General features: G+C 41.1%; 2 protein-coding genes and 9 non-coding genes across 11 annotated transcripts; 3 read left to right on the forward strand and 8 right to left on the reverse strand.

Moving 5' to 3' along the window:
- Positions 1-90,563: 90,563 nt before the first annotated feature.
- Positions 90,564-180,174, reverse strand: LOC136885880 (maltase 2). Its single transcript, XM_067158563.2, has 10 exons — positions 179,993-180,174; positions 117,145-117,324; positions 115,031-115,194; positions 112,822-112,947; positions 109,746-109,987; positions 106,540-106,735; positions 100,345-100,588; positions 99,069-99,264; positions 95,975-96,112; positions 90,564-92,919 (listed from the first exon to the last, which is right to left on the reverse strand). Exons 1-10 carry the CDS (start codon positions 180,153-180,155, stop codon positions 92,745-92,747), a joined length of 1,824 nt encoding a protein of 607 aa, XP_067014664.2. The 5' UTR covers positions 180,156-180,174; the 3' UTR covers positions 90,564-92,744.
- Positions 180,175-183,629: 3,455 nt separating this feature from the next.
- On the reverse strand, positions 183,630-183,701 carry TRNAW-CCA (transfer RNA tryptophan (anticodon CCA)). The gene has a single exon. It is a non-coding gene; the product is annotated as a tRNA-Trp (tRNA).
- Positions 183,702-190,128: 6,427 nt separating this feature from the next.
- TRNAN-GUU (transfer RNA asparagine (anticodon GUU)) lies at positions 190,129-190,202 on the reverse strand. The gene has a single exon. It is a non-coding gene; the product is annotated as a tRNA-Asn (tRNA).
- A 24,928-nt stretch (positions 190,203-215,130) lies between these two features.
- TRNAN-GUU (transfer RNA asparagine (anticodon GUU)) lies at positions 215,131-215,204 on the reverse strand. Its single transcript has one exon. It is a non-coding gene; the product is annotated as a tRNA-Asn (tRNA).
- A 7,281-nt stretch (positions 215,205-222,485) lies between these two features.
- TRNAN-GUU (transfer RNA asparagine (anticodon GUU)) lies at positions 222,486-222,559 on the reverse strand. The gene has a single exon. It is a non-coding gene; the product is annotated as a tRNA-Asn (tRNA).
- Positions 222,560-224,838: 2,279 nt separating this feature from the next.
- Positions 224,839-224,920, forward strand: TRNAS-GCU (transfer RNA serine (anticodon GCU)). The gene has a single exon. It is a non-coding gene; the product is annotated as a tRNA-Ser (tRNA).
- An 11,137-nt stretch (positions 224,921-236,057) lies between these two features.
- TRNAG-UCC (transfer RNA glycine (anticodon UCC)) lies at positions 236,058-236,129 on the reverse strand. The gene has a single exon. It is a non-coding gene; the product is annotated as a tRNA-Gly (tRNA).
- A 938-nt stretch (positions 236,130-237,067) lies between these two features.
- Positions 237,068-237,139, reverse strand: TRNAE-CUC (transfer RNA glutamic acid (anticodon CUC)). Its single transcript has one exon. It is a non-coding gene; the product is annotated as a tRNA-Glu (tRNA).
- Positions 237,140-237,937: 798 nt separating this feature from the next.
- Positions 237,938-238,009, reverse strand: TRNAE-UUC (transfer RNA glutamic acid (anticodon UUC)). The gene has a single exon. It is a non-coding gene; the product is annotated as a tRNA-Glu (tRNA).
- An 11,817-nt stretch (positions 238,010-249,826) lies between these two features.
- Positions 249,827-280,510, forward strand: LOC136886782 (phospholipase A2-like). The gene is made up of 4 exons (XM_068230960.1): positions 249,827-249,976; positions 264,412-264,578; positions 276,659-276,811; positions 280,407-280,510. The coding sequence occupies exons 1-4, from the start codon at positions 249,827-249,829 to the stop codon at positions 280,489-280,491; spliced, it is 555 nt and encodes a 184-aa protein (XP_068087061.1). The 3' UTR covers positions 280,492-280,510.
- Positions 272,149-272,255, forward strand: LOC136886909 (U6 spliceosomal RNA). The gene has a single exon (XR_010861873.1). It is a non-coding gene; the product is annotated as a U6 spliceosomal RNA (small nuclear RNA).
- Positions 280,511-288,358: the final 7,848 nt, after the last annotated feature.

Genomic DNA, 288,358 nt, shown 5'->3' on the forward strand with positions numbered 1-288,358 from the left:
AAGCTAATGGGAATGGGAAGCATTTACTGGACTTCTGTGCTAGTATGTGTTTAGCTGTTACAAATACATTCTTCAAGCATAAGGCTATTCACCGCTACACATGGGAGGCTAGGGGTACCAGATCCATAATAGATTATATCTTAACAGACTTCAAATTGAGGAAATCTGTTAGGAATGTACAAGTTTTCCAGGGATTTTTCGATGATACAGACCACTATCTGATCTGTAGTGAACTAAGTATCTCTAGGCCTAGGGTAGAGAAAGTGAAATCTGTCTGCAAACGAATAAGGGTAGAAAATCTCCAGGACGAGGAAATTAGACAGAAGTATATGGATACGATTAGTGAGAAGTTTCGAACAGCAGACAGTAAGCAGGTTCAGGATAAAGAAAGGATAAAGAAAGTGAATGGGTGGCATACAGGGATGCTGTAGTAGAAACAGCAAGGGAATGCCTAGGAACAACTGTGTGTAAAGATGGGAAAAGGCGAACATCTTGGTGGAATGATGAAGTGAGAGCAGCTTGTAAACGTAAAAAGAAGGCTTATCAGGAATGGCTCCAAACAAGGGCCGAGGCAGACAGGGATTTGTGTGTAGACGAAAGAAACAGAGCGAAACAAATAGTTGTTGAATCCAAAAAGAAGTCATGGGAATATTTTGGTAACAACCTGGAAAGGCAGGTCAAGCAGCAGGGAAACCTTTCTGGACAGTAATAAAGAATCTTAGGAAGGGAGGGAAAAAGGGAATGAACAGTGTTTTGAGTAATTCAGGTGAACTCATAATAGATCTCAGGGAATCACTGGAGAGGTGGAGGGAATATTTTGAACATCTTCTCAATGTAAAAGGAAATCATCCTGGTGATGTTGTGAACAGCCAAGCTCATGGGGAGGAGGAAATGATGTTGGTGAAATTATGCTTGAGGAAGTGGAAAGGATAGTAAATAAACTCCATTGTCATAAGGCAGCAGGAATAGATGAAATTAGACCTGAAATGGTGAAGTATAATGGGAAGGCAGGGATGAAATGGCTTCATAGAGTAGTAAAATTAGCATGGAGGTTGGTAAGGTACCTTCAGATTGGGCAAAAGCAGTAATTGCACCTATCTATCTATAAGCAAGGGAACAGGAAGGATTGTAACAACTATCGAGGTATCTCATTGATTAGTATACCAGGCAAAGTATTCGCTGGCATCTTGGTATGTATGTATGTATGTATGTACTCAAATTTATTCATCTAGTGATGTCATTCCACACCATCTCTTCACAGACAGCTCGGAACATACCACTTAGGCAAAAAATCTTAAAGATAATAAAACCACCTATTCAATACATACCGTGTTTAATGTGGATTAAATCTACATGAGTTTATATAGACATATCAGGTACATGTTTCACCCCTTTTTTGGGCATCTTCAGCCTGTAGTCAACATTAAGGTCAAGGTCCGGGACCTTGTTTAACATATATAGTATGAAATATGTTACACAGTAATAACCTCTTAAAACACCAGGAGTAGAAAAGTTAGTAAGGCAGGTGCTGCTGAAACAGACAGATCCACCTAGTATGAACTGAGTGAAGAATCTTAAGATCCCACCCAAGGCTAAGTAACACATCAATGGGAATGTTTATTTTCACAAAACTGTTTTTAAGTGTCTAGTACATTCCTTCACAATTAAGCAGAAGCCCCAAACTAAGAAACAGTCTAACAGTTTATATTTTCAATCACAACACAATTTAATGTGGTTTTAAACAATCTTATCCAGCCTACAAAAACAATCGGTTTTAAGTCTCCATTCATGATTGACAACACATTACAAATTGGTTTAGTGAAGATTAAGTAAATGATATATGTGGGTCAAATGAGCCCCCGGATGAATATACTCTTTACCTAAGACCATTGTTATCCTAATGGTCCTCATGTTAGATGAAGAAGATCCATTTTACTTTTGGACATTTTTTAAAATTAGATAGAATAGGACTGACAAGTTTTAATTTGTGTTAAAATACCATTAATTTATGCCACTTACATTTGTGTATTATTAACATTTTAAAAAATATTATTGTGGCATGTTAATTTTAAGAGGTTATTACTGTGTAACATTAACGTCCATATTTCATATTATATATGAAAAAGGGTGAAATTCAAGTAGATTTAATCCACATTAAATGTGCTTTTCTTTGGAATTTTTTCCAGTTCTTGAATCAATTAATCTTGGTGAGGGTTCCATATGCTGGAACCATACTCTAAATGGGGTCTTACCAGAGACTTATATGCCCTCCCCTTTACATCCTTACTACAACCCCTAAACACCCTCATAACCATGTGTAGAGATCTGTACCCTTTATTTACAATCATATTTATGTGATAACCCCAATGAAGATCTTCCCTTATATCAACACCTAGGTGCTTACTGTGATCTACTGCAGAGAGAAGACTGTATACAGCCCACAGTGTCTGAATGACTTTTGATGTCAACATTGTGAGTATTGCATAGTTATAATCAGATGTTTATCTCACTCTTAATATTGCAAGTCCAGCAATGTATAGGTTAACCCAATTGCATCATTTGACAACCCAAGCTCATAAAAGTTATTCATGGCATATGAATCCAATGACGAGCTCAGCTCACGGTGATGCACTGCTGTATAACAATACATGTAGTTCACTTACTAACTCACAGATGCCACTTGTATGCATTCTGAGCTGAAGTTTAGACTTGTGGCTTCTGTTATTTCCCATGTTTCAGGTTATCACACACTTTTGGAATAAGAGATAAAAGAATCTTTGTTCATATTATTTCACTCACGTCAGTTGAAATCACAGCGTCAAGCAGATGTGTTGGTGTTGATGAAGATGGAATACGAAAGCTAATAGATAGCGTTTTAGAAAGGGATTATGAAGACAGTGATGTTTATGACGACAAAACAGACCCTGAAGGCGTTAGTTCGAGTTCGAGTGATGCGTGTAGTAGTGCTGATGACACAGAGTGATACAAATGATGATGGTGGGCAATTCTGCGTTGAGACCTCGTGGCCTCCCGAGAGGCAGTAGTTTTGTGTAGGCTGTGGATATGTCATTAAAGATCTACGTGCTTTTAACTCCTAAAGGGGTAAGAGTGTGTTTTTGTGGTACCGACTTCACCGTGGCCCACATCCTCAAAGTGTGTGCCATAATGTGGGATTTAAATGGGTTTCCTCAGTGAAGTGCTATGGTATTTAAAGAGGATGCAAATGGGTTAATGACAAAATTAGACAATAAATTTCACCACAAACAGGTGCCTCTACCTATTGGCTATTCCATCACCCAATGATGTCTTGGGGGTGTTATTATTTATTACAAATTAAATTTATTCCTATATAAGGAATGATGTATTTATCCACCTTTCCAATACTTCACAATTTTAACCTATGGAAAGTTACAAATTGTAGGGCAAGTTTCAGTCATTCTTTTAACCTTCCTCCATTACAGATGAACAAAGCTTACACAAAATATAACATCCACATTAAAGCACATTAAATAACATTAAAATTAAGAGATATATGCTGTTACAGGTCAATAAATGATGTGTCGTTATTTTGAAAACACTTGCGTGGGTTCCAGGAAACCATTTGTTACAATAATAAATTGTATCCCTACGAATGGTAAAAATAAATTACATGCATCAAAATCTTGGATTCCGAGCAACTTTCAAGTGTTTTGCAAGATAAGGAAAAATTTTAAGTGAATTTTTATTTGATAAACAAGCAAGGTTTTGCAATGCGAGTTGTAGTGATCAAAGAGTATCTAATGTACCAATCTGTCGGCTGAGTGCCACATAATCAGAACCGAGTCATTCGCTTCACCCTCCCCTTTCTCTCATGCTGTGGAATTGTGGGATAACTTCTCCCATGTTCGAGTTCAGCAGCATGTCTTGCTCATAGAGTCCATTGTACATACAACGTACTGTACATACTATAAAATTGTAAGCATGAGTGTGCATAAAGCATTTCCTATGTCCAAATGTAGTGACTGTTACTCAGTTTTATTTTTATTATTTAGTCAAACTCTACTATAGCAATGGGCCCTGGGAAGGAAAAAGTTGAGGTGGAAAGCATTTAAAAAAGGAGATGATTATGGTGAAAGTTAAGAAGGAAAGAAGTACCTTATGAATAAGGTACACACATAAGATTTTACACACACCCTACATCAGCTATTTACAGTATATTAATTAAGAAAGAAGAACTAAAAGGTCTGGATGCAACAGAAGGAGTCATGAGAGTATCAAAGCAGCAGCCACATGTTCTAGAGAATGTAAGAAAGTTACTTTCCGTGTAGATAATTTTATATCAATACATAGTGTCAGGTCAGAATATATTCTGCTACCGTATGCGACAGTAGATGGTATTACCTGCGACTGTCTGGCCGAGGGTCTGGCGGTCGATACCAAACCAGTAAACTAAGGGAAAACCAATAGCTACGAGCGCAGGAGTTTTCTCTTAGAAGTGTAATATGTGATGAGACAGAGAATTATCTGGACTCTGCTGGAATATTTTTAAAATTGTAATATTTTTTTTAGGGAAACATCAAGATAATATGGAACTGTAAATGAACATTGCAAGATACGAGAATTGTGGTGAAGTGATTTTTTTTTGTATGTAAATTTTATGTAATTGATAATTTAAATTAATGTCAGCAAGCTTGTAAAGAGACACTTGGGACATGTTAACTTGAAGAATTTCTTGAAGAATTATTTGAAAATTATTTTTTTGTAATTCTATATGTCAAAGTGTAATCTGATGAAAATGTAAAGGTGCTTTAGTTGTGGAACATATTATACCGCACGTGCGGTTATGGCTGTTGAAATAGGTGTCGCAATAGGAAATCTCAAGAAGTTGCTAACTATCTTAATATGACCATATATGGTCACGCAATTTCATTTGCTAGAATAACGAAATTTCCTATTGGTGAAAAGATGGGGAATCTACTGGAATTTGTTGCCCATTGGTGGATTGTGATTTGTCAATTTCCGGCCTTAGGCTGCTTCGCATGCGGGATGCAATTAGGCGGCGTCTATTCCATCTGACCATCCTCGAGTGCGGTTGCGTGCCCTCGAGGGCTCCCCTCGGGAACCCCAGTTTAATTTGGTAAGTGTTATTTCAATGTTTTCTGGTTTCGTTTAATTTAATTTAATTACTTTGGTATTTCGGTATTTCCTTGCTTAATGTCATTTTTAAAGTTTTAAATTTAACGTGTCCGAGTTTGCCCTAGATTCTCACTGATTGTAATTTCAAGTCATTCACCTGTTTTTTAATCAACAATCCATTCATTTGTGTTTTTGGATTCGTAATTGTATCAGTTTGTCAAAAGCGTTAAGTATCAGCTGCTTTGTGATTTAGCCTTGTTTTTGTAATTTTTCGTTTGTTATTTTTAATATAGTTGAGCTACAGGGTGTTTCTTGTAAGTCTTTTCTCCCCCATAACATCATACTTTCCCACGGACCTCATAGGGTTCCAAGCACCTTCAACTCTCCTCTCTTAGGTGTCATTTTTAGGCCTGTAAGTGTTCCCTTGTATATGATTTAATTTTGCGTATCGAAAGATACTCATCACGTTTCCATGTTCTGATGTGAATTCACCGCCACTGCGTTATTTTACTATTTCCTTATTCATATTGTTAAGTGTCTATATTATTTTACTATTCCTTGATTCACATTTTATGTCAATATTATTATTATTACTATTCCATTGCTATTATTATTTGTGTAGGCTCAAACAACCACTACAAGAAGGTTGGATAAGATGAGACCTTTGTGTGAGAAATAACACATGAATTCATCAGCTGCTGCCTTGCAGTGAGGCAGGGGACTACCAAAGGCTAAGGGAGACCACCCTGAAAGAAAATCCTCTAGTACGTTAGGCCTAGCAAGTCAGTACAGGAGTACAATGCAGTTGCTTTCGAAATGAAAACGAGCCTTGGAAAGAAAAATATTCTAAATGTCGACAATACTTCATGTACTCTTGGAACTAACGATGACGTCAAGTCCGATGTTCATTCAAGATGCACGAGAAGAACCGATCATAGAAACAAGCTTTGGACTGGAACCTTAAACATTGTGACTCTAACAGGAAAATGCAACGAAATCACGGATTTAATGAACCGCAGACATATTCACATCCTAGGGCTAAGTGAAACCGAATGGAAAGGTTTCAACACAAGAATGTTAGAGGACGGATATAAATTATACTGGAGTGGTAATCCTGCAGTGGTGAGGAATGGAGTTGGTTTTATACTCCATAAAGACATTGATAGTGTAACAGATGTCTCATTCATCAATGAGAGATTAATCAAAGCTAAAATACGCCTAAATGGAGAAACCCAAACTGTGATCCAACTTTACGCTCCCCAACAGGGTTGTAGTAACGACCAAAAAGCAAGCTTCTTAGAAAAACTAGAGGAAATCATTGATGAAGAGAACATAATGATAATTGGGGATTTTAATGCCCAAGTAAGAACTGATAGGTCATGTTGTGAAGGAATTATTGGTCCATATGGATTCGGTAATAAAAATGAGGAGAGTGAACTTGTGCTTGATCTATGTACAAGAAACCAACTTCTGGTGAAGAACTCGTGGTTTCAGAAACGGGATAGCCACAGGATAACGAGGTACAGCTGGGATGGTCAGTATAGATCAGTGACAGACCTTATCATCACAGACAGGCCAAGTGGAGAAAAAGTGCATGATGTAAAAGTGATACCTAGTGAGAGCCTTGATAGTGACCATAGACTCCTCATTGCAGACCTAAGAGTCACCAAACCTATTATTAAAATAAACAAGAAGAAAAAACCAGCAATTAAAGACTGGAAATTGAAAGATCTGGAAGTCAAACAGCAGTTTCAAGAGGAAATCAGAGCTAAAATACAAATAACAGACACAAAGAAAGGTAATGAAGAATGGAATGATTTTAAGGCAAGTCTGGTTGGTAGCGCAGATAAAATATGTGGAAGAAAAAGCAGAAGAGTTAGAGGAAAAAGAACATCTTGGTGGAATGATAAAGTGAAAGAAGCCATAATGAAAAGGGATAAAGCCAAAAAAGCTCTTGATGTGGCTAAGTCTGACAGAAGAATCAATAGCGACTGAATAGACAACAATAAATTGGAAGAGATGGCAAAAGAATATAGATACAGGAAGTTGGACATCAAGAGAATTGTACGGGAAGAAAAATAGAAAAGCTGGAAAGAATTTACAACTAAACTGGAAGAAGACAGCAGAGGGAATATGAAAATGATATATGGAATAGTAAAAAGTAAAAGATCAGATAAAGGAGCAATTACAGCTCTGGAGACGGCAGATGGGATTATAGTTCGCAATATGAAAGATATCAGGGATACAATGGGACAGTATTTTGACAAACTCCTAAATGGCCCTAAGGAGATCTCTGTTGTGGATGTAGGACAGAAAACAATAGAGGAAGATATCCCAATTACATGGACAGAAATAGAGCAAGCTCTCCATAAGATGAGAAGTGGTAAGTCAGCAGGAGCTGATGAAGTTACAGCTGACATGATTAAATGTGCTGGCCCACCAGGAATACATTGGCTGTATAGAGTTCTCAGAACAGTATGGAAGGATAACGAAATACCTGAAGATTGGAAAAAAGGGATCATAGTTCCTATTTTTAAGAAAGGGAGTAGAAGGAAAAGTGAACTTTACAGAGGCATTAAAATTATGGGAAAGATCACTGAAACCAGAGTAAGGGATATACTAGAGAGGAAGAACATTAGCTTTAGGGCTAGAAGAAGCACAAGAGATCTGATATTTGCTTTGAAGATGTTTATGGACCTTGAAAAGGCGTATGATAATGTTCCTAGATAAACTATTTGGAAAAGTCTTAGAAAACTTGATGTACTGGAGTACCTTATTAGGAAGACCCAAATGCTATATACTAATTGCAAAAGCTGTGTCAGTATTGGAGATGGTCACTCTGAATGGTTCAATACAACCAACGGAGTACCTCTTCTGTTCATAGCAGTTATGGATACCATTTTAAAGGAACTAAAAGGAAAAGGTAATAAAGATCTTCAGGCTCTGCTGTTTGCAGACGATGTGACAATATGGGATGAAACAGAGGAGGGAGTGCAAAATAATCTGAATGCATGGTGTAAGAAATTTGATGATTATGGAATGAAACTGAACCCATCAAAAGGCGACGACAGGATAGGAAAGGCCTAGGAGTCGGAAGGAAGTGGCCGTGGCCTGAATTAAGGTACAGCCCCAGCATTTGCCTGGTGTGAAAATGGGAAACCACGGAAAACCATCTTCAGGGCTGCCGACAGTGGGATTCGAACCCACTATCTCCCAGATGCAAGCTCACAGCCGGGCGCCTCTAACTGCATGGCCAACTCGCCCAGTAGGCAGCTACTATGGGATGAGAAGGTCCCAGAAAGAAGAAAAACGATCCTGTACAAGTCATATTTGATTCCCATCCTTACATATTCTCTGGAAGACTGCACACTAACATCAAAGAATTGTAGTAGGATTCTAGCCTGCGCAATGAAATTTCTTAGAACTGCCCTCCAAAAGACATGACTTGATCATGTGAAAAATGATGAGATCCGATCTAACCTAGGTCTAAATGAACCGATGGAGGAAAGACTTAGGTCCTCTAGACTTAAATGGTTTGGGCATGTTAAACGAATGAATAGCACAAGGTTACCATGTGCTTGTTTGGAAAAGAGAATAACAGGTAGAAGACCAGCTGGAAGACCAAGAAGAAGATGGATGGACCAACTGAGGGAAGACGTGGAGAGAAGAGGATGGAATTGGGAATCTGTCATGGACGAAAAAATCTTTTTGAATAAGCAACTTTGGAAGACGCTCATTTTCAAACACCCTACCCGGCTCGCTGGAAGGGCAAACCGATGACGATGATGATGATGTAGCGTCAGTAGCGGTGATTGCGAATTAGAAGTTGGGGGAAAACATTTTTTACAGACAACAAAAATTACCGGGTTTGTGGGATATAGCGGCTGGGGGGGGGGGGGCTTTAAAGATCAAAACTGAAATAAAAGGAAGCTACAAAATGGTAAGTTTTTATGCTCTCTGAGCGAATTTTGACAGAGAGGTAAACTCAAGTGCAGAAATAATAGTTTTTTTGAGATTTTGATTCAATACTACACAATAAAACTTTCACCAAAGGAACAATGTTACACATGTATTTCACTTAAACAGAAGTACGGCGTGAATATACAATTAAAAATCATTTAGTATTTGACTACACATGAAGAAACTAAGACACTAAAGAGACTGCCAAACTGAGGAATGCGCGTGGATAATGGGTGTCCAAGACCTTGGCAAAAAAAATATATACCCCTGCTACTCTTCCTCACAGGACATGCAAAGTCACCACTGCTTCCTCTGGCACTATACAAATCAGTCAGCTGCGACAAACGATTTTTTGTGCGTTTTTCCGCTAATAATTTTGTTAATCATTAAAGGACATGTTTACAGAACAAATTATGCTGGCAAAACTTTACTACATCTGAATTAATACACATAACTTGTTTTACAGGTTGCGGACATAGACTTAAAATACTGAAAGACCGATAGGGATAGGGACACGCAGCTAAGAGCCTACATTCAGGAGATAGTGCGTTTAAACCCCACTGTCGGCAGTCCTGAAGATGGCTTTCCATGAGTTCTCATTTTCACACCAGGCAAATGCGGGGCTGTACCTTAATTAATTAAGGCCACTGTCACTTCCTTCCCACTCCTAGCCCTTTTCTATCCCATTGCCACAATAAAACCTATCTGCATCGGTGTGACGTAAAGCCAATTATAAAAAAATTAAAAACCCAAATACAAGCAAACAAAAAACAAACCTCTAAAATTGAAACTTATACAATCCATAAAAAAAATTGCAATTGTGGAAACTGGTTGTTTTTTGCAGTACTTTGCAAGGCACTAGATGGGGTTCACAAGCCCAGTCACAGTTAATTTTCCTATAGGCAGATTAGCAATATAGCACTCCATAGGATCAGCTATTTCATCTACTTATGTCCATATGTTTCAATTTCCCAAGTCGTCAAGAATGTTTTTCAATACTGTACTTGCTTATCAAAACGATAAGTATTTTTACAGATTTTTACAGAAATTTTAGTGTACCATTTTTCACCACACAATCGTCACACTTTTTATACCAAAAGTTTCAAAAAAATCGTAGGATGTAACCATTACGCAAAGAAGTTTTTAATACCAGTATTTGTATTACTCAAAAAAATAATTTAGGCTATAACTAAATTGTATTTTATACAAGTTTAAGGTGCACATAATAGTTGTGTATATCATCAAAATAAAATAGTTAAAATCAAAATTGCCGGGCTGAGTGGCTCAGACGGTTGAGGCGCTGGCCTTCTGACCCCAACTTGGCAGGTTCGATCCTGGCTCAGTCCGGTGGTATTTGAAGGTGCTCAGATATAACAGCCTCGTGTCAGTAGATTTACTGGCACGTAAAAGAACTCCTGTGGGACAAAATTCCGGCACCTCAGCGTCTCCAAAAACTGTAAAAGTAGTTAGTGGGACGTAAAGCAATTAGCATTATTATTATTATTAAAATCAAAATTCTTAATTTATTTGCAACAGTTTGGTTTTTCCAATCTGAAAATAAAATAAGTCAATTGTCATTGATCTGAGCATTAGTTGGTCTCCATCTTACCCCCCATAACAGAATCCATTATTCTCACGGGTAAGCTACCGTCCTCCATTCGCCTCACGTGACCCTACTCCTGTAGCCGGTTTATGCGTACACCTTCATCCATAAAATTCATTCCTGACTTTTTCTTTATAGTCTCATTCCGAGTAACCTCCTGCCACTGTTCCCACCTGTTTGTACCAGCAGTCATTCCTGCTAATTTCATGTCTGTTACTTCTAACTTATGAATAAGATATTCTGAGTCCACCCAGCTTTCACTACCGTAAAGCTAAGTTGCTCTGAAAACAGACCGATGTAAAGATAGTTTTGTCCGGGAGCTGACTTGCTTCTTACAGAATACTGTTGATCGCAGCTGCGAGCTCACTGCGTTAGCTTTACTGCACCTTGATTCAATCTCACTACCATCGTAGGAGAACACACACCCTAAATACTTAAAATGATCTACCTGTTCTAGCTTTGTATCACCAATCTGACATTCAGTTCTCTTGGATTTCTTACCTACTGACATCAATTTTGTCTTGGAGAGGCTAATTTTCATACCATACTCATTGCACCTATTTTCAAGTTCCAAGATATTAGACTGCAGGCTTTCGGCACAGTCTGCCATTAAGACCAAGTCATCAGCATGGGCCACAATGCTTCCTACATTTTCACCAAATTAAATCCCTCCCTGCCATTTTATACCTTTCAGCAGAGGATCCATGTAAACTATGAATAACAGAGGTGAAAGATTACAGCCTTGTCTAACCCCTGTAAGTACCTTGAACTCATTCTACCATCAAATCTCACTACAGCCCAACTGTCACCATAAATGAGTTTGATTGATTTCATAATTATCCTCAATCCCATAGTCCTCCAGTATGTCATACATCCAAGACTAGGGTCGCCAAAATTCTGGACCCAAAAATATGGACATTTTAATTTTTCCCAAATTCAGACAAATTATTTTTAGGAAACACAAAAATGGATTATTACAATTTAATTAATGGTTAAAACTTACTTCATAACAACAATAATATATTTGAAGTTGGTAAGCTAATCTGATAAACTTATTTTGCCACACATGGTTTCAATTCAGATTCAAGTTCTACTTTTAAATCATCAACATATTTCTCTGATGAATGCACCTGCTTTAAAAGAGAAGTGTTTTCTTTGATGAAATCATAGAAATCTGCACATGAGTATTCTGAATTCACCTTATTTTCTAAAAAGATCTTATAGCAAGACCTTATTCACCTCGAACCTATTTTTTATCAGATGTCCAAATACTTTGCAAAAAAGAAAATACTCTTTCTACAAGAGAAGATAGTACATAAACTCCAAAATTCTCTCAAAAAGAATTATGCTCGTACCACTTGCTTTGAGTTTAGAATTACGCCCTTCTGTTTAGTGTCCTCAGCATTTTTTAAAGCACAAGATTCACAATTCTCTTGGATATCTTACCTACTGACATAAATTTCATCTTGAAAAAGCTCATTTTCATACCATACTCATTGCACCTGACTTACTCTTTACCGCCTTATTCCGAGTAACCTCCTGCCATTGTTCCCACCTGTTTGTACCAGCAATCATTCTCACTAATTTCATGTCTTTATCTCACCTGGTAAGGAAAATTTAGAGAACTATCAACCTGTGAGTTTGTTATCACACCTTTACAAGCTCCTGACTAAAATTGTAACCAACCGCCTCACAAGGCAACTGGATTTTTATGAATCTGCCGACCAAGCAGGATTTTGTAAAGGTTTCTCAACTGTTGAACACATCCAGACTATTTGTCGTCTTCTTGAAAAAACCACTGAGTACAACATCAAGATTCATCTGGCCTTCATTGATTATAAAAAAGCTTTTGACTCAGTGGGGATTTGGGCAATCATGAAGGCAATTCAAAATGCCGTGATAAACTCAAGGTATATAAAGCTCCTGGAAAACATTTAGATCAAGCAATAATGGTAGTCAGAGTGGACAAAAACCTCATCACCAATAAAATCCCAGTTGGCAAAGGAGTTCGAGAAGGTGACACAATCTCTCCAAAGCTGTTTACCCTTGCCTTGGAAGATGTATTCAAAACCCTTCATTGGGATAATAAAGGAATAAAAATTAACAGGTTATATTTGAACCACCTGAGTTTTGCCAATGACATCGTGCCCATAAGTAAAAATCTAGATAAGCTAGAAAGCATGATCCAAGAATTAAAAACTGCCTCTGCTAAGATTGGTTTGGAAATTAACATTAATAAAACAAAATACTAAGCCCAGACAGTCAACCACTTGAAATGGGAAACCAATATACAGAAGCTGTCGATGAGTACATCTATCTTGGACACAAGATAAAACTTGGAAAAGATAACCAATATGCAGAAATTCCATGCAGAATATGTATGAGTTGGATAGCATTCCGAAAACTCAGATTCACCCTGACTAATAAGGATGTTCCAATTAACCTGAAGACCAAGGTTTATAATACGTGCGTGCTGCCTGTTACTACTTATGGTCTGGAAACGATGACTCTGACGAAGGAAAGTGCTCGCAAGCTTCAGCGAACACAATGAGCCATGGAGCGATAGATGCTAGGGATCAGCCTTAGGGATAGGATCCATTCAGAGGACATCAGGATAAGAACGAATGTAACAGACATCCTAGAGAGAGCAGCAAGACTAAAATGGCAATGGATAGGACACGTAGCTCAACAAGACTACAATAGGTGGACCTCTAGGATTGTTCACTGGAGACCATGGGAGCACAAGAGAGGCATTGGAAGACCCCAGAAGAGATGGCTCGATGACATAAAGCTGTTGGCTGGAACACGCTGGTTCCAAGTGGCTCAAGACCGAAGATGATGGAAGCATATGGAAGAGGCCTATATCCAGAAGTGGATTGAAATAGGCTAGAAAAGAATAATAATAATAATAAGATGATCTCACCTGCTGGAACTTGCAGTGTCTTGAGCATATTGCTCCACGAAATATTGCCACCGATGCACCATATCCAACGTTTCATTGAGGTTTGTTGTGAACAGGTGAGCGAGGGAGTCGTAGTTCGAGGGACTGTAGTCCTGACGAGAGGCTACAGGTTCGTCTACGAAGTCATCACTTTCATACAAGTTTGCCACTCCAATCATTCGGAAACCACTCACACCTTTTATAAGCCAATATCGCATGGCATCCTGTGAAGAAGGGAGAAAAATAAAAATAATGAGTAGCATTAACTTACCGGTATATAATTTTTATATATACACACACACCATACATATTGACAATTGCGCTGCAGGAAGAAAGTAAGATGTACAAAAGTTGTGATACGTGATTGGAGGATAAATAAAACTCATCTTCAGTAGCCAAGCGGTAACCACCAAGCATTTCACAGACAAAAAAAATCAATGTCCAATAAAGGACCAATTATACTGGTATCATAAATTTACTCATTTGGGACAAATAGTTCAGGTTCTCTATGAGAATAGATTTCTGTAACATCTGATGGCCTAGCAGGCATCACTTTTTGAAAGAGATACAAAGTCTCCCATAGTGCATTGGCACTGGCTCTACGTAGCCTACGCAGCCAACTGATGAGCGGGTGGTAGATGCAGAGTAGGTCTTGGTCGATAAGTGACCATGGCTGGTCCCTGGTCCGACAGCTCTTCTCTTTGACCAGCCAACCGAGCAGAGGAGGGGTGGCCACGGCTGGTCCGTGGTCCAGCAGCTCTGCACTCTGACCAGCCAACCGAACAGAGGAGGGGTGGCCACAGCTCTACCATGGCTCTACACCTCTGCATTCGGGAGACGGGACAAGGCTGGACTTCATGGCTGGCCCCAACCGTCAGCTGTCCTGAGAATGGTTTTCCATTCTCTTGCACTAAGGTGAATGCCAAGACAGTTCCTAGTATAGGCCACAGCCGCCCACCCCCTCTCCTTCTCCGTGCATCTCCTTCACCGTAACAAATCTCCCAGCCTGGGAGATGGCGTCACCGTCTAAGAGGCCTGCCTTCCCCTCCAGGGGAGGAACGAAAACATTTCAGTAGTAGTAATTGATGAGCTCAAAGTCACACACTGGGGTGAAATGCTGGAAGCAAGAATGACTTAGCTGGAAAATTTATAATGTTCAATAGCAGACCAATTATATTGGTAATCATGCAGATGCGTGAGGCAATATATTAATCTATGCATTTGCTAAGCAATGGCATCTAAGTGCATGACTGATTCACACGTGTGGAGCATGAGTTCATACTATTTTCGGAAGGTTTATCAGAGGCCTATCATTCCACTCACGTACTTCCTGTGAGGGAATGGAGATGTGTAATTTTTAGCCTTCTAGCCTCATATAGCAACAGTTGGATTTTGAGACAGTAAGTGTTACTAATAAGTTAAAAGAAAGTATAAAATGGTTCAACCTTTCTATACGATTAAAATAAGAAATGTAAGTCTTCATCCCTATTTAATTAAAATTGGTACCGGTTTCGACCAGTATTGTTGGTCATCATCAGCCAATCACAAATAAGTGGAAAACAATGCACAGATGCATTTGAAATGTGGTGCTGGCATCGAACGTTATGAATACCCTGGATTGACAGGCTAACAAATTAAGTTCTCAAGAGAGCTGAAGAAACCATCAGTCTAGAGAAAATAATCATGAAAAGAAGATGTAGTTGGATAGGTCATTTACTCCAGCATGCATCATGGTGCACCAGACTGCTTGAAGGGAAACTGGAAGGACGACCAAGAGCAGGGTTCCTCGATGGCATTAAAGGGCGACATCCATTACAACTAATCAAGCAGCCGACTCAGGATAGAAGGTCATTGGATGAGGACAGTCATGCTACCCACCAACCATCAGGTTGAGGAGAACGAGAGAGAGAGAGAGAGAGAGAGAGAGAGAGAGAGAGAGAGAGAAAATGCACAGATAAATAAATGGCGAAGTATAAAGAATTTTGTAGGTTGCTGTTAGTAAAGCACTAAAATCTTTAGGGAGTACTGTGCATTGAAAAATAGTCAATCACAAATAACACGCATCTTATGCATTGTTTTACACTTATTTGTGATCGGCTGATGATGACAAAAAATACTGGTCGAAACTGGTACCAGTTTTAATTAAATAGGAATGTAAACTTATATTTCTTATTTTAATAGTATTGCAAGGTTCAACCATTTTATACTTTCTTTTAACTTATTAGTGAACTCACTTCAATACAGAACAATATGAAATTCTTATCTCTTACCAGTAAGTGTTATGCTATAACATTATAATATACTGTATATAGTATTCCTGTATTGCTTGTAGTTGTAGTGACAGAGCTCTTAATTGTTATTAGAAGTATTATTTAATTTAATGTGTAATTATGGGGAAGTCATCACATGTACAAAGCTAAGGAATCGGACCGAGCGTGTTGGTCATGCGGTTAGGGGGACGCAGCTGTCAGCTTGCATTTGGAAGATAGTGGGCTCGAACCCCACTGGCGACAGCCCTGAAGATGGTTTTCCATTGTTTAGCATTTTCACATCAGGAAAATGCTGGGACTGTAATTTAATTAAGGCCACAGCTACTTGTTTCGCCCTCATAGCCCTTTCCTATCCCATCGTCACCCTAAGACCTATCTGAGTCAGTGCGATGTTGAGCAGGCTTTTTTTTTAATCTAAGAAATTGGCATGTGTTCCACTGTTTCAGTGATTCTACATTGAAGGAATGCACTAAGAGTTTTAGGAAAACTTTCAGAAGAGTTACCTATGTGTAAAATTGGTATATACGCAAAAATAACCGGAATAAAATTTCCATGGGCGAAGCTTGTGTATAGTACGCATTTCTGCCACTAGGTGTGTATAACGCAACTCATTGCCAGTTCAGTGCCGCCTGTGTTGTCAATCTGGCTTGTTCTGTTCATCTGTAGTGATTGTTTATGCTAGCGCCATTTTGTTCTTGTTTAGTTTTTTATGATGGCAAGTTTAAGTGAACAACAGGCAAACCTTTCATTGGGAAGTTTTAAGAAGATTGCGCAACAGTTTTCGTCAAAAAAAAAAGACCCGATTTGTGGTAGACAGGAGACTGGTTCATCCACCACGACAATGCACCTGCACACACAGCCATCTCTGTTAGACAGTTTTTGGCTAAAAATGGCATGGTTCCGCTGCCCCACGCCTGACCTGGTTCCGTGCAACTTTTTCTTTATTTCCACGCATGAAAAGGGGTATGAAAGAACACCGATTTGACAACACTGAAGAGGTCAAGAAAAAAACGAGGGAGGAGCTGTCAGCCATTTCTAAAGATGGCTACAAGAAATGTTTCGAACAGTGGAAGCCCCGGTGGGAAAAATGTATTACATAGTTGTAATGAAGAGTATTTTGAAAAGGATAAGGTTGTTTTGTAAAAATTCTGAAAATATATAGCTTTTAAAAAAATATTTCCTTTTTTTTTTTTTTTTTAGTACCCCCTCGTATCACTGTATACACGAAACATTCGTTGTCTGCTGTGGAGGAGCTGGAAAAACAAGAATTATTTTTCTTCTGACTAGGTACATGAATTTACTTTTTTAAATGGTTAAATATCATACAAATAAAGTACAACTGGATTATGTTGGTTAATTCGATTTAGCAACTTTTAATTTAGAATTTAGCGACTTTTGGCTAACATAAGTTGTCAACACTGGTTCAGATGCTTCTACTGTTGAGTGTTCTATTATATATTTGTGTTCAGTGGTGTTCTGTCCTGTTCGGTTTCAGTGTTTCAGTGAAGTTCAAGTATATCCAGTATTTATTGAAGTTTTTATAGCGGGCTGAATGTTATTTGGTTTCCTGAATCCCTGGAGGGGTTTGTTTTCATGTTAAGCAGCTCTTTATAGATTATAATGCAAGTTTTCATCATATTGTAGTGTTTTTGCTTGGTGTTTGATTGTTCACTATGACCAAAAACTACAATTCTGTTTTGTTGAAACAGTTTTTGGAACAGTTTCCTGCATTATTGAATCTGGGAGAGGTGCACTGTATGTGAATGTGATATTTCTGTACCACATGGAGGAAAAAGTGATGTTTCAAAACACATTGAAACAAAGAAGCACTTCAAGTGTATAAACCAAACCAAACCCCATGGAACTACAGCCCTTGAAGGGCCTTGGCCTACCAAGCGACCGCTGCTCAGCCCGAAGGCCTTCAGATTACGAGGTGTCGTGTGTTCAGCACGACGAATCCTCTCGGCCGTTATTCTTGGCTTTCTAGACCGGGGCCGCCATCTCACCGTCAGGTAGCTCCTCAATTCTAATCACGTAGGCTGAGTGGACTTCGAACCAGCTCTCAGCTCCAGGTAAAAATCCCTGACCTGGCCGGGAATCGAACCCGGGGCCTCTGGGTAAGAGGCAGGCACGCTACCCTTACACCACGGGGCTCAAGTGTATAAACAATAATAAACAACTAAATTTTGCAGTTAAAAGCGAAGGTGATGGGCTGATAAATGTTTACATCATTCATTTTGGAGCATAATTTGTCACTTAATTGTGCAGATCATGCAAGTTACCTTTCCAGAAAAAATGTTCCCAGACAGTGATACTGCCAAGAAATACATCTGTGCAAGAACAAAAACAGCTGCAATTATTGGAGAAATAGCAAAGAAAGATGAAAAAGAAATAGTAGAAACTTTGAAATGGTCCTTTTCTGTTTCAACTGATGGAAGTAACATAGGAGATTGTAACCTATACCCCATAGTTGTAACCTCCTTCTTCTTTGTCGTATGGGACTACTGAGGGCCAACGGGTTCGTATCTTCTCGTCACCTGGGCCTGCTGTTTTCTCCAATTCCAGTATTCCTTCATTTTGCGGCTGTGAGCCAGCTTTCTTTCCTCCATCCACATAGGTCTGTTGCAACCATATACTGAATAATCAGAAGACATAAGAAATTGAAAGCTGCTAATTGTCTGTCCCTGAAAGAGTGAAATATTCCACTCAATAATGGTTCAGCCTTATAATAATGAAAATGAAAATCCACAGCCTGTTTCCAGTCATTTGACTGGGTCAGGAATGGAATGCATGAAGCCCCATCTAGCGGTGAGGATAGGTATTGTGCCGCCTGACGATGCCTGTCGCACACCCTTATGACAATGCACCAGTAATTGTTCAAATTAAGAATGGAGTTGCTGGTGTGCTGAAGCATAATATTATGCCTAATCTCTTTGTTGTTGGATGTCTCTGCCATTTGTTACATTTGGCAGCAGAAAAGGGAGCATCATGCTTGCCATTCGAGATTGATGGTTATTTGGTGGACATCTATATATTAAAAATATTTATGAAAACTAAAGTCAGTCAGTCCGGCCATTCTATCTGGTCGATTTCCTTCATGATTTTTTAACTGAAAGGTATTCATGCACAGATTTGTCATCGGGTACCATAAATCACTTAACTTCTGCCTTCCTCAAATTATTTGTTTTTTCAATTTTTTTTTCTCTTTGAAGCAATTGTGTCTTTCATTCTAATTGAGGTACACAGTTTGTTTTGGTCTAAAAACACTCAGTGGATCAAGCGCTTTCTTTTGAGGTAATAACTACTTAAATTGGTAGATTCTGAGAAAAGTTATGAGTACATTTGTCTCCATGACGAAGATCTTTGAAGGACTTTTTAACAGTTCGGCACATAGTGTTGTTCCAAGGAACGTTTAATTCAATTTCTTTGTGTGATGTATTTTCAAAATGTTTTGTTGACATATTACATTCTATTACCACAGCAGATTATGTGCTTTATTTCATTAACTTGAAACTTTGCAAATACATCTGTGAGGATAGTAACCAACAACATCATACTTTGTACATTGCGAGCGGAGCCAGCGGGAAACTGCTAGTATAATATTTTTTGGAAAGAAGTACTAAGAGGAAAGAGAAAATGAAACAATTTCAGGAACTGTACAATGTAACTTAAAAGCTCTTCAGTCTGTCGAAAACACAGCTTAAATATAAATATTATACTACAACATGCCTGTAAGAGAACCAACACATTACTAAACTAGGGATAAAAATGCACACTATTAAACAAAGAATGACATGTTACGTTCTTAAAAGGTCATCATCAGATTCTGTCAAGTCACACTCAAAGTTATTTATTTACCCTGTTTATGCCCAAATTGGAGCAACAAAATCAACCTGATACGATAAAATCTTCAAAAACTAAGTTCATTTTTTAACAGTTGATAATTTCTTCTTTTCCCAAAACTTCTTAATTCCAGACAATCTTGCAGCCTGTTCTGCTGATATAACATACTGCTTACGTTTTGATGATTTTAAATGATAGTTTTGTATATCTGTTGTTTAGAATCTTCTTCTCTATTTTCAATTTGCTCTGTATTAATTTTCAATTCATCCATATCCATATGTATTTCTTTAAACCAAGTGGTTTTTTTTTACTATTCCAAAAGAAATAAAAAAAGCTGTTTTACGAGTCTAAAATTTGGCAAATGGTATGTGTGTCCAAAAAATGCAATCATGCCAATAATTGATTCACTTTCCTTGTAAATTACTGAATTGGATAAAAGTCTCCACTGGCCATCAACCTGGTGTTTTTCATTAATAATTGTCCGTAGAATTTTTATATCCACCTTCTGCAGTTTGTCTGTTGTTGCTTGGGTATTTAGTTTGAATAATGTTTCACTTCATACGTTGCTTCTAGTTTGATGAAGGAGTTACAATAGCAAAATTTAGCATTAATTGAAAGAGACTGTTTTTTGTAACTTGGCCATGTAATTTGTTGTGTTGGTCTCAATTTTAGAGTTCTATTATCTATGGATGCTTTCTCATTAGCATTCCAAGTGACAATTTCACCAAGATATTTAAATTTATTTACAACTTTAATTTTCTGAGTATTATTTAATATAATATGTGGAGTGTCAACTTTAAAGGATGGCATCATTTTTGTTTTCTCAAAATATATTTTCAACCCAACCTTTGCTCCTAATCTTCCTAGTTTCTCTACTTGAAAGTTTGCTTCTTCAGTACTAAACTACAGAGAAACAGCATGGAAATAGGAAGGGGAGTCAGACAGGGATGTTGTCTATTGCGGAGTCTCTTAAACCTGTATGGAGAATGGCTGGCGAAAGAAGCTTTGAAAGGACGCGGAAACTTCAGGATAGAAGGACACCTAATCAATACCATCAAATATGCAGATGACCTGCTACTACTCACCAAAAATCGAAGACAAATGGAACACATGATGAACTGGTTGGTGGAAACTAGAAGGAAATATGGCATGGAAATCAACATTGAGAAACCAAAACTGATGAGGATATCAAAATGGGAGAAACCTTTGAGGATAACTAGAGAACTAGAAAATGCGGAGCAGTTCAAGTACTTGGGAAGCTTGCTGACAAAGGATGCCCACTGCACAAATGAAATTCAAGCAAGAATCACCATGGCAAAAGTTGCATTCAATAAGAAGAGAAGTCTGTTGACCAGCAAGTTGAGCTTGGAACTGGTGAAGTGCTGCATCTGGAGCATTACACTGTATGCAGTAGAGATGTAGACCATGAGAAATCATCATCATCATCATCATCATCATCATCATCATCATCATCATCATCGTTTCTTCACTCCAGCAAGCCGGGTGCGGTTGTGTACGAGCTTCTGCCAGTTTGTTCTATCCATCTACAGATGCTGCTCATATATGCGACACCAGTTCACATCTCTAATTTCAAGGTCCTTCATTATCTGTTTTTTCCCAAACATCACGAGGTCTTCCTCTTGGTCTCTGCCCAGGAACATTGTGGTCAAAGTATGTTCGAGGAGTCCTGTGAGGGTTCATTCTTTTCATGTGACCATACCATTGCAATCTCTTCACTTCTAGAGTCTCCAGCGAGCTTTTTTCCAATCCAAGCTGTTGTCAGATATCCACATTCCTTATTTTATCCATTTTTGTTTTTTGTAGACAAGAACGGAGGAACTTCCTTTCTGTTGCCTGAAGACGACTCTTTGTTGGTCCAGTAAGTGTTGCTGCTTCCAGGTCAAACATCAATATAGGTACTAGATATATTTTGTACAAGCTGATCTTGGAAATTAATGGAAATGTTTCATCCCAAAGTATTTGACGTACAGCGTGATAGAATTGGGAAGTTTTTTGTATTCGGCTACTAATCTCTTGATGTATGGTATTGTCTGATGACAGAACACTACCTAAATACTGGAAGTTATCTGTGTTGTATACAAGGAACTTGGTATACAAGGCACAACATAAAAGTTTATTGCTTCAACACATTTATACAATATGTACATGAAATAGAACAAAACTTTTCTTGAAGCTTGTTGAGTTGCACACGTTTAATGTTAATATAAGGTAGTAGGCTGAGGGCTGGACTAATATTTACATTAGTATAATTTGAGATTCCTATATACATTCAATCTTGTCTTGATGAGACAGTCTGTTCAAACGAGAAAATGTTCTTGATAGTCGAAAATCTATCGGTCATGTATAATAACAAGTGGAACTTGTAGAGAGAGTTCGTACTAGCAGAATGCTAACAGGAGGCGTATAACTTCCAAGGAACTTGCGTCTAATGTTCATATATAGCAGAATGCTTTGATTGGAGTCGGAGCACTGTAGGGACTTGTATAAGTAGCAGAATGCTTGGATGGGTGCTCGACGTGGCTACGGGATGCAGGATGAATGAGGCAATGTCCAGAGGTGAAACCTCACGGCCAGGAATCAGTCCACCTATTCAGAACATATTTTTAAGAGGGTACCTCCGTGTCTGACTTGCGGTGTAGTCTGGTCGTTGGACACTGTAGGAGTCCTGGAGAGGCGAGAAACGTTGCTCCTTTTATAGCGCTGGCTGACGTCACCGACGATCACGTTAGCGCACTGCAGTCTGCCTCGTGGTCTCTGGAAACAACCATATGTCGGGCAGGCTGCGGAGATTGTAGGCGCGGAGGACACACACAACAATCTACAATATCCATCTCCTCATTTCCAATTCTTAGATGAACAGTTGGAGAGTTTCTACTCATCACCAAGCCAACTGTCTTCGTTTTGTTGATTTTGAGACCTAAGGTTGTAAAAGCTTCATGCCAGAGATCTAGTCTAGTTTGTACTTCCACTTCTGTCTCAGCCCATACCATTACATCATCAGCAAAAACCAGGGCATTAGTTGTTGGATCCTTTCTCTTAACTGCTTTTAAAACTTCATCCATTATTATTATTATGAAGAGAAATGGTTAAAGACAACTTCCTTGCTGGACTCCACTCTTCGTTTCAAACAAACCTGACCTTCCAACCTGGACCTGGACACAACACTTGGTTTCATCATATAATCGTCGTACTCGTGCTATGATGTCATCGGGCACTTTCTTATGTCTCAAACATTCCCATATATGCCTGCGTGGTACATGGTCATATGCTTTCTCGATGTCCAGAAAAACAGTTATAAGTGTTTTACCTTTCTCCCAATACTTCTCATAGAGCATTCTGGTGGCAAAAATGAGGTCTACACTTGATCTATGAGGTCTAAATCCATGTTGTTCCTCTTCAAATGTGGGTTCAACATATTTTCTAATCCTGCTTTCGAGGATTGATTTGTAGATTTTGAAGCCATGTGACAGCAGAGTTATACCTCTGTAGTTGGTACATTTCTTTTTATCATCTTTTTTTAACAATGGGATGATGACTCCTTGCTTCCAGTCATTGGGTATTACATTCTCTTTCCAGATTCTATTTAGTACCCTGTACATCCACTGTTGTCCTACCTCTCTTAGTGTTTTGATCATCTCAACACTTAATTCATCTGATCCAGTTGATGTGTTGTTTTTCAGCTTAGATATTGCTGTCTCAACTTCCAACCATGTCAGACTAGTGGTATTTGTGCTGCCAAAATCATAAGGTTCGTCATCTAATGGAGTGACATTTTCATAACAGTTCAGCAAAGTTTCAAAGTGCCTTTGGAACTCCTGTAATATTTTGGTCTTGTCCCTAGTCACCTCACCATTAGGAAGTTCTACAGATTGGACAGATTCATTTTGAGTCCTATTCTTAACAATACTGTATAACAGTTTTTTATTTCCATCCTGCATTATTTTGGCAGCCAGATCTTCCTTGCATTTCTGCTTTTCAGGTACAACTAACTGTTTGACCTGTAATTTTTTCTTTCTGTAAAGTGACAGCTTTTCCTCTATTTCAAGTTGATCTCTCTGCGTTCTTGCTTGATATAAGGATCTCCTTGCATGGTTTCTGTCAGTGATAGCTTTTTAAATATCATCATTCCACCAGCCAGTTTCTTTAGGTTTTCTTATTTAACTCTGTCATCTACATGCTTTTTCTGTTGTACCAACCACAACCTTCTTTAGAGTATCCCATTCTTCATCTACCAATTTCAGTTCTTCTCTCAGCAACAACCTGCGGACACCTTCCCTGAATTCTTCCTTTACACTTGGTTCGGTTAGTCGCCAAGTTTTTATTTTTGGGACTCTTTTGTTACAGACTTTGGGAGGTCTTTCCTCTGAAATAACTGCAACCAACAGTCTACGGTCTCCACCAAGTTCTTCACTTGGAATGACCTTAACATCATTGACATTTTTCCATACATTTTGATCTATCAGAATATAATCTCTTACTGTACCTATTTTATCATCCCAGCTATATCTTGTGATTTTATGGGAGTTCCTTTTCTTGAACCAAGTGTTACTCACTATCAGGTTGTTTCTCATGCATAGATCTAGCATATATTCTCCCTTTTCATTTCCGTTTCCCATTCCATGAGGGCCCAGTATGGATTCATATCCTGTTCGTAGTGAGCCAACTTGTGAATTAAAATCACCCATTACAATTAGGTTGTCATACTCAGTGTGTTCTTCCAAGTTATTGAGGAAGTTGGCCTTCTCTTAAGAGCACCCTACCTGTGGAGCATAGACTTGGATCACATTGTACTTTTTCCCTCCTAAGTTCACAGATAACTTAATTATCCTTTCACTAACAAACTCAACTTCATTACAAGCATATGTCTTTATGTATTAAAAATCCTACTCCATTCTTAGACTCTACTTCATTTCCAGACCAGTAGAGACTATAGTCCAATCTGATATTCATTTTCCCAGTTTTCTTTCACTTTGTTTCACTCAGGCCCATAATCAGAAGTTTCCTCCTTTCCATAAGGTCGACGAGCTCTTCAGTTTTGTTTGTCAATGTCAGAATATTTAATGTTCCCACTCTGATACTTTGCCTTCGTTTGGTTTGGGTAGCTGGTGTAACATCGGACTGTAAACCGTCATTTGCACCAAAATGATTTTGTCGTCATGAATTCCTACATCCGAGGCTCGTATTATTATTGAAAGCAAAATCTTCAGTAATCCCTCTGTTGACCTGTTCAGCCTAACATAGACAGAGATTTTCTTTCAGGGTTTTCTCCCTTAGCCTTTGGTGTCCAGTTTCCTCAACCTACAAGGCAGCAGGTTGTACTCATATTAATCCCTGAATACAGGGCTGCCTCTTCCGCCATCTTCACCGTACCAAAGTCCACCTTCTCAGCTGTAGAAGTAACCCTCAGCTCGTAACCCTGAGCTGGGACCCTTACCAGATGTTACACACCGGGACAGTGTGCTCTGGGACTCACATAGGCAGGGGCGCCACTCCCTGGGTAGGACTGCCTCCGAAAAGGATCCCTACCTGCTACCACAAAAGAGAAAGAGGGAGAAAAATACCTAGAAAGTTTTGAAATGTGGTGTTGGAGGAGAATAGAGAAGATGAAGTGGTCAGATAGGGTGACAAACGACGATGTACTGAGAAGAGTAGGAGAGAAGAAAACTTTTTTTTTTGCTAGGGGGCTTTACGTCGCACCGACACAGATAGGTCTTATGGTGATGATGGGATAGGAAAGGCCTAGGAGTTGGAAGGAATCGGCCGTGGCCTTAATTAAGGTACAGCCCCAGCATTTGCCTGGTGTGAAAATGGGAAACCACGGAAAACCATATTCAGGGCTGCCGATAGTGGGATTCGAATCTACTATCTCCCGGATGCAAGCTCACATGATATAGATGTTGATTCGGGAATCAACATCTATATCATCTGATGGCCAAGCAGGCATCAATTTTTGATAATGAGACAAAGTCTCTTAGTGCATTGGCACAGCCGGTGGCTCTAGTTAGCCTACGCAGTGGCCTCCACGGTATGCACTAGCCAGCATATTGGTAGGTGTGCTAGGTACCAACTGATGAACCCACCCTAGCACACGAGGGCGAAACGCTGGCAACCAAGAATGAGTTAGCTGGAAAATTTATAATGTCCAATAACGGACCATTTATATTGGTATTGCAAGCTCACAGCCGCACGCCTCTACGCGCACGGCCAACTCACCCGGTGAGAAGAAAACTATTCTGTAAACAATTCTTCAGAGGAAGGCCAACTGGATCAGACACATACTTAGACACGAGGGGCTCATACACAGCATCACGGAAGGGAAGATCAAAGTACCTGCAGGACGAGGAAGAGGAAGAATTCAACATATGGATAACATGAAAGATGGGAAAAGATAGAGCAGACTGAAAGGAAAAGCTGAAAACAGGGAATATTGGCATCAGAAATTCTCCATGTGAAGACACGGAACTTCCACTAGGCAGAATACCATATAATAATACCATCAATCTATATGTTTTATTTACCGTATTTACGCGAATAATCCCCGCACCCTAACTTTGGGTAGGCTTATTTTGAAAAAAAAGAAATGCCAACTTTGACGCAAAGAAAAACGCATCCCAATTTCGTGCCTCAAATTTTTTAAAAAATGTGCGAGTATTATTCGCGTAAATACAGGTATTTACGCGAATAATACCTCCCACCGAACAATCCTGCACCCTAAATTTAGGAAGGCTGATTTTGAAAAAAAATGCCAACATTGACGCAAATAAAACCCGCGCCCCAATTTCGTGCCCCAAATTTTTAAAAAAGTGTGTGGGTACTATTCGCGTAAATACGGTATTTATTTTGGGATAGTCTAACGAGCTTTTTTTAATGGGCGGGTTAGTTTTTCTTTAATTTTCATTTTATAATTTAGGCTAAGTTTACAATAAATGGCTTTCATAGAACTATATATGTACCGTGGTTTTGGAAAGAAACCAACTCTTGTGAAATTCGGCAGGTTATTGCATTAGTTTTGCTGATGGGAATGATACAAAAGCTGGAGATAAAAATCTATTGGTCACAAGACAGTATTCTCAAAACACCAATAAAACAAAAAGGTTTAGAATGGCCCATTATAAAAGAAAATGTGTAATAAATTGTAAAGTAAGTTTTTATTAACCACTGAAGATTATATGAATGTTTTGGCATTATTTCTCCTTAATAACAGCAACTAATTCCTTGCAAATTCCTACAAATATACAATTTCCTCTGAAAAACCTTGCCTCTCCAGCATAGGAACTCTGTGAGAACCTGCCACTGAACGGGTTAAATCAGGTGATCGCAGTGGCCAGAGCAGCACAGCCAAATCATGATTCCTGGCATGGCCGATCTAGTCTCCAGGTAAGGTGTCACGCCCGGTAAGAAAACATCCAGTGCATTGGAACTGTTGCACATCCAGCATGACACAAAGTTCCTATGCAATAAGCCCTTGTTAAACTGTTTGTTTTTTTTTTGCTTCACGTCGCACCGACACAGATATGTCTTACGGCGACGATGGGATAGGAAAGGCCTAGGAATTGGAAGGAAGCGGCCGTGGCCTTAATTAAAGTACAGCCCCGGCATTTGCCTGGTGTGAAAATGGGAAACCACGGAAAACCATCTTCTGGACTGCCGACAGTGGGGTTCGAACCCACTATCTCCCGATTACTGGATACTGGCCGCACTTAAGCGACTGCAGCTATCGAGCTCGGTAAAATGTGTTCAAAAGAGGCCCTTTTAATGCAAATTTCATCACACAACATGCTTTCTCTTGATGCAAAGTCGCAATTTTGTGCCAAACTGCAAGCAGTGAGAACATAAACTACACAGACAGACAACTTAAGAACAACAAACTTATGAAGGTCAACTATCATTGCGGAACATGTATGTCTATTCAACATAAAATAAATAAGCTTTACTTTTGCACCATCATTTCTGAACGAACCTGTACACTTCAGTTACAAATCTCAGCAAGGAAATCAGTAACTGGTAATATTATTTAGGAATGAGAGTCACCTTTATCGCTAGCTGCACTTGACGAATTCTGAAGTTGAGGTCTGGCTGATAAGCAGAGTATGTGTGGAGGTAGAATTGTTTTCTTTTAGGACTCCACTCCCAAGCTGACCCTCCATATCTGCTCAACTGAAACATCAGTCACAAAGAGTCAAAAGAAGGAATAAGCAGACAACAGAGCCCTTGCATTGGGCCAACTTTACCTTGAATTACTGTACATTGCATGTAATGAACTTTATTATTAAACATCTATACTGATGAATATCAAATCAAATTGAGAAGAGTCCGCCTTTCAATACTATTGTTATTTATTTATTACTTTATTTTACATTTTATGGCCAACACAAGACCACTCCGGTCAATTATACAAAGAAAATTTAGCTTTTCTATGCTTCTAATATTTCTTCATCCTCTCAGATGCTGACATCCTTTCTTCAGTTGAGAACACTCTTACCTTTTGCCCTTTTATTAATTTTGGTTTGTAGTCTCACATGTGAATGTTAATTCTGTCTGTTTTGTTCTTCAGATCGTTTAGTGCTTTTTGGAGATCACTGATATCATCTTTAATTTGGGTGATCTATTTAATCCTGGTATTGCTATTCCACAATGAAAAATGAAAACCTACAACCTGTTTTCCAGTCAATGACCGGGTCAAGGATGGGATGAATGAAGCTCCCAACTTACGGCGAGGATATGAATTGTGCCGGCTGCCGCGGCCTGTCGCACTCCTATGGGGCAATGATTTATAACTGACAGATGAAATGAAATGATAGTGGAGAGTGTTGCTGGAATGAAATATGACAGGAAAAACCCAAATACCCAGAGAAAAATCTGTTCCGCCTCTGCTTTGCCCAGCACAAATCTCATGGAGTGACCGGGATTTGAACCACGGTAATCAGGGGTGAGAGGCCAGCGCACTGCCACCTGAGCCATGGACGCTCTGCTATTCCATAATGTTTCTATTATTTTTCTACTAATTCTAGTTTTCGGTGTTCTAATAAGATGTCCAAACAATGAGATGTGCTTCTTTCTAACTGTGCTCAATACTGGTTTGATTTCCTTATAAACTATTTTATATGAAGTTATTCTCCAATGGCCATTAATTTGATATTGTTTATTTATACACGTTCTAATTATTCTTCTCTCTATGTTAAGTATTTTATCTATTTCAGCTACTTCAACAGAATAAATTTTTTCCTATGCTAAATAAAAGAACATGTTTCATCACTCATAGGGAACATCTCCACCATAAAGAAGATACAAGGATATACCAAAATACATGGCAAAGTTGACAAGTAGAAATCTAAAAATATTAATATTTTTTAAAGTTTTTTGGAATGCTATGTATAAGTAACACTCTAATCTTCTGCTTTGAATGCACAGTTCCTGTATACTGTATCCATTTAGTGCTTATGTTCCAGTCATAGAAAATGAGGTTATGTTAACATTCTAAAATTGGTTAAAATTAAATTAAAATCTATTCTTATAAGCTATTAATGTTTTACTTTGTGTTAGGGTAGGGAGACCAGACAGTCGCGTATTTTGCCTATCATCCCGTTGTACCCATGAAACTCAAACAGGACGGTAAATTGTCCCTTTTTATTAATTCCAGTCCCATTTTGTCCTTTTTTTTTTGCTTTACGTCGCACCGACACAGATATGTCTTATGGCGACGATGGGATAGGAAAAGCCTAGGAGTTGGAAGGAAGCAGCCGCAGCATTAATTGAGGTACAGCCCCAGCATTTGCCTGGTGTGAAACTGGGAAACCACCGAAAACCATCTTCAGGGCTGCCGGCAGTGGGGCTCGAACCCACTATCTCCCGATTACTGGGTACTGGCCACACTTAAGTGACTGCAGCTGTCGAGCTCGGTTGTCCCGTTTTAATAATGGACCGAAGTACAGGGTCTCTCATATAAATTGTCCGGCTCCTTGGCTAAATGGTTAGCGTGCTGGCCTTTGGCCACAGGGGTCCTGGGTTCGATTCCCGACAGGGTCGGGAATTTTAACCATCATTGGTTAATTTCACTGGCACAGGGACTGGGTGTATGTGTCGTCTTCATCATTCATTTCATCCTCATCACGACACGCGGGTCGCCTATAGGCGTCAAATAGAAAGACCTGCACCTGGCGAGCCGTACTCGTCCTTGGGCACTCCCGGCAATAAAAGCCATACGCCATTTCATTTCATTTTTTTTATATAACTAAGACCGTCCAAGCAGCGTTTTTACTCTCCAATAAATAAGCAGCAATAGTGGAGGTGCGCGCATCGTTCTTGAACTCGCAAGCATCAGTCGCCAATTATCATTGCAACACTGTATTTTCATACGTAAAAGTAATTTAAGTACAAGTCAGCCTCACGGGTTTGCAATGCGTATGTTCCGCAATTTCCTGGTGACGTGCCACCTTCACAAGCAAAGATTCACGTAACTTAATTGTAAATAAATCTGAATGTACTAGCTCAGTGCTCAATAAAAAACATGCGCGCACATGAACAGTTTTAACAGAGGAAACGCTACATGACATTGGTTGATATTGGTATTACATGACATTGGCGCAAATTTTAAAAGTTCGCCAAATAAATCACTCGCAAAATTAGCACAACAAGTGGGGGTTTCTACTTGAGGACCCGTGTTGCTCCGCAGCATTCATTATAAATAGATCAAAACACGTGTCTTGATATGGAATTGCTCCATGAAATTTTTTGAAAAGTTTCTTTTAGGATTGATACTGTTAATGCGTCAAGTGAATTTTTTATTGTGACTTTGATTGATATTTTATTAACTGTTTGTACTTTTAGAATTATTGTTGTGTATTTGATTTAAAGTTTGATTTATTTTTTTGTAGTTCTTAAAGTTTTAGATTTTTTCGGGTGGAAGTTAGTCTTTGTTGCAAATTAGATGTTCCTTCCAGACGAATAATAAAAATAACTTCAAGGATGTTTGTATGCGCTTATGCGTCACGCAATAGATTTAACCATCACTAGAAACTCAGATTCTTTCAGTTATAAAATATTCAGAAAACCCACTCAAACAGCCTCCACCATTCGCCAAGATTCAATGCACCCCCAGTCCCACAAACGAGCCACATACAACAGCCTAGATCACCGAGCCTTCAGCATACCTATGTCCAAGAAAGATCTAAAGAACGAACTCAACACAATCCGCGGAATCGCAAAATTCAATGGCTTCAACAACCATTTTATAGAAAGGATAATCAATAAACACAAATATCGCCCAAAAACTACCCTCAAAAAAGAAACAACTAAACCTCTAACATTTTCCACCTTCACGTTCAACAATGACATCTACAAGTTAACCAATATCTTTAAGAAACAAGGCGTTAAAATAGCCTTCAAAACCAACTATAAGAACATGAACGTTTTACACAATACTTCACACATCAACAGGACCAGCAGTTTTTTTTTTAATTCAGGAGTTTATAGGATCAAATGTAACACCTGTGGAAAAACATATATCGGGCAAACCGGCAGAAACTTCAATATCAGATACCACGAGCACACTAACGCAATAAAATACAACAGGTTTTCAGCTATCAGCCAACACATGCAAGATTATAACCATAATTTCACCAATATCGAACAAGACATGGACATCCTCGTATTAGCAAACAAGGGCCCTTTACTCGACATAATGGAAAATTACTACATACACCTAGACCAATACTTTAACGCCAGTCACAATCTCAATGAAATCTCAGAGAAACCCAACATACTCTTCGATCTATTTATCACTTTCCTCAGAAACAATAATGCAGCCAACCAAAACTCAATCCTAAATTTAATCAAAGGTACTTTTCCGAGACAATTACCCTTTCTCCCGCACCCTTCAGCCCCACCTTAAGCCCTCTTCCCCTCCCAAACCACCTCCACTCTTCCTAAGCCATATATAATTTTATATGTGTCATTTCCCATTGCATTCTCCATTATAAGGACTTACTGTTTTCCATGATTATATAATTTTTACAACACTAAGCCCCCTTTTATACTTTGTTTCCAAACCTCTTATGTATATTCCTTGTATATTTATTAACTATTACTCACCTGTCCCATACTAACATCTCATTTCATTTACCACATTCACTTGTTATTCCTTAATAATCTTACTGTTAAAATTAACATATTCTTAGGATTTCGTCAAGAGTGATCTTTGCTTTGATATGGCTGATGATGACCCCTAAATGGGTCGAAACTAGTTCCATGTAATTTTAAAATATTGTGAATATATTTTGTATTGAATAGGTGGAAACCTTTACTGTGTTGTTACTCATATATTATTCTCAGTTCAATACGGACCAACAACATGAAATTTATTACCCTTAAAGATACGATGTACACGATTCCAACTGTCACTGAGACTGTCGCCAATTAGCCTAGTGAATCCGAGAACAAATCCTCACACATTGGAAGAACTGAAAGAAAATATTACAAATTAAATCAGAAATATTACAGTGGCAGACCTCACTCGCGTCAGCCAGATACAATGCCCGTAGAACCCAGGAAGGACGACACTTCCAGCATCTTTTATAAGGTATGATTTCACAAAAGATTGTATACATGCATAAAGCAAGATGACCGCACGTGACGTAAGTTCAGCTGAGGCAACTGCCATAGCGCAAATTACAAACACCATGCGCTCGGTCTTAGTTTATATGAAAGATCCTGAAATTGTAGAAGATTTCAATGTTAAACACGCGGATAGCTCTACTAATGGTGTGTTAAGTAACTGCCATATTCCGAGAGCAAATATCTGTACACTGGATTATCCAAATTAATTGGAAATAGGGGGCATCTGGATAATCCGAATAATGTAACTACATGAATAATCTAAGTCCGCCTCTGTGGTGTAGTGGTTAGTGTGATTAGCCGCCACCCCCAGAGGTCCAGGTTCGATTCCCGGCTCTGCCATGAAATTTGAAAAGTGGTACGAGGGCTGGAACAGGGTCCGCTCAGCCTCGGGAGGTCAACTGAGTAGAGGTGGGTCCAATTCCCACCTCAGCCATCCTGGAAGTGGTTTTCCATGGTTTTCCCACTTCTCCTCCAGGCAAATGCCGGGATGGTACCTAAGTTAACGCCACGGCCGCTTCCTTTCCTCTTTTATGTCTATCCCTTCCAATCTTCCCATCCCCCACCAAGGCCCCTGTTCAGCATAGTAGGTAAGGCCGCCTGGGCAATGTACTGGTCATCCTCCCAGTTGTATCCGCAGACCCAATGTCTCACGCTCCAGGACACTGCCCTTGAGGCGGTACAGGTGGGATCTCTTGCTGAGTCCGAGAGAAACACCAACCCAGGAGGGTAAGCAGATTAAGAAAGAAAGAAAGAATCTAATTCAAAATTTGAATGTAGTAAAATAAACACACAATAGGTATGTTACAGAACAGTATATGAAACATTTGAGAACATTTGTGAATTACAAATATTAAAAATTTAACATAGACATAGAGTACAATATATAAATATTTATGAAGCCTCAGAGCGTACGTAGCATATCGACATACGAAGATAACTGAACTCCGAATAATAAAGTTTCTACAGTATGGTATTCTAAACGCTCTCTTTCTTCGATAAGTCGAAACTTGATGCAGCAACGAGTGGCAGCAGAGCTGTATCAGTTGTCCTAACAACAAACGGTAAAAATGTTGTGTTGAAAGATCAAAAAAGATATGGAGGAATTAGTTCTTTGAGAAAATTATGCGAATGATATCAGTCATAAATGGTAGTGCAATTCTCAGTTCTATGATTATATCAATGTTTTGTAGTTCATAATACACCTGAGTGATGTATTTTGGAAGACATAATCTTTAAAATCTTTAAAATACATCAAAAGCATAATAGATTTCAGTTCTGTGTTTCAGGTGGGAAATAACTTATTCAGATGGGCTATATTCTAGTAGGGTAGTGCTGAATTTTAATCGCACGTGTTCCGTTTTGTCTCTTCTTTTAGCAAAGAAAATCTTGAAATGTTCCTTTTTTTTGGTCTTGAAAATCTGGTCACCCTATATTAGGGTGGTAATTGTAGATTTAGCCCAGCAAGGGAAATTCCTCTCAATATTATTGTTTTGCAATACAAATCTTAAAGATTCGCCGGTAAAGCCTGAAGATTTTCCAAGATATTTGTTGAGGGGATTCCCTGTTTTACACTCAGTCACCAGCAACATGAATAAGGAAAAGAACAACGAACTAAAGGGACTTCTTTAATCAATTCCTCATTACTTTCTTATTTTATGCATGACATTGAAAGTAACACATTAACCAAAAAGCAAGCATGAATAAAGTATAGATACAACAAATTAAGTGTACTGAATAAGTGGACCTTTTCTATTTTAGATTGTATACTTTAATCTGTTAATATTCGCAAATGATTTTCACCAATGTAATAATATGCAAGGAATATTTAGTTCTTATCTGTTGAAATGTGGATCTGGAGAAGAATGCAGAGGATAAGTTGGACGGAAATGAAGAGCAATACCGAAGTCCTCAGAGAGATAAGAGAAGAACAGAGTCCGATAACCGAAATTGAAAAACGGAAAATAAAATTTATTGGTCACATTCTGCGGCATGAGGAGTTCCTTTGTAATATCATTGAAGGAAAAATTGCTGGAAAAAGAGGAAGAGGACGACCCAGAGTGCCTTACTTCAAGAACCTGCTTCTGAGGATGAAGTGCAAGACCTACACTGAGTTGAAAAGACTGGCTCATGATAGACAACTGTGGCTGCAGCGACAAGGCTTAGCCTTTAGAATATGATGATGATGATCTGTAATGTAATGAAGCTTATTATACTTTTCTGTTGATCACTTTTTACTGAAATGGAATTTCTTTTAAAACATACTGAAAACCATTCTAGAATTATTACCAACAATAAAATGAATGAGGGAGCAATGTGCAGACACTGCCTTCTGTTTGGCTGTAGCACTGAATAACGTATGACCTATACTGTTCTCTTAAAGCGCAGTCTCTGCTTACTGCTTTCTGACATTGTCAAAAACATTACAAAAGTGGAAACTGATTTTTCCTTATTTTAAATTTTTAAAAAGCATGTTCATCCTCCTTTCCCCTGCCGGGTCGGGGCATTTATGGCACTTCTCCACCTCCCTCTTGACTTCTACCGTTCCTTTTCCATCATTTTGTCCAGATCCAGGTTTCTTCTTCTTGCATTCCTCTTTATTGAATCGATTCATCTTGTTCTTGGTCTTCCTCCTGCTCTCCTTCCCTCAAATTTCATTTCTATTATCTGTCTTGGTATTCTTTCCTCCTCCATCCTCTTTACATATCCAAACCACCTTAGTTTACTCCTATCAATTCTCTCATTTAATCTTTCTCTTTCTCACATCTTTGTTTCTCAATCTGCCTCCCCCCCCCCCCCCACTCTTTTTTAAACTTGCTTTACACCGCACCAACACAGATAGGTCTTATGGCAATGATGGGATAGGAAAGGCCTAACAGTGCAAAGGAATCAGCCATTGCCTTTATTAAGGAACAGCTCCAACATTTGCCTGGTGTGAATGTGGGAAACCATGGAAAACTATCTTCAGGACTATCGACAGTGGGGCTCGAACCCACTATCTCCCGGATGCAAGCTCACAGCTTGACGCAAGTGTAATAGACTGATATAAGTTGAAAATAATATTTCCTAACCCATGGGTAATTATTATTATTATTATTATTATTATTATTATTATTATTATTATTATTATTATTATTATTATTATTATTATTATTATTATTATTATGACTTGTGAGATGTGGCTGTGAAGTTCTTAACATCTATTAGTATTCACTGGGTAACATCATTTTCGGGCTTTACATGAAAATGGGTGTATTTAGATCACTTTTTAGAGCTGTTTACAAATATGGTATCAGATATCCTGTAACACCCACAGTTTTTATGCAATTACGTAATTTTAGTTTTTTTAATTTGCGCATAACAATGTGCACTGATTGATAAAATATGTACATTAGAGTAATCAAAAATGATCAATTATGGTAAAATTGGTAGTCTGATGTCTATGTTTACAGAGGAACACTGCAACTGGTTTCGTTTTGTTTGGAAACGTGCTCTAAATAGCTATTTAATACATATTACAAGTGCAAATCAGTCTACAAATAGAGAGTTCCTCAAGACGACAGTGTTGTAACAATCCCAACTCCTTTCGTTTCATTTGCGGTTCACTGACTTTGAAATCGAGAAGAGAGAACATAACCTCATTCGTAATGAAAGTTTACCTGGCATATTTCTGTGTCAAAAGGTTTGCGCCGCACAGCGTGTGTCATACGTGTGTTACGGGATTAAGAAAATGGACTCAGGGGTAGCACAAGTCATTACCTTTTGGAATTCCGATGGTGTGGAAAGAGCAAACAAATCACACCGACGATTGTTATTTTTTGTATGGTAAAAGTTGAAGGCCATAACAAGAAAAGTATTAAAAGCATTGCACATCCAAACCTGAAATCAGCAATCACACCTGTACCACATTGACCTGACATTCCTGTGTGTAACCCACCAGCAACCCTGCAATCATCATCGTCTGGTTCTAGTGACAGCGATGAAATCTTGATAACCACAGAAGAGCTACAACCAGAGTTGTTTACTCAATGTGAACTAAACAACTTGGTAAGAGATCTGAGTCTCTCAAAGGAGTTGTCACAAAGGAGAAAAGACTGCTAACTCCAGGTACAACATTTTCCTGGTACCGAACAAGAGAAGAAGAATTTTGTGAGTACTTCACTGAAGAGGGTCCTCTTCTTTACTGTAAGAACATTGAGGGAGTAGTATCAAAATACAGAATTACATACAACAAGAATGAATGGAGGTTATTTATCGATGGAACCGTAAACAATATCAAAGCTGTACTCTTACACATCACGAGTAAGTATGGTTCGATACCTGTAGCGTATTCTTACGTCTTGAAGGAAAACTATGAAACCCTTGCAATGTTATTAACGGCAATTAGGCACAGGCCAGAGTAAATTGTAGCTTCCAACGAAGTCCCAGTCAACATCCATGGCTGTGACAATATGGAAGCTGCTGGGGTATGGGTAGTGCTGAGTAATGACATTCAGAGCACGACTAGTGCATCTGAGTGTTACGAAAGGTGCTGCTCATAGGGTCAGTCGTGCTGCAATAGTACTTTCTGACACAGTGAGGAAAGCAATGGCAAACTACCTCACTCCTCATCTTGCCTAGTACGCCTCATTTTGGTGCTATCATTGCTTTTTGGGGTTACCTTATAACCGCATAACCTTTGGTGGTGCTATTTGAGGATCCAACCAGCCTCTGGGCTGATGACCTAACAGACAGACAAGTATTCAGAGCATGAATGGATTGTATGTGGTAATCTAAAAATTATAGGAATGCTTCTTGGACAACAGTCAGGTTACACAAAGTATCCATGTTTCCTCTGCCTGTGGGATAGCCGTAAATGTGATGCACACTGGGTTAGAAAGGAATGGCCATCTAGAACAACAATGGATTCAGGAGACAAGAATAGAATAAGATCATGTTTGGTGAAACGAGAAAAAATGATTCTGCCACATATTAAACTAGGGATCATGAAACAATTCCTAAAGGGATTGAATAAAGATGGTGACTGTTTTAAGTACATCTGGCAGAAGTTCTCCTTTCTGTCTGATGCGAAACTAAAAGAAGGAATCTTTGTAGGACCACAGATACGGAGTCTTACGACAGATGAACAATTTGAGGCGTTGATGACCTTTGAGGAAAGATTGGCTTGGATAGGTTTCAAGAATGTGATAAACGGTTGTTTGGGGAACAGGAAGCACCCGGATTACAAGAAAATCATAGAAGATATGTTGACGGCTATGAAAAATTTAGGTTGTAATATGAGTATCAAGCTTCATTTCCTTCATAGTCACCTCGACTTTTTCCCTGAAAACTTAGGAGATTTTAGTGAAGAACATGGGGAGTGGTTCCACCAGGACATGAAAGAGATAGAAACACGTTATCAAGGCAGGTGGAATGCTGTGATGTTAGCTGACTATTGCTGGTCCATGAAGAGGGACAATCCGGAGTTGCAACACGTCAGATGATCACGAAGATCACACTTCCGCAGCAAAAGGAAGAGAGTTTAAGTCATGAAAATTGTATGCTTGATTTGCCATTTGTAGAATTTAAATTTATATGTTCACAAACAAGTTAAATAATAAATTGTTTTCTGGATTCTTTTTAAGTTAGCTATAGTTACTTTACTGGTGTTTAATTACCAAACTTTCCTGTAAGTGATATTATAGATTAAGTAAATACTTAATTTGAAATTCGGTAAAATCCTTAATGATTCATAAAATTTGATTTCAGATTCATAAACAGGAGGTAAAACTACATTACAATCACCCATGAAAACTAGAAGCCTTGAAAAAAAATTTAATTTTGTAACTCAGTGAATTATTATTATTTACGTAGTTATGTCCACACTTTATTTGGTACAAATCACTATTGTATTATTTGTGAGGTTATGTCATGAAACATCTGCTGTATATATTAATATGAGTTTAGTTACAGTAAGAACCTGTAATTAATAGTATATAATTTATTATTACCTGTATATATGATCGCCGAGAACCATGTAGAACCTTCCCTACATTGTAACTATGCTATTGGGCACCCTAGAATTGACAAGAAGATGTGTTGTGTCATATCCTTCTAGAAGCCTGGCAGGCAACATATATGAGAGACAGTCTTGTGAGTGAAAGTTGAGTTGCTTTTGTGAACTCTTGTGATTCTGTCGACATGCTCTGGTAACAGTCAACTGTTTCAAGATGGCAATCTTATTCTTCTGATTTTTTTGTAGTAGTGTTTTGTTTTTATGATGACAGCTTATTTGTTTATGCGTGTGAATTTGTGTATATAAGTTTTAGAAGAAAAGAGTGTACGCAACTAATAGCATTTAGTGTGCATCTTTGTGGATACTTCAAGCTGCACGCCCCTACCCGCACAGCCAACTCACCCGGTCTGTCACTTCTTAGGTATTTTATTTCGCTGGCTTGAATTCTACTCTCCTCCCTACTTTGTCAGTGTCAAGGTCTCAGCCTCATAAGTTACTATGGGTGCATAATATTAGGTACATTATCTCTTTACACTTGATGGCCCCGTGGTGTAGCCCCCTGTGGGTGGGGGCGGTAGAATAACACCTATGGTATCCGCTGCCTGTCATAAGAGCCGACTAAAAGGGGCCACAGGTGCTCTGAACTTTGGAGCATGGGTTGGCGACCACAGGACCCTTAGCTGAGTCCTGGCATTTCTTCCACTTACTTGTGCCAGGCTCCTCACTTTCATCTATCCTATCCGAACTCCCTTGGTTAACTCTTGTTCTTTTCTGACCCCAACAGTATTACGTATGGAAGCCTAGGGAGTCTTTCATTTTCACACCCATCGTGGCCCTTGTCTTCCTTTGGCCGATACCTTCATTTTTCAAAGTGTCAGACCCCTTCCATTTTTTCTCTCTGATTAGTGTTATATAGAGGATGGTTGTCCAGTTGTACTTCCTCTTAAAACAATAATCACCACCACCCCCAACCCTGTGGTGTAGGGGTAGCATGCCTGCCTCTTACCAGGAGGCCCTGGGTTCGATTCCCAGCAAGGTCAGGGATTTTTACCTGAATCTGAGGGCTGGTTCGAGGTGTACTCAGCCTACGTGATTACAATTGAAAAACCATCTGACGGTGAGATAGTGGCCCCGGTCTAGAAAGCCAAGAATAACAGCCGAGAGGATTTGTCGTGCTGAACACATGACACCTTGTAATCTGCAGGCCTTTGGGCTGAGCCGTTGTCGCTTGGTAGGCCAAAGCCCTTCAAGGGCTGTAGCGCCATGGGGTTAGTTTTTAGTTACCTTTTTACACTTCCTTGCGGCCCTAGCAGGTATTCGAGAGATAGTAGGTTCGAACCCCATTGTCAGCAGCCCTGAAGATGGTTTTCCATAGTTTCCCATTTTCAAACCAGACAAATGTTGAGTCTGTACCTTAATTAAGGCCACAGCCACTTCCTTCCCACTCCTGGGCCTTTCCTGTCGCCACAAGATCTAACTGTGTCGCTGCGACGTAAAGCAAATTGTGTAAGTACACTTCCTTATTGCAGACAAGGTTTCTTACACTCTGGTAGAATGCATTCCCCTGTTGCACCGTCTTGCTAGTCTCCACGTCCAGCCTTGTATTTTGCATTAATTTAGTCCATAGGTATTTGAAACTGTCAACAATTTCTAGGCTTTGTCCACCAATTTTTACAATGCATTTTCCTTGTTTTTCTCCTCTTGATACAACCAAGGTCTTGCCTTTCTCTGTGTTGATTTTCACATCATACTTTTCAATGTTCTTGTTCAATGCAACAAGTTGTTCTTGTACTTCTTTCCTGTTTGTTTTGCAGACCACAATATCATCTCCAAATAGTAATAACTTCATCTTCTTACTCCCACATGCTTCCTTTGTTTCCTTTACAATTTTGTTTATAAATATTAGAAACAAGAAAGGCGACATCACATTCCTGTCTTAGTCCAGTTTCATTTCTAAACCGTTCTGTCTTTCCAAGCTGCTTTTTAAGATTGTATAATGATACAGAACATTGAGGCAATTCTGATACCAAAACTCTATGTTTTATTTCTGCAGTTACTGCCTTTTTTTTTGTTAGAATGACAGTACAGGTCTGTTGTTATGATGTCACACCAACATTTTGTCGTAACTACAAAGATGCACACAGGAGATGCTATCAGTATTGTATATCATTTTATTTACAAATTATATACATGTTATACACACACACACACAAACACTAATGAACTGCTATCTTGTACAAAACACTGCTATTATGAAGAAGAAGAAGAAGAAGAAGAAGAAGAAGAAGAAGAAGAAGAAGAAGAAGAAGAAGAAGAAGAAGAAGAAGAAGAAGAAGAAGAAGAAGAAGACTGCCACATTCGCATGCCAACCAACTACCAACACAACAAAATCACAATACGAGTTCACACACTCGACTAACGACTTCCACTAACAAGTCTCACAAACAACTCAACTCCACTACCCATGACTGTCTCTTTATATAGCGTGCTTGGCCAGGCTTCTAGAAAAGTATGAGCAAACATGTTTTTCTTGAATCTTCCCGAGTCTCCAATAACCTATATACAAATGAACAGAATGTTCAGTAAAACTTTCATGACAAAGGTGTGTTGTTCTAGGCTATTACCCTGTGTTACACAACATTACATTGAATTTATACATCATATTTACAGATAATAATAAATTATATGCTATTAATTACATGTTCTTACATTAAATATACTCTTATTAATATACATACAGCAGATGTATCATGACATAACCTCACATGTTTTGTTACACAAGACAGATCCTACAACACACAAATAATATGACCACAATTTATACCAAATTAAGTCCATACATAACTACGTAAATAATAACACCACCACCTTCTAATCGAGCTCAATATTTCCAATATTTACCCATGGGTTTAGAGAATTGTTTCCAAGTTGTACTAATCCATTACATTGCATCAATTTCCTATTAGCTGAAAAGTACATAAATGATGGGATACACCTCATTTCAAAGTACCATGCATATTTTCAGTTCCCCACCCACACAGGGCAGACTGAAGAAGAAAGAGGTTATAAAAATCTATTGACATAAATCAGCTATGAGAGCACTTGCTTACCCAGTTATTGGGAGGGTCAGGTTCACTGCCGTTGGGTTTGGATCTTCCATTCCTCCATACATAGAAATGAATGAATGGTGTCACTTTATTCTCGGACGCACGGAACCATTCATGCTGATTACTTGAATGGTTAGGAACAAAATCTAGCAACACCTTGAGGCCTGGAAAAGTAATAAAAATTTACTAATGCAAATGGCTACTAGATTTGCAACAAACTAACGCTTAGTTTTCATCCTCAAAATTTTGAGTTGTTTATTACAGGCAAACAATGGCTTTCTGGAAGACACTGAGAAGTTAGTCAAAAGTGATGTGAGAGAAATAATTGGAATATCAAATGACAGCTCAGATTCTATGCTTTATTCATCTAGTCCAATCCATCGTTTGGGACGCAACAACCGGAAGCACAGTCCAAACATGCTTTTACAAAGTTCCAGAAATTTCAAAGAAGAAATTCACAACAGTATAAGATATTTTAGCAATGAAACTGATGAAGAGCTCAAAGTAAATAAAATAAGAAAGAAACTGCACGATCAGGAATGTGAAATGTGGAAAAGCTTACTCCATCATGGCAGAGGTATCCCTCTTTCCTCGGAGCGGTAGAAATCTAACAGTTGGATTTCCACAAAGAGCAGCCTATCTTCTTCTCAATGGATGAACACCATCAAAATGAACTGCAATGTTGTTGCAGTTCGTAGTGTTCCCGGCAGGAGCCACGAGTGCAAGGAGATCGAAAATCTTCCTCATATTCTTGGTTTCTGCCAAGAAGGAGAGCTCTTAAGAAACAACAGGCACCATAGACTAAGAAGAAGGATAGCTGACTGCTTTAGAAATACAAAACAATTTGAAGTATATGAAGTAGTAAGCTGTTTGTCAATTGAAAGTTCCATTAAACGAGCAAACACTGTAGTCATTGATATGAAATCCAACAAAGGCGTCATTATCGAACCGACAGTCAGATCTGACTAAGATGAGAAGCAGTCCAAAGACGTTGATACCGAAAAGAAATGGCACCATGAGCCTTGCTTTCAGGACTTGGCACACATGTGTAAAATTAATAATTGAGAATTTATTGGTTGGTTGTGCACAGAACAATCACAAATTTCCCCGTGAATATTTCTAAAAGGTTTTGACTCCCTATAACTGTTCTACAAGAATAGTAAACTGCGATTTTGAGAGATCCACTCCAAATTGTGCAAAATCACCTGTATAATTTAAAAGTAATATGAACATATATAATCCATCGCAGAAGTGGGAGGGTAACTGCCCAATAATAATGAATATTACAACATTTAAAAGTTCCAATGAAAATTAATTAAATTTATTTTAAATTCTTATTGTCCACAAATTAATCAGTAGGCTGTACCTTAGTGGTTTTCCTAGTATTAGCTCAGCTATCCTTAGAGGACTTTCTCTCTGTTGCAAACCCATGAGCTACTGGGATAACAACAACAACAACTGTATGACTCAGCCTGGTCTAGAAAGCCAAGAATAACGGCCGAGAAGATTTGTCGTGCTTACCACACGACATTTCGTAATCTGCAGGCATTCAGGCTGAGCACCGGTCGCTTGGTAGGCCAAGGCCCTTCAAGGACTGTAGTGCTATTGGGGGGGGGGGGGGGGGGTTATGACTCAGCTGTCGGGATGCAGAACTACTGAAGTGCCTTGCATACAGACATACCAGAACACTCCATTTCAGCGGTAGAGTGCAGTGAACTTCTAGCATTATCATGTACCCCACAGCAACTATTACAACCACCACACTGACTACCACCCCTTCAGGCACCCTCCTATCAGCTTCAGATCTAGCGGCCATTACATACCATACGGACATTATGTCTTCATACGCTGATCCAAACTACCAGACCCGGTTCCTATGTGTGAATCCGGCTCCCTGGTGGGATGACGCTCGAACACCATCTAGGTGCACAGCTTCACTACTCCCTGCTGAAGAGGAACCAGTCCTCTGCCGTCGTGCTGTGGCTCCACCATCATTGCCTATTGACCCCATCACCACAGTGCCACCAACTTCTATGAAGAGCGAAAATCTACTGCCTCTCCAAGGCCCACCTGCCCCATCTGACCTCTCCACCTCCAGAACTCGCTGACCCATCACCAATCTCCGCTCAATTCAGCTGCCCCATATTGGCACCTATGTATTCTCCTGCTCATACCCATCCCAGACTTCCATTTCCCAGCCTACACATTCAAAGCCTTACTCCGTTTCAAAATGAGACGGGAAGAAATTGCTGACATCGGCCCTTCTTCTAAATGGGATGCTCGTATACCTTGATGGAGAAGGCGCCGTTCAGAAACTCACTCAAATAATAGATGCACCTCACCTATGATCATCAGTATCTTTTAAACCCATCTCCACCCCAACCCTTAAACCACCATTCCCACATCACAGTTTAGTCAGGTGCATTGCGTGATCCAAGGGGTGGGCCTGCTCATCTCCATGACCTTCATGCAGAAGGAATTCCGATTTGGAAGGTCTTCCGCACCTTTAATTCCTCCACGCCCACCTTCATGGTGTGCATAGTACAACCCACAGTCGAGGATATAGACTGCATCCTCACCAATGAAGTTTCTATTTTTCAGTGTCATCACAGGGTGTAATCTTCTAAAGTCCCCACTGCCCTCCCTCAGCCCATCCATTGTGACAGGCATCTAATTTACAATCATCACCACACAGCGCAATGGACCATGGAACAATCGGCCCGTGTTCACTTTTGCCAATCTCATCACATCTCCAAATGCCCTCACCCCAGATATTCTTGCAAATGTAAGGCCCGCTCGTCCCCTCCCATCAAAGACCGGCTCTCGTTGCCCCCATCTGCCTGACTGACTCCCCCACTGGCTCCAACCGCTCTCTCTTTCCACCACCAACCTTAGAGGATCTAATCTGCTTCATTACCATATCCGTACTAAATATCCACCCCTTTCACCAATCCTTTGTCCTCAAACAACTCCAAACAGCTGCCATTCAAACATTAAACTTGCACAAATAAACCTCCCACTCAGGTCTGAACACACACTTCACCTTCACTCCACTCGAGACATTGGTTCAGCTCCTCACTCAACCCCGCCCTCCACTATAGGATGGCAAAGCAAAAGCAAAGTCACCCCCGTGCAGGCCATGAAGGCCCTTGGAGAAGTGGAAGGTAAAGGCCTTCACCATTGTTAACCTCAGCACGTGATGGGGTAGAGTGATTAGCTCTACGCCCGGCCGCCTTTGCCCCCAGGAATTAACCTGGTACTCATTTTTGGTGTAAGCTGAGTGAACCTCAGGGCCGTATGCACCTCCGGAATTGGAAATCTCATTTCTTAAATTTTACGACTTCCTGAAGGGGATTTGAACCCACGTCCTTCCGGGTGAACCGAGCACGCCTTTATCGCTTTGGCCAGGCAGCCCCTCCCACTATAGGATGACGACCTCTATAACTTGATGGGACAACCTCCCATATCCACCCAGCGTAGCAGTCACCCAAGATAACTCAAATACTGTACTGTGGCAAAATCTGACCTTGGGTACATAACTTCTACCCACAAGGAACAATTTAATATTAGGTTTCATGACTACATTGTGGTGTTCTTATCTTGTATATAGTAATGTATATTCAGTCCACCTTCACACTCCTCTCTTAGGTACTTAATTATGTTATGGATCTCCTGTATGATTCCAAGAAATCCACAACACTGCAACTATGTGACTACACCGATATAGGGGGCCGATGACCTTAGATGTTAAGCTCCCTTAAACAACAAGCATCATCATCATCATCATCATCATCATCATCATCATCATCATCATCACACTGATATAGATGCTAGCAACTTCAGAAAATTCAAATGAAGACTAAATGATGTATACATTGTAAGCTTAGTTGTTAATGTATCATTGTATGTATCATATAGTGTCACACTGGAAATAGGTATGAAACATAAAAACAACAATAGCATTTTTTTAATTAGAAGGTACAGTATAAAAATGAAAACAATAAAAAAGAAAATAGCATAAAGTATAACTGGTCAAGAAGTTCCACTGTTGTAAATTCATTTTTCTGGTTCGAAGTGATACTGACCAAGCAAACAATTTCCTTTATTTTGTATAATGTAAATTTTAGGTTCAAAGAAAATACTGACCAAGCAATAACAATTTTTTTAACACTTACTATTGTAAGCCAATTGATGTAATAAATAAATTTGCCCATAGGCTGAAAAACCAAATTCCATCTCCTTTTTAGTTCACATCCTTTACCCTTCTCCTCAATACTTCACTTCCTCTTCAACCTGCCCGCCATCTCTTGACTAGAAAGAGTGCGTAACCCTCTATGTGCCCTGCCTCAAACCTTCAAAATGGGGAATGAAAACATTTATGATGATGATTATTCAAAACAAGAGGAGCAAGCTGGCCGTGATAGCGGAAGGACGTATGTGCTTTCCGCTTAGTCACTCTCCTTATTACGCTTTCCCGTACTTCTCCATAGAGCTAGGCCAGTATTTTTCCAAGAGAGCATTGTCTGTAGTGGTGTACTTTGAAGTACACACTAAGACTATGGACAGTGTCATTAAAAGCACTTATCAGTCCTACTTCTCTTACAGGCTTTCATTTCAGGACAGATAGCAGACAACAGCAGACAAAGAAGACCACGACTACTACCTGGGAGTCTTGACCCAGAGTGTCATAGCTAAGATAGAGCATGCGCACCCAAACCTACGGCCCTGTTGGTGAACCAATGAGATGGTACAGAGGGGATCGAGGAGACGTGTGTTATCCTCAACCACCTCCTCTGATACAACATGGAGCTTGGCAGCCTTCACCCGGAGGAACTCGCAGAAGCAATTCTCCCCTCGGGACCACATCCTCCGCCAAAAGGACCGTTACTTCGGGAGGTAACGCCACAAGAACTTCCAGGTCATCCGACTGTGTGGTATGGCAAAAGAGCCAGAGGATGGCGACAGACAGGAGGCAGCTAACCAGAAGATGCATGAGGAGAGAGCGACATCCACCACAGCCACGCAGACAACCAAGATGCGAAGGCATAAGTAGGTGGGCATGGATCCCTATCTCTTGGCCGCCATGGAGCCCAGGACTATGGGGCCCGGTACAGACGGCAACATTCCCAAGCGTCGCGGCTCAGGTCGTCCTGCCCTGCCTCTCGAAGTGGACACAGACGGCCAAGATAGACAGCCAAGAACGTCAGCCTTCTGTAAGAGCTAACCAGGACTGGCCCACCACCAAGACAGCACTCAGAATGGAGAGGGATGCCTCCTGGTGGCCCAAGGCTGCTACACAGGCCTCAAAGTCTACTAGCACCTCCTTCACGACACAAACATCAATGTGTGCCCCACAGGACAGGGCCAACACAAAGGCGCCAGCAACAACTGACGCTGATGCCGCCACCAACCAGGAAGAAGATGCCAGCACAGCAGTGGGACAACCTATACCCGCATGGTCCCCAGACCGACAGGTGTTCCACAGCCCGGACGAGGCCTCCTCCCCACCCGAGAAGAAACAGTCACCAGTACAACAATGCAGGTCCGACAGGAGGTGGCCACCCAGCAGCAACACACGACTGCACACAGGGAGGCAGTCAAAGTAGGAGCCAGCCAGAAAAGGACTCAATAAGAAGATTTGGCCATCAGGTGAGATCAAAACGTCCTGTTCCACAGGTCTAGCAGAGTTTCCGGTGTATGAGGTTGGCCCACCGACGGGGTAGCTGTGGGCTCGAGGTACGATATAGTCACTGTTCTAATGATCACTACAACACAGCCTGCACAGCACCTAGGTAGGTGTCGGAGTGCACCAACTGCGGGGGAGTCATCCGGCCTCTCATCGCAGTTGCCCTGTTTACAGAAACCATGGCTCAGGCAGAGAGGAAGGAGGCTCATCACCATGTGCCCAACCCCTCCAGTGAGCGTGGCCGCATTCTCCATGACCAGAGACTGAGTACCAGGTCCCCAAGGACATCAAGCTGTGTAGCAGGTCCTAGTTTTTCTTGTGGCATGGTTTGGTAATTGGCATGGCCCGCGCTAGTCACAGCAATGCTCAGAAGGACTGATCCCCCAAATAACTGGACCGGCTTGGAATGTAATATTGACTTGTCCATGATAGCTGTTCATAAATAACAACATTACCTGGACTCTTTTAGACCACATCCTTGCATGTGCTATCTGCAGTTTGTCAGGTTTTACATTTAGGTACTTTTTTATTTCTGCCTATGGAGTTTCGTCCTGACCCTTATTACGTAATTATACCGCTATGATACCTTATCACCACATCTGGCCTGGTATCATGCAGAGCATGGGGCCAGGCAGACACTTCCTTTAGTATCATTTACTCCCAGTCATTCTGAATGTCTCTCTTCTTCGAATTAACAGCATGTCGGAGGCGATGTAGATTGTGCTGATCGCCATGCGGTGAGTGGAGCAGTCTTCGGGGGGCACCCCCGGGAAAAAACCACCTCAAAACAAGTGTTGCTGCTCTATATCTTTCTTCCTCCACAATGACTTCATCAGCGTATCCTAGTATCTAAAACAGTATATGCGTGATTTAGTTCTCTTGAATGCTTTTATGGTTCAGCATAATTGTGTCTAAGATTACTGTGGAAGCTCGACTGTTTCAAAATGCATTTAAAAACAGATGAAGTCAAGACCAGCTTGACAACAACCTGCTGCATATAGCTTAAGCAAGCACCTTTAATAGCATTCAAGTGTGTTAAAAAAAACAAAAAAAAACAAGCGTTCTGTTACAATTCTATGGGTTTTGGCTTAGTAGATAATGCAGCTATGTTCAATGTGATAGATGATAGGAGCCTCTAATTCTAGTGTCTCTGACTGGCTGAAAATACTGAACCAACTTCCTTTGTGGCATTTTGTAGTCTACTTTAGCTAGCTGGGGAAGCAATTACTTTGAATCGAGTAGGGGTACACCAGTTGCCTCAATAAAGAATACTGCAATGTATTCGAGGCGTTGGCAACCTGTACATGAGATACATAAAGAACTTAATCCAAACCAGAAAAGAATTTAAACGTCTAACAGATCATGGATGTTTCAATCTACTCTGCCACAGATTTAGCACTTGTCTGAGATTTTTAACCCATTCAATCAAACCCATATATAAGCGTTATTGAATGCCATGCCTCGTCTACCAAACCCACACATACTGTATATGTTTTGGTGTAGTGTCTACTTCAACAACCTTATATATAAATGGGATATAGTGTCATGCTTTGAATTTATGTTGAAATGCTCAAAGAATTTCTGTAAAACAGATATGATCTGATGTTATTTTGGCTTTGTTGGAGTGAAACATATTTCCCGCTAGCATATAGCCAGCATGGCATCTTGAAGTATATGTTCATCTCCTTTTGATGAAGAAACTGAATGTTTCCTCATAAATGGTGATTCCAGAGTGCTACATTTTGATATGGAACATAGAGAATATTTAGGGGAAAATATCGAACCACAAGAAAGTGCCAGACAAAGTACTAATGATGAATCTGATGTGGAATTGTCACTCCCTCCTCAGATAAGAGGGTGGATCAAATATAAATGGGAATTATTTATTTAAATTTATTGAATCAACCAAAAAAATTACACATATAGAGATCCTGCTTTCGATGCACATTTTCTCCATCAGATTGATTTTTATGCCATTCTGATAAAAAGAAGAGGGACGTGTGCTGAGCCAGTTGCGCACAAACTCTTCTACACTTGCATCGTCATCGAACCGCTGTCCTCCTAGGTCTTGCTTGAGTGATTTAAACAAATGGTAGTTGCAGGGTGAAAAATCTGGACTGTACAGAGGGTGTTCCAGAGTTGTCCAGTGAATTTCCTCCAGTTTTTCCCACGTTAAAGCGGCAGGATGCAGCCTTGCATTGTCATGGAGAAGAAAGACATTTCGGATCAGTTGCCGGCATTGTTTGTTGCGATATGCAGCTTTTGCTTCATCCAAAAGGTGAGAGTAATGAGCTGCATTAAATGTCCTTTGTTCATGAAGAAAATCCACCATCACAAAACCCATGGAGTTCAGAAAACGGTTGCAAGCACCTTTCCAACTGATGAGCATATTTTCGCCCTGACCGGACCTGTTTTGTCTCTTTCCCGCCACTCCATACTTGCTTGCTTTGACTCTGGGATGTAATGAGGCATCCAAGGTTTATAACAAGTCATGATAAGAAGCAAGACATCCTCTCCTTCCTCCTCATAGCGACGCAAGTGTCTCTGACAAACTTCCTGGCGTCAAGTTTTTTGTTCCTGGTTGAGGAGACGTGAACCCACTTGGCAGACAATTTTCTAAAATAGAGTTCATCTCGGATGATGGTTTGAACACTTCTGTAACTTATCCTAGGGCTAAAACAATTTGAAATTTTTATTTGCCGATCTTCACCAATAATGTCACGAATGGCAACAATGTTGTCTGCAGTGATGCTTGTCCGCGGTCTCCTTCCATGAGGTTCATTTTTCACAGCTTCTCTTCCTGCCACAAATTTTTTAGCCCACTCATACACTCAAAACTGCGAAAATGTCTCTTCCCCAAGCTGTGCGCTTAGCCGTTTCAAAATTTTGAAAGGTTTGGTGTCCTCTTTTGTGAGAAATTTAATAATGATGCATTGTGCAACAGATGTGTGCACCTCTTGCCGACTCATGGTGTACTGAAGCAGCCCAACTCTCCACCGTCGTTCACGCACGTAAACCCCTTCTCCAGACACCCCCATCAAAGTCCTGGCAAAGCCCCGCCTCACAATTATTTCTAACAACAGCGGTACATTCAAATTCCCGTTTATATTTGATGCACCTTCATATATTTTTTTTGGAAATGTTAATGATTTTGATGATATTATATTTCAGTAATAGTATCGCTGAGCAGACATCAATGTCTAGCCCCACCAGTGCATCTAAAAACAGATGCAGTCAAGACCAGCTTGGCAACAACGTGTTACATAAAGCTTAGGCAAGTTTCTTTAATAGCTTTCAAGTGTGTAAAAAGGAAAAAAAGCAAGCGTTGTACTACAACTTTAAAGATGCCGGCTTAGCGGATGATGTAGCTATGTTCAATGTGGTAGACTATAGGAGCGTCTAATTCTATAGTGTCTTTGACTGGTTGAAAATACTGAACCAACTTCTTTTGTGGCATTTTGTAGTCTATTTTAGCTGTCTGGGGAAACTGATTACCTCGGATCAAGAAGGGATATACCATTTGCCTCAATAAAGAATTCATCGTCGCCATAAGACCTATCTGTGTCGGCGCGACGTAAAGCCCCTAGCAAAAAAAAAATAAATAAATAAAAAAAATAAAAAAATAAAGAATTCTGCAATGTATTTGAGACATCGGCAACAAGTACATAAAGAACACAATCCAGAGAACTTAAAGAGATCTTGCTAGTTGTTTTACGTCGCACCAACACAGATAGTTCTTATGGCGACGATGGGAGAAGAAAGGCCTAGGAATGGGAAGGAAGCGGCCGTGGCCTTAATTAAGGTACAGCCCTAGCATTTGCTTGGTGTGAAAATGGGAAACCACAGAAAACCATTTTCAGGGCTGCCAACTACGGGGTTCGAACCTGCTATCTCCCGGATTAAAGAGATCATAGAAGCTGCAATCTACTTTGCCACAGATTCAGCATTTGTCTGAGATTTTTTTAATCCTGTATGTATGTTCAGTCCATCAGCGCTAACGCTGGTGGGATCCTCAACAGCTCTGCCATCAGCTGTCATAGATGGCTTAGGCATCACTGAAGAGGCATACTAGGGAAATGAGGAGTGAGGTAGTTTCCCATTGCTTTCCTCACCGAGCCAGAGTTGCTATTATATATCAGTCTGCCAAGCCCACTAAAATGCATACACCAAGCGACCCTATGAGCAACATTTTCACACCATTCATAGCAGGGACTGGCTGCATACGGATTGGCATTACTAGCATCGCTCATACCTCAGCCACTTTCATATTGTCAAAGTCAAGGACAAGATAGAGACAGATCTATGAAAGTAACAAAATTGCTCTAGCCTATACCAGAAGACATAGTGCACTATAAACACTAGGTCCTGCCCGTAAAGGCATTTTTTTAAATGTAGGCTTTCACAAAAAGGTCAAAATGTATAGTTTGGAAATTGTACTCACCGTGTTCCTTGGCCATCTTGATCAGCCTGTCAAATGCTTCATTACCCCCATACAAGTCATCCACAGCTCGGAAATCTGAAACGTCGTACCCCTGATCCATCATGGGCGAGCGGTATATCGGTGAGAGACATATTGCCCCTACACCCAACATATGAAGGTAGGGCAACTTCTCTATGATACCTGCACAGAGAAAATAATTTTACTAGTACAGTGAAACCCTGCAGGAAGAACTACCCCTGGCCAGGAAGTTCAAATATCTCAGTTCATACGAACAAAATGAAGGAGGACTGGAGGCTGAAATACAGCACAGAGTATATAATGGATGGATGAACTGGAAAAAATTGAATGGAGTACTCTGTGATGAGGGGCTGCCTGGCCAAAGCGGTAAAGGTGTGCTTGTGTCACCCGGAAGGATGTGGGATCGATTCCCCAACAAGAAGTTGAAAAATTTAAGAAACAAGATTTTGACTTCTGGAGGTGTGCATGGCCCTGAGGTTCACTCAGCCTACACCAAAACTGAGTACCAGGTTAATTCCTGGGGTCAAAGATGGCCAGACGTAGAGCTAACCAACCTATCTTACCAAGACCCGAGGTTATGCATAGTAGAAACCTTTACCTTCCACCCTTCCAAGGGCCTTGATGGCCTGTACAGAGATGACTTTACCTTACTGTGTGATAAGAAGGTCTGCAGGATGAAAGGAAAGTTATAGAGGATGGTTGCCTAGTTGTACTTCCTCTTAAAACAATAATCACCACCACCACCTGAAAGGAAAGTTCTACAAATTTGTGGTGAGACCAGCGATGCCCTATAGTGCAAAAACTTGGCCAATCACAAAACCCCAGAGAGACAGATGAAAGTGACAGAAATGAGAATGTTAAGGTAGATGAATGGAATTACAAGAAAGGATAGAGTAAGGAATGAAAGTGGGATCCATAGGAGACAAGATTCAAGAAAGTAGGCTAAGACAGTATGGGCTTGTGCAGAGAAAAGAGGAAAAGAGTTGGAAATCTGGTAACTGAAGGATCAAAGAGGAGAGAAAGACCAAAAATGAGAGAAAAAGTTTGGAAGAGGGAAGAACCATTGGATAGACATGTATGGAAGAGAAGAATCGAACAAAGTAACTCTGACGTATGTAACATTGGAAAAGGCTAAGATAAAGAAGAAGATGATTATGAGATGGAGTAAAACCCTAGCTATCTGATTTATTTTACATAGAACTTAATTTTTCCTGTTAGAATAAGAAAATTAACTGAAACTGAGTCTTTTAATGACATCTGTCATTTCCACTAACACACAAATGCATTTTCACTCATCTGTATGAGGAATGTTGTCATAAAATGCATGGCAACTAGATGGCAACCACTGCTTTAGTATCATCAGATCTCTGTACTTCTGTGTAGAAATGCTTCTCATACAAGATCACAACTGAGGAATATCAGGAGGGAAGACACATTTGTATCTCATGTTCCTTTTGAAATCCACAGCCTTCAAATTTTGTCTTGTAAAACAAATTACCAGGATTGGTTTTCTTTATTTGGAGCCTTTGACTTTTTCTTCTGTTCAAAAGGGGACTTTGTTTTACTTCTGCACGAACTGCAAACTCTTTGAAGTCACTTATCTCCATATCATAAACCTGGAATGGATTCTTGCTCTTGCAAGTGTGAATAAACTGAATCCAGTCATGTGGAGTAGTGATTTTGAACTGAAGCACTTCTTCTTCTTTTATTTTTTTCTATAATGGAATGTGCTACATCCACTTCCATATGTGTATGTCCTCTTAGCAGAAACTTGTAGTGATTTTAATACTAGTAGTGGGAATCAGCCACATATAGACAAGACTATGGTGAAGTTTCTGTTTTGGCCAGGATAGTTGTCTGGCCAAACAGTCAATTCCTCTGTAGTTTATGTGTTTTCACAAGCCCACTTATAAATAGAACCCTGCATGGATGCGGATATCTGTGATGTTAGAGGCGGATGCAAACTGTATGGCAATGCGGATAATTTTGCTGATAATTTCTAAATATTGAAGTTTCTTGATTTTCACTTAGGTAACTCTTATTTTGGCTAGTGGTTAGGTGTTCCTTGACAGTGGTATGGGTGGATGTTGATGTATAAATAGCCTTGAGACCATGAAGCCATACATCTGACCTAAGCCTAACTGGCTTCTGTCCGCAATTAATGGAAAGAACAAAGGTCAATACATCGGTTGTTGTCGCTAGGAGAAATTCCTCATAAACCTGTGGCTGTAGAGGTTCTGGTGCCAGGTGTCAGGCCTAATGTATTTTGTTAACAGATCTATCCATTTCAATACCTTAGGTGCAATATACTGTAGTTGAATACGTACAATAACTGCAGATAAACATTCGGATAAAGGAAGTGCGGATGCGGATATATTTTATATCTGCGCAGGGCTCTACTTATAGAGACATGGCGCCAGCTCATTTCCAGCTCTACCTCCGTTCATTTCATCCCATAAACAACACAAAGTTTTCTTTCTGTGCCATTATAAATGGTAGAGTTGTATGTCCATAGTTTATGTAAGCAGAAAGCGTACTTCTGTTTGTTATTATATTTTTAATTTTATTATCTCTTGTAATGTTAAGCTAGTAGTAAGCTCAACCTATATTACTGTAAGCCATAATGTTAAGCACTAAAAATACTTAAGTTGTGTGTGAAATTGTATATGACGACACTGGATGTAGACTAGCAGCATTTCTTTCCAGTGAATTGCTTGTTATACTTTTGTTGTTGTTGTTGCATAATTATGTTTTAACTTTAATTTACTATCACACTACTGTAAGTGACCATTGTCACTGGGATATTTCCCAATTATGATGTATTTGTTAATAGTAATATCTTCATATCTTCTTTTTTAAATCATACCTCAGTTTTGCATCAGCTTGGTGAGAATTAACTCCGGTATCACTGCATCTTTTGATCACCCACTGCTACTAACAGAGCAACTGTTACTGATCAAAAGTGTAACAAATATCGTTGCATGGCTCCTTGAAAGAATAACTGAATTGTTCATTGAAAACTTTACAGTAGATGAAATATGATGCTATTTCCTCCCGGCGGACTGATTTGCTTTCACAGTCCTGTTTATACAAATTGTATAACATTGTTAAATTTAGATGGCTTCCCAAGTATTTTCTGCTGGTATTTTCACGACTAATGGATTTCTTCGACTGGGAACTTTAAAACATGTTCTTTTATTTGATTGATAACTACTTCTTTCATTTCGTTAGGCCTGCCACAGGCTTGTTTCTACTTGTTCATGGCTATTTGTACAAATTTCTCTCCAATTATATTTTGGTCTGTGTCTTTCAGCGTCACTAGACTTTACCAGGAATGCTACAAACTGTGATTTCTGTGACCAGGACTTTTATCCATTCCAAAAAGAGTCATGAATTTTTCATCTATTTTCCTCTCAAACTTTCAAAGCATTTTAGACGACACCGACACGGTTTCAGTTTTCTAGCCTGAACTACTTTTCCACTCTTAGAGATGTAATTTCTGCCACTTTCTCTTTTCTTCTTTCTCATTACAGACTTCCACAATTCCTTAAAAATTACACACCTCCTACCTTTCTGTAGTGCTCTGGAATTTTCATTTTTTTCATTTTCATCATAATTTTCATTTACATCCAGTGGTAAAATTTTTTCCACTTACACTTCTAGACTTCACTCATTGTTAGATCCAAATACATTTCGTCCATTTGCAGAACCTGTAATACATTATAAAATGAAAATTTTATTGTACTTGTTCAAGATACATCCAGTGGTAAAATTTTTTCCACTTACACTTCTAGACTTCACTCATTGTTAGATCCAAATACATTTTGTCCATTTGCAGAACCTGTAATGCATTATAAAATGAAAATTTTATTGTACTTGTTCAAGATACTAATTCAAAAACAATTATTAATGTTATAATGTGCTTTCCATCCGAAGAACAAACAAGCTTCAAGGAAGCTGCAAGTGAAGTGGAAGGACAAAGTTCTAGAACATAATTACACACAGAAATACTTGGGTGTTACTTTGGATTGTTAACTTACAGGAAGCACTGTTCAAACATGAAGCCAAAGTTCTCCTCTCGGAACTCCCTGCTCCGTAAAGTGACAGGTTCAAAGTGGGCTGCCCGGCTGCCCATCCTCATATGATAAGGACAACAGCCTTAGCACTTTGTTACTCAGCAGGAGAGTATGCTAGTCCTGTTTGGTATAAATATACACATGCCAAAAAGGTCGATGTCGCTCTGAATGAAACATAATACAGGATGTCTGAAACCAACACCAACAGACAAACTGTACTCACTTGCAGGAATAACCCCTCCTGATATCAGACGCTTAGTAGCTGCAAATGTGGAGAGGTTAAGGGCTTGTACCAACTCAGCCCACCCCCTACACATATACAAACTACCACCAACTCGATTGAAGTCCAGGAACAGTTTTATGCACTTCTCATCCCCCACTAGTACAGATGCAAAGAAGACCAGACTTCTACACTGAAATCAGAAAATCCCTTTTCATTCAGAATACTTAAAATTGGAGGAAAAGCTTCCCCCTGGTCATGAAGAAACCTGGACTACATGGAAGGCAGTGAACAGACTAAGAGCAGGCATTGGAAGATCCAAGGACAATATGAAGAAATGGGGCCTCCTGAAGAGGGATCAGACCCTATGTGAATGTGGCGTGGAACAAACGACAAGGCACCAAGGAATAAAGTGTGTATCATAGGACAGAGAACATGTATGAAGGACTAAGATCAATAATGATGTCACAACTGAATTCACAAACACACCATACAGAGCTACCAGTACTTCATTTAGGCTGAAGACATAGTGGAGTGGCGAGCAAAGCAGAAAGGAGAGTAGCAAGTAAAGTGCCGATGAAAGAGGTTGGTGTTCATAGTGGAGCAGGGAGCAAAGCAGTGAGTAGGCCTAGTGTTCGCCGAAAATCTTCGCAGACCAGTTAATGATGGACGAGTTGATTAAGCTGGAAAATTCTGCAATCAGTTTTGCTGAATTTACAGTGTTGAGCTGTTAGGGCAAGTAAGAGTGTGAAATGCATTTGTTTCCTCGTGCATATATCAGTCAGTGATGAAAGGGCCAGGTGAGAAAGATTACATTAGCTGTCCTAGCTATCCAAGTTGATTTTATAGTTTTGAGCTGTTTAGGGCAGTCAAGAGTATGAAATTACAAAATACATTCCTATGTTTCCTTGTGCATACATCTGTTATTAATGAAACATTCTGGTGAGAAAGATTATCTGAGAAGCCTGAATGTGACTCCACAAATGCAGCATTTCATTACCAAAAAAGTCAAACATACCGTAGGCTAAGTACCATTTAAATGTAGGCTAATGCTACAGTCCACGTCTGTAGTTGCCGCCTTTGAGGGCCTGTTTTTGATTCCAGAAGCCAGAAATCTACAACTGGCAAGAGGGCTGGTATGTGCTTAAAATAGTACATGAAGCTCACCTCCTTTGACAGTGTAAGTGATAAAAGCTGCACCACCTTGGAATGAGGATATGACCTTTTTTTAACTATGATAATAACACCATTACATGTATTGCTCAAACACATTTAAAACAACGTTAGCATTATCCCTGTTTAGAAAAAGACAATGAAAATACAAACTAATAAACACCTCCACTGGAGTTTGTCTACCAAGTGCCTATACGCGATTTCAGTGCCCATCAATAAAGGATTGTTAATAGTTATGATAATATAATGAATTTGTATCCTACATGAAATATGGCATGGAATTACAAGAGATGGATGTGGTGACTTTACTTCCTCTTTTATAAATATATAAAACTAAAAGTTATTACTGCACGATTTCCAATATTATGAACTTCAACTCACGTAGTAGAACAAGTTATTAAAGCTTATTATATCCTTCTGAGACCCAACGTAGTTCAGGTTGAGAGATTTTGATGAAACTTGTTTATACATATTGAAATAGATTAATAAAAGGTGTTATGGAGTAATTTTTTGATATTGATGCCAAGGGCTTAAATGAGGACTGTCCATTTAAATGGAAATTGGGTCTTCTTTCAATAAAAATGTAAGTGAACTTATTTATTTCTCAATCTGTAGTACCATATTCAACTGTTTATTGAATTTTAATACATTTCAATCAATTTACAGAAAAATAAAGGGAAATTGGGTCCGGTACATAATCCCGCTATCTCCAATTTGGGTCTCAGAAATTTTTTAATCTAAAGGGCGAATTCTGCCATGTCCAAAAAGGGAACTTAGATGCAAAAATTAAGATTTTTTTGCAATTTCTAAGTAATTATTAAATGCAAATATTTGCCATGTGCCATGACTCTCTTGCCATGGTAGTCACGTTTATGTGTTCTATATGGCAGGTAATAGTACAAAAACCGAGTATTTTTGCACCTCTGCTCCTTCCTTATACCCTAATGAACATATCTAATAGCATAGGACTGCACCTACAAGTGAACTGGAGATAGCGGGCTTGTGTACCGTAACCGGGAAATCAAGAAAATACACAGGCACATAAAAAACAAACAACAAAATGTGATACAAGAAATTTTCCAATAATTAAATTAAAAAATTAAAAAATTGGAAAGAAGACATTGGAGTCACTTACATAGTTGCTACAAATACTTGCTATTGTAATGGATATTTCAAATTATCTATTAGACTGTAAATACAGGCCAAGAAAAAAGAACAAATATTACATAGAGCACATGATAATATGAGGTTTCATGACTTGATTTTTCCCTCAGTCAGTCATCACTTTTCATGGAACTCTGAGAAACAGTTATTTTATGTAGTCATGCAGAAGTTTTTTTCACATCTCTGGCAGATTACTTTTGTTTTCTTAGTACAACCAGTGTTTCTCCTGCTCTTTGGGGGAATCTCATTTTCACTGCTCTCAGAATCACCTCTTTCGTGTCCCAGCATAAACGGATACTCCGAAACTTCAAACTTGAAGTCTAAGAATTGCATTATGTCTTTCCTTTGCACTCCTACACTCACTTTATCCTTCCTGTACTGGACCCAACTGTTTGCAATTGATAGATCAATGAAATGAAAAATGGCCCCCACTGTCCACTTCTTCGTTCTGCTATTGATTCTGTAATAACTTATCATTCGATCTATGAGATCTATGCCCCCCCCCCCCCAATACATAAGTTACACACACAATTGTAGGGCGAGAAACAATTACAGTATATATATATATTTTACCATCTTCTACATGAATCCTCCAGCTGTACACGTAATTATGGCATTAAAATTGCTTTCTGATCAAATTATTTAACAATACAGGTGACTCTGTCCTCCCAAGTCCGGCTCCATGGCTAAATGGTTAGCGTGCTGGCCTTTGGTCACAGGGGTCCCGGGTTCGATTCCCGGCAGGATCGGGAATTTTAACATTAACTGGTTAATTTCTCTGGCATGGGGACTGGGTGTGTGTATCAGTCTTCATCATCATTTCATCCTCATCACAAGGAGCAGGTCTATGTAGCAATTAGGCCGAACCTCTTAATAATGATTTATCATTTATTTATTGGGTTAAAATCTTACAATGCCTACTAAAGTATCAATGCACAGTGTAAAACTTGAGGTTATTGGCAGACAACAAATAACCGCACCATGTCCTTATGTCCAATAAAGTGGACATACATTTTAATGCGTATTCTCATCAACTTACTGCATTAAAATCTCATAGTGATTAAGTAATAACATATATATTTACGGTACCGTATTACTTTCATTTTATGCCAATCACCGCCGTCTCGATTCTCTACTGCCTGCTCTTATATGATCCTTGGCCTGCTCTATGCCACTAGTTTAACACAGGAAGGCGCGACTACCAATATTTCTCCAAGTCGCCGTAAGAGTGCAGCAGTAGACCCACAATCTTCGCTATCAGTGTGAGTGTAGCACTGTGTTATAGGTGCATGAATGTGTGTGAAAACCTGAGTTATTTCGTCCAATGAGTAAACATGTCTGGTCACTTCCGTTCGTACAAGATATATTTTGTATAGAACTGTGAAATGAATTAATCATGTTATGCTTATATATATTTCAAAAGTGATTTATTTTGAGGGTACTTGTTTCTTTCCGTTCGTGCAAGGTATATTTTTCGTAGAATTGAAACTTCAGATTCTTTCCCCGAAATATTCAACTGTTATGTACCATTTTGCCAATCTCGGCAACGTTGTTCGCACCCAGAAAAAGATACGACTCCATGAAATACCGTCTAGAAGGGAATTAAGCGAAAAGCGGCTGTCGGCTTTATCTAGGCAAGGACCTAATAAAGGAAGTAATTGGATATCCTCAGATTACTCTCGCATCTGTGCCTTTACACCTTATTTCAGAAGGGGATGGAGCCTCCGCGGCTTAGGCGGCAGCACGCCGGCCTCTCACCGCTGGGTTCTGTGGTTCAAATCCCGGTCACTCCATTGAGATTTGTGCTGGACAAAGCGGAGGCGGGACAAGTTTTTCTCCGGATACTCCGGTTTTCCCTGTCATATTTCATTCCAGCAACACTCTCGAATATCATTTCATTTAATCTGTCATTCATTAATCATTGCCCCGGAGCGACAGACTTCGGCAGCCGGCACAGTTCCTATCCTCGCTGCTAGATAGGGGCTTCATTAATTCCATTCCTGACCCGGTTGAATGACTGGAAACAGGTTGCGGATTTTTTCTCCAGAAGGTGATTGAAGCCGAGGAGTATAGTGGATTCCTTGTGATAAGAATTGTGACGGACAATCACAAAACGTCTTCATGTTTAGACATTTTGGACAATCTCAGATATCCAGACGATAATATTCCAATCAAACTAGAAAGAGGAAATCAAATCCTAATTTGCGGGTACTAGGTTCGTGTTGTTGAAGAGAGGATGGAGTGTGACATTTGTGTCAGCAACATCTCACTGCCTAGAGCTTCGACGCCGCTAAATGGAACTGATTATGCATCAGGACAGAAGAGGAGTTCGATACCCAAAACCTAGTTTTGTTGCTCTGGTGAAGCATCTGCAGGAGTTCGTTTAAGCTGCTGTGCCCTATTGTCGAAGTCCTTCAAACGTACGAGCGTAATACGAGGACTTGCGACGTCTTCCCTTTCAGAATACCGGTTGAGTTGGCCGTGTGTTTAAGAGCGCGCAGCTATGAGCTTGCATCCGGGAGATAGTGGTTCCAACCCCACTGTCGGTAGCCCTGAAGATGGTTTGCCGTTTTTCCCCATTTCCACATCAGGCAAATTCTGGGGATGTACCTTAATTAAGGCCACGACCGCTTCCTTCCCATTCCTACGCCTTTCCTATCCCATCATCGCCATAAGACCTATCTGTGTCGGTGCGACGTAAACCAAATAGCAAAAAAAAAACCTTTCAGAATGTGTTTTATTACAGTGTGAGGTCAAAGAACATCAGCAAACCGTTAGTGATATTATCCTAACCAATTTCGTAAGACCTCTATTATTTGATATTGCGTTGGCAAGAACACAAAAAGTACTGTACCACTCCGAGCCTTCGTCCAGGAAAATCTTTAAATTGTGCATGAAGAGGCCAACTGCGACTTCATAAAGATAATATTGCAGATATTTAAAATTACTGATGTAATTTACGATTTAGAATAAGTTTAGAACATTGTGCGTCCACGTCTGCCATCTAGCGGAGAGATTTTTTTGCAGCGTAGTCGCAAAAAGGCTCGCATAGGGCAGGCAGTATAGGAGGATCGAGACGGCGGTGATGCCAATACACATATTTTAGAACCTTTCATTTACCATTGCCCTCTACTATGACTGCGCTAATACGCCTTCTCATTCGCCCGATCACACATGTAAATGAGCGAACACGTCATAGTTACTAGTTCAGGCGCTTGGAGCGCTGAGAAGCTGGCATTAGTCTGCTTGAAGAGATACGCTGAGTGATCATTGCTGAGAGTGCTGGTGTAATTTGAGCCTCTGTTTGCTTTATTGGGCTTGTTTCTTTGGTCGTGAACCGTTTTAATGTTTATGTACATAATATTGTTTACTGCTGTGTGCCTTGATGTAAGATGAAAAGCAGCTCGGGAAGTGGGACTTCGTTTCATGATTTTCTTTTCAACGAGTAACAACGTCATAAATGGCTAAATGTTATTTCAAGAAAGAATTTCTCTCTTAATTTCAATTCGACGTCATCGAAACTATATGTTTGCCACAACGAATAAATCCCCATTTTCACGCTACGTAGGAGATATAAACTGCGAGAGTGGAATAACACTTAGTAAAGGAGCGCCTCTTATCAGAAAGTCAGCGCCTAAATGAAGCAGAGAGATTGTGTTTGTTGGTAGTCCATCGAACAGCACATGTTATATGACAAGAAACTCGACACCTTCTTTGAACAGAAAGACTCTTCGTTCCATGTTGAGCGAATAAAAACTACTCAAGATGACTGTTATGCAAGCGAAAGTAGAAATCGTATTACCCTGGTCAATAATCTTCTCTGCTTTGTAATTTCTACTGTGAATACAAAATGAAGGTTACCAGCAGCATTTTTATTCTTTACGAGGCGTTTAGGTACAGAGCTACATACTTTAACACTCACAACAATAAAGGAATTCGAAGCTTGCGGTTTTTTCGTATTGCGCATTGTGAATGGCAATCATAAAACTAATGTTAGCATGATGAGAAGAATGTATTCTTCAAAACACATTAAACCAAAGATCTGTCATCCTCTTGTTAGTGAAATGCCTCTTCTTGCTTTCGACCAAATCCCACATTCTGAAGAAGTAAGAAATTCTTTCCTCAAAAAATCTATGTTTAATAGTTCCCAGGATATAAATGGTGATTTTATCAAGAAACTGCATCAGATGCAATCAAATGAAACTGTGAAAGTGGTTCATTTTTCTTACACGCAAAAGCATAGAACTGTCTAAATTTAAAATGAACGTGCAGCGCGCGAAATATATTTTCGCGACTGAAGTAATAACAGCCCTAGAATATTTAAAAGACCATTCGTATACAGAGATACACGACTTTTTAATGCATGTACCACTGTCAAATGCATGTTATCAATAAAAAAAAAGATTGGACATACAAGGCAGTAGCACAAATGTAGCAACATTGCAGCCGGACAAGATGCTTGATTCTTTTGACAAGACCAAGGTGTTCAACAGAGCTAATGGACTTGCTTTGTAAAAGATTAAAACAGCAGGTTGCAGCTTCCCTCTGATTTGCCACTGTGGATTTTGAAAGTTATTCATGATTTTGTATTGAAAGTACAACAATTTGTGCATAAAAATCCTGTTGCATCTATGAGTGACTAATGTCCATGCTGCGTGATTTTCCTCACTTCAGTTGTCCTAAAATCGGATATTCACAGCTATTGAGTGAGATTATTTGCGAGTGTGCTATTCCTGTATTCTTAAATAACATAGCCACATAAATAACAAAGATCTTTGAAAGACCGAAATATGAGAAGACGAAACACTTAAACAGGAAAGTGTGTGGAATTGTTTATTTTCTACAGTATTTACTAACTACCGCTAACATTTTGTACGGTTTTTCCGCTGCGAATGGATACGTTCTTCACTGCATTTCTTTATTAAGGTGTAAGATGTGAATCAAATATGTTTATCGAGTGATTGGTTATAAATGTGAACAGAAATTTACAAAACACTTAACGTGTGCTGTAATGAACAATCGTGTTTCAATGCCAGCGAAGCAGTGCTCGGCGGTAAAAATGGGAACTAGGCCAATATCGCACATATCGCTGTATTAGGAAGGCGTATTAGCGCAGCCATAGTAGAGGGCGATGCATTTACTCTTCTGCTTATTCCTCTTCTTATCATGCGTTATTGGGCGCTGCACACTGCAATGAACCCAATCCCCATAAGAGGAATAATTTGTGGTCACTGCCTGCTCGATCTGCATCCGATGGCTGCCGTCGGATGCAGATCGAGCAGGCAGTGTTTGTGGTAGACATCAGCTTTACACAAGTGTGGGATATGCTGTTTCCAGTTTAATGTATAGTCTAATATTACTCGAAGTATTTATGGTGGGCGCAAATGGGTATTTCGAACCCATCGAAAGTAATAGCGGAGCGATCATAACTGCGCTTATTAGTAAAAATCATAGCCGAACATTTTGCAATGGAGAGTTGGAAGCCATGCGAATCTAACCATGTTAATGCTTCGCTCGTAATTTGTGAAAAGTGGTTTCTACACGTATCTATGCTATAGTGGGAGAGGTAAATGACGTAATCGTCACCATAAGCAAGTAAGCGACCGAGCGCATAATTAACCGTTCAAAGTCGCTCATATATAGTGCAAATAATATTTCACTGAGGATATCTCCTTGAGGCAGACCATGAGAAGTTTGGCGACTAGGGAAAAGGTATTGTGCCGATTTGACAATGACGTAAGCAATTGCCGTAAGATATGCAAAAAACTAACTGGGATTCCTCTTAAAACGAGGTTTCGCAGAGGAGGTGAAGTGGAACAGAATCATATGCTCCTTGGATAACTAAAAAAGATAGCTATGGTACTTTGTTTACGATGTTTTGCTAATAGAACATCAATGATAAGGGTATTAATGGCATCATGAGCAAAGGTGCCCATGCCTGGGGGTAAAGGAAAAAATATAATGTTGCCAAGTGTTTTTCTTTCAAGAAAATTATTTAGAAGTCGGTATTACGTAGAATTGGGAGTACCGCCCCCCCCCCAAAAAAACACGCAGGGGATACCGTGGGAGTTAGGCTACCGCGGAATACAAGTCGCCATTCATCTTCCAAAATATTAAAAATACTGCATCCCCCAGGAATAGCCCCCCATACAAACTGTCATATGTGCGCCCATGATCATGAGAGTTCCTCCCTTTAAGAATAGCATATTGATTTTTGGAACAAGATTATAATACTCTAATGCCCACATGAATCTCCACAAAAGTATTTTTAGAAATGTTTTTCGAAGGCATGTTCCCAACACAATCCACAAGATAGCAACTACGTTTAAATGGTACCTGGCGTGGCTTTAGGATGGGAAGTAGGAAAAAATCATTCTATTGTACAGGTGAGACACGATGATGCTCCATGGAAATACGTTATTCCTATACTCCGCACGGGTTTTCTTCTTCCTCTGGTCTGTTATTGGGCTTAGATTTTCCTCTTTACCCAGTAATCACACTGTTTATTTGTTATTGTTGTTGTTGTTGTTGTTGTTGTTGTTGTTTTGTATTACTATGTTGGCAGTCTTGTATATCTATGAACTTAGGATTAGTCGAGGATTAGTTGTTGAGGATGGGGCTTGGTTGTATGATTGTTGCGCTCTTGAGAGATGATTAAAATATATATGCTGGACTGATTTTACATTTTAATTTCGTGTAATTTCGTCGGTTTTTCAATCGAAGTTAACATTATATTCCTTCTATATTCAGCTAGTTGAGTATTCAGTATTGTTTATTTTCATATGCAGGTTAGGTGAAATAAGTTTGAGTATGTTTTGGGCGTGTGTTAGTGAAGTTTTATTTAATTATATTGGGAGGTTTATGTTCATTTAGGAATGTTTGATGTAATGCCACATTCATTGAGAAATTCGTTTAGTATTTTTACCGAAGTCTCCGTAGGAGTGTAGGTGAGACAAGCGACACTTGTCGCTAGTTGAATGTTATGGTCAATTGAAAAAAATCCTTTGGTTGGAGGATTTACGGTATTGGAATAATATATGATTGATGGTACCAATAGTTTGTTGGCATGAACATATGTCTGTGTCGGATATGTGAAATCTGTACTTGTATTCTGGTTTTAAGATGTGATTGAATCTTCATCTGATTATAGGCATATTCAATCTGATTATAGGCTATTAGTAATGTGTCTTCTTGAGTATTTGCCTGCGGGGAACCAAGGGGCTCTCTGAAGTTCTGGTTGTATATGGTAGTAGGTTTTACCCTTCGTTTTCGCTGATTCTTTCCAAAAGGAGTACCATTTTTGGATTATGTGCTGTTTGGTATTGAGTAAATAGCCTGTGTGTGGTATGGCTATTTGGTATTTTAGTCCTGTAACTATTGCTGCTTCTTTTGCTAAAGTAACTACCTGAATATTACCGATTAGATTACAGTTTCCTGGTAATTATTTAATGAAAGCTTATGTAATAAATTACGTATGTTTGAAATATACCAAGAGGTAGATTCCGCCGAAGATTGAATGTTTTGTAATACACTTAAGGAATCGGTGCATATGATTGCATTTGAGATTTTATATTGTTTTATTTATTATGTATAAGAGAGTTTGGCGGAAAGAGAATGTTTCTGCAGTGTAAAATAATGCATCCGCTGATAGGGTGAATTTCTGCTTTATGTTATTTTGCGGTATGTAGAAGGCAGCTCCTGTTCCCTCAGATGTTTTTGATCCACCTGTGAAGCAATTTGTATATTGTTTGTGTTGATTGAAATATGCTAGGAGAATTTTATTAACCATGGTGGGATTATTTTTCAAATTTCCAGGTTTCCAGGTTCGAAGGTTGTATTAATAATTGAAGGTTGGTGGGTTATGCTGTATCGATAGTAATATGCCGGTAAGGACTTTGTTTGCATGACATTGTTCCTGAATTGGATGAGGGCAGGTTATTGTAAATAAAAATATTGTGAATAAATTTATTTCATCCCCTGGTCTATGGAGATTGGACAGCCGAAGTAGAGGGCTGCCTGTAGGGGCGAAGTACAGTGGGAACTTCGAGGGCCCTGGGACCGCTACGGTAGCTGTGAAGGCCCTTCAGGAACCCTGAAAAGTGGTGGCAAAAGGGGCTCTGGATAAGACCAAGCACGTCGTTATGTTACTTAGGATCTAAAATGAGTAAATAAAAATAAATAAGTAAATGTAATGTAAATTTTAATCTTGTAGCAGTTGTATAGTATTATTTGAAGTAATTCCACATACTGTACATGAGTTGACTATGTTTATAAGTACAGGAGATATTATAAGTAGAATTTTGTAAATGATATAAATTTATTAAGGATGAGTTGTGTGTTTAATAGAACAAATTGTTAGTGTAAATTTTATAATATCGTATTCCAGAATAATGTCTACTTTTCTTGTAAATTTATAATTTAGTGCTTGACAATAATGTATTTTAGTGTACCATTTGCCACCGAGGTCGACACCTCATTTGCAAATGAAGTGATTTTGGTTTGATTTGAAAGTATCCCTCAAGACAGATTGATTTTTCCCGCCAGTGTTGTAAAATAGATGTTTTTACGACACCTCATATATTTTCAGGGACAGATGAGTAAAAGTGCATGCTTTTCATCCTGGGGCTCTCATCTACTCACCCATAAAAATAACCTACTGGTAAATTGTTTAAACGCACGTACCAGAAGGTGTTGCAATTATTAAAATAGCGTAGGTGAGGAAAAACAAATTACATTACCGTCTATGTCTCCAATTCCATCGCCATCGCTATCCTTGAATGATCTCACATATACTTGATATACGACAGTATTTTTCCAAAATTCCTCTGTTTGTGTTGTAGCCACGAACGTGATAACTATCGTCGAAGTTAACGCTAAGGCAGTTGCACTATTCAGGGCCATGGCTTTCAGTAGACAGAGCGTGGAGGGGACCAGTGCAGTAAGATAAATACAATGCACAACTGGATGTCATTATCTGAAAAAAAATAAAGCATAATTTCGCAGGGTATTTACTTGTAAATCAGATTCCCGCTAAAAGCTGATAATTACAGATAACATATTCATTCGGATATCAACAGGAAATTTTCATTCCCCGTTTCTCTTCATACCTATTCGTAATGTGGTCTACAGTAAACTAAAGGAAATCAAATAAACGCTACAGGTTTAGCGCGTTCATTCCACAGAACACTAATCAATCAATCAATCAATCAATCAATCAATCAATCAATCAATCAATCAATCAATCAATCAATCACTACTGATCGGCATTTAGGGCAGTCGCCCAGGTAGCAGATTCCCTATCTGTTGTTTTCCTAGCCTTTTCTTAAATGATTGCAAAGAAATTGGAAATTTATTGAACATCTCCCTTGGTAAGTTATTCCAATCCCTAACTCCCCTTCCTATGAATGAATATTTGCCCCAGTTTGTCCTCTTGAATTCCAACTTTATCTTCATATTGTGATCTTTCCTACTTTTATAGACGCCATTCAAACCTATTCGTCTACTAATGTCATTCCACGCCATCTCTCCGCTGACAGCTCGGAACATACCACTTAGTCGAGCAGCTCTTCTTCTTTCTCTCAGTTCTTCCCAACCCAAACATTGCAACATTTTTGTAACGCTACTCTTTTGTCGGAAATCACCCAGAACAAATCGAGCTGCTTTTCTTTGGATTTTTTTCCAGTTCTTGAATCAGGTAATTCTGGTGAGGGTCCCATACACTGGAACCATACTCTAGTTGGGGTCTTACCAGAGACTTATATGCACTCTCCTTTACATCCTTACTACAACCCCTTAACACCCTCATAACCATGTGCAGAGATCGGTACCCTTTATTTACAATCCCATTTATGTGATTACCCCAGTGAAGATCTTTCCTTATATTAATACCTGGGTATTTACAATTATCCCCAAAGGGAACTTTCACCCCATCAACACAGTAATTACAGTAAAACTGAGAGGACTTTTCCTCTTTGTGAAACTCACAACCTGACTTTTATCCCCGTTTATCATCATACCATTGCCTACTGTCCATCTCACAACATTATCGAGGTCATTTTGCAGTTGCTCACAATCTTGTAACTTATTTATTACTCTGTACAGAATAACATCATCTGCAAAAAGCCACTTCTTTACACATATCATTAATAATAATAATAATCGTATGGCCTCAGCTACCGTGTGCAGACATTTCAATTTGACGCCATCTGGCTGTCTGCTCGTCAATTTCGACGTTCCGTTTTACTCTAGGCCCCCACTAGATGGCAGACCGAGTAAACCGAAACTCTCTTGGGCGTCTATGGCTGAGATGTTAATGAATTTTGTCGGGTAAACACCAAATGTGTCACCAGAGATCTTTTACATGCCGACATCGTACGACATGGAGTGTCGAATGGACTTTTTTCCACCCTACAAAAATCCGACTACCTCTGCCGGGTTTGAACCCACTATCTCGGGATCCGCAGGCCGACACTATACCGCTGATCCACAGAGGCAGCTACACATATCATTGATATACACTGACTGACAGAGCGAATGCAACACCAAGAAGGAGTGGTTCGAAAGGGATGAAAGTTGGGAAAAAAACAGAGATGGCACTGACGAATAATTGATGTTTATTTCAAACCGATATGCAGGTTACACAATGCGCACGGCATCGACTCAGTAGGATGTAGGACCACCGCGAGCGGCGATGCACGCAGAAACACGTCGAGGTACAGAGTCAATAAGTGTGCGGATGGTGTCCTGAGGGATGGTTCTCCATTCTCTGTCAACCATTTGCCACAGTTGGTCGTCCGTACGAGGCTGGGGCAGAGTTTGCAAACGGCGTCCAATGAGATCCCACACGTGTTCGATTGGTGAAAGATCCGGAGAGTACGCTGGCCACGGAAGCATCTGTACACCTCGTAGAGCCTGTTGGGAGATGCGAGCAGTGTGTGGGCGGGCATTATCCTGCTGAAACAGAGCATTGGGCAGCCCCTGAAGGTACGGGAGTGCCACCGGCCGCAGCACATGCTGCACGTAGCGGTGGGCATTTGACGTGCCTTGAATACGCACTAGAGGTGACGTGGAATCATACGCAATAGCGCCCCAAACCATGATGCCGCGTTGTCTAGCGGTAGGGCGCTCCACAGTTACTGCCGGATTTGATCTTTCTCCACGCCGACGCCACACTCGTCTGCGGTGACTATCACTGACAGAACAGAAGCGTGACTCATCGGAGAACACGACGTTCCGCCATTCCCTCATCCAAGTCGCTCTAGCCCGGCACCATGCCAGGCGTGCACGTCTATGCTGTGGAGTCAATGGTAGTCTTCTGAGCAGACGCCGGGAGTGCAGGCCTCCTTCAACCAATCGACGGGAAATTGTTCTGGTCGATATTGGAACAGCCAGGGTGTCTTGCACATGCTAAAGAATGGCGGTTGACGTGGCGTGCGGGGCTGCCACAGCTTGGCGGCGGATGCGCCGATCCTCGCGTGCTGACGTCACTCGGGCTGCGCCTGGACCCCTCGCACGTGCCACATGTCCCTGCGCCAACCATCTTCGCCACAGACGCTGCACCGTGGACACATCCCTATGGGTATCGGCTGCGATTTGACGAAGCGACCAACCTGCCCTTCTCAGCCCGATCACCATACCCCTCGTAAAGTCGTCTGTCTGCTGGAAATGCCTCCGTTGACGGCGGCCTGGCATTCTTAGCTATACACGTGTCCTGTGGCACACGACAACACGTTCTACAATGACTGTCGGCCGAGAAATCACGGTACGAAGTGGGCCATTCGCCAACGCCGTGTCCCATTTATCGTTCGCTACGTGCGCAGCACAGCGGCGCATTTCACATCATGAGCATACCTCAGTGACGTCAGTCTACCCTGCAATTGGCATAAAGTTCTGACCACTCCTTCTTGGTGTTGCATTTGCTCTGTCAGTCAGTGTATATAAGAAAACTTAAAGTCCAATAATGATGCCTTGAGGAATTCCCCTCTTAATTTTTACAGGGACAGATAAAGCTTCACCTACTCTAATTCTCTGAGTTCTATTTTCTAGAAACATAGCCACCCATTCAGTCACTCTTATGTCAAGTCCAATTGCACTCATTTTTGCCACTAGTCTCCCATGATCTACCATATCAAATGCCTTAGATAAGTCAATGGCAATACAGTTCAATCGACCTCCTGAATCCAGGAGATCTGCTATATCTTGCTGGAATCCTACAAGTTGGGCTTCAGTGGAATAACCTTTCCTAAACCCAAACTGCCTTCTAATAGTTAGTTCACATTCACTGCCCACAAAGCCGTTCGTAAATCTTCAGCTTATCCTGTACCTGTTCAGGTGTTTAAGCCATACTACGCCATCAGGTGCCCCTGACCTCGATGTTAACTCCTGACGGCGTACTATGACTTTAACATCCGTACATGTACGGAATAAGTTGAGAAGTTCCGAACAGCTCAAGTTGCGAATAGAAAAGAACGAACTGATCTGACCTGAACTAATATGAAGAGCATGTCAGTGGGTATATCTTTACCAACAGCAACTGCACAATATCAACAGTGTGCTGGACTCTTTGAACACGTAATTTATTAATAAGTATAACTCGTATTCGCGCTTCATTTTATAACATGATTCCGTAATAGCGAACTTAGAAAGGAAGCATTAATTACTCTACTTCCTCATTGGAGAATACCAAGCGGGTTTCAGGAAAGGGAGGTCGTGTAAAGAACAGATATTCAACTTCAAGGGTATTCCAAGGACTAGAACATAAAGGGGCCAGAACACAGTGGTAATCATCATCGATTTCCAAAAAGCATAAGACTCAGTTGACAGACATTATGTCCTAGAAGAGTTAGGAATCGACTGGAAAACGAGAGAAATAATAAAACAAACCCTGACAGACACCAACTCAAAAATTAAATTCGTTGGAGAAATCTCTGATCCATTTCAAATAAAGACAGGAGTCAGACAAGGAGATGGATTATCACCCTTCCTGTTTAACATTGTATTGGAGAAAGTCATAAGAACCTGGGAAAACTCTCTGAAAGTAGAAGTCATACAGGGAATTCATCTTGAGCGCAAGGAACAAAACTTGGAAATTAAATGTCTGGCTTTTGCTGATAAACTTGCTCTGTTAGCTAAAAAACTGAGAGGATACCCAAAGGATGCTGGAGCTTCTTCAAGACAATGCGAAGAAAACAGGTCTCAAAGTCTCCTACGAAAAGACGAAGTATATGGAGTACCGACATCAGGGAGAGAAAATCATGGAAGTGAAGTGCGGAAAGATTAGTTGAGTAGAAAAGTTTAAGTATTTGGGAGAACTGATCCAATCCAATGGACTAGATAATGAGGCAAACAAGGAAAGAGCTAGAAAATTGCAACAGGCATACAGACTGACACAGAAAAAGTACAATAAACGAGCAATATCCTACAAAGCCAAAATTAAACACTATAACGTTGTTGTAAAACCAGAGAGGTTGCACGGTTCATAATACCTTATCATAAATAAAGAAGGGGAACTGAAAGAAATCGAGAAGGAAAGGAAAATTCTGAGGAAAATTCTTGGGCCTCAGAATACGACGGATAGGACATGGAGGAAAAAGAGAAATGAGGATCTCTACAAGTATTCCGAAAAGATCACGGACACAATGCGAAACGAAGGCTGAAATTTTACGGACATCTCGTCAGAATGAATGACAACCGCCTGACTATAAAAGAAATTTAGATATATAATTGGATTGAAGAGGACAACGAAATGGGTGGAGGAGGTTAAGAAGGACGCAGAAGAAATTAAAATAACACCAGAATTGATCCTCAACAGAAAGAAGTTCAGAACTCGATTAGATGACCACAAATTCCATGAAGAGCAGCGGAAGGACAGGCCCAAATTTGTAATATCTGAGGAGCAGAGAAAAATAAGTAGTGAACAAATGAAGTTCCAGGAAGAGAAAAGAAGAAGTTTCACGCGGTCCACAGTTGGACAAATTCGGAAGTAATAATAATAATAATAATAATAATAATAATAATAATAATAATAATAATAATAATAATAATAATAATAAAGGCACATATTATCACAGACTGTTGTAACTTTCGGCTGACATAGCAGCTGTTATTTTACCTTAAGTATTTGGGAGAACTGATCCAATCAAATGGACTAGATAATGAGGCAAACAAGGAAAGAGCTAGAAAATTGCAACAGGCATACAGACTGACACAGAAAAAAGTACAATAAACGAGCAATATCCTACAAAGCCAAAATTAAACACTATAACGTTGTTGTGAAACCAGAGTAGTTGCACGGTTCATAATACCTCAGGTGCTACAATATGTATTCCCTAGTCCACTGCCCGTTTAGGGCAGTTCAATTTGTCGCTCATATGTGGCTGCTGGGTTCTTCTTTTACATCTGATGTCCATAAAATATACAACCTTCTTCAGAATAAAACAATGTGTTTAAGCTTCATGTACATGTTTAAATAATTAATTTAGTGTATATTTTTAATATCATATTTGACGATTGCATTGCATTTCTCAGTTCAATATTGCACTGAGCATTATAACATCAAATTATGTACCGTATTGGGAGGTATGCCCTACTTTTGCCTAAGATATACAGTTTAGTGCAATTCTTATTGATTACCGTATTTCTTTAGTATACCGTTATAAGTCTCAACTAATACAGAATTTGGAATTGTTGACCGAAGAAAAACGGTAATTTATTATAGTCTGTAGTGGAACTAAATCTATAATTGTCTTGCATTTCGGTACTATTAATCTTGAAGATTAAATCTTGAAGCGATTAGAGAATTGACTTGAATCAGCAAATCAGAATTGGGTCTCTAGATTATTGTGGGCGATGTTTGCTTTGATATGCTTGTTCTTTTATTAAAGACGATTTGAATACATTAAAGTCATACATAATATGCCAATTACAGTCTTGCATTAGTAATGTCGCGGTGTATTTCTGCCTTTCATCAAGATAGGCTACTTACTGATGCAGTGTACATTTGTACATTCCTTTCATGTAGACAGTAAATATTCTTCAATAAATAGCAGGCATAAAATCCCGAGTTTCCTCTAAATCTGACTACATGTAAACATTTATAAGATATTCGCAGTAGACATTATCAACAAGAATAAATTTATGGTTACAACCGTAGCGGTTGATTTCGAATATCAGGCGTATGTGAATAGGCTATAGAGCGAAAGCAAGTAACTAGTATAGTGACCTTAGGTGATTATAGCTCAAAAGGAAACATAGAATAGTAAGAAACGAATTATTGCATGGAATTATTATAACTTGTAAATGTAAGTGTAATGATAAACAAAAGTGACTGTGTGTTTTTAGGGTACGAAAGGTTATGAAGTCCCTTTTTTACAACATGGCAGCAAAATCTTAACACAGAGATTATAAGTGTGATTTAGTAAGTCATAACTTGAAAACGAAGTAATTTAGGAAAGCTTACTCAGAATGTACCAGCATAATAGATAAATTCAAGAAGCTCTCATTGTGCAGTGAGTACTAACTAGAAGTATGTAGTAGTGTTTTGATTTTATCAATGAACGTAAAAACCCGTGCAGAGAAACCACCTTACTTACAGTACAAGACATCAGAGAGCTTCGAGCATAGAAATAGATAGAGATGGCGTTCGGTCTACGAACCATGTGACCTTGCCGCGGTGGGAAGGCTTGTGTGTCCCAGATAGCCGAGCCGCAGGTGCAACCATATCGGATGGGTATCTGTTGAGAGACCAGACTAACGAATGGTTCATGGGATAGCAGCCTTTCGGTAGTTGCAAGGGCGGCAGTCTAGATGATTGACTGATACGGCCTTGTAATAATACTCAACGTGGCTTAGCTGTGTTGATACTGCTACACGGCTGAAAGCAACGGGAAACTACAGCCGTGACTACCTCCCGAGGACATGCAGCTCTCTCTGTATGAATGATGTACTGATGATGGCTTCCTCCCGGGTAAAATATTCCGGAGGTAAACTAGTCCCCTATTCGGAACTCCGGGTGGGGACTACACGAGAGAGGGTGATCATCAGGAAGATGGATACTGACATTCTGCGAGTCGGAATGGAATGTTAGAAGTTTGAATCGTTGTGGTAGTTTAGAGAATCTGAAAAGGGAGATGGATAGGTTAAAGTTAGATGTAGTTGGTATAAGTGAAGTACGTTGGCAGGAAGAACAAGGTTTTTGGTCAGGCGACTACCGAATTATCAACACAAAATCAAACAGAGGAAATGCTGGAATTTGTTTAATAATGAATAAGAAAATAGGGCAGCGAGTAAGCTACTACGACCAGCATAGTGTAAGAATTATTGTCGTCAAGATAGACACCAAACCAATGCCCACCACAATAGTGCAGGTCTATATGCCTACTAGTTCAGCGGATGATGAAGAAATCGAAAGAATATATGAAGAGACAGAAGATTTAATACAATATGTAAAAGGTGACGAGAATCTAATTGTGATTGGAGACTGGAATGCAGTGGTAGGCCAAGGAAGAGAAGGTAGTACAGTAGGAGAATTTGGATTGGGACAAAGGAACGAAAGAGGAAGTCGGCTGGTTGAATTCTGCACTGATTATAATTTAGTCCTTACCAATACTTGGTTCAAACACCACAAACGACGGCTGTATATGTGGACGAGACCTGGAGACACGGGAAGGTATCAAATAGACTTCATTATGATTAGGCAGAGATACAGAAACTAGGTGTTGGATTGCAAAACTTTCCCAGGAGCAGACGTGAACTCTGACCACAACTTGTTGGTCATGAAATGCCATCTGAAGTTGAAGAAATTTAAGAAAGGAAAGAATGCAAAAAGATGGGATCTAGACAAGTTGAAAGAAAAGAGTGTGAGGGATTGTTTCAAGGAACATGTTGCACAAGGACTAAATGAAAAGGCTGAAGTAAACACTATAGTAGAAGAGTGGAGAGTCATGAAAAATGAAGTCAGTAGGGCTGTTGAAGAAATGTTAGGAAGGAAGAAAAGATCAACTAAGAATCAGTGGATAACTCAGGAAATACTAGACCTGATTGATGAACGACGAAAATACAAGAATGCTAGAAATGAAGAGGGCAGGAAAGAATACAGGCGATTAAAGAATCAAGTGGATAGAAAGTACAAGATAGCTAAGGAAGAATGGCTGAAGGAGAAGTGCAAGGATGTCGAAGGTTGTATGGTCCTGGGAAATGTAGATGCTGCAAACAGGAAAATCAAGGAAACCTTTGGAGAAAGGAAATCTAGGTGTATGAATATTAAGAGCTCAGATGGAAAGCCACTTCTAGGGAAAGAAGACAAAGCAGAAAGATGGCAGGAACATATCCAACAGTTGTATCAAGGTAAAGATGTAGATAATTTGGTTCTGGAACATGAAGAGGCTGTTGATGCTGATGAAATGGGAGACCCAATTTTGAGGTCAGAGTTTGACAGAGCTGTGAGTGACCTAAATAGGAACAAGGCACCTGGAATTGATGATATTCCCTCTGAATTACTGACTGCCTTAGGGGAAACCAGCATGGCTAGGTTATTTCATTTAGTGTGCAAGATGTATGAGACAGGAAAGTCCCATCGGATTTTCGGCAGAATGTTGTTATACATATTCCCAAGAAAACCGGTGCTGACAGGTGTGAAAACTACCGCACCATTAGTTTAGTATCTCATGCCTGCAAAATTTTAACACGTATTATTTACAGAAGAATGGAAAAACAAGTTGAAGTTGAGTTGGGAGAAGATCAATTTGGCTTCAGAAGAAATGTAGGAACGCAATCCTGACTTTACGTCTGATCTTAGAGGATCGAATCAAGAAGGACAAGCTTACGTACATGGCATTCGTAGATCTAGAAAAGGCATTCGATAATGCTGATTGGACCAAGCTATATATGATTTTGAAGGATAGGGATCAGATACCGGGAACGAAGAATCATCTGCAATCTGTATAAAAATCAGTCTGCAGTGATAAGAAACGAGGGCTTTGAAAAAGCAGCAATAAGAAAGAAGTGAAGCAAGGCTGCAGTTCGTCCCCTCTCCTTTTCAATGTTTACAAAAAACAGGCAGTAAAGGAAATCAAAGAGAAATTTGGAAAGGGAATCACAGTCCAAGGAGAGGAAATCAAAACCTTGAGATTTGCCGATGATATTGTTATTTTATCTAAGACTGCAGAAGATCTCGAGAAGTTGCTGAATGGTATGGATGAAGTCTTGTGTAAGGAGTACAAGATGAAAATAAATAAGTCCAAAAGAAAAGTAATGGAGTGCAGTCGAACGAAGGCAGGTGATGTAGGAAATATTAGATTAGGAAATGAAGTCTTAAAGGAAGTAGATGAATATTTTTACTTGGGTAGTAAAATAACTAACGATGGAAGAAGTAAGGAGGACATAAAAAGCAGACTATCACAAGCAAGGAAGAGCTTTCTTAAGAAAAGAAATTTGCTCACTTCAAACATTGATATCGGAATTAGAAAGATGTTCTTGAAGACTTTCGTGTGGAGTGCGGCATTGTATGGAAGTGAAACATGGACGATAACTAGCTCAGAAAGAAACAGAATAGAAGCTTTTGAAATGTGGTGTTACAGAAGAATGCTGAAGGTGAGATGGATAGATCGAATCACGAATGAAGAGATAATCGAATTGGTGAGAAGAGATCGATTTGGCTAAATTTGACGAGAAGAAGAGATAGAATGATAGGACACATCTTGAGACACCCAGAACTTGTTCAGTTGGTTTTTGAAGGAAGTGTAGGTGGTAAGAACGGTAGGGGTAGACCAATGTATGACAAGCAAATTAGAGCAGATGTAGGATGCAATAGTTACGTAGAAATGAAAAGGTTATCACAGGATAGGGGGCGTGGACAGCTGCATAAAACCAGTCTATGGACCGATGACTCAAACACACATGTTTCTACCAGCCAAGCGTGGCACCAATATCAAGCCGTTGCCTACGAGATATAAGCTCAGCGATCAGCTGATGTAGGGCAAAACTAGGAGGTCTTCCATAAGAAGAGCATTGCGGAGTGTTCTTAAAGCGTGCTGCTTATGATTAATTGATTTAAACTATTGAAGATGGTGGTAATTGCAATTCTCTATGAATACTTCCTTTCCTTTTTGTATGAAAAGTATTAAGTATAATTTTATATGTGTGATATTTTGATATGTTTATGTATCAGTTAAGCGATACGGTGACGTGGATAGGTCTCACGTTGTTAACCTATTTTAGTTACTTGTCTCTTAATATCACAAGTTTAATTTTTCTCCGTAATATTCGTTGAAATAGTTATTTTTAAACAAAGAAACTTTTGAAATTACCAATACTTAATGCAGATAAAAAACCTCGAGTTTCTGTCGTTAAAAAAACAGCTATCACCATCATCATACTTATTCTCAGACCACATTTAGTTTACAGATGTATATTTAGGCATGATGATGATTATTGTTTTACAGGCCTAACATCTAGGTTATCATTCACTATCATGCATGGACGCACATAGAACCTAACATCTAGGTTATCAGCCACTATCAGATATTAATAAACGCACACACACACACACACACACACAAACCCATTGTTATTCCCCCTCCCCAACATTTATATCCTATGTTACATTAAATAAATGGTGTTGTTTTTACTTCATTTGAGTGGCTTGGGACATATTGGCCATCATCCCCTTATATATAAGAAGAAGGTGCGTCATTTGAGCATCTTAGTCCTTACTGTAGTCTGTAATCGACTTCTATCTTTTCGTGCACTTTAGTATGTGGTATGTGTCACAATTTTTGCCGCACAGCACTCACACGCAGTCTATGTCTGGTTTGTGAAATCGCTTGTTAATACACAGCTTGTAGTGAAAGCCGTGTACTGAAGTCTGGCTATCATATCGTCGCTGGAAAGGTAAAAGGTTGTATTCCACAAAGCTCTTCCTATCAATTATTCTCCTTAAGACTGGTCACGCCTCCCAGCCACATATGGATACGCAATCCATCAGAACAATGTCCGTTGTGTTCGTTTTCCTATGTCGACGATTAAACGAAAATGAACCTTACATGCATTGTACACTAGGAGTGCGCAAATACGTAATGCAAACGTACATTCGTACAGTACGGTACTGTAAGGTTCATTTTCCTTTACAATGGACATAGGAAAATGAACACAACAAAATTTGTTCTGATGGACTGCATATCCATACGTGGCTGGGAGGCGTGACCAGTCTTAAGGAGAATAATTGATAGGAGGAGCTTTGTGCAAAACAACCTTTTACCTTTCCAGCGACGATATGTCTTTGCTTCTGGTTTTCTCTGGTCCAAGACTTTTCCACCATAGCAGGCGGGCTGTAGAATTCCAGCTGTATTTCTTCCCTCTTCTTATTTCGGTTCCTTAGTAGCTCTTGATATGGTCCTGTTGATGGTAGGTGGTGTTGGGTCCTGATGTCCTCTATGAAGTAGGTTTCTCCCATCATCTCGTATAGAAGTCGTGAGGGGGCTGTCTTCCTTACTCCCATTGCTCTTTTCATGTATATCGCATTCACCTTTTCAATTTTGATTAATTCACCTATTTTTAACTTTTCCCAGATGATCTGTATGTCGTAGGTAATGATCGGGGCTATTGCACTTCTAAATAGTGCCATCGCCGTGCTGATAGACAGGTTCCTGATATTCTTTATGTAGTATATTGCCCTGATTGCTGCCGCTGTCCTTTCTTCTACGTGAAGATTGTATTGTGTGATGATGCTGTTGTTTGCAGTGTAACCCCTAGGTATTTGAATTTGTTAACTCTCTAGTGGATTGCCTGAAAACAAAATTTTGTCATTCGCTGCTGCTTTTCCACCCTTCCTAAAAGTCAACTGTACAGTTTCCTCTTGGTTTATAGTGACATCGTTTTCCCTGGCCCAATTCTCCAGCTTGTTAATTGCTTCTTGTACTTCTGCCCGTATAGGAGACCCGATCACCATGTCATCTGCATATAGAATTATAGTTGCATTCGAGTTCTCCTTAATGATTTTCATTATGTCTGCTGTATAGATGTTAAATAGTGTAGGACTGGTAGGGTCCCCCTGTAATACCCCATTTTTTAATAATCCGTTTCGATGTTTCCACGTTGTTGTTTATACATATGTAGTTATACTTTAAGAGATCTTCTGTTATCCTTGCAATTGGGTGGTCCTTTCCAGTCACTCCTTTAAGTTTCTCGATACGCTTCTTTCTGTTTACCAGGTCGAACGTTTTCCTGTAGTCTACAAATACAGCATAATACTTCCCCGCGGGGTGTCTAAGGCAGTCTTCTATTTGCTCTAATAGGTAGGAAATTGCTTGTAGTGTACTCCTGCCTTTCCTGAATCCAAATTGACATTCAGGTATTTGATTGTCGATAATTTCCAGTAGTCTTTCATTTAGAACTTTCGTGAACATCTTGAACGTAGGTAGCACTTTCCAATACCACTCCCCTGTATGAGTCCAGGCTTGTAGTGCTTACTTTCCCTTTATAGAGAATCTTCATTGTTGCTGTTCTCCAGCTTTCGGGTATCTGTCCTAATTCCATGCATTTGTTCATTAGATCTACCCAGAGATCTTGCATAATATCCATAGATTCCTTCAGGTGCTCGATGTAGATATTGTCTGGTCCCGCTGCCTTTTTATTTTTTCCCCTCCTTTATCGCCCGCCTTACTTCCTCCTTCGTTATTGGATCATATGCGTGAACCTGTTGTATTATTGGATCATATGCCTGACCTTTCTGTTGCTGATTTAGAATTTTGCTGAAGTGGTTTTCCCATGCTTCTATTCCCTTGTACTTAGGCGTTTGAATTTGTCTGATAACCTAGTCTGTGTAACTAGTTTTTAAGTTCTAGGATTCAGGCAGTTGGGGGGGTCTTTAAACGGCGTACCATCCCGGAATTTTCCTGGAAGAAGTATTGGAAAACACGGGGAAAATCACTACTCTAAGGATGGCCAGTCAGCACCGGGATTCGAACTTTCTATCTCTGGACATCCGGCTCAGCCGCGTAGTCATGGTGCGCGACTTATTGCTGTACTGTGAGGTCCAGAAATAAATTTAGGCTACCAGGAAAAACGAGTATGCCTAAAAGGTCAAAGTAAGATAAGTCCTCAATGTAGTTATAAGTCAGAAATAAACTATGTGTACGTAGGCCTAATATATCATTTGGTCCCAACGGTACAAGTAAACATGGGTTACGTGAACGATGTTGATCCACGAAATATCACTGTTATATTTGTCACAAACGAAAGGTAATCATTGATTTACTCAAATAAAGTCTCAAATCCCAGGTTAATTAAGAAATACCGTCGTTACTAGCAAGAAATATGTATACGTAATTACTCGCTGTAAATAGGAGTCCATGGTGTTTCCTTCCGCTGCTTGCGCCGTCTTTTGTTTCTTTGAAATCAAGACTGTCTTTTCAGTTACACATTTTAATCCTTACCTGCGAAAAGATATCTTACTCCCCTTTTCAATTCTCTGACCGCAATTGTAAGCAGAGCAAGATATGACCATTTTTGCAATATTCTTTCATACTGGTGTACTTCATTTATCAAATCATCGAAGATACGTGTTTTTTATGTTTGTAACACATTAAAATTGCATAGAAAAAGCCTGGTTTGTCGACAATGAATCCTTGAAATAACCCCGCTTACGCCGATGGCCCGCGCAATTTACGATAGGTGCCCAACATCAGCTAATTTGTATCTCGGCGCCGTGTTATGCCGGCAGCGCCCTCTTTATCGATTTGTATGCTCGAAGTCAGAGAGCATCAATGAAAGACTTCAGCCAGAAAGATTTAGAATACCCTGTTCTTCAGAAACGCCAGCGGTACACAACAGTATGCGACATTTTCGAGTATTTTTCGCCCTCTCAGACATCATGCCAGGCCAACGAGCTAGAATAACATAGAGAGGCGGAAGCGCTGCCTGGGTGATCCTAATAGAACGAACGCCCGCCATGTTTCCTGTTGTCACACAAGCAAGGGGGCATGGCCTTTAAATGACGAAAAGTGTAGAAAATGCGCATTTTAGAATCGCTGGGTGAGAATTAAAGTCCGTTGCCGAAAGCTTGAAGCATGAAAGCGAATACCGCCACTTCATCATATTGCGGCACGAGGCCAACATCACGATCAGTTGATTGTAGGGTAGTTCGAAATCATCGCACAGTGACATACGGATAGGCCTCGAAATCGGAACAAGAGCGTTACCCTGCTTGGCTGTTGTGGTTAAGCGTAAATTAGAATAAAAACGATGGACATAAATATTTATGACAGGAAACCTTAAAATCATAGGGACCTATAATAGGTTACAACCTCATTCTGTTAATATTTTTAAAATTATTGCATCCTCATGAGTACTGTGTTCCTTTCTTAATCTGTTTACCCTCCCGGGTTGGTTTTTCCCACGGACTCAGCGACGGATCCCACCTCTACCACCTCAAGGACAGTATTCTGGAGCGTGAGACATTGGGTCGGAGGATACAACTGTGAGGGAGGGCTGCACCTGCTATGCTGAACAGGGGCCTTCTGGGGGGAGAAGGAAGCGCCCGTGGTCTTAAGTTAGGTACCATCCCGGCATTTGCCTGGAGGAGAAGTGGGAAACCACGGAAAATCACTTCGGGGATGGCTGAGGTGGGAGTCGAACCCACTTCTACTCAGTTGATCTCCCCAGGCTGATAGCATCCCGTTGCAGACCTCGTTCCCCTTTTCAAATTTGGTGGCGGAGCTGGGAATCGAACCCGGGCTTCCACGGGTGGCAGCTGCTCACGCTAACCAGTGCACCACAGAGGCGGCCCATGAATACTTTACCACAATAATCGTTTAGTGTATTTATTATTACTAGCTTGAAAGTTGTCCATTATGAAGTGTGGCGTAGTTTTAAAAACCAAGGCAACAGACATCTACAATAAAGGCTGTATACATTTCAAAAATAGCAGTAAAATGCTGTATTTATCATACTTGGTGTACGTTTGAACGAAATAAGTGATTTTTTGTGGTTACGTTTTCTTGGTGGTGGGCGTTCCATTTCCTTTATTTGTAAATGTGAATGAAAATTAAATAGGGCTGGAAATGTACAGAGCATAAGCAACTGAATTGAGTGATCTCTTTTCGCCCTCACAACGCATTGTTCAGTTAATTCCTTGTTCTTTAAACGAAATCTGAAACAAAATTCGACAAATAATTACCGTGGCTATCCGTACTTTCGCTAAGTAAACGATAAAATGGATATAATTACAAACAGAAATTACAAAAAGGAATCTCGGCTATAATTCAGTAATACTTACTTAAAGTACGATATATCCTTGGTTTTATTACTCCGATTAGTACAACCATACACTGAGCTTGCGGCTGGCATTCTTGAAAGCGAGAATCTATCTTTTCACTTCTTAAAACTTAGGGAATTAAATTGGCATGCACGATCTCCCTGTCACCTCAACATATGCTCTCGCGCCAATTCGCTTTGTTTTGACAACCGTTAACATGGCTGCCCCTTATCAACTTGCTTCAAGCAGGGAGCGCTGATGTCAGGTATACAGCCCCTCTATGTTATTCTAGCTCGTTGTGCCAGGCGCATGCACCCAACATAATTCGAGTCAAGGACGACCAAAGCATGTCCCGTTTGTAAAAGAAAAGTCAATGTTTAAAATACCGTCACATGTGACGGCCTATTCCAATGATGGCAAAACATTATATGCGGTGAATTGCAGCAATTACAACAAAACGCTCTGAAGGCAACAAACAAACAAATTCGAAATTAACGTGACTATGCTACAGCTGTGAACACGACTTTCTTTGTAAAAAGCAAGGGAAACAATGTAGAAAGAACTGGTACTCACAAGAGCAAATACGAACAAAGCGCCAGATAGTCTGTCTGAAGACCTACAAAACTCCACGTACATCACACGTAACGACTCCCAAATCAAACCGTTATAAAAGGGCCACCGCACCAAATGAGGAGTAAAGCAGCCCCCTAGAAAAGTGAAACACCTCAATCACATCCGCAGGATCGTTAGTATTAAAACAAAGGAAGAGTAGAGCAACTACAAGATTAGGTGACAGTAGCGACTTTAAAAGCTTGAAATATAGTGGATCATGAAGTAAATATGTCAGTCACAGAGCAAGTGTTACAGAATAACATTGAAAACGACAAGCTCAAAGACGAAACACACAGGAAGTCAATACCAGCTAAATAAAAAGGGAAGTGACAATCTGGGATGGACAACAGTAGAAAACAGGGAAAGGCGAAGGGATGGATTGAGTGCTCCAACGGATGTACATACGCGGTATCAGCCAGAAGGAGTTAGAACACAACGAACAATAAACCAAATACACTATAAACAATACTGGACACATCCGTATTCTCCCGTACTAAACCGAGGGACAATTTAACCTGGCGACCCGACCTTAAACGTCAGGTGGCAAGATTGAAACTACAAAAGTTGCATGGTAAAATTGAAGGAAAAAATTAAACTGTATAATTATTACTGCTTTGTTCTACTACGAAAGTTGAATGTTTGTACTGATAAAAATAGCGAAACTCAATAATGTTATCGTTTTCTCCGCATCCTTGGCTGATTAGTCACCATTGAGGCCTTTTCCTCAGAAGGTCCCGCATTCGATTCCCGATAGGATCGGGGATATTAATTGCGTCTAATTCATTCTCCTGGCTCGGGGACTAGGTGTTAGTCTTTGTCCCAGCACATTTCTCTTCATATTCAGACAACACACTACACTTCCAACCACAACCGAAACATGCAATAGTGATTACTAGACCTCGTATTTTTTGGGTGATGAAACTTTATTTAGTTGCCTAAAATAGACTCAAGTAGGTTCTAAATTACTTTTGGGCAGCTTCAATTTTACGTATTTCAATAGGCATCAATTAAAATACCACGTTTATTTTGCTAAATGGATAAAAAAAAAAGCGTTAGTGGGAAATATAAATCATTTTTCACTTACCTCTTTGCTGCAAACGTCTCAGAATTTTACCATCCGATGTGAAATGGGAAAACTCCTGTAACCACCTTTTTAATTAAAGATGACTTGGAACATGACACTTTCGGCATAATTCACACACTGTTCAAATGGGAATACCGAATTTTTCTCACAGAATGAAGATTATTTCCAGCAGGTCAATGGATACTGTCTCCTGCCTAGTGACAGACTACGGGTGTGTTCGCAGCGGGAAGTTCTTAACACTTTTCGGGGAGTGTGTTTCCTACAGCTTTCCGATATTAATGTTTTGTTTAAGTTACTGAAAATGAGTCAGCAAATATTTAATTTTATCGGATTATATTAAATGCATTTTAATCGATTTAGGGATAACAATGCGAATTATAGTAGGTAATACGGTATAGACAAATGTAGGTTCTAACGTCAATTCAGGCATTTTAGGCAAAATAGGACCACCGTTTCTAACCTTATAAATACATGACATGTGTAAATACAACTTCATTTAAAGTTATCTCTCCACGAACAAAATAAGTCTTTCCCTAAAATACGAGGTCTAGTGATTACATCTCTCCAAACACGGTTGACGTCAGGAAGGGCATCCGCCCGTAAAATAGGGCCAAATCCACATGTGCGACACAGAAGTGGTAAAAGCGGTAGAAGTAGAAGAAGAAGATTTTTTGTTTTATATAGTTTGGTTTTATTTTCATTGAGTAATTAATCTAAAATAAGAATACTTGTTGACAACTAAATGTTAAATCTAATGTGACGTGTACACTAATATTTTACAATATTGGAATTTACTTAGACGTTTTTATCTCGAGCAGGATGAATAGAAATGCATAGTGTGGCAACTTCTGCTGGTTGATATGTTCTTACACTATGCGGCGCTGGTGTAGATATAAGGTGATCACCTGTCTCCGAACATGTGGTTCTAAATGAGATCTGATGCGACTTAATTCGGAATTTATCGTTTAAATAAATAATCAATCAATCAATACTGATCTGCATTTAGGGTAGTCGCCCAGGTGGCGGATTTCCTATCTGTTGTTTTACTAGCGTTTTCTTAAATGATTTCAATGACATTGGAAATTTATTGAACAGTAAGTTTTTCCAATCCCTGACTCCCCTTCCTATAAATGAATATTTGCCCCAATTTGTCCTCTTGTATTCCAACTTTATCTTCATATCGTGATCTTTCCTACTTTTAAAAACGCTACTCAAACTTATTCGTCTACTAATGTCGTTCCACGCTATTTCTCCGCTGACAGCTCGGAACATACCACTCAATTGAGCAGCTCGTCTCCTTTCTCCCAGTTCTTCCCAGCCCAAACTTTGCAACATTTTTGTAACGCTACTCTTTTGTCGGAAATCACCCAGAACAAATCGAGCTGCCTTTCTTTGGATTTTTTTCCAGTTCTTGAATCAAGTAATCCTAGCGAGGGTCCCATACACTGGAACCATACTCTAGTTGGGGTCTTACCAGGGACTTCTAAGCCCTCTCTTTTACATCCTTACTACAACCCCCTAAACACCCTCATAACCATGTGCAGAGATCTGTATCCTTCATTTACAATCCCATTTATGTGATTACCCCAATGAAGATCTTTCCTTATATTAACACCCAGATACTTACAATGATCACCAAAAGGAACTTCCACCCCATCAACACTCAGAGGACTTTTCCTATTTGTGAAACTCACAACCTGACTTTTAACTCCGTTTGTCATCATACCATTGCCTACTGTCCATCTCACAACATTATCGAGGTCATTTTACAATTGCTCACTATCTTGTAACTTATTTATTACTCTATAGAGAATAACATCATCTGCAAAAAGCCTTACCTCTGATTCCACTCCTTTACTCAAATCAATTACATATAAGAAAAAATAAAGGTCCAATAATACTGCCTTGAGGAATTCCCCTCTTATTTATTACAGGGTCAGATAAAGCTTCGCCTACTCTAATTCTCTGAGATCTATCTTCTAGAAATATAGCAACCCATTCAGTCACTCTTTTGTCTAGTACAATTGCACTCATTTTTGCCACTAGTCTCCCATGATCCACCCTATCAAATGCTTTAGACAGGTCAATCACGATACAGTCCATTTGACCTCCAGAATCCAAAATATCTGCTATATCTTGCTGGAATCCTACAAGTTGAGCTTCAGTGGAATAACCTTTCCTAAAACCAAATTGCCTTCTATTGAACCTTTTATTAATTTTGCAAACATGTCTAATGTAATCAGAAAGAATGCCTTCCCAAAGCTTACATACAAAACATGACAAACTTACTGACCTCTAATTTTCAGCTTTATGTCTATCACCCTTTCCTTTATACACAGGGGCTACTATAGCAACTCTCCATTCATTTGGTATAGCTCCTTCAACCAAACAATAATCAAATAAGTACTTCAGATATGGTTCTATATCCCAAACCATTATCTTTAGTATATCCCCAGAAATCTTATCAATTCCAGCTGCTTTTCTAGTTTTCAACTTTTGTATCTTATTGTAAATATCATTGTTATCATATGTAAATTTTAATACTTCTTTAGCATTAGTCACCTCCTCTATCTGGACATTTTTCATGTAACCGACAATCTTTACATACTGCTGACTGAATACTTCTGCCTTTTGAAGATCCTCACATACACACTCTCCTTGTTCATTAATTATATCTTGAAATGTCCTTCCTTGAACCTGTTTCTGCCTTAAAATACCTATTGATACCATTCCAGTTTTCACTAAAATTTGTATGACTGCCAATTATGCTTGTCATCATGTTATCCTTAGCTGCCTTCTTTGCTAGATTCAATTTCCTAGTAAGTTCCTTCTATTTCTCCTTACTTCCACAGCCATTTCTAAAATTTCTTTCCAATCTGCACCTCCTTCTTAGTCTCTTTATTTCTCTGTTATATTAAGGTGTGTCTTTACCACCTTAAAAGGTACAAACCTGTTTTCACATTCCTCAACAACTGCTTTAAACCCATCCCAGAGTCTGTTTACATTCTTATTTACAGTTTTCCACCGATCATAATTACTTTTTTTTTTAAACTGCCTCATGCCTGCTTTATCACCCATATGGTACTACCTAATAGTCCTACTTTTAAAACTTTCCTTTCTGTCACATTTTTTTACAACAACAAAAACAGCTTCGTGATCACTAATACCATCTATTACTTCGGTTTCCCTATAGAGCACATTATAAATTTCATATCAGAGCCCGTATTGTCAAAGTATCAACTTGTGAAAATTTGGATTTTATTATTCCACCTTTACAATACTGTAATTGTCTTTATTAAAAAGACTACATTAAATTACATTCGTGAAACATGTTTCGTCCTCTTATAGAACATCTTCAGCCACAAATACAAATACATAACATTAAAAATAAGGTGAGGACACATTAAAATAAGTAAATGCAAAGTCTTTGTATCCTGTGACGCGGCGTGATGGCGTCTTGTCAATCTTCAATGTTAAAATGGTGCGGCGTGTACATGGCATGAAGCATGAAGTCCAATTAAAATCATATGTTAATACTGTTGCTCAAAACAATGAATTGTCAATTATAAAACACCGTAAGTGGCTATGCGAATACAATTATGTGCATATTGTACATAAAACAGTGTTGTGGTGATGCCACATTATAATAGCTTTCTTGATTAGGAGGTGGAGTTATACTGATGCAAGTTGAACCTGAATGGGTGTTGACAATAGGGGCCTAAAAAGAAAAAGAAAATATGAATGAACTGAAGAATAAAAATTCCGTTAAAATGTGAACTAAGTGCCCATCCAGTCACTCACCTCCTTGCCCGTCCTACGTCGACCACTCCACCTCAAGTGCTAAAGCTAACCGAGTGACGTCCTCGAAGGTCGTTGAGGACTGACTATGATGGGAGGTTGAGGGGAGTTTGACGTAAGAGGAGAGGCGTGAGGTAAAGTATTACTCACACGCCTTCGTGAAAATAATTTATTGATTAACTCCTCGAAAAGTATATTGATATCCTCCGATATCTCATTAAGATTATAAATCGGGTTGCATTTTTCATCAATATTTATGAAGATGTTTTCTAAAATATTCAATATATTTCCTTTCTTACATAAATGGAGAATTTGAAGGTCTTGTTGTATGCCCATGAATGTATGATTGGTATCGTCCATATGAGAACCGAATGCTGAGAATCTGCCGTACTTTGACGCATTAACATGTTCATTATACCATATGTTAAAATTGCGGCCTGTCTCTCCAATGTAACTGGCGGGACACTGCTGGCACTTTAATTTGTAAACACCTGATTTCTGAAATTTGCTATTGCCGTTATTGATAGTGTGCTGATTGAAGAAAAGATGAGCGTTGTTATTGGTTGTTTTAAAAGAAACTTTCATATTAAGTTTCTTGAAAACATTAGTGATGTCGTATATTTTACTGTGACTACCGTATAAGTAAAAAAAGGCGTAACTATCTTCTTTCTTTTTGGTATCCTTGGTTAATGTGGAAAATGATTTTTTCTCAATTTTGCTAATAATTTTATCCACAAATTGCCTGTTGAACCCGTTTCTTTTTGCTATAAAATAAATAGTATTCAATTCATTTTTACGATCTGCTCCTGACAGGGGTATATTATAAGCTCTATAAATCATACTATAAAAGGAGGCCCTCTTATGTGCTGCCAGGTGTACGGAATTTTGTTTAATTACGTTTGCTGTTTGAGTGGGTTTCCTGAATATTTTAAAAATAAGTTTATTAGAGTCATTAATAATTGTAACGTCAAGATAATTTAATGCTTTATTATTTTCACTTTCGAAAGAAAATTTAATCTGTGAATCCATATTGTTTAATTGTTGTAATACCTCCTGTCCATTAGTAATGCTATGGTCAATAATTGTAAACGTATCATCTGCGTATCTCAACCAGCTTATTATTCCTTTAATGTTGTTGATTTTGCTATTTTCACGAAAATCCATATAAATTTCCGCCATAATTCCCGAAGCTGGGGCCCCCATAGGAAGACCTTCCTGTTTATATATTTGGCCTTTGAAAGTGAAGTAATTATTAGGGACGACGAACTCCAAAATATTAATAAAATCGGCTATCTCTTGCCTACTCAAATTACTGTATTTAAGTAGATTATACAGTTTTAACATATTATTTTAATTGGACTTCGTGCTTCATATCATGTTCACGCAGCACCATTTTAACATTGAAGATTGACAAGACGCCATCACGCCGCGTCACAGGATACAGAGACTTTGCATTTACTTATTTTAATGTGTCCTCGCCTTATTTTTAATGTTATGTATTTGTATTTGTGACGAAGATGTCGTATAGGAGGACAAAACATGTTTCACGAGTGTAATTTAATGTAGTTTTTTTAATAAAGACAATATTACAGTATTGTAAAGGTGGAATTAAAAATCCAGATTTTCATAAGATCTCTATAGAGCTCATCTGGTTTTATCAATACCATGTCCAGGATATTTTTCCCTCTAGTTGGTTCCTTCACTTTCTGAATCAGCTGTCATTCCCATATTAGCTTATTTGCCATTTGTTGGGCATGTTTCCTGTCGTTTGCATTACCTTCCCAATTGACATTTGGTAAATTAAGATATCCCGCTACAATCATATTCCTTTCCATGTCGTTTCCCACATAGCTGATTATCTTATCAAATATTTCTGAATCCATGTCAGCATTACCCTTTCCCGGTCTGTACACTCCAAAGACATGAAGTTGCCTATTATCTTTAGAAATGACCCTTACACCTAGAATTTCATGTTTCTCATCTTTAACTTTTTCATAGCTTACAAATTCTTCTTTCACCAGAATGAATACTCCCACCTCCCACCATTCCTATCCTATTCTACGATACACACTCCAGTTCCGTGAGAACATTTCTGCATCCATTATATCATTTCTCAACCATGATTCAACTCCTATTACAATATCTGGTAAATATATATATCTATTAAATTACTTAATTCTCGTGTGACGTGCCGTACCTGGTTTGGCCCTTCTTTGATGTGACAGTGGATAACACTGTACACGGCCGTATTTTTTTATAGATTAGTGCAGCAATGTGGAACTGATAGATGCTTATTTTCAATGGAAGTCAACAGTGAACCCCACGTCCAATCTACCTACGGAATTAATTGAGAGCTTCTTCCCCAACCACATCATCTGTAAAGGGCTACGGCCTCTAAGAATTCTCCAACTTTAAACTGGAAGGTAAAAGGCCAAGGAAATGTTAGACAGAAACAATGAAATCAGAAGTGGAGGGAAAGAAATTCAAGAGGGAAAATGTCCAAGAACAAAAATATATATGAAGATGGGAAACTAGAATTGGAGAATGAAAATGGCAGTAGTAATTCAAAAGGCACATTATTTATTGTTTTAATAATTGATGTAAATTGCCATTACAAGTATAATTACAGTATTCACAACAAGTAAGAAAAAAAATTGCAAGACCTGTAATACTTCTTATACTGATGGAGTTTGCTAGAGTATCTTCCATCATGTAAATTAACATGTGTTTTGTTTGAAAAATGATTTCATCCTTAGCATAGTTTAAAAAAAAATATCTTAACTCTTTACTATATGAAACAGAAAAATGAAGTAGAAAAGAGCATGGCAATGTATTAACGTAACAAACAACAGTGAAAGTAGAGTGAGTAATAAAACTGAAATGTCCACATCACTAACGAGATGACAGCTGATACTATGACATTACCTCTAACATGAATAAATTATCAACGGAAATGTTCGATAAATTTCCTATCAAGGGAAATGTTCGATAAACATTTGAAAACATTTAAGAAAAACTTAGGTAAACAACTGATAGGGAATCTGGCACCTAGGCAACAGTATTCTGTATTTCATAATAGTTCCCCTGAAAATTTTATGTAATCAGACTTGCCTCTATCCAACTTTTTGAGCCCATGGATGGCTCCTTCATATTAAATGTCCTCAGACAGACCAAGAATTCAATCACAAACAGGGCTTCTCGCTTATAACTTTATGGAGACCACGACATCAGCACTACTGTAATTTGCAAACCTCACCTGAACAGTGTTATATGGTAACAATTCGAGCCTGGAATTTTATAATTTAAAAGCTTGGAAATAGGATGCAAAAGAAAATACTGTCAGTAAATTTGCTTAGAAGAGCAGTAGGAAAATTGTCACATTCCTAACATTCTCTTGTCCTTTCTGTTTTGACAACTTATGCTCAGAGGGGAGGGAGGAGGAAAACCCTGTTAGCTTCAAATTTCTGTAACTACAAAGTATTTTTTTAAATCCAAAAATAAGCAAAAACAAACAAAATCAGTTGGTATGATAATTACAAAACACGTGAATAATACTTAGAAAATGACAAAAACGATACCAAAAGTAATCTTCAGAAAAGCTAGATTTAGGTTTAATTTGTAAAACCAGGATAAAAATATGATGTCTTAGAAATCAAAGGCGTAGTAATGACCATGAACTAACACTAATGACTTCCTATGTATTTTTGGCTCTTGAGGTCATAGTTTATATTTCATGCCTTTCACAGCTGTTGTTGGAATTATGGACTTGCAAACGAAATCCAAGTTGCGGAAAACATTTAAAGCCTTGCAGTTTTACACTGACGGTTCATACTGGAATCAGAGCTGTCCTCTAACTTTACGTGGAATCCAAACCACAGAGATATAACTTATCATTGAAAACATCCTAAATGCGTTGGCTGGGATTCAAACCATGACCACTTTGGTAAAAACAGCCGGAGATGGTATCACTTGGTTATCAAGCACCCTTGTTCTTGCATGTTTTCATATTGACCTGTCTTTGAGGTATTCTAGTAAGACATCTCATCCAAGCTTCTTTCTTTCCTCACATATATCATCGTTATGCATGCGAAAACTGCTACGTGAAATATTTCAGCATCAATCTTCGGCTGGTAAGGTTCTGTCATCTAAGGTTCAACGTTGTACTGACATACGAGCTGCGGGTCAGTATTTCTCTCGAAACATTATCATTTAGCAGTTTTCACAGGCGCAACGACGATATTGACTTTATGGTTACTGTTATAAAAATTGTGCACATTTTGGGATTTTAGAAATTTGTCCTTGAGCTGAGTGTTTAATGTTGCAGATCTACCAAATTGTGCTGAAAGAGATGAAAAACACTCAACAAAAAGCGAGAAATGTCTGATACGCAAATCAGAGTCAGTCTTGAACTTTTTGAATCCTTGAAAGCTCCTTGAAAACATACCAACTGCAAGCGTTACAAGGCAACTGTGCTGCTATTAAGTGGCCTCTTTTTCCCCTCATCATCTCTCCACCTCTGCATTTTATTTGCACGGCCAGAGCATGCGTGCCCAAGTGGTGCTGTTTGGCCAGGTTTGATCTAGATGGAATGGCGTGGGATGTGTATCCATAACATCAAAGTCTGTTTGTGAATGAACATCTGGGCCAGGGTTATGACAAAAACAATGGAAGAGTATGGATAATTCACACTCAAATAGTCCTGTTTGACAATAAATGCTAAAACAGATCACGAAGTTTAAAGTCTTCTCTTATCAATCAATTACAAATGCTGTAGAACACAGGAAGTGTTACACCGAGAGCCAAGAGCACAGCTGAACTCAGTTGGACTGATGGACCAGCTCTGTTGTATTTGTAGTCCTTCACCTTCCCTGTCGTCAGTACCACGGCAGAGTTTGGCTGGAGCTCTATCTTCTTGGGAGACACAGAGTCGCTGAAACAAAACAGAATACCTTGTACTAATTAAACTAGGTTTCTGCAAAGGTATACATCACTTAAGAGTGCTGACAAGCTAAATATCACTCCTTACTGAGTCCTTCATTAGCCCAATGAGAATCGTGGTGAAATACAGGGACATTTTTTCATCTAATCAGGGGACTATAACTCGCCCAGTCGCCAGCGCTGCGAGCTTGTCTCCCGCTAAGCACTTTGCCGTGATGCACTTCTCAGCATCACAAGTTTCCCTCCTTTACAGTCCTCTGAGAACTTTATCAGCTTAAGGTTCAGTTTAATCAAGTGTTCATGTGTTTAGTGCTCAGTGTGTTATTCCAATGCCATTTTCATTATACTAGTATGTGTGTGTGTATACATAATACCTTCATAAAATACAGGAGATCTTGTGTGAAAACACTCTATGACTTAGTGCTGGGCGAGCGCTTATCACATTATGGCAAAGTGCTTGGTGGGAGATAGGCTCACAGCGTGGACGAGCGACAATCGCATGAATAGATAAAATGTCCCTGTATATTGTGTCTCACTCCAACTGGCTCTGTAGTTACACAGCAGAATATTGCGTGTCAAAATTCTGTGTGTCACATCTTTGTTTGTCTATGTCTTTAAATGATCATTCAAACACATAGAGTATCTGCCATCTATTACAGTAGCTACATTACTGAAGCTCGCACTTGTTCGTATCCTCACAGGAAGTGCTATAAACTTAGTTTTTGTATGTGAATGTCTAACATTTTCAGGAGTCAACTGCTAGCTGACAAACATGGCCGCTCATAGCCGTGCTGAAGTAGTGCTAGATAGTGAGAAAGTGCTCAAAATTTTGATGAATGATGAAATGAGTGTTCTCATTTTACCCATATGGATGAAGAAAGTTGATGACGTCTTCCTTCCTGAAAATATCATAATCCCGGGTGAAGGAATAATTGACAGTGACAAAGAATAATAACATCATGCAAAGTTTGATAAAGTAATTATTTGGGATATCCTCCCTGAGCCTGAGTACGAAAATGGAGTGATGTAACTGTAAAAGGAATGCATTTAATTTCAGGAATTGTTATACTAATGCATCATGTAAACGAATATGTCACAGAAGAATAACAATACTGGTCCACTGATCCACTCATCAGCACTCCTATATTTTCTCAGCTCATGGTCTGTAATTGCTATAAAATAATTCTACAGTTCTTTCATTTCAATGATAAGAGTTCCCATCCCCCTCCTCATCCTCAATGTTTTCATTCTTTCTCTGAAGGGGGAGATGGATCTTTTAGACAGTGACGCCATCTCTCAGGCCAGGAAACTTATATTAGAGAAGGAGATTTGAGGTGAAGGTAACAGGGTTGGTGGCCGTGGCCTATATTAGGAACTGTGTCGTCATTCGCCTTAGTATAGCAGAATGGAAAACCGCAGAAAATCATGCTCAGGATAGCCGACAGTAGGGACTAGTGGTGGTGGTGGTGGTGATTTTTTTTTTCTTTTTTTTTTTCTTTTTTTTGCTAGTTGCTTTACGTCGCACCGACACAGATAGGTCTTATGGCGACTATGGGACAGGAAAGGGCTAGGAGTGGGAAGGAAGCGGCCGTGGCCTTAATTAAGGTACAGCCCCAGCATTTGCCTGGTGTGAAAATGGGAAACCACGGAAAACCATCTTCAGGGCTGCCGACAGTGGGGTTCGAGCCTACTATCTCCCGAATACTGGATACTCGCCGCATTTAAGCGACTGCAGCTATCGAGCTCGGTAGATTATTGTTTTAAGAGGAAGTAGAACTAGCCAACCATCCTCTATTAACACTGATCAGAGAGAAAAAAAAATGGAAGGGATCTGACTCTTTCAAAAATGAAAATAGCGACCAAAGAAAGACAGGGGCCACAAAGGGCGTGAAAATGAAAAACTCCCCAGGCCCCAATACCGTTAGCTTTGGAAAAAAACAAGAGTTGACCAAGGGAGGTCGGATAGGATAGATCAAAGTGAGGAGCCTGACACAAGTAAGTGGAAGCAATGCCAGGGACTTAGCTAAGTGCCCCATAGTCACCAACCTAGCTCCAAAGTGGGGCCCCTATTAGATGCCTCTCATGACAGGCAGGGGATACTGTGGGTGCTATTCTACCGCCCCTGGCCATAGGGGGAGGTAGGGATTAACTGCCCCTCCCAAACACAGAGTGCTAGAGCCGCGGCCACTGCTCCGTTTAGTAAAATTATCATAATAATTATAATAATAATGAGGATGCAGGGCCTTGTAGCCTTGTCTTGCAGGCTCCCAAAATCTATCACGCCACCCACAGGAACACATTTTCACAATTTGCCAGTAAATATGTGGCTAAGGAATGTGAGCGTATATCGCAGAAGACGTTCAGACAGTGTTAGAAGGGGGCAGTGGCGCAAGCCTGCATGCTGTACTGTGCAGAGTGTCCAGGACAGCCAGGCTTCTGTCTTCAACAGTAAGTCGTGGAATTCCGCAAAAGACAAAAGTAATTGACTCCAAACAATGTCTTATCTACCGGTGTTTGTTGCAGCACACTATTAGAGGCTACTGCACTGGCTAGGTACATTGTACAGTGATTGTTCACAGCAGCAATAACACAGATTTTACCAAGCAGCATTTTTATTATAAATGTTCAAAAACGTATTTATCTGTCATGGGAAAGTTATTGAATATCCTCGACCGAACAAACAGTTTCTCTCATTCCACTTCATTACTTGTCATGACAAATACGCTGTGTTAAATGGCACCGCAGGTGAAAAGCTCATTGGTAGTGCTGTGCGTCATGACTCCCAAGCACAGAAATGTTATTGAAATAATTCAAATAATAATAAGGACACAGAAATAAACTCAGTTAATCAAGAAAAGTATTTCGGTACCATGGTAACAGTTACCGATATCCAAGCGGCCACAAAAATGTTAAAACAGTATCACCACCTACCTAAGACAGATCAAACTCAAATGGTAGGTAGGAGGTATTAAGAGTTGTGTTCTGAACAGTAAAGTAGAAGTTCTTGACAGCGAGGAGAACGATGTTGACACATAAATGGAACTTACCCCTGCTTGAGTTTGGAGTTCTTGCTGGCCGTGTGTACAAGCACTGATTTTGGCAAGTTGTAATCCTTGAGTTTGACTTCCTCAGTGGCATCACCCAAATTGATCACCACCACAAAAGTATCGTGATCTTTGTACGTCCTGTATAGATGAGAAGATGGTATTAGCAACTTCCAACAGCAGAAGGAACAAGGAATGCACTATTTACCTCTGTACCTCATTACCACCAAAGTCTTCGAAATGATTATTGACAACAATGTAAAAACAAATTTTTTCCATAATTCACCATAGTACAAAGTACATATCTGCATATTACAAACATTTGCGGCACCTGCGAGAGTTGATTATTAAAGAAGTTAGTGTCAAAGGAAGAGAACAAAAGATCAGCAGTTTCTTCAAACCAGTAAGCGTGTCGAGTGTGGTCATTGAAGGTCTGGCTTGGTTGCCATGTTGTAATTCTGTACTGTATTAGTTATTCTGTATATTGTAGGGTCTAATACTGTATTACATTATACCTTGTATACTAAATAACCTTTGTATTTCTTAAATTTAAAATACTCTACTGTATTTGTTCTTTTTACTTAATAGAATGTTTATATATCTATCATGGCTCATTTCATAAGTTATTCTGTTTAATCCTGACTTTCATTAATTTGGACAACCTAGAGCCCCAATTAGTAGAGATTAATGAGGTTCTTCTGTACTTGTAATTACAGTAGAACCCCGCTTAACCGAAACCCGGCTTAACCAAAATGCTCTGGCAAAATTGTACTTTAATATTTTGTTTTTACCCTCTCGTTCTTAGCCGTCAAGATTAGTAATTCTTTTGCTATATGTGCTGAGAGCTACTAGGCAAACACTATTTTTATATCATGACTTATACCAGAATGCACATGAAGCATAAAACTAAACACTTTCTTACATCTAGTTCGTTCCATGAAACATTGTTTCTTGAACAAGCAGGTATTATTATTATTATTATTATTATTATTATTATTATTATTATTATTATTATTATTATTATTATTATTATTATTATTATTATTATTATTATTATTATTATTATTTGTCATGAATATTATACAGAGTGCAGTTAACGTTGCTTCAGTTGCGGAAGTTTTATCTTGTTTACTGCTCGGACTATACTGCAGCTTCTGTTAGGAAACCAGGGAAGTCCAGCGACCCTTCTCCATTCATATTTTTCTTTCACCCAAAGTCGTTCTACCGGCCTTGCAGTTTTAAACTGTACTTCAAATGGTTTTCTTACCCCACTGCAAAATAAACTTTCATTATTTCAGATTGCTTTGCGCTTTGTTGAACAAAGCAATGAATCTACACCAGCGGATGTATGGTTGATTAAATGGTGGCGTGACATAGCTGCACCAAGAAAATTCAGAAGAAAATTACTGATTTTATACAATGAGTGACATTATGTAAACATTTTAATGTTAATTTACAGTATGCATCTTTGCTTAATAGAGTTTATGCATTTTCATTTCGACACTTAACTTCAGAAAATATTTACCATGTGTCATCCAAAAATATACATGAACCGAAGTGGCTCAGACCCCTTTATTTTGGATAAACAGGGTTCCAGTGTATTAATTTTTACAAAATGAAATTTTTACTCGTAATTTACTTCTAGAAATAAAATTGTAATTGTAACTGAGATTGGCAACAAACCAGCAGCTTTACAGTGCTTTCAAATGTATCAACGTTATCCTACAATATTGATCTAGTACTTATTGAATTCAAATTTATCCATAAGTAAATAAGAATTGCCTATATTTTGCTTGTTATGCAGAATTCTTATTTAACCCAATCGCTTCAAGTTTAATGGTACCGCATACTCGCTTAGAAATCAGAAATAAATCGTCCTCAACACGAATAAGCCACCCAGTCAGAACTACTGTGCACTGCTCTGAAGTAAATGCCTTGAACAACAACCAGAATTTTCACGCACAGTTTTCAATGAAACATTCAGAATGTTTGTACTCAACAACAATGAGGTTAGAATGAAGATTTTGTATGGTCAATCTTGAAACATTTGAATATATGTAGAGGCACTTCACACTACTCATTGTCTCTTGAAAAATTGGGGTCTCAATATATTTGTCCTTGCTCCACTATATTTGGATGTGAGGCTTACGAACCTGGGACATCAGAATGGAGAGGGCAAAGTAGGTGTTAATATCATCCTCATTAGTGTCAAACCACTTGTCACCGTATTTTTTTATGCAAATCTGATAACTGTTCCATTGTGTTAATATTTGTTTCTCGTGCAATGTCGGAAACAACATATCCATAACCTCCAAGAATACAGAAAACTCCGATACAGATTTATCTAAACATGTGTTATGTCAGTTTATTGCTAGCACATGCATATTGACTAACTCAACTTGAACTCTTGTGGCATCAAGATTGTGTCTCTCCCATGGAATTCACAAACATTGGTGTTCACGTCATACGTAAACCTTAGTCTGTATTGCTCTATGTACATTTCGACTGGTTCAACTTGGACACGTGATGATTCAAAGAACCCTATTTTAAATTTGTTTTTAATCAGTTTGAAGGAATTCCAACCTCACAGTTTTTAATTTAATCAATGCTTCACGCAATGATGTACATTTAAATTCCACAATGCCTATTGTCATACTTTAACAACCCCATGATTGTTTTTTATTTACAGATTGTTTATTGTTAATACATTTCACGACAAATACTTGTTTTTATTTTGCACATATTTTGTTACAATCCCAAGTCTATTGTTTATATTTGTTGATCATTGATGATCACTCTTTAATTACGACATGGTTACTCTTTTGATATGAGGATACTATTTTGATCACTTCTAAATTCAGGGCCCTGAACTAGTCTTCGTGCATTAATGGCTGATGATGTTCGCTATGCCAAACGAAACATGTCCCATTATTTAAGATACTTCATGACTATACTATAATCCAATGAGTATATTGTAATGTATTGAATAGGTGGTTGTAAATAAAAATTTTATAATTTGAATACATCAACTTCAATACGGTTCCATTATGAGATTAATTACATGTAACTTAGCAGTCGTAATGTCAGCGATGCTTACCTTGAGAAGGAAAGAACAGACTCCGAGTGCACCTTCAGGTTGACAGCTCCTTTGGCAATGGCAGATTCTTGTCGCGATGCCACGAGCCGCCTGTAGGTGCTGTAGTGACTGCGTTTATCACGTTGCTGGTTATTCAGGTTCACGTCACGGAAGTTAGGATTGACCGGCAGCCACGGTGAGCTGCTGACAGAGAAACCTGTAGAGGACACATCATGGTATAGTCAGAATTATTTTATCCATCCAAAGATGTTCAGACAAACATTCATAATATGACAATTTTCTCACACGTAACTTCTGGAAAAGGAAACAGATAAATTTTATGATCATGGCAATTTCTATTGGGTAACTTCTGGATAATAAATTGGACAAGAAAATGAATTAAGTTGCATACAGATAAGAACACACATGGCTCATGCGGTGAGAGCGCATGTCTCAAGACAAAAGTCTGGGCTTCTACTCAGGGAATAGTACATGAACAAGCGAAAAAAAATAAAAAATAAAAAAAATTTAAAAAAATAAAAAGTCGTCTGCAACATCACACTCAACCCACAGAGAAAAATCAGTAATTTTACGTAAGCCTAATCATTTGACTGGCGTAATGCAATACAATACTTTTAATGCATATTGATTGCTACCAAGAGGAAATCATGAGGGTGGGAATATTTCACGGATGTCCCAAAAAACAAACTTCAATGTCATTTTTGTTCCCTTTTATCATTTTTGCCAATACCCTGTATGACGTTATATGTAAGTTAAATGAAGTATTAAAAATGATTTGTATTTTTTTTTTTCCAGCTAAGTAGTTATAATCATATACACAAAGAAAGACAAGATAAATCACAGGCTACTTACAGAGAAAAGCAGCAGACTACTATATTCAATAGGAAACAATACATTTATTATTGTTGGTGTTCAAATCATTACTAAATAAATGCAATAAACACTCTGGCATACAATGATTTAAAGAAATACACACGGATTTAGATGAATTGAAAACTACTAAACATCAAATTGAAAACAGAGAAGAGAAACGGATTGTAAATAACAAGTATACAGACTATCACTAAAAATATCACAGCATAAGCAGTATGTTATATCTGCAGAAGAACGAGCCGCAAAATCATCCAGAATGAAGAAGTTTTGGGAAATGAAAAGTTGCCAAGTGTTAAAATCTGAACTCTTTCTTTGAATACTTTGTTGTATCAGGTTTGATTTTGGTGCTCCAATGTGGGTGCAAACAGTGTAAATAAATAAATAAATAAATATACAAACAAACCTGCAGAAGTGGTGCTGTCCCACTGGAAAGGTGTCCTGGCTGGATCTCGTGTCTTGTCAACTCCTCCTGTTCTCATCCAAGGATCGTTGGTCTGGTCCCTCCGGAGAGTTGTATCCGTCATGCCCAACTCCTCGCCATAGTAAGTGAAGGCCGTGCCAGGGAGAAGGAGAGAGAGCATGTGCATGGAGTCCACTTTATCCTGACCGATCCGAGAGGCAACTCGGGACACATCTGGGGTACCCAGCTGAAAACAAGAACAGAAACCTGTGGTACAGGCCTCTCACAGCATGTCAAATATATAAAGACAGGAATGTAAACAGGAACACACAGGGTGTCCAAAGAGTAACTGTGCAGTGCAGTGCAGGGAAAATTTAGGAATCACATGGCGGTTTCATCTGTCCGGATACGTAAACAGTCAGAACTCTTGTGTCTGGAACACTGACAACCTTCACAAATGGGAAAAAATGCCCCTACGTGATCAGAAGATAGGGGAAAGGTGTGCCTTAACACACAAGGGATCACTTCAAAAGAGTTGCGTTATGGATCATGCTCGTTTAATTTGACCGGGGAGTATAAAATACCAGTTTGTGTAGCATAACACATTGTATTATTGAAGAAAAATATATCCATTAAACCCACGAAAGACTTCCATACTGACAAGAAAGATTGCAGATGGCAAACATCAGGAGTCACACGCAGTGTAAAGGACCGGGTAATAAGACAACGTCAGGAGTGGCGCCCGGTGGTAACGACCAGGCTTACAGACGAAGATTTCTACTGACTGACTGGTGATGAAGGGGGAACAGCAAATGTAAACACGTGTAGTGGATAAGAAGATTGAAAGGTTCAAGATGCTTTGCACTGTGTTTGTGACCGAAGATGTCTCAAAAGCAGGACGAAACATGTATCGTTAATATATTTTAAAGTAGTCTTATTAATAAAGGTAAAGGTGGAACATTTGATGTAAGGATTTGATAAGTTAATACTTAATGACAATACGGCTTCAGATATGAAATTAATCATATGTAATCGTGAAACTATTTCAAAAGAATAAAAAATGTATGCGCCTGGTCTAAAAGACCGTGATGTGACCCCTCGTGAGTTAAGGTATTCAACGGCACTAGTGATGAAATATCTGCAACAGTTATCCTATTTTCTTGAAACTGATGTCACAGATCCTAGGAATATAAACTAGTGGATGTCTGGCATGAAATAATTAAAAATTAATATAATATCGCATTTTTAGAACTCATATTTCTGTCAACATATAAGTTAAAGTGCTTGTTGTTGCTGCAAATTGCTCTGCAATATGTTATGAGAGTTGTACAGCAGAATAGTTTTTGTGGCTTTGATAGAGGCAAATTTATTAATGTTTTCCTATAATTTAAATTATTCTCAGGGAGAAAAATAATTAATTGTTGGGAGCCACACCCTTAATTTCAATATACAGTAATTACATTATTCTGCTGTGCAACATAGCTACATTATTTATTTTCATTTTAATTTTTAAATGAAGCCAGTATCTTGAACCTAAGTGGACATTTCATTTGCCCAAGTAATGACAAATACTGACAAATATTAAATGTGGGTAAAAATCCCTTAAAACTGAGGTACACATTAAGAATAAAGACGCTTACTTTTATACTCCTAAAAACCTCCTGCTGTAAAGGTGGTGTCAAATTCTTGGGATTTTAGCTTAATGTGCTTCCTTCTAGCCCATAAGAATATCCAAGTTTTTGCTCTGGAGTACATTATTTCATAGCCAGACTGAGTTGTTCCTTATATGTGGCATATACACGAGACACTGTCTATTTGCCAGGATTGATTCAAGCCTTTTTCAGGATGTCCAGTTCTCACGTATTGTCATTGTTAAAATGGCAAATACTCTCCTTTATTCTTGGCTGCAAGGTTTTGCATTCCATGTACAGCATCCTTTGGGCAACGTTGCCAAATCAAGCTGGTGAATGATTCATAGGGATTCTGAGTTTTCCAGCATAAACATTTAGCCAAAAATACAACCTGGTTAGTTCTGCCATCTGCTGCCTACCAGGACAACTAACTTCTGAGTATGAGAAATAAACAGTCCAAACATGCCCAGCGCTTTGAATGAAAAAATATTGAAATACCAAACAAGAATGCCAAGATGTCAAAGTGACAGCTGCAGAAAAACGTGCACACCTTCATTTAAATGAATATAAATAAACTAAACAACTGGAAAACAGTATAAATTATATATTTCTGGAAACTAGACAAAACATACTTTAACACAGAGCAATAAAAAATTTGAAAATTTTCTTTAAAAAACCTGTAATGGAAGGTCGACGAATACCTTAAGTCGGCAGCATATTACTGGGGCAATATTCTTCCGGACACCATCAACGCAGAACGTTACCACATTGAAATTCTGGAAACTTTTGTGGCCCAACTCACTGAGCATGAAATTTAAGAGGGCTGGTTCCAAGAAGACAGCACTGTACAATAATATGCAGTGTAGTGTGCAGGCAGGTCGCAGGAGGAATGAAATCTTCACCAAAATAAAAATAATCCTCACATTCACTTAAATTATTTTAAAAACACACAGCAAAATCATCCAACAGATGACGAGGAGGAAATTGCTCATAATTTGAGTGATAGTAGTGATCATGACAAACAGGTGACTGCATGCTAATAGAAATTCCAACACCGGTAGTGACAGTGACGATGATCTCCAAAAAGATGACAGTACTGATGATGACACTAATAATGCTAATCAATTTCCGGATTTCCTTGAAGCTGTCATCGGCCAATATTCTCCTCACTTGGACATTATGAAACACCTGAAATGCCCACTTTGCCAGACACAGTCTTTCTCCTTTTATTTGCTTGCCATGTCCAAACTACCTCAGTCTTTTCTGTTCCAGTTTGTCATTTAGTTTTTACACATTAAGCTCTTTCCCGCATGTCTTCATCTATCCTTGTCTTCTGTACCATACTTCTCAGGAATTTCATTTCAGCTGCCTGCACTCTATTCTCATCTCTCTCAGAGTCAATGTCCAGCTTTCTGCTGCATATGTCATTATAGGTAAGTATTATCCCTTGTACATTACTTCTTTAACCTTCATTGGTATATCCTTATTCGATATCAATCTCCATACCCGGTGGTAAAAGGCACTCCCGAGTTGTATCCTTCTACTAATTTCCATATCTGGTATTCCATTTTTCTGTCAGTTCATTTCTCAAATATTTGAAGTGTTCCACTATTTCCAGCTGTCATCGGCCAATATTCTCCTCACCTGGACATTATGAAACACCTGGATGATTTTGCTGTGTTTTTTTAAAATAATTTAAGTGAATGTGAGGATTATATTTATTTTGGTGAAGATGTCATTCCTCCTGCGACCTGCAGTTCCTTGTCTCCAATTCCTCTACTCATAACTGTTGTCTTGTTCTTCTCCATGTTGATCCTCAATACCCATTGTTCAATCCTTCTATTCAGTACATTCAGCTGTTCAGATGATGAACAGCAAAGAAGTATAAAAATGGCTTGATGCACTGAATGAGAAAATTGAAAAGCATGGTATGAAAATCAGCACACAGAGAAAAGCAAGGAAGTGGCGTTGTGAATATTGGTGGTCAAAACCTTGAAATCGTGGACAGTTTCAAATACCTAGGGAGTGAATGAATGCAACATACAAGGCTGGACATGGAGATTAGCGAGATGGTGCAACAGGGCAATGCATTCTACCAGAGTGTAAGAAACCTTGTCTGCAATAAGGAAGTGTCAAGAGATAATGCACAAAATGTATTATGCACCCTTACAAACAAACAAACAAACAAACAAACAAACAAACAAACAAATAAATAAATAAATAAATAAATAAATAAATAAATAAATAAATAAATAAATAAATAAATAAATAAATAAATAAATAAATAAATAAATAAATAAATAAATAAATAAATAAATAAATAAATAAATAAATAAATAAATAAATAAATAAATAAATAAATAAATAAATTCTCTAATAATCCTTTTGTTCTAAGCCTCCGAGGCTCACGTGTCAGCGCTCCAGCCTCTCACCACTGGGTTCCATGGTTCAAATCCTGGTCACTCCAGGTGAGATTTGTGCTGGACAATACCCATTGTTCAATCCTTCTATTCAGTACATTCAGCTGTCGTTGTACCTCATCCTCATCTTCTCCCCAGATCACATCATCATCCGCAAACATCATTACATTCATTCTTTCCCCTCTAAGTATCATTCTCCCTTGCTGCCTTTACGATGCCATCCATCATCATTAAGAACAGTAAAAGTGACAACACTGTTGTCTTCATATATTGCTTTTATCATCATTATTAGTTCCTTGCCAATGTCCGTGTGTGTCAGGCTTTCTGAAACCTTTGATCTTAGGATGAGGAAACTCATTGTCCGTAAATAAATGAACGTGAGTGCTTCGCACTAACAAAATTAGAAACTACGTTCTTCACTCTACACAATAAACTATAAGATGTTACAATCTGCTATTATAATCGTACTAAATGCTAGTACTAATAAGATCCAAGCAGTAGAAATGAAAATTTTAAGAACATCGGTTAAAAAGACAAGAAGAGACAGAATTCAAAATATTAAAATCAGAGAAGAGCTAAATTGAGAACCGTTAGTACAGAACATACAGAAAGCAAGACTGAGATGGTTCAGACATGTAAAAAGAATGGGAAAGGAACGGGTAGCAAGAAGGGAATTGGAAAGAGAAGTTAAGGGAAAGAGACCAGTTGGAAGACCGAGAAGAACGTGGACGGATCAGATAGAGAAGCTGGATTGGATGTGGCAGAAGTAATAGAGCAGGTAAAGTGGAATGACAGAAAGATGTGGAGGAGGCTTGTTAATCACACCCGGGCGACTGGAGTGGGACATTGATGATGATGATGACCAAATGCCAATTTCTAGAAAACAGAACTCAGAGAATTAGAGTAGGTGAATCTTTACCTGACCCTGTAATAATTCCTCAAGGCAGTATTATTGGACCTTTATATTTTCTTATATATATCAATGATATGAGTAAAGAGGTGGAGTCAGAGATAAGGCTTTTTGCAGATGATGTTATTCTCTACTACAGAGTAAGAAATAAGTTACAACATTGTGAGCAACTACAAAATGACCTCAATGTTGGAGATGGACAGCAGGCAATGGTATGATGATAAACAGGGTTAAAAGTCAGGTTGTGAGTTTCATAAGTAGGAAAAGTCCTCTCAGTTTTAATTACTGCATTGATGGGGTGAAAGTTCCTTTTGCGATTCCTTGTAAGTACCTAAGTGTTAGCATAAGGAAAGATATTCATTGGGGTAATTACATCAATATGATTGCAAATAAAGGGTACAGATCTCTGCACATGGTTATGAGGGTGTCCAGGGGTTGCAGGAAGGATGTAAAGGAAAGGGCATATAAGTCTTTGGTAAGACCCCAACTAGAGTATGGTTCAAGTGTATGGAACTCTCACAAGATTTACGAACTGGAAAAAATCCAAAGAAAAGCACCCTGATTTGTTGTGAGTGATATTCGACAAAAGAGTAGCGTTACCAAAATGTTGTAAAGACTTGGGAGAAAGGAGATGAGCTGCTTGACTAAGTGCTATGTACCAATATAGTTGGTCCGTTATTGGACATTGGTATGTTGGACAGTGGACAGTGGCATGTTCCGAGATGTCAGTGGGGAGATGGTGTGGAATGACATTAATAGACGAATAAGTTTGAGTGGTGTCCTTAAGAGTAGGAAAGATTACAATATGAAGATAAAGTTGGAATTCAAGAGGACAAATTGGGGCAAATATTCATTTATAGGAAGGGGAGTTATGGATTGGAATAACTTAACAAGGGAGAGGTTCAATAAGTTTCCAATTTCTTTACAATCATTTAAGGAGAGGCTAGGAAAACAACAGATAGGGAATCTTCCACTTGGGCAACTGCCCTAAATACAAATCAGCGGTGACTGACTGATAATAAGGCGCACTGTTTGAATGACAATAAATCATTGCTGGCACTTTACTACGCAAAATAGCCAACAATGATACATCGTTGTCTCACCTTGTAAAGGTTAATATGTCCACCAGGCTTGGTCAGGATAGAAACTACTATCTCGGAACAATGAGCACTCAACCGCTGTTAGTGCCTATACACGAGTCAGTTACGAACATGAATTTAACAAAAAAACATCTCACCATCCAATTGGCCCAGCGACCGTCGTGCATGAAGTCGTGCCACTTGTGGACAGCTTGAGCAAAGTCTGAAGCTCTGGACCGGCTGTTGAGGTTCCCAATGAACACTGGATTGGTCGGGAGGGCTCCAGGGTGAGAACTGTTACCGTAGTAGGACAAGATGTGATCGACATCCGTGTTAGCGTCCACGATGAGGAGCCTGGAATACAAACACACGTTTGAGAGGAGATTTATTCTTTGGGCTCTCTGTGTCTAGAAACGGAGTTGTTCTGTAAAAATAATATTGTCAGAGCCAAGTTTCCATGATGACTGGAAATACGAGTCTGGCACCTGCCAGGCAGACATTTTCAGCGTCCCAAAACTTGTTAATGTCATCCTACTGCAACACAATTTTTTAGTATTGTAAAGGTGGAATCTTTGATTGTACCCATAAAAAATATACAATTGACAATACAGGCTTTGCTATTACATTCATTTTTTTGTGATAAAGATTATGTATTGTAAATAATTTCAGGTACGCTTAAACTGAAACTTTTGAATATAATAATAATAATGTCCGCCTCTGTGGTGTAGTAGTTAATGTGATTAGCTGCCATCCCCGGAGGCCCGGGTTCGATTCCTGGCTCTGCCACAAAATTTGAAAAGTGGTACGAGGGCTGGAATGGGGTCCACTCAGCTTCAGGAGGTCAACTGAGTAGAGGTGGGTTCGATTCCCACCTCACCCATCCTGAAAGAGGTTTTCCGTGCTTTCCCCACTTCTCCTCCAGGCAAATGCTGGGATGGTACCTAACTTAAGGTCACGGCTGCTTCCTTCCCTCTTCCTTGTCTATCCCTTACAATATTCCCATCCCCACCAAGGCCCCTGTTCAGTATAGCCCGGGCGAGGTACTGGTCATCCTCCCCAGTTGTATCCCCCGACCCCGAGCCTGGAGCTCCAGGACACTGCCCTTGAGGTGGTAGAGGTGGGATCCCTCGCTGAGTCCGAGGGAAAAACCAACCATGGAGGGTAAGCGGATGAATAATAATAATAATAATAATAATAATAATAATAATAATAATAATAATAATAATAATAATAATAATAATAATAATAATAATAATAATAATTTTACATCACACTAACTACTTTTTCGCTTTTTGGAGACGCCGATATGCCGGAATTTTGTTCCGCAGGAGTTCTTCACTAAATAAGTCATCAGGATACAATTCTCTAGCATTATCATAATTTAGCAAAGAACACGGAACACCATGCGATGAAAGAGCTATAATGTAAACAAACAGCAGCTAGTGTTGTTCTTTTGTCTCTAGTTCGGCGATGCAAGGAGGAGAAATACTTAGAGAAGTGCTATTGCAAAGGAAATATCTTTGTGATTTCAATGATATGCAATAGATCAGGCATTCCACTGTAACGGGCATTACACCTGTTGATGTAGGTAGTGAATATCATTAAACCCTGTGTGATGGCAGCTAACAGGAACTTGCAAATTTTACTGCAGACCAAAGACACTCTAGAAAAACTAAGCATATAATTTAAAAAAACAGACAATAACTGTTTTTCTTGTTATTTCACATTTTGAATGTAACGGCTGTTACAGGAATTGTAACCATTGTTACACAGTTGACAGATTAAAGAATATAATAGTATACAAGGACAAATTAAACTGAGATTATTTGTTTAAATGACTAAATTAATCATTAGAGTTATGAACAGATTTAAGGACTTCTTAAAAATTATTCTGAAGCTCCTGGTATTTTAAGTTTATTATTATTAAATACACATTAGAATCATATTTATCATGTTCTCTGCGGCAGTGAATTTTGATGACTTAATTTTAAGTCGTATCGGCCCATTGGTGACCCGATGCTGAATTTTGACTTTGGTTAGTCCCTCCTATGAAATCCAAAACAATGTTGTGTGCATCATTGTTGAGAAGACATTCCGTTATATTTACCTCTGTGACAGTTTTCTGATTCAAGAAGTGCGTTACCCAGAAATGACCCAGGAAGTAAATGTTAGTTTATCGTTCACTGATCTCTTTTTATGGCAATATGATATGCGTACATTAATTATTTACATATTATGCTTAGTAACAAAACAATACTGGTATCACAAAAGATAAGGCTGTATGTAGGGTCATCATCAGATACTGAAGAGAAATCACCGTCGCTGTCATCACTTTGTTTCAAAACATGAGCAATTAGTCCGGGGTCCAGTGCCGTCCTAAATCGCTTTCTTTTCCGTGCCACCGGTGTCAGAATGTAAAGGCTCCATGACTAAATAAAGGGAATGTGAACGTGCTTGTAAACATTATCTACGGAAGATAATAAACTTGTCAGTAACTACCCCATTAAATAAAAATTGGGAAACTTATATCCGCTTACCAGAGAGCAATGTACAAAGGAATAGGTTACACGAGATGTCAAAAGGGTCGTACTCTTCCTCATATTAAACAACAACTTGCTATCTGAAGGCAGAAACACTGTAGGCTGTAACCACGCAAGTGATTCCCGCGTAAAAATATAGCTTAGACTGCAATCCGAACACAGGATGACCCGAAGCAATATGAATGGAAGATGCACAAAAATTCCTTCGGGACACCCCTGGGCCGATCAAAACTATCAGTATGCCTCGATCCTTTACTTCAATAGGAACACTATGTTGCCATTAGTTATCAGAAATTTGTAACTAGGACGTAGTTACTTACTCCGCAATTTTGGGAAGTTCGCACTGATGGATAAGAGTAACATGGTGACCCGAACCGCAAGGAATGTGTTAAAATTAGAGAGAAACTTAAGACAAAATCTAGCATTAATATTGTTACAAATTCTACTTTTTTCATTTTTAAACCTCAAAAACTGCATCTAAACTTTAATAATAATGATTTTTAAAATATGTTTGTCACTATATATGGCCATTTATAATATGTACTGTTCATATAATTAAATATACCACTTTTTGATAGTTTACAAAAACATACCAAGGTTGCACTTTTCAAGGAATCCTTGAGATGGTGTTTGCTTTCATTTTCGGATACAATCAAAACAATTAAGGCAAAGCTGCACAAGCCCAAGTATGTATTTGGGCTGACAGTGACAGAGTTAATGAAGTGTTCCTTGCCATGCTCTGCCCATAGAACTTGAGCTATTTCTGGTGGTCATTTACGTACTTTATAACTGTTGCTAAAAACTAATTAGCATGTTTATCTCACCTGGTGGAACTTTTAGTCTCCTGCTTGTATTTGTCCATGATCTGCCGCCACTGACGCACCATGTCCAACGTCTCGTTGAGGTTTGTTGTGTACGGGTGACTGAGGGAGTCGTAGTTCGTGGGGTTGTAGTACTGACCGGGGGCTTGGGGTTCGTCAAAGAAGCTTGGACTTTCGTACAAGTTTACCACTCCAACCATTCGGAAACCATCCACACCCTTTTGAAGCCAGTACTTAATGCTTTCCTGTAGAAAAGGGAGAAAAATAGTAAACAGCATTACATTATATAATATTTTATATACAAACTGTAGAAATGGTGCAAGCATTGTACAACAACTGTGTGAGGATATACCTTTGTCAACTGTGTCGTTCCAGGGAGGGCGGCTCCATTTTTCCTCACCTGGGGGGGGGGGGCACAGCCGGTCAGTAAGGCAGTTATAAGGGTAGTGCTCACTTGTGGATAGGTTCCCGCCCATGTGAACGTCCACATAGTAGATTTCGTTTATTTTTATACTTTATGGGTGACGCTTGTGGCCCAGTTATCCGCCCATGTGAGCGTCCACATTGTAGACTTAGTTTATTTTTATTTTGTGTCCACAGGGTAGATTTAGTTCATATTTTTTAATCTTTTTTTTCCTCTTTGTAATGGGAACATGTATTTGGGCCGATAGCCTGTAATGTTCTTCAATAAATACTAAATGTTCTTCAATAAATACTATCATAACAACTGTGTCAGCACTGTACAGACTTTGTTTAGAAAGAAAGAATGGTATAGAAATGAAAAAGGACTGAGATAGAGAAGTGTGTTGTCACCTCTTTTGTTTCTAACGGTTATGAACGAACTTGTAAAGGAGACAAAGGAAGCATATGGGAACAGGGAGATGAAGTTATTACTATATTCAGATGATGAACAGCAAAGAAGTATAAAAATGGCTTGATGCACTGAATGAGAAAATTGAAAAGCATGGTATGAAAATCAGCACACAGAGAAAAACAAGGAAGTGGCGTTGTGAATATTGGTGGTCAAAAAGATGGTGCAACAGGGCAATGCATTCTACCAGAGTGTAAGAAACCTTGTCTGCAATAAGGAAGTGTCAAGAGATAATGTACAAAATGTATTATGCACCCTTACAAACAAACAAACAAACAAACAAACAAACAAACAAACAAACAAACAAACAAACAAACAAACAAACAAACAAATTTCTCTAATAATCCTTTTGTTCTAAGCCTCCGAGGCTCACGTGTCAGCGCTCCAGCCTCTCACCACTGGGTTCCACGGTTCAAATCCTGGTCACTCCAGGTGAGATTTGTGCTGGACAAGTGGAACTGGGACAGGTTTCTCTCCGGGTACTCCAGTTTCCCCTGTCATCACTCATTCCAGCAACAGTCTCCAATATAATTTAATTTCACCTGTCAGTCATTAATCATTGCTGCTGAGGAGAGCAACAGGCTTCGGCAGCTGGTACAGTTCCCATCCTCTCGCCACTAGATGGGTCTTCATTCATTCCTGATGCGGTCAAATGACTGGAAACAGGCTGTGGATTTTCATTTTCATTTTTCCTCTTGTCCAGTCGATAACATGAGACTCGTGATGGCAATGCTCAGTCTACTGATGAGCCCACTTGTCAGCCTGGAAGTCAGGTTGTGAGTTTCACAACGAAGAAAAGTCCTCTCAGGTTTAATTAATGTGTTGATGGGCTGAAAGTTCCTAATGGGGATCACTGTAAGTACCTAATGTAGGTGTTAATATAAGGAAGGATCTTCATTGGAGTAATCACATAAACGGTATTGTAAATAAAGGGTACAGATCTCTGCACATGGTTAAGAGGGTATTTAGAGGTTGTAGTAAGGATGTAAAGAAAAGGGCATATAAATCTCTGGCAAGACCCTGATTAGAGAATAGTTCCAGTGTGTGGGACTCTTAGCAGGATTACTTGATTCGAGAACTGGAAACAATCCAAGAAAAGCAGCTCGATTTGTTCTGGGTGACTTCCGACAAAAGAGTAGCGTTACAAAAATGTTGCGAAGTTTGGGCTGGGAAGACTTGGGAGAAAGGAAACGAGTTGCTCAACTAAGTGGTATGTAAATCTATTAAAGAAACAATTTAAAACAGTTTATGTTGGGTCCACCTCATCAATACACTTTTAATGATTGAAAATTATTTATTTTTCATGCATGTTTCAGGAACAATATGCATTCCCTTCATCAGTAAGAAAAATAAATAAATGCCAATCATTAAAAGTGTATTGACAAGGTGGACCCCACATAAACTATTTAAAATAGTTTCTTTAATAGATTTAAACAAGCCAATACAGGATCACATCAAACACCTATTATGGTTTTGCTTATCAACAGTAAGTGGTATGTTCCGAGCTGTCAGTGGAGAGATGGCATGAAATGACATTAGTAGACAAATAAGTTTGAGTAGTGTCTTTAAAAGTGGGATATCAACCCCCCTCCATGGCACTACAGCCCTTGAAGGGCCGTGGCCTACCAAGCGATCGCTGCTCAGCCCGAAGACCTGCAGATTACGAGGTGTAGTGTAGTCAGCACGACGAATCCTCTTGGACGTTATTCTTGGCTTTCTAAACCGGGGCCGCTATCTCACCATCAGATAGCTCCTCAATTCTAATCACGTAGGCTGAGTGGACCTCGAACCAGCCCTCAGGTCCAGGTAAAAATCCCTGACCAGGCCGGGAATCGAACCCGGGGCCTCCGGGTAAGAGACAAGAACGCTACCCCTACACCACGGGGCCGGCGGGATATCACAATATGAAGATAAAGTTGGCCTTTAAGAGGACAAATTAGAGCAAATATTCATTTATAGGAAGGGGAATTAGGGATTAGAATAAATTACCGCTAAGGGAGATGTTCAATAAATTTCCAAATTATCTGCAATTATTTTTGAAAAGACTAGGTAAAAAAAAACGGATAGGGAATATGCCACCTGGGCGACTGCCCTAAATGCAGATCAGTGGTGACTGACTGCACCCATATGCAATCATATTTTGAATAAGTACAATCCAGTTATTATTCTTAGCAAGGAACACAGTACTTGTTTAAGAATGAGAGTTACCTTTATCTCCTGCGCCACTGGAGGATATCTGAAGTTGAGATCTGGCTGCCGTGCAGAGTACGTGTGGAGGTAGAACTGATGTCTCTCTGGACTCCACTCCCAAGCTGACCCTCCATATCGGCTCAACTGAAACATCAATAACAAACAATCAAAAGAAGGAATAAATATACAGTTGAGGCTGATACTACCTCAATTACAAAAAAGCTCAGAGTACACAGAAATAACAATAAATCAAAGGTGAAATTTATGGGCGAGTGATCAAAACCTATTAAGATAAATACAATGGTACGGCAAGGTGACGGTTTGTCACCCCCTTCTATTCAACTGTGTTCTAGAAAAAATTGTAAGAATTTGGAATGTAAAGCTTAAAGAACATAACATTTTGCCAGTTAACTTTGGGGAGAAAAAACAATGGCACTGAAATAAATTGCCAAGCATTTGCAGAAGATTTGGCTATATTGTCAGAAAACCTAACAAGTGCAACAACACAAATCAATTTCTTGGAAGAAATAGCCAACAAGACAGGTTTGAGAATCTCCGTACAAGAAACTAAATTTATTACAAACCTCAAGAACGCTCCAAAATTTTTGGCAACAGATATTGGTCCAGTGGAAAAAGTAACGAAATTCAAATATCTGGGAGAAATAATTCAAGAAAATGGTTTAGACAAATCTGCAGTAGAAGAAAGGGTACATAAGATAGAAAGAGCATATGGTATCACAACAAATTTTTATAAAAAAAGCATCTGTCTAAAAATCTTAAAATAAGGCACTACACTACAGTGGTGAAACCAGAATGCCTGTATGCAAGTGAATGCCTGGTACTAAACTATAGATTAGATAAACTTGAAGTTTTAGAAAGGGTAACCATGAGAAAAATCTCAGGCCCTATGAAAACAACAGAAGTATGGAAATTAAGATCTAATGATGAAATATATGGAACATAGAAAACATAACAGAAACCATAAGAAAAAGGAGATTGCAATTTTTCGGACATATTTACAGAATGGATGATTCCAGATTAACAAGAAGGATTTTCAAGTACCTTTGGGACAAAAAGGCAACAACCAGCTGGATTCAAGAAGTAAGGAAAGATTTAGAAAGAAATAATATAAGAGAAGAAGAAATTATGGACAGAGAAATTTTTAGAAAGACGGGGTAGTAAGTATGGAAGGATTCCAAGGAAGACTGAACAAGAAGCTTGGTGTAAAGTGGTTCGAGAACAGAAAGAAACAGCATTGTGAAAAGATGAAAGAATATTGGAAGGAACCGAAGAGAAAACAACAAAATGTGAAGAATTGAATTGAAATTGGCATGTGGTCCTTAGCAGGCCTCATTGGAAAGAAGAAGAAGAAGAAGAAGAAGAAGAAGAAGAAGAAGAAGAAGAAGAAGAAGAAGAAGAAGAAGAAGAAATCCAGGAGTAATCTACGTATACAAAATCATCTGTTTTGTATTTTCTTCTAGATTTGTGATTTTTTTTCTTCTAAATTTTGCTGTGACATGTTTGAAAGCATATGTTTCAAGTAAATAAGTTCAATAAACAACAACAAAGTAAGAACTTATTGTATAATTTAACAGCAAATTTATGGAGTCTGAAAGGGCAGTTGAGGGTTAACTGAGTGTATTCTATGAAGATTAGGTATCAAGTCCGCAAACACTTTGGTTGCTGATGAAGAGAACAAGCGAGGTTCTTCAAACATTTTATTAATATAGATGAAATAACATTTTAAAGTATTGACAAAGCGAACGTAGATTTTTACCAGTGATTTTCAGTGGTCAATATGGACAAATATCAAACAATAATGGTTAAAATAATAAATTCAACCTTACTTCTGCCGCCCAGCCTAATCAGGAAGACGGCTTTCAACACTCACTGAGGGGCCATCCTGACAGATTTCTATTCTTCCTGCGGGACGTGTAGGATAAGAAGAAAGCTGGATGTACACAGGGGACAGATACTTAGATAGGAGTAAATGAGTGGAAGCAATTCAGTTATTGCTTTTTTTTTTTTACTGCCTCCCTATGTTACCAAGACGAGAGATTGAGGAGTGCCTCTTTTGGTCACCGTTTGTGACAGGGAGGGGATAGCACGCATAATTTCTATCCACCACCCACACAGGCCGTACCGAGGAACAAAGAGGTTATAAAACTCTACTGACATAATCAGCTGTGGAGAAAAAGAAAAAGAAAAAAAACCACAGCTTACTTACCCAGTTATTCGGAGGGTTAGGGCGACTGTAGTTCTGGGGGTTGGGTCTTCCATCCCTCCATACATAGTAGTCAGTGTATGGTGCCACTCGTGTGCTGGACCGACGGAACCAGTCATGCTGGTCACTTGAATGGTTAGGAACAAAATCTAGCAACACCTTGATATCTGGAAAAATAATAATAAGTTACTAATGTACTTCACTATCTGCTATATTTGCAACAAACCAATGTTTAATTCTCAGCCTCAAAAAACTGAATTGTTTATTACAAGCACAAAATAGTATTTATATTGTAATCCCATGAACTCCTGGGACAAGTTATTGATAATAACATCAATCACCACTAATTTGCATTTAGAGCAGTCACCCAGGTGGCAGATTCCCTGTCAGTTGTTTTCCTAGTCTTTTCTTAAATGACTGCAAAGAAATTGGAAATTTATCGAACATGTCTCTATCAGCTATCAGCTTGCTTTCAGGAGATAGTGGGTTTGAGCATGGTTTGCCATTTTCACACCAGGCAAATGCTGGGGCTGTACCCATGGCCGCTTCCTTCACACTCCTAGCCTTTTCCTATCCCCTCATCGCCATAAGACCTATCTGTGTCGGCGTGACATAAAGCAACTTGCAACTCTCTTGGTAAATTATTCCAATCCTGAACTCCTCTTCCTATGAACAAATTTTTGCCCCTGTTTGTCCCTTTGAATTCCAACTTTATTTTCATACGGTGATCATTCGTACTTTTAAAAGCACCACTCAACCTTATTCGTCTACTAATGTTACTCTACGCCATCTTTCCACTGACAGCTCGGAACATGCTGCTTAATACCAATATAGTTGGTCCGTTATTGGACATTATAAATTTTCCAGCTAACTCATTCCTTGTTGCCAGCGTTTTGCCTCAGTGTGCTAAGTTGGGCTCATCAGTTGGTAAATAGCACACCTACCAAGATGCATGGCTAGTGCATATCGTGGAGGCCACTGCGTAGCCTACTTGGATCCACCAGCAGTGCCAATGCACTATGAGAGCCTGTCTCATTTTCAGAAATTGATGTCTGCCTGGCCTATGCAGTGGCCTTGACGGTGTGAACTAGTCATGCATCTTGGTAGGTGTGCTATTTATCAACTGATGAGCCCAACTTAGCACACTGAGGCGAAAATACCGGCAACCAGGAATGAGTTAGCTGGAAAATTTATAATGTCAAATAATGGACCAACTATATTGACATTATAAATTTACTCATTCAGGACAAACATTTCAGGTTCCCTATTGGAATCAACATCTTTATCACATGTTGCTTAGTCGAGCAGCTCGTCTCCTTTCTCCCAAGTCTTTCCAGCCCAAAGTTTGTAATATTTTTGTAACACTACTCTTTTGTTGGAAATCACCCAGAACAAATTGTGCTGCTTTTCTTTGGATTTTTCCCAGTTTTCAAATCCAGTAATACTGATGAGGATCCCATACGCTGGAACCCAACTCTAATTAGGATCTTACCAAGAGGTTTACATGGCTTTTCCTTTATATCCTTACTACAACCCTTAAATACACTCTGAACCATCTGAAGAGATCTGTAAACTTAATATTAACAATAGTGTTCATGTGATTAATATTAGTCCAATAAAGATCATTCCTTATATTATCACCAAAGTATTCACTATAAATATATATATATTTTTTTTTTTTTGCTAGAGGCTTTACGTCGCACCAACACAGATAGGTCTTATGGCGACGATGGGATAGGAAAGGCCTAGGAGTTGGAAGGAAGCGGCCGTGGCCTTAATTAAGGTACAGCCCCAGCATTTGCCTGGTGTGAACTATAAATAAATAAATAAATAAATAAATAAATAAATAAATAAATAAATAAATAAATAAATAAATAAATAAATAAATAAATAAATAAATAAATAAATTCAAGTAAGCTGTATGTAAGTTATATAAAACAACAACATAGTCCAACCACAAAAAAAAAAAAATTAATAGTAATTTAATTGACCATGAAAGCTTCACACCGCCTCTACCACTCATTCAGCACTTGTCGAAGTTTCTAAAAAAAAGTCAGGCATCCACCAAAGCGTCGAAAGGTACAGACAGAAACATAATATACATAGATTGTACTCACTGCGTTCCTTGGCCTTCTTGATTAGCTTGTCAAGCGCTTCATTACCCCCGTACATGGGATCCACAGCTCGGAAATCTGAAATGTCGTATCCCTGGTCCAGCATGGGCGAGCGGAATATTGGCGAGAGACATATTGCTTCCACACCCAAGCCCTGAATGTAGGGCAACTTCTCTATGATACCTGCACAGAGAAAATACTCCTGTTAGTATAGCAAACAATAGTAACAATTATTATCTGAATGGTCCACCTTTTCAGTACCTTGATTATGTAATGATTACATTACATATGTTGTGATAGTGGGACTATTTCAGCCTTGACTGACCATCATGAGCTATAAGACAAATTTAGACAAAAACAGACAATATTACTGAAATAAATGTACATACATACACACACAAAATGACATTAAAAGGCATCCACAGATCGACTACTGAAAAGGACATTACACATATACTTCAATATAAAATCAAATTAAAATTAGAATTCTTTTCTGTGTGAGATCAAACTTTCTTGGATGCATATGTTGTGCTTATGAGAACAGTAAAACCCTGAGTAACTAAAAATATATATGTAATATAATATAGAATATAATAGAATACCTGAAATTCCGGGAAGTGCCAAAATCACACTTCAAAATATAAATGTATGTTTCACAATGCATCTATACAACTACAGTATGGAAAAATAATGTGGGGGAATTTCACAGGGGCTCAGGATGTTTGTATATGACAGAAGAAAGCAATCAGGTGCATGCAGGGAATTTCAGACAAACAATCATGTAGGACCATTTTCCAAGAACTGGGAATAATGGTTCTTCCCTCAATATAGGCTACACTTCCTAATACATAATGGACACCAAAGAAAACCTGATTAATCACCCATTAAGGAAGGAGGTACCGGTATTACACCAACATAACACAAGAAGAAGAAGTGATATAACTTAGATGCTCCTCATGTTAGATTAAAGGAAACTCAAAAAATATCATAACTAGGCAGGAATGATACTCTTTAACAAGCTCCTATTGGAAGTGAGAGATATGTCAGTGAAATCCTTTCAAAAAACTCTAAAAATCTACCTGATGGGAAAAGCATTTACAATATACAGGAATTTGAAGAAAAACTGGTGCAATTCCATGTAAATTTGCAAAGGTATAAATATGTAGATATATTACTCTTGCAGGTATGGCATAAAATAGTAAAGGTATTCCAAGCTAATGAATGATGTTTAACAATTACAATCAATTCTATTGCATTTTATTCTACAGCAGAACATCTCACTCCATTAAACCAGTTGCACAGACAGGAACTGCCCAGAAGACTGACTCGGGGAATGGACACAAAGAAGAGGGCATGGCGAAACCGAATGCAATGATGTCTTCATTGAGTGTAATATGTTATTCTGTAATGTACCGTATTTCAATGTTTTTTGAGAAATTCCTTCAAGAATTACATAAGAAGTCACCTGTCACAATAACTTATTTGATGAGACTGGACTTCAAGCATTTCTTTTTTAAGGTCAGCCTAAGAAGCATTGCACACAACTTCCTTAATTTTTGCCATGTCTCTGCAAGTCAGTGGGCCTGGGTTCATCTCAACGCATCCAATGACTAGCAGAGTACCAAGCACCTGTACGACCTGTTTTGTTGTTATGTACCCTTTTTGCACTCTACTGTGGTAAGCTTGACCTGGCTGTGCCATTGCCTTATCGCAATCTCATACGGTAGAACATGTTTCATTCTGTATTTATATCTTGCAAAGTAGGTATTGAATGGTGGAAATATAAAACATTCCATTTAAAGGAATAATAATTTTATTCGTAAACTGCATAGCCGTTTAGCACAGATGTGTGGTATCTCGCCCATCTCAGTGCTGAAACAGAAAGTTCATCGGAACAATCTGCTTACAGCCGAGACCCAGGAAAACGAAATTAGGAGAGTGGTAAGTGAAAATAACAGAATACGAATTACAACGCGAGCACGGCCGCATTCACCTGCAGAACGAGGAAAACTGCTTTAATAATAATAATAATAATAATAATAATAATAATAATAATAATAATAATAATAATAATAATAATAATAATAATAATAACCGTGCCCGGTCAGCTTACGTGGGGGTTTAGATCTGAATTTAGTAAGAGCTAGGCATAACCCTGCGTAAGACACTGGGGTGGGGGCTCAACCCCGACACGGCGCGTCCCAATGACTGATAGGGGAAGCTCCTGTAGATATGCAGGACAGGTGCGAATAAGGCTTCGCCAAATAAGCACCCGCGGATCAACTGAGGTGTCAGGAAAAATGGTCAACGGCTTCAACGGCAGAAGAGGACATATCCCAATGACAGAGAGGGCAGAAGAACCGACCCAAATCCACTTTGCGTCTGACTTGCAGCAAGCGGCAAAGTGGTCAGCGTCTGTCTCCAATGGAGCGGCTGAACATCTCATCACCTGGCTGTAGGTTATAAAAAGCAAAAATCAACTATGAAGAGTTCTAAAACTGTGCCTCGGAAAATGCCGCTGCCTGGGGTACGCCAGGGCATCTCTGGAGCCACCGCTAGAGATGACAGCATGCGAGCCGGTGGTGGTGGGAGCGTAAGCTGCTGGCCTCCCATCGGGTCACCCGAACAAGCTACAGTAGCTCAAGACGATCATGGCGGAACACAAGAACCTGATTATCATACCGCACCTGGTGCGAGTGCTTTTGTGCCAAGTACGACCACTCGTATCAGTAAGCCCAAAAAACGCATTAAATGGAACAATGATATGAATGAAGTTATCATGCGGGCATATCTTCGAATAACTCGTCTTGAAACTGAAATTGCAGGATATAGACAACAACTACAAACAGCCTTTACAAATCAGTACCCAACAATGAAAGTTACTGAACAGCGCATTGCAGATCAACGAAGATCAATCATCAAGAACAATTTGATCCCGGGTCCTGTTCTTAGTAGAATCAGACAAGAAGTAACACAAGAACTCTTTCCACATCTTGAAAGTACCGAGTCTGACTCAACGGTTAACAGTCCACCTGATACTGATATAACAGTACATACAAGTACTCCCGAAGTGATACTTTCAGATAACTCTGACCTCCATGACAAGACACATGTTGAATTCTACAAGGCCCTTCTAGAATATTCTGGTACCGATCCTACACAACGACCCATACTGCCAAGGCAGCAATCATCCAAAAAGTTTGGAAAAATCATTGAAGATCTTAATTCGAAAGTCTTGCCAGAATATCTGAAAGAGCATCAGACGTTCCCTGAAGTACATACTGCTATATACTGTGCAGCACTAGCCGCAGTACGCCTGAACAATGGAAAGCCATTTTTGCCTAACAATAAGTCTGTCAAGAAAAAATTGAGAGAACCACCTTGGGCAAAACGCCTGAAAGAACGCATCATCCAAATCCGCCAGGACGTCAATCGCCTGCAGCAATACAAGAATGGAGTAAGAGGGAAACGCCTAAATAACAAAATTATTCGAATTCTGAAAATCAGTTCAAGGCAGAGTCTGGAGGAACCTGGAAGCACAGTACTACAAGAAACCCTCGAAACCATGAAGCAAAAGTTGGCCGCATTATCCAAGCGCCTCAAAAGATACCAAAACACCACAGAGAGAAAATCACAGAACGCAATGTTCGAAAGAAATGAGAAACAGTTCTACAACAATCTGAACGAGAAAACACAAGATGCAGCACAAGATGGAAATACGCCCAGCGAAGGAAAAATTCACAGCTATTGGTCGGGAGTATGGTCGAACCCAATAGAGCACAATGCGGAAGCTCATTGGATCAGTGAACTGAAAGATAGAACTAATGAAGTGAAGCATATGGCAACCAAGGCTGTTGAGATCGGAGAAATACAACAGAGCATCAAGAAACTGCAGAACTGGAAGGCCCCAGGCATTGATCGCATACACAATTATTACTACAAGAAATTTACATGTACTCATTTCCTTCTGACTCAACATTTCCAGAAATTTTTAGACAACCCGGCAACATTCCCAGCTTTCCTGTGCACTGGCATCACATATCTGAAACCAAAGGATGAAAATCTGCAAAATCCAGCGAAGTATCGGCCTATAACATGTCTATCTACTCTATATAAGATATTTACATCTATAATAGCCAACAGAATTCTGAAACACTGCGAGGAAAACCACATCATTGCCGAGGAGCAAAAGGGTTGCAAGAAGAATACCAAGGGGAGCAAGGAGCAACTGATTATCGACACTGTGGTCCTGGAACAAGCACACCATAAATCCAGGAACCTATACACTTGCTTCATTGACTACCAAAAGGCCTTTGATTCAGTACCACACACTTGGCTCATACATGTTCTGGAACTATATAAAGTTGACCCCTCAATCATTCACTTCCTGAAGACGGTAATGGCAGACTGGAACACCTCACTTCACGTTTCTCTAAGAAACTGTAGTGTTGCAACGAGACCCATACCAATACGACGAGGGATCTTCCAAGGGGACTCACTGAGTCCATTATGGTTCTGCATGGCATTAAATCCACTATCCTACCTACTGAACACAAGTGGGTATGGATTTAGCATTAAGAATAAGCGAGAAGAGCTATTAAAAATCAGCCACCTACTCTATATGGATGACATTAAGCTGTATGCCTCTACCAAACCCCATCTCCAACATCTCTTCTCAATTACCAAGACGTTTTCTTCAGATATAGGCATGCGGTTTGGATTGGACAAATGCAGAACCCAAACTGTCATCAGAGGATCCTACTCAGCACAAGGGACACCTTCGAGTTTAAGCGACGAATCCATACAACAGCTGGAGGAAGAAGAAATGTACAAATACCTCGGTTTTCATCAGAGCACTCGTATGAAACATGCCGACATCAAGAGAAATGTCACGCAACAATATATAACACGTCTCAACAAGGTACTATCATCAAAACTGACAGCTAAACATCTTACCAAAGCAGTCAATACGTATGCCGTACCACTGCTCACATACTCCTTTGGTATCATAAAATGGACTCAAACAGAACTTCAGCAGTTACAAACGAAAACAGCAGTTTCACTCACCCGGTACCATATGCACCATCCTAAATCTGCAACCGAACGTCTTACACTCCCGAGATCAGAAGGTGGTAGGGGCTTCTTATCCATTGTCAATTTACATAGCAATCTGATATCAAGTCTAAGAGAATATTTCCACTCGAGAGCTGATACATCGTGTCTTCATCATGCTGTTTGCAGAGCTGATATAAACTATACACCTCTCAATCTGTCGTCGCCAGAAATGCCTGTTTCTACCCCACCTACAAAAGAGATGAATATGGCCATGTGGAAGCAAAAACCTCTTCACGGGAAATACCCCCATGAACTGGATCAGCCTCATATCGACAAACCTGCGTCGCACGCTTGGCTGACCTAATCCGGTCTTTTCCCAGAAACAGAAGGATTTGTTCTGGCCATCCAAGATCAAGTAATTGCTACACGGAACTACCGTAGATTTATCATGAAGGATCCAACAGTTGTCTCAGACAACTGCCGCCGCTGTTCCAGAACTACAGAGAGCATACAGCACATCATCTCTGGTTGCCCACACTTGGCCAACACCGATTATAAGCACCGACATGATCAGGTAGCAAAAATCATTCACCTGAAACTCTCTGTAAAATGTGGATTTCTTCAGTCATCAACTGCATATTGGAAATATACACCTCCACCCATTCTCGAAAACTCTTCATACAAACTACTATGGGACCGAGAAGTCATAACCGATGTCACGCTCAGCAACAATAGGCCAGATATTATTCTAATCGATAAATCAAAAAGATCTGCATCCCTTATAGAAATTGCTTGTCCAAATACCTCCAATCTGCAAACAACAATAGCCACAAAGATATCAAAATACACAGAACTGGCAATAGAAATACAACGTCTGTGGAAACTAGAATCAGTCACCACAGTTCCAATAGTAATATCATGTACCGGTGTTATTCCAAAATGCTTGCACAGCTCTCTGGCCGCATTAAACCTGCATCATCACACATACGTAGAACTACAGAAAGCCACCCTCCTGAGCACTTGCCACATTGTGAGGAAGTTCCTAGGAACGACTTTTCCTCTGACTCACGCCAAACAGCATGAAGTTCCAGGCCGCAGTTCCAGTAATACTGAAGAACAGATTCCCAAAACGGGGACATAAGAAGTCTGAAGTTGTTTGTATTTATTGTATAAATGTATATGTTGTAATTATTTCTGTTGTAAATATTTGTACATATATGTACCTGTAGTTTCATAATCAAGAGGGTGACTCCTTGCTTAGGCCGAGTCAGCCCATTATGTTACCGGCACAAGCCGAGCCTTCCTAAAATAATAATAATAATAATAATAATAATAATAATAATAATAATAATAATAATAATAATAATAATAATAATAATACAGTAGAGCATTGATCACCCGAAACATCGGTTGACCGAAAGCACTGCAGTCGGCAAATTCAAATTTACGTGCCATGTGGAATTTCCGCTACTTGTGCCATTCGCAATGGTGGTGGTGGTGATTATTGTTTTAAGAGGAAGTACAACTAGGCAACCATCCTCTATATAACACTAATCAGAGGGAAAAACTGGAAGGGATCTGACACTTCGAGAAATGAAGATATCGGCCAAAAGAAGACAAGGGCCACGAAGGGCGTGAAAATGAAAGACTCCCTAGCCCTCGCAAACATAATAGCGTCGGGGTCGGAAAAGAACAAGAGTTGACCAAGAGAGGTCGGATAGGATAGATGAAAGTGAGGAGCCTGGCACAACTAAGTGGAAGCAATGCCAGGACTCAGCTATGGGCCCAGTGGTCGCCAACCCACGCTCCAAAGTTCAGAGCCCCTGGGGCCCCTTTTAGTCGCCTCTTACGACAGGCAGGGGATACCGTGGGTGTTATTCTACCGCCCCCACCCACAGGGGGAGTGCCGTTCGCAATGGCGACGAAACATAATCGCGTTGTTGTCAGTGTTTCCGATAGAGTTACAGTAATAGAACATTTGAAGAATGGTGCCAGTGGATCAAGTTTAGCTCGGGAACGTGGAGTTGGAAATGCAACAATGTGGGACATTAAAAAGACCAGTGATCATTCATTTATTTAATCCGTTTACCCTCCAGTAATATTAAAGTATTTGTTGTTTCTTTCCCCTGGTTCAGCGAGGGACCCCACCTCTACCGCCTCAAGGGCAGTTTCCTGGAGCGTGAGACTTTGGATCGGGGGGATACAACTGGTATTACCTAGATATTAATATAAGGAAAGATCTTCATTGGGGTAATCACATAAATGGGATTGTAAATAAAGGGTACAGATTTCTCCGCATGGTTATGCGGGTATTTAGGGGTTGTAGTAAGGATGTAAAAGAGAGGGCATATGAGTCTCTGGTAATACCTCAACTAGAGTATGGTTCCAGTGTATGGGACCCTCACCAGGATTACTTTATTCAAGAACTGGAAAAAAATCCAAAGAAAAGCAGCTCGATTTGCTCTGGGTGATTTCCGACAAAAGAGTAGCGTTACAAAAATGTTGCAGAGTTTTTGCTGGAAAGACTTGGGAGAAAGGAGACGAGCTGTTCGGCTAAGTGGTATGTTCCGAGTTGTCAGTGGCGAGATGGCGTGGAATGACATTAGTATACGAATAAATTTGAGTAATGTAGGAAAGATCGCAATATGAAGATAAAGTTGGAATTTAAGAGGACAAACTGGGGCAAATATTCATTTATAGGAAGGGGACTTAGGGATTTGAATAACCAAGGGAGATGTTCAATAAATTTCCAATTTCTTTGCAATCATTTAGGAAAAGGCTAGGAAAACAACAGATAGAGAATCTGTGACCTGGGCGACTGCTCTAAATACAAATCAGTAGTGATTCATACAGTGATTGAGGAGGAACAGTACCTCGTCCACGCGGCCTCATCTGCTATGTTGAACACGGCCTTGTGGAGGATGGGAATATTGGAAGGGATAGGCAAGGAAGAAGGAAGGAAGCGGCCGTGGCCTTAAGTTAGGTACCATCCCGGCATTTGCCAGGAGGAGAAGTGCGAAACCATGGAAAAACATTTCGAGTATAGCTGCAGTGGGAATCGAAACCCCTCTACTTATCTGTCCCCCCTAGGCTGAGTGGACCCCATTCCAGTCCTCGTACCACGTTTCAAATAGCGTGGCAGAGCCGGGAATCAAACCTGGGCCTCCGGGGGTGGCGGCTAATAACACTAATAAGACCAGAGATACTATTACAAAATTTTCGAGTGTGCTTGACAGTGAAGGTGGAAGCTTACCATCAGTGAGGAAGCTTTCCACTGCCTTGAGATGGCTATGCAATGGTTGTGACGTACCCACTTTGCCCACAGATGTATGACAAAATTATAACGTGGCGGGTCACTTTAATATTAAAATAAATAAATGATATGTCATTGTTTCTCCAGAAACAGTATCCCAAGGGCGCCAGTCTTCAAGCTTATGGCTTGAAAACAAAAGTAGATAATTAATAATAATAATAATAATACGTAATGAGACTCAAAAAAACTCCCAGGGGTGAGCTGAACGGAACACAAATCATTAAGTACACTAACTTGGAATTTAAGGATCATTAATAATCATTTCATAAAATACAAATTAAAACAGCTATTTATTAAGATGAAAAACGTGACGTAACGGCGTTTTAACGAAATCTGAACTTACGGAAGCAAAAGAAAAATAGGATGAAATTAATTTTAAAAATGAACTGTTGCGCGAAGACTTGCAGTAACTTATGCCATAAGCTCACCATATGTAGACTCTGTTGTCTTGAAGCTGATGATATGTGGATCTCGTACCGGCTGCTTTCTCTGTTGTTGGATTCCAGTCCTACTTCTACATTTCCTGTCCTTAACACTTCCTACTGTACTCCTTACATAAAGTCGTAATGAGTCCTACTTTTAAGTGCAAAACCACCATGGGTTATGTTCATGGAGAGAATACATTCGTATTCTTCCGTATTACGGAACAGTAGCGTAGCTAAATTCATAATAAAAGCTCTCCTGCCCTATACTAGTCAAAGCCGGTCTCCCGTTGACTACCTCTCGTCATTGAGATAACAAGTCCCGATGAGAGTAACTTTTGAGTAGAATATACTCAGATGCGAAGTGAACTAAGTTAAAATCTTCTCCGATGTGTAGACGTAGAATCGTAGTAAGAGTATCTTCCAAACGTGAGAATCAGAATCAGAATGTCCGAATACAATTGACAATCTGCTCACGAGTAAGAATACGAGTATCAATGTGAAAACGACTGCTAATGCTAATAAGAATCGGAATCTGAATGTCCTCTCCAGCCCTTGTCGGTGGTATATATCGGTTCAAAAGTCTCCTTCCGTCAGCCATATCACATGGTCCAGTAAGATTCGAGGTCTCATCCCTTCTCCGATGTATGGCTGTGAATCCATCACGTTGCTTCATTACGTTCATTCACATAGGCTGAACTTTCCCGCTGAAATAAAGCGTCCCGAAGTGGAGTTTGAAAAGTGGGTGTTAATAATGTATCAACTGTCTCTTCATGAGGTAGAGAGGGTAAGGTCTCTCGTAACCTAGATGACGTACTTTTCCAGGAATTGGGCTGAAATTAGCCTGCTGACTGTGGTCACCTCACAACGGCTATTGGAAATTTACTGCAAGTTATAAATATGCATGATGTTAAAATACTTTACCCAATAATTTGTTCGTTCAGAATACGTTATAGCCGCGATACAAAGAAATGAAATGATGATTGAAATGGATGATAAAAACCCTATATATATATATATACACATATTAATTTTAAAATGACCTATCAGTGATTAAATATATACATCTTCTCAATTAAATATATAGTTCAATAATGAAAAACATTCAGTGATGTTCCAAACATCACATGGTTAGAACAATAAGAAGTACGAGATGCTGTCCAATTGCTGTCTTTAAAACGTTTGCTAGATTTAGCGGCAAAAAAGGAAATAATAATAATAATAATAATAATAATAATAATAATAATAATAATAATAATAATAATAATAATAATAATAATAATAATAATAATAATAATAATAATAATAATTAGGAGTGAATTTTCCTAAATTGTATGCCTACTTGAATGTATTACTTTATGTAAAGTCATGTTTTAAAAACATACAATTTTGTGTATTAACATTTTTTTCCGAAAAAATAATGTATCCCAACACCCACCGTCCCCAACTATTTCGGATAATCGATGCTTTATTGCAATGAGAATTAAAAGTGTGATTTGATATACAGTAATCTGATGAATTATTTATTTATTTATTTATTTATTTATTTATTTATTTATTTATTTATTTATTTATTTATTTATTTATTTATTCATTTATTTATTTATTTAGCTTATGGCTAGTACATAGGCCTAACTCTACATACAAATATTAAAAAATATAACAAACAATATAACACCTTAAACAATCAACCAATCTCTAAAACAGTTCATAAACTTAAATCCAAGCTGTCCAACCATTGTACAACCCCGTCAGAAACACACACAAACTCCTTCAGCTGACCGGAGTATGAACTCCTAGGACATTCGGTGACAATATGACGGATGGTCTGTTTCTTCTCACAACAGTCGCACTCAGGGGAGGAGCGCATACCCCACATATGCAATAATGACCCGCATCGTCCATGATTGGTACGGACTCTGTTGAGAAGAACCCAAGTTCTTCTGGGGAGATTAAAACCAGGTGGTGGGTGTTGGTGACTAAAGAGGGTCTGCCATTTATCTGGAGCTGAGTTGGTCCACTCCAATTGCCATTCATCAGAACCGTTAAAGTTCCTATTGATGAGTTCCCTTGCAGACTGAATGGGCGGAGATTTGATGATGATCTTAAAGAACGAACCATGTAATCCTGGTTTTAATTAAATGCTATATTTTTCAGGCATTTTTCTGTTTGTATCTGCCGTGAATACGTTCCTACAGACCAGGGGTGTTCAACTTAATTTGCGGGTGGGCCGAATGGAAGATTCCTAAACTAACCGCGGGCTACATTATTTCCCCCCGCCCCCCGCGCCAGTAAACACTACTCTAACTTTGAATAAACTTCCACATTAATGAGAAGTCTAGGCCTTCACTTGAAGTGACAGTTTTGAAATGTCTGGAGACAGATTCGACATGGCCACCCTCAGAATGGAATGTAGGTATTCATCACTAATCCGGGAAGTAATTTTGGTTTTATAAACTTCAGTTTTGAAAATGTTTGCGAACGAGGAGATGTAGAGCCCATTGTCTCGCAAATGTTAAGATAGCCGGAAAACTTATCATTACTAAGCGCCCTATAAAAGTTCAATTAATTCGAGCTGTAGTTACAATTAAAACAAATTTATTATTAACTAGGCTTTTCCGGTGGCGAGCACCGAACCCCATCTACCCCAGCGAAATTTAAGGTCGCTTGGGTGACCCATGCACTTGTCCTGGGAGCTGGGCGGAGCTGTAAGCCCTTCCCCGACAGCAATTTACGGCGACAGGCCAGCTAGCTTAGGTAAGGTAATGCTAGTTTTAAAACTTGACACTCGAAGTCTTCAGCGCCACACACTAGAGACTGCAAGAAAAATGTCAACATCTTAACAGTACAGCCACTTCCACATCGTCTTGCTAATAAAAATAGAGCCAGTATATGAAATCAATTGTAATATAGAAGAATATATTTTCGTCTTGGGTTTCGTCATGTATACAGTTTCTTCGACCAATTCATTAATGGCACGTGTAGAGAATGTATTCCGATAGCCGCAAGAAAATTAATATTTAGGTTGCCCAGCATGAACACAGAGTTAAGCGCGAATGGTTGTCTGTGATGGTGGTATATAGTGAATTTTTGTAGTGTTTCTCTTGGCTTACAGGTGAAGGTTTCGCGAGTTCTGTGGCATTCTTCATGAATATAACGTGTTATATGTCGTGACAAATATTTTTCCTCGTTTGTCGTTGATGCATGTATACTCAGTACGCAAGTGAAACTATAGAACTTCAGCGACGGTAAAGTACCAGTTAAATTTTGCTAATTAACTTAGATTAGGCTTTTTATGGAAAAACAAAAACAAATAATTAGTCCCAGTGTATTTTTGCGAAAACCATGACTGTACTATCACGAAGCGTCACCGGATGAAACTGTAAGTTAAAATCTTCTATAGATTAAGTTAAGATGGTGTCGTCCCTGCCGTGAGTATCAATTTGGAAGTATGTGCGAGCGTGTGGTTGAAAATATTATTGAAAAATCTTTCTCAAGTAGACCTTTCCACGAAAAACGCAGCCTTATAAAATGGTAATGTTGACTTCAGAGAGTGTAGTGGGGCTACGATAGTTTAACATTTTAGCAGCCGGGGTAATGAATGTGTTCACCGCACGCCACTGGGGTTTTTTTCAGTATCTACGAAAAACAAACTGAAATTTAAGCACGTTATAAAAAAGCGGCCAGGGGCCACAGAAAATGCCTTCGTGGGCCTGCTATAGATTGAAGAACCTCACAGTTATAGACATGGATTAAGTAACCAAACGTTGTCAAGATAAGTTTAGGCATGAAGAATATGACGCTATCCTTGTTCGGGTCTCGCCTGCAGGAAGATGGACGAGCATGGTAGAGATGGAGAGATATCACATGAGTAATTTGTGGTACCGGTAACGTAAAGGTACGATCACAATGCTGTTCACAGTAGGGTAGTTCCCAGGCTACCAGCCAACCGCTGTCAACATAATAATTCACATTTTCCATGAAATAATTGCACTTATAAAAAGCAGCTCTTCTAACGTCGTGCGAAGGTCACTGCAGAGTGAATCCCCTCATTCAACCGACCTTACTTCCGTCAGAGGAACAGGTGTGGTTGTCATTAAGAGTCTATCCTATACTTGGGCCCCAGGGGAGCTGCAGTCTGACATTTGAGTGGCAAAAGCAGTAGCCCGTCTCAGCTTTAACAAAGAGGTGTGCTGTGTTGTAGTTCCCTCAGCCTGCGATATATCATCGTGTTTAATAAAACATGTAGGCTTAATGGAATTCAATAAACTTTTACCCGTTCCTAAGCTCGTGCTAAGAATTTCAGCATTAAATACAGAACGCGGCATTGCCGATGAATATGAGGTCTCACACTGTAATCAATAACAAAATCATCAACTGCTGATAATTACATCAATAAATGCTTAACATAATTATAAAGAATTGCAGTCAGCGCATATACATCAAGCAGTCATAAGGAAGTTACGTTATAATAGAGAAAAGAACACTTTCCAATTCCGTATTTGTATAATTTAACACCGATTGTTAACGGTACACTTCAAGAATAACGCCACCCTGCCTGCTCTTAATCGCACGGTCCGGCGTACACACAAACTCCCATCAATTCATAAATTCATTATGACACTGTACGGTTACAGTAGTTGCAATTTCTGATAACTATAAATGAGTGCTTCAAAACAAGCCCAGGTTTCCTTGTGTACGTTTATCCTGGACTGAGAAAGAATTGCTTTAGAAAAATAATCAGAAAATGTTTTGGGGGGGGCAGTTGAAAAAATTTGTAATTTGAGTATTACATTACGAATACATGTGGTTATAACATATAAAAATGCCGTTGCCATCAGACAAGTAGTTTTCCATGTATATATTCCTAACTGAACACTTTCTAGAGAAGAAGCCAAAAACCCGGACAATATTTTCTTCAACCGCAAATAAAAAATAATTAATGAACTTGTCTTATACACCCTAATGCAAATTAACACGGAAAATATTTTTATAGCTCACTTTGCAATAGGCCTAAAATATAAACTCGAGTGTACATAATAAAAAATCAGACAGTAGGAAAATTATAAACTAGCCACGGGAAAATCAAATCATTATAAATATATTGTCTCATACGTCTCTCGGCCATGGCCCCATCCATCAACGCCTGCTAATTTCAGATGACCGCCAGCTATAAGACATAGCCTGCACGGTTGCTCGGTAACATTGTCTGGCCATCTATCCATACCTTACATTACAGCCTGCACGGTTGCTAGGTAACATTGTCTGGCCATACATCAATACCTTACATCACAGCCTGCAGGTTGATGGCGATTACTGTTTTAAGAGGAAGTACAACTGGGCAACCATCCTCTATCAACACCAATCAGAGGGGCAAAAAGGAAGGAGTCCAACACTTCGAAAAATGATGGTATCCTGTACCAAACTTTTCATTTCTACGTAACTGCTGCATCCTACATCTGCTCTAATCTGCTTGTCATATTCATACCTTGGTCTACCCCTACTGTTCTTACCACCTACACTTCCCTCAAAAACTAAGAAGTCACGGATGTCTTAAGATGTGTCCTACCATTCTTCTTTTCTTCTGGTCAAATTTCGCGAAATCTTTCTCCTCCCATCAATTTGATTCACTCGTGATTCGATCTACCCATCTCGCCATCAACATGCTTCTGTAAGACAACATTTCAAAAGCTTTTATTCCTTTTCTTCCTGAGCTAGTTACTGCCCATATGATAAATAACATACAACACGTTCTTCTTCTTCTGTTTGTTTGTTTTTGGCCACTATGGACCACGGAGTTGCCAACTACGGTATCCTAGATCATCTTTTGCCTCCACTGGCTTTGATCTTTTGCCATTATAGCTTCATTCGTCGGATTCTCTCCTCCTTTCTTTCTTCTGAAAATACAGCTTTTCTACTTCTCCTCGCAAGCCTCTGAAGTCTCAAACTAATAGTCGGAAGTAGTTACTGCTTTGAATGTCTTCCTAACTAAAGTAAACCGGTGTCCTCATCCTGAGGTGCTGCAGCTCTTTTCAGGCACACCCCCAACGCAGGTGAGCTGCATGTACCATTTCAACCACATACCAGCTCTCCTGCCATTCTTAAACTCGTCTTCATGACTAATGTCCATTCTCTCTATATTGGTATGTATCTCCATAAATCATCTGGGAACAATCTTTTTCCCTTCGAAATGTGTAACGAGCTTTCGAGTCAGTCTTTCTTGAATTCAAACGTAGGCGATGACCATAATATCGTTTTCGTGTTTTCTTCACCGGCTCTATAATTCCTTTAGTCTCTTTGTTAGATCCTAATCTCCGTTGTCCACCAACATACCTAGGTCCCAGAATTTTTATTTATTTCTTCATTTCTTCCAGCAATCCTCTACTTGTTAAACCATAGGTCCCAGCAGCGTATAATCCTTCTGCCTTGATTACAGCGTTATAGTGCCTTAATTTTGTTCTCAAATTTAGTGACATCTTGTTGTACATATCCTTCGTTAACTGGTACGCTAACTCCATCTTCCAGATTCTTGCCTTGATTGCCTCCTGTTCTAAGCTATAAGACTGGCTGAAGCTCTTGACTTTTGATATCTTTCCTCCTGTTGTGTTCATGATATTTTGATCTGATTTGATGTTTGTCATAAATTTTGTTTTTTCAAGAGAGATCTGCATACCCGTATTCATAGTTAGTGCACGAAGAATATTGATTCTTCTACTTGCTGCTTCGACACTATTAGCAAAAGTAGCCAGGTCTTTTATAAAGGTAAAGCAATTGAGATTTATCCCTTTATTCTGTGTTCCAGCCCTGAACTGTTCCTTCTCGCATAATAAATAAATAAAGAAAGAAAGATTCTAAAAAAGACCTTGGGCCCAGTTACGGAAAATGTAGAATATAAGAGAAAGCACAATCATAAACTATACCTGCATATTGAGAAAATAACACACCCTTAACACGAAGGAGTCCAGAAAAGTTACCCACCTGAATCTTTGCTTACTTTCTGAATAACCGAGCTCGATAGCTGTAGTCGTTTAAGTGCGGCCAGTATCCAGTATTCGGGAGATAGTAGGTTCGAACCCCACTGTCGGCAGCCCTGAAAATGGTTTTTCGTGGTTTCCCATTTTCACACCAGGAAAATGCTGGGGTTGTACCTTAATTAAGGCCACGGCCGCTTCCTTCTAACTCCTAGGCCTTCCCTATCCCGTCGTCGCCAGAAGACCTATCTGTGTTGGTGCGACGTAAAGCAAAAAAAAAAAAACTTTCTGAATAAGAAAACTAAAGGTGTCTGGTTCACCGAAGTGGAAAAGGATTTACAAGAACTGGGAATCTTACGTGATGACATATTGCAACGTGACCCTTTAAAGAAGAAACTTGAAGGTCTTCAGAGTTTTCGAACAAAACCTAAAATGAAGACAGGCAAGACGTGGGCCGAAGAACGAAAGGAAGCTCACCGAAGGATGCGGGAGTATTGGTCCATAGCTGGCCGAAACGAAATAATAGCAATGGCGATACAGCTATTACAATCCCTTATTTGACTGTTGCCTAAACGTGCCAACAGCGCTTCTTCATCTCCGAGTTAGGATGGTTGGGTGGCTCCAGTGACCCCAGAAACAGCTGGTATAAGCTGAAGAAAGGTTAATACGTTTACGAAGTATGAGTGTAACACAAAGCTATGCAGTGGGCTAGATAATCGATATTCAACACCGTCCATCTGGGTCGTGGCGCTTTTTCTTGCTACAGCATCTGAACTGAAACTCCTGTACTGCAAACCTTGTCACAGCGCCTCGATGATCGTAATTTGCTTTCCTCCATGCTGTTGTCAGCATTGCGTCTACGGTATTTACGCAGTATCATGCCTTCGTTAAGTTCATCACGAAGGCAGTGGCGGTATTGTTCGTCGTTCAAATCAGCTGACGTAACACACGGCAAAGCAGTTTAGCTGTTCCAAGTTCCCGCCAAATGTGTCACGTTCGTACTTGGCACTTATCTGTACTGTTTATGGTTGACTGCTGACGGTGAGCGGTAACAAAGGGAGACGCTCGCGTCTGAGAAGCCAAATGTTAACAGGACGGCATTATTTATTGTCAAATATCAGTCACATTTGCGGAAGCGGCATTTCACAACGGCATACACGAGAAGTTGAGGTGACGTGACTCACAAAACGTAACGTTATGAATGAAAGGCCTACATGAAGACAGCTTTGAAAGTCCACCTATAGAGCTTTCCTTGTGTAACAAGTGTTCAGCAGAAATGAGTATCTGGCAGGGATAGAATTCTGCTCGTTTTTATGACCAAGACGACGACGGCAATAATAATAATAATAATAATAATAATAATAATAATAATAATAATAATAATAATAATAATAATATGGTTCATGTTTGTGGGTTACTGTGTCACGTCCTAGTTCGTGAACCATGGGCAACGGCTGAGTGGCCTAGTAAGTGGTCCTGAGAGTCGGGATACCAGTTGCTATGGAATGGGAGTGGGCATCTCGGACATATTCTGAGTCGTGGCCCTCCTTGTGCTCAGGCGGCTAGGACTATACAATTCACCGGTGGTCCATAACCCGTTAGAGGAGAGATCCTCACTTGGACTATGTGCAAGTAGGGCAGCATCCTGCTTCATGAATTAACCGAGCTCAGAACACTTTAAACAATCCTCGGACCTATGGGAGTAATGGAGTCCCACTCCCATTTGACAGGCGAGGGACTCCTTGGAAACACCTTGGCGAACGAAATGGAATTCGATGGGGAGCTATCAATATTCATGGGGCTTATGGAAGAAAGAAGGTAGAACTGGCTGAGTCAGCAAAGAGGATGCATCTGGATGTGCTAGGAGTAAGTGATATTCGGGTAAGGGGAGATAATGACGAATAGATAGGAGATTATAAAGTGTACTTGACGGGTGTTAGAAAGGGAAGGGCAGAGTCTGGGGTAGGGCTCTTTATCAGGAATACCATTGCACGCAATATAGTTTCTGTTAGGCACGTAAATGAGCGAATGATGTGGGTAGATTTGTCAGTGGGAGGAATTAGGACAAGAATTGTGTCCGTGTATTCACCATGTGAGGGTGCAGATGAGGTTGAAGTTGACAAGTTTTATGAAGTATTGAGTGACATCGTGGTCAGGGTCAACAGCAAGGATAGAATAGTGCTAATGGGCGATTTCAATGCGAGAGTTGGGAATAGAACTGAAGGATACGAAAGGGTGATTGGTAAATGTGGGGAAGATATGGAAGCTAATGGGAATGGGAAGCGTTTGCTGGACTTCTGTGCTAGTATGGGTTTAGCTGTTACGAATACATTCTTCAAGCATAAGGCTATTCACCGCTACACATGGGAGGCTAGGGGCACCAGATCCATAATAGACTAGGCCCTATATCTTAACGGGCTTTGAATTCAGGAAATCTGTTAGGAACGTACGAGTTTTTCGCGGATTTTTCGATGATACAGACCACTATCTGATCTGTAGTGAACTAAGTATCTCTAGGCCTAGGGTAGAGAAAGTGAAATCTGTCTGCAAACGAATAAGAGTAGAAAATCTCCAGGACGAGGAAATTAGACAGAAGTACATGGATATGATTAGTGAGAAGTTTCGAACAGTAGACAGTAAGCAGGTTCAGGATATAGAAAGTGAATGGGTGGCATACAGGGATGCTGTAGTAGAAACAGCAAGGGAATGCCTAGGAAACCACTGTGTGTAAAGATGGGAAAAGGCGAACATCTTGGTGGAATGATGAAGTGAGAGCAGCCTGTAAACGTAAAAAGAAGCCTTATCAGAAATGGCTCCAAACAAGGGCCGAGGCAGACAGGGATTTGTACGTAGATGAAAGAAACAGAGCGAAACAAATAGTTGTTGAATCCAAAAAGAAGTTATGGGAAGATTTTGGTAATAACCTGGAAAGGCTAGGTCAAGCAGCAGGGAAACCTTTCTGGACAGTAATAAAGAATCTTAGGAAGGGAGGGAAAAAGGAAATGAACAGTGTTTTGAGCAATTCAGGTGAACTCATAATAGATACTAAGGGAATCACTGGAGAGGTGGAGGGAATATTTTGAACATCTTCTCAATGTAAAAGGAAATCATCCTGGTGGTGTTGCAAACAGCCAAGCTCATGGGGAGGAGGAAAATGATGTTGGTGAAATTATGCTTGAGGAAGTGGAAAGGATAGTAAATAAACTCCATTGTCATAAGGCAGCAGGAATAGATGAAATTAGACCTGAAATAGTGAAGCATAGTGGGAAGGCAGGGATGAAATGGCTTCATAGAGTAGTAAAATTAGCGGGGAGGTTGGTAAGGTACCTTCAGATTGGACAAAAGCAGTAATTGCACCTATCTATAAGCAAGGGAACAGGAAGAATTGCAACAACTATCGAGGTATCTCATTGATTAGTATACCAGGCAAAGTATTCACTGGCATCTTGGAAGGGAGGGTGCGATCAGTCGTTGAGAGGAAGTTGGATGAAAACCAGTGTGGTTTCAGACCACAGAGAGGCTGTCATGATCAGATTTTCAGTATGCGCCAGGTAATTGAAAAATGCTACGAGAGGAATAGGCAGTTGTGTTTATGTTTCGTAGATCTGGAGAAAGCATATGACAGGGTACCGAGGGAAAAGATGTTCGCCATACTGGGGGACTATGGAATTAAAGGTAGATTATTAAAATCAATCAAAGGCATTTATGTTGACCATTGGGCTTCAGTGAGAATTGATGGTAGAATAAGTTCTTGGTTCAGGGTACTTACAGGAGTTAGACAAGGCTGTAATCTTTCACCTTTGCTGTTCGTAGTTTACATGGATCATCTGCTGAAAGGTATAAAATGGCAGGGAGGGATTCAGTTAGGTGGAAATGTAGTAAGCAGTTTGGCCTATGCTGACGACTTGGTCTTAATGGCAGACTGTGCCGAAAGCCTGCAATCTAATATCTTGGAACTTGAAAATAGGTGCAATGAGTATGGTATGAAAATTAGCCTCTCGAAGACTAAATTGATGTCGGTAGGTAAGAAATTCAACAGAATTGAATGTCAGATTGGTGATACAAAGCTAGAACAGGTCGATAATTTCAAGTATTTAGGTTGTGTGTTCTCCCAGGGGGAGATTGAATCAAGGTGTAGTAAAGCTAATACAGTGAGCTCGCAGTTGCGATCAGCAGTATTCTGTAAGAAGGAAGTCAGCTCCCAGAGGAAACTATCTTTACATCGGTCTGTTTTCAGACCAACTTTGCTTTACGGGAGCGAAAGCTGGGTGGACTCAGGATACCTTATTCATAAGTTAGAAGTAACAGACATGAAAGTAGCAAGAATGATTGCTGGTACAAACAGGTGGGAACAATGGCAGGAGGGTACTCGGAATGAGGAGATAAAGGCTAATTTAGGAATGAACTCGATGGATGAAGCTGTACGCATAAACCGGCTTCGGTGGTGGGGTCATGTGAGGCGAATGGAGGAGGATAGGTTACCTAGGAGAATAATGGACTCTGTTATGGAGGGTAAGAGAAGTAGAGGGAGACCAAGACGACGATGGTTAGACTCTGTTTCTAACGATTTAAAGATAAGAGGTATAGAACTAAATGAAGCCACAACACTAGTTGCAAAACGAGGATTGTGGCGACGTTTAGTAAATTCTCAGAGGCTTGCAGACTGAACGCTGAAAGGCATAACAGTCTATAATGATAATGTATGTATGTACGTATGTATAATAATAATAATAATAATAATAATAATAATAATAATAATAATAATAATAATAATAATAATAATAATAATAATAATAATAATATTAATAATAATAATGAAAAATCCTTGGCTACAATTAGGCAAACTCTTACAGACACCTTTTCCCAAGTTAGATTTATGGACTAACTTTCAAATATATGTGAGATAAAAAACAGGCCTAAGACAATGAGACAGCCTATCTCCATTCCTCTTTAATTCCATTCTAGAAAAGGTAATTGAGATTGAGAATGACTGAAAATGGAACTCAGAATGGGGTAAATATAGGTTGTGGCACGAATGCTCTCGTGTTGGACTGTCTAGCCTTCGCAGATGACGTCGTTCTAATACAAGTTGAAGAACTACAAAATGTTGCGGCCAAAACAGGTCCGCCTGTGTGGTATTGGTTATTGCCACCCCGCGAGGACCAGGTTCGATTCCCGGCTCTACCACAAAATTTGAAAAGTGGTACGAGAACGGGAACGTGTTTCACCCAGCCTCGGTGGTCAACTGAGTAGAGGGGAGTTCGATTCCCGCCTCAGCCATCCTCGAAGTGGTTTTCCACGCTTTCCCACTTCTTCTCCGGGATGGTACCCAACTTAAGGCCACGGCCACTTCATTTCCTCTTCCTTGTCTATTTCTTTCAATCTTCCCATCCCCCACACGGCCACTGTTCAGCATAGCAGGTGAGGCCACCTAGGCGAGGTACTGATTCTTCTTCCCAGTTGTATCTCAGACCACATGTCTCGCGCTCCTGGACACTGCCGTTGAGGCGGTAGAGGTGGGGGAAAACCAACCCTGGAGGGTAAACGGATTTAATTAATTAATAATGCTTATCAGTTGAAGGTTATGGGGAGATTAACCGTAGTCGATCTCAAAACTACGACTAAAGTTTTGAGCCCTAGAGGTTGCCTCAAGATGTATTCTGGTGTTGTTTGGGTTTTGGCAGTAAGTTTTACGACCGGATGCCCTTCCTGACGTCAACCCTCCTTAACCGGGCTTGGGGCCGGCAACAACAGTTAATGAGCAACTCAATCCACCCATTGGCTGCTGTAAAGCCCGTCCGACTAAATGCAGGATGGACTGAACGTAAAAAGGAACACGGCGAGAGGATGAAGAAATTTTGCGAAGAGAAGAAGAAAAACCAAAAAAGTGCTAATAAGTTCAAACGCGCCCCCTGGATGGGCATAACGAATTATTTTTTTTGTTTTTTTTTGCTATGGGTTTTACGTCGCACAGACACAGACAGGTCTTATGGCGACGATAGGACAGGAAAGGGCTAGGACTGGGAAGGAAGCGGCCGTGGCCTTAATTACGGCCTGGTGTGAAAATGGGAAACCACGGAAAAACTATCTTCAGGGCTGCCGACAGTGGGGTTCGAACCCACTGTCTCCCGAATACTAGATACTGACCGCACTTAAGCGAATGCAGCTATCGATCTCGGTCATAACGAATCAAGAAATAATAATAATATTAATAATAAAGCGAACTTGTTGATATACTGTTTTATATGCGATATTTGTCTGTCTCTATGGTGTAGTGGTCCGGGTTCGATTCCCGGCTCTGCCACCAAATTTGAAAAGTGGTACGATAGCTGGAACGGGATCCACTCAGCCTCGGTACGTCAACTGAGTAGAGGTGGGTTCGATTCCCTCCTCAGCCATCCTGGAAGTGGTTTTCCGCGGTTTCCCACTTATCCTCCAGACAAATGCCGGAATGGTACCTAACTTAAGGCCACGGCCGATTCCTTCCCCCTTCCTTTTCTATCCCTTCCCATCGTCCCATCCCCCGACAAGGCCCCTGTTCGGCATAGCACGTGAGGATGCCCGAAGTCTCACGCTCCAGGACACTGCCCTTGAGACGGTAGAGGTGGGATCCCTTGCTGAGTCCGAGGGAAAAACCAACCCTGGAGGGTAAACAGATTAAGAAGGAGAAGAAGAATAAGAAGAATAAGAATATATGCGATATTTATCGGTCGGAAATGGATTAACATTAGTCAGTATTGTGAAGGCGGCAGATTACTTGAGGAGGGAATACAAAAGACGCCATTTATTGTGTACTACAGACCACAGCGCCGCAATCAGGCGGAAAAACAATTCAACAAGGTCAGGTTTGGTGTTCACTGATCCATGATCTTTCTGACTATCCGTGTTTACGTTACTGTGAAGCGGAGTTCAACCAATCAGAGATTCTTTCTATAGCTCATTCCACGTTAAGAAAACAGTATTGCTCTTACGACAGCAGGGTTGCCATATCGAAAGGCTCTACTCAACACCATGACGGGGAAAACGCCGGCACACAAATTTATGAAATTCAGTATTTAAGTTCAAGACAAAATGCGGAAGACACCAAGCTACAAATTATTTTTATGAACTAAAGAGAATGAGAGTTTTGCAGGGACTATTTTTGGTTTGTACAGAATCAGAGGTAAAGTAAGGCACATGAAAAACCTCTGCATTGAAGTGTAAGGCAAACTGGGGGAGAAAATAGACAAATAATGTTTATCGGCTCGAGGGCTGCATTTAATTGCATTTAATACATTTGTCCAGGCAATAAACGCTAGAAAACCGACACAACAAATAAATACTGTAGATGATTCTACAAAAGATCACAGTACTAACGTTAAATAAAGAATTCCCACAGATAGGCTAATCCCATAACTCTCACTCAATACAAGACAATCACGCATTGATTTAAAGCCTCAAAACACACGCAACAAATAAATACCACAGTCTGATATATAAGACTGTGTAAATACTGTAGATGACTTCACTACAGAAGTGAGCTGCCGGCGGATCACAGTGAGAGACTACACGAGGCGTGTACCAACTACCAAAGCGACACAGAAGGAAAATGAAGGAAGTCAACGAAGCGATGGCTGTTCCCGCCATTGTGCTTCCTCCCTACAAATGTATTTATGAAAAAGAAAATGTTATGCAGTTATTTTAATAACTCACGGGCAAAAATGCCTTATACTTTTTATCTATCTTTCGTAAAACTTTACAAAGTAAGTAAAATATCCCTTAATTACGAGGAATTATGGGTGTCTCACAGGGGGTGTGTTCACTCCTTGTAGGTCCATAAGAGCAATAGTGTTTTCTTAACGTGGAATGAGCTATAGTAAAACAGTGTGGAAAATATTTTACAGTACGGTGAAGTGTAATTTTCCCGTATTCCCTTGAGTACGGGGAGAAAGCAATTACGTCATAGTAGGAAATAACATATTTTCTTTTCTTTCATTTTTTCCCGTTGCTGACGTCACGTAATACAGCGACTCAGGTTGAAGTAGAATGGCTACCTGGAACCTGTAATTCACCGCGGATCCAAGGAATCTTGAGTGGCACATGCGCGGTTCTCGGCATTGGGCAATGTCAATTTCACAGCGATGAGATCATTCATATTTCATTCGTCATAAAAAGTAATGAATCGTAAGCCTTCTATCATCTTTAATTCCTCACTGATATGTGCAGCATTTCACTGCGCCGTGTAATGCTTGCCAAATAGAATCCAGCAAACGGAACAATTAACGACTGGCATGCGCTTCCTGCTTGAGGATAGAATAGAACAGTAATGGAAGTTTTGACTGGATGCCAAAAAGCGAGATGTCAGCAGGAACGTTATCTCTGGAACTGAAACATTCCATGATTTTCAGTCCAGAAAGCTTTTCCCAGTACCAAGTTATGTCCTCTGCTCAGGTTTAGGATCCTATATAGGTTTTTGGTTATGATGATGACTATAATAATAATAATAATAATAATAATAATAATAATAATAATAATAATAATAATATGGGTCGATGTCACTACTCGTCATCTGCACAGCGTAAGGTATTTATTACCTTTCCATCGATGTTGATTCTTTTATCAACTTCATCAATAACAATTAGGAAAACAGCTTCAGATAATACATCCATATATATAACATAAGAGCTTTGTCTGTACGTTGCTTAGAATTTAAAAAGGATGGTATTTCTGTATCAGTCATGCCCACAGTAACAAGGAAATGCACTTTTTACTTTTCCGTAATGTCTGTCTGTACACGCATCACGAGAAAACGGCTGATGAGAATTTAATGAGAATCGGTATACAAAGTCGGGGAATAAGTCGCTATAATCTATGCCATAAATAATTTTACTCACGCTGAATGAAATGGTAGTTTAGGGGAAGGCCTAAAATTGAATTCTCAAGTATTTGTTATTAATGGTCGTATCTTAACGAAAGTCGGTAGGGGAAGTCGATGAATAAGTCGCTACAATCTAGGCCATAAATAATTGTATTCACGCTGAGAAAAATGTTAGTTTAGGCGAATTGTCTCCCATTTTAACAAGGCTAAATTCGGAAGAGTCGCGTATTGTCTCTACTGTATTTAATCATATGTATCTACGGACTTATACTGAATACATTATTTCTAACAGTATTAAAAATATACAAACGAAATCTATTTTACGGCATCACTTTAATAATAACCCTTATTATAGTAACATTTTAGAAGACAAGTAAGTCCAGTAGTGAAACAAGAAACATGCCTCGGTTAAAGCCTTTGGAAAAAATCCGTTGCCTCTTCTGTTTGTTAACCTTTCCTCCGTTCACGTTGAAACTTCTCGTCAATACAACGCAGCCGAAATTCGTAAATGGAGCTTGTCATCCACGACTTCGGGGGGTTGCTTTCGTACGTGACCGGTAATTAATTCACACTCGAGAAACAGCGATTTTGCGATCTTTAGAAGTTTTAGTTTTTCGGTTCCTGTCATATTAGCTCCCAGGATGGCTATAAACTTCATTTTACTTGCTAACTGTTCCTCACAAACCACAAATGCCGTAATGCACTGTTAATGTTATACAAAATTCGAGTTACAGAGTATATTTTGCTTCAAGGAAGGAAATGTTTGCTTTGAGAAATCGAGAAATTCGTGCAACCAAATTTCGAGTAATAGTTAAATACACTGACTGACAGAGCAAATGCAACACCAAGAAGGAGTGGTCAGAACTTTATGCCAATTGCAGAGTAGACTGACGTCACTGAGGTATGCTCATGATGTGAAATGCGCCGCTGTGCTGCGCACGTAGCGAACGATAAATGGGACACGGCGTTGGCGAATGGCCCACTTCGTACCGTGATTTCTCAGCCGACAGTCATTGTAGAACGTGTTGTCGTGTGCCACAGGACACGTGTATAGCTAAGAATGCCAGGCCGCCGTCAACGGAGGCATTTCCAGCAGACAGACGACTTTACGAGGGGTATGGTGATCGGGCTGAGAAGGGCAGGTTGGTCGCTTCGTCAAATCGCAGCCGATACCCATAGGGATGTGTCCACGGTGCAGCGCCTGTGGCGAAGATGGTTGGCGCAGGGACGTGTGGCACGTGCGAGGGGTCGAGGCGCAGCCCGAGTGACGTCAGCACGCGAGGATCGGCGCATCCGCCGCCAGGCGGTGGCAGCCCCGCACGCCACGTCAACCGCCATTCTTCAGCATGTGCATGTTCCAATATCGACCAGAACAATTTCCCGTCGATTGGCTGAAGGAGGCCTGCACTCCCAGCGTCCGCTCAAAAGACTACCATTGACTCCACAGCATAGACGTGCACGCCTGGCATGGTGCCGGGCTAGAGCGACTTGGATGAGGGAATGGCGGAACGTCGTGTTCTCCGATGAGTCACGCTTCTGTTCTGTCAGTGATAGTCACCGCAGACGAGTGTGGCGTCGGCGTGGAGAAAGGTCAAATCCGGCAGTAACTGTGGAGCGCCCTACCGCTAGACAACGCGGCATCATGGTTTGGGGCGCTATTGCGTATGATTCCACGTCACCTCTAGTGCGTATTCAAGGCACGTTAAATGCCCACCGCTACGTGCAGCATGTGCTGCGGCCGGTGGCACTCCCGTACCTTCAGGGGCTGCCCAATGCTCTGTTTCAGCAGGATAATGCCCGCCCACACACTGCTCGCATCTCCCAACAGGCTCTACGAGGTGTACAGATGCTTCCGTGGCCAGCGTACTCTCCGGATCTCTCACCAATCGAACACGTGTGGGATCTCATTGGACGCCGTTTGCAAACTCTGCCCCAGCCTCGTACGGACAACCAACTGTGGCAAATGGTTGACAGAGAATGGAGAACCATCCCTCAGGACACCATCCGCACTCTTATTGACTCTGTACCTCGACGTGTTTCTGCGTGCATAACCGCTCGCGGTGGTCCTACATCCTACTGAGTCGATGCCGTGCGCATTGTGTAACCTGCATATCGGTTTGAAATAAACATCAATTATTCGTCCGTGCCGACTCTGTTTTTTCCCCAACTTTCATCCCTTTCGAACCACTCCTTCTTGGTGCTGCATTTGCTCTGTCAGTCAGTGTAAATACACGTGAAGAATAGGACAAACGGCCGGGAAGTTTGGGTTACTTCGAGATACGGTACTGAAAATTCGAGTAGAGTGGAGGTTAAAGATATCGAGGTTCGACTGTACATGATTTTTTCCTAGTTTATTTCTTGTTATTTCATTTCTAAAGAATTTTTTAATATGAAGTCCCCTCCATGTTGTCTTTTATTGTTTGTTTTTTCTTACACTTAATGATTCATACTGTTATACAGTCAGCGTAAAATGGAGTGCTTCGTACCTGTATCAGATTCTTCTTATTCTTCTTCTACCGCTTTCCCCATACCTATGGGATAGCCAGCGCGAACTGCGTCGCACAAGTGGATCTGGCCCCGTTTTACGACCGCATACCCTTCCTGACGCCAATCCATGTGTAGGGATGTAATCAATCACTATTGCGTGTTTCTGTGCTGCTTGCTAGTATTGTCTGAACATGGCGAGGAGAATGTTGAGAATGTTGGGAGAAACACACACACACACACCCAGCGCCCGAGCTAGAAGAATTAATCATTCGCGATTAAAATCGCCGACCGGGCCGAGAATCGAACCTGGGACCCTCTGAACCGAAGGCCTGAACTCTGACCACTCAGCTAAATAGTTAAGAGTCGTACCTGTAACCATTACATAAATAACATTTTTAAAAGTGCATTATGTATGGCGAAAATGGGTTGAAAATTCTTGGTGTGCAGTTTTCTACTGACCCTAAACATTATGGTGTGCAATTTCCATCTGGTTACACTTTTTATGCATATAGTCCAAGAGAACTACGAAATATAATCCAAAATGTTGAAGCGTACAGATAAAAGTCATAACTTTGTTTATATCTATATAATATTGTCCACCTCTGTGGTGTAGTGGTTAGTGTGATTAACTGCCACCCCCGGAGGCCTGGGTTCGATTCCCGGCTCTGCCACGAAATGTTTGAAACGTGGTAAGAGGACTGGAACGGGGTCCACTCAGCATCGGGACGTCAACCGAGTAGAGGGGGGGTTCAATTCTGGGGATATACTAAAGACAATGGGTTGGGATATAGTACCATATCTGAAGTACTTATTTGATTATTGTTTGGTTGAAGGAGCTATACCAAATGAGTGGAGAGTTGCAATAGTAGCCCCTGTGTATACAGAAAAGGGTGATAGACATAAAGCTGAGAATTACAGGCCAGTAAGTTTGACATGTGACGCATGTAAGCTTTGGGAAGGTATTCTTTCTAATTATATAAGACATGTTTGCGAAATTAATAACTGGTTCGATAGAAGGCAGTTCGGTTTTAGGAAAGATCATTCCACTGAAGCTCAACTTGTAGGATTCCAGCAAGATATAGCAGATATATTGCATTCAGCAGGTCAATTGAAATGTATCGCGATTGACCTATCTAAGGCATTTGATAGGGTAAATCATGGGAGACTAGTGGCAAAAATGAGTGCAATTGGATTTGACAAAAGAGTGACTGAATGGGTTGCTATATTTCTGGAAAACAGACTCGGAGAATTGGCAAAACTTTATCTGACCCTGTAATAATTAAGAGGGGAATTCCTCAAGGCAGTATTATTGGACCTTTATGTTTTCTTATATAAATGATGTGTAAAGAAGTAGAATCAATGTAACGCTTTTTGCGGATGATGTTATTCTGTATAGAGTAATAAATAAAGTAACAAGATTGTGAGCAAGTGCAAAACGACCTCGATAATGTGAGATGGACAGCGGGCAATGGTATGTTGATAAACGGGGTTAAAAGTCAGGTTGTGAGTTTCACAAATAGGAAAAGTCCTCTCAGTTTTAATTACTGCGTTGATGGGGTGAAAGTTCCTTTTGCGGTTCATTGTAAGTACCTAGGTGTTAATATAAGGAAAGATCTTCATCGGGGTAATCACATAAATGGGACTGTAAAGAAAGGGTACAGATCTCTTCACATGGTTACGAGGGTGTTTAGGGGTTGTGTAAGGATGTAAAGGAAAGGGCATATAAAGTCTCTGGTAAGACCTCAACTAGAATGGTTCCAGTGTATGGGACCCCCACGAGATTCAAGAACTGGAAAAAAAAAATCCAAAGAAAAGCACCGTCATTTGTTGTGAGTGATTTCCTATAAAAGGGTAGCCTTGCAAAAATGTTGCAAAGTTTAGGCTGGCAAGACTTGGGAGAAAGGAGGCGAGCTGCTCGACTGAGTGGTTATGTTCAGAGCTGTCAGCGGGGTGGTGGCGTGGATTGACATCAGTAGACGAATAAGTTTGAGTGGCGTCTTTAAAAGTAGGAAAGATCACAACATGAAGATAAATTTGGAATTCAAGAGGACAAATTGGGGCAAATATTCATTTATAGGAAGAGGAGTTAGGAATTGGAATAACTTACCAAGGGAGATGTTCAATAAATTTCCAATTTCTTTGCGATCATTTAAGAAAAGGCTAGGAAAACAACGGATAGGGAATCTGGCATCTGGGCGACTGCCCTAAATGCAGATCAGTATTGATTGATTGATTGACTGATTGATTGATTGATTGATTGATTGATTGATTGATTGATTGATTGATTGATTGATTGATTGATTGATTGAATTCCCACCTCAGACACCCTCGAAGTGCTTTTCCGTGGTTTCCCACTTCTCCTCCAGGCAAATGCCGGAATTTTACCTGAAAGGCCACGGTCGCTTCCTTCTCTCTTTCTTGCCTATCCCTTCCAGTTGTATGCCCGACCAAATGTCTCACGATCCAGGGCACTGCCGTTGAGGCAGTAGAGGTAGGATACCTCGCTGAGTCCGAGGGCAAAAACTCTGGACGGTAAACGGCTTGAATAATAATGCGCACGTTATACGGCTGTCGTTTCTCTTCCGTTTGTAGCTATGTTACTTTAACGACCGATCAGCAGCAGAGGCATTTAATAGGTTACGTGATAAGTAGCGATAAATTTTATGACGACTGTTTATTACCACTCCGTAGCGTTCGTAAAATTTTAAAGCCTTTAAAATAGTAGTGTGTGTGTGTGTCGCAAAACACGAGGTGAATCTACGGCACTGTACATTTTTAAAGGTTTTCGGAGACGCCGATGTGCCGGAATTTAGTCCCGCAGTTCTTTTAGGTGCCAGTAAATCTACCGACACGAGGGTGACGTATTTGAACACCCAAATACCACTGGACTGTGCCAGGATCGAACCTGCCAAGTTCGGGTCAGAAGGCCAGCGTCTCAACCTGCCGGAGTCCCTCAGGCGGCTAGATTGTTATTAGCTTATTAGTTACAGGTTATACTTCATGGTTCATTTTTACGACAGTTTATTCCTTGCGGTGTTTTAAGGCTACAAATTCTCTCCAAGTTGTCAGAAGGGTAAACTCTGGAACTACTAATGTATAATGAATTGTATACACTATGTGATCAAAAATTTTCGGACACCTGGCTGAACATGTTCGTGGCACCCTCCATCTGTAATGCTGGAATTCAGTATGGTGTTGGCCCACCCTTAGTCTTGATGACAGCTTCCACTCTCGCAGGCATACGTTCAATCAGGTGCTGGAAGGTTGCTTGGGGACTGCTACACTGAGGAGAGGTGGCGATGTCGGTCGGTGAGGCCTGGCATGAAGACGGAGATCCAAAAACATCCCCAAGGTGTTCTACAGGATTCACGTCGGGACTCTGTGCAGGCCAGTCCATTACAGGGATGTTATTGTCGTGTAACTACTCCGCCACAGGCCGTGCATTATGAACAGGTGTTCGATCATGTTGAAAGATGCAACTGCCATCCCCGAAGCGCTTTCGACAGTGGGAAGCAAGAAGGTGATTGAAACATCAATATAAGCCTGTGCTGTGATAGTACCACGCAAAACAACGAGTGCAAGCCCCCTCCATGAAAAGCACGACCACACGATAACACCACCGCCTCCGAATTTTACTGTTGGCACTACACAAGCTGGCAGATGACGTTCACTGGGCATTCGCCATACCATACCCTGTCATCGGATCGCCACATCGTGTACCGTGATTCGTCACTCCAACGATTTTTCACTGTTCAATCGTCCAATGTTTACGCTCCTTATACAAAGCGAGGCGTTGTTTGGCATTGACTTGCGTTCTGTGTGGCTTATAGGCAGCCGCTCGACCATGAAATCCAAGTTTTCTTACCTCCCGCTCAACTGTCATAAAACTTGGAGTGGGTCTTGATGCAGTTTGGAATTCCTGTGTGATGGTCTGGATAATGCCTGCCTATTACACTTGACGACCCTCTTCAACTGTCGGCGGTCTCTGTCAGTCCCCAGACGAGGTCGGCCTGTACCCTTTCGTGCTGTACGTGTCCCTTCACGTTTCCACTTCACTATCACATCAGAAACAGTGGACCTTGGGATGTTTAGGAGTGTGGAAATCTCGCGTACAGACTTCTGACACAAGTGACACTCAATCACCTGACCACGTTCGAAGTCCGTGAGTTCCGCGGAGCGCCCCATTCTGCTCTCTCACGATGTCTAATGACTACTGAGGTCGCTGATATGGAGTACCTGGCAGCACAATGCACGTAAGATGAAAAACGTATGTTTTTTCGGGGTGTCCGGATACTTTTGATCACATAGTGTATTTACAGCTATTACCCACAGTATATAAGTAGTATTTGGCAAAATAGTCTTTTGTAGGAAAATTTAAAATATTGCTATTCAATTTTCTTAAATTTTGTTGAATTATTTATGGCCTACTTTTCATAAATAAAGTGGTGTAGTGGTTAGTGTGATTAGCTGCCATCCCCAGAGGCCCGGGTTCGATTCCCGGCTCTGCCGCGAAATTTGAAAAGTGCTGAGAAACGAAATGGCGTATGGCTTTTAGTGCCGGAAGTGTCCGAGTACAAGTTCGGCTCGCCAGGTGCAGGTTTTTGATTTGACTCCCGTAGGCGACCTGCGCATCGTGATGGGGATGAAATGATGATGAAGACGCCACATGCACCCAGCCCCCGTGCCAGCGAAATTCACCAATGGTGCTTACAATTCCCGACCCTGCCGGGAATCGAACCCGGGACCTCTGTGACCAAAGGCTATCACGCTAACTATTTAGCCATGGAGCCGGACTGAAAAGTGGTACGAGGGCTGGAACGGGGTCCATTCAGCCTCGTAAGGTCAACTGAGTAGAGGGGAGTTCTATTCCCTCCTCAGCCATCCTCGAAGTGGTTTTCCGTGGTTTCCCACTTCTCCAGGAAAATGCCGGGATGGTACCTAACTTACTGTAAGGTCATGGCCGCTTCCTTCCCTCTTCCTCGTCTATCCCTTTCAATCTCCCCATCCCTCACAAGGCCCCTGTTTAGCATAGCAGGTGAGGCCGCCTGGGCGAGGTGCTGGTCCTCCTGTCCAGTTGTATCCCCGACACAGAGTCCCACACTCCAGGGCACTGCCCTTGAGGCGGTAGAGGTTGGGTACCTCGCTGAGTCCGAGGGAAAAACCAACCATGGAAGGTAAACAGATTAAGACATTTGCCGTCCGATTCGTTGGCTGAATGGTCAGCGTACTGGCCTTCGGTTCAGAGGGTTCCGGGTTCGATTCCCGGTCGGATCGGGGATTTTAACCTTCATTGGTTAATTCCAATGGCCCGGGGCTGGGTGTTTGTGCTGTCCGCAACATCCCTGCAACTCACACACCACACATAACACTATCCTCCACCACAATAACACGCAGTTACCTACACATGGCAGATGCCGCCCACCCTCATCGGAGCGTCTGCCTTACAAGGGCTGCACTCGGCTAGAACTAGCCACACGAAATTAAATTAAAAAAGACAATTGCCACACTAAAACAGTGTACCATATTACATTGGTCTATCATTAACAGTTACTGAGATACTGGACTTATAAATTTTACTTTTTATCGCTCTCCTGTAAAGGCGGTTTTTTTTCTTTTTTAGAATATTAATTTTACTATCTCTGTAGCCATTAACCAGAGACAAATGAAATTTGGCACTGTTTTAGGGTACAATATCTCCTATAAATTCCCAATGTTGTCATGATATTTACAAATAATGATTGCAATTTGTTTTCAAAAATGAGGCTGTATGATACCGAAGGAAACTGGGACAATAAAATGGTCGCCGGGGACATCCTTGTGGGTCAAGCTGCACTGTATGAAAGACAGACGTTATTCGCCGAGGTGCCGGAATTTAGTCCCGCAGGAGTTCTTTTACATGCCAGTAAATCTACCGACAAGAGGCTGACGTATTTGAGCACCTTCAAATACCAGCGGACTGAGCTAGGATCGAACCTGCCAAGTTGGGGTCAGCGCCTCAACCGTCCAAGCCACTCAGCTCGCCAAATTTCTTTGTAAATTTATCCGCTGTCTAAATCTTAACTGGTGGCTTGGGGCCCCTAGCAGCGCGGGGCCCATAGGCCTATTGGGTAATCCGGCACTGTGTCCAGACAGACCAAAAAAGTGTTGAAGTATGAAGCAAAAGCTCCTGGGAAATACAAACTGTGTGCAGGTGTGACTTATCTTCCTCCAAAATGACTCACGAACAACAAGGATATGCGATAACTTTCCTGACCATTACGTCAATAACAGGGAACATGGGCCATTTGTAAGGTGAGTCAGACATTGTAACAGTCACCTGCTGTACTGGAAACTCTGGTATACAATGATCATCCACTCCCAAAGATGTTTCACATTTGTTCATAATATTCGTCAATTCATAGTAATGTTCGTACTATTCAGCTGCAGTTAGAGTAGATAAGAACATCACTCTTGTTATATATGATAAGGTAAGGGTGTATTCTACCCGAAGGCAGGTCCGAACCTCCGCAGAAGTGTGCCTGAGCCAGAGTTTACGTGCGGTAAGGTGGCCAGTTCCCTTACCCCCCGCCCCAACAGCGCGTGGCAAAACATCCAAATATTGACCACGCCGAATGTTGCTTAACTTCGGAGATCTCACGGGATCCGGTGTTTCATCACGGCTTCGGCCGTTGGCTAATCACGTTTAATCGGTGATAAATCAGGTGATCAGACAGACCAAGGAAGTGGTGGAGAATGACGCAAAAAGTTCCTGGAAAATCCAAACTGTGTGACTTAATAATAATAATAATAATAATAATAATAATAATAATAATAATAATAATAATAATAATAATAATAATTGCGAAAAAGTTAGCCTTCAGATAACGTCTGAAAAGACATAATACATGATATGCAAGAAACAAGCACCAAGCAAAATTAAACGAGTATCATCTTCTTCTTAATCTGCTTACCCTCCAGGGTTGGCTTTTCCCTCGGATTCAGCGAGAGATCCCACCTCCTCCGCCTCAAGGGCAGTGTCCTGGAGCTTCAGACTCTGGGTCGGGGGATACAACTGGGGAGAATGTCCAGTACCTCGCCCAGGCGGCCTCACCTGCTATGCTGAACAGGGGCCTTGACTGAGATGGGAAGATTGGAAGAGATTGTTTTTGCTAGTGGCTTTACGTCACACCGACACAGATAGGTCTCATGGCGACGATACGATGGGAAAGGCCTAGGAGTTGGAAGGAAGCGGCCATGGCCTTAATTAAGGTACAGCCCCAGCATTTGCCTGGTGTGAAAATGGGAAACCACGGAAAGCCATCTTCAGGGCTGCCGACAGTGGGATTCGAACCCACTATCTCCCGGATGCAAGCTCACAGCCGCGCGCCCCTAACCGCACGGCCAACTCGCCCGGTTGGAAGGGATTGACAAGGAAGAGGGAAGGAAGCGGCCGTGGCCTTAAGTTAGGTACCATCCCGGGATTTGCCTGGAGGAGAACTGGGAAACCACGGAAAACCACTTCCAGGATGGATGAGGAGGGAATCGAACACCCCTCTACTCAATTGACCTCCCGAGGCTTAGTGGACCCCGTTCCAGCCCCCGTACCACTTTTCAAATTGCGTGGCAGAGCCGGGAATCGAACCCGGGCCTCCGGGGGGGTGGCAGCTAATCACACTAACCACTACACCACAGAGGCGGATTATTATTATTATTATTATTATTATTATTATTATTATTATTATTATTATTATTATTCCGAGCTGAGTGGCTCAGACGGTTGGGATGCTAGGATCGTTCCTGGCTCAGTCCAGTAGTACTGAAGGTGCTCAAATACGTCAGTCTCGTGTCGGTAGATTTACTGGCACTTAGGAAAAGAACTCCTGTAGGACAAAATTCCGGTAACTCAGCGTCTCCGAAAACCGTAAAAGTAGTTAGTGGGACATCGTGAAATATACTCCGCGATTCACAGTGCACAACATTATTTTTAAATAATTTGAAATATTTTGATTATGCCTTTAATTTGCCAAACACTGCCAAATTTAGAAAACAGCAGAGTAGATATAATATCTGAAGCAACAACGATAACTTTGCCCTAAAATATGGAGATATTTAAACAATGTTATTGTCTCACATCTTAACCATAAGTCATAATAAAAGGAATCCACAAACATTTTTGTAAGTTTAATGCATTAATACTACTACATATTTTATGAATATTACAGTTACATACTGTATGACTATTCCATACTTCGGTGATATTTAGTACATTTTTTTACACATTTGACACGGCCTGGTTTCAAACCTCTTACTTTTTATTTCCGAATCGTCCCACATCTCCGTGATGTCAGGCACAAACCCCGCTGGGTGACTTCACTAACCTACGCCGGATAAGGAACGGTTTTCCAGTGGACAGAAGACAGCTGTGGTGCTATTTAGAGCATGAAAGGCGTGACGTCAGTATAGGAGGATGTAGGTGACGGGGTTCAGCAAGTGTATGGAGGAAACAGGCCTGGAAGCTCTCTATGACATTTCACTCAAATGATTCATCATCAATCTGTTAAGTAAAGAAAAGACACAAAGCTCGGGCTACGTGATATTAATCTTAGAAGTATTCCCTTGGCACCGGGCGAGTTGGCCGTGCGGTTAGGGCAAATGTTGGGGCTGTACCGTAATTAAGGCCACGGCCGCTTCCTTCCCATTCCTAGCCCTTTCTTATCCCATCGTCGCCATAAGATATATCCTGTGTCGGTGCGACGTAAACCAAGTTTTTAAAAAATTTCCCTTGCCTCGGGAACGTTTCCCATACACGACACATTTCGCTCACCGTCGACAGAGAGTGTCTGCATTGCAAGCGCTGCACCAGATTCTAGCAATAGCCCACATATTATTATTATTATTATTATTATTATTATTATTATTATTATTATTATTATTATTATCACATTACCATGATCCTAATTGATAACTTCACGCACATTCCTCTGAAGACGATGAAGACGTCTTGCTCAGAGTAACTAAAATCAGAGCCTACGGTTTGAGCAAAGGACACTTGTGTTTTTCATAATTTATTGTCCTTAAGAATACTCAGTGTCCTAACAGGGACTGTAACGGGCGAGTTGGCTGTGCGGTTAGGAGCGCGCAGCTGTGATCTCGCATCTGGGAGATAGTGGGTTCGAACCCCACTGCCGGCAGCCCTGAAGATGGTTTTCCGTGGTTTCCCATTTTCACACCAGGCAAATGCTGGCTGGGGCTGTACCTTAATTAAGGCCACGGCCGCTTCCTTCCCATTCCTAGGCCTTTCCTGTCCCATCGTCGGTGCGACTAAAAAAGAGGAGGACTGTGTATCCACGGGACTTCAGAAAACAGCGGGCTTTGTCATGGATCGTTAGGCACATGGGAGGCCTTGGACGTGCTCGAACATACATTGCGAGATTGTTTCTAACACGAAGCACGTCCAAGCGCGGTTTATTCACGTCGAAAGGTCTGTGAAGGTTGGCCTTTAAACATTGTAGTATTTTCTTTTAGAGCAGTTTGATGCCGACGATAATGGCAGCGCAAAGCAATGATATTCTCAGCCCATATTAATATCTCTCCGACAAGAAACAGAACTGACGAACGTACGGTTTTTTTAGACCTCATACCATCGCGGTCGAACAGAAAAGAATATAGTCTACAAAGGAAAGCGATGAGCCTGGCACAATAGGGTGGAAGTAAGGCCAGAATTGAGGAAAAGTAAGTTATCCTTCCACGTGTGAGCACGTTCCCTGTTTCCCCCTTCCCGTCTCGGTTCTCCATTTCCTTCTGTGCTACAACCGACTTATTATTGACGTAGCATTCAAAGAAATTCTTTTTACATCTCTGTACTTTGATTACGTACCGTACTTATTTATTCCTTTATTGATCATGTAAAAGTCCGACTCGCTGGCTGAATGGTGAGCGTGCTGCCCTTGTTTCAAGGGGTCCCGGGTACGATTCCCGGCCGGGTCGGGGATTTTAATGGCAGGAAGGGCATCCGGACGTAAAACAGGGCAAAATCCACATGTGCGACGCAGTTCGCACCCTCGACCCCACAGGTGCGGGAAAAGCGGTAGAAGAAGAAGAAAAAGAAGAAGAAGACTGACCATGTAAAACTTACAGATTACTGACGAATACCGAGACAAGAGAAGAGAGGTTTATTTTTATTTCATAATGCAATTTGTGTGAGGCACATGGAGACTTGCCGCTTTCGTGCAACGACTGTCAGTGGCACTTCCTCACGGTTCAACAAGCAGAAAACCCACCTGTGAGTGGGACTGCAAAATACAGTGTTTCCAGGAATGTTGTAAATATTGTAATCTCGTTATTCAGAAGGTAGAAACGAACTCAGGATCCTCTCATGACAACATTTCTGCAGGTACAGGGCAGTTACGCATATAAAGTACAATTCTTATTATTATTTCGGGTACGCTAAGGATCCTATACCCACACCGTGTTTACTAAAGGCGAGTTCATAAGTCGAACTAAACTGAGCTCACACGTACAATACAGTAAAATACAGTAGAGACAATACGCGACACTTCCGGATTTAGCCCTGTTAAAATGGGAGACAAGTCGTAAGTGGCTTGACCTGAAAATTCGCGCTAAATTCAAATATCAATGGAAATGTATATACGGAAATAAATTACGTCTAGAAAGAAAGTGTTGCTAAGATATTAACTTCAAAGTTGCTAAAGCAATTCTGGATAAATGAATGAAGAATGATTTAACAGTTTGTTATTTAAAGACCGAAATTAGACATATAATCAAGATGTGAAATGGACTGCTTATGCATTATTTTTTTAGCTTTAGCATTCCTGCCTGAACGTTCACGGGTAAATTTGTCTTTCACATTTAAAAACATTGTATCATCATATTAAAACACTTGTCAACAAAAATAACAGCACATTCCTTACACACATGATTCAATTAATTTACATTTAACAGCTGGACATTTTTCCTTTTAACTTGAAGCCTACTAACAGAAAGAAAATCTATAAATTTAGCCTCAAAAACATTCAGACTTTCCCTATAAGCAATACTTGCCATAATGCCATTACATTAGGGTAAAGCAAATTTGCATTATCATATTGTTTCAACAAAATATGTACATTTCTTAAATCACCCATATTTTCTTCAGTGCTTGACAACGAATTACGGCATTCCAAATGGGGTAACTTGGAACACAACCAGCCACACTCATATGCATATGTATTTTCCTGAATTAAATCAAACCCACAGATCACACCTACAACAACACATCGGTATTGAAGGTTAACTGCTGCACTATATAATAAAATATGCGTATTATATTTTAAGCCAGTTAAAATATGGGTCGAGCAGGTCAGAAGATTATGAAGTACTATAAAAATCTCTTTGTCACTGGATGAATATATATGCAAACACAATATTACTTACATTTTCTTGTCACGAGGGAAACGGAAGAAAGACCGCGAATTCTTCTGCAGTTCATAGTTACTGCAGCCAAACACAGCACATATCTTTCCACTCATATTGGCGGGAGATATAAAGGAATGACATACGCTACTGTTTAATTATGTCAACTCACTGAAAACGCATAAACAACACCAAAAACTTCACACACAAAAACACGTAACTCTCAGGTCACTCCGCTAGATGGAGCTCTAATCGCTGTCCCTCGATATTTCGCAGTGTGTCGCGTATTGTCTCTACTGTATTTGGTATTAGGCAAACATATTTACAATCCCACACAAAAAGAAAATATGCTTTAATTATACCCACAAATGTAACACCAGTGTGGTTTTTTTTTTTTTGCTAGGGGCTTTACGTCGCACACGACACAGATAGGTCTTATGGCGACGATGGGATAGGAAAGGCCTAGGAGTTGGAAGGAAGCGACCGTGGCCTTAATTAAGGTACAGCCCCAGCATTTGCCTGGTGTGAAAATGGGAAACCACGGAAAACCATCTTCAGGGCTGCCGATAGTGGGATTCGAACCTACTATCTCCCGGATGCAAACTCACAGCAGTGCGCCTCTACGCGCACGGCCAACTCGTCCGGTCACCAGTGTTTTAACAATACGACAGTGGTAATACGTAATTCTCGCAAATCACGAAATAAACCACGACTGTATAGTGCCAACGTGCCAGATTTACATTAACTGTAAGACGTCGTATCGGGAAGTAGGGTCCCTAAACTGTACGGTTAGCGACACTGCATCGAAACCAACCGTTAGAAAAGAACTAAAGATCACTACACACAGCATTAACAAGGGAGAAAGAGTGAGGTTGTACCCTTACTGTATAGGCTTACGTGCCAGGGAGTACACTCTTCGAAGAACGTCAGGGAATTTGGCTCGACAACTATATTCACTTGTGTATGGATGCAGGTGGAATACAGTTCTAACATTACGGTAAGGAATCTCTCACAGTTACTCTGTATTTCAGAACAGAGAGCACACGTTCGTTATTATTGGTTCAAAACGGCAAGTCATTAACATTGTTATGGATAGCCCTGTATAATTCAATGAAGTGGAACAATAATTTCTGCAACATGAGTAGTTTTCTTTACTTTCCTTGTAAATCACTCTTCCACACAAGGTCAGTAACAAGACCATAAAACAATAGCCATTTCTTTGTAATGGCAACAATTTCTCAACGATCATGTTTTCCTCATCACGTTTAAAGGAGGCCTTGAAACGCAACAGTGTTTGTAATCTTTAAAAGCAAAATGATGAGATTATACTAATGAAGTACTACTATTTACCCACGGCTTCCTTACTGGTCGATATGAATTTCAACCAGTAATAGCTCGCGTCGAGTTCCCCTTATGTAGGGGTAGGGGTGGATAGTGTTGAAATGAGACCGTTGCCCAGTCTAACGAAGGATAATAACGCGTTTTTATTTGGCATTCTTTTGCATTTCTTGCCGATTTGGGATGATCGGTCATTATTTCATATTTCGAGGAGCCTCCGTGGCTCAGGCGGCAGCGCGCCGGCCTCTGACCGCTGGATACCGTGGTTCAAATCCCGGTCACTCCATGTGAGATTTGTGCTGGACAAAGCGGAGGCGGGACAGGTTTTTCTCCGGGTACTCCGGTTTTCTCTGTCATCTTTCATTCCAACAACACTTTCCATTACCATTTCATTTCATCTGTCATTCATTAATCATTGTCCCAGAGGAGTGCGGCAGGCTTCGGCAGCCGGCACATTTCCTATCTTCGCCGCGAGATGGGGGCTTCATTCATTCCATTCATGACTCGGTCGAATGACTGCAAACAGGCAGTGGATTTTCATTTCATAGCATTTTGAAGAATTTTTAGATCACTTTGTTTTTAATTTAAACATGCATCCTCTATTGGCAGACTAATAAAAATCCACAAGCGACAATATTAAAAAAAAAAAAAACATTTCTTACATATAATTACTCTACCCCACCAAGTGCCGAGGTTACGGATAGTGGAAGCCTTTACCTTCCACCCCTCCAAATAAATACATAAATAAATAAATAAATAAATAAATAAATAAATAAATAAATAAATAAATAAATAAATAAATAAATAAATAAATAAATAAATAAAATCATTCATTCATGAAGGGATTTCATTTGGGGTGGGGTTCGAACCCCACAGTTGGCGGCTCTGAAGATGGTTTACCGTGGTTTCCCATTTCCACACCAGGCAAATGCTGGGGATGTACCTTAATTAAGGCAACGGCCGCTTCCTTCCCACTCGCAGCCCTTTCCAATCCCATCGTCACCACAAGTCCTATGTGTGTCGGTGCGACGTAAAGCAAATTCTGATAATAAAAGCAAGAAACAATTCATTCATTTGAAAAGCTCCATTAAATTGCCATCAAACCAGAATTTCAAATCTCGTATGAGGAAACGCAGTACATAAAAGGAACCCCACGATATTTAGAAGGATAACCTTTGATAAATAATATTACAAAATTTCACAAGCAAAAACGTTTAAATACACAGAAGAAGTCTGTGTTAAATCTTAAAAGAGAAGAGGGAGAATTTCTGAATTACAAACAGCGCACCGAATCACCGCAAATTAATATCTGGGAAGCGGAAATAAGGCATTATAATACAGCAGTCAAACCCGAAGAGTTATACACATCGGAAACCTTGGTTATGTGTGGTAGATTATTAATCAACGACATAGAAAAGCACGAAAGGAAAATTCTACGAAAATCTTCGGCCTAGTTTGTAGAGATGGAATTTGGATGAAAACGAAATCTCGGGAAATATATTTTCTTACCAAAAAAATCTCACACGCCTTCAGAAAAAAGGTGATTGAAATTAAATGTTGCTACGTAACATTGTCTGACCATCCATCCATACCTTACATCACAGCCTGCACGGTTGCTAGGTAACACTGTCTGACCATCCATCCATACCTTACATCACAGCCTGCACGGTTGCTAGGTAACACTGTCTGACCATCCATTCATACCTTACATCACTACCTGCACGGTTGCTACGCTTGCACTCCGTCACACATTTTGTCGCGTTACTTCGCAATCAATCAATCAATCAATCAATCAATCAATCAATCAATCAATCAATCAATACAATACAATACTGATCTGCATTTAGGGCAGTCGCCCAGGTGGCAGATTCCCTATCTGTTGTTTTCCTAGCCTTTTCTTAAACGGAAATTTATTGAACATCTCCCTTGGTAAGTTATTCCAATCCCTAACTCTCCTCCCTATAAACGAATATTTTCCCCAATTTGTCCTCTTGAATTCCAACTTTATTTCCATATTGTGATCTCTCCTACTTTGCAGACACCACTCAAACTTCGTGTACTGATGTCATTCCACGCCATCTCTCCACTGACACAAATTTTCGGATGACCCCCAGCTATAAGACATATCTATGTCAAATAATAATAATAATAATAATAATAATAATAATAATAATAATAATAATAATAATAATAATAATTCATCCTCTCAAGCATTTTACCGACTGAACTACCAGAAGATAGGTTTCTAAAATAACGCTTCTCGACATTCAATTTTTTGCAACTGGCCTTGAAAAAGGAAGATGATTCTTTCTTCACACCGCATTCAAGGCCACCCACTGCATTACAGGACGGGCGTGACATTAAAAGTATGAATCGTTATTCCATGACGCAATGCTAACATGAGTTACCAAAAGCGTTTCTCATTTGTTCGTGACGTGAATTTCGTGCGTACATTAAAAAAACAAGTCACTGGCGACTAATGAAATGATTCAGACTTCGCAGGATGTTTCAGAGCTGGATGGATGTACCATTAATTCATGTTCATAGAAATATACAGTAAAGGATATAGGCTGAGTACTTCTCAGCATTAGGACCGAGAGGAGTGCCAGATGAACGGGTTCGAACCTCAGCGTCGGCTGTCCTGATAATGGTCTGCCATGGTTTTCCATTTTCACTTCCAGGTAAATACCGGGACAGATCAAATTCATAGGTCACACCTTCTTACCCAATTTCAATCACCATTCTTCATTTCAGTTTCATTAACTTCTCAAATGAGGTTGATCACAGGAAGGGCGTCCCGCCGTAAAAGCATGCCATTTAATTTCATCTCATCTCATCCCCCACTCCGTATCTTGGTGTTAAGAGAGTAGCTGATTCAAAATGTACGAAAGGTACTTACTTTTGTTTTGACTGTTGCTATGAACGGTACGCTGTAGGAAGGCAGAGAGTTTTCAGATCAAATTTTCATCACACTATCCGAGAGTGAAAAGTGGGGAACTTAGGATATTTATAAACAGGCGCGGACACGTAATTTAAGAACGCATGGCAGTTTTGGGGCAGAGGGATGGAGATCATTCATTGACGAATAGCTATTTTACCTAAGTTTCGCTGATTTGGAATACAATGACATGCCTAGAGACACTAGTTAGCAGTACTTAAAATGTGACAGTCAGTGGCGCCACCGCACCGTGATGTCTTGGAAGTGTGAGTAGTGGTGGTGATTACTGTTTTAACAGGAAGTACAACTGGGAGACCATCCTCTACTAACAATAATCAGAGGGAAGAATGGTAAAGATGTAAAACTTCGAAAAAATGAAACTATCGGCCAAAGGAAGACAAGGGCCACGAAGGACGTTGGGCGTTAAAATGAAAGACTCCCTAGGCCTCGAATGCTCTAATACCGTCGCGGTCGGAAAAGAACAAGAGTAGCCTAAGGCGGGTAGGATGGGATACACTGAGGAGCCTGGCACAAGTGGAAGGTAAGTAGTCAGTCAAATCGGAGAAGTGGTATATCAGCAGTTACCGCCGGGATGAGTGGCTCGGACCGTCGAGGCACTGGCCTTCTGACCCCAACTTGGCAGGTTCGATCCTGGTGTTAAAACCTGAACGATGAAGAAAGAGGATGAGAGAAGAATTGAAGCATTTGTTAAGATGTGGATGTGGCGAAAGAAGGAAAAGATCAGTTGGACCGATAGATTGGAGGTACTCGAAGTATATGTACTGAGAAAGAGAGACAGATGATGAAGAAGATACCAGATGCAGAAATAAGAAGGCTATAGAAGAATGAAGAGGAAGGCGTAAGATAGAGAAGAATGGACGGCGAACAGGTGCAAACCTGCCGGACACTTAACTGATGTCACTGTTGATCAGACGTACACTCGATCAGCTTCATTGATAGTTCTAAGGAGGTCGCACGTACTTTCTCTGTGCCTAGAAAGGAAATGACCTGCTTCTACGGCCAGTGAGCCTTCATGGCATCGGGGTTCTAGCTCGTTATCCTGACCTCGTTCAAGAGTGCACTGTATCGTGACTAGTTCCACCAAACCTCACTGAGGACGTTCAACAAGGTGTATAACCCTCATGCTAGCCAAACATTAACAGCGTAAATTCTTGCCGTTAATATTTTCTTCAAGGCCATTTTGTCATGTTCTTATATGGCTAAGGGATCCGGTGCGCATTTTGTTGACATAGCCTAAATTAGCGATACAAAATATTACCTAGCAACCGCACAGGCTGTGATGTGAAGTACTGATGGATGGCCATGACAGAAACATATTGTCAAAGGTGGTGATGATTTACTGTTTTGAGAGGAAGTACCACTGAGCAACCATCCTCTATATAATACTAAACAGAGAGAGGCCTCGAATGTTCTCTAATATCGTCGGGGTCAGAAAAGAACAAGAGTTGACCAAGGGAAGTCGGATACGGTAGATGAAAGTGAAGAGCCTCGCTCAAGTAAGTGGAAACAATGCCAGCACTCAGCTAATGGCCCCGTGGTCACCAACCCACGCTCCCAAGTTGAGAGCCCCTGGGGACCCTTTTAGTCGCCTCTTAGGACAGGTAGGGGATACCGTGTGTGTTATTTTACCGCCCCCACCCACAGAGGGATATTATCAGATAGGGACGTTAGAGTACAGATGGTTGATGTGATCTTGCAGGCTGTGATGTGAAGTATTGATGGATGACCATGACTGAGAGACATGTTATCAAAGAAGAACGTTAGAGTACAGATGGTCGATGTGATCTTGCAGGCTGTGATGTGAAGTATTGATGGATGACCATGACTGAGAGACATGTTATCAAAGAAGGACGTTAGAGTACAGATGGCCGATGTGATATTGCAGGCTGTGATGTGAAGTACTGATGGATGACCATGACTGAGAGACATAGAAGGCCTCATCTCACCGTACTCTGGAGAACTGAATACTTCATTTGTGGTAGTTCCGTAGGCTCTGAAACAGTTTCCTCCTTTCGATGCATTGAATCCTTCACTTGTCGACTCCATATTCGAAATTTTCCCGAAAACGATTCGTTAGATACAAACAAAATTTGAGTTTAATTTATTTAAAGACATTTACGGTCATATGATTGCCCAAAAGCAAAATTTGTTGTCATGTTATTTTTATGCATACGGGTTGTGAGAAGTCCTGCAAAAGCAAAATTTGTTGTCATGTTATTTTTATGCATACGGGTTGTGAGAAGTCCTGCAAAAGGAACATTAAACACGCCCACAATGAAATGGTCGATGTTTTATGCTTCACCGACTGAGATGGGTCTTATGTCGACAGTGGGATGGATCTAGGACTGGGAAATAAGTTTCAGCCGAGACATTCCACGGTATCCCCTGCCAGTCTGCCCCCCATGGTATTAAGGCTAGTTTACATGACGACCACTAGGTTTCTCAACTAATTTTATGAAGTAATTGCATGGGTAGCTGTTCACATAGATACGAGTGCATAATGCAGTTTCATATCTTCTGCATTTACTTGGTCACGTCTTGGGTTCAAGTCCATTTAATGACACACTACGGAATTCACGACACCATCATCTAAGATCTATGATTGCTCAAGGCCTAAGAGGAAACCATTAAACAGTCTACGAGCAGGTATATGGATTGTCTCAGACAGGGTCAAGCCGGCGGATTGACATGATAGCTATACCACAGAGCTCAAGTAAAGGGTTCATTATAGACCCCACAATTAGAACAAGGCATCATCCACTCGGCCACATGATGTACACAAGGAGAAATGTGATATATATAAACTTAAAATTCCATATTATTCTGAGAAATATAATCTGGACTCCATAGATGTGTTAGGAGTGATGACAGAAGCAAGAGGCACCACCACTCACACATTTCGCAACTTTTGTAAAAAAAAAGAATGAATTTGGATAACCGATTGATTAAGGATAATGGGTTAGCAGCCCTGAAAGGATCGTTAACAGTACTAAAAATTATATATTATGCTCTTAGCTACATCTTTATCCTATAAGGAATTCTTCATGGATTTCAAAATTTTTGACTGATACGATAAGTATGCTTCAGTATGTTATACCAATCATTTCAATCAATACTCTAAAGGCTTATGCCTTGCCGATGCAACCACTCTTTTCTGCCACTGGCTGTTCGTTTCAGTTCCATGTAATTGTCACAACCTAACCTCTTCTTGATGTCCAAATACTTCATCCTACGTCTTCCTCTCCCTTTCTTTCCCAGCAATCATTTAACAGACATATTTTACACGACCCTTGTAGTTTCCAATCAAATTTTTATGTAAGCATTGTCTTTTTGGCAGCCTCCAAACGGGGGAAGCAGAAATAAATGCATTTGTCTCACTCTATTATAGATGGTCACATCTCTGCAGCAACTACAGTCGTGGCAGAGATGTTGTTAGTGATTCTAAAGGCTGAGAAAGAAATATATGAGTATGACATGCATAAATAGATAATAATTGTAGAGGATGGAATCTAAAAGAAAAATATCCAACCCCATATCTTAATGTGTGATTTCGTAAACGATAAATCATGCGTAAGAAAATTAAATACCAGTAAGTTCTTTTGGAAATTATTTTCATCAGGAGAGAATTAGCAATGTCCAACTAGGATATTCACTTCGTATACATTTATTCGGCCCCAATACTGCACTTCTAACCATTCTCTATCTTCCTGTTTGTAAGTTAATTCGTGTAGGTACTCCTAATACAACGGACTCTGTTTTTGAGTTCATCAATTGTCAGTCCATCCATATTACTAACCTACAGAATAGACTCAATACCAGTAGTCCATACGACTTTATTTTTAAAATAGCATCGTTAAAATCCCATAAACACGTCTGGACTGCGCACAAGTCGAGACATTTCACATCCCCGCTTCATTTTGTAAACCAAGTAACGGACCAAAACGTTTATAACCTCAGAATTACCAGTTTAGTTTGACGAAAAGTTGGAAGTGCCGTCATTTAGTGTCGCAACTGCAATTCACGCAAGCGAAATTCAAATAAAAGCTAGTTGCAGGTTTACAGGTTTACATACCGGTATTGGGATATTCCGATAGTTTATGTGAGGTAGTGGTGATTATTGTTTTAAGAGGAAGTACAATGAGGCAACCATCCTCTATATAACATTAATCATAGAGAAAAAAGGGAAGGAATCCGACACTTCGAACAATGAAGGTGTCGGCCAAAGAAAGGCAAGGGCCACGAAGGGCGTGAAAATGAAAGACTCCCTAGCCCTCGAGTGTTGTAATACCGCCGGAGTCGGAAAAGAACACTGATTGACCAAGGGAGGTCAGATAGGGTAGATGAAAGCGAACAGCCTGGAACAAGTAAATGGAAGCAATGCAAGAACGCAGCTAAGGGCCCCGCGGTCGTCAACTCACGCTCCAAAGTTCCGAGCCCCTCGGGCCCCTTTTAGTCGTCTCTTACGACAGGCAGAGGATACCGCGGATGTCAAAGTGTTGGCAATGTTAGGGGAGCAGAGGCGCCAACTTAAGGGGAAGGCGTTTTCTGCCCCCCACCCCCCACCGCACAAAAGTGATCTAAGGCGAGAGAGTGCTATTTCGCCCCCCCCCCCTCCCAAATTCTCCTTCTAGATGTTACGTCCCCTTAAAACGTGCAGTTTGGTGGTCATCGGAGGCTGCTAAGGCGTTAAATCTGGCGATAGAGCTTTTCATATTGCGTATCATGAAATGCATAATGTACAGTAATAGGTTATTTATTTAGAAAATGTATTTATGAAGTACGTTCAAATTTTTAAATGTGATTACTTTTGATAGCTTCGTACATCGAACATTTCTTCAAAATATTTATTTATGAATCAAGTCCTATTTTTGTTTTTTGCACCTGATGGGGTAGAGTGGTTAGCTCTACGCCCGGCCGCCCGTGCCCCCAGGAATTAACCTGGTACTCCTTTTTGGTGTATGCTGTGTGAACCTCAGGACTATGTGTACCTCCAGAAGTCGATTTCTCGTTTCCTAAAGTTTTCGACTTCTTGACGGGGAAACGAACCCATCTCCTTTCGGGTGAACCGAGCCCGCCTTTACCGCCTCGACCAGGCAGACCCTATTTAGCCTTTCAAAGTTCTTGAGGGCCATGGCCTACTGCATGCAACGACAAAACTAGGTTTAATTCCTCAGGTGAACAAGTGCTGATTCACTGTTTTCTTCTAAACATGGTTTTTAACTAGCACTAACTATGACTCATTGCATCATTCACGTATACCCAAACATTCATTCTGTGAGAGTGACACATCAACATCACTCTTTCCAAGACCTTTAACATGACAACCAAGAGCATACACATACTGTTTAGAACTATTCTTGTGCCGCCTATAGTAACCCTTTTATTGTAGTTTATTTATAGGTTCACCATTCTTTACACAATCGTTTTCTCAGAAAGGTCCATTGCTGTCGTTGCTGCAGTAAGGCTTTTACATGAACAACCAATATCAATTCTTTTCTTTCTTTCTTTCTTTCTTTCTTTCTTTCTTTCTTTCTTTCTTTCTTTCTTAATCTGTTTAACCTCCAGGGTCGCTTTTACCTCGGACTCAGTGAGGGATCCCACCTCTACCACCTGGAGCGTGAAACTTTGGGTCAGAGTAACAACTGGGAAGGAGGATCAGTGCCTCGTCCAGGCGGCCTCATCTGCTATGCTGAACAGGGGCTTTGTGGAGGGATGGGAAGATGGAAAGGAACAGGCAAGGAAGAGGAAAGGAAGCGGTCGTGACCTTAAGTTAGGTACCATCCCAGTATTTGCCTGGAGGAGAAGTGAGAAACCACGGAAAACGACTTCGAGAATGGCCGAGGTGAGAATTGAACCAACCTCTACTCAGTTGAGCTCCCGAGGCTGAGTGGACCCCGTTCCAGCCCTCGTACCAGTTTTCTAATTTCTTAGCAGAACCGGGAATCCAACTCGGGCCTCCGTGGTGGCAGCTAATCACACTAACCACACTACACCACAGAGGCGGACTACCAGAAGGCTGTGGTAAAGGTTGATGATGATACAACGGACTACATAGAAATCCGACGAGGAGTTCATCAAGGCTGTGTTTCTTCTCCGTTATTGTTTAACACCTATTCAGATGCACCGAGCTCGATAGCTGCAGTCGCTAAAGTGCGGCCAGTATCCAGTAATCGGGAGATAATGGGTTCGACCCCCACTGTCGGCAGCCCAGAAGATGGTTTTCCGTGGTTTCCCATTTTCACACCAGGCAAATGCCGGGGCTGTACCTTAATTAAGGCCACGGCCGCTTCCTTCCACCTCCTATGCCTTTCCTATCCCATCGTCGCCATAAGACCTATCTGTGTCGGTGCGACGTAAAGCAATAGCAAAAAAAAAGAACACCCCTATTCAGATGCCATATTTAAGGCAGCATCAGCCGATTTGTAAGTGGGAATTAAAGTAAATGGAGAACTAATAAGTAATTTGCGATATGCAGATGACAGAGTAATTCTTGCTAAGTGTTGAAAGCTTGCAACTATTCCTGGACAAAATTAATATACACTGACTGAGCAAATGTCATGGGATAGCAGAGCACTGATGCGCAGGTGTGTTGGGGAGAGATGGGTTTAAACATCAACAACCAAAACTAATGGTTTTCAGCAGAGGAAGAAATAATGCTACTATGAAACTTATACTATGAAACTTAAAGACCAACATCAAGTAAATAAACTTAAATATCTTGGTTGTAGATAACGGATTATTTGAACCCAGACCTAGAAATTAAGAGCCGTACAGAAATTGCAACATCAACATTCAGGAAGATGAAGACATTACTGTGTGATGATGCATTAAATTTAAAACTTCGGTAGCGTATGGTGAAATGTTATATCTGGTCTACTCTCCTTTATGGGGTTGAAGCTTGGACGTTAAAAGAAACCGCCATCAAAAGAGTGGAAGCCTTAGAACTTTGGCTACATAGAAGAATGCTCAGAGTCTCGTGGATTGATCATGCCACTAATGAACAAGTATTACAGAGAGAAAACTGAAAAAAAACCTGGTAATCACCATCAAATGCAGAAAAATTGCATACCTAGGGCATACTTTGCCTGATGAAAAATACCCGGTTTAACATTTAATTTTGAAAGGCGAAATTGAAGGGCGCCGAGGAGAACAACATGCCTTAAGAATATCAAAGACTGGTTAGGGATAAAAAGCACTGACGAACTCTACCGTGTTACTGAAGACAGAAAAAAGCGCACTCCACATTGATCGTCAACGTCCGGGAGACTGGGCAGGACACACAGAAGAGGAATTATTCCAGAGTACATAACAGTCCCCGGGTAGGACGAGATAAGTTGAGTTATCTCGTTAATATTGTGAATATTGTTAATAAAAGTGGCTTCAACCAGATAAGTCAGTTTATCTTATGTGTAATACATTTTCTGTGGTAGTGGTGTACGTGGACATTATTATCTTGTAAATGAGTTATTGGCAGGGAATTTACACAGCTGCGTCTGTTAAAGAGAACTATTCAATCTTACAGCTAACAATACACAAAAATGTGATTTACACGCTTTGATTTTGACTGGTCCACAATGTCGGGTCAACAGAGGACTAATCAGTTTTATTCAAGATCCAAAGCAGATACTTCATTAATATTTTGAATTAAACCAAATCAAAACAAAACTAGTATTTAAAATGCTGTTTCGTATAAGGCAGAATGGTTTGCCAACATTTAGTGAACAGCCTAGGTGATTTCGTATTGTTTAAGAACAAAAAAATGCTTCCCCTGAGAACTTTAATTTGTTACTTATCTTGTCATTGTAAGTTCCCTTTGGGGATCATTGTAAATAGCTAGGTGTTAATATGAAGGGTACAGATCTCTGCACATGGTTATGAGGGTATTTAGGGGTTGTAGTAAGGATGTAAAGGAGAGAGCATAGAAATCTCTGGTAAGACCCCAACTAGAGTATGGTTCCATTGTATGGGACCCTCACGAGATTCAAGAACTGGAAAAAATCCAAAGAAAAGCAGCTCGATTTGTTCTGGGTGATTTCCGACAAAAAAGCAGCGTTACGAAAATGGTGCAAAGTTTGTGCTGGGAAGAACTAGGAGAAAGGAGACGAGCTACTCGACTAAGTGGTATGTTCCGGGCTGTCAGCGGAGAGATGGCGTGGAATGACATTAGTAGACAAATAAGTTTAAGTGGCGTCTTTAGAAGTAGGAAAGATCACAATATGAAGATAAAGTTGGAATTCAAGAGGACAAATTGGGGCAAATGTTTATTTATAGGAAGGGGAGTTAGGGATTGGAATAACTTACCAAGGGAGATGTTCAATAAATTTCCTATTTCTTTGCAATCATTTAAGAAAAGGCTAGGAAAACAACAGATAGGGAATCTGCCACCTGGGCGACTGCCCTAAATGCAGATCAGGATTGATTGAGTGATTGATTGACTGACTGACTGGGATGAGTGGATTGTAATCGCATAGGCTGAGCTGAACTCGAACCAGCACTCAGATACATGTAAACATCCCTGACCTGGCCGGGAATCGAATCGAACCTCGAGTCTTGGGATAAGAGGCAAAGACACTACTCCTAGAGCGGGGGGCGGCACCTAGAACACCTGCCCACAGTGAATGTCTGGTTTATTCTTAACGGTAATGGAAAATATTGTTTTCAATTTCAGATATTGTTCTGTGTGGTGGAGGGCGTTAGAATACGTCCACGGTATACTCAGCCTGACGTAAGAGGCGACTAAGGCGCGTATTCACCACAAATTTATTATCTCGGTTTACCAAAACTAAGTTTTCGTTTCAATCTGAGTTTGAACCGCAAATTTTTCATACTGAAGCAGGGAAAACAAATGAGTACGTACCGCCGCCACTATCGAAATGTAAACAAGTTTTTGATTCCATTCCAGGTTTGCAAATAATTTGCATAAATTATGTCTGCTATTGAGCATAAACTAAGAAAGAAGCCTAATGTGACTTTCAAAGAGAGTGAATTGTTATTGGCCTTGGTGGAAGAAAGCATTGACAACATAGGGAATAAGAAAACAAATTATAGCCTACACATTGTATGTATATTCTGTCTTGAGCCCTAAGGCTGGTTGGATCCTCAACAGCTCCACCATCAGCTGTCATAGACAGTCTAGGCGTCACTGAAGGGGCATACTAGGGGAATGAGGAGTGAGGTAGTTTCCCGTTGCTTTCCTCACCGAACCACACGTTGCTATTACATATCAGTCTGGCAAACCCACTAAAATGCATGCACCAACCGACCCTATGAGCAACATTTTCACACTATTCATAACAGGGACTGCCTGCATATGTATTTATTTCCAGAGAGTCTACACAGAGTTCTCCTCCAACTTAGACCCTTTGTTGTTCGTAGTGAACAAATCAAATCTAATATACAGTTATAAGTACTAAACACGCTGTGATCACCGCCCGGTGGAGCCTGGTGATTACCAAATATTCGGCGATTCCCAGGGAATCGCGAGGAAACTGACGATAATAATAAGAGTTTGAAATAATAGATATAATAGCTCCGACCAGTAGTGATAACTGCCGGATGGAGCTTGGCGGTTAACAAAAGAATAAATTGTAATAGGGATAGTGGGCCCTCCACCCAATGATCACTGCGCGGTGGTGATTACCAGGTATTCGGAGCATCGCTCATACCTCAGTCACTTTCATATTGTCAAAGCCAAGGATAAGGCAGAGACAGATCAATTAACTCAAAATATAAGGCAGTATTCCTTAATTCTTCATTTTAAAGACAGCTAGTCGTGTACCGTACAAGATATAAGCTACAATCGAGAATTCATTTTAGACCTGTGATCTATGCGTTGGGAATTCCAGGTTATGTTCGATCATGGATAACGCTGGACAGTGCCGAACCTTTAGATAACCTAAAATGTGTCTGAAAATCAGCGTCGTTGTAGTCCTCGGAATATGTCACACGTTCTTTTATCCACCCCGAACGTTCATTAATTGCTAATCTTGATCATATTACTTGTCGCTGTGATTTTCTCCAGCAATTAGATATTCCAGCCGTCTACAAGCAGCCATCTTGGAAGGCTATTATCTTAGATTTCCCATTTTACCGGTCAACCAATCTCCGGTAAAATTTTAAGCCGAGATAATGTAGTTGGTGAATACAATCTTGGTTTACGTAGATAAAAACTTTTACTCGCATTGCTGAATACGGGCCTAAGAGACGAAGCCTAGGGAATCTTATCTTGGAAGCGTGGGATGGCAACCACGGGGCTCTCTACCTGAGTCTGACATCACTTCCACGTACTTGTGGCAGTTCCTTCGCTTTTTTATTTCCTATCCGAACTTCCTTGTTTAACTCTTGTTCTGTCGGCAGGCCTGAAGATGGTTTTCCGTGGTTTCCTATTTTCACACCAGGCTAATGCTGTGGCTGTACCTCACTTAAGGCAATGGACGCGTCTTCCTTCCCGCTCCTAGCCCTTTCCTATCTTTGTGTGGCCTAACACCTGCGATGAGTTAGTGAGACATTTAAAAAAAAATCTTGTTCTTTTCCAACCCCGATTGTGTTATGTTTCCGAGACCTAGGGAGTCTTCCATTTTCACGCCCTTCGTAGCCCTTCCTTTCCTTCATCTTGCTAATCCCCTCATTCTTTATTTGTGACACCGGACCCCTTTCTTCCCCCCGCCCCTCTAGACTGGTGCTGGATGATTGCACTTCCTCCTAACTGAAGAACATTTCTGTATGTTTATTTGTACCTACTGCAGCTTCACATGGTCAACTGTGTGCTGAACGTCTTCAACACGTTTTTTCTTCATTAATAAGAAAAGAGCTGCAAGATATTTATTACTTTATTAGTTCTGTTAGCGCTTCGTTTTATATCATGATTCCAGAGTAGAAAATATACACTTTAAATTCAGCATTTAGAGATTTAAACATGGCGTTAGATAAAAACTGATCACGGGATTCGAAAGAGGAAGAATTGGGGGATTTTTACTGTTAAAATTAAAATTAGATCTTTTGATCAAATATGACAACATTTCATTTACAACTCCCCTTAAATCAATAACCACCACCATTTTAGATACTATAATAACTTGCCTCTCCCACTCTTCACAACCAGCTTTTGGTACCACCGTGGGGATTTTCGGTCACAAAATCTTTACACCATTCTGTTTTCAGACCAACTTTGCTTTACGGGAGTGAAAGCTGGGTGGACTCAGGATATCACATTCATAATTAGAGATGGGAGTTACAGGCACGAATAAGTTAGAATGCAAACGTATTTAACCAAGGCGCAAGTGTCTACGAAGGTCTATCAAATATAAACGGGAGTTTTGTCCCTGAACATCAACAGGGGGAACACGGAAGGAGCCTCCCCGAAGAGTGCTAGATAAGGCATTCGGGCGTTCCCTGGGCAACGGTGATACACCGGCTGATTCTTCCACGAAGGCGCTGCTACACAGCAACAAGCAGATGATAGCAAGTACTATGTCCACTAACAGTCCTTTTCAGGACCAACCAGAACACTTGTCGATCAGACTTGGTAACAATCTCCGCATTTGTCACTTAAATATCGAATCCATATCACCACCAAAGAGTCAGTATCTGTCTCGCCTTATGCTGGAGAACAACGTGGATTTGATAGCACTACAGGAAACACATACCAGTGACAGTGAAGATCTCTACAGAAGAGGAAAAATAGGTGGTTACAATCTTGCTGGAGCAATCAATGATGAACGTTATGGGATCGCAACTTACATCAGATCCCAGTTAACTGATTTTAAAGTTGTTTATGAAGACAACTCAACAGATATCTCTGTCCTGGCAGTGGAAATCTCAGGCATTACTGTTGTGAATATCTATAAACCACCAGCAGTCAGTTGGTCCAGCTGTTCATTAAAAGTTTTTGATCACCCTGTTTTGTACGTCGGAGATTTCAATAGTCATAGCCCAGCATGGGGATACGAAGTTGAAGATAACAATGGGTCCAACCTAAATAACTGGATTGAAGCAAACTCCCTACAACTCGTCTACAATGCTAAACATCCTGGCACATTTCATTCTGGCAGGTGGCTAAAGGATTATTCTCCTGACCTGTGCATAGTGTCACAGTCAACTCCTGAGAATCATCACATGGTACAACGAAAGGTCATCAGTTCCTTTCCTCACAGTCAACACAGACCAGTTATTATTTACTATGGCACTGAGATCCCTCTTGTGTCTTCAGTACCAACACCTCGTTGGAATTTTCGACTAGCAAAGTGGGATAAATTTGCAGAAGGACTTGATAACACTGTACAGTGGATACGACCAGTTCCTGAAAATTACAATAGATTTGTCAATGCCATAAAAGCTAATGCTAGGAAGTTCATTCCCCGGGGATATCGCAAGACGTATATACCAGGATGGTCAGAAGAATGTAATCAGCTCTACACCGAATATCAGAACTCTCCTAATAAAACAACAGCTGATGAGTTGCTAAGGGCTCTAAATAAATCTAGGAGAGAGAAGTGGCACAGAACTACAGCAGAGATAGACTTCACACACTCTAGTCGTAAAGCCTGGAACATCATTAGAAAACTTGGTAGTGACCCTACAATGAAACGCAGAAGTTTGCCAATGAACCCAAACACCATTGCCTCCAGACTGACACAAATCTCTAGAGCGAAGATGGACAAGGTACACGCAAGGAGTGTTAAGAAGCAACTAAGAACGAGAAGATCACAGTTGACATCCCATCCGGAGTATTCCTGTGACTTCAGTACTGAAGAACTGGACAAGGCTCTATCCAAGATAAAGATAAATAAAGCTGCGGGTCTGGATGAAATCTATCCGGAGTTTCTGAAGGCCATAGGCCCTGGTACAAAACAATGGCTAGTCAACTTCTTCAATGAAATTCTACGAACTGGTAAATTACCTAAGTTGTTAAAACAAGCCAAAGTAATTGCAGTCTTGAAACCAGGAAAGGAAGGAACTGATGCTTCACATTATCGACCAATTTCACTCCTTAGTGTAATCTACAAGATGCTTGAAAGAATGATACTTAACCGTATCCACGAAGCAATAGAAAGAGTCATCCCAGTTGAGCAAGGGGGTTTCAGAAAGAATCGTAGTTGTTGTGATCAGGTGTTAACACTGACAACAGAGATTGAAGCAGGATTCCAGAAAAGACTGAAGACTGCTGCAGCTTTTGTCGACCTTACATCAGCCTATGACACGGTCTGGAGAGAGGGACTGTTGCTCAAGTTTGTTCAAGTCATCCCTTGTCAGAAGCTAGCATGCTTACTAAACAACATGTTATCCAACCGTCGACTTGCTGTATTTCTGAATGGTGAAAGAAGCAGGTGGAGATCTCTAAATAATGGTTTACCCCAAGGGTCAGTTTTATCTCCCATTCTATTCAATCTTTACATCCATGGCCTGCCAAGAACAACTTCAAAGAAGATACAGTTTGCAGATGATCTAGCTTTAATTACTCAGAGTACGGATTTGGCACACTGTGAGGATGTACTTACAGAGGACCTAGCTACCATGTGTGACTATTTTCACAAATGGAGACTCCAACCAAATCCTAGTAAAACGGAAGTAACAGCATTCCACTTGCATAACATGGAAGCTAATCGGAAGCTACATGTGCTTTTTAACGGAACAGAAGTCTCCCACAACTTCTTCCTGAAATATCTGGGTGTCACAAAGGATCGGTCCTTGTCATTCAAACAGCATTGCTCGAATCTGTCAAAGAAGCTAAGTACAAGAGTAAATCTACTGCATAAACTAGCGGGCAGCAACTGGGGTGCAGATGCAAACACTCTTCGCACTGCTTCACTTTCTCTAGTATACTCGGCTGGTGAGTACTGCGCTCCTGTGTGGGAAAACAGCGTACATTCGAGCAAGATTGACGTACAGCTCAATGAAACCATGAGAGTTGTTACTGGTACAGTGAGGTCGACTCCTACTCAGTGGCTGCCTGTTTTAGCAAACATTGCTCCTCCAGATCTGAGGAGAAAAGCAGCAAAAGTACAGTTGCTCAAGAAGACCTTTGCACACAGGAACTCACTTTTGTTCAATGCCTTACGAGATCCACCTGTGATGAGGTTAAAATCCAGGAATCCACTCTGGACTGATCTACACTCCTATGAAAAATTCAGTGTAACAGCAGAATGGAGACAGCGATGGGAACAATGTCCACCCACTAACGCCTTTCTGATTAAAGACCCAACGAAGAAAGTGCCAGGTTTCGATCTTCCTCGACATGAGTGGTCAAAACTCAACCGTTTCAGAACAGGCCACGGCAGGTGCCGATATATGATGAAAAAGTGGGGATATTGTGAAAGTGCTGCGTGTGAGTGTGGTGCGGAGAAGCAGACATTGCTTCATGTTGTTGAGAGCTGTCCACTGTCAGCATTTAAGGACGGTTTACGGACTCTGCATGAATTGACACCAAGTGCAGTGGACTGGTTGTCGAAGCTGGACATTCTGGTTTAATTACCTCTATATTTTAATGTGTATGTTAATTGTATATTTTTACAGATTATGCTTGTAAATGCCATACGATAATAATAATAATAACAGTTGGTAGGACTGGGCCCGCGCGTCTGCTATGCTTAGGCGGGACCATTAGGAGTGGGGAGAGCGTGCTGTTAGATATTTCCCGTCGTTTCGTCAGAACACTCACGATGTCGGAGCAAGAGAAGCACCCCTCCTCTGCGCAACGCACAATTATAACATTTCTTGCTCTTGAAGGAGTTACATAGGCGGAAATTTGCTGGAGATTGACTGCACAGTTCAGTGATCAAACATTATCTTTTTCTTTTTTTGCTAGTTGCTTTACGTCGCACCGACACAGATAGGTCTTATGGCGACGATGGGACAGGGAAGGCTAGGAGTGGGAAGGAAGCGGCCGTGGCCTTAATTAAGGTACAGCCCCAGCATTTGCCTGGTGTGAAAATGGGAAACCACGGAAAACCATCTTCAGGGCTGCCGACAGTGGGGTTCGAACCTACTATCTCCCGAATACTGAATACTGGCCGCACTGAAGCGACTGCAGCTATCGAGCTCGGTCAAACATTATCAAGGACGCGTGTGTTTGCGTGACATAAAAAGTTCAAGAACGTGTGGAAAATCAGCAACACGGTCGCCGTCCTCAGACTAACATTACAGACGAAAACATTCATGCGGTTAAAGACATTATTGACGACGATGGACGGGCGAGAGTATCAGAAATTGCAGAACAAGTCGGAATCAGTTATGGGAACTGTCAGTCAAGCAATCATCACAAACGACCTACAGTTCCGTAAAGTGTTTACCAGATGGGTCCCTCGCCTTTTCACTGAAAATCTGAAGTTGAGACGTTTGGAGCTACAGGAAACGCACTGGGCTAAACTTGGTCATCCTCCTTACAACCCGGACTTATCACCCTGCGATTTCCATTTGTTCAGACCGCTTAAAGAAGCTCTAGGAGGGCAACGATTTGAAGATAACGAGAGTGTGGAAGACTCCATGCGCAACTGGATGGTGACACGACCCTGTTCCTTTTACGATGAGGGCATCAAAAAGCTGTCTATTCGCTGGGACAAATACATTTCCAAAGTAGGAAACTACGTGGAAAAATAAATTGTAATTGCCTTCCGTCTTTCAATAAATGAATTTAAATAAAACATAAAATCCCGTTTATATTTCGTCCCCTCTCGTACATATAGGCACAGCAGTTCTGCAGTGAGGTTTGCACAAGTATTAGCGATCTCAACTATCAGAACTCCTAAAATGTATGCAACTCACCGAACATAGCTGTAGGGCGGCTAGATCACACTTGCGCCTTGTTCAAATACGTTTGCATTGCAACCTATTCGTGTCTGTAATTCTTCTTCTTCTTCTTCTTCTTCTTCCGCTTTTCTCACACCTGTGGGGTCGCGGGTGCGAACTGTGTCACAAATGTGGGTTTGGCCCTGTTTTACGGCCGGATGCCCTTCCTGACGCCAACCTTGTATGGAAGGATGCGTGCCTGTAATTCGCATCTCTATTCATAAATAAGAGACGTGTAAGTAGCGAGAATGATCATTGGTACAAACAGGTGGGACCAATGGCAGGAGGGTGCTCGGAATAAAGACAAGTTAGAAATGAACTCGATAGATGAAACTGTACGCTAGGGGCTTTACGTCGCACCGACACAGATAGGTCTTATGGCGACGATGGGACAGGAAAGGCCTAGGAGTTGGAAGGAAGCGGCCGTGGCCTTAATTAAGGTACAGCTCCAGCATTTGCCTGGTGTGAAAATGGGAAACCACGGAAAACCATTTTCAGGGCTGCCGATAGTGGGATTCGAACCTACTATCTCCCGGATGCAAGCTCACAGCCGCGCGCCTCTACGCGCACGGCCAACTCGCCCGGTGAAACTGTACGCATAAACCGGGTTCGGTGGTGGGGTCATGTGAGGCGAATGGAGGAGAATAGATTATCTAAGAGAATAATGGCTTCGGCCACGGAAGATAAGAGAAGCAGAGGGAGACCAAGATGACGATGATGACTAGGGCCCGGGTGTTTATGACATGTCATATTTTATTTCCTTATATTATTTCCATGGAAAATACAAGTTAAGCATGATTTTATCTTTCTTCTTTCTTAATCTGTTTATCGTCCAGTGTTGGCTTTTCCCTCGGACTCAGCGAGGGATCCTACCTCTACCGCGTCGAGGGCAGTGTTCTAGAGCTTCAGACTCTGGGTCGGGGGATACAACTGGGGAGAATGACCAGTACCTCGCCCGGGCGGTCTCACCTGCTATGCTGAACAGGGGCCTTGACGGGGCATGGAAGATAGGAAGGGATAGACAAGGAAGAGGGAAGGAAGCGGCCGTGGCATTAAGTTAGGTACCATCCTAGCATTTGCCTGGAGGAGAAGTGGGAAAACCACTTCCAGGATGGCTGAAGTGGGAATCGAACCCACCACTACTCAGTTGACCTCCCGAGGCTGAGTGGACCCCGTTCCAGCCCTCATACCACTTTTCAAATTTCATGGCAGACTTCCGGGGGTGGCAGCTAATCACACTAACCACTACACCACAGAGGCGAATGATTTTACCTTCGGTGACTAAAATTACGCAATTTTCACGGCTCATACAAAGCCACATTTTGTCTCTTTCAAAGTTTTTTTGTCATTTGCCGGTAATTTTTCATATTATGGTCATATTTCCCCTGGATTTTCGTGCTTTAGTGTTGTTTTTTAATTCAATTTTTGCATATCTGCTTTCAGTCGTCTCGAAGACGGATTTTTCAAATCTTCTAACTGTTGTCTGTAATATCTTACAATTATCCTTCTTAGGAATATATACAAACAAATATATGTGAGGGTACTCTGTATAGAAAGACACAGACGCGTAGAAAGCGACATTATAGTGAGCCTGAATTGAACTCGAATGATTTGATGCATTTCAAAAATGGCGCAATAACATGTCTGCGATGTTGAGCGGTCTTTTTCCCGTTACAAGTCAATGTTGCGAGAAAATACAGTTCTCTTTTGAAAACTTTAAAATATATGTAATTTGCTACTGTATTTCTTTCAGATCGCCCATCAAAATATGACATTTATTTCATTCTGTGAATAGTCGAGCGTTGCCTCTGGACTGAGTAATTAAATTTAAAAAATAATAATAAATATAATAATAACATTAATATTATTATTTATTATTATTATTATTATTATTATTATTATTATTATTATTATTATTATTATTATTATTATTATTATTGAATTTCTAGATTTTAAAAGTATATTTTCAATATAATTGTTAATTTAAACAACAGCAAGATTTTGACTATTTCGAAAATGTGACCACATTTTTTTGTCATATTCATTGTCATATTTTAATACATTTCTGGGTTATAAATGTTTGCATATTTCTAACATTTTTAGGTCATACACTTCCAGGCTCTAATGATTACACTCAGTTTCGAATGATTTAAAGATAAACATGTATAGAACTACACGAGGCCTCAGACCTAGTTACAAATAAAGGATTGTGGTGGCGTTTAGTAAATAGACAGAGACTAGCACACTGAACCCTGAAAGGCAGTCGGTAATGAAGATGTATGAGTCTTCCTGCACCCTTGCAGGTTAGGGAGTCTCCTAGGCCTTCTGGTCTTTGAAATATCTTTGTGCGGACAGTGGAGCTGTGTTGTGAGTTGAGTATTCAACCGGAAGGCTGCTTTAGTGCTTTGATCCTCTACTGCTCCACCATCAGCCGTCAATTATGATCTAGGCCAGTGGTACCGGTATTCAAAGTGTGGTACACGGGGTAGCAAGGGGTATGCAAATTTATCATAGCTTGTTTTCGGTGAGTGGTTCGGAAAAGAGTTGAGCGTGCTCATTTTCAATAAAATCTTGCTGTGATGATTATTATTATAGTTAACATTATTCTGCATCCAGCAACAATATATCTTATTTCTAGTATAATCACAATATACTCGGGGGTACGAAGGTAAAAATTGGATTTTGGAGGTACGCCAATCAAAAAGTTTGAACATCACTGGTCTAGGCTTCACGGAAGAGGCATACTGGGGAAATGAGGAGTGAAGAGGTTTCTCGTTGCTTTCCTCACCGCTATTACGTATCAGTTTTGCCAAGCCCACAGAAATGCTCTCACCAACTGACCCTGTGAGTGACTTTTTCACACAATTCACAGCACGGACTAGCTTGCATAAGGAATGTCATTACAAGCATCGTTCATACCTCAGTCACTTTCATATCGTCAAAGTCAAGGATGAGACAGACAGTTCAATGAAAGTAACAAACTTAACCTAGCCTATACTAGAAGACATTGTGCACTGTATTATTATTATTATTAGTAATAATAATAATCTTCCCCACTTTTCCCACACTCTGCTAGGACAGCAGGTGCAAAGTGACATTGATATAACCCTGTTTTACAACCTGATGCCCTTCCTGACGCCAAACCTATGTAGAGGAATGTATTCATTATTGTGGTGTTACTGTTGCGGTTGGAACTGATACTGCACTGTGTAGTATGTATAGATATATATGAAGTGGTGTGTGTAGGGATAAACACAAATACTCAGTCCCCTAGACAGAGGAGTTACCCAGACGCCGTTAAAATACCCAACCTGTCCCAGAATCAAACCCGGGACCCTATGACCGTAAATACTCCATGACGACCATTCACAGAAGGAAATAATAATAATAATAATAATAATAATAATAATAATAATAATAATAATAATAATAATAATAATAATAATAATGGCTTTACGTCCCACTAAATACTTTTCACGGTATTTTGGAGACGTCGAGTTGCCGGAATTCAGTCCCGCAGGAATTCTTTTACGTGCCAGTAAATCTACCGACACAAGGCTAACGGATTTGAGCACCTTCAAATACCACCGTATTGACCCAGGATAGAAGCTGCCAAGTTGGGATCAGAAGGTCAGCTCCACAACCGTCTAAGCCACTCAGCCAGGCAGTAAATAATAATAATAATAATAATAATAATAATAATAATAATAATAATAATAATAATACGTGGATCCTGGAGATAGTGTCTTCAAATCCCCACTGTCGGCAGCCCTGAAGATAGAGTTCCGTGATTTCCCATTTTCACACCATTCAAATGCTGAGGCTGTACCTAAATTAAGGCCACGGCTGCTTACTTCCCACTCCTAAGGCTTCCCTATCCCATCGTCGCAAAAAAAAAAAAAAAAAAAAAAAAAAAAAAAAAAAAAAACTAGCTGTGTTGGTGCGACGTAAAGTAAAAGTAGATAATGCGCATTTGCTTTGATTTTATCTAACAAGTGAATTTATTATAGCTTTCAAACGTATCTTCTATTCAATATTTCGAGAGAGATGTTTATGAACCTCTATTGACTGACAAACCCAGTAACTCCAGCAAGAAAATATGGCTTTCGGAAAAGCCTCGATTTTCGGCTATGTAGGATCCTGTCCCTCCTCCAGACTTTCAACTGTTAGTACAGCTGGCGTATAACCTACAGGTGAAGTATTATTCAAGCGCACGTAACTGAAGATGACGCATGCATTAAAATAAGTGTGGGGGAAAAAAACAAATTACTTTACCGTTTATGTCTCCAATTCCGTCAGCATTGCTATCCTTGAATGATCTCACATAGATTTGATATATGACAGCGGTTTGCCACCAGTCTTTTGCTTGTGCTGTGGACACGAACGCGACGATTATCACCAAAGCTAACGCTAACACAACCGCACTGCACCGCGCCATGGTTCTCAGCAGACTGGGCGTTGAGGTGGAGGGAGCCGGTGAGTTCGTTAAGAGTCTACTCTCCAGATGGCCTTGGATATCCCCTAGCACAATGTTATTTCCAGCGGAACGCACAGCAAAAGAAGAAGGCAGGTCTCATCACTGCCGACTCATGGCCTCCTTCCAAAAACGCTAAAATAGCGTTACATGGCGTTATGATCGATTGATGTCGTACAGGCCGTTCTGAAAATGAAATTCTAAAGCGATGTAAACGTTGAATAATAACTAGAGCCCGGATTTGTGTGTAATATCAAGTGCGAAACATGTGCATACAAATGTAGTAAATATCAGTGAAATATGTAATAGTATTTTTCTTTCTTAGTCCGAATTCAAATAAGGATCCCACCTCTACCGCCTCAAGGGCAGTGTCCTGGAGCATGAGACTTGGGGTCAGGAGACCAGTACCTCACCCAGGCGGCCTCACCTGCTAGGCTGAGCAGCGGCCTTGTGGGGGATGGGAAGATCGGAAGGGATAGACAAGGAAGAGGGAAGGAAGCGGCCAAGGCCTTAAGTTAGGTACCATCCCGGCATTTGCCTGGAGGGGAAGTGGGAAAGCATGGAAAACAACTTCGAGGATGGCTGAGATGGGAGTCGAACTCCCTCTACTCAGTTGACCTCACGAGGCTGAATGGACCCCGTTCCAGCCCTCATACCACTTTTCAAATTTCGTGGCAGAGGTAGAAATCGAACCCTGGCCTCCGGGGGTACCTAACTTAAGGCCACGACCACTTCCTTCCCCTTCCTTCCAATTTTCCCATCCTCCCACAAGGCCGCTGTTCTGCATAGCAAGTGAGGCCATCTGGGCGAGGTCCTGGTCCTCCTCTTCAGTTGTATTCCCCGACCCAAACTCTCACGCTCCAGAACCCTGCCCTTGAGGCCGTAGAGGTGGGATCCCTCACTGAGTCCGAGGGAAAAACCGACTCCGGACGGTTATTTTTTATCGTATGGCTTTTAGTGCCAGGAGTGTCCTAGGACATGCTCGGCACGCTAGGTGCAGGTCTTTTTATTCGACGCCGATAGGCGACCTGCGCGTCTGGATGTGGTTTGATGATAATGAAGTAGGGAAGTGGTGACACCCGGAGTCGGCACAACACCAAGATGTCTGCTCTAAGCTTTACGTCCCCATCCGACGGACAAATCACCATCAAAAGCATCATGTGCCATATGGTTTGGAATTTAATCCAGGCTTTTGGCACGCAATCTAGTGATTAGATATTGTATACCACTACCTCCCCTACTCTGCTGCCCAACGTTCTGATGGTGAAATTTGTTTCGACCAACGGGCTCGAACAAGGCTAATCTCGGTGTCAGACCGTTTAGACCGCAACGCCTTAACGGGCTCCGTGGACGGTAAACAGATGAAGAGAAAAAAAGAAAGGAAGAAAGAACTAAAGAAAACATTTCTCTGTCAAACAACAATAAAATAAAACCGCTGTCTTCCCAAGGTTGAGAGGAAGTACAACCAAATGCAGTAGAGACAATACGCGACACTCAGCGAGATATCGAGGGGCAGCTATTACAACTCTCTCTAGCGGATTGACCTGAGAATTACTTATTTTGTCATAAGAGCACGTGTATTTGTGTGTGAACTTTTTGTTGTTTATGCGTTTTCAGTGAGTTGACATAATTAAATAGTAGCGTGTGTCATTCCTTGATATCTCAACATGAGGGGAAATGTGCTGTTTGACTGCAGTAACTATGAAGTAGAAAAGAATGCGCGGTCTTTCTTCCGTTTGCCTCGTGACAAGAAAATGTAAGTAATGTTGTGTTTGCATATATATTCTTCCAGTGACAAAGAGATTTTTATAGTACTTCATAATCTTCTGACCTGCTCGACCCATATTTTAACTGGCGTAAAATATAATACGCATATTGTATTGTATAGTGCAGCAGTTAACCTTCAATACCGCTGTGTTGTTGGTGTGATCTGTGGGTTTGTTTTAATTCAGGAAAATACATATGCATATGAGTGTGGCTGGTTGTGTTCCAAGTTACTCCATTTGGAATGCCGTAATTCGTTGTCAAGCACTGAAGAAAATATGGATGATTTAAGAAATGTACATATTTTGTTGAAACAGTATGATGATGAAAATTTGCTTCACCCTAATGTGATGGCATGATGGCAACTATTGCTTATAGGGAAAGTTTGAATGTTATTGAGGCTAAATTTATAGATTTTCTTTCTGTTAGTAGGCTTCAAGTTAAAATGAAAATTGTCCAGCTGTTAAATGTAAATTAATTGAATCATGTGTGTAAGGAATGTACCGATATTTTTGTTGACAAGTGTTTTAATATGATGATACAATGCTTTTAAATGAGAAAAAAGAATTATCTAGCGTGAACGTTCAAGCAGGAATTCTAAAGCTAAAAAGAAGTAACGAATAAATGAAAGATCAAGCCCTTTCACAGCAGTCCATTTCACATCTTGATTATATGTCTAATTTCAGTCTTTAAATAATAACCTGTTGAATCATTCTTCATTCATCTATTCAGAATTGCTTTAGCAACTTTGAAGTTAATATCTTAGTACCAGTTTTTTTCTAGACGTAATTTATTTATCCATTTCCGTATATACATTTCCACTGATATTTGAATTTAGCGCGAATTTTCAGGTCAAGTCACTAGGAGCGCCACTTGCGACTTGTCTTCCATTTTAACAAGGCTAAATCCGGAAGTGTCGCGTATTGTCTCTACTGTATTTGGTACAACTATAGGCAACCATCCTCTATATAACACTTATCAGAGAGAGAAAACTGAGGGGTCTGACACTTAGAAAATGAAGGTATCGGACAAAGAAAGATAAGGGCCACGAAGGGTGTTAAAATGAAAGATTCCCTAGGCCTCGATACCTAATACTGTCGGGGTCGCAAAAGAACAAGAATAGACCAAGGGAGGCCGGATAGGATTGATGAAAGTGAGGAGCCTGGCACAAGTAAATGGAAGCAAGGTCCGGCTCCATGGCTAAATGGTTAGCGTGCTGGCCTTTGGTGACAAGGATCCCGGGTTCGATTCCCGGCAGGGTCTGGAATTTTAACTATAATTGGTTAATTCCCCTGTCATCTTCATCATCATTTCATCCTCATCACTACGCGCAGGTCGCCTACGGGTGTCGAATCAAAAGACCTGCACCTGGCGAGCCGAAGTTCTCGGACACGTCCCGGCACTAAAATCCATACGCCATTTCATTTCAGTGGAAGCAATGCCACGACTCAGCCTACACTTGAAGTTGAGAGCCCCAGGGGCCTCTTTAAGTCGCCTCTTAGGACAGGCAGGGGATACTGTGGGTGTTATTCTACCGCCCCCACCCAAGGGAGTTCCAAGGTTGAGAATCGCTGTTGTAGAATACGGGCCTTAAAGGTGGACTATTTCGTTCAGTATGCACTTCAAAAGGGCTGTACACTAGAAAACATCGACTACTAACCGACTGAAAATATTTGACCCCGACGTGATTTGAACACGCAACCTTCTGATCTGGAGTCAGACGCGCTACCGTTGCGCCACGGAGTCACGTTACTTGCGAATCTCCAGCAGTTGGTTCAACATCACAGTGGTTAACAGAACCCTGTAGGGAGTAGTCAGTTACTCTCCGCCTTAGAGTCAGCGTAGGACATTTGGTCGGGGATAAAACTGCGAAGGAGAAACATTACCTCGCCGAGGTTCTCAAATAAAAACATTCATTATTTCTATAAAATGTCTTGTAGTTTCGGTGACATGTCTATTACTTCGTTTGACAGAAGGTAGCAAGCCTATCAGGAAGTAAGCTTTTTTTTTTTTTTTTTTTTTTTTTAAGAAGGTTTATGAACGGGATATTCTGAAGACCCTGTTTAAAGCACGTAACTGTCAGTGAAAATGTGTAGTTATATTACTATATTAGGGCACATGATTGCCTTTGAGCCAGTTTTATTTTCCTCCTTTCTTGATCCGTTGAAAAATGATCGTATGGCTTTTAGTGCCGGGATATCGCAGGACGGGTTCGGCTCGCCAGGTGCAGGTCTTTCTATTTGACTCCCGTGGGTAACCTGCGAGTCGTGATGAGGATGAAATGATGATGAAGACAACACATACACCCAGCCTCCGTGCCGTAGGAATTAACCAATTAAGGTTATCGAATCCGGGACCCTCTGAACCGAAGGCCAGTACGCTGACCGTTCATCCGTTTACCGTCCAGGATTGATTTTTTCCTCGGACGCAGCGAGGGTCCCTACCTCTACAGCCTGAACGGCAGTGTCCTGGAACGTGAGTCTTTGGATCGGGGGGTTACAACTGGATAGGAGGACCAGTACCTCGCGCAAACGGTCTCACCTGCTAAGCTGGAGAGGAACCTTGTTGGGGGATGGGGAGATTGGAAGGTATAGACAAGGAAGAGGGAAGAAAGCGGCCGTGGCCTTAAATTAGATACCATCCTGGAGAAGAAGTGGGAAACAATGGAAAACCACTTAGAGGATGGCTGAGATGGGAATCGACACCCCTCCCTCTAATTTGACCTCTCGAGGCTGAGTGAACCACGTTCCAGTCCTCTTACTACTTTTCAACTTTCGTGGCAGAGTCGCGAATGCAACCGGGCCTCGGGTGGGGGCGCTAGTCACACTAACCACTACACCACAGAGGCGGACTCTGTTTATTAACACTACGATATTGTTTCAGAAGTTATTCGAGGGGAGTGTCCGTACGTGGCTACTGCTATGAAGCCAGATTCCGCATTCGGGAGACGAGCGGGCGGGCTGTCCGTAGTTTCCTATTTTCTCTTCCAGGCAAATACCGGGACAGTCCGGCTCCATGGCTAAATGGTTAGCGTGCTGCCCTTTGGTCACAGGGGTCTCGGGTTCGTTTCCCGGCAGGGTCGGGAATTTTAACCATCATTGGTTAATTTCTCTGGCACGGGGACCGGGTGTATGTGTTGTCTTCATCATCATTTCATCCTCATCACGACGCGCGGGTCGCCTACGGGTGTCAAATCGAAAGAGCTGCACCTGGCGAGCTTAAAGCTGCGTTTACACTAGCGAAACTCCCTCGCGAAAGTCACTCGGGTGAAATTTACTCGCTTCGAGGGTAATTTCGCACTACCCAAAACAGAGCGCAATTCACAGCGAAAAATAGCGCGAGTAGGGCGAGCCGCCTTCGACAAGCCTGAACGCTTCTGTTCTTGTTTTGCAGCCAACATGGAAACTTGTTTTGTCCCTCCAGCCGCTGCAGCAGCGTTTTCCATATCAATGTCATTTTTGATCAAGAAAGGGAAGAACAAAAATCGGCGCCCTCGACGATAGTGGAGCAAACAATTATTCCTTGGAAGAAGCCAATATGGAAACAGCCTTATGAGAGAAATGGTACAGGAAACCATTGATGATACAATTAGGAACTTTGTCCGCATGAGTACCCAAGATTTTGAACAACCCGTTTCACTGATCAGTCAAAAAGTTGAAGAACAAGACACAACATTCAGAGAAGCAGTAACAGTGAGAGAAAGGTTGGCTGTCACACTGCGTTTCTTAGCAACTGGTGATTCGTACACAAGTTTGCAGTATTCATTAAAATATCGAAGTGCACAATATCAAAAATCGTCCCAGAAGTTTGTGATGTGTTGATTGAAACACTTCAGGATTATGTGAAGGTAAGGATAATAATTAATCGCATTTAAAACAGTAAATCGACTCGGTATTATATATTTTTAAAAAGTCAAATGAACAAATAGGAATGCTAATGATTAAAATCACAACATTAATTCAATTTAGAAATACATTTCGTATCCAAACCGTACCCATTTAGAAAATAGCGTTTGATATATTTGTTAATTGTTGTGAATCAATACAAAAAATGGGTGAAAATGTAAAGAAATGGAAGAAAAATAAATCACAAACCAAGTAAAATTAGTCACAAGCGCAATAGCCCATCTAAATATGACGAATCCAAATGTTCAGGGCTTGGGCCTTCTGAATGTGGTGTTGTCTGCCCACTAGTGGAAGTTCTTTACAATGAGCCAAGAATGTTTCAAAATAGGTACCGGTAGGTTCAAAAAAGTAATGAAATGACGCAATTTTGCATTTAAATCAATAGTAATAGCTTACCTGATCCAGTGAGTCTGCTCTTATTTTCTTTCGATCTTTCACTTCGATATGATCCCAGTAGCGCTTTCATCTTCGCTTTCACTGTAAAGATAGGAAAGTTTAGTTGAGAACTAATTTCCTTCCGCGCATCTTATCTTTTATTGCGATTGAAATAGATTTTGTTTTTCGGATTCCATATAAAATCTCTATTTTTGTAGAGCTCGATGAGCTGCAAGCACTGTTCTTGATTCATCCCTCGCGCAACTACGGGGACCACGTTTACACTGAGAGAAATTCGATGAGCGAAACCCTTTGATGCGCGGACAAAAACCGACTGACCTCCGGCTCGCAGCGAGGGCACTCACTCCGCAATTACTCAGGGGTGAGGGAGCGTCTACAATAGGCGCAATTCCCTCCCGAAATAATTTCGCGAGGAAATTGCGCTTAGTGTAAACGCAGCTTAACATGCCCTCGGACACTCCTGGCACTAAAAGCCATACGCCATTTCATTTTTTCACCGGGGGCAGTTCCTATTATGTCACAACCGATTCTTTCCAGCTGGTGGTGATGGTGTACAACTGGGACACCATACTCTAAAATGGTAGGGGTCCAACACTTCAAAATAAAGGATGTATCGGCCAAAGATAGACAAGTTCTACGAAGGGCGTGAAATAAAGGACTCCCTAGGCCACGACACCTCATACCGTCGGGATCGGAAAAGAACAAGAGTTCACCATGGGAGGTCGATAGGACAGATGAAAGTGAGAACTGGTGGCATTGTTTTTAAGACGAAGTACAACTGAATACATTTTTTAATTTTTTTTTACAATTTTTTTTACGTCGCAGCGCCAACGGTGATGGTTGGAGTAGGCCCTACATGAATATGAAACAGAAGAAGTGGAAAAAGTGTTTTGTACAATTGAAAAATATAGTACTGTACAACTTTTGTTAATGTATTATATAACATGTAGTGTATTCGATTTTTTAGTTTTTTTTCGGATTATCCTGATTTTCGATCTTCCGGATCAGTTCCGGTCCCACTTAAAATCCGGATAAACGAGGTTCTTGTGTACTTGCTGTGGCGCTGTACAATTCGGTTAGCCGCGACGAGCGACATTTTGTGCCCGTTTGCGCTAAATATTTTTCATAATCATCATCATCATCATCATCTGTTTACCCTCCAGGTTCGGCTTTTCCCTCGGACACAGCGAGGGATCCCACCTCTACCGCCTCAAGGGCAGTGTCCTGGAGCTTCAGACTCTTGGTCGGGGATACAACTGGGGAGAATGACCAGTACCTCGCCCAGGCGGCCTCACCTGCTATGCTGAACAGGGGCCTTGCAGGTGGATGGGAAGATTGGAAGGGATGGACAAGGAAGATGGAAGAAAGCTGCCGTGGCCTTAAGTTAGGAACCATCCCGGCATTTGCCTGGAGGAGAAGTGGGAAACCATGGAAAACCACTTCCGGGATGGCTGACGTGGGAATCGAACCCACCTCTACTCAGTTGACCTCCCGAGGCTGAGTGGACCCCGTTCCAGCCCTCATACCACTTTTCAAATTTCGTGGCAAAGCCGGGAATCGAACCCGGGCCTCCGGGGGTGGCAGCTAATCACGCTAACCACTACACCACAGAGGCGGACTTCATAATAATAAATTAAATTAAAGGAAGGAATTACCTGAAAAAAAACGAACAGGGTTTGCACATTAAAAAAATCCCGGTTTCAGGCGGCTAAAATGGAATAAAAATTTAATATTTTGCCCAACAAAGTGTGAGGGTAGGGAGAGTGGCCCCCTTCGCTCCCCCCTAATCGCCACTACTGTTGGCAATGATCTGATTGGAACATCTGATGCTGCAGCGTGACGGACAGATAACAACCAGCACCCACTTCCTTCGCGGCTGAGTAACTCGGTTACGAGACAGAACAACAAATTACTCACTGACATTATGATAACGACCATACAGTCACACAGTGAAGAAGAAACTTCCGTCCGTACAGCAAGTGTCTCATTCCCACGTCCGGTTTGATAACCTACGAGTATAGTGCTCGTCACGTAAGGCAAATATCACCGCCCTATTCTCTCTTTTTTTTTAATGGCTCATCACTATGGACCGGATGTTTATAACCTAAAATGTCAGAAATATGCAAGCATTTATGGCTTAAACTGTATTAAAATATGACAATAAATATGACTTCATAATTGTTAGTAACATTTTTGAAATCTTGCCGCTGTTTTTAAGTTAACATTATATTGAAAATATACTTTTATAATCTAGCACATTTCATCATCATCATCATCATCATCTGTTTAACCTCCAGGGTCGGCTTTTCCCTCGGACTTAGCGAGGGATCCCACCTCTACCGCCTCAAGGGCAGTGTCCTGGAGCTTCAGACTCTGGGTCGGGGGATACAACTGGGGAGAATGACCAGTACCTCTCTCAGGCGGACTCACATGCTATGCTGAACAGGGGCCTTGTGGGGGACGGGAAGATTGGAAGGGATAGACAAGGAAGAGTGAAGGAAGCGATTTTGTTCCCTGGACTTGTCCTGCAATTGTTTAGCACAGAAGATCATGTCGACATTACAATTGATTAGGTCTAAAGTCACATTGTGTCTCTGGTAGGTTGAGCTTACTACCGGCTTAACATTACAAATGATAAAGTAAAGTTAAAACATGACTACAACAACACGAATACAACAAGCAATTTCAAGGAAAGAATATATTACAAGAAATACTGCTAGTTTAACATTCTAAATCCAGCAGAATATCACAAATTCAGTGTACGTCATTTATAACTTTTACTTTTCACTTTACTCTAGCACTAATGATCTTCTTAAAACGTTTTGATACCGGAAGGGAATCTATCAAAGACTGCTGCGGTAATTTATTCCAATGCCTTATGGTCCTGTTTACGAAGGAAAACTTGCGCATATCCGTATGCTGGTTTCTGGCCCTGCATTTCTCGACAAATACGAGGGAGGTCCCAACCTATTCCTAAAATACTACTCCAGGCAGCCCTTCCCGTGCAGCTCTTATAAAGAACACACAGACGAACTCAAGTTCTTCTAGATTCAAGATTTTTCCAATTAATGGCATTTCTGTCCGCCTCTGTGGTGTAATAGTTAGTGTGATTAGCTGCCACCCCCGGAGGCCCGGGTTAGATTCCCGGCTCTGCCACGAAATTTGAAAAGTGGTACGAGGGCTGGAACGGGGTCCACTCAGCCTCGGGAGGTCAACTGAGTAGAGATGGGTTCGATTCCCATCTCAGCCATCCTGGAAGTGGTTTTCAGTGGTTTCCCACTTCTCCTCCAGGCAAATGTCGGGATGGTACCTAACTTAAGGCCACGGCTGCTTCCTTCCCTCTTCCTTGTCTAACCCTTCCAATCTTCCCATCCCCCTGCAAAGCCCCTGTTCAACATAGCAGGTGAGGCCGCCTGTTCATCCTCCCCAGTTGTATCCCCCCGACCCACAGTCTGAAGTTCCAGGACACTGCCCTTGAGGCGGTAGAGGTGAGATCCCACGCTGAGTCCGAGGGAAAAACCGACCCTGGAGAGTAAACAGATTAAGAAAGAAAGAATGGCATTCCTCCTACTCCCGTTCAAAAACGCACCGCTCTTCTTGGAACTTTTTCTAGGGAATTTATTAAACGTACCCTGTACGATCCCAGCACGCAGACCCATATTCCAGAATCGGTCTCTCCAAAAATGTATAAAAGACCAAGTGAGCGAAGTTAGATGAAAGCGGCTATGTTTGAGAGTAAACCACGTGATATGGGTTAACGATTATATAAATCTAACGATTGGGACAGTTTCTGTTTCAATTAATTTCCCTCAGAACTGGCAGAACATTTTTACCCTGACAGGAATATGATGTATGAAGTCTTAAAAACTAGCCGCCCCCGGGTGGGCTCGAACCACCAACCTTTCGGTTAACAGCCGAACGCGCTAGCCGATTGCGCCACGGAGGCCTGTCCACGCGTCACGTGACGTGTCTGAGCGGTTTTCGCCGATTCGGCGGCAACACGTGGCTGTGATTGCTGACGCGACCCTGACAGAGATTATTTATTGCCGGAAGAGTTTATAATTATTTTGTGACTGATTCATTTAGCTTGAAAGAGAATAAATAATAAAAGAAAGAATCGACGAATGAGATTCCCTCCTATTGTGAGTGATGGAGTAACAGAAGGCCAGTTTTATACGAGCAAGAACCGCTCTTTTATTTCACCCTGATGTCAAACGCTTGTTTCGACGAGTTAATTTGGTAAATACAAAAATAACAAAGAAAAATATTCGTATGAGAACCAGTATACTCCCAGAGGAAAAAATGGGTTTTAACTCTCAGGTAAAGAGGGAAAAATAACCCACACACTTGTATTTTAAAATGGATTTAATTTTATTTATTTTTAATCAATAATCAAATACCGAATAGCGCTTGCCAAACAGGCGTTTAGTAATAATCAGTAGCGGCGATTGGGAATTAGAAGTGGGCGGGGGCAAAAACTATACAAACAGAAAGTAGCCGGGTTGTGGGACAAAGCGGGCGGGGAGGAGATTATACATATCAAAACTGAACAAAAAAGCTACAAAATTGTGAGTTTTTGATGCTCTTTGAGCGAATTTCGACAGAGTTTACAAACGTTAAGTGCGGCAATAATAGGTTTTTCCATTTATTAATTTATGGAGATGAGGAATGAAAATTACAGTAGGTCTCTGTCAAATAATATTCCAAGATGATTCACCTCATTTACCTGTCATAGATCATTAACCCCTATTTTGCAAGCCAAAGAATAAGGATTTTTCTTCGTGTGAAATAGACATTGAAATTCATTTAGAGATGTTTAAGTTACATACCAGTGTAACACGTTGTTCAAGTCGAGCTGTAAGAGCTCTCAATCACTATTTGAAGAAATACATTCTAATATCTTACAGTCATCAGCATATAATAGATATGATCGATGTGCCAGCACTAATACAATCATTACGCTGCTAGAGATTGTATGACTTTTAGCCGTAAGAAGAGGCATGTAAGTCTATCTCGCCCTCCATTGTCCTTGAATATTTCTCCAACTAATGGGTCATTAGACCTCTATTATCACGTATGTATTATGAAGGCCAAACCCTCTTACGTACGTAACTTCCGGCAGTCTGACTCATGCAGGTGCGAAAGTTCGGCTTCACATTATGTAGGGTTTTTACGGTGACTCCGCCGCCATCAGTGCATACAGTTTGTAACTCAAAATTTACAACGATCTGGTTCTTCACATGGACTAGAATTGAACATTTTTACGTAATCCAGTAATGTATTTATAGTGCTTTACTTTATTATCTCAGCAGAAACTATCGGTTAAAATCTTATGCTTTTAAACGTGAAGAATTGTTTTCTTCATTTCAAGCACTAACCCATTTAAAACTTGAAAACATCAAGAGAAACTGATTTATAAACGATGGCGAATTATAAAAAGGGGAAAACACTTAGGTCCGTCTCTATGATGAAGTGGTTAGTGCGATTAGCTGCCAACGCCCAGAGGCCCGGGCTCGATTCACGGCTCTGCCACGAAATTTGAAAAGTGGTACGAAGACTGGAAGGAAGTCAACTGAGTAGAGGGTTTTCTATTCCCGCCTCAGCCATCCTCGAAGTGATTTTCCGCACTTTCCCACTTCACCATGCAAATACCGGGATGGTACCTAACTTAAGGCCACGGTCGCTTCCTTCCCTCTTCCTTGCCTATAATCCATGAATGGAAGGGCAATTGAAGCATTGATATTATTTCCATATGGAACTTTTTTTTTTTAATATCAGCTTGATCATTACCGGTGTTGTTGGAATGTCCGTTTATCCATTTGTTAGAGTTATATCATAGCCAATTTTTCTAATTCGAACAATAGTAATCTCATGTTGCATATACACCCATTTTGATATGATTTATGTGTCATTAAGCTGTGAAGTACACTTAAGGAATCTGTAAAAATGATGGCCTCTGGGATATGGTGATGTTTTATGCAGAGTGTAGCCCTCCTTACAGCAAAAGCCTCTGCAGTAAATATTGAGGTATTTTTAGGAAGGATGTATTGTTCACTGACGTTACGATTCGGGATGCAATATGCTGCACCTGTGCCTTCGTTACGTTTAGATCAATCGGTATATACACAGTTCAAAAAAAAAAAAAATAGGGGAACATGTTTTGTAACGTTTGGTATGTGAACGTTAATTTGGTAGACGGGGTTCCAATGGCGGTACAGCATACCTTGAGACCTTAGCTACTCAGGGTATGTCAAATCGACGTTATACTCCATCTGTAAGCGTAGTCATGCATTAAACTGTCAGGTGACCCCTCAAAACAAAGTGAATTGCGGTGCGTCCGCGTGTCTTTGTGAGGTACACAGACTACTGCGGACATTTGAGCACGTTGTACGTAAACCAGCACATTCCATGTGACATGTTACCGAGATTGAAGTCGCAAGGGCCGTCACTTTGATCCAGGAAGGATGGACCTTTGTCGTGTTGCTGTGGATCTCAATGTCTCTCCGTCAGTGATTCAACGCTTGTGGAATCGCTAGAATGAGACAGGCCAGGTCACAAGGAGGAAGAACACATCTCAAGATACGAGGCACACAAGCTTTTTTCACCGTCTGTACAGTGGACTGTCTACTCCCTACCTCATCCCAAATTATTTTTGATTCGGCCGGGTGACGCCGCACCTCTAACATCGCACCCAGCCGACCCAATAAAGCATATCGGCCAGACACCAAGTGGGAAGTCGGCCTCCCCAATATCATGGATTCCTGTGTGATCCTTGACGTTGACCCTGCTCTCCAAGACCACGCCATCCTAACACAACCCCAACGAAAAGGCGTCGCAGCTGACAGCGTCTCCCGAATACTGCAAGACAACGTCCCCACACGTCGTGTTTTTCTTCAACTCTACAGGCCAGGCCACCTTCAACGCATCCTCCCCAACGGAATCTACCTCAACGGCCAGCACCACCGAGTGGAACCATTTCTTCCGTATGTTGACGACGCACCAACCACACTACAGCCATCCCAACAACCGTTATTGTTCCCGTTCTCCCCTCCTCCCATCACCGCCACCACAACCATTACCACTGCCGTTACTACGACCACCACAACATCCACCCATTCTCTTCCTCTGTTCCAATTACAACTGCTGCCACCTGCCATCCTTCTCCACTCATGAGTTCTTCCCTCCATCTCTCCCCCATTTCTGAACAACCCCCGCATAATACCTACCAGCTGAATCATCAGGGTCTACAAACGCAGCACCGCTTTCGTTATCTCCACCTGCCGATGAACTAGCAGCCTCCACACCACCATCGCTGACGCAGCCTCCTTTAACTCGTCACACCATGCACAGCTGTGTGATCCGCGCTGTGGATCCTGCCCTCTCAGAACGGGCCATTCTCCGTCACCTCCAAACTGAAGGTGTCCCAGTCCGTCGCGTCTTCCGAATTAAGAAAGCATCCGGCCCAACCTATATGGTTCGTCTACATGTCCCGAGCGCCGCCGATGCTCAGCACCTAATTACCAACGGAGTTTACATCTATCGCCATCGCCATAAAGTGGAACCCTCCATCTCTCCACCCCAACCTGTTCGCCATCCCAACAACAATTCTCATCGTCGCACCCGGCCAGCCACTTCTTTTCAACCTCGCCAATTCGTCAGTCCACCCCTTCCCCCCACTTAGTTACGTCCGCTATCCACCTTCGACGCTTGAAATCCTACGATCCTTAACATCTTCCATCCTCAATATCACAACGTCGCTGCATCTCCCAACCCTCCATTTGCATCCTGGTACCCTGCTCTAAAACTTCACTCCCAAGCAAACCCTTTCTTCTTCCTGTCACTGCAGTCATTCCCCCTCATTCAATCTGTCAAATCGATTATCCACCTTCTTCATTTACCGCATCACTCAGTTATCTTCACCTCTCATGGCCCGAGAGATTGCGTAACGATCTAGGGGGCCCGCCCCGCCCTCCGGGCGGGGAATTAAAACATTTTCGTCGTCGTCACAAGGAGGGTTGGACAAGGTCGTGGACGCATGAAAACCGCACAGGATGACCGATATCTGACCATCAGTGCGTTGCGGCGTCGTTCAGCAACTGCCAGAGATCTGTAACAAGACCTCATGAGGGACACTGGAGTCACGGTGTCTGACCAGACAGTAAGGAAGAAGCTAAGAGAAGTGTCCTTACGACCCAGACATCCTATTCGAGTGCCTCGTTTAACGCAGCAACATCGCGCAGCTCGGCTTTGCCCGTACCCACGTCAACTGGCAACTTCGCTAATTGAGACCTGTGTTGTTCACAGACGAGTCCAGAATCCCCCTGACACAGCGTGATGGACGTCATCGTGTATGGAGACGTCGTGGTGAGCAGTACATGCCAAACGTAGTCCAGGAAGGCGACCGATTCGGAAAGGATTCTGTGATGTGTGCGGTAGCATCAGTATTGATGGGCGTACGGATATCGCCGTCGTCCTCGGTAATCTTACCGCTGCGGGGTACATCGAGCAAATACTGCTACAGCATGTGTTGGTTGCTCCATATGGTGTTGGCCCTGAATTCGTACTCATGCACGACAATGCCAGGGCTCATGTAGCGCGCATCACCAGAGCTGTCTTGCGAGAACTGGACATTCAAGAGATGGAACGGCCGACCAGTGAGTCCCGACCTTAATATCATCGAACATGTGTGGGATAGGCTTGACAGAAGTGTTCGTGGGCGTCCTGTATCACCACAGACTTTCCAAGACCTCGAACAGGCTCTCATTGAAGAATGGGACCTGATACCGCAACGTGACCTCCGTCGACTTATACGGAGCATGCCACGTAGGTGCCAAGCTGTGATAAATGCTCGTGGAGGACATACACCACACTGAAGCTCTCTAACTGTGATATAAGTCCACCATGGAAGACTGTTATCACTTTGTTTTCGCCCCCTATTTGGACATTTCTGTTTGTGTTCTAAAAATGAACGCGAATCCATCGATGTTCTTTTGTGTAACTTACTTCAACGGTAAAGAATAAAGGTTTAGTTGGCAATATACCTGGGTGTGAGGTATTGTTTTGTGGAGCATGGCCTACGTTCAAAAACATGTTCCCCTAATTTTTTTAAAATGTGTATTATGGTTGTGGGTTACTGTAGTCACGTCCTAGTTCGTGAACCATGGGCAACGGCTGAGTGGCCTAGTAAGTGGTCCTGAGAGTCGGGATACCAGTTGCTATGGAATGGGAGTGGGCATCTCGGACATATTCTGAGTCGTGGCCCTCCTTGTGCTCAGGCGGCTAGGACTATACAATTCACCGGTGGTCCATAACCCGTTAGAGGAGAGATCCTCACTTGGACTATGTGCAAGTAGGGCAGCATCCTGCTTCATAAATTTACCGAGCTCAGAACACTTTAAGCAAGCCTCGGACCTATGGGAGTAATGGAGTCCCACTCCCATTTGACAGGCGAGGGACTCCTTTGAAACAACTTGGCGAACGAAATGGAATTCGATGGGGAGCTATCAATATTAATGGGGCTTATGGAAGAAAGAAGGTAGAACTGGCTGAGTCAGCAAAAAGGATGCATCTGGATGTGCTAGGAGTAAGTGATATTCGGGTAAGGGGAGATAATGAGGAAGAGATAGGAGATTATAAAGTGTACTTGACGGGTGTTAGAAAGGGAAGGGCAGAGTCTGGGGTAGGGCTCTTTGTCAGGAATACCATTGCACGCAACATAGTTTCTGTTAGGCACGTAAATGAGCGAATGATGTGGGTAGATTTGTCAGTGGGAGGAATTAGGACAAGAATTGTGTCCGTGTATTCACCATGTGAGGGTGCAGATGAGGATGAAGTTGACAAGTTTTATGAAGCATTGAGTGACATCGTGGTCAGGGTCAACAGCAAGGATAGAATAGTGCTAATGGGCGATTTCAATGCGAGAGTTGGGAATAGAACTGAAGGATACGAAAGGGTGATTGGTAAATGTGGGGAAGATATGGAAGCTAATGGGAATGGAAAGCGTTTGCTGGACTTCTGTGCTAGTATGGGTTTAGCTGTTACGAATACATTCTTCAAGCATAAGGCTATTCACCGCTACACATGGGAGGCCAGGGGTACCAGATCCATAATAGACTATATCTTAACAGACTTTGAATTCAGGAAATCTGTTAGGAACGTACGAGTTTTTCGCGGATTTTTCGATGATACAGACCACTATCTGATCTGTAGTGAACTAAGTATATCTAGGCCTAGGGTAGAGAAAGTGAAATCTGTCTGCAAACGAATAAGAGTAGAAAATCTCCAGGACGAGGAAATTAGACAGAAGTACATGGATATGATTAGTGAGAAGTTTCGAACAGTAGACAGTAAGCAGGTTCAGGATATAGAAAGTGAATGGGTGGCATACAGGGATGCTGTAGTAGAAACAGCAAGGGAATGCCTAGGAACAACTGTGTGTAAAGATGGGAAAAGGCGAACATCTTGGTGGAATGATGAAGTTAGAGCAGCTTGTAAACGTAAAAAGAAGGCTTATCAGAAATGGCTCCAAACAAGGGCCGAGGCAGACAGGGATTTGTACGTAGATGAAAAAAACAGAGCGAAACATATAGTTGTTGAATCCAAAAAGAAGTCATGGGAAGATTTTGGTAATAACCTGGAAAGGCTAGGTCAAGCAGCAGGGAAACCTTTCTGGACAGTAATAAAGAATCTTAGGAAGGGAGGGAAAAAGGAAATGAACAGTGTTTTGAGTAAGTCAGGTGAACTCATAATAGATCCCAGGGAATCACTGGAGAGGTGGAGGGAATATTTTGAACATCTTCTCAATGTAAAAGGAAATCATCCTGGTGGTGTTGCAAACAGCCAAGCTCATGGGGAGGACGAAAATGAGTTTGGTGAAATTATGCTTGAGGAAGTGGAAAGGATAGCAAATAAACTCCATTGTCATAAGGCAGCAGGAATAGATGAAATTAGACCTGAAATGGTGAAGTATAGTGGGAAGGCAGGGATGAAATGGCTTCATAGAGTAGTAAAATTAGCGTGGAGTGTTGGTAAGGTACCTTCAGATTGGACAAAAGCAGTAATTGCATCTATCTATAAGCAAGGGAACAGGAAGGATTGCAACAACTATCGAGGTATCTCATTGATTAGTATACCAGGCAAAGTATTCACTGGCATCTTGGAAGGGAGGGTGCGATCAGTCGTTGAGAGGAAGTTGGATGAAAACCAGTGTGGTTTCAGACCACAGAGAGGCTGTCCGGATCAGATTTTCAGTATGCGCCAGGTAATTGAAAAATGCTACGAGAGGAATAGGCAGTTGTGTTTATGTTTCGTAGATCTAGAGAAAGCATATGACAGGGTACCGAGGGAAAAGATGTTCGCCATACTGGGGGACTGTGGAATTAAAGGTAGATTATTAAAATCAATCAAAGGCATTTATGTTGACAATTGGGCTTCAGTGAGAATTGATGGTAGAATGAGTTCTTGGTTCAGGGTACTTACAGGAGTTAGACAAGGCTGTAATCTTTCACCTTTGCTGTTCGTAGTTTACATGGATCATCTGCTGAAAGGTACAAAATGGCAGGGAGGGATTCAGTTAGGTGGAAATGTAGTAAGCAGTTTGGCCTATGCTGACGACTTGGTCTTAATGGCAGACTGCGCCGAAAGCCTGCAGTCTAATATCTTGGAACTTGAAAATAGGTGCAATGAGTATGGTATGAAAATTAGCCTCTCGAAGACTAAATTGATGTCAGTAGGTAAGAAATTCAACAGAATTGAATGTCAGATTGGTGATACAAACCTAGAACAGGTCAATAATTTCAAGTATTTAGGTTGTGTGTTCTCCCAGGATGGTAATATAGTAAGTGAGATTGAATCAAGGTGTAGTAAAGCTAATGCAGTGAGCTCGCAGCTGCGATCAGCAGTATTCTGTAAGAAGGAAGTCAGCTCCCAGACGAAACTATCTTTACATCGGTCTGTTTTCAGACCAACTTTGCTTCACGGGAGCGAAAGCTGGGTGGACTCAGGATACCTTATTCATAAGTTAGAAGTAACAGACATGAAAGTAGCAAGAATGATTGTTGGTACAAACAGGTGGGAACAATGGCAGGAGGGTACTCGGAATGAGGAGATAAAGGCTAATTTAGGAATGAACTCGATGGATGAAGCTGTACGCATAAACCGGCTTCGGCAGTGGGGTCATGTGAGGCGAATGGAGGAGGATAGGTTACCTAGGAGAATAATGGACTCTGTTATGGAGGGTAAGAGAAGTAGAGGGAGACCAAGACGACGATGGTTAGACTCTGTTTCTAACGATTTAAAGATAAGAGGTATAGAACTAAATGAGGCCACAACACTAGTTGCAAATCGAGGATTGTGGCGACGTTTAGTAAATTCTCAGAGGCTTGCAGACTGAACGCTGAAAGGCATAACAGTCTATAATGATAATGTATGTATGTATGTGTGTATGTATGTATGTATGTATGTATGTATGTATGTATGTATGTATGTATGTATGTATGTATGTATGTGTATTATGGGCAGTGTTGCCAACTCAGCGGATTTTCCGCCTAAGGAACAGCGGATAAAATTTCCATTTAGCGGACAGCGGATTTTTTGACGGATTTTCAAATTTCTTTTAGCTATTTTCAGCGGTAACAATATCACATTTCATCACCAGGAGAAAGAAATAATACAGATCTTACTAATGAAAACAGAAATGAAAGTGCGATAACATTCAAAATAGATTTGAAAATTTCCGTATGTGCTTTACTGCTCTGAACTGTCAGCATATATTTTGAAAAAGGATAGTACTATGTGGCTTTATATGAAACCACATGACCTCAGCCTGCTGCAGAGCATTCAGTGCGGGGAGGAGAAGATGAACTACTGTTCTGAAACTGGTGAGTGTTGAATTAATCGCTTTTATTGAAACAGCTGTTGGGTATATGCTAGTTTGCTTCAGTTCAAAATTTAGCGGATTTTCAACTAAAATTTAGCGGAGAAAAGATTTGTGGGTTGGCAACACTGATTATGGGATTAGAGTTGAGATTATGTAGCCTATTGCCATTTTAACTGCTGGGTTAGGCATGTCGGAAATTTGCATTGTACTGTTGTTAAAGGAAATGTGTTGGGTCGCAATAATATTAGATTTGTAATGCATAACGTTATATGGTATTGTATTGTGCAGAAGCGAAATACTTTGTTGAATACTATTTTGAAACTGTCTTGTTAGCTGAAAGGCTGTTAAGAGTGCAGGCTTCCGTGAGTGTTGTTGAGTACCTACGCTGTCTATATTCCGCCAGTAGTTGTATATTAGGTAGTAGCCTATAGGATGTCTGGCTAGAGCCATTCTTTGATGTAAATATTTTGAAGCTAAATATAACCAAATAAAATAGAGACAATACGCGACTCTTGCAGATTTAGCCTTGTTAAAATGGGAGACAATTCGACGGTGGCGCTCCTAGTGACTTGACCTGAAAAGTCGCGCTAAATTCAAATATGAATGGAAATGCATATACGAAAATGGATAAATAAATTACGTCTAGAAATAAAGTATTATTGAGATATTAACTTCGAAGTTGCTAAAGCAATTCTGGATAAATGAATGAAGAATTACTGAAAAGGTTATTATTTAGAGACTGAAATTAGACATATAAACAAGATGTGAAATGGACTGCTGTGAAATGGGTTGAACCTTCATTTATGCATTACGTTTTTTGCTTTAGCATTCCTGCCTGAACGTTTACGATTAAAGTTGTCTTTTTTCTCATTTTAAAACATTGTATCATCACATTAAGATACTTGTCAATAAAAATATCGGCACATTCCTTACACACATGATGCAATGAATTACCATTTAAAAGCTGGAAAATTTTCCTCTTAACATGAAGCCTACTAACAGAAAGAAAACTATAAAATCCCGGCTTTAATCTGAGAAGATGGATAAAAGAAAGAAAAGTATGAAAATGTTGTCTATAGTGATGTTTTGAGGAATATTTACGTACAATTAGAGTAACAAATGTAACATACCCTTGGCTGTATTGTCGAGGATTTTTAAAGTCGCTGGCCTGGAAATGATCTGAACAGATAATTCTTATATAAGCGTAACGTCCCTTCTTTCTTGTACACCTTATCCAAATCACTTCTGTGACCTTTCAAAACCCACAGATCACACCTACAACATCACATCGGTATTGAAGGTTAACTGCAGCACTATACAATAAAATATGCGTTTTATATTTTAAGCCAGTTAAAATATGGGTCGAGCAGGTCAGAAAATTATGAAGTTCTACAAAAATATCTTTGTCACTAGAAGAATATATATGCAAACACAATATTACTTACATTTTCTTGTCACGAGGGTAGCGAAAGAATGACCGCGCATTCTTCTCTACTTCATAGTTACTGCAGCCAAACACAGTACATACCTTTCCCCTCATGTTGAGAGGAGATATCAAGGAAAGATGCACGCTACTATTTAATTATGTCAACTCACTGAAAGCGCATAAATAACACCAAAAACTTCACACACAAATACACAAATACACGTGCTCTTATGGCAGAATCAGTAGTTCACAGGTCTACACGCTAGAGAGAGCTCTAATAGTTGTCCCTCGATATCTCGCTGAGTGTCGCGTATTGTCTCTACTGTATTTGATATAACCTTCGACAGCTTGGAGGCATGTCGCATGTTTCGACAAGCAGCGCGTTAATCGGGGTAGAGTTTAATGCCCCAATACATATTGAATTACATTGAGCTTTTAATGAGAGTTGAGGATGCAATATCGAAATAAAAGGATCCGTAATCTAAGTGCGATTGTATGGTACAGTATACCTGTGAAGTTGTAAAGCTCTTACTGGGTCAGCACCACATACGCTATAGGGCCTACGTCGAATTATCATTTTTAATATATGTATTGGTAAATGTTTGCGTTTTCTTCTTTAATAGGTGTTCAAAATGTGCTTAACTATATGTTTATTCCTACAATCGGAATTGTAACATTATTGATTCTGAAAGATTCTTTATTATAGTTGCGTTTATGCGTGAAAATCGTGGTCACATTCTTGGTAGGGGATAATTCCAAGCCGTGATTGTTTAACTGCTTTGTTAATGTTAGGTACTTCTGCACTCTTCCCGACATTCGTTATAAGAGTAAATTACTATCACCTGCATACATTAAGATTCTAGCGAATGTTTGACTATGTCTTGTAATTCTTTTAAGTATTTCACTTGGGGTAGAAAATAATTAACTCACGGCCGACTAGATGTCTCACCACGATATATAGCATGCGCGTCGCATCAAGTTGGCCGTGATTAATTGCGTTTGCTCGTTGCCTACGAGATCGGTTCGCTTTGCTTCACTGCCACCATGCTGCGCATCGTTGCAGCCAGTTGAAACGTAGCCCGCTAGATAGCAAGACAATCGTAAGTCAGGCCAAGGTCAGTCTAGGGAGGTCAAGACACGAATGTTGGTGTTCTGTGAATGTTACTAATGGAGCCGCCATGTTGAGTCTGTAAGTGAGCGTAACCAAAGGCGAGTGTATACGAATTTAGAGGATTGTAATAAAAACAAACGAACAACTATTTATCATGTAGAATTAATTGGGCATGCATTGTTCATGTATGTATAACTGTATAAGTCGTAAATGACATGAACACACTCATAGCTATTTGAATAGGAGGATAAATTACTATAACCTAAATATTTTTTTGAATAACAAAAATCTGCAGAAGTGCTGATGTATACTTTTTCACTTCTATATAACTTGGTCATTTTGTGTTTCTAATCAATATCATCTGTCAAAATACGTAAACTCATTGACAGAAACACAGAAATCTGTACAGTACCTCTGTTATGTATTATGATTACATGAAATATTGAACTTAAAGTACTTAAAGACAGCTATAGTAAATTACCTTCAGCATTTCCTTTATTAAGAAAGTAGTTACCGGTACTGCGATTCTGAAAGGTTACTTCAGCATACTGTCGAACACTAAATGCCTCTTGTGAGTGCATTAAATGCTGTTCGCTAACTGTTGTTATACATTTACGTGGTAAATTGTTTGGTTTTGGGGCAAAAATACTCTTCTCACGCATAAAATGAGTGATGTTCTTAGCTGCTCTAACTATTTTATGGATAACCCATGCAGTGGTGGTGGTGATTATTGTTTTAAGAGGAAGTGCAACTGGGAAACAATCCGCTATTAACACTAATCAGAGGGAAACATTTGAACGGATCCGACACTTCGAAAAATAGAGGTATCGGCGAAAGAAAAAGGTCACGAAGTTCGTGAAAATGAAAGTCTCCCAAGGCCTTGACTGCTCTAATACCGTCGGGGAAGGAAAATAACAAGAGTTGACCAAGGGAGGTCGGATACGATAGAAAAAGTGAGGAGTCTGGCACAATTAAGTGGAAGGAATGCCAGGACTCAGCTAAGGGACCCGTGATCGCCAACCCACGCTCCCAAGTCAACAGTCTCTGGGACTCCCTTTAGTCACCTATTACGACAGGCAGGGGCTACCGTGGATGTATTATACCATCCCCACAAAATGGTTCATAGCCGACATCTGCATTATGTTTACGTCAACATCATTTGAAAAAGGGTGATCATAACTTGTAGGGCTATAGTCTTCACATGGCTTTTGGGGAATATTTATAAGTACACTGATTGACAGAGCAAATGCAACACCAAGAAGGAGTGGTCAGAACTTTATGCCAATTGCAGGGTAGACTGACGTCACTGAGGTATGCTCATGATGTGAAATGCGCCGCTGTGCTGCGCACGTAGCGAACGATAAATGGGACACGGCGTTGGCGAATGGCCCACTTCGTACCATGATTTCTCAGCCGACAGTCATTGTAGAACGTGTTGTCGTGTGCCACAGGACACGTGTATAGCTAAGAATGCCAGGCCGCCGTCAACGGAGGCATTTCCAGCAGACAGACGACTTTACGAGGGGTATGGTGATCGGGCTGAGAAGGGCAGGTTGGTCGCTTCGTCAAATCGCAGCCGATACCCATAGGGATGTGTCCACGGTGCAGCGCCTGTGGCGAAGATGGTTGGCGCAGGGACATGTGGCACGTGCGAGGGGTCCAGGCGCAGCCCGAGTGACGTCAGCACGCGAGGATCGGCGCATCCGCCGCCAAGCGGTGGCAGCCCCGCACGCCACGTCAACCGCCGTTCTTCAGCATGTGCAAGACACCCTGGCTGTTCCAAAATCGACCAGAACAATTTCCCGTCGATTGGTAGAAGGAGGCCTGCACGCCCAGCGTCCGCTCAGAAGACTACCATTGACTCCACAGCATAGACGTGCACGCCTGGCATGGTGCCGGGCTGGAGCGACTTGGATGAGGGAATGGCGGAACGTCGTGTTCTCCGATGAGTCACGCTTCTGTTCTGTCAGTGATAGTCACCGCAGACGAGTGTGGCGTCGGCGTGGAGAAAGGTCAAATCCGGCAGTAACTGTGGAGCTCCCTACCGCTAGACAACGCGGCATCATGGTTTGGGGCGCTATTGCGTATGATTCCACGTCACCTCTAGTGCGTATTCAAGGCACGTTAAATGCCCACCGCTACGTGCAGCATGTGCTGCGGCCGGTGGCACTCCCGTACCTTCAGGGGCTGCCCAATGCTCTGTTTCAGCAGGATAATGCCCGCCCACACACTGCTCGCATCTCCCAACAGGCTCTACGAGGTGTACAGATGCTTCCGTGACCAGCGTACTCTCCGGATCTCTCACCAATCGAACACGTGTGGGATCTCATTGGACGCCGTTTGCAAACTCTGCCCCAGCCTCGTACGGACGACCAACTGTGGCAAATGGTTGACAGAGAATGGAGAACCATCCCTCAGGACACCATCCGCACTCTTATTGACTCTGTACCTCGACGTGTTTCTGCGTGCATCGCTGCTCGCGGTGGTCCTACATCCTACTGAGTCGATGCCGTGTGCATTGTGTAACCTGCATATCGGTTTGAAATAAACATCAATTATTCGTCCGTGCCGTCTCTGTTTTTTCCCCAACTTTCATCCCTTTCGAACCACTCCTCCTTGGTGTTGCATTTGCTCTGTCAGTCAGTGTAATAGTCATCAACAGAAGGAGAAGAAGAATACCGAGCAAGTGACTGTGCGGCTTGGGTCACGTAGCTATCGATCGGGAGATGGTGGGTTCGACCCCACTGTTGGGAGACCTGAGGATGGTTTTCCGTGCCTTCTCAGTTGTTCACACCAGGCAAATGCTTGGGCTGTTTCTTAATTACGAGGTTACGGTCACTTCCTTTCCACTCCTAGCCCTTTCCTATCCAATCGTCAACATAGGATGTATCTGTGTCGGTACGACGTAAAGCAGATTGTAAAAAGAGAAGAAGAATACTTCGGCATTATGTGAACATTGGGCTACACACATCAGTCGAATCACATGTCTCACTTTTGTAGGAGTGGCATATCACTCGTAGTAGATAACAGCGAACCTGTTTGTATAGGCTTTCATAATCTTTACCCCTGTGGGTGAGAGCGATAGAATAACGCCCACGCTATCCTCTGTCTGCCCTAAGTGGTGACTAAAAGGGGCCCCAGTGTCTCTTAATTTGGAAGCCCGGATTAGCGACTACGGGGTCCTTAACTGAGTCTCGACATTTTTCTGTCATTTAGCCTACTTGTTCTTACTTTAATTTTTCCTAAACAACCTCCCTTGCGTAGTTAACTCGAAAAAGGAAAAAACGATTAATATTATTATACAGTTCCTATTATCTTTGCTGCTTCTTTTAAAAATATCATTGTTTGGAAGCTTTCCTATAGTATTTTAAAGACTTGGGTGGATTCGAAACATTTTTGGGATGGAATTCCACTAGAGATTTTCTGTCCATCTACACTCTTCTGTTCAAACTGCGATTCATCAAAATGATATCAGAAGAAAATACATAATGGAACACACAAATGCAAAAATCGTTCAAATAAACATATGATTCTTCAGGAATAATTTCATTTTAATAACTTACTAACTTCGAACAAGACGGAAGTATAAGTGAGTTGCCACTTATCACGTCTGTAATTTTTTTCCGTTTCCACTGAGCTCACCATTGCTTATCACTGGAAAGAGAAAAACTTCAATCCCGCCAGTTCACTTATTCTGACATTTGGTCCAGCGCAGTACACTCATATTTCCCTTAAAATGCAAATATAATTCGCATTATCACATCGGGCTCGTCCACATCATAACGATGCTTAAGACTCAATATGGCCGTCAACGCAAAGGTTTGTGGTAGCGTGACCAGACCTTCCAATATTGACCTTAGTCAGGCGCAAGTTTTACATGATATAAACTACCCTCTTAGGGCGTCACCTTGGCCTTTTGGTTGGAGACCTCCACATGAAAATCATGCTGGTTTTCAGAAGCAGAAATTCCTTCATCGTTAGCCTTGTCTGAACATTGCCCTCTCTTTCAAACTTTTGTGAAATTCTGAAAGTATACAAAGCAGAAAGAGAAACACCTAACAGGCGTATCCTTGCCTACACTGCACTGTGAAGTGTAGACGGATTTATAAATATACGTAGTACAAGTTCTGAGACTTGACGCCTGGAGGATAGGCACCCACGCGACTCTGTATGTTGCACACGATGCCGCATTACATGACGCACACCTACACAGTACAACATCCACCATCAAAGTAGTCGCCGTTGGCCGTTAACCACTTAAACAGAACCACATCCACTCTCAAAATAGTCGGCGTTGGCCGTTATGCACGTTTTCCAACGTTGGTATAGCTGCTGGAAGCACCGCTGAAAGGAAACACCACGTTTCGTCTCGAGTTATTGTCTGGTTGAGAAACGTCGGATCATCGTCAGCACTACTGATGAGGTCAGCACAAATCGTCATGTGATCATCACGTTGGTCTTGCGACAGGATTCGTGGCACACTGCGCTGGTTAACACAAGACATGTTGGGGTCATTCGTGAGAATTTTGTTGTAAGTACCATGGCTGACTCCTATGCTGCTGCGAGATCGTCTACCGATTGGAAGCTGTTAGCACGCACTAACGTTGCAATTTCTTGGATGTTGAGCTCCGTTCGAACTGTTTGTGGCCGACCAGTACGCACATCATCTTCCAAACTGTCCCGTCCTTGCACAAAACGTCGGTTGCCACCTAAACACAACACTGAGACCCAATGCGTCCTCACCCTAAACCTGCAGCATCATTTTAAACGTTTCGGCAGCGGTTGTGCCTAATTTCTGGCAGAACTTGATGTTTGCCCGTTGCTCAAACTGTGACATGTCAAGGTCCGACGGACGCATTCAAATCACCGTTACAACAATGAGCGTACGTCTGCTTCCAGTGCAGTGTCTCTTGCAGGGACGAGAGCAAAGAGGATAGAATAGAGAGACTAACTGACATGGAACCATACCACGGCGCCACCTATGCGCTACAGTGCACCACAGCGCCATCATGCGGTCAGTCTCAGAACTTAATGACTGTTCTACGTATATGTATTTCTAAACTATATTCCATCATGCTGAATCATGGCTCTTCAAATGGGGAAAAACGACGGGTCCACTTTGTGATTGCGATAACGTGCCTCAGACCATCCAACACGTTGCTATGGAGTGTCCAAGAAGAAAGTTCCATGAATCTATCCAAGAAATGCATAGTGCCACTGAAGAAGTAGTGACCAGGCTGCGTACACTGGACACTGTGTTTTAACAAACAAAATATTACCTACAGTCTGACATGTAAATATTTTATATAAGTTTATTGTATGTTTCCTGTGTATCCTTATTTTGTCGTATGAAATAAATAAATAATGCTGAATCATTTGGTAATTTCTGATGAAACTATTGTAAGTTTTTAAATAATAATAATATAATTTCAAAGATGTACTTACTGTTACGAGTTATCCTAGTAAAGTTTACATATTTTTTTATTTTTGCTAAAGTATTCGTCAGTGATATGAATACGGCGTTGAACTTCAGTGAAGCCTTTGCCGTGCAAAGGCATAGGGAATAACGTTAATAACGGAGATAATTAATCAATTTTTGGAATGTTCTTGCTCGTCGAGCAGCGGACATTTATATAAATAAATTATAGTTTAAAATATTGAAAAGTGGGATGAAAAGCGATATGACGGTTCAGAAATTAGGGATGGGGTTCCAAACAGTTCATTCGTATAAACTAGCTCGCGGGCTAGTATGTAGATGCTGCAATAGATGGTGCTTGCGTACTTCTTCGCCCTCGTTTCATACGAATGACAGACCACCCTTATCATAATAAGCCCACCCGACAAAAAATGAGTCACCCAAGTGTGGATACACAGATGGATCGTTAAGCCTGTACAGATGGTACTGCGATGATGCTTGTTGTTTAAAGTGGCCTAATATCTAGGTCATCGGCCCCTAATGGTACGAAATGAGACGAATGTAATGGCAATTTAAAAGTCCAAAATCGTCCACTGACCAGATTTCATAACGTGCTTTGTTTGTTAGGAATGAAACCATACGTTTCAGTGTCGACTTAGTTAAGTGTAACAAAAATGTTTCAGTCTGTCGAACACACTGCAACTGCAATAGAAATTATAACCCTATAAATATACATGTAAAAATACACGCTATTATACAAAGAAGGACATGTTTCGTTCTGGAAGAACATCCTCAGATTATATAAAATCACTTAAAATATGCTTACAAATGTACAGTATTGTTTACGTTGCGTAAACTTGTCAATGATAGAGAGTTTAGTGATAATATGAACAAGTATTGACAATAAATAAATTAAAAAATATTAATATAATGAAAAAACACTTCTGTACGTATCTAGACTGCCGATGCTAAGTCCGTTGTCACCAAACACTATTTCAGGACTGTGGTCGTGGAGAGGCAAACGGAAAGTTTTGGGTAAAGCACACTGCTCGCGGAGAGGGGAGGGTAAGCATGAGAGGGGCCGTATGGGGCGTTGTGGATCCCTCCTATTGAATGTTGAAATCTAGTATACTGTACCGTGAGAGGTGGGGGGAAGAAGTAGGGAGGAGCGAGTGGAGCGCCGTGGAACCTTCTATCAACACTCGAGAGGGGAGAGAAGGTTATTAACCTAGTTCATGTTACATTCCCAGAAACTAGCGTAGAACAATAGTATTACTGACGAAGGGACAGCTTCTAAAGCACAATTCTGAATCCATCATGCTTGTTGTCTAAATGGGTCCAAAATCCAAGGCATCGGCCCCTCGTAAAGGTACTTATCGCTAGACCAGTAGAACCATGGTATTTGTCACGTTGCGGTAGATTCGCGGTATTCCACACATTATGGTACTACTCACAGATAATGTAATACGCACATGTAACACAGACCTATGGTGTTTCTCACATTGCGGTGCCACTTAGAGGCAACGCGAACCTATGGTGTTCCTCACATAGTGGGTACTAATCATAGGCAACGCAGACCCATAGTGCCGCTCATATAGTGATACTAATCACAGGCGACGCCCAGACCCGTGGTGTTTCTCACATAATGGTACTGGAATGAAATGGCGTATGGCTTTTAGTGCCGGGATGTGTCCGAGGACTTCGACTCGCCAGATGAAGATCTTTTGATTTGACTCCCGTAGGCGACCTACGCGTCGTGATGAGGATTACATTGTGAAGACGACACATACACTCACTCCCCGTGCCAGGGGTATTAACCAATTATGGTTAAAATTCAAGATCCTGCCGGGGATTGAACCCGGGACCCCTGTGACCAAAGGCCAGCACGCTAACCATGAAGCTGGACGCACAGTGATGCTAATTACAGGCAACGTAAGCCCGTAATGTTCTGCATGTAGTGATACTAAGCACGAGTACTGTACAACCTATCCTGATTCACACACTGTTGCTACTAATCACAAACCTATACACACAGCGAACGAGTCCCAACCGCACGCGCACTCAGGCAGCAGCGATCAGTGAGACATTGATGTTTCAAGCGGACAGTGTACGTCAACATGGATAGATGTAAGGATGTAACACATTGACAAAAAAGGGGCAATCGTGTTTGGATGTGCCCGTGGCCATTCGGTGCGTGAATTTGCTGGTGTTTCGCAGCGGACTGTTCAACATATCTACAAGCAGTGGTGTACTGCACGTGGCCACGAAACACGACGTCAGAATTGTGGACGGAACAAAGTCATGGCTGAGAGGGACCGGAGACACGTTTCACGGCTTCTGAATCAAAATCGCTTCCGAACCCTGTATTCCAATGACGCACGTAGTCGAGTATACCGAAGGCCAAATGAATCATTTCATCCTAGATGTGTGCAAGGTCAGGTTCAGCCGGAGGTGGGTTTGTGATGATTTGGGGGTGTTTTTCGTATCATGGATTAATAATAAATAATAATAATAGTATGGCCTCAGCTACCGTTTGCAGACATTTCGATTTGACGCCATCTGGCTGTCTGCTCGTCAATTTCGACGTTCCGGTTTACGCTTGGGCGTCTATGGCTGAGATTTAATTAATTTTGTCGGGTAAATACCAAATGTATCACCAGAGATCTTTTACATGCCGACATCGTACGACATGGAGTGTCGAATGGACTTTTTTCCGCCCTTCAAAAATCCGACTACCTCTGCCGGGTTTGAACCCGCTATCTTGGGATCCGCAGGCCCACACTCTACCACGGACCCACAGAGGCAGCTGTATCATGGATTGTGCCCGCATGATGAGTATGCTATTGAAACCCCGGTTTGTCAAGATGACAACAACAAAGTTCATCGGGCTGGAAGCATATGTGACTGGTGTTATGAACACTCCCCCACTGTATTACATCTCGATTATAACACTGTGTAATAATAATAATAATAATAATAACATCCCGATTAACCTGCAAAATCACCTGACTTGAACCCCATAGAAAATATGTGGGACATGCTGGAACAGCGACTTCAGCATCCTCGCAATTTGGTGGAATGGAGAGATCAAATCCTCAGCGAGTGACTTAACCTGGGTGCGACGTACCTGCACAACCTTGTGGACTCATTCCTAACCGAATCCAGGCGGTTATCAAGCTCAGAGGAGGATTTTTCACGGTATTAACTGATGCTTGCACTGATTTCTCCAGGGGTGACTAATTCTTTCTCGGGTGAGCTTACAACCAGTGTTTATAGATAGAGCCCACATCCGAAAAATTGTTGAAAAAAAACCTACAACCTGTTTTCCAGTCATGGACCGGGGCAGGGATGGAATGAATGAACCAGATATAGGCTGTTAGTACGATGGGGTCGCCACTCCCAAGGTGATTTATTAATGAGTGATAAATGCTGTGAAATGAGAATGCAGAGTGTTGCTGGAATGAAAGATGACGGGGAAAACAGGAGTACCCGGAGAAAAACCTGTCCCGCCTCCGCTTTGTCCAGCACAAATCTCACATGGAGCGACCGGGATTTGAACCACGGTATCCAGCGGTGAGAGGCCGACACGCTGCCGTCTGAGCCATGGAGGCTCCGCAAAATGGTTATCCGCGGATAATTTAAATATTTAACTACAGTATATTACACCCAAGTCCGCCTCTGTGGTGTAGTGGTTAGCGTGATTAGCTGCCACTCCCGGAGGCCCGGGTTCGATTCCCGGCTCTGCCAAGAAATTTGAAAAGTGGTATGAGGGCTGGAACGGGGTCCACTCAGCCTCGGGAGGTCAAATGAGTAGAGGTGGGTTCGATTCGCACCTCAGCCATCCTGGAAGTGGTTTTCCGTGGTTTCCCACTTCTCCGCCTGCCGGGATGGTACCTAACATAAGGCCACGGCCGCTTCCTTCCCTCTTCCTTGCCTATCCCTTCCAATCTTCCCATCCCTCCACAAGGCCCCTGTTCTGCATAGCAGGTGAGGCCGCCTGGGCGAAGTACTGGTCATTCTCCCCAGTTGTATCCCCGACCAAGAGTCTGAAGCTCCAGGACACTGCCCTTGAGGCGGTAGAGGTGGGACCCTCGCTGTGTCCGAGGGAAAAGCCGACCCTGGAGGGTAAACAGATGATGATGATGATGATAGATCTGTTAACATAATACAATAGGGCTAACAGCTGGCACCAGAACCCCTACAGTCGCAGGTTTATGAGAGATTTTCTCTTGTTCCTTCCTTCCGTTAGGTCAATTTACGGCTTTATGGTCTCAAGGGTCTTTATATTGTACCGGTTACGACCTGTACATGAGTATTTTTTGAGCATAAGTTACGCGTAATGTTCCGAGCGCGCCTGGTTTGTTTACCAGCAGCGAGGACCAGCTAGCGAGCGTATGACGACTGTGAGCTGTGACGTAGCCACAGGGGCTAGCTACACCGCCCGCTCGTCTCAACACGTGTTACCAGCCTTGACTGGTATTTTCTGGATTCCAGTCACTTGTTCTAGAGAGTTCGATGGAGAAAATTTTGAAATTTCTATAATAATGATGCTAGCGAATCGAGCGATATATCATCTTGTTTGGGATCACCTAAACGTCCCAATGCTCGAGTTTCAAGCAAATCCATCGAGGGATTCGGGAGATATTCAATCAAACCGTATTATGACGTAGACGTCCCGCATCGAATAAAAGGAGGACCTACTGTAGCCTATTCACACAGTCTCAGCTGAGTAGTCAGCGGGGACACTCTTGCTGCTACTATCATCGTGGAACTCTGTCATTATACAAGTGTGGGAAGACGATTCTTCCAAGTACTATAAAGTGGACTCATAAGACTTCGAGTGTTGTAGAAAATTTTCTAAATCTTCGTAATTGAACTTAGAATATTTACAAGTGTTCGTGAAATGGACTTGTATTATTTACGTGCCTTCGAGACTGAAACTTTTCTAAGTGTTTGGACTTGTATTATTTACGTGTCTTCGAAGCTGGAATTTTTCTAAGTGTTCGTGAAATGGACTTGTATTAGTTACATGGGTTCGAGACCAGAATTCTTCTAAGTGTTCATTGAATGGAGTTGTATTATTTACGTGCCTTCGAGACTGAAACTTTTCTAAGTGTTCACTAAATGGACTTGTATTATTTACGCGTCTTCGAAGCTGGAATTTTTCTAAGTGTTCACTGAATGGACTTGTATTATTTTCATGTGTTCGAGACCAGAACTTTTCTACGTGATCATTGAATGGACTTGTATTATTTACGAGTATTCGAGATTGGAATTTTTCTAAGTGTTCGTGAAATGGACTTGTATTATTTACGTGGAATATTTGCGACTGTTGAGGAACTCATCCTTCTATTAGACAGTGATTGATTAACATAGCTAGTGATGAACTTTAACTTTCCAACGGCTTTAAACAAAGTTAGGATTTCACTTGCATTTACTGAAAGACTTGTACATTTCTCAGTGTTGGTTTAAAAGACTTATACATTTCGTCAGTGAATTTATTTATGTGGAAGGACTTGTGTTTTCGTCAGTGGTCACTCCAAGACTTTATGAATTTCACCAGTGATTAACTTTAAATATATTCAAACTTCCAAGTGAATGGACTTGTGTTTTTCATTCGAGTTTAGGCAAAGACTTGCACCTTCGCCAGTAATGAACTTTGAGTTTAACTATAATTTCACGAGAAGGGACTTGTATTTTTCGTTGCCAAAAGTTATTCAGGGACGAGGATTTTCCTAGTGATAAACTCTAAAATTATTAATACCACTCATATCGTTTTAGGAGTGTTGGAAGTCTTTGCATATAAGTTGATCATCCAATGTTTTCATGGACTCAGTGCTACTAGTGACCTTGGGAACATCAATCCTCTCAGTCTCATTGGGCTGAGGTTGTACATGACTATCTACAACATCGCCTGGATCACCGGGGTTCAACCCGGGCCTCAGAGTTCGAGACATCTCTACTTGCCGTCAATCCAGACAGTCCAGCTGCCTCTGTCTGGGGTATCTGGAGCCCCTGGAATCCCTGGAGTCTTCTGGAACGTGCTTCAACCAGCTTGGCTTGGTGAGCTGGAGAACCCGAGCCATACTATTGGAATAAGAGGAAGACAATCCATTTCTACTTAGAGGTGATGTGCCAATTCATGACTTATTTGAATAAACTCTTGTGCAATCAGAGTCAAAGTTTTTCTGTAGATAACACCTACCTCCTGTACCGAGCCCTAGCTACAATTAATCCAGTTTTTCGCCTTGAGAACTATAATCATGCTACTTTAAAATTTAATCTGAGAGTCGGGCTCTTTTACTGGTACAATATATCACCATTCTCCCATACCACTGTCAAGGGTCGCCTAACCAGAAGTAAAAACAAAAGTATACCGGAGTGAAAATTAATAAACGTTATTATTTACAAATTGTCAGCAAAATTATCCGCACTGCCATACAGTTTGTATCCGCCAAGACACTAACTTGGCGGATATCCGCATCCATGCAGGGCTCTCTAGAATGTAATACTACAGTTTTGTGCCTATTACCGTGTAATCGCTAGAGGTGCACAATTTTAGTTAAAAAGGTGCAAAAATGGTGCCGTGTAATATTCACACAAACATCACCAAAACCAATTTTACATCATATAAAAGGACAAAATTCACTCTTGCCTTCTTTCTTTGTTTGTTTCCTTTTCCTTACTCCCTCGGACTCAGCGAAGGATCCCCACCTCTACCGCCTCAAGGGCTTGAGACTTTGGGTCGAGGGATGAAACTGGGGAGGATGACCAGTACCTCGCCCAGGCAGCCTCACTTGCTATGCTGAACAGGGGCCTTGTGGGAGGAGGGGATGGGAAGATTGGAAAGATTAAGAAAGAAATAATAATTCGTGTGATTAGCTGCCACCCCTGGTGACCTGGGTTCGATTCCCGACTCTGCCACGAAATTTTAAAAGTAGTACGAGAACTGGAATGGGGTCCAATCCGCCTCGAAATGTCAACTGAGAAGAGGGGGTTCGATTCCCAGCTCAGCCATCCTCGAAGTGGTTTTCCGTGGTTTTCCACTTTTTTGCTAATTGTTTTACGTCGCACCGACACAGATATGTCTTATGGCGACGATGGGACAGGAAAGGCCTAGGAATGGGAAGGAAGCGTCCGTGGCCTTAGTTAAGGTACAGCCCCAGCATTTGCCTGGTGTGAAAATGGGAAACCACGGAAAACCATCTTCAGGGCTGCCGACATGCCGACGGTGGGGTTCGAACCCACTATCTTCCGAATACTGGATACTGGCCGCACTTAAGCGACTGCAGCTATCGAGCTCGGTGGTTTTCCACTTATCCTCAGGAAAATGCCGGAATGGTACCTAACTTAAGGCCACGGCCACTTCCTTTCCTCTTCCTTGCCTATCCCTTCCAATCTCCCCCCACCCCCAAGGGCCCTGGTCAGCATAGAACGTGCGGCCACCAGGGTGAGGTACTTTTCCTCCTTCCCAGTTGTATCCCCCGACATAGAGTGTCACACTCCAAGACACTGCCCTTGAGGCGGTAGAGGTGGGATCCCTCGCTCAGTCCGAGAAAGAAAGGAAGAAATACGTTATCTTTACGTCTCACCGACACAGATAGGTCTTATGGCGACGATGGGATGGGAAAGCGCTAGGAGAGGGAAGGATTCGACCGTGGCCGTGATGAAGGGAGAACCCCAGCATTGTCCTTGTGTGAAAATGGGAAACCAAGGAAAACTTAAAACAAATACCGTATTTATATTAAAAATTTGCCAACCCACGTAAGCGATCACCCTCTCTAAAAAAGACTTATTTTTTCGGGAAACAGTCAGTGGTCCCCTAATATCAGGTTTCACTGTATAAATCAGTAGTAAAAGGACCCTTAGTGACCAAAATTAGATGAAAGCGACTATGTTCGAATGTAAAGCACGTGATATGGTTCAAAGATAATGTCAATTTAACCATTTGGACTGTTACTATTTCAATTAATTTCCCTCAGAATTGGGAGAACATTTTTACCTTGACGGGAATATGTTAATTCCTATAATCTTAAAAACTAGCCGCCCCCGGGTGGGCTCGAACCACCAACCTTTCGGTTAACAGCCGAACGCGCTAGCCGATTGCGCCACGGAGGCCCGTGACCAACGATATACTCAGCACTGATAAGCACCCACGGATGCACATTGAACAGGGAGTAACGTACTATATATTTGTTTTAGTTGTTCAAATGCTGACAATATTCACATTTGTTCATGTACGGGATTTCTCAATGCGATGAGTACTGCACAACTTGCAGCGCGCCTAAGCCCACACCTATCGCTGAATGATGCATGCAATTGTTGCTTGGGACGTACGTCGTTCATAGCAACTGCTACAACGGAGAAAATGTGTACACAGGTTCCAAGGTGACCATTGCAGCATAATATTTATATTTTAATTAATCCGTTTATTCACGAGGGTTGGTTTTCCTCCTGGACTCAGCGAGGGATCCCATCTATACCACCTCAATGGCAATGTCCTGGAGCGTGAGATATTTAGTCGGGGTTGAGCATGGGCAGGAGGACCAGTACCTCTCCCGGGCGGCTTCACCTACTATGCTGAACAGGAGCCTTGTGTTGGGGATGGAAAGATCGGAAGGGATAGGAAAGGAAGCGGCCGAGAATGGCTGAGGTGGGAATTGAAGCCCGTCTAGTCACCCGACCTACCGAGGCTGAGTGGACTCTTCCGTTCCAACCCTCGAGCCCGGTTCTCCGGGAAGAGGGGGGGGGGGGGGGGGACGGTTGGCAGCTAATCACACTAACCACTACAGCACAGAGGCGGACCACCACTACCACAACAACATTAATAATAATAGTAATAATGTCCACCTCTGTGGTATAGTGGTTAGTGTGATTAGCTGCCACCCCCGCAGGGCCGGGGTCGTTTCCCGGCTCTGCCACGAAATTTGAAAAGTGGTACGAGGGCTGGAACGGGGTTCACTCAGCCTCGGGAGGTCTACTGAGTAGAGGTGGGTTCGATTCCCACCTCAGCCATCCTGGAAGTGGTTTTCCGTGGTTTCTCACTTATCCTCCAGGCAAATGCCGGGATGGTTCCTAACTTAAGGCCACGGCAGCTTCCTTCCATCTTCCTTGTCCATCCCTTCCAATCTTCCCATCCACCTGCAAGGCCCCTGTTCAGCATAGCAGGTGAGGCCGCCTGGGAGAGGTACTGGTCACCCTCCCCAGTTGTATCACCCGACCCAGAATCTGAAGCTCCAGGACACTGCCCTTGAGGCGGTAGAGGTGGGATCCCTCGCTGAGTTCGAGGGAAAAACCAACCCTGGAGCGTAAGCAGATTAAGAAGAAGAAAACATCCAACTCTCGGCATACATATTTTTCAATTGCTGTTTGTAAGCCGCTTGCAACGCTACATTCCTCCCCCCTCTTTTTAGATGCATCCAACAGTTCAACACTCCCCACATTCAACTTCTAAATACTCTCCGCACATTCATATCGCCCCCGTATTCGCTGTGCACTGTGGGATTCTCATAACCGTCTTACTAAATTTGCAAAAAATTGATTTAGAATATCCCTTTTTTTCTTCTAGACCCCATATTTCTGCCCCATACAAAACTCTGCTTAGCACTAATGTCTTTAATTTTAGTATTGTAATTTATCCCCGGAAATTTTGCCTCTAGAATTTTAACCATAGAGAGGGCCGCAACCCCTTTCCATTTTTCTCTCTTAATACGGTCCTGGAACGGGGTTCACTCAGCCTCGGGAGGTCAACTGAGTAGAGGTGTGTTCCATTCCCACCTCAGCCATCCTGGAAGTGGTTTTCAGTGGTTTCCCACTTATCCTCCAGGCAAATGCCGGGATGGTTCCTAACTTAAGGCCACGGCAGCTTCCTTCCATCTTCCTTGTCCATCCCTGCCTTATCCATTTATAAGCACTCCTAGGTATTCTAGCTTTTCCACTTCCTCTATTCTCTCTCTCTGAACCACCCATTTCCTTTCATTCTTTCTTCTTTTACTCTTACAAATTAATACACCTTCGATTTATTACTACAGTATGTGGTCAAAAGTATCCGGACACCTGGCTGAACATGATGTACAAGTTCGTGGCGCCCTCCATCGGTAATGCTGGAATTCAATATGGTGTTGCCCCACCCTTAGCCTTGATGACAGCTTCCACTCTTGCAGGCATACGTTCAATCAGGTGCTGGAAGGTTTCTTGGGGAATGGCAGCCCATTCTTCACGGAGTACTGCACTTAGGAGAGGTAGCGATGTCGGTCGGTGTGGCTTGGCATGAAGTCGGCGTTCCAAAACATCCGAAAGGTGTTCTATAGGATTCAGTTCGGGACTCTGTGCAGGCCAGTCCATTACAGGGATGTTATTGTCTTGTAACCACTCCGCCACAGGCCGTACGTTATGAACAGGTGTTCGATCATGTTGAAAGATGAAATCGCCATCCCCGAAGTGTTCTTCAACAGTGGGAAGCAAGAAGGTGCTTAAAACATCAATGTAGACCTGTGCTATGATAGTGCCACGCAAAACAACAAGGGGAAGCCCCCTCCATGAAAAGCACGACCACACGATAACACCACCGCCTCCGAATTTTACTGTTGGCACTACACACGCTGGCAGATGATGTTCATCGGGCATTCGCCATACCCACACCCTGCCATCGGATCGCCGCATTGTGTACCGTGATTCGTCACTACACACAACGTTTTTCCACTGTTCAATCGTCCAATGTTTACGCTCCTTACACCAAGCGAGGCGTCGTTTGGCATTGACCTGCGTGATGTGTGGCTTATGAGCAGCTGCTCGACCATAAAATCCGAGTTTTCTTACCTCCCGTCAAACTGTCATAAAACTTGGAGTGTATCCTGATCCAGTTTCGAATTCCTGTGTGATGGTCTGGATAGATGCCTGCCTATTACACTTGACGACCTTCTTCAACTGTCGGCGGTCTCTGTCAGTCAACAGACGAGGTCAGCCTGTGCGCTTTCGTGCTGTACGTGTGTCCCTTCACGTTTCCACTTCACTATCACATCAGAAACAGTGGACCTTGGGATGTTTAGGAGTGTGGAAATCTCGCGTACAGACTTCTGACACAAGTGACACCCAATCACCTGACCATGTTCAAAGTCCGTGAGTTCCACGAAGCACCCCATTCTGCTCTCTCACGATGTCTAATCATTACTGAGGTCACTGATATGGAGTACCTGGCAGCACAATGCACCTAAGATGAAAAACGTATGTTTTGGGGGGTGTCCGGATACTTTTGATCACATAGTGTATTATTCGTTTTCAGGGACCACCTCCTGGCATATTCTGAAACCAGATTCAGACTTCTCTGTAGTCCTCCTGTTAAAGCCATTAGAATTACGTCATCAGCGAAAATCAGTCCTGGGATTTCTTGCTCGTGTACTACCGGCACCGTCCAATTACCTCCTCCGTGCCCTTGCAATATGTCATTTATGAATAATAAAAATGGTATCGGCGATGATTTGCATCCTTGTTTCAATCCAATCTTAGAATCTATCGGAATACTTATTAAATTCTCTTCTAGTTTAATACAACAATATACATTCTGGTATGTCGCCTCAATCGCTCGGATCATCTTTCTTGACACTCCCATCCTTCCTAATTTTTCTATTAACGCTTTTCTACTCACAGTGTCGAAAGCTTTTTCAAAGTCTATTGCAGCTAAGTATACTTTGCCTCTTTCCCTGCTCAGATATTTTTCTAGGATCATCTTCACTGTCAATTGTATAATCTGCTGTACTTCTGCCCTTCATAAAACCACCCTGAAAAATAGACAGTATCGAATTCTTTTCGACCCAATCCCTTAGTCTATTTGCCAGAACTGTGTAAATCTTGCTCAAGGAGTCTAGTATAGCTATCCGTCTATAATTACTTGGGAGGTTTTCTCCCTTTCTTCTTGTATATAAGGCAAATAATTCCAGTTTCCCACTCTTTTGGAAATTTACCGCCGTCGAAGATACTGTTAAATAATTTTACTATGCCCTTCACCATCTGTCTGTATTTGCCTATTTCTCTCCAAAATAAATATTAATACCGTTACTGCCTCCCGCCGACTTACCCCTAACTTTACCTGTCACCTCCAGCACTTCCTCCATTGAAATTTCTTTATCAAGTTCATATATACTAAATTTTACATTTCTCTATAAGACCTCGTTCCCTTCTCCATAATCCAATTTGTCCTTCCTTCCTAATAATTCGCTGAAATAGAGCACCCACTGTTCATGATCAATTCTTGATTTATCAAACCTCTTCTCTCCTTTATTAATTTTGTTTATTCTGTCCCATACTCGTTCAGTTTGATTCATCGTACAGTCTTTATTTATTAACTCTGTTCCTTCGTCCATAACTTCTTGTATTCTTTCCTTAATTTGCAGAAAGCTTTTCTTTCTTCATTTCCTCCGGTTTTCTCCAATCTTTTAACGACATCATAGCTGTTCTCCCTAATTCCTCGCACTCCTTATTATACCACCCTCCCTCTCCTTTCCTCTTTCTTCTCTTGCCTTTGTCGATCCGTGCATCCTTCTTTAATTGGATATTCAGTTAATCCCAACGCTCTGTCAATATTATTTTCCTTTAAGGCTATTTCCCATCCACAGCTAATTAATTGTAGCCCTTTTTCTATAAGGGCATCTAATTCACTTTTTCTATTTTCTGACCATTTATATTTAATGATACTTCTACCCTTTTTAATATTACTCTTTCTATCTCCATCCCTTACTTCTTCCACACTTCTTTCTATCATCACACAGACCGGTGCATGGTGGGATTCAACCCAGTCTCGTACTTCCATCCTTGTGATTTTCCCTAACATGTCTTCCGAGCTAATTACTAAGTCAATAACACTTCCACCCTGAGCCGTAATACATGTCAATTTCCTTTCCCTATCCCCCTCCCAACAACAACTCAAAATGTAGAATTTTCCCACCGCGTACAATTCCAAGAGTTTTATTCCGTAACTATTTATTTCTTTATTTTTACTTCGTCTTTCTCGCCTTATTTTCATCTCATCTTCTTTGCTGTACATTGGGCACAGCTCACCCATTCTAGCATTCCATCTTCTTCAAACTTCCCACTAATGATACTCGTTTCTAATAATAAATCTTCTTCTTCTTCTTCTTGTTAATCTGTTTACCCTCCAGGGTCGGGTTTTCCCTCGGATTCAGCGAGAGATCCCACCTCTACTGCCTCGAGGGCAGTGTCCTGGAGCATCAGACTTTGGTTCGGGGATACAACTGGGGAGAATGACCAGTACCTCGCCCAGATTGCCTCACCTGCTATGATGATCAGGGGCCTTGTCGGGGATGGGAAGACTGGAAGGGAGAGACAAGGAAGAGGGAAGGAAGCGGCCGCGGCCTTAAGTTAGGTACCATCCCGGAATTTGACTGGAGGAGACGTGGGAAACAACGGAAAACCACTTCGAGGATGGTTGAGGATGGAATAGAACCCCGTCTACTCAGTTGACCTCCCGAGGCTGAGTGGACCCCGTTTCAGCCCTCGTGCCACTTTCCGAATTTCGTGGCAGAGCAGGGAATCGAACCTGGGCCTCCGGAGGTTGCAGCTAATCACACTAATCACTACACCATAGAGGCGGACCTAACGAACTTATCATTAGCATATAAGGAGCCCTTGGGGTGACATATGTAAAAGCCAAGCATACCTTCTTTACTCTCCCTTTCTCCCTCCCCATTGTTAAACCTTAGCCAGACCACTGCTTTCAGTTCGTTCCCAATATCCTCTATTAGTTCATTAATCTCTTCTTTAATTAACACCCCCCCCCCGGGTGTTCGCCACTTATTACGCTATTTTTCCTTGACTTATACCTGACCATAAAACCCCCGCCCCCGTTATCTCCTTTCCAATTTCTAGCCACGTCTCTAAGATTGCCACAAACAAACATTCCAGTACGTTTTAACCTCTGTATTACCTAATTTACTTAACAAGCATTCAATATTTACAAATCCTATCTTCCAATCTAGTTATAACTTGCCCTCTCTTCCTTCTATATTTCTTCCCTTATTCTGACTTCTCGTTACTATAACTCTCCCTTTTTCTACCTCAATTCCCTCTTTTCTTTACATTTTAGGGCGTTCTTTACGTTCCTTATCATCCATGCCTGTATTTTTCTTGCCCCACAGATGTATTAGACTCAGAATTCTCCTTTCATCATGGCTTCTTTTCCTTTCATTTCGTCCCTCGAACTCTCACCTTCGTTGTGCACGTGTCCACGGCACTCTGTATTTGCCGTTTCTTGAGAGTCACCCTCCACCACCACCTCCTGAATCCTCATACTTGATCCCACAATGCGCTGGCCACTGGTCCCTTCGTTGTGTTCGGCTCTTACCTCGTCAAGTTCCACCTCTCGTCCTGCGACCTGCCTTTCTTCTTGCCTTGACACCAGGTCCTCTTCCTGCTTGAGCTTCTCTTCCATTACTTGCAATTTCGTCACTGACCAAACTCGTACCCATCTGCCATTGGATACAACCAGCTGTTGGTCCCTTATGTGTGCCCTCAGTCCTTGATGCCTGGTTCTCGCTAAATGTCTCTTTAAAATTTTCAAATTCTCACTCCCTTCTCTTCCCATCTGACTCAGATATTTCCCCTTGTATATTACCCGCATTTCTTAGCACTAGTTCCGCCATCAGGGTAGATAACATCTTAACTTTAATTGGTCTATGTCCTCTCACTTTACCTACCCTTTCCGCGTCATCTATGTCCACTTCACTGATGACGATTTTAATTTTATTTTGAATAACGTCCACTACTTTGTATATTATATCCACTTTGTTCTCTCTCTCCCTTCTTCCTGCACACCGTATACAAATATAATTTTCTTCATACGTTCCTGACTGCTGGTTTCTGCCTCCTTCTTCAATTTAGACACCTCCTCTTCCAGATTTTTAACTTTTTCTTTTAACATCACAATTTCTTTCTCATTACTTCCCACCTTGGTCATTGATTCTTCCGTTTTTTCTTGTAGCCATTTTCTCATATTTCCGAATTCCTTAGCTTGGTCTTGTATCATCTCTTTAATCTGGTCAAATGGACAGATTTCTTTAACTACTCTCTAATCTTCTCGACGTCTTCCCAGCTGATGTTGCTACTAGCATTCGGGTCGAGGTTTAATTCCACGCCCCCGATAACCAGTAGCACAGTTAGCACTGCAGCCACCAATAACGCCACTCCCATCATTCCTAAATCTTCATTGCACTCCGTCCGTTTAGTAGTATTTTCTTAATTCTCCACTGAAATCTCCCAATCGCCGTCGGATATGGCTCAACTCCCACCACACTTCTCGGCACTCGCCACTCAGCATGTCCGCACCTGTTGCTTGCTTAGGCTAGACTGTGTAGTATGAATTACATAGCTTACAAAAAATAAATTAAACGCCACCGGGTGGATTCGAACCACCAACCTTTCGGTTAACAGCCGAACGCGCTGGCCCATTGCGCCACGGTGGCTTTGAAGCAGGAAGGAAGGAAATAATTATTTCTGTAGAATATGAGTCCGCCTTTGTGTGTTTTTTTTTTTTTTTTTTTTTGTTAGTTGCTTTACGTCGCACCAACACCGATAGGTCTAATGTCGACGATGGGACAGGAAAGGCCTAGGAGTTGGAAGGAAGTGGCCGTGGCCTCAATTAAGGCACAGCCCCAGCATTTTCCTGGTGTGAAAATGGGAAACCACGGAAAACCATCTTCAGGGCTGCCGACAGTGGGATTCGAACCCACTAACTCCCGGATGCAATCTCTGTGGTTTAGTGGTTAATGTTATTAGCTTCTACCCCCGGAGGTCCGGGTTCGATTCTCGGCTCTCAGCCTCGAGAGGTCATCGGAGTAGAAGGGGGAGGGTTCTATTCCCTCCGCAGCCATCCTCGAAGTGGTTTTCCGTTGTTTCCCACTTTTCTAACTTACGGCGACGGCCACTTCCTTCCCTCTTCTTCCTTGCCTATCCCTTCCAATCTTCCCTTCCCCCCATACGGCCCCTGTTCAGCATAGCAGTTGAGGCCGCCTGGGCGAGCTACTGATCCTGGGTGGTAAACGGACTAAGGGCCAGTTGTACGAACAAGGAATAAATCTCAGTATAGCTATTCCCGGTATAGCCCATTCCTGGTATATCCTCGAGAAGGAAGAAATACGATGAGATGAGGCCGCTTTGATAAGAGAGCCTTCCATAAGTGTAACAACTCGATTTGACGAAAACACAGTCTCAAAACAATTCAGTCACTAGCTAAATTTCATCATGCATCATGCAAAATTCTCAACATCCAACTACTGCCTCTCCACTCAACGCGTACTAGGCAGGTTACTGTTCGTTCGTTCGTAATCTGTTTACCCTCCAGGGTCGGTTTTCCCTCGGACTCAGCGAGGGATCCCATCTCTACCGCCTCAAGGGCAGTGTCCTGGAGCTTCAGACTCTGGGTCGGGTGATACAACTGGGGAGGATGACCAATACCTCGCCCAGGCGGCCTCACCTGCTATGCTGAACAGGGGCCTTGTGGGGGGATGAGGAGAGATAGACAAGAAAGAGGGAAGGAAACGACCGTGGCCTTAAGTTAGGTACCATCCCGGCATTTGCCTGGAAGAGAAGTGGGAAACCACGGAAAACCACTTCCAGGATGGCTGAGGAGGGAATCGAACCCCGCTCTACTCAGTTGACCTCCCAGCCCTTCCAGCCCTCGTACCACTTTTTCAAATTTCGTGGCAGAGCCGGGAATCGAACCCGGACCTCTCGGGGTGGCAGCTAATCACACTAACCACTACACCACAGAGGCGGACCGGGTTACTGGTATGCGCCCTCAGGTTGACTGCTATCCGCACGGGGGGAAAGGGCTGTACCATGCAGGCATACGCTCAGTAGAAGTATATCTTTTTTCTTCCAGGTGAATAAAGACATATCTGGGAGGAATCTGTATAGATCTGGGAGGGAATAAAGGTATTCTATATCGAAAACACATTTTTCGGCTTACCTGTAGATTCACGACCGTTTCGGAGAAAATGAGGGACGAATTTTCCGTCGTGCTTTCTTCCTTCTTTCCTTCTTAATCTATTTACCCTCCAGCGTTGGTTTTTCCCTCGGACTTACCGAGGGATCCCACCTCTACCGCTTCAAGGGCAGTGTCCTGGAACTTCACACTCTGGGTGGGGATACAACTGGGGATGATGACCAGTACTTCGCCCAGACGGCCGCACCTGCTATGCTGAATGGGGGCGTTGTGGGGGATAGCAAGATTGGGAGGTATAGACAAGGAAGAGGTAAGGAATCGGCCGTGGCCTTAAGTTAGGTACCATCCCGGCATTTGCCTTGGGGAGAAATGGAGGATGGCTGAGGTGGGAATCGAACCCACCTCTACTCAGTTGACCTCCCGAGGCTGGTGGACCCGTTCCAGCCCTCGTAACACTTTTCAAATTTCGTGGCGGAGCCGGGAATCGAACCCGGGCCTCCGCGCATGGCAGCTAATCACACTAACCACTACTTGTGTCGCTAATTTCATGACGATCATTTTCAGATGATCCCGAGTCATTCGACATATTCATGTCAAAAAGAAATCTTTCCGATATTAGGCGACACCTTTGAAAATGCACCTCCACGAAACAAATGCGCGTATACACTCCTACCACTTTACAGTATCAGGTTGAGTAGTAGGGAACTCTTTGGAAAACAAATCTTCCCCTTATCGTAGGAAACCCTCCCTCCTCAAGACCTTCCATTCAATTGCTAATACTCGAAAGTTGACTCGCAAGACGAGGTGGCCGAGTGGTTAAGGCGTTGGACTGCTAATCCAATGTGCTCTGCACGCGTGGGTTCGAATCCCATCCTCGTCGGTAGATTTTGCTTTACCTCTTACAAAACTAGAACACGCGAATGTGTTACGCTAAACAAAATTAAAAGCCATTTCCTGCTCTTGCATGCCATTATATTAGCACCGAACAGAATTTGGAATCCGTATTATCTGTTGTCACATGAATTCTCCGTTCACCCATTCTTGTCATATCAGTGAGGTCAGGTGATAAACAAATACGACCAGTGATCTTTGACCTACTATGGGAGTGAACTGGATTCTGTTGGCTGTGACGTGTTATTGCGTCCAAGGTCGGTTCCCGCCATCAGGGCTAGCTGGTACGGACGTATTTTTGTAACAAACAGTTTTGATTGTTTAACGACAGGCAATTCTAATTACTGCTAGATTCTGTTTATGTTACAGAAAAATTAGCCCATTTAAATAATTCAATAATATATCCTATTGAGTAGTAATCAACCATATCGTGAGATATCCCTTTGCAAATGGGAACCCCCAATTCTAGAGAAAATTCCCTTTGCGAGTGTGAAATCCCATGTGGTGTTGTTTGGGTCGTCAGTCCATACGCTGGTGTGATACAGCTCTCGATGCCACCCTATCCTGTGCTAACAATGCCGGCTGGCGCATAAGGTCACAGGGTCACGTGGCTTCCCTTCTTCTCTTCTTCTTCTTTATCTGTTTTCCCTCCAGGGTCGGTTTTTCCCTCGGACTCAGCGAGGGATCCCACCTCTACCGCCTCAAGGGCAGTGTCCTGGAGCTTCAGACTCTGGGTCGGGGATACAACTGGGGAGGGCGACCAGTACCTCGCCCAGGCGGCCTCACCTGCTATGCTGAACAGGGGCCTTGCGGGGGGATGGGAATATTGGAAGGGAAACAAGGAAGAGGGAAGGCATTTGCCTGGAGGAGAAGTGGGAAACCACGGAAAACCACTTCCAGGCTGGCTGAGGTGGAAATCGAACCCACCTCTACTCAGTTGACCTACCGAGGCTGAGTGGAGCCTGTTCCAACCCTCGTACCACTTTTCAAATTTCGTGGCAGAGCCGGGAATCGAACCCGGGCTCCGGGGGTGGCAGCTAATCACACTAACCACTTCACCACAAAGGCGGACACTATTACTTCTAAGCTGTGAAATCTGACTTCAGGATAGAGCGTAAAATCGGATATATCAGCTCCCGGTCACAACGCCCATGTGACCATAGAGCAGACGTTTAATGTCATGATGTCTCCAAACATTGCCGTTGGCTATGTTTCTTGGAGAAGAGGCCTGTTGTAATGAGAGATGCCCGGTCACAAGCAAACTGTGACCGAGAAGGGTAGCAGGTACAGTAGTTATCTGGGGGGGGGGAAACCCTACACAGTTCACTGACTTGTATTTCCAAACGTGCTATTGTTGAAAATAATGCTACAACCATACTAACGTCATTAGACAGAATAAAGATATTCCTGAGAAGTACAATGACAACTGATAGGTAAAAATACGCAAAAACATTTGCTACAGCTGAAGAAAGAAGGCTGCATCTGACATAGGAAGTAGTGATAAGGTAAACTTAGGTGTGTTTTAGCATTCTGCCTTTTATTGTTTATACTTGCATGTATAAATATGTGTGAGTATTTAGACTTACAGTATATTGTGCACGTCTGTATTTAACCCATAACGTGTCCCTCCTATACGAAACTTCACGAGCCACCACTGTGTGCTACGTAACGACTACAACATTCTTCTTCTTCTGCTGCTTCTAGAGTATATGCCTTGCCCAGTCTCCCGGACGTCGGCGATCAGCATAAACAGTGTTCTTCGATCTTCAGCAACACGGTAGAGTTGTCCGTCGGTTCGTATTCCTTGAATGTCCTTGAAACATGACGTTCTTTTTCTGCCTACTCGTTCTCTTTCGAATTTGCCCTTTAAAATGAAGTGTCCTACTGCATATATCTCACCACGTAACGCATGCGCCAAGTATAATACACACTTTTCCTGCATTTGATCTTGATCAGTAGTTCTCTTTTAGAGTTTGCTCTCTCTAATATTTGTGCTCTATCCAGGAGACTCTTAGCATCCATCTATGAAACCACATTTCTAGAGCTTCCAGCCTTTTCATGGTGGCCGTTTTTAAGGTCCAAGCTTCAACTCCATAAAGCAAAATTGACCAAACGTAATATTTAACCATGCGCTATCTCAGTTTTAAGTTTAAGGCGTCATCACACAGTAAAGCCTTCATTTTCTTGAATACTGATCTTAGCATTTCTATACGGGTCTTAATTTCGAGATCTGGGTTTAAATCATCTGATATCTAACAACCACAGAGGCGGACACTATTACTTCTTGTTGACCTTTCAGTTTCAGAATAGATTTAACACTTTCTCGACTGAAAACCATTAGTTTAGTTCCCTTTGTGTTGATTGTGAGACCCATTTCTTTTCCAACTGTATTAAGCTTATCTCAAGTACAGTTGTACGCTTCCAATACTACTGGCGTCCGACTCGTTGGCTGATTGGTCAGAGTACTGGCCTTCGTTTCAGACGGTCCCGGGTTCGATTCCCGGCCGGGTCGGGGATTTTAACCTTAATTGGTTAATTCCATGGGCTCGAGGGCTGGATGTTTGTGCTGTCTCCAACATCCCTGCAACTCACACACCACACATAACACTATCCTCCACAATAACACGTTCGTTGATCTACCCCTACGGTTTTTACCGGGTACACTTCCCTCAAAAACAAACTGAACAAGATGCTGGTGCTGGTGATGGCAATTACTGTCGTAAGAGGAAAGACAACTGGGCAACCATCCTCTATTAATACTTATCAGAGAGAAAAGAATCGACACTTCGAAAAATGAAGTTATCGGCCAAAGAAAGACGAGGGTCGCGAAGGGCGTGAAAACGAAAGACTGCCTAAGCCTCGAATGCTCTAATACCGTCGGGATCGGAAAGGAACAGAGGTCGGTAGATGCAGAGTGGGTCTCGGCCCATAAGTGGCCACGGCTGGTCCGTGGTCCAACAGCTCTGCACTCTTACCGGCCAACCGAGCCTCTGCATTCGCGAGACGGGACAGGGCTGGACCTCACGTCTGGCCCCAACCGTTGGCTGTTCTGAGAATGGTTTTCGGTGGTTTTCCATTCTCCTGCACTAAGGCGAATGCCGGGACAGTTCCTAGTATAGGACACGGCCGCCAACCCCGACACCTTCTCCGAGCATCTCCTTCACCGTAACAAATCTCCCGGCCTGAGAGACGGCGTCACCGCCTAAGAGGCCCGCCACCCCTTTCAGGGGAGGAATTAAAACATTTTAGTAGCATTAGTAGGAACATGAGTTGACCAAGGAAGGTCGGATAGCATAGATGAAAGTGAGGAGCCTGCACAAGTAAGTGGAAAGCAATGCCAGGACTCAGCTAATGGCCCCGTGGTCGCCAATCCATGCTGTTAAGTTAAGAGACCCTGGGGCCCCTTTTAGTTGCTTCTTACGATACGCACGGAATACCGTGGGTGTTATTCTACCGCCCCCACCCACAAGGCGGGCTCCGATAGGGACGTAGGGGATATGGGTGTGCACAACATAGTCGACACTGATCGGTTCTCGCATATCATATTAGGAGGTGGAAGGCTTCGAAGTGAAATTGTTCCTTGTTTGTCTCGAAGTAAATTCCCTATGCGCCATTTCTCGAGACTTACGAAAAAATAGTTCTGTCCACCACAACAGGTAGAATATAATGCATAGACTGTCAAAAGGCATAAAATAGGGAATTATACAACAAATAGCCATAACCCCCTAAAAATAGGCATTTATAGGAATAATAAAACCAACAAATTCTTGCTAAAAAGACCCTAAAACAGTTTTATATCCTAAAAGCCCATGTTTCCGTATTCAGGAATAAAATAGGCAAATAGGCAAAATCTCATCCCTAGTGATAACAGGCTACATATTAACCGTACAAAATTAGTAAACAAATTAGAAAAAGAACAAGAAAATTTATATGAGTACCCAGCATTCGAGCAAAAGGGAATTCAGTAACAAGTGCCTGTATTTGTTTATTGAATAATCTAGTTCTTTCTTTCTTAATCTGTTTACCGTCCAGGGTTGGCTTTTCCCTCGGACTTAGCGAGGGAACCCACCTCTAGCGCCTTAAGGGCAGTGTCCTGGATCGTGAGACTTTGGGTCGGGGTTACATATCTGGGGAGAAGGACCATTACTTTGCCCAGGCGACCTCATCTGCTATGCTGAACAGGATAGACAAGGGAGAGGGAAGGAAGCGGTCGTGGCCTTAAGTTAGGTACCATCCCGGTATTTGCCTGGAGAAGTGAGAAACCACGGAAAACCACTTCGAGGATGACTAGGGGGGAATCTAATACCCTCTACTCAGTTGTCCTCCCGAGGCTGAGTGGACGCCGTCCTAGTCCTCGTACCACGTTTCAAATTTCGTGACAGAGCGGCAATCGGACCCGGGCCGCCGGGGATGGCAGCTAATCACACTAACAACCACACCACAGAATGATCTAGCGTCAGCGAATATATCATCTCTCTGGCCAAGATATGAGGGCGGGTTGGGTAGATGTGATGGAGGAAGGAGGTGGGTAAAGAATATGAAAAAGGAAGAGATCGGAGGGAGTACCTCTGACCTAAGGGGTTCGCAACTTGATTTTTAAATCATAATTCGTTACAAGAGGGATATCCTTTTTTTTTTACATGTACATTTAAATATATAAGTTTTACAGTTCAGCAGTACTTGGAATATTACCATCAATTAAAAGATTTTTCTTCGTCGGGTCCTTCGCCGAGGTGCTCTATTCTAAAGAAAGGGTGGCAAATATGTGAAGAATGACATTTCTCTAAAAATAATATTAATAATCGTATGGCCTCAGCTACCGTGTGCAGAGAATTCAATTTGACGCCATGTGGCTGTCTGCTCGTCAATTTCGACGTTCCGTTTTACTCTAGACCCACTAGATGGCAGACCGAGTAAACCGAAACTCTCTTGGGCGTCTATGGCAGAGATTTTATGAATTTTGTCGGGTAAACACCGAACGTGTCACCAGAGATCTCTTACATGCCGACATCGTACGGCATGGAGTGTCGAATAGACTTTTTTCCGCCCTTCAAAAATCCGACTACCTTTGCCGGGTTTGAACCCGCTATCTTGGGATTCGGAGGACGACACTCTACCACTGATCCACAGAGGCAGCTTGACATTTCCCTGATGCATTCACAAGCCTACGGTTGACAGGATGTAAGTTATCGGTGTTTGCAAAGACTGGAGAGGATGTGATTCTATGAAGCAGTCGCTTGAGGTGGTAGACCTGTGAATGTGTTCAAACAAGGGTTTCCAATGGTGTAATATCGAAGTGCGAATTTAGGCCGGATTGGGTGGTTAGAAAGTGAATACTGAATGTCTGCTTTGCTGCGGCTTGTAAGCGAGAGAGAACTAAGGGTCTGTTGCAGGTGTGGATATTTAAGTAATGAAATAGTGACAAAGCGAACTAGATCCTCGACTGTAGGTGACTGAAAAAGGGAACGGTTATGTGATGTAGAGTGATGAATGGTTCTGATAGAGGCTACGAATTCCGTGTGATTTTTTGAGGAGGTGCAAGGCGGCGATAGTAGCGGCAGAATACACTGCATTATTACCTCCACAGGCATGGGATTGGGGTTGATGCATACATGAACACTTGGGTGTAGAGTGATCTTGATTGTAACGTCCACATTTAGGAGCCTTGGCTATACACTGAATGACGGTATGATTATTGTAGATGAGACAGCGTTCACACTGGATGGCTTGTGGATGTGGGGTGTGAGATGGTTCCACTTTATGCTGATGTCTATGTAATGGAAACTCTCCTGACCAAGATACGGTCAAGAGCATCCGACGATGGCAAAAGGATTGTCACCGTGTAGGTTGGACCCATGGAGTTCTTGATTCTGAATGCCTTCTTCACTGGGATGCCTTCCGCGTGAAGTTGGAAGATGATTGTTTCTTCTATCATAGAGGGGTCAACACCTCGTATTACACAACTCCGAAGGCGGCAGCGTGATTTGGAGGGTGGAATTTTGGAGGGTAGCATTTAGGTGGGAGTAGTTGAAAAGGGGTACTTGATCCAAGTTCCTGCTCCTGTTGCAGTAGTGAGTTAAGTGGCCGCGGTCTCCCCATTTACTCGAATGACGACTCCAGTTGTTATTCGGATGTCCGCCATATCCTCACGGCGCATACTAAATCTGAGCAGGGTGGAGAAAATGGCGTGGAGAGACTGGAACTCGGGGGCAGGATTGGAGAGTAGAAATGAATGCGTTCCTGAGGTAGTCGAACCATGGGCGCCCGCAGGATCTTTCCCAGGGAGGGGGGGGGGGGGACATTGACAATTTTCTTGAATATAAAAACCAATATAACGTCAGCAACATTAACTTGTTTACAGAAATTTCCTGTTATAACATATACCAGATGACGGTCAGTAAGTTCAGTTTATGAAGTAATCTGGTATGATATCAAACAACTGAACATCAACATTTTTAGAATTCCAGGGGGTGGGGGCAGGCGCCCCCTCCCCACCCCTTGCGGGCGCCCATGTTTCGAACTGAAGCAAAACAGCATATACCAGCTATTTTAATAGAGTAGGTGAGTTGCCAAGTTGCAAAGAGCCTTAAGTCCATTATACCTTTTTTTCACAAACAAAGAAAAACGTGTTATTTTTGTGTGCAAGAGGTAGGATCACAATTCTTTCAGCATAAAATTAGAAAAATGTTTGATTTTAAATGAATGTGCAAAATAAATGAAATTTCTATGTTTCTCTAGATATTTAAATGTTCAGTTTGGACATGAGGCATTTTGATGCATTACATTAAACATAAGGGTATTTGCAACAGTAAACAGCTTAATGTAATTAATGGTATATGGTATGCTACAGTACAGGGAACATAAACTTAGGTGGACTGGAGGAAGGAAGAACTGAAAAATAATTTAATTACTATGGTATATTATATTAATTTGTTTTACGTATTCGAAGATAGCGCGCGCGTCCTTCTCTGCCCTGCTAATTTCTTCTTGCTGCAAGCTCTGTTCCAAAGCCCTATTTTCCTTGGTTTTTTCTTTATCCCCATGCCCATCATCACCAACTTTACTGTCTCTAACTTGCATTTTTTCCACTCTCTTCCCCATTACCACTTCGTTCTTCATATTCTCTTCCATTTCCCGTAATTTCGCCACTGTCCAAAACCTGGTCCATTGTCCATTGGTTACCACTAATAGTTGACCCTTAATGTAGGCTCTTAACCCTTGCGATTTAGCCCTGACCAAATGTTTCTTCAGAGTATATATATTCTTAATTCCTTCTCTTCCCATGTCTCTTTTAATCCAAATTTTTGTACTCCGTATATTATCCGCGCCTCTTATCACTATTTCCGCCATCAGGGTGGAGAACAACTTCACTTTTATCGGCCTATTACCCCGTGCTTTACCTATCCTTTCCACATCGTCAATATCACTAAAGTTAATTTTCATCATTTTTTGTATGACTTCCACCACTTTGTAAATTGTAAGCACTTTGTCCTCTCCTTTTTCTTCCGGCTCTCCATATATAAATAAGCACATCTTCCTGCGTTCTTGGCTACCGTCTTCTATTTCTGCCTTCAGCTTCACCATCTCTTCCTCCATCTCCCTTATTTACATCTGGAGTGGTATAATTTCTCTCTCGTTTGTTTTCCACTTTGTTCATAGTTTCGTCTGTTTTCCCTTGTATCCAACGCCTCATATTTTCAAATTCTATCACTTGTTCCTTCAACATATTTTTAATCTGCTCAAACGGGCATACTTCTTCCACAACTTCTTTAACCACTCTTCTTATGAGCTCCACGTCTTCCCAGCTCATGTTGCCACTGGAAATTGGGCCGAGGTTTACTTCCACACCCCCTATAGCTAGCAGTACCATAATCACCGCTGCCACCAGCATCATCTAACCCATCATTCTTGTTTCCACTATCCCTCCTTCACTCCTTACTGTTTCCTTCTTCCATCTCCCCTGCCATCTTCCAATAACTACCCAGTATTGATCCACACCCATCATCTTCCTCTTCCCTCCAGTCTTTCTTTTTCCACTCACCGCTCACACTCTACTCCCGCTCTACCGGCACACTCAACTCAGCACGACTACTCCCGATCGCTGACTAGGTTAGACTGATTTGTTTTAAACTGTTTACATTTCCTTTATTTTGTGACAGAAAAACAAAACAAAATTTCACAAAATGTTAATTTAAAACTAGGTCAGAAATGACAACAGGTTCTTCAGGCTGTATAAAATTATGGCTCAAACATTGCCTTAAATAAAGAACAACAGAAGATGAAAAATATATCAAGGAAGTCACTTCAATAGACAAAGAAAAATTACACATTAAAAGTACTACAGTAATAATCCAATTGCTTTAAATGGCCATTACTTCATCTTCTTCAGGAATGTCAAATAAATCATCACCTACATCTTCTTCTAGATGTGGAACTGTGTCATTATCACAAAACCGTTCATCCTGTCTTGTCGGTGTATCATTTAAAAAATTCATATCTTCTAAATTTTTCCAGTTTTCTATGAAGTGTGTTTCAAGCAGGCATTTCAGATTCTTCACTTTTTCTTTCTTCAAGTTAATTCCCTCAAGGACAATCTGATGTTGAACTACGTCTCAGTTCCTTCCTATTTTCAAAATCAACTTAGCTACAGAAGAACCTGTATTGTAAAGAACTTCTCCACGCACAATAATGTTCCCCGTACGTGATCTTGCAATTATTATCCGTTTGCTAGGCTTTAGTTGAAAATGCCACATTACAGCTGACACTCAGTGTAGCGAAGCTGACACTATTACCAAATTTGGTTGTATTATTGTTCTTCAGTTATGTACGTAGTATCTGCTATTATTTTTCATTTTTTATTTGCTTTCTATTGATTTGGTCATTAATTTCATGAACCAGAGCATAATGGTGTTTACTGCATTTCCACTAGTATATAGAAGCTATGGATGTGGTCATAATGGTACTTGCATCTCTCTTTAGTGATTGGATGTAAGGGTCTCTGCAGCAGTGCATGATTTTTAATCTACAAAATAAGCAACATAGAAGGCATTTTCAAAGCTCTACGCTAGTGTTAATCAATGCTAAGTTAAATGATGTGAAGAAGGAAATGTTCGTCTTATTTCAATTTTTTTTTTTTTTTTTTTTTTTTTTTTTTTTTTTTTTTTTTTTTTTTTTTTGTGGACTTAAGGCTCTTTGCTTTGCATCTTGGCAGCTCAGATGAACTCAACACTCACCAGTTTCGGAATAGGTCATCATCTTCTCTTCCCCCCCACCATATGCTCTGAAGCAGATGTGCTATGTTGAGGTCCTGTGGTTTCATATGAAGTCACATAGTATTATTCCTTTTCAAAATATATTTTTGCAATCCAGAGAAGCAAAGCACATACAGAAATTATCAAATCTATTTAAAAAGTTATTTTCACTTTCATTACTGTTTTCATTGTTTTTGATAAGTGCAGAATGAAATAATATCTTACAATTTCGCATTATCGCACTGCCAATAGATGCACCGTCCGTGTTTGGGATCACTGGAAAGCTCAACCAACTAGTCTTTTAAAGTTTAATTATAATATAATATATTTAACCACTCTTTACGAAATATCTGACTATATTTTTTAACCCATCTTTCGACATATTGACGTACCAAAAATAACCGGATGTCAAGGGAAACACGATATCAAACACGACAGTACAGTAACGATGGGCCAGAGCTAGTCTAGAAAACGAGTGGTAGTACGCAGCATAAGTTCAATACAATAAGATTAAGTAGACTACTAATAATAATAGTTTTATTACAGCCAAATGGCCATGTGACTACTATACCGTAGTAGGTTCTACATGTCCGCCTCTGTGGTGTAGTGGTTAGTGTGATTAGCTGCCACCCCTGGAGGCCCGGGTTCGACTCCCGAAATTTGAAAAGTGGTACGAGGGCTGGAACGAGGTGCTGGGACGGAGTCCACTCAGCCTCGGAATGTCAACTGAGTAGAGAGGGGTTCGATTCCCTCCTCAGCCATCCTCGAAGTCGTTTTCCGTGGTTTCCCACTTCTCTTCCAGGTACCTAACTTAAGGCCACGGCCACCTCCTTCCCTCTTCCTTGTCTAACATTTCCAATCTTCCCATCCTCCTACAAGGCCCCTGTTCAGCATAGCAAGTGAAGACCCCTCGGCGAGGTACTGATCCTGATCCCCAGTTGTACCCCCGTTCTTTAAGGCGCAGAGTTCGAGGGAAAAACCAAACCTGGGCGGTAAACGGATTAAGAACGGTTTTCAGAAATGCCGATGTACCCTATTTTATTATTTTGCTTGACAGTAAATCTGCTGACAGGAGACTGGCATATATGTGAGACTCTTTAGATACCTCTGCTATGAGCTGGAATCGAAGTCGACAACCCACTCAGTCCAGCCTCAACAGAAGCGAAGGACATGGAAGCGAAGGAAAGCATGAAAATGAATCCAAACATGCTTAGAAGGCTGCTAAGATTAGCATAACATCACCCAACGAAAATAGCAAGCGTCTGTCGAGTTAAATACCACCATCACCACCATCATCTGTTTACCCTCCAGGTTCGGTGTTTCCCTCGGACTTAGCGAGGGATCCCACCTCTACCGCCTCAAGGGCAGTGTCCTGGAGCTTCAGACTCTTGGTCGGGGGATACAACTGGGGAGTATGACCAGTACCTCGCCCAGGCGGCCTCACCGGCTATGCTGAACAGGGGCCTTGTGGAGGGATGGGAAGATTGGAAGGGATAGGCAAGGAAGAGGGAAGGAAGCGGCCGTGGCCTTAAGTTAGGTACCATCCCGGCATTCGCCTGGAGGAGAAGTGGGAAACCACGGAAAACCACTTCCAGGATGGGAATCGAACCCACCTCTACTCAGTTGACCTCCCGAGGCTGAGTGGACCCCGTTCCAGCCCTCGTACCACTTTTCAAATTTCGTGGCAGAGCCGGGAATCGAACCCGGACCTCCGGGGGTGGCAGCTAATCACGCTAACCACTACACCACAGAGGCGGACTGTCGAGTTAAATAAATCGGTCTAAATACGACGTTATTTTATGAAGTAATTATCATTTAATATAGCTGTAAACGTATCTGTATTGCACTCGTTGCTTAGAAACAAAATAAAAAACCTGCGATGGCCGGGAATCGAACCCGGATCAACTGCTTGGAAGGCAACTATGCTCACCATTACACCACCATCGCAAGGCGGCGTTCAGGCTCTTCTTAATGTCACATTAGTGCTCCTCTCTCCGACCGCTGGTAACTGTTTTCTCGTTTTAGAGATGAGGAGTGTGATGGCTGCCCTACTTTTCCAAAGCTAACGAGTCTCCTTCCAATGAATATCTACAAACTCTCAGTGCGAATAAAGACGAGTTGAAAGGCATAGCAGGATAATATTTATTTTCTTAACCTGATGTTCCTTCTTCCCAGTAACTACTAACGGTATGATACAAATGACGAATACGATTATGAAATGTAGCCATAAATTGTAATACCTTGCAAATTTAACTCGGATATTTTGGTTTCCCATCAATGTGGAAAATTATATATACTATTCTTACAAGAAAATCCGCGAGTTATAATTCTACGTGTACATCACAGCAACTGTGGTAAAAATATATCTTGTTGTTAAGTTAAACATTTATCATTTGTGGTATTCCTGAGGTTTCAGATAAACCAAAATGTGAAAACATTTTATTCCCCCACACATTTTAACCATTGGAACTCCTATAGAGTCGTACACTTGCCGGTACACATGATGAACTTAGGCTGCTATCTGGAGCAAGATCTACCATAACAATCAGTCATATTTCTGGATCATTGACAACTGCATAGTAACCATAGCCCATGGATAGTTATTTTCGGCTAGTAGGCTGCACCGTACGAAACTGAGTAAGCTTACCTTCGGAAGATGGTCGTTTTGAATCCTACATACCGTCGTCAGCCTTGTAAATGTTTTTCCGCGGTTCTTATTTTCACACCAGTCAAAGATCGGTGCTGTACGTTCTTGTAGTGTCATTACTAAAAGTTGATTATTGTTATTATTATTTACGTCGATAGTCCCTGTTCTGATATAAAATATTATATTAAAGAGTTCCACCTTACGACTTCCTACACGTTACCCTAACAGTGAAAAAGATTTCCGGTACCGGGAATCGAACCCGAGCCTCCTGGGTGAGAGCCAGGTATCCTAGCCACTAGACCATACCGGACTTGGCATTGAGAGTCTCTGTGTTTGTATTAAGAACGACGAATAATCGTATGCATTGCAAAGTAGATTTTTATGGTTTCTTATTTTTACATCAGGTAAACGATACTTCCCCAATCCTAGCCCATACCCCCTGTGGTTCGGAGCGGTAGAATAACACACACGGTATCCCCTGCTTGTCGGAAGAGGCGACTAAAAGGGCCCCAGAGGCTCCCAACTTGGGAGCATGGGTTGGCAACCACGGGACCCTTAGCTGAGTCCTGACTTACCCGTGATAGGTTCCTTACTTTCATCTATCCTATCCGACCTCCCTTGGTCAATTCTTATTCTTTTCCTACACCGACGGTACTAGAACACTCGAAGCCTAGGGAGTCTTTCATTTTCACGCCCGTCTTGGCATTTGTCTTTCTTTGGCTGATACCTTCATTTTTCGAAGTGTCGGGTCCCTTCAATGTTTTCTCTCTGATTACTGTTACACAGGGGATAATGAAATAATATAACAAAATATAAATCCTAACCTCATTAATTCTTCCATTCATACTGCCATTCATACACGCTGGTTAAACATTTAATAGGTAATCTCGGCAAGACCTCTTGAAAGAAGCTAAAGAAGTGCAATTTCTAACACTGACTGGAAGGGAATTCCATAGCCTTGCACCAATAATCACCGCCAGCACCACCTAAGCCATACTTGAAGATTACGATAATAATTACTCGTTCGTACCTACAGTGATGTGTAAATCGATCTCAAAATCCCAATTTGACAACCTTCTAGAAACGATCTTTCCCATCAAAAAAAACCTTCCGGTACCGGGAATCGAACCCGAGCCTCCTGGGTGAAAGCCAGGTATCCTAGCCACTAGACCATACCGGAGCAGATGCACAGTAGAGCATTTTTATATTATTTCAACATAAAAGCGTTGATCGTATGACTTTAATTAATTAATTAATTAATTAATTAATTTATTTATTTATTTATTTATTTATTTATTTATTTATTTATTTATTTATTTATTTATTTATTTATTTATTTATTTATTTATTTATTTATTTATTTATTTATTTATTTATTTATTTATTTATTTATTTATTTATTTATTTATTTATTTATTTATTTATTTATTTATTTATTTATTTATTTATTTATTTATTTATTTATTTATTTATTTATTTATTTATTTATTTATTTATTTATTTATTTATTTATTTATTTATTTATTTATTTATTTATTTATTTATTTATTTATTTATTTATTTATTTATTTATTTATTTATTTATTTATTTATTTATTTATTTATTTATTTATTTATTTATTTATTTATTTATTTATTTATTTATTTATTTATTTATTTATTTATTTATTTATTTATTTATTTATTTATTTATTTATTTATTTATTTATTTATTTATTTATTTATTTATTTATTTATTTATTTATTTATTTATTTATTTATTTATTTATTTATTTATTGCCTTCATTTGTGGTGAAGTTAAGGTTCACGGCCCTCTCTTATACTTAACCACATATTGAACTTCAACAGAATAATGAAATAATATAACAAAATATAAATCCTAACCTCATTAATTCTTCCATTCATACTGCCATTCATACACGCTGGTTAAACATTTAATAGGTAATCTCGGCAAGACCTCTTGAAAGAAGCTAAAGAAGTGCAATTTCTAACACTGACTGGAAGGGAATTCCATAGCCTTGCACCAGACACTTGAAAGGAGCGGTTAAATGAAGATAAGCAATGCACAGGAATTGAGAGTGTAGTAGTCGATCGTACGTTATGTTCATGAGAGGAGGAAAGTAAATTAAACGTTGAGGATAAATACTGGGGTTTAGATTCATTCAACAGACGAAAAACGAGAGTTGCAATGTGAAGATGTCGTAGTTTGTCGATTTTTAACCGGGAGAGAATTTCATAACAGGGGGAGATATGAGTTGAAAATTTAATTGAAAATATAAACCTAATGCATGAGTTCATTGCCCTCTGTACTTTTAATGTTTGTTCCATGGTGGCATCTATCATTCCAATATCACAATAATTAAGTATGGGAAATATGAGGATCTGGATAAGTTTAATTTTCATGCTTAGTGGAAGAAGTGATTGGCGAGTTTTGAGAGGGTGAAGTGACGAGTGAATTTTCCTACAGATGCTTGTTATGTGCTCACTCAAATCTACTGTATCACTTATGATAATCCCAAGATTTTTTATCGACTTCTGAAATGGTATAGCTACACCACAGAGCAAAAGTGAAGGCAATAACTTCTTATTAAGGATACTTAACTGCCTTTGTTGCCCTATTATAATAGCTTGTGTCTTTTTAGGATTAATTAATAAACAGTTCTTGTTGGAATAGGAGCTAATCAGATTTAAAATAGAATTCACCTGATGAATTCCAAACTCAATATCAACAGCTTTACAGTGATAATATATTTGTAGATCATCTGCATATAAATGATACTTATCTTACTTGACTTCAGTAGTGCGTTTGACACAGTAAATATTGACATATTATTAGTGAAAATACAAAGATTTAATCTGAGTCCCTCTGATATTCAGCTCTTTGCTTCATACCTCACCAATCGGCGACAACGTGTTGATAAATGGCATGACCACGGACTGGAAGACGAAGCAAACAGATATCCCACAGGGATCTGTGCTTGGACCTCTTCTATTTACTCTGTATATCAATCAATCAATACTGATCTGCATTTAGGACAGTCGCCCAGATGGCAGATTCCCTATCTGTTGTTTTCCTAGCCTTTTCTTAATTGATTGCAAAGAAATTGGAAATTTATTGAACATCTCCCTTGGTAAGATATTCCAATCTCTAACTCCCCTTCATTCAACAGACGAAAAACGAGAGTTGCAATGTGAAATGTCGTAGTTTGTCGATTTTTAACCGGGAGAGAATTTCATAACAGGGGGAGATATGAGTTAAAAATTTAATTGAAAATATAAACCTAATGCATGAGTTCATTGCCCTCTGTACTTTTAATGTTTGTTCCATGGTGGCACCTATCATTCCAATAGTAGGTTGTAGTAAGGATGTAAAGGAGAGGGCATATAAGTCTCTGGTAAGACCCCAACTAGAGTATGGTTCCAGTGTATGGGACCCTCACCAGTATTACCTGATTCAAGAACTGGAAAAAATCCAAAGAAAAGCAGCTCGATTTGTTCTGGGTGATTTCCGACAAAAGAGTAGCGTTACAAAAATGTTGCAATGTTTGGGTTGGGAAGAATTGAGAGAAAGAAGAAGAGCTGCTCGACTAAGTGGTATGTTCCGAGCTGTCAGCGGAGAGTTGGCGTGGAATGACATTAGTAGACGAATAAGTTTGAATGGCGTTTATAAAAGTAGGAATGATCACAATATGAAGATAAAGTTGGAATTCAAGAGGACAAACTGGGGCAAATATTCATTTATAGGAAGGGGAGTTAGGGATTGGAATAACTTACCAAGGGGGAGATTCAATAAATTTCCAATTTCTTTGAAATCATTTAGGAAAAGGCTAGGAAAGCAACAGATAGGGAATCTGCCACCTGGGCGACTGCCCTAAATGCAGATCAGTATTGATTGATTGATTGATTGATTGATTGATTGATTGATTGATTGATTGATTGATTGATTCCTATAAACGAGTATTTGCCCCAACTTGTCCTCTTGAATTCCAACTTTATCTTCATTTGTGATCTTTCCTACTTTTAAAGACACCATCCAAATTTATTCGTCTACTGATGTCCTCCCACGCCATCCCTTCACTGACAGCTCGGAACATACCACTAAGTCGAGCAGCTCGTCTCCTTTCTCCCAAGTCTTCCCAGCCCAAACTTTGCAACATTTTTGTAACGCTACTCTTTTGTCGAAAATCGCCCAGAACAAATCGAGCTGCTTTTCTTTGGATTTTTTCCAGTTCTTGAATCAAGTAATCATGGTAAGGGTCCCATATACTGGAACCATACTCTAGTTGCGGTCTCACCAGAGACAAATATGCTCTCTCCTTTGCATCCTTACTACAACCCCTAAATACTCTCATAACCATGTGCAGAGATCTGTACCCTTTATTTACAATGTACTGGTCACGCACCAACAAAGCAGGAAAAAAGGGGCTGAGGAAAAAGAGGTGATGAAAATATTACTGCAGCAGAGAAGAAAGAAGTCTGGAGGGCACACTTATTGTGCAGGGCAATTCTAAGGTCAGTGAAGTTGCATACATTTTTATTTTGCATTTTACGGCTTAGCAAAATCTTCATGATCAAAATAATCCCTTATCATGCAATTTTTGTCTGATGTAGGTGAAATTTTACACAGTAGTAGTTAGATACTGGTTGCATAAATGATAATGCCTATTTTACGGTGGAAGGTGATTCAAAATAATTTTTGGCCTATGAAATTTTGTGTGTACACATATTTTTAAACAGAAATTTACACATTACATTTTGTAAAATTTCTACATACCAATATACTGTATTTGTCAAACAACTAACTTTGACACTGATATTTGTTAGCGTAACTATCCAGCAAATTTGTGTAAAATTTGGTTCCAAATGAAAAAAAATGTGATGCCAGGGACTTTTTAAGGATGCTGATACAATGAAAGTAAAAAAAAAAATAGTTTTATAAGTACAATATTGAAAGTTGGCAACATACTACATCGGAGGAGATATACCTAAAAATGGTAAAAATTCATTGAAAAATATAGAAGTTAGAAATTTCACTATAGTGTCCCCTTAAATCCGCTGTCAACTAACATTCTTCCAGTTTCCAGGGATGGGAGACGAGAGTGAAGCCTTCCTTTACTGATGGTTCGGATGTCTACGTGAACAGGGAGTGAGGATTTTTCTGTAGTTTTCTGTACTCCTGTACAAGTGCTCTTTCCCGCCGCATAGAAGGAGGTGGTATATGGCTAAGTACGGGTAGCCAGAAAGTAGGTGTAGGGCTGATTGTGCCACTCATAAGACGCATGATGGTAAGGTTGAGCTGTGTGTTAACAAGTCTTGTTTGAGTACTATTGATCGAAGCTGGAAAGCAATATTCCGCAACAGGGTAAACCAACCCCGGAGCTGAAGTACGCAGGGTCGATGCAGATGATCCCCATTTTGGCAGCTGTTCTCTAATAATAATTTCGTGTGGCTATTTCTAGCCGAGTGCAGCCCTTGTAAGGCAGACCCTCCGGTGAGGGTGAGCGGCATCTGCCGTGTGTAGGCAACATTGTGGTAGAGGATAGTGTTGTGTGTGGTGTGTGAGTTGCAGGGATGTTGGGGACAGCACAAACACCCAGCCCCCGAGCCATTGGAATTAACCAATGAAGGTTAAAATCCCCGACCCGTCCGGGAATCGAACCCGGGACCCTCTGAACCGAAGGCCAGTCGGACAGCTGATCTCTAACGAGTGTTGTTTGTAAATAGCATTCTATCAAGCGTGACTTCTAGATATTTCGAGTTTCTGTTATGTCTGAGCAGCCTTCCTTCAAAGTAGACCCTGAGCTCTCTGTTGGCCAACTTGTTTAGGTGAAACGTTGAGACTTCTGTCTTAGCGGAACCTCGATCTCTCGAATCACCTCGGGAGCTAAATTTTATTTCGAGTTATCGATATTTCGAGATATAGAACATACCTTTTTTTGCTATTTGCTTTACGTCGCACCGACACAGATAGGTCTTACGGCGACGATTGGATGGGAAAGGCCTAGGAATGGGAAGGAAGCGGCCGTGGCCTTAATTAAGGTACAGCCCCAGCATTTGCCTGGTGTGAAAATGGGAAACCACGGAAAACCATTTTCTGGGCTGCCGACAGTGGGGTTCGAACCCACTATCTCCCGATTACTGGATACTGGCCGCACTTAAGCGACTGCAGCTATCGAGCTCGGTAACATACCATTTTTGAGCATGTATAGCACATAATTGAATCATATGTATCTACGGGCTTATACTGAACACACTATTTTTAACAGTATTTAAAAATATACAAACAAACTCTATTTTACGGCATCACTAGTTATAACACTTATCATTGTACCTTTTTTTTTTTTTTTTTTTTTTTTTTTAGAAGACAGGATACAGCAGTGAAACAAGAAACACACCTCTGTTAACACCGTTGGAAAATAATCCATTAGTCTCTTCTATTTGTTACGGTTAACCTTTCCTCCCTTCACGTTGAAATTCTTCGTCAATACCACGCAGCCGAGATTCGTAAATGGAGCTTGTCATCCGCGACTTCGGGTGTCACTTTCGTACGTGACCGGTAAATTAATTCACACCCGAGAAACAGCGAGGCTTCGCCGATTTTCCGATCATTAGAAGTTTTAGTTTTTCGGTTCCCGTCATATTAGGTCTCAGCATCACTGTAACCCTTTCTTTACTTGTTAACTGTTCCTCACAAACCACAAATGCCGTACTGCACAAAACTCGAGTTATAGAGTATTTTTTGCTTCAAGGGAGGAAATGTTTGCTTCGAGAATTCGACTAATAGAGAAATAAATATATGTGAAGAATAGGACAAACGGTCGAGAAATTTAAGTTACTTCGAGATACTGAAAATTCGAGTAATGGAGGTTCGAGATATCGAAGTTCGACTGTAATTGTTAAATCATTGGTCAATATGGACTCGGTAACTTCAAGATCTCTATGGCTCACTGCGAATGCCCAGTCGTCAGCATACCCTGACTTTCTCAATTAATGTTACGGTATAATTTACGTATATTCAACTGTAAAACATTCATAATTATTACTTATTTAATTAGTATTACCAGATTGGTATATTGTTATACTATAATATTAGCATTAATAATATGTAATTATTAGTTACTATTAGTTTAAACAGATATAACAATTGAAATAGCAGTAAGATGAATTGAATGCTGGGTGCGTGTTTTTAAATGGTACGAAGACAAGGACCGGCTGGATGATATTGGGCGCTAGAGGAATTAATCCTCTCTTTTTCGTCCAATTCTGCAAATCATTGAACCTCAATCAGGCATTAATAAAAGGAATTGCAGTGACTGCCTTGAAATATTCCCTCCAAATCCTGAAGAACAATATCTCCCAACCGTTTTAATGCAACAATATACAGTATGTCATATGTGCTAACCAATTCACAATTACTTTTAATATTCATATTGTATTTTTGTATACTTTATCCTCAGGGGCGATATCCTGTTGGAGAAAGTCGAAATAAATAAAATACAGTATAGCATCTTATTGGTATTGGTATAATGTAACGATGTAAAATCAGAGTGCCATACTGTAAGTGATGTAATGAAACAATGTAGTGTGCTATAAATAAATAAATAAATAAATAAATAAATAAATAAATAAATAAATAAATAAATAAATAAATAAATAAATAAATAAATAAATAAATAAATAAACTCTTTCCAAATTCCTCTGTCGGATGCACACTCTTCATCCAAATCGTTCCCGCAACTCGCCTCAGAACATCAGTTCATAAAGGAACGAAGTATATGTCTCCAACCCTTGGTCCGTATCTGTTCACCGGGGTCGGGTATGAAGTTGGATGACGTGATTATATCTGTAGCGCAGAGCCAAAGAAATGTACCTAAATTTTTCGCTTCTTTTGTTCTACTTTGTATATTAGTGATTCTGTTACATCTAACCGTGGTCCATTAGAACTTTAATAACGAAGTTTCCTAAAGTCAAAATGTAGTAACCCCACTTCTTCATAGAATCAAATGGTAATAGATGCCACTTGATTCTGTCTGGTCCTACGATTTGAGTACAATGAAGCCTTTTAACTCCACATAGGCGTGAGTTATTTCCCTTTGGATCACAAACTAGAACAGTGTGATGCAATTAAGTCCATTGTCAGATAGCACTGGACTCTGAACGCAGTACTGTTCGAACAGTGAATTAATCCTCTCCGCAAAAGCAATACTTTGTAAGAAATGCATTCGAAAAACTCCGCCGATATCTGAAATATGTATTTAAAATTCTCTGAAGAAATCATCTTAAGTCGGAATGGTGAGTCATGAATTACGAGGTCATCACACTCCAACAAATAAAATACCTGAAAATGTGATTAAAGGCATCAAACAATACATTTTGAAGTATCCAGTATACGAAAGCCATTAGAGCAGAGAAAAACATCAAAAATATAACTTAGTAACCACCTAAACACAAAAAATATGTATGACCTATTTTGCGAAGAATGTGACACTGAAGGAAGAACAAAAGCAAAGGAATGGTTATTCTACAATGTATTTAAAGAAGAGTTCAATTGGCTTACCATGAACCTGCCACTGACACTTGCAACACGTTGATGAACTTCAACGTCATCTCAAGGAACTGTCAAAAGAGCTTGCAACGGAAAACAGCAAACATGCAGTTGTGATGGCAGATTTACAAAAATACTTTCCCACTCCTAATCTGACTAATTCCCACAGCTTTTATACTTGTCGATTCTAAATTACACTGTACATGAACCTGTGTCAGAGCAGTCTTGGTGTATGATACGGGAGAAATGAGATGGTTTCGTGGTCTGTCCATTTGGACAGAAAAATGCACAGGACAAAACCGAAACATCATGAAGACTTTGATGTATTTGTGGTTGCTACACAAATGTTCAAACGTAAGGGAGCTAAACGGTAAGTTTCTCTTAAGGGGACACACTCACAAGGAAGTCGATGGTGTACACAGTATCATAGAGCGGGCTAGAAAATAAATTCCTGAGTACGAAATTACTGGGTGCAATTAATAGGCAAATGTAAAGCCAAGATTCCTTTTCATACAAAAACGATGGAGCTGCATGACTTTTTTGAATTTCAGCTCATGGACCTCTCATGTTAAGAAGAAGAGATGAGGATGGAAATAATGTCTATATTTCTTCAGTGTTGCGGCTACAAGTTAGGAGAAATGAACTGGGGAAATTATACTACAAAACTGATTTCGGCAAAGAGTTTAAGACAGTAGGTTTGAGGAGACGCAAAAGGAAATCTACTGTGCTTTCTAATCAACTACCCATCTTGCGGATTGAGAGGAAGCGTATCAGCAGTGCCAAGTATCGTGATATCATGACGATGATGCCATGGATAGCAGAAGAATACATACCATTTCTTCATGTAACTCCCTCATGGGTATAATAAGCCAGATTACCCTGATTCTGGAAGATTTAGGCAGATGGTAAGTAGGATTATGTTGATGTCAATAATATTATGTGAATAATATTGAACTTAATAACTTGCCGGTGTTTCTTTAATTATGGGAAAGTGCCCATTGGGGAAGCTGGAGATCCTAGAAAGAAGAAGAATACGGAAAATCTTTGGCCCAATCTAGACTGAAACCGGCTGGAACTTCGGAACAACAAGGAAGTCTACAAAATGTGGAGAAAATTTTAGAGACCATGAAAAACAGAAGGTACAAAATGGACAAAACCAGACTACCAAAAAGTTATTCGACTACCTGCGGAACAAGAAGACAACGATGCCCTGGATTAAGGAAGTTCGTAAAGATCTAGAGAAGTCGAACAGCCAGGAAGTTCAGATGTTAGACAGGAAAACATTTCGGAACATGATTCAAAATTTGGAAGGGTTTAAATTCGAAAGAACTGCAAAAACGGGAAGAGTCTGGACGGATGAACAGAAGAAACATCATAGCGCCCATATCAGGAAGAACTGGAGGAAGAGGAAATTTCAGACAAAGAAAAAATGAAATTATAGCGTGATTCTCAGTGGACAATTCGCAAATAAAAAATTAAACAATCGTAAGTCCCTTTTCTCAATATTTGACATTAAAAAGAGCTATATTGATAAACAACTTCATAAAACAGTTTTATAAAAATCGATCCAATCATTTTAGATATATTGCCGGAAACGTTGTTTTCTCGCTCTCCTGCAAAGTTAATTGTTTGGTGTTTACCTTTGTTTGGCTCTGGGCTACAGATATGATAGTAGAAACCGGACACCAAAACATTGCCTAGAAGCGGCTACAGGGTTGAAGGAACTTTGACTGTAGCATGACGTCACTTGTTTACTCTACTGGCATACCTTCAGGTCGTTATGTGAAAGGAAAAATGTCGCGCAGAGGGAGTTCAGTTCATTCCAAGTTTGATGTACACTGTGGTTCAAAAAAAGAATGTATGCAAGGTGGATTATGTTCCTCGCATTTAACATGTTTTCAGACTTTATTTTAATTACTAGCGAAATATAATTACCTCCCATGTAAATACAAACCCTGTGTATACTATAACAATGTCTATACCAGGTGTAAGCATAAGTTTTTACCGGTTTTTGTGGTAAATAAAACACGTAATTATCACGGGAATTTTTTTTTTTTTTTTTAATTCAAAATATTGGCCATCGGCTTCTGCACACTTCGCCCATCTTTCAGGTAAGTTATAAATACCATGCCAGAAAAACTGCTTGTCTTTTGCGTCAAATCATTCGTCGAGCCATTTTACAGCTTCCTCGAAATTGCCGAAGTGCTGCTCTGCGAGCGCGTGCCCCATTGATGCGAAGAAGTGATAGTCAGATGGCGCCAGGTCGGGGCAGTACGGCGGGTGCGGAAGGATGTCCCATCCAAGCGATTTCAAGGTGTTTTTCGCTGGTTTTTCTGTGTGAAACGGCGCACTGTCGTGTAAAAAAATCACTTTGCCAAGTCTTCTGGCCCATTCCGGTCGTCTTTCGATCAATGCGTGATTTAAATGAACCATTTGCTGGCGATAGCGTTGTGCTTTAACAGTTTCATCCAGTAACGCCTGCAACTGCTCGTCTTCGAAATGTTGTGGTCTACCAGAGAGCGCACTGTCTTTCACATTGACATCACCACGTTTAAATTGTCGAAACCACGTCTTCTTACATGTTCTAATCAATGGAGCGTGTTCACCGGATGTTTGTACCAGCAAACGATGACTTTCCACGGCATTTTTCTTTAGATTAAATGAGAAAAGCAATGCGTGCCGCAAATGTTCTTTTTCAAGCACAAACGTAGACATGATCACTGAACGATACACCACAGACGCTAGTGTTTGGCGGACTCAACTTGTGTGTGTTTGTAGGTTAATGTCAGACGAACAAACTGACGTATGTGTCAAATTCATACGCTGCGTACTGTTCGCTATCAACATCTCTTAGTGAAACCGAAAAAGACTTATTCATACACCTGGTAGGTTGAATGGTTTCTGAGAATGCGAGGAACTTACACAATCTGAAAACGTACATTGGATTCGTAGATGCAGAAAAAGCGATCGACAGTGTTAAATGGGAGAAAATGTTTGAGGTTCTGAAAAAATTTGGAATAGATTTTAGAGATCGAAGAGTAATATGTAATCTATACATGAACGAGACAGCTGTTACTGACAGAGACGGGAAGCAGGAAGTGGTAGAGATCCGGAAGGGTGTGCGGCAAGGATGTGCACTATCACCTAACATCTACAATATATACGCAGAAGAGGCCGTGAAAGAAGTCAGAGAGCAGATAAAAAAAAGTACAAGGGTATCGATACATTGTGAAGGTATAGACATGATTAGATCAGATTTGCGGATGATATTTGCAGCACGAGCTGAAAACGAAGGCGAACTTAAAGCCATGCTGTTAAAATGGATGGCATTATGGCGAAAAAAGATATAATATGAAAATAAACAAAACCAAGACAAAATGAATGGTGTGTGATAAAGATGGGCAAGCTAAGATACGAATCCAGATGGGCAACGAAGTGCTTGAAGAAGTTGAGTCATTTGTTTACCTGGGAAACAGAATCGCCAGCGATGGACGGAGTAAAGCAGAAGTACGGAGTAGAATCAACCAAGCAAAACGTGCCTTCAACAAAAGTAAACATGAAAGCTTTTAATTTCTCACAATAATTATATTATATTTATAATCTGCTTTACGTCTCTCCGACACAGATAGGTTTTATAGTGACGATGGGATAGGAAAGGGCTATGAATGGGTAAGAAGCTTTTCTTTTTACAAGTTGCTTTACGTCGAACCCTGGCTACGATGGGACAGGAAAGGGCTAGGAATGGGAAGGAAGCGGCCGTGGCCTTAATTAAGGTACGGCTCCAGCATTTGCCTGGTGTGAAAATGGGAAACCACGGAAAACCATCTTCACGGCTATTGACAGGCCGTTCGAACCCATTATCTCCCGAATCCCAGCTGATATTTCACAGTATCAGTATTGAGATCAGGAAAAGGCTTCGAAAAGCATATGTTTGGAGTGTATGACTGTGAAACTTGGACTGTGGGAACTGAGGGAGAAAGGAGGCTGAAATCTTTCGAGATGTGGTGCTGCAGACGAATGATGAAAATTAAATAGACTGATATAACAAACGACGACGTTCTTCAAAGAGTGGGAGGAAAAAGAAAGCTGTAGAATTGCATCGTGAAAAGGTGGTGATGATTATTGGTTTTTTAATAATGTTATTTGCTTTACGTCCCACTAACTACTTGTACGATTTTCGGAGACGCCGAGGTGCCGGGAATTTAGTCCCACAGGAGTTCTTCTACGTGCCAGTAAATCTACCGACACGTGGTTCACGTATTTAAGCACCTTCAACTACCACCGGACTGAGCCAGATTCGAACCTGCCAAGTTGGAGTCAGAAGGCCAGAGCCTCAACCGTCTGAGCCACTCAGCCCGGCATTTATTGTTTTAAGAGGAAATACAGCTGGGCAACCATCCTCTATTAACACTAATCAGGGGGGAAAACTGAAGGGCTCCGACATTCCGAAAAATGAAGGTATCGGCCAAAGAAAGACAAGGGCCTGAAGGACGTGAGAATGCAAGACGCCCTAGACTCTCGGAGCAGGGGAGGTCGGTTAGGATAGATGAAAGCGAGGAGCCTGCTACAAGTAAGTGGGAGCAATGCCAGGATTCTCCCAAGGTAAGAGCCCCTGGGGTCCCTTTTAATCTCCTCATACCACTGGCAGGGGATACTGTGGGTGTTAATTCTACCACCCCCACCTACAGGGGAACATTGTGAAAGAAAATGCAGCTTATTGGACACCTAACACGACATGAAGGGCTCCAAAGAACAATAATTGAAGGATATGCGGAAGGGGAAAGAACCAAGGGAAGACCTCGGTTGAGATACTTGAACCAGATTCTGGGGTGATGGTGGTGATTATTGTTTTAAGAGGAAGTACAACTAGGCAACCGTGCTCTATATAACACTAATCAGCGAGAGAAAAAATGGAAGGGATCCGATAATTCGAAAAATGAAGATATCGGCCAAAGAAAGACAAGGGCCACGAAGGGCGTGAAAATGAAAGAAACCTAATAGCGTCGGGGGGGGGGGGGAGGAGGAGGAGTTGAGCAGGGGAGGTCAGTTAGGATAGATGAAAGTGAGGAGCCTGGTACAAGTAAGTGGAAGCAATGCCAGGACTCTCCCAAGGTAAGAGCCCCTGGGGTCCCTTTTAGTCGCCTTTTACGACTGGCGGGGGATACCGCGAGTGTTATTCTAGATGCACGGTGCAAGAACTATGAGGAAAGCAGTGAGGCAAGAAGAACGAGGAGCTGCTGCCAACCAATCTACGGATTGTACACCAGAAAAAAAGAACACAATACATTGCGTTCACTCCTTTCTTGGGCAACAGCATACTTTGCAACAAAATTAGTGGCGCTATAAGTTACACCCATGTGTATGTGTTTTTTTTTATTTTTAAGTATCACAATTTTTTACAATGAAGTCTGTCACTTTGGCTGAATGGTCCCAATGCTGGTCCCCTGTTCGATTCCCGACTGGGTTAGAGATTTTTAATTGGGTCTGATTAATTCCGGCGCTTTGGCTGAATGGTCCCAGTGCTGGTCCCCGGTTCGATTCGCGACTGGGTTAGAGATTTTTAATTACGTCTGATTAATTCCTGTGGCTCGAAGACTGGGTGTTTGCCTTCGTCGTAACACACGTCTTCAAATACATACAGCACGACAAATCAGCACAGAAACACGCAACAGTAAATACGACTCTCCACTTATGGTTGGTATCATGAATGGGATCCGGCCATAAAACTAGACTAAATCCATTCAAAGTGGCGACCCCAGCTAACTGTGAAAAAGATAGGAAGAAGAAAAAGAAGAAGAAGAATGCGAAGAAAAGAAGAAGAACGCAATTTTTCTACAAACAAGAGAATGAGGTAAGTCACTTTCGTAAATATGACTATACTCTTAACTTTACCGACCAATGTCTACCTTTGCGAGCGAGAGTGGTGGTGATTATTGTTTTAAGGGGAAGTACAACTAGGCAACCATCATATTATTATTATTATTATTATTATTATTATTATTATTATTATTATTATTATTATTATTATTCATCTCCTGCTTTCACGGCCCCATTGGATCACTTCACTCAATCATTTTCTGGTCATCTTCTTCATTATGTTCTCTTTCCGAATTGCTTTTTACTCGTTCTGATCTTTTCTGTCGTTCCTCATCTGTAAATAGCCTTTTCCACTGTATGTTGTTTCTCTATTGTTGGTTTAAATCTCATGTTTATGTTTTTCAGTTTCTTTACATTTTCTGTTTTGTTTTGAAAATAGTCGCGATTTATTTCTAGTTCTTCGATATCCTCTCTAATTTCCTTAATCCATCCTACTTGTTGCTTCAGATTCCAGGGTTTCGCCATAATTTTTCTTGGTAATCTGGTTTTTGGTGTCCTCATAATGTGACACCCCCCCCCCCCCCAAAAAAAAAAGAGATCCTCTTCTTTCGTGTAGTATCTGTGATGGGCTCCAGTTCTCTGCACACCACTTCACTTGACACTATCCACCACCGTCTATCTTTTTGATATTGTATGTAAGCATGTTCTAGCTATTCTTCTCTCTACTTTTAGGATTGTGTCCATTCTCTTTCCCTGAGTGTCTTTAAAAAGAGTTTCGCTTCCGTATGTCACCTCTGGTTGAACCACCGTCTTGCAATGTTTTGATTTTGCTTTGATCGATAGACAATTTTTACCGTATGTAGACCATGTTAATTTAACCATCCTCTATAACACTAATCAGAGGGAAAAAATGGAAGGCGTCTGACAATTGAAAAAATGAAGGTATCGGCCAAAGAAAGGCAAGAGCCTCGAATGCTGGCGAGACCTAGAGTTTTCAGCAGGGTAACCAGATTAGCCTACAAGCATGAAAATAGGGGACGCTTCGATTGCTGTTGATTATGATTAGGTTCTATTTAAGATCAGAATGTCTTAACACGAGTCACAGACCACACTAAGAGTGCCATTTATTTATAAAGAACCAATACTGATTATTATTATTATTATTATTATTATTATTATTATTATTATTATTATTATTATTATTATTATTATTATTATTATTATTATTATTGACTCATTATGCCCAACTAAGAAGTGCGTTTGAACTTATTAGCACTTTTTTGTTTTGTTTTTCTTCTCTTCCCAATATCTCTTCATCCTCTCGCTCTGTTCCGTTTTCCGTTGTTCAGTCCATCCTGTATTTAGTCCGGCGGGCTTTACAGAACATTTGTGTTTGTGAATTAAGGTTCTGAATTTTATTCTCTCTTGAATGGTTTCTTCCTTAATTCCGATTTCATTCAGGTCTTCACTGATTTCTTTTAGCGAATTGTTGTGATTTTTCATTGATAAGGCTAAGTTTAAAATTTTATTTGTGAGCCTATCATTATCCATAACATTATTATTATTATTATTATTATTATTATTATTATTATTATTATTATTATTATTATTATTATTATTATTATTATTATTTAAAATGGAAGCGGCCCAATTCTAGTACATAACAAAGACATCAAGTGTTGAAACAAACAATGCTCGATATGTAGGATTATAAGTTGCAATGTTTACACTTTATGTTACGCCTGGTTGACTGGTTTGTTACGTTTAGTGCCAACCAAAGAAAATGTAATTACTTTACACAATGAGAAACATACCTCAGAGCTTTGTGACAAATAGAGTTTAAACACGGCATTTTAAAATATACGGTACGATTCACGAAATACGGGACACATATTTTTTGTTGAGACAACGGGACACTTTAGAGAAATAAGGGACAATCCTGTAAAATGAGGGACGTCTGCTGGTATCGGCTAGAACAAATTTATTACTTCCATTGACCTGTCTCAGTCTCATCCTTGGTTTTCACGATATGAAAGTGACTGAGGTATGAGCGATGCTAGTGATGTCATTCCTTACGCAGTGTGTGCTGTTATGAATGGTGTGGAAATGTTGCTCACAGCGCCGGTTGGTGCATGTATTTTGGCGAACACATAAGGGTCAACGTAACTTTTGGCCCACTCTGTATGTCTACACGGCAATAGACTCGTCGGTTCCAGAATATATACCGTGTGTACTGTACATCCAACCGTACAAAAAATAGCCGTCCCAGAATATGACTTTCCTCCCAAACCCTCTTGTTTGAAACAGGATGAACATACTGTGCAGTTGGTAGGATTGCAAGTATCATCTCTTCGCCCACTAACTATCCACAGTTTAAGACTATCCTCGCCTTTCAAAAGAATGTACAACATTAAATATTTCTTTGCTGAGCGAGTTTTGTGCGGCTGAGTGTATACCTATAGCTGCGCCTCCGCGAGGGAAAGAAAGTAAACAGGCGCACACTTTCGATCACGCAAAATAATAATTCTTGTTCTTAATCAGTGTTCAGACCATGCGTAAGTGATATCGTAATCAATGTTATGCGTTGTGTGAAGAAAACAACACAAATTTCTCTTATTATCTTATTGGTCAGTTATTGTCAAAACATTTCACGTATACGAGCTATTTATCAGTGGTGATAGATATTCAGTATTCTAACAAGTAGCAGTAAACGGTTATAAATACGAGAGTGATATTGTATTTGGAAGAGACAACTTGCTCAGCTGGTTAAACAGTTCACAGGGTAAGTCGTAGTCATATATTTCACGGTATGTTATTTTCATTTCAGCTAGTTATAATAATAATAATAATAATAATAATAATAATAATAATAATAATAATAATAATAATAATAATAATGGCCATCTGGATACTTGGCGGCGCCTTTTGACATTTCTTCTTGGAAGCAGTATTTCTTCATCGGTCTCTTGTAACAGGCCAGAGTAAACTGCAGCTTCCACTGAAGTCTCAGAATGAATGAATGAATGAATTAATTAATTAATCAATCAATCAATCAATCAATCAATCAATCAACACTGATCTGCCTGGTGATCGTTAAGGCGCCAAGTCTATATATTCCGACATCGGTTGCAGTCCCGTCGGTGGAAGAAATTTTCACCATCAGAATGTTGGTCGGCAGGGTAGGGGAGATGGTGGTATACAATTTCTAATCACTAGACTGCGTGCCAAGAGCCTGGGTTCAGCTTTATTTTATTTTTTGCTAGTGGCTTTACGTCGCACCGACACAGATAGATCTTATGGCGACGATATTCTATCCTTTTTTCCCTTAATAACTGATACCAAAAAAAATCTCATATCAACAGAAGCCTCCGTAAAGTAGGAAAGGGCTAGGAGTAGGAAGGAAGCGACCGTGGCCTTAATTAAGTTCCACCCCCAGATTTTGCCTGGTGTGAATATGGGGAAACCACGGAAAACCAACTTCAGGGATGTCGACAGTCAGGACCGAACCCACTGTCTCCCGAGTGCAAGCTCACAGCTGAGTGACCCAAACCACGCAGCCACTCGCTCGGTAAATTATTAACCATTTCCAATCAAACAATGATTTGCATTTAGGGCTGTTGCCCCCGGTGGCAGATTCCCTACCGATTGTTTAGCTAGTTTTTACGTATTTTGTTTATTTATTTATTTATTTATTTATTTATTTATTTATTTATTTATTTATTTATTTATTTATTCTTTCTAAATCTATTTACTCTCTATGGTAAGCTTTTTCCTCGGACCCGGCGAGGGATCCCACCTCTACCGCCTCAGGGGTAGTGTTCTGGAACGTGAGACATTGGGTCCAAGGATGAACTGGGAAGGAGGACTAGTACCTCGCCCAGGCAGCCTCACCATCTATGCCGAACAGGGGCTTTGTGAGGGGGGGGGGGGGGCGAGATTGGTAAGGATAGACAAGGAAGAGGGAAGGAAGCAACCGTGGCCTTAAGTTAGGTACCACCCCGCATTTGCCTGGAGGATAAGTGGGAATGGCTGAGGTGGGAATCGAAACCACCTCTACTCAGTTGACCTCGCGAGGCTGAGTGGACCCCGTTCCAGCCCTCATAGCAATTTCAAAATTTCGTGGCAGAGACGGGAATCACGCTAACCACTACACCACACAGACGGACTATTTATTTATTTATTTATTTATTTATTTATTTATTTATTTATTTATTTATTTATTGTTCTCCCCACTTACATAACATTTCCATCCTTCCAACGAACTTGCAAATTTATCGAACATTTCCCTTGATAATTTATTCCATTCCCCCACTCCTCGTCCTATAAATGAATATTTGCCCCGATCTGTGCTCTTGAAGTCCAACTTTATCTTGATATTGTGATCTTTTCTACTTGTAAAAGCTTCACTCAAGCTGATTCTTCTACTTAATGTCATTCAACGCCAACTCGCCAGGGTGGTTGTGTAGTTGTACTTTTATTTCCGTGGACAGTGACGGTGACCACATTTCGGAGGTGTTAGCAATACTAATCTCTTTAAGAACGATTTGAAACAATGTAACAATGTAACCCAGCTCTGAAGTACATGACGCCTTTCTTTGCAGGACTAAACGCGTTTCAGATCAATGGCTGGCACAGTATGGAGTCTCCTGTGGTGCGCCTGCTACCTCCATCTGGTTCACGGCTGGCTCATACTCTTTCCGTCGATGTTCACAAGGGAGGAAAATAGCGGCGGGGACAGGTCTTCTTGGCTCATATTCCCAGGTGAGGTATTCTTCTTCTTCTTCTTTTTCTATGAATCTGTCTTGAGAGAGGTATCATCTTGTCCTGAACATCTCGTTTCAGTTGTACATAGTTTCGACCTTGCTTGACATCTGTTAACATTCCAAACCACTTTCTTACTCTTCTTCCATCTATTTTATCCTCCATCACCCTCTGTTGAAGTCCGGCTCCATGGCTAAATGGTTAGCGTGCTGGCCTTTGGTCACAGGGGTCCCGGGTTCGATTCCCGGCTGGGTCGGAAATTTTAAGCATCATTGGTTAATTTTCCTGGCACGGGGGCTGGGTGTATGTGTTGTCTTCATCATAATTTCATCCTCATCACGACGCGCAGGTCGCCTACGGGTGTCAAATCAAAAGACCTGCACCTGGCGAGCCAAACCCGTTCTGGGATCTCCCGGCACTAAAAGCCATACGCCATTTCATTCACCCCCTGTTGAAGACAATTTCTGCATAGTATGTGACGCAACCAGGATATTTTCCTCTTCTTTATCGTTTTTATCAAGCGTCTCCTCTCTTTCACTCTTCTTAGCACTTTATCCGTCCACTTCACGGTTCCCATTCTTCTTCACAACCATATTTCAAAACTTTCCAAATACTTTGTATCGTTCTTCACTTTGCGGAACTCTTTCTTAAATGAATAGGGATTGCCTTAGACGTCAAGAGCCCTCCCACCTTTCCGAAAGCTTGTTTCCCCATAGAACATTCATTCCATTCCATGTTTTACTGAAGCCGAAAATGTCTCGCACATTATAACAGCCTCGGAATCCTTCTTTTTGGGTATAAGAATTTTATTACCATCAGACAAGAAATTTTTCATCTAACGTATTTTTAAGTGAGGAGTTCTTACGAAAGAAGCCAAAAACCCGCACAAATTTTTATACAACCCAAATTTAAACAAATCATTATTAAACTTCAAAAGCAAATTGGCTTATACCCTTCTGTAGGCATATAGCCTAACGCAGAATTAAACCAGTGTTGCCAACTCAGCGGATTTTCCGCTAAATTTGGCGGAATTAGAAGACTCTCGGCGGTGAAATATATCATTTAGCGAGCGGACAGCGGATTTTTTGCAGAATTCTAGATTTATTATAGCGGAATTTAGTGTTTTATCCACTTTACGTTTTTTTTAAAAAAATTCTCCAGCCTGTCTCCGAGCAATTCCGTATTTCTTGTCAGGAGCTAGCAGTCATATGAGGAAAACATCTTATTTGGATTTGATGTTATGAGATCATAGTATCATGATTTGTAATGCGTGGGGAAAGGGTACTTATCTCTTAGTTGACGAATGTCGACAGATAATGAAACTGGGAGAGAGTAGGATTTATATCTATGTATGAAGGAAGACCGTTTAATGAAGTGGCCTGTTCTCTGTGTGGCCCTTGAGGTAGGGGATTCACCTAGTTTGCACCCGGCAGTAAAACACCTACAAGTTTTAGCTCGCCGGTAGGCGTTAATCCCAGTGAAACTCACAGGTCAGATAAGTGCAGACATTTACTTTACTTTACGTCGCACCGACACAGATATGGCGGCGATGGGATAGGAAAGGCCTAGGAGTTGGAAGGAAGCGACCGTGGCCTTAATTAAGGTACACCCCCAGCATTTGCCTGGTGTGAAAATGGGAAACCACGGAAAACCAATCTTCAGGGCTGCCGACAGTGGGATTCAACCCCACTATCCCCCGGATGCAAGCTCACAGCACTTTTATTGTTATTATTATTATTATTATTATTATTATTATTATCATCATCATCTGTTTACCCTCCAGCTTCGGTTTTTCCCTCGGACTTAGCGAGGGATCCCACCTCTACCGCCTCAGGGCAGTGTCCTGGAGCTTCAGACTCTTGGTCGGGGGATACAACTGGGGAGTATGACCAGTACCTCGCCCAGGCGGCCTCACCTGCTATGCAGAACAGGGGCCTTGTGGAGGGATGGGAAGATTGGAAGGGATAGGCAAGGAAGAGGGAAGGAAGCGGCCGTGGCCTTAAGTTAGGTACCATCCCGGCATTCGCCTGGAGGAGAAGTGGGAAACCACGGAAAACCACTTCCAGGATGGCTGAGGTGGGAATCGAACCCACCTCTACTCAGTTGACCTCCCGAGGCTGAGTGGACCCCGTTCCAGCCCTCGTACCACTTTTCAAATTTCGTGGCAGAGCCGGGAATCAAACCCGGACCTCCGGGGGTGGCAGCTAATCACGCTAACCACTACACCACAGAGGCGGACATTATTATTATTATTATTATTATTATTATTATTATTATTATTATTATTATTATTATTTGAGATCGGATTACTTGGCGGAATTTTAGCGGATTTTTAGTAGTATTTAGCGGATCTTGAAAATATAAGTTGGCAACACTGAATTAAACAAGGAAAATATTAGCATTGATGCTTTCACGGCCCTTACGTGATATAGGCTTTTGGGCTTATGCCATGTCTAGAGAACAAGATGAATCTCTTTACGTTTCGCAGAGAACTTTGCTCCGCATCTTCAATCTCGACTGTTCACAGGAAGGCTTCTACAATAATGTGCGTTTGAACTTGAGGATGCTTTACCGTTGGTCGCTGTAGTGGTACGTACATTCGTCACCAGATGGCTCGCCGTATGCAGGCACAGCGCTCCAAGCGGGAGCTGAGGACAACATTAACCTCCAATTAAGATATTCCATTACACCGTGTGTGCGTGAATAGTAACAGATAGGTCATCAGAAAAATCAGGAACATTCTTAACTTCAAACCCTCATTATTGTAGAAGTATTTTCGTGAACAGTCGAGATTTTCTTCTGAAGACAAAAAGCAAAGTTCTCTGCGAAACGTGTTTTCTTGACACGGCATAAGCCCAAAAGCCTATATCATGTCCACAAGAAAAATATTGGCATTAACTCATTTTGCAATAAGCCTATTGGTTCGATTGAAATTAAAGCCTAAACACGAGCGTCCATAATAAAGCAAACGGACAGTAGGGCAGTAGAACGACAGAGTTTATCCACAATCAGAGATCTTTTTCATGCAAATATCGTACGGCATGGAATATCTGAAATCATCTGATTTCATTATCCAGGGTTTCAAGAGTAAGTGGACTGTTATTGGGCACTTTCCGTTATAAAGCTCCCCACAAATAAAAATTACAGACGCAATCTGGGAGAAATAGGGAGCCAAAGTCAACAACTAATAAATCACCCGTTCATCGAACACCTGTTTTAATGCATGTGTTGACTGATGAGCGGGCACCATACTGAGAGCTAACGCAAATTACGTTCAATCACAAGTGTAGGAATGCAACACTAATAATGTGCTTACCGCTAACCATGCCTGACCGCGCACTCTATCCCCGCCACTCGAGAACACAGTCCACCTGCACGACAACCCCGACTAAAATGCCGATAACATTTCGCTGCCTCTCTCTCCCTCTCTCTGTAGAACATGAGCAAGTCTTATCTCCTTGTTCGATGCGGGAACGATTAGGTCAGTTTTATTACACGTTTCATCACTGCAATCCATGCAAACTACATTTAGCGTCGTAGAACATGAGAAATAACACAGAAAATTATTGACACACGTCTCACCTGTCCCCAGCTCTAACGACGAAAGCTGTCTACTAAGTGCAAGTGGGGGAACAAGGTCACGTGCAGGACCATACAAAAATCAAGATCCCGTACAATCAAGGACAAAAATACTACAGTACAACCTCGATAAGACGTTCCTATTTATTACGCTATCCCGGATAATACGCAATTTTTGCCCAGTCCCTAGAATTTTCCTATAAGAAGCCATTAAAACATACCCCGTAATATTGCCCTTCCCTCCCGTTCATATCGCTCTTTTTCGAGGGAATATTCTTCGGTTAAACTTTAGCAAAGTTCAAGAGAAATGAGACATTTTACTTCCTCGTCGCAAGGGTACATGCATGCACAGAAATGGTGTCCCGTTATAAATAAAGCATGGCGCCCCCCCCCCACTTACCACCTCGCGTAATACATTGCTACAAGACTGTTGTGATTGAAATGGACACCGTGGTGAATGTATAACAATACACACCCTGTGCCTTAAACACTACCCCCTCACTCCTCCCCCCTTTTTCAGTGATGGAGTAGGGCAGGGTTAATTGTTTATGTCGAGACACCATTTCTGTGCATGCGTGTACCTACACACCTGAAGAAAACTGTACACTTTACCTGAGCTAAAGGCTAAAGTATGTTGACATTAACACTTCGCAATCAGCGCCCCGGGGAGACTAATACTGTAGAGGCCAATTTAGGATATCTTGGAAACAAGTTATTGCATACCATTGTAGAAATCATTGACAAGGAAGTCAGAGAAGAAACCTCTTCATCACATTCCATACTGGTTTACCAGGACAGTTCTAAGATTGTCTTTCATTTGTGTTCAGAGTATTGAAGCTTGTCTGGGATTATGAGTGTGAAAGGGCAAGAGCGTTCCTTACCGGATAAATTAGACATTTTTTTGCGAAAGCGCGATAAAAACACTAATATTAACCAGAGACAGCTCACTGATTCGTTAGGAATTCCATCGTCTACGATAAGAACGATATTTTAAGATCGTTATTCAATCATTGATGCAGTGACGTCAGGAGGATCTGATACTATATCAGGTATCTCCAATATGGTGTACTAAGAAAGAAAGAAAGAAAGAAAGAAAGTATAATTCAATTAAATGATACGTCAGTACATAGTCTCCTTTACAATGAGAAACATATTACGTCATTATTTTGCTTTGTTTCTCCCCGCTTATTACGCGGTATTCATGTGCGCCCTTTGACAACGCCTTATCGAGGTTTTATTGTATACTCATGTTCATAGAAACCAGAACACCTTGAAAGTGAAGAGATAGGAAGTTCATATTCACAGGACATGTTTGCATTAGTATGTTCTGAAGAAATGATTAGCATTTGAACCATGTCGGCCCTCAGATTCAAGGTCCACATCGATATCTCGGCGCACCACCACCGACTGGTAAAATGTACCTGTGGCCGTGCGCGTAGAGGCGCGCGGCTGTGAGCTTGCATCCGGGAGATAGTAGGTTCGAATCCCACTATCGGCAGCCCTGAAGATGGTTTTCCGTGGTTTCCCATTTTCACACCAGGCAAATGCTGGGGCTGTACCTTAATTAAGGCCACGGCCGCTTCCTTCCAACTCCTAGGCCTTTCCTATCCCATCGTCGCCATAAGACCTATCTGTGTCGGTGCGACGTAAAACCCCTAGCAAAAAAAAAAATGTACCTGCGGCTCTCGTTGTCGCTATAAACCGAAGGTAATGGATCAGTGTGACTTCAGCAGACGTGCAGGATGCCTCGCAGACGTATACGAGAACCGTACCGTCAAATGAGTGAGTTTGAATGTTTACCCTCCAGGGTCGGTTTTTCCCTCGGACTCAGCGAGGGATCCCACCTCTACCGCCTCAAGGGCAGTGTCCTGGAGCGTGAGACATTGGGTCGGGGATACAACTGCGGAGAATGACCAGTACCTCGCTCAGGCGGCCTCACCTTCTATGCTGAACAGGGGCCTTGGTGGGTGATGGAAAGAATGGAAGGGATAGACAAGGAAGTGGGAAGGAAGCGGCCGTGGCCTTAAGTTAGGTACCATCCCGGCATTTGCCTGGAGGAGAAGTGGGAAACCACGGAAAATCACTTCCAGGATGGCTGACGTGGGAATGGAACCCACCTCTACTCATTCGACCTCCCGAGACTGAGTGGACTCCGTTCCAGCCCTCGTACCACTTTTCAAATTTCGTGGCAGAGCCGGGAATCGAATCAGGGCCTCCGGGGTTGGCAGCTAATCACACTAACCACTATACCACAGAGGCAGACGTCATCGTACTTTAAGAAATAAATGCGCGCAAAAAGCAACGAAGAACTGGTTAGCTTAGGAGGATGTCACAGGGAGCGATCAGTGCTAACGGAGACACAGGTATTTGTCTAAAATGTTCTTGTGAATCCCTTGACAGGCTGTCTCAGTAAGTTCAGCTTTCTAAACTATCCACATGGGAATCAACGAATTACTTTTGTTTGTGACCGGATGACACAAATAAGAAACATTGCTTTTATTTTTTATTTTTTACAGGTGTTCGGATTAAGTAATTAAGTGCTAGGATTACGAAGGTAATGGCCGTGATCTAATTGTAGTACAGCCCAGGGATTTGTCTGTCGACGGTAGGATCTGAATCCACGATCTCCTGAATACAAGTTTGTAGCTACATGGCCTGTATTGAGTAGCCAACTCTCTCCCGTACACTAGTTGTGAGGTACAGCCCAGGCATTTGTCTGTCGACGGTAGGATCTGAATCCACGATCTCCTGAATACAAGTTTGTAGCTACATGGCCTGTATTGAGTAGCTAACTCTCTCCCGTACACTAGTTGTGAGGTATAGCCCAGGCATTTGTCCGTCGACGGTAGGATCTGAATCCACGATCTCCTGAATACAAGTTTGTAGCTACATGGCCTGTATTGAGTAGCTAACTCTCTCCCGTACACTAGTTGTGAGGTACAGCCCAGGCATTTGTCTGTCGACGGTAGGATCTGAATCCACGATCTCCTGAATACAAGTTTGTAGCTACATGGTCTGTATTGAAGTAGCCAACTTCCTCCCGTACACTAGTTGTGAGGTACAGCCCAGGCATTTGTCTGTCGACGGTAGGATCTGAATCCACGATCTCCTGAATACAAGTTTGTAGCTACATGGTCTGTATTGAAGTAGCCAACTCTCTCCCGTACACTAGTTGTGAGGTACAGCCCAGGCATTTGTCTGTCGACGGTAGGATCTGAATCCACGATCTCCTGAATACAAGTTTGTAGCTACATGGCCTGTATTGAGTAGCTAACTCTCTCCCGTACACTAGTTGTGAGGTACAGCCCAGGCATTTGTCTGTCGACGGTAGGATCTGAATCCACGATCTCCTGAATACAAGTTTGTAGCTACATGGTCTGTATTGAAGTAGCCAACTCCCTCCCGTACACTAGTTGTGAAAAAAATGCAGGGTCTCTCACATAAAGTCAAACCGGACACATGGTGTTTGTACTCTGCGCTACGACAGCTGCTTTAGCGGAACATGTCACGCGCGGTCGCCTTGCTTTAAGCGTATATACTATCTTACAGGAAATTTTACCTTATAAAAGTTGCTGGACCGGGCGAGTTGGCCGTGCGCGTAGAGGCGCGTGGCTGTGAGCTTGCATCCGGGAGATAGTAGGTTCGAATCCCACTATCGGCAGCCCTGATAATGGTTTTCCGTGGTTTCCCATTTTCACACCAGGCAAATGCTGGGGCTGTACCTTAATTAAGGCCACGGCCGCTTCCTTCCAACTCCTAGGCCTTTCCTATCCCATCGACGCCATAAGACCTATCTGTGTCGGTGCGACGTAAGACCCCTAGCAAAAAAAAAAAAAAAAAGTTGCTGGAAGTGTCGTCCTTCCTGGGTTATTCAGGCATTATATCTGGTAGCCACATTCTGACTCCCGCGACAGAGTTCTACCACTTCAATGTTTCTGATTTCATTCGTAAGGTTTTCTTTCAGTTCCTCCAATGTGTGAGGATTTGCTCGATACACTTTTTCTTTCAGTTTACCCCACAAGTAAATCTCACACACTGTTAAATCTGGAGAACGAGGGGGAAATATACCAGCACCGGTCACTCTGTCCGCAAACACTTCCGAGGTTGTAAGAAGGGAATCTTCTGCTGTGTGAACATGGGTTGAATCTTGTGAAACCACCCACGCAGTTTTTCTTCTTCCGTTAACTGATTGAACAACGATGTCAAAATGTCACCATGGCACCTCTCTGCATTTACTGCCGTCTTGAAGGAAATAGGCCCTATTATTCGTCTTGCACTAACAGCACACCAAACACCAATATTCCTATCGTAATGAGGGACTTCGAAACACCATCAGGATTTTCTGCACACCAGTAGCGAGAGTTATGACTGTTCACACGACCATTAAGATTAAACCAGAACTTTTACATACGAAAATATTATGCTGCAATGATAACTGTCTCACCATGTTAACAGTAGAGACTCAGACTGGCGACTCATGCTTGCAAGGTCAAGAACTAAGCGTGCGCCTCCCGTCCTGCAGCTGCCGTAGCGCAGAGTACAAACACCGTGCGTTCGGTCTGGGTTTATACGAGACACCCTGTAGTCAGAAATAACTTCGTTTTCTTGCCTTCTCTTTGTCTGAAAGTGCAGCATAATCCGTGATAAAAAATATTAAGGAACTATTACGTGTTCATTGTAGTTTAGACGTTTTACAACTGCTACAAACTGTGGCAAATTCATGAAAAATCTCCGCAGTTGCAGGCTTGTTCCCCTATGAGAGCGCCGGCGATGAATGCATACACGTGGAACGATATTCAAGGAACATGGAGTATGAATGGATGAGTGAATATATTGTGTGTTTACAATCTGTTTATGGATGAGAGCATTGATATATCTTGACGGCAGGAACCAAGTGGTGCGGTTCCGGAAACATATCTGAGAGTTACGACGACCTGGGCGTCAACCGGGAGACAGACGCTTGCTGCAGAGAGCACGACTACTGTCCAGACCTGATCGAGGCCGGAGGTACCGGACACGGGCTGACGAATGGGGCCTTGTATACCAGGTAAGGATGAGACGCATATCTCACACTCAAATTGAATCAGTCGGTGGAGAAAACGAAGCACTGTAACTTTTTCCACACTTTTCAGGGAAAGTTAAACAACTACAGATGAAACTCAGGTATACGTTTTCAAAAGGGGACGGCCAAAATAGTGTATAAATGAGGAAACATAAAAGTGAAATTTCTTATCGAACTGAAATTGCGTTATTCCATTATTGCTCAAACTATATGCAATAAATGAAACGAACACACATACTACAGTGATTCAAGTACAGTACTTACGTACAGGCAGAGTTAGTGATGGGATAATCGGATACTTTTAATAATCGAATACCCATCTTCCGATTATTTAAACAATCGAATAAAATAACCTCTGTGGCGTAGTGGTTAGTGTGATTGGCTGCCACCCCCGGAGGCCCGGGTTGGATTCCCGGCTCTGCCACGAAATTTGAAAAGTGGTACGAGGGCTGGAACGGGGTTCACTCAGCCTCGGGAGGTCAACTGAGTAGAGATGGGTTCGATTCCCACCTCAGCCATCCTAGAAGTGGTTTTCCGTGGCTTCCCACTTCTCCTCCAGGCAAATGCCGGGATGGTACCTAACTTAAGGCCACGACCGCTTCCTTCCCTCTTCCTTGTCTATCTCTTCCAATCTTCCCATCCTCCCGCAAGGCCCCAGTTCAGCATAGAGGTGAGGCCGCCTGGGCGAGGTACTGGGCATCCTCCCCAGTTGTATCCCCCGACGAAGAGTCTGAAGCACCAGGACACTGCCTTGAGGCAGTAGAGGTAGGATCCCTCGTTAAATCCGCGGGAAAAACCGACCCTGGAGGGGTAAACAGATAAAGAATAAGAAGGAAATATCGAATGCGTTTCGAATATCATTCAGTTTTATCGCATAGAATATTCGGATGCGTCATGAATCAGTTTTTCGGTTTAAGTGTGTCGGATGGATAATCGATTGAAATAAGCGAATAGACGAACTCTTATGAAAAATAGAAATACGCCTTTTTCCAAACGTATCTCCAAATGTTGAAACTAGATGAGTGAATTAACTGTCTTAATAACATCACTTTTCACTCCATTATTTCGAAAGCATTCACTATTTAATTGCCTCATTCATTCGAATGAATAATCGAAAAATAATCGGCATAGAAATATAATCGTATAAAATTAAATAATCGAATAAGCGATTATTTTGTATTCGATTATCCCATCACTATACAGAGTACTGGTGCTTTATGCGCGGTTAAAAAAATTCTCCCTTCTTTGATTTTTCACACGCCCGCAGCGATAATGCGTTCTATAAATACAAGAAGCGTCGGCATCTACTGTCGCCTCGCTTAACGCACTGTTGATTATGGTGGTGATTACTGATTACTGTCTTAAGAGGGCCGCAATCCTTTTATCTGCAAGTATACGGACTGATTAGCCAGCTGGCCTTACGCCAACGACAGAGTACCGGTATTCCAACAACTCGCATTCTACGCTAGAGTGGAGAGAAGTGAGGATTTCATTATAAGAAAAGTACCACATTTCAAGTTTTGAACGATTTAAACAGAAATACACATTGATGTTTATACATTTCTAAATATTTTTGTGTGTGATTTGATAGAATCCGATGATGTTCTTTCAGGAACGAAACATCTCATTCTATTTATTTAAGCTGTATCTTTTTTCAGGTACATTACAACACCGTCATGTACAAATTCATATGTACCGTATGTATTTCAAAATTTTACACTATGACTTCTCCCTCCGTTTCTCAGAGATTTTTGTTAGTCTGAGAGATTGACGAATTTTATCCAGCCTCGTCACTCCAAAGGCCCTTTGGATCTTCATTTCAGCCCCATTAAGTTTCTGTTCATCTATTTTCTTTGCAGCCCAGCACTCCGAACCATATAGAATTGTTGGACGGACAACCATTCTGTAGATTTTGCCCTTCAGGTGAAGAGGGACCTTCCAGTCACATAGAACACCGGTAGCTCAATCAATCAATCAATCAATCAATCAATCAATCAATCAATCAATCAATCAATCAATCAATCAATCAATCAATCAATCAATCAATCAATCAATCTATCAATCAATCAATCAATCAATCAATCAATCAATCAATCAATCAATCGGCATTTAGGGCTATGGCCCAGGTGGCAGATTCCTTATCGATTGTTTACCTAGCTTTCTCTTAAATGTTTACAAAGAACTCGCCCGGCTCCATGGCTACATGGTTGGCGTACTGGCCTTTGAACAGGGGCCCCGGGTTCTATTCCCGGCGGGGGCGGGAATTTTAACCATCATTTGTTAATTTCGCTGGCACGGGGTTTATCCTCATCACGAAGCGAAGGTCGCCTACGGGCGTTAAATCAAAAGACCTGCACCTGGCGAGCCGAAGTCCTCGGACACATCCCGGCACTAAAAGCCATTCGCCATTTCATATTATTATTATTATTATTATTATTATTATTATTATTATTATTATTTTACAAATAAATTTATCCAACATTTCCTTTGATAATGTACTCCAATCCCTTACTCTTCGTCCTATAAATGAATATTTGCCCCAATTTGTCCTCTTGAATTCCAACTTCATCTTCATATTATGATCTTTCCTACTTTTAAAAGCTCCACTCAAGCTTATTCATCTACTTATGTCATTCCACGCTATCTCCCCACTGACAGCTCGGAACATACCACTTAGATAAATAGATACATAATGTCTTTAATTGGTGGCGAAGTTAGGGCTCAAGGCCCTCTCTTACACTTAACCACTAGAAGAGTATACATGTATATAACGTATACAGTACTTACAAATAACACAAATAATGATATTGTATAGGCATTTGGGCTTGTGTCGTGTCAAGAAAATTAATGGCAATACAAATAATATTAATAGCAAAAACAATAGTAATAATATTAAAAATTACAATAAAAGAATCCTTAATTTTAAAATACACAAAGTAAAATACATTTAAGTGATGAAACTGCAATAATCCGTTAATTCATCCCATTCAATCTTTCATTCACCCAACAATTATCCAGCAAGTCAGCAGGATCTACGCAACAAATACTCGCGGCACGCCACTTTAAACTTGCGATGAGAGGGATTGTCCCTAATGTTCACAGGGAGCAAATTCCATGCCCTGGACGCAGAGATTATGAAGGAGCGGTTGTAAGCCGCAGTGCGGTTTACAGATATGGTAAGAGAGGAGCCAGATCTCGTATGGTGGTCATGATATGACGAGAGGTAAGATAAAGGTGAAGAAATATAGTTGGGAGTATTAGTGGAAAGTAATTTGTGCAGAAGTGTAACATGTGAAATTCACGCCACTGGTGCACTCGAAGCCACGACAATTCCTTATAATATGGTGATATATGAGCATCATATCGCAGATTAAATATACACTGACTGACAGAGCAAATGCAACATCAAGAAGGAGTGGTTCGAAAGGGATGAAAGTTGGGGAAAAAACAGAGACGGCACGGACGAATAATTGATGTTTATTTCAAACCGATATGCAGGTTACACAATGCGCACGGCATCGACTCAGTAGGATGTAGGACCACCGCGAGCAGCGATGCACGCAGAAACACGTCGAGGTACAGAGTCAATAAGAGTGCGGATGGTGTCCTGAGGGATGGTTCTCCATTCTCTGTCAACCATTTGCCACAGTTGGTCGTCCGTACGAGGCTGGGGCAGAGTTTGCAAACGGCGTCCAATGAGATCCCACACGTGTTCGATTGGTGAGAGATCCGGAGAGTACGCTGGCCACGGAAGCATCTGTACACCTCGTAGAGCCTGTTGGGAGATGCGAGCAGTGTGTGGGCGGGCATTATCCTGCTGAAACAGAGCATTGGGCAGCCCCTGAAGGTACGGGAGTGCCACCGGCCGCAGCACATGCTGCACGTAGCGGTGGGCATTTAACGTGCCTTGAATACGCACTAGAGGTGACGTGGAATCATACACAATAGCGCCCCAAACCATGATGCCGCGTTGTCTAGCGGTAGGGCGCTCCACAGTTACTGCCGGATTTGACCTTTCTCCACGCCGACGCCACACTCGTCTGCGGTGACTATCACTGACAGAACAGAAGCGTGACTCATCGAAGAACACGACGTTCCGCCATTCCCTCATCCAAGTCGCTCTAGCCCGGCACCATGCCAGGCGTGCACGTCTATGCTGTGGAGTCAATGGTAGTCTTCTGAGCGGACGCCGGGAGTGCAGGCCTCCTTCAACCAATCGACGGGAAATTGTTCTGGTCGATATTGGAACAGCCAGGGTGTCTTGCACATGCTGAAAAATGGCGGTTGACGTGGCGTGCGGGGCTGCCACCGCTTGGCGGCGGATGCGCCGATCCTCGCGTGCTGACGTCACTCGGGCTGCGCCTGGACCCCTCGCACGTGCCACATGTCCCTGCGCCAACCATCTTCGCCACAGGCGCTGCACCGTGGACACATCCCTATGGGTATCGGCTGCGATTTGACGAAGCGACCAACCTGCCCTTCTTAGCCCGATCACCATACCCCTCATAAAGTCGTCTGTCTGCTGGAAATGCCTCCGTGGACGGCGGCCTGGCATTCTTAGCTATACACGTGTCCTGTGGCACACGACAACACGTTGTACAATGACTGTCGGCTGAGAAATCACGGTACGAAGTGGGCCATTCGCCAACGCCGTGTCCCATTTATCGTTCGCTACGTGCGCAGCACAGCGGCGCATTTCACATCATGAGCATACCTCAGTGACGTCAGTCTACCCTGCAATTGGCATAAAGTTCTGACCACTCCTTCTTGGTGTTGCATTTGCTCTGTCAGTCAGTGTATATCTTACGCAGCTATTCAGGCTCCTGTCCAGTCTCTTGTTACTGTCGCAGGTAATTTCAGTCAACACAGTGTCACAATAGTCAAGTATAGGTATTAAAAGAGAGTGAATTAGTTTTACTTTGAGTCCAACCGAGAATGCATTACAGAATCGCTTCGGAGGATATAAGTATTTTGTGTAATTTATTACATGTGCTTATCGCCTGATGGGTCCAATTTAGTGTCTCAGTCATAATAATTCCTTAGTCGCTGAAGTAGAGTAGGGTATGATTTTATTGTTTAAAATTATTGGAGAGATGTACCTTTGCTTGAGGGAATATAGGTTTTTACTGGTACCGATAATAATAACTTGAGTTTTATTCAGGTTTATTAGTAAACTGTTTTTATTTGCATAGTCACTAAGATGGTTTAGGTCGGAATTTATTTTAGTAATTGCAGTATCAATATCACTCGGTTTTGAATGACAGTAAATTTGTACATCATCTGCGTACACTTGCACTTTGCAGAATTTAAGAGCTTTTGATATATCATTAATTTGTATGATAAATAACAGTGGTCCCAGGACCGACCCCTGAGGGACAGCGAGGGTCTTACTTTGCCACCCTGAACTCACATTTCCCACTGTCACACGTTGCCGAACAGTCGAGCAGCTCGTCTCCTTACCCCCAAGTCTTCCCAGCCCAAAGTTTGCAACATTTTAGTAACACTACTCCTTTGTCGGAAATCATCCAGAACAAATCGTGCGCTCTCCTTTGGATCTCTTCTAGTTCTCGTATCAAGTAATGGTGGTGTGGGCCCTAAACACTGGAACCATACTCTAATTGGGGTCTTAGCACTGACTTATACGCCTTCTTCTTTACATCTTTACCACAAGCTGCTCGCCATTTCATCCAGACACTCTCTGTCTCTGTCTATATCTGGGTTCTCCTGTATCACTGAACAGAGATATTTGAAGCTGGTTTACGCTACTTCCACCTTAGCAATTGTTAAACCATCCTGACCATCAAGATCACTCATGGAGAAATTACAGTTTTAGTCCTACGTATCTTGAGGCCATTTCTTTGTAACACCTCCTGCCAAGTGTTCAGCCTCTGCTGTAGCGTCCCTAAGCTAAACTAAACCTATGAACACAATATTTAAAATGTAGAAACACGGAATGTAAATACAGGGTCCGGCTGAATGAATAGTAGGATATAATAAGGACAGAACGTCGATATAAATGTAGTTGTTCACCCCTGGAAGGAAGAAATCATTTAAAATTTACTGCACAGGCATGAAGATACTCAAAATAATATATGATGCCAAACGAAGCCGTAGAGAGATGGAGTGGAATGACATTAGTAGAGGTAAAAGTGTGAGTGGTGTTTATAAAAGTAGGAAAGATCACAATATGAATATAAAGTTGGAATTCACGAGGACAAATTTGAGTAAATATTCGTTTATATGAAGCCTCTGTGGCTCAGGCGGCAGCGCGTCGGCCTCTCATCACCGCTGGGTTCCGTGGTTCAAATTCCGGTCACTCCATGTGAGATTTGTACTGGACAAAGCGGAGGCGGTTTTCCATGTCATCTTTCGTTCCAGCAACACTCTCCAATATCATTTCATTTCATATGTCAGTCATTAATCATTACGCCCAGAGGATGCGACAGGCCTCGGCAGCCGGCACAATTCCTATCCTCGCCGCAAGGTGGGGGCTTCATTTATTCCATCCCTGACCCGGTCACTGACTGGAAAACAGGTTGTAGGTGTTCATTCGTTTATAGGAAGAATTAGGGACTGGAATAATTTACCAAGGGAGGTATTCAATAAATTTCAAAGTTCTTTGCAATTATTTAAGAAAAGACTAGGTAAACAACAGATGCGGAAGCTGTAACCTGGGCGACTGCCCTAATTGCAGATCAATGGTAACTGATTGATTGATTGATTGATTGATTGATTGATTGATTGATTGATTGATTGATTGATTGATCCGACGGACGAATCACCATCAAAAGCGTAGCCCTCACTCCATATGAACTCTGCCGAGAAGTTTGGAAATGAATCAAGGCTTTTGGCACTCAGTGTACTGATTAGAAATTGTATAGGCTCACCGCCAACTCTCCTACCATGCCGGCCAACATTCTAAAGGTGACATTTCTTATTCTACCAATGGGACTCGGTTCAAGTGTCAGACCAAATAGATTTGACGCTTCTTCCCTGTAGTAGTGCGGTGAATAATCGTATCGTTCTCACTGGAACACGTTTCGATTTTTCCTCTTCCTCAGTCATGTCTGTGTTCCTTATATACCAACATAAACATGTTCCCGCTAGCTTGAAGCATGGAATGTCTACAGCTTGTAACTGGCCTCATCTTTATACGAATATTACTGTCACATCATAAATAAACACCAATAAACCGTAAGGTTCTTCCCACATATAGAATTCTAAACCTAGAGTAGGCCTACGGATTTGCAGAACAACCGTAATGTTGGCTTTCATGAATAAACCAACGTCACGTGCTCATGACGTCAATGGCGAGTTATAACTTTCTGCAGAATGTCCCTACTTAAATCCCGTCAAACAAACAAAATTACAATTTATAATAAACTATCTCATTAAAACATCATAGAGAATAATTATTCTCGCCAATACATTTAATAGTAATTTTTAAAAGGGCAAGGAAGAAAGGAGAAATAGCTAACGAATATACACCCAAAGCATATGTGCTAGTCACTCGCCGTAACTAAGTATATATACAAATTGAAGGAGAGTCGCTGTTGTACTCGCTTCGGCGGTACATATACTAAAATTGGAACGATACAGAGAAGATTAGCATGGCCCCTGCGCAAGGATGACACGCAAAATCGTGAAGCGTTCCACATTTTTGGTTTGCTTTGCCTCACGAATTTGCTCTTAACTCCGACGGATACATTTTTGTAATATGTTTTCCGTAGTGTATGAGTGTGTTTATAGGTCAATACGAAAGCTGGAAAAAAGTTCAGAGAAGAGCGCACGATTTATTCTGGGTGATAACCGACAAAAGACCAGTGTTACGAAAATGTTGCAAACTTTGGGCTGGGAAGACTTGACAGAAAGAAGACGAGCTGCTCGACTATGCGGTATGTTTCGAGCTGTCAATGGAGTTTGCATGGAATGACGGCTAGATGAATAAACTTGAGGGGAGCTTTTAAAAGTAGGAAATATCATAACATGGAGATAAAGCTGGAATTCAAGAGGACAAATTGGGGCAAATATTAGTTTATAGGACAAGGAGTAAGAGATTGGTATACATTATCACGGGAAATGTTCGATGAATTTCCAAGTTCTTTGAAAATGTTAAGAAAAGGCCAGGTAAATAATTGAGGACCGTTTTTTTCCAAACTCGCTCCTTGCAAAATCATAATTTTTTAGGAGAGGCAGAAAACTGGTTAGAAGTAGAATAAAAGGATATTTTGACAAAGTCCATCTTAAACAATTTATTTGTTAGTTACAATCTGATATAAGTATAGCCAAAAGCACAAATTTGAATCGTTTTTACAAAAAAAGTTAGGAGAAAATGTTCGGTTTCTTTTTTTTTTTTTTTCAAAACTCATTCTTCGCATAATCCTATTGAGTAAACATTTCCTCCATAGCATACATAAAACAAATTTTAAAACATGAAATGTCAGAATTTACACACAGACATTATCACAATACTACAAATGAAGAATGGTAGTGGTAATGGTACATACAATACCAGTGTTTCAAAATTTAAGACATAAAATTAATGAATCTCTGTTTTTATTGACTAGACCTCTCTATGTCTCAGTCAGTTTCCCCAACTTCTCTATCCTCCATCAAATCACTTAAATTCAGCTTGTTCTTGGTATGTTTTCCCTTAAGAACCGCTTCATAGAACTCCTTAGCTTCCCCAGGTATTTGTATGAATTTCATTAATTTTGCCATATGTTGGCTCTTTTCCTTACTAACGTGATTTACTATTTCCGATTTTGGAGCCAAGTCCATTTCTTTGAAGGAAATATTTCCTTTATTGAGTATTTCTACAATGGATGATTCACCTCTGGATGTGTAGTGAACAGTGACTTGTACCTTGAAGTTTTCATCTTTCATGTATTGAATGATGCGGGTTTTCGTGATGTTGAAAGGTAGTTTCCGTTTTAAAATCTTTCTTGATTTTGCCTTCAGATCATAGATGTTCCAATCTTTTCGCAGTATTCTCACTTGTCCGTGATCACTGAGTAGGCTATGATACTCTATAGGCGATACGATCTCTTCTTTATCTCTGTATTTTTTCTCTACGTTCCCGAACACTCGATAGCAAAAAGCTATGACCTCGAATGGGAAAATAATGTTCAACTGATTTGAAAACTTTAGACTTTTCGAGGAAACGTGCCACAGATGCTAACAAAATACTATTCTTATTTTGGGATACACAAGAGACTGAAAATAGCCTGTTTTTTTTTTTTTTTTTTTTTTAATCTCTAGCCTCTTCCTTGCGAAGATTATTTCCTAAGGGCTGAAGATAGTCTTTAACACCCGAAGTTATTTCACTCGCTCCAGGACCCCCTTCTGTCTCCAACCACGTATAAAAGAAAACTTTACATTTGTCCACTGGCTTTTCATTTGTCATGACACAAAGATTGTATAACCATGCTTGTCTCAGGTAAAATGCTTCCCCTATAGATACTTTGATTGTGTTAATTTTGTTGCATGTCAAATATATCATCAACATGACTGTCATCCTTTTCTTTAACTATGGCCAAAAATGTATGAGCTCGTGCTTTGTGTAATTTATAATCAATATGAACCTTGTTCCTTACAACGTCATTTTTCATATCGTTCGTTCGTAATCTGTTTACCCTCCAGGGTCGGTGTTTCCCTCGGACTCAGCGAGGGATCCCACCTCTACCGCCTCAAGGGCAGTGTCCTGGAGCTTCAGACTCTGGGCCTGGGGATACAACTGGGGAGGAAGACCAGTATCTCGCCCAGGCGGCCTCACCTGCTGTGCTAAACATGGGCCTTGGTGGGGGATGGGAAGATTGGAAGGGATAGACAAGGAAGAGGGAAGGAAGCGGCATTTGCCTGGAGGAGAAGTGGGAAACCACGGAAAACCACTTCTAAGATGGCTGAGGCGGGAATCGAACACCGCCTCTACTCAGTTGAGCTCCCGAGGCTGAGTGGACCCCGTTCCAGCCCTCGTACCACTTTTCAAATTTCGTAAATTTCGTAGCAGAGCCGGGAATCGAACCCGGGCCTCTGGGGGTGGCAGCTAATCACACTAACCACTACACCACAGAGGCGGACTTTCGTATCGTTAATTATCAATAAAAGTTATTTACATGTCGAACATGTATCTGAGTGTGGATTCTCAAAACCTAAATTAAATTTCGTATAGAAAATTGGTTGTACTTTGAAATTGAACATTTTGATTTCCCTTCTAAATCTCTCTGCAGAACTGAATGTACATTTTGTTGATATTAAGGTCCGAAGGCAAATACGCTCATGTACACTTACTGCGACTATAGTGACTTTGCCTATACTTATGTTTCAATATGTGATGAATAACTGCGTCCGTAGTTTCCTTGTTTTCTTCCGTAACGCGAGAACCCCCACGATTCTCTCCAGTTCTTAGAAAGAACCGCGCAATGCGTGCAAGCTTATCACGTGATGCCCCTGCGATGTTCTGAAATGAATGCGCACAAACCAACGAGCATTTGCAGTCGATTTTGGTATACTGTCAGAGAGTCTGACAGATGCAACAACACAAATTAATCTCTTGGAAAAATAGCCAACAAAACAGGTTCGAGAAAACAAATTTATTACAAATAGAAAAAACCGATACAACACTTCTGAAAACAAGTATTCGTCGAATAGAGATATCTGGGATAAATAAGTCAAGAAAATCGTTTAGAATAATTTGCTGTAGAAGAAAGGTTACACAAGATGGAAAGAGCGTATGGCATCACTAAGAATGTTTACAACAAGAAATGCTTATCTAAAAATCTTAAAACGAGGCACTAAAATACAGTGGTGAAACCAAAATGTCTTTACGCAAGTGAATGTCTAGTTTTGAACTGCACTTTAGATAAACTGAAGTGAAGACAACCACAGTCAAAACCACAGAAGCCGTTAAAGTTAAGAAGAAAATGATGTTTCTTGTAGAAAATGTAATTTCAAGGCCACAAGGTGCACTTAATTTTTCGATAGGGCCAATCCCGAAGCCGTTATTTTACTTGATGTGGGGCGAACATTGCGGAAATTTTGGACATCTACAGTGGCAGCGATAAGGACCCCGAATGTGCAAGCGATTGATTTCAACACCTATTTTTTTCTCCCCCAAGTTAATGGCGAAATTTTATGTTTATTTTAATTTTTCATTCCAAATTTTTACAATTTCCTCTAGGATGCAGTTGAACAAAATTGGCGATAAGCCATCCAGTGGTGGCTGGTACAGAAAATCAGTTGTGTGCTGTGCTGTAATCCATCCCTCTTAGTACCCCCCCTCTCCCTCTCCGATACATACTGCATTGAATTCACTCACCGAAGATACTATCAGTGCTAGACAACGGAACCGAATAAGGCAGACTACTTCAACAATATACTGCCAGAGAAGAAGCAAACGAACACGCGCGGCCGCCGTACAGCTTGAGCCATGGGCGGTATAACATTGAGAATTCAGCTTCGAATAGAAAGATCCACAGCAGTTAGTTGTACGGGATGTAGAATCAAAAAATTCAGCCCAGATTTCAGGCGGGAAAGTTGAGGAAGGATATACCGTATGCAAGCCTCTAGCACAGAGTTGCTCAGTTGGGCGCCCGCTGAGGCTAGCACAAAGCGGCGGGATCGCTTGTTCCTTACAAAAAACAAACCACTAGTTCGAAACGGTAAAATATATCAAAATCAAATATGGAATTGGTCTACCGTTCCTCAATCGACCAATTCACCTGCGACTGTGAGAATGACAGTCAGATAATCTACCACATCGCCTTTGAATGTCCTGCCAGGAGAGAGACAAGATTTTATTGATGCGACAGCTGATGTAGTTGAATAGCTCAAGAACCTGGACTGTAATGTATAAGGTCTGCTGGAAAGTGTACATCATGAACTTACATTATTCTTTTCTTTGTTTATTCCCCATTGTTTTGTGTTTTATGTCAGTCATACGCTAAATAAATAATTAATAAACCTGCTGCCCGCAGTATACTGCATTTTACTGGAACCCAGTTCACACTTTGTGTGTGCTGTTCTTTAGTATAACTGATGTTTTGCGACCTTCATGCATGTTGCAGGCTGAACTGTGAGTGCGACCAGAAGTTCTACGACTGTCTAATGAAAGTGGGAGATCTCTCCTCCAAACAAGTCGGAGTCACTTACTTCGATGTCCTCAACACACAATGCTTTAGGGAAGACTACCCCATAAGGAGCTGCAAAAGGTACTCCCCGTAAGTAAATCGTAACTACTTTAGTATGAGGAGACAAACTGGGTATAGGTGTGTGTCATGGTTGCCAGAAGTAGTGATGATAGGGAGGGTGAAGGGGTACAAAAATGAATAGACAACAAAATGTACCGGGGATGTGGGGAATATAGTAGGGGGTAGACAACAAAATTAACCAAAAAATACACTACAAAATGGTAGGGATGCTCTCTGAGCAAACTTCGACAGAGAAATAAAGGTTGACAGTTTCCCAACTTAAGTGCGGCAATAATAGTTTTTGGTTGTTGAGATTTATATTCAGTACATGCTTTCTTTCTTTCTTTCTTTCTTTCTTTCTTCCTTTCGTTCTTTCTTTCTTTCTTAATCTGTTTACCCTCCAGGGTTGGTTTTTCCCTCGGACTCAGCGAGGGATCCCACCTCTACCACCTCAAGGGCAGTGTCCTGGAGCGTGAAACTTTGGGTCGGGGATACAAATGGGATAAGGACCAGTACCTCGTCCAGGCGGCCTCACCTGCTATGCTGAACAGGGGCCTTATGGGAGATGGGAAGATTGGAAGGGATAGACAAGGAAGAGGGAAGGAAGCGGCCGTGGCCTTAAGTTAGGTATCATCCCGGCATTTGCCTGGAGGAGAGGTGGGAAACCACGGAAAACCACTTCCAGGATGGCTGAGGTGGGAATCGGACCCACCTCTACTCAGGTGACCTCCCGAGGCTGAGTGGACCCCGTTCCAGCCCTCGTACCACTTTTCAAAGTTCGTGGCAGAGCCGGGAATCGAACCCGGGAATCCGGGGGTGGCAGCTAATCACACTAACCACAGAGGCGGTATTGATTCAGTACTATACAATAAAAATTTCACCAAAGGAACAATTATAAGTGTGCGCAACTAAGATTTTGCGCCATCAGATACTAATCGCGCTTCTACACGTTGCTACAATAGTCTTCACTACTTGGTGTGGCGCAACGAATCGGTTAGCTGTGTGGAATGACATTTTGTGCCTATTTCCACTAAGTCGTTTTTAAAGAAATTGAAGTAAAGAATTGTCCGCCTCTATAGTGTAGGTTAGCGTGATTAGCTGCCATCCCCGGAGGCCCGGGTTCGATTTCCGGCTATGCCACGAAATTTCAAAACTGGTACGAGGTCTGGAACCGGATCTACTCAGCCTCGGGAGGTCAACTGAGTAGAGAGGGATTCGATTCCCATCTCAGCCATCTTGTAAGTAGTTTTCCGTGGTTTCCCACTTCTCCTCCAGGCAAATGCCGACATAGTACCTACCTAACGGCCACTTCCTTCCCTCTTCCTTGTCTACCCCTTCTAATCTTCCCACACCCCTGCAAGCCCCTGTTCAGCATAGCAAGTGAGACCACCTGGGCGAGATACTGGTCCTCCTGCCCAGTTTTATGCCCCCGACCTAAAGTCTCACGCTCCAGGACACCGCCCTTGAGGTGGTAGAGGTGTATATTAGCGGCTTATAGAATTTAGTACGTGCACTATAGCCGCAGTTGCCAATTCCTCTCTTGAAATCGCCACGAGGGTGAACACTGAAGAGGGTATAGAAGAAAGTGGTTTGGCAACCTCTCCACACCAAACAAGGAAAAACTTAGAACTCGTAAACTCAGCAGGGTGCAGACTGTGATTGACTGCTGGCTTCCCGCTCGCTTTCAGGAACTGAGGTCGCCATATTTTGTCCCCAGGTATAGGCTAGTAGTTATGTTAGATGGAAATATAGTAGCCTAAGCAGTTTAGTCTATACCCATAAGACTTGGTTTTAATAGCAGATTGTGCTGAAAGTCTGCAGTCTAATATCTTGGAACTTGAAAACAAGAGCACGATGAAAGCGATGTCAGGAGGGAAACTGAAACAGGTAGATCATTTCAAGTATTTAGGATGTGTATTCTCCCAGGATAGTAGTAAGATGCAGTAAAGCTAATGCAGTGAGTTTTCATTTACGATCAACAGCATTCTGTGGTTTCCCATTTTCACACCAGGCAAATGCTGGGGCTGTACCTTAATTAAGGCCACGGCCGCTTCCTTCCCACTCCTAGCCCTTTCCTATCCCATCGTCGTCGTAGGACCTGTCTGTGTCGGTGCGACGTAAAACAACTAGCAAAAGCATTCTGTCAGCTACCGGACGAAACTATGTTACAGAGGTCTGTTTTCAAACCGACTTTGATATACGGGAGTGAAAGCTGGGTGGACTCAGATATCATATTCATACGTTAGAAGTAACGGGCACAAACTAGCGACAGTGATTGATGATAAAAACAGATGGGAACAATGGCAGGAAGGTACTACGTATGAGGATAAAAAGGCTAAGTTAGGAATGAACTCGACAGATTAATCAGACACCACTAGTTTGCATTTAGGGCATTCGCCCAGGTGGCAGATTCCCTCAGTTGTTTACCTAGTGTTTTCTTAAATCATTTGAAGGAGTTGAAAAGTTATCGAACATCTCCCGTGGCAAATTATTATAATCCCTAACTCCTCTTCCTATTACTGTAAGTACGCACAAACCAACTTCGGTGTTGAAATCAGGTGAGGCGAATGGAGGAGTAGCCTATAGGTTATTTAGGAAAATAATGGACTTAACTATAGCGGGTAAGAAAAGTAGATTTGTTCTGGGGGATTTCCGACAAAGGAGTAGTGTTACTAAAATATTGCAAACTTTGAGCTGGGAAGACTTGGGAGTAAGGAGACAAGATGCTCGACTATGCGGTATGTTTCGAGCTGTCAGTGGAGACTTGGCGTGGAATGACAAGTAGAAGAATAAGCTTGAGTGGAGCTTTTAAAAGCAGGAAAATCATAATATGAAGATAAAGTTGGAATGCAAGAGGACAGATTGGGGCAAATATTCATTGATAGGACGAAGAGTAAGGGATTGTAATAAATTATCAAGGGAAATGTGCTATAAATTTCCAACTCTGTTGAAAATCCACAGCCGGTTTCCAGTCATTCGACCGGGTCAGGAATAGAATGAATGAAGTCTCCATCTAGCGGCGAGGACAGGAATTGTGCCGGCTGCCGAAGCCTGTCGTACTCCTCTGGGGCACTGATTAATGAAATGATATTGGAGAGTGTTGCTGGAATGAAATATGACAGGGAAAACCAGAGTACCCGGAGAAAACCTGTCCCGCCTCCGCTTTATCAAGCCCAAATCTCACATGGAGTGACCGGGATTTGAACCACGGAACCCAGCGGTGAGAGGCCGGCGCACTACCGCCTGAGCCACGGTGACTCTCAGGTAAACAACTGATGCAGAACATTGATTGATTGATTGATTGATTGATTGATAGAGCAGACCAAGGTGACACTATTTAGACTCAGAGGTGTGGAATTAATAAGTCCCAAAGCTACTAGGAAATAGATGATTGTGGAAACGCGTAGTTAATTCACAGCGGCGTGCAGACCAAACGCTGAAAGTTAGAACAGTCTATAATAATAATAATAATAATAATAATAATAATAATAATAATAATAATAATAATAATAATAATAATAATAATAAATACAGTGTTTGACGGAATATGAATCCTTGTGGCGTCTCCAAAATGTAGTTTTGAATTCCGTGTATCAAATCGCTAATCGTTTTATGTTTGTTTCAGAATTGTACGGAAGCGCTGTTTGGAGTATGAGTTTGATGAAGAGTCGCCCAAACAGTGGCAGTGGTTTGACGTTCCATTCTTCTGACTACCATGAGGCATCACTGAAATCTCACCATTAGTGTTATTGTTAGACAGCGAATTTTGTAAGCAATTCGTACTTTTGACGATCGGCGTATTAAATGCGTAGAATATTTCATAATGAGAGAAAACACGTTTTATGTTGTGTTTGCTGACTATGTAAGTACTGTAATATCACTCACATACATTGTTCATAATGACTATCTTCGTTTTGGAAGTTAAGTAAATATTTAACATTTTTGTAATATCACATCATACTTGGTATGTTGTATATAGTCTACATTATAGGAAGTTAATAAACGGTTTACATTTACAGAATGGTCGTAACTTAAGGTACTTATTCCTGGCCCTGTTCCCAATTTAGCGTGGTCGGCACTTGAATAAATAATCAGTAATCTGCTATCGGCCAGGCGGCAGATTTCCTATCAATTGTTTTCTTAAACGTTTTCAGAGAACTTGGAAATTTATCAAACATTTCCCTTGATTATTCAGTTTCTCCTCATATAAATTAATAAATTAAATTAATATTTAGCTGCACTGAGTGGCTCAGACGGTTAAGGCGCTGGCCTTCTGACTCCAACTTCGCAGTTCGATCCCAGCTCAGTCCGGTGGTATTTTGAAGGTGCTCAAATACGTCAACCTTAAGTGTGTCGGTAGATTTTCTGGCACGTAAAAGAACTCCTGCGGGACCAAATCCCGGCACCTCGACGTTTCCAAAGACCGTAAATATGTAGTTTGTGGGACGTAAAGTAAATAACATTATTTATTAAATGAATATTTGTCCCAGTTTGTCCTCTTGAATTCTAACTTTAACATTATCGTCATATTATAATTTTTCCTGCCTTAAAAAGCTTCACTCCCATTCACGATCCTGTTCCACCTCCTTCTTCCTATCCTCTACGTTTCCCTTTCCTCTTGCCTCGCCCCTCCTCTGTAACATTTCCCTGTTCCTTACCTTCTCTCAGCTGTTCTGACTCATACCGATTCCTCGCCGACACTACTCCTGAACTCACTCCCTGATGAGTACCCTTAGCCCTCACCATACCATGCGTACTGCGTTGTATGTTCTTCACCAGCTGTTTACTTTTCCGCGCGGCTAAAGATTCCAGCAACTATTTGCCGTAATTCACTATGGTACACTCACCACCGTAACCGACTAAATTCGCAATGTTCAAGTCTCTCTTTTCTAAGATATCAGAGAGTTTAGAAGAAATACGGTCTGGTGCTTTCACCAGTGTGTTCCTAACAATCAAATAGGTCTACATGAACGAGCATTCCCTTTTTGGGATGAGGATATTTTAATAAGAAAGAAAATCGCATAATGTGCAAGAGTGCGTTTTACAGTTCTGTGCTCAATTTCGCCAACGATAGAGTTCTATTGCTATACTGTAGAGCATATCTGCTACACGGTTTTCCGCATCATTCACATATACAAGCCAAGCCTGGCTCATACAATATCTTAACTGAGCACACTCTGTAGTGAAAACCGTATACCGCATAACGAGTCATTGGGTGTCTTAGTTTATATCCAATTTTTTTTTACTCTTTCGCCGAGCGAGGTGGCCGAGCGGTTAGGGGCACGCAGCTCTGAGCTTGCACTCGGGAGAGAGTGGGTCCGAACCCTACCGTCGGCAGCTCTGAAGATGGCTTTCCGTGGTTTCCCATTATCACACCAGGTCGCTCCCTTCCCGCGCCTAGCCCTTTCCTATCCCATCGTTGCCGTAAAACCTATCTGTGTCGGTGCGACGTAAAGCAAATTGTAATATTTAAAAAAAATGTCTATTCTTCGGAGGTCATGGCGTCTGTAGTATTGTACGCGAACCTTTTCTTGATACCAAGTTCCGATTCAGCACTAGGGAGCTCAGGTATCAAGAAAAGGTTCGCGTGTTATAGAAGTCGCTCCAGATTTCTTGTTTCTTCGGCCTCAACTAGTGCAGCAGTTCCTCATATCCAGCAGTACGCCTATATGTCAGTATTTTGTGAAATCGTAGGTATTCTATGTAGAAGGGCTCTCTTGCCATTTCGTTTGCCAAGAGTGATGGTGAATACTTCGCTATATCCAAAACTCTCTTTAGAAACACTTGCTTTCGCTCTCTCTAATTCTCTCAGGTCTTTCTTTTTGAGATGGTCCCATATGGGTTCCATGTCTTCTTGACGGCATTCAAGCCAGCGTTTCTTGGGCCGACGACGTAGCCTGTTTATTGATGGTGTGATGCGAAGTACCGTCTGCAGCCTACAATAGATGTACCTTCTCTACGCATTATGTGGAGATAAAGTCAGGACTCGCGCATCTTATCTACAATCGGGGCAACTCCCATGATTTTCCGCATGTCCATGCTGGCGACATGATTTAGCCGTGTCAAACCAGTGAAGCATGCGCACCTCCATGAGATACAAATACATAATTAAAGTAACTTGTGCTATTAATGATTTTAATAATAATAATCATAATAATCTTATGGCTTCAGCTACCGTGTGCTGGTATTTTGATTTGACGCCATATAGGCTGCCTACGAGTCAATTTCCGTATTACTCTACCAGATGGCAGAGTAAGCCAGGTCTCTCTTGGCGATCTACGGCTGATCTCGTCAGGCAAATGCCACACATACGTACCGTACTCCTGATAAAATTATCGTAATTACTGTTTAACCTCCAAAATGTCTTACAGGATATATATTTCGCAAATAATGAAATTATAATGGTGCACGATGTTCATACAAGACAGTGAATGTTTACGTCATCACTATTCTGAACAAAACATGTTAAGTGAAAAGTGATTCGTCTAGCATTTTACACCGTACAATTATTTATGGTATCTCTCGCTGTGTCCATGTAGCACGGAATACAGTCCAAGTGTGGTTCATGATAACTTTTGATTCCACATAATAGGAAATGGAAGTGCGCCGTAAACCTTGTCACAATTTGATGCAAATCAGCTTACTATTCTTTCTACACCACAAAATTCAGAATATAAATGGGACTTGAGTACTTACCACCATACGGTTATGTTCCAGAGAAATGATGTGGGAGAAACAAAATCTACCGCTCGCACCAGGACATATTTTTACGTCTCGACGTTTCTTCTTTGTCATAGCTCAAGAGTACGAGATTCATATCTTACCACTACATTCAGCACTGGGGCCTATACAGTAGCCTATTTGCAATTATTCATGAGAATCAAAACTGGAACTGTCTCGGCCGAATAAGGACGCCTGGGCAAGCAAAGAGCACAATTCGAATAAGGCCTACAGCAAATTTGCAGAGAATAACAGTTGCTGTACAATATACGTGTAATATGAACGCTGTGCACCTTTTTGTCTAATTAATTAAGTTCCACAGTAAAGAAACTGGCGTGATTGCAAAAAGATACTTCGTTATTTCAAATTAAAGTACGACCTGCGATTTTAAGACTTCCCGCGACATACAGTCAGCTGATCACTTTTCACCGCAGTCCGCAGCATATTTGCCCATGGAATAACAATATGTGGCTATAGAGCCCGGTAGATCCTATTGATTCCAGTGTGAAATGCATTACAGTAGGCCTAAATCAAGTGGGCCGTGGATGTATCTGCAATCCCTCTATGTTTGAGTAAGATGACGTCAATTTTGTAATCAACAGGAACATCTGGTATTAATAATATTGTTGCTCCACGTGAGCGAGTTACTAAAGTGGCCTAATAGCAAAATGGATGAAGGGAAGTAGCCAGCACTACTGAAGTACTCCCGCTGTTGGTGTACTTTGTAAGTACCCTACTGAAGAAAGTGTTCTTGTTATTTAGATCATTCTGTCTAATAAGAAGAATCTTGTCTGCATACATCTGAAGAATTCATATTAGGAACATGAAGGGATATTGTCCAAACCAAAAACTTGACAGACGGTAGAGATATTATAACAAAATATATCGTAACAAATTAGTTTTTTATAATAGTGGAGCTGGGATCAATTTGTATCAATAAACTGTAAATACCGGTACATAAGTATTTTCTCTCTGGAACTTCTAGCTTATATCAGTGTCGGAGGAGAAGGGTGTGATACTGGTATTAATCTGAGTTGGTATGCTTTTATTCAAAGGAATGCAATAAATTAGTCATTAATCGAAACCGACTTTCAACCTATTAGGTCGTGTTCCGTTTAGTACGTGCTGAAGAGATGTTAAGTATCGGTACAGAACAAAAATGGCCAACCAGACACAGTAGGAGGTTGTGGGTTCGTCTCTTCAGCACGTACTAAACGTACGGAACACGACCTAATAGGTTGAAAGTCGGTTTCGATTAAAACGCGGTCATGAAAATTCAATATTCATAAACTAGTCATTAATCTAAAGCAGTCCTTATCAGCCAAATAACATTAGCAATACATTACCTAACGTAAAGTTTCAAACTATAACCGTGGAGACGCGGAATATGTAGGCCGATAGTAACGGTATAAGCTCTTCTAGTAGAGTGAGGAAGCCACGTAGTTCCTTTGATCAATGTCACCAAGAAGGTAACGAAGAAGGGGAAGCTAGGAGGAGGCTGATCCGCACTCAGTCCTCAGTTTTATCACTCTCCAACTAGACCGCACTTCACCTTCATAATCCTTCCGCTCAACCCGACTTTTAGGGCACATCATCTACTTATCTCAGTCTTTCTCCATATTTTAATCCTTTAAAAATGTGCATACCGGTATAACATAAAGAATACAAACATTAATAGGTTCAATTAATAGACCAAAACTGTATGACGAGGTAGTTCCGATATACCAAACAAATTCTTCTACCGTTTTTTTTTTTTCTACCTTTTTTTACGACCGGATACCCGTCCTTAACCCTGTACCAAATGGAGGGATGTAATCACAAATACGTGTTTCTGTGGTGGTTGGTGGTGCGGTGTGTTGACTGAATGTGAAGAGGAGAGACAGACACAAACATCCAGTCCCCAAGCCAGAAGAATTGATCAGAAGCGATTAAAATTCCCCACCCGACCGGGAATCGAACCCGGGGCCCTCTGAACCGAAGGGCATACTCTGACCATTCAGCTAAGGAGTCCTGATATACCATAGAACGAAAAATGTAAAATCATAAGTATGTCCATTGCCATCTGTTGTATGGAAAATAGTGTTACAACCGGAATGTAAACTATTGGAAATTATTGTTGGTTCTGGAGGGCTACACTTTTTCGATAGGATTAATAATAATGAAAATATTTGAGAATTTATTTTAGACTACCCTCTGCTTAACTACCACTCCACTTTGTTAAAGGAATAATTTAAAATCGAATCTCCAATTTTCCTTACCCTGTGTTTAAAAACATACACCTCACCAAGTTCTCTCATAAAGTTGCTGCAAGAAACAACATACGGTATTGCATAAGCATAGTGGTACTTCCTGGGGAGCCTCAGGTGATTGCATCCAACTGGTATCAGTGTTATTCTACTCGGCTGCTGAATACTGTGCACGTGTGTGGTTGTAAAGTGTCACATGCAGACAGTATATGCAAGGTTAAATGATACAATGCGTTGCATCACTGGTACTCTGAAGTCAACTCCATACCACTTGCTACAGGTGCTGAGCCACATTCCTCCACCACCACTAAGGAGAAAACAAGCACTACTGAGTTAAGCTAACAAGATCTGGACATTACCTTATTTTCCACCCCCACTAAGAATTCTGCCATCAGTCACAACAACTTTGAGGGAGGCACCCTGTGTCATTGCAGGCTTGCTCGCTAAGGATGGCTTTGATTTGTGTTAAAGTTGAAAGAATATGTGGTCTATAAAAACTTCATGTGCGACATAATCTTCAGGTCATCTTTGAAAATGCCCGTACCACTTCATTCACTTTTCCTCAATGGGAGTTACTCTTAAAGACTGGCAGATAACATCATTCCAGGGTACCCCACGACCCGTTGGTGTTATTTGACAGGAGTAGGCTACGTGCCAACACTGGGTTCCACCCATCATTATCCCACATCCAGATGTGCAGGTCGCCTATGGGAATCAAATAGAAAGACCTGCACCAGGCGAGTCGAACATGATCTTGGACGCTCCCAGTATTAAAAGCCATATGATAAACAATAACTCTCTACTCCAATAATTACACCAAAGTTCTAAACTTCTCTCCGTTCCCCCACCCCCCCATCCCATGACACTACAGCCTTTGAAAGGCCTTGGACTACCAAGTGACCACTGCTCAGCCCGAAGGTCTGTAGATTACGAGATGTCATGTGATAGGCACAATGAATCTTCTCAGCCATTATTCTTGGCTTTTTAGACTGGAAACTTCTCTTAATAGAAATCTAATATGTGTCATAATGAAAATAAAATATATCACAAATGTTACAAAAGATTGATAAAACTTCACTATTCTATTTGCAATCTTCTTAAAATGTCATCCTTGTCTATTACCTAAAAATATAATCAATTTATTAAAATTAGCATCTCGTAAATTTTTTACCAAAATCTTCCAGTTCAGAGATCACATGAGTTAGATGTTGCTGGTATTTCCATCCGTCCTTGAAAATCTATATTGTTGTAGAGCTCTTCACTCCAATCGAAATGAATATGAAATGTTCCAGAAGATTTTTCTTTATGTCATATCTTATTTTGTCTCGTCTTTATTTTGGTATTTTTGATAATAATGGCATGTGGCCTCCAGAGAGGCCTGGTGCAGGTCATTCGAGTTGATGCCGTATAGTTGACCTGCGTGTCTGTGAGGATGGGGCCGCACCCGTGATGAATTCTGATGATGAACACTTCACAAACACCCAGCCCCCAAGCCATACAAGTTAACTAATGAAAGTTAAAATCCCTGACCCAATTGGCAATCGAACCCAGGACCCCTTGAATCAAAGGCCAGCATGCTAACCATTCAGCTATGGAGCCGGACGGGTATTTTTGATGTAACCTACTCTATTTCTTCAATGTTGGTGGTGTATTCTCTTTCTTGACAGGGACTTGAACAATTATGTTTTTGGCATTTTATCAAGTGAAAATCCACAGCCTGTTTCCAGTCATTCGACCGGGTCAGGAATGGAATGAACGAAGCCCCCATCTAGCGATGAGGATAGGAAATGTGCTGGCTGCCGAAGCCTGTCGCACTCCCCTGGGGCAATGATTAATGAATGATAATGAAATGAAATTATATTGGAAAGTGTTGCTGGAATGAAAGATGACAGGGAAAACTGGAGTACCCGGAGAAAAACCTGTCCTGCCTTTGCTTTGTCCAGCACAAATCTCACATGGAGTGACCGGGATTTGAACCACGGTATCCAGCGGTGAGAGGCCGGCATGCTGCCGCCTGAGCCATGGAGGCTTCCCTTTTATCAAGTATCTGTAGTTATTTTTCTTCGAAGTTTATATTGGTTTGTTTCATAAGTGGTGGATGGAAGGTTTATTCAATGTTATTAGTATTTAAAATTTGATTTCTTTTAGAGTTGTTCAAGATCTACAATTGTTTAGTTTCTTGAATGAGGTTTCTTGTTTTTTTTAGTTAATGTATTCTATATTTTGATGTTAGTATTTTTTTTTTTTTTTTTTAATGAATCCCATTCGAATGGGACCATCAGGGAAGCAGCATTTACATGGGCATTATACAATGCATTTCATAAATTACATACCACTTGGTCTTTCCAGCCCAAAGTTTGCAACATTTTTGTAACACTAGTCTTTATTTTGCACTCCTCCAAGGGTCTCCATGGCCTATGCAGAGATGGCTTTATTGTGCTCTGCAAATGGTAAAAGACAAATATAGAAGGGGAAAAGGATCTCAATTGGTATAGCTAACAGCTGTGTACTTTCTTCTTATTTCTCAACAGATATGAAAGACATCCTCTGGCTGATGATCTTGTATCTCTTATTGAGCTGGAGCTCTCAGCACCTTCATCTGCCACACCTC

The sequence above is a fragment of the Anabrus simplex genome, chromosome X, assembly GCF_040414725.1.
Source record: "Anabrus simplex isolate iqAnaSimp1 chromosome X, ASM4041472v1, whole genome shotgun sequence".
Lineage (NCBI taxonomy): Eukaryota > Metazoa > Arthropoda > Insecta > Orthoptera > Tettigoniidae > Anabrus > Anabrus simplex.

Excerpts from the sequence above, each read along its gene's own strand:
- LOC136885880 (XM_067158563.2), bottom strand. The coding sequence starts at position 180,155 with ATGGCGCGGTGCAGTGCGGTTGTGTTAGCGTTAGCTTTGGTGATAATC. Across the intron at positions 117,325-179,992 it reads CGGAATTGGAGACATAAACG|GTATCATAGAGAAGTTGCCC; the intron begins GTAAAGTAATTT and ends TTCTCTGTGCAG. Across the intron at positions 115,195-117,144 it reads CAAGAAGGCCAAGGAACGCA|ATATCAAGGTGTTGCTAGAT; the intron begins GTGAGTACAATC and ends TTATTTTTCCAG.
- LOC136886782 (XM_068230960.1), top strand. The coding sequence starts at position 249,827 with ATGAAGGTATCGGCCAAAGAAAGACAAGGGCCTGAAGGACGTGAGAAT. Across the intron at positions 249,977-264,411 it reads AATGCCAGGATTCTCCCAAG|ACGGCAGGAACCAAGTGGTG; the intron begins GTAAGAGCCCCT and ends TGATATATCTTG. Across the intron at positions 276,812-280,406 it reads AGCTGCAAAAGGTACTCCCC|AATTGTACGGAAGCGCTGTT; the intron begins GTAAGTAAATCG and ends TGTTTGTTTCAG.